We start from the raw sequence: 245,260 nt of genomic DNA, 5'->3' as shown, positions 1-245,260 counted from the left end.
AGCATGCTCTCCACCCGATGCACAGGTTGCCCTGTTGCAACATGCTTTCGTCGTTATCTTGTGTCTTCGGTGCATAAATCGGAACATCATTTGCCATGCATGGACTGAACTTTGTTTAGGAGCTTCATTCAAATGAATCTGGAGGGACCTCAAAGCGTCCACTTGGGTGGAAAGGCATTAAGAACAAATGATAAAATTACAAAGAACCGAAGGACTCTTACGACAATTGCAATGTGCATCTCTCTCTCTCCGTTGGCATTCAGTTAGTTAGCTTTGCCATTGGGGCTGAAACCAGTTATGTGAAATCGGCTGAGATCAAAGTGCAGATTCACGTGGGAAACACTGCAGAGGGTTGTGTGGCTTAATTTGGGGGAAGGTTTGTAGCTTAGCACTAAATCATTTTTGTTTTGCATGCAGAAGCTTCCTGGTTCAATCCCTGGCATCTCCAGGTGGGGCTGGGAAAGTCCCTTGCCTGAAACTCTGGAAAGCTGCTTCCAGTCAGTGTGGACAGTATTAAGCTGGGTGGACTGCTGGTCTCTGTATGTCACCCTCTACAGAGGGTGGAGAAGCAGTTGTGTCTCTGCTAGATCTTTGCCTATGTGTTCCTCTCAAACAAGAAGCTGCCAACGTTCTCCCTCTCCTCAGGGCCGTCTTTAGCATATGCGGCACTGGGGTGCAAAAAACTGCCCAGCGCCCCCAATTTTGGGGGGGGAGGCTAAAGTTGTTGAGCTTTTGGGGGGGGTACGCAACTCTCTCCCATGCCACTGCGGGTGGAGGGAGGAGAGCAATCCCTGCAGAGGCTTGGGAGGAAAGCTGTGTGAGCAGTGTGTGTGCACTGGGCAGGCCTCTCAATGGCCCACAATGGCAGGAGGGCAGAGCTGGCCAGCTGCCTCAGCACCCGCAGCAGAAAAGCCTGCGGTGCTCTGACAGGCTCTGCTCCGCTCGACAGCGGCTGTTTGGCTGGCCTGGCTCTTCAATCCCCAGACTCCAAATCTCAGCTCCAGACTCTAGGCCTGGAGCCCCTGAGAGCCTGGAGCCAGGTGCCCCGCACCCCTAGCGCCTATGGGTAAGCCAGCTCTGATCTCAGTATATTGATAAGTCAGTGCCTGGATGGATACAGCTCTGGGTCTCCAAGGGGAAAACAGCTTAATTTCTAAACTGAGTACAATGGTACCTCTGGTTGCGAACGGGATCCGTTCCGGAGGCCCATTCGCAACATGAAAGGAATGCAACCCGCAGCGGCGCGTCTGCTCACACGCGGGTTGCGATTCACCGCTTCTATGCATGCGCATGTCATTATTTTGCGTGTCTGCGCATGTGCGAGTGGCGAAACCCGGAAGTAACCCATTCCGGCATTTCCGGGTCACCGCGGGACGCAACTTGAAAAAAAGTAACATGAAGCAAACGTAACATGAGATATGACTGTATTGCAGATTCCTAAACCTGCCTGGACGTTATAGCGCGTAGGGGTTTTTTTAATCCTAGATTCAGTTGTATATCATAGAGGAGGGTAGTTGCCCTTTCAATGCAAGGCATTTTGCACATGCTCATATAAACTTTAAGGGAGGGGGAAGCAACCTCCAGCTATCCACGAGCCAAGCCACGGTCTCAATGCCACGGTCTCAGACCGTGCCACGGTCCTTTGCCTTAAATTCAGCCTGCCGGATACAATTCTCTCACAAAGGTATTTTTGTGCTTTGTTTCTCTGGCCAGAGAAATTGATTTTCGAAGCCTCCAACGAGCAAGACTCATGCTTCCGGCAAAAGACAGCCAAACCTTATTGTACAGAGACAGATTATTAGGGGAAAGGGTGCAATTTGATTGGTGATCTTATTACCGAAAAATTGTAACATGCTTCTCTCCCACCCCCACCCCCCGCCTCACTGCCCAATTTTCTTCTGTGCTTTCAGTTTGACGCTCTTATAATGAAACGAATAACTTGCGTCCATCTTACAATCCTAGACTGAAAACAACAGCTTGTCTTCTACAAAGATAGGACGCTGCTTTGTACTGAGTCAGGCCATCGGTCCATCAAGCTCAATATTATCTGCACTGATTGGCAGAAGCTCTCCAGGGTTTCAGCCCTGCAGAGGTCCCAGGCCTACCTGGAGATTCTGGGGACTGAACTGGCAACACTAGGTCAGTGCATCTGGCTATTAACCAGAAGGTTGGTGGTTCAAGCCCCCCGCCACACCGGGATGGCTGTGGGCAGGATGCAGGGGGTTGGACTAGATGGCCCCAAAGACCCCTTCGAACTCTACGGTTCTTTGGTTCTATGATTCTGATTCTAATTGCAAAGCGGATGTTCTGCCACTGAGCAGAAATCAAGGATTTGCATGCCTCTGCAGTGTAACCACCTTGATTGTGGCAAGGTTTTAATTCCCCCTCCCATTCAAAGCCATTTTGGGTTTTCAACAGGTGCCCAAATTCTCATGGCAGGTTTTAATTAACAGTAATTAGCGGCAAAGACAGAATGTCTTGCTGCAAAAGGGCGTGTTGTGCAAAAGGGGAGAAGTAACACGTCTTGTTAATTTTTTCCCACAATAGAAGTGGTGAAACGGAGTAGCCTGAACCTCGGAGGATCTGCTTGGACGAAACCACCAAGTGAACAGCTAAGCCGCTAAGTCGCCGCGCTCCAGTAACACGAGATCAACTTGTCAGATGAGTCATGGCTGTGTTCGTGCCGATGACGGGCTGGCGCTGTTGTAACGGTGGTTAAAGATCATCGTACGCAGACGCAAGCTGGCTCTCTGGGGCTGGCCTGCCACTTAAGTGCCTCTTCCACATAAGTAGCCTGGTATTTTGCAGGGCACGCCTTAGATCAGGTAGGCTTAAAGGCGTGTGGGCAATGCCTGCTAAGATCTCCGGAGCTCAGGAACACAATGCTAAGGCAATCCAAAACCATTTTGTTGCCACAGGAAAAAGAGGATCCTGCTGCCTGCAGCACCACCACCACCACCACCCAGGGATACGGGAGAAATAGATTAATTGCACATGCAAAGGCGTAATACAGTTCTCCCACATTTGAACTTTCTGAAACAATTTGCAAACCTAAAGCACAACTGTCCTCCAAAACCCATGCTTCTCCGAAAGCTGCAACGCAATTCTCCGGCCAAGTAATGGGTCCAAAAAGGCAATACAGGAAAGTGTGCACAAAAATGCAAATATTAGTGAAAATAAGCAGAACAGAATGCATTCTATCTGGGGCCATTGCTTTGCAAGTAATGAGGAGTAAATTAGGCAAAATGGCGCGCACACCAAATGTGTATATTACGAGGAATTTGCTCTAAAGTGCTGGTGAATTTTTGTGAGGGCTTAAAGAAGAATTGTATACTGATGCGGAATTGTGGAGAACTGAATTTAAGGTTGGAAAAAAGGTGTTTATTTATTTATTTTCATTTAACAAAATCAATACACCACAGAGTAGCTGGGAAAACCCAGCCAGATGGACGGGGAGTAAATAATAAATTATTATAATTATTACTTGATTGGGAGGGAAACACACCCTCAAAGCGGTTCACAAAAAGGTAAAGCGATAAAATCAGGAAAAATATACAGCCCTACTTTAAAACATACAACAGTTAAAATACTGAAACAGATTAAAATTACATCAGTTTTCTAAGCATCTGAGTAGGCTTGTCAAAACAAGATAGATCTATATTTGCAGGCACCAAAAGGAGTCCAGGGGAATGAGAAACTGAGAGAAATGGAAACTGACAGAATTGCCCATTCCTACGCACACTCCAACTCCATGTACCAAACCTCATGGGACTAGTAGCTGACTCTTCCTTATTAGCAACAGGAGAGCAACTTCTACCAAATCTGAAGGCGGCAGACTAGCTTACGGGGCTCAGACGAGAAGACAGGGAGCTGTTCCATCCCTAGCATCTGCCAACTAAAACAACAGCCTCACGGCAGGGCCGGCCCTGACAGAAGAACCCTGCAAGGCCAGGCCAGAGTTTCCCAAACTTGGGTCTCCAGCTGTTTTTGGACTACAACTCCCATGATCCCTAGCTAGCAGGACCAGTGGTCAGGGATGATGGGAACTGTAGCCCCAAACAGCTGGAGACCCAAGTTTGGGAAACAGTGGTTTTAATGAATTAATTGTTTATGAATTAATTGTTGATTATAACAATTCATTACCAAAGCAATGCAAACACGCCTTTTGGGGTAGACGATGGTGAGGGGGTTTAGTTAGGGGGCATGGGAGTACAAGGGCAGGAGAAATCAAAACATACGAATACACAGACTCTGTCAAAACAATTCACCACTTAAACCCACAGTGGTGTCAGGGCACACGCCTACTACTTCATATAACTTCATATACAGTGGTACCTCAGGTTACAGACACTTCAGATTACAGACGATTCAGGTTACAGACCCCGCTAACCCAGAAATAGTACCCCAGGTTAAGAACTTTGTTTCAGGATGAGAACAGAAATCACGTGGCAGTGGCGCGGTGGCAGCGGGAGGCCCCATTAGCTAAAGCGGTACCTCAGTTAAGAACAGTTTCAGGTTAAGAACAGACCTCTGGAACGAATTAAGTTCTTAACCTGAGGTACTACTGTAATTAGATCCAAGGGAAGCTGAGAAGAGTTTGCTGTTTCACAGCAAGCCCACAGGAGGGCACTGGAAACAAACAGATAGAGCTGCCTTGTCAGTCTCATAACTATATACACATCATCTCCTTCTGGCGGTGATCAGTGAGCCATTCTTCCAACAGTATGTCAAAATGCAAGAGCTTTTCGAGCAGACCCTGGATTTGTTACTTGTTCCGGCAAGCCCTACTCTAAAACACCCCCAGGAATGTTGATAAAAGTTTCTCAACACATTTAGAAAACCCTTTTCACAAAACCACAGAAAGGGATTGTCCCAAATGCACCCCTGGCATACCAAGATGCTCTCGATATTATTTAAGTGCCAGCCATGTATGACGCAGAATTTGTATTTGTTGACAAACTTAGGGAATATCACCGGAGGTGGGTAACAAGAGGCGGTTCCCAGCCACCCCTCGTCGTTTTTCCAAAACTACAACAATTTTGCCTACTTAAAAAATGTGTGCATCATCTACATTTTGCTACAGAGGCAGAAGGGAATAGAGATAAAAAAGGACACCATTATTGCCTTGCTGTTTCAGACACAGGTCCATTTAGGCTGCAATCCCAGGCCTGTTTACCTTTCAGTGAGACCCGCTGAGCTCAGTGTAGTTTACGTCTGAGTAGGGAAACATGGGACGCGGGTGGCGCTATGGGTAAAAGCCTCAGCGCCTAGGGCTTGCCGATCGAAAGGTCGGCGGTTTGAATCCCCGCGGCGGGGTGCGCTCCTGCTGCTCGATCCCAGCGCCTGCCAACCTAGCAGTTCGAAAGCACCCCCGGGTGCAAGTAGATAAATAGGGACCGCTTACCAGCGGGAAGGTAAACGGCGTTTCCGTGTGCTGCGCTGGCTTGCCAGATGCAGCTTTGTCACGCTGGCCACGTGACCCGGAAGTGTCTCCAGACAGCGCTGGCCCCCGGCCTCTGGAGTGAGATGGGCACACAACCCCAGAGTCTGTCAAGACTGGCCCGTACGGGCAGGGGTACCTTTACCTTTACCTTTACCTAGGGAAACATAGGATAGCAATGCAAACCCACTGTTCCATTTCCAGAGTGGTGGTCAGCCAGCCAAAAGTAGGGTTTCATCCACATTTGTCCCGCCACTTTCCCCCAGGAAGACCCGCAGTTTACCGCTGAATTTGAACCAAATGGCTACCGGGTTTTCTATAGATTGCTGTTTGTTCCAATTCAGCAGTAAAGAGTGGGACTGTTTGTCCAATCACTCATCAGTGTGCATAATTAGTGAACTGGCCCAAAATGAAGGTATGATAGTGGCCAAGGATCCTGCACCTTTAATAAGCATGTGGGGGGAAAAGATTTTTAAAAAACTTAATGAGAAATTTATGAAATCAACAAACCTTATCACATTCTTAGTATTTCCCCCTCTGCCATTTTCACAAGACCAACTATGTCTATGGGTGGATCTACACATGGGGGGGGGGGGCGCTATAAATAAGTCAGAAATTAAATCATTATAACAAAAAAAACCACTATGTAAGAATTGCATAGGAAATTCTTTTGTTCTTTGGCAACATCTGGTGTTGCAGGTTTATAACACATTCAAAGCATTGCTTTTTGACTAATGTAGCTGAGTCCTTTGTATTCAGCTTTATATTAAATTCTCTTTTAAAAATACTTACTGGCTACTCAGTGCCCTTTCTTTCTTTCTTTCTTTCTTTCTTTCTTTCTTTCTTTCTTTCTAAAATTTCGGATTAGGTAAAGGTAAAGGGACCCCTGACCATTAGGTCCAGTCGTGGCTGACTCTGGGGTTGCAGCGTTCATCTCGCTTTATTGGCCGAGGGAGCCAGCGTACAGCTTCCGGGTCATATGGCCAGCATGACTAAGCCGCTTCTGGCCAACCAGAGCAGTGCACAGAAACGCCGTTTACCTTCCCACCGGAGCGGTACCTATTTATTTACTTGCACTTTAACATGCTTTCAAACTGCTAGGTTGGCAGGAGCTGGGTCTGAACAACGGGACCTCACTCCGTCTCAAGGATTCGAACCGCCAACCTTCTGATCAGCAAGTCCTAGGCTCTGTGGTTTAACCCACAGCACCACCCGCATCCCTAATTTCGGAATACAGTAATCTAAAATATAAGAATGTGAGTTTTCAACTACAGCAAGCGAAATGAATAAAACAGGTTACGTTATAATGGTTTGACTTAATTTGAGGCATTGAGTTTAGATGGCATGGATTTTAAAAATGGAAATTTATATCAATGTCAGAAAATTATACATTTTCTTTTCCATCTTACATCACTAAAATGTATTGCTACATTACGAGGGAAGAGACGGTGTGTTTGCCTAGGTGCAAAAGACCCTTACGATGGCCCAAGACCCTTACGATGGCCCTGTCTTCTTTTGCCTCTGGCCACCCCACAGCCTACCCACCTCAAGAAGAAGTCTGTTTTTAACAAGCATACCTGTCTTCATTATGGCACGCTCAGTGCAGGAAGAAGGTGGCCTCCCGGTTAACAAACAAGCGAGTGTTGTGGTTGATTCAGAGGTGCAGTGTGAACAAGCAGCCCAAAAGCCTGCAAAACCACCTTGAAAACAAACAATCCAGGATCTCGCAACCATCACCAAGCCAGGCTTGGGATCGGACACAGCTTGATTTAATTTTCTTGTGAACTTCACCCTTATCCTCGTCCCATTTATATCGCACCTTTTCCTCCAAGGAGCTCGAGGTGGCGTACGTTGTTCTCCTCCCGCTCCCCATTTTGCCCTTGCCACAACAGCCCTGTGAGGTAGGCGGACAGCCTTTGACCAGCCCAAGGTCACTCAGCAAGCTTTGTGGCGGAGTGGGGATTTGAACCCTGGTCTTCCGGGGCCACAGTCCGACACTCTAACCATTACGCCACATGTGTCCATTAATATGCTTTCACCACCCTTCTCTTCTATAGAGAGCCACGTCTCACAACGCAGTCTGGACATAGGGAATTCACACGGAGCTGAATTTGGGGAGGGGGAGGCAGCAGTGGGGTTTTCTCCCAGGCAACGTGTTGTTTGTTGCTTTGGTGCAGAAGTTTAACTTGGGTGCTTACTTCTTCTTTTAAGCATAGGGCTGACACTGCTCTAATTAATGGGGAAATTGAAGAGGGCAATATTATTAGTGCCCACAGAGCCTATACTCTCCCTCCTCACTTTAGATCTTTCTTGCTGTGTGTCTCTGTCTTTTTGCTTCCATCTTCCCCTCTGCTTTCGTTCTCACAGCCCCTCCTTTGACGTTTCTCGCAGCCCTTTTGAAGTGGCTTCTTGTTTTGCAAGGCTGTGAGGTTTGGGCTACTAAGAGGAACACACACACACGTTTGGCTCCATGCGGTTGCCAAGGGGTCCTCACTTTGCAGTAAGAACGGAGGGCAGAGAGAATTGTCATCTCATGTACCTGGATGCAGAGCTGTCCCCGGGCAGGTGGGGCAGGGGGAAGTAGCCAGTACCAATCACACTTGTGGAGTGGGGGGGGGGCGTCTTATAGGGATGCTGTAGAAACTCGGTTCAGTTGACATTTAAAAGTAAACCTACCCAATACACACCTTTCAAAACAACCTGAGGACCAGAACACAGCCATCCAGCCGCTTTCACAATTGTAAGTTGCTTCAAGCAAGTGACAACGTGGCAATAAATGCAATTCAGCAACAATAAGAGTCCTTTGAAATTTGCACTTCTCTGAATTTTTCAGCGCAGGTTTTCCAGTGAGGTGGTGCGCACTAAAAGACATGGATGAGGGTAAAGTGTGCATTAAGATGCATTTATTGGTGAAAATAACACACTCAAATGTCTCCCATTTGGGGAAATCAGCCTGTGGAGGTGTGCATATTAGGCAGAATTGCAAACGTACATGTGAATTGTAATAAATTCACTCTGAAATGCTGATGAATTCTCATGACGGCCATAAATGTGGAGAACTGAACTTAAGGGTGGAGAAATGAAAAACAAGGAGTAATCGTAGAATTGTAGTGTTGGAAGGGACCACAAGGTTCATCTAGTGAACCCCCTGCAATGCAGGAATCTTTTACCCAATGTGGGGCTCAAACCCACGACCCTGAGATTATGATTCCTTCTAGCTCAGAGATAACCAGTGTTGTGGACTAGGGCTCCCAGCATCGATCCAGGTTTAAGTCTCACCATAAAAAATACTACAGAAAAATGCAAGTGTGTCTCATTAGAGATTGGTTCAATGACATTTACAACAGCACAGTAAGTTGGCCTGGGAGAACAGTGGCTTCCCAGTAAATTCACCATGGAGCCAGAATTTGAACCAAGACCTCTTGGTTTGCACGCCACACCCTGAACAGGCTCTTTGGCACATGCTGCTGCAATGTTCCAGCCTTGCCTTGGTGGCAACCATTCTAGAAGGACTTTGTGATAACATGCACCTCCGTGGGGAAGTGAAAGACATCCTTAGATGAAATGTATTTATTTCACATTTATCCCCTGCTTCCTCCAAGGAAATCACATCAACCGGGAATTTTCTAACAAAGAAAATACAGGGGAAATTCCGCCCTGCAGTCCTTACAAATCCCTCCCACTCAAAGTGCCCTTTTAATATGGTTTACATTTTGGGGATCCGACATTGTCTAATTTACTCCAAAGCGGTGCCAAACGCCAGCAGAAGGCCCCCTGTAATGTTTGGCGGTTAAAACCCCATGTTTCATGTGGACAAAGAACAAATCATGAGTGTAGGCCTTGACTGAGGTCATTATGGGCATGCAAACCGGTATCTGTTTACCTGTAAGCACACACCTTTAGTTTATCTTTTTGATATAAAAAAATACAAGTTTCTCAATCTACCAGCTTTGCACAAAACAGCAGCCATGTGTGTGTGTGTGTGTTGCTCAAAGCCAGGAAATCTGGTATCTATGGGTATTTGTTCACATGTGCACATATACCTTTTGTGATCTACCATGCTTGCACAAAATAACAGTCCAAAAATAAAAAAATAAGCAATGCCTCACTCCAAACTAGGTAAGGATTTGGAGTTGTTCACATGAAAGGCTACCTGTCACTTTATTTCCTCCCCCTTTCCTCCCCATCTCTTCTACCCATGGGTGTAGCCAAGGGGACAGTCCACGAATCTTGTTGGAAAAGGCAGACTGTGACCTTTCCTTTGGTCAGATGGAAACAAAATGGAAGTAGGGGGCATGGAGGGAGACAGCACCCAGCAAAACATCACCACAGAGAGGGGTGGGTTTTTTTCACCGTAACTCGCAAAATCACAAGTTGGGCACCTCTCAGGTGGGCACCATTGCCATTGTAAGATAACAAGAGAGCTGTTTGTGGTGATTTCCAGTACATCTTAATCTGGAAAAATAGCACTGACCACTGATTACTCACAAGCAGGAAATATCCCAATCAAACAGGTCTTCCCCACAAAGATACCCCAAATTTCACAACATAGGAGTAGTGTGACTGGAGACTGTGACTGGAGACCCCAGGTGGAGTAATAGGGGCAATCTCATCCTTTTCTTCCACACTGTCGCTCCAGACCAAATTAGCTGTCAGGATAGCTATGGCAGTCACAACTTCACCGAAAACCCTATGAACCTGTGTTCATCTGTGGCACAAAAGGCACTGTCAGGAGAGCTTTGAGCTATAACCTGGTCAGGACAGATGCCTAGCCAGGACACAGGATTCAAATTAGGCCTCAGTGTTATTCTTACAGCAGCACCCTCATGGGGGCCTCCTTTCATGCCCCCACCTCTGCCAGAGAAGCGGTGCCAGTATAGGTGCTGATTTCCTGCTGATTTCCTGCAAGATCTTGCGAGATCTCATCAAAGTCTTTCAAGACATCAAAGAGGGCAAAAGATCTCATGAGATTTGGGTGAGATCTTGCAAGCTCTTTCAGGGAATCGGCGCCCAAGCCAGCACTGCAGTGCTGGTACAGCAGCCCCTACAAGTGTCCCTATTTTCCAGGGGCGCCCGTGATTTAGAGAAGCTGTCCCAGTTTCTGATTTCATCCGAGAATGTCCTGCTATTCCTTAGGATGTCCCTATTTTCATTGGATAAATGCAGTGCTGGTACAGCAGTCCCTCTAAGTGTCCCTATTTTCCAGGGATGTCCATGATCTGGTAGGGTGTCCCTATTTTCATTAGAGGACACAGGCCTGGCTAGGACAGCCTTCCTGTTATATATTCTGGGCATGACGAGGCATATGACACTCACCTGAGTCTACTCCAGCTGAGGACTCACACACCTACTTCCCAAGCTAGTGAGCCCCACCTGGGCTGTGGGTCTGTGTCCTGGCCAGGCTGTAGCTCATAGCTCTCCTACCAGATTATTTGGTCTGGAGCCACAGTGTGGAAATAAAGGATGAGATTGCTCACCATATACCAAGCACTCTACTATCCCAATTAGGCCCCCAGTGGTTTTCTCATAATTCCCTTCTCAATGTGCCTAATTTGCCCACCTTGCTTTGGCAGGTCTGCTATCATCCTGAAGTCTCTTATGTTCAAGCCCTTTGTGCCACAGATGAACACAAAAGGCTTGGGCATAGAGACTTCAGGATGATAGCAGACCTGTCAAAGAAAGGTTTGGTGAGAGGAATGGAAATTAAACCTTGTAAAGTTGACCTGAATAGTGAAATATGTAAAAGTTGTTTCTTGGGAAAGGGAACAAGACCTTCTACCCCCCCAAGCAAAGCCAGGAAAGTCCAACAGAGCCTTGGCAACTTATTCATACTGATATATGTGGTCCAATTCAACAGATGTCTCATGGGGAAAACAACAAAATGGGAAAATAACTTTCCTGCTTATATATGTTGATAATATAATTTTGGTTACTGAGAACAAACAAATGCAGATTTAGATGTTGTTCATGTTTTCCTCTAGGCTCTGTGATTCAGGATTTGACACCCTGTTTTAAGCAAAACCTTGGTTACCCATGTGGGCTGAATTAGACCTGTTACTTTCGGAAGACTCAAGACTTTCAAGCTCTTGCATGCAGACTGGTGTGGGCAGGGCTTCAGAAGTCATTTTGATTATGAGTGGCAGGAGTAGAATTCAGAGTGAGTTATTCATATCTGAGGGGCTTTCAAATCTATATGGAGGCAGGAGCACACTTACAATTGTGTGTGTTTTTCATTATCAATGTTCTTTTCTAGAATGTAATAGAAATGTGTCAGGTGCTCCATTTCCCAGCAAGCTGCCCAGGAGGGACTCTTCCCCCACTTTCTCAGCAATTCTGCATTTGGGGTAGGAGGACTGGAGGTTCAAAGGCCTGGATGAAAGAAAGCTTTGGTTCGAGGGAGTCTGTTACTTGTTTGGACTCCCCAGTTACAGCTTTAAAACCTTTCCAAAGAAAGTTTTAAACTTGATCCCATCTTGGACCACAAGCTTAACACGAGTCAACAGTGTGATGCAGCAGCAAAAATAAGCTAATGCTCTTCTAGGCTGCATCAACAGAAGTGTAGTGTCCAGATCAAGGGAAGTAATAGTACTACTCTATTCTGCTTTGGTCAGACCACACCTGTAATACAGTATCCAGTTCTAGGTACCACAATTTAAGAAGGATGTTGGCAAGCTGGGATGTGTGCAGAGGAGGGCAACCAAGATGATAAAGGCTCTGGAAACTTACAAGGAGCGGTTGAAGGAGCTGGGTATGTTTAGCCTGGAAAAGAGGACTGAGAGGAGATATGATAGCCACCTTCAGATATCTTTAGGGCTGTGACATGGAAGAGGGAGCAAGCTTGTTTTCTCCTGCTCTGGAGGGCAGAACTCAAGGCAATGGCTTCAAGTTACAAGAAAGGAGATTCTGACTAAATGTCAGAAAGAACTTTCTGACAGTAAAAGCTTTTCAGACTCTCATTCCTTGGAGGTTTCTAAGCAGAGTTTGAATGACCACCTGTCATGGATGCCTTAGCTGAGATTCCTGCATTGCAGGGAGCTGGACTAGATGACGCTTCCAATGCTACAATTCTATGATTCTATTGTGATAAGGTGGTATCTGTATTCTGCTCCCAAACTGTGCAGCACTTAGCCTGGTAGCTGACTGGCACCCCGTGTAATTCTTTCAGCAACAGCATAATATGATGACAATATTCTGCCCTAGCGAGCCACTCAATTTTGCGCTGGCTGCAGCTACTACAGAGCACTCTCGCCTGTAAAGCAGGGCAAACAGCCAGCCTACCTTCACTACTTAGGACAGACGCTGCTGTTCCCTTTGCTGAAGTCTTTGGAGAGAGGTCAGTGGGCATTAGATGATACACCACACAATCGCCACTTCCCTGCAAAGAAGCTGATCTTAAATGCTCATCATGTTATGCATGCACACCGTGGTGGAAGATGCAAGGCACTGGTGCATAGCATAGCATAGCATAGCTGACAGGCAGAACGGGTGGCTGAACCTTTCCTTTAGATACGTGCATATATATATAGCTTGCAATGCAATGTAACAACAAAAGGCAGGTTGTGGTTTGGCTTTGTTTTCCATCTTTAGCAGCAGCCAGGAACAGAAAAACCATTTGCATAGAGTGCACAGAGAATATTTTTTCTATGATTTGGGCAGTGTTGTTGTTTTGACAGCTGCAACAGCACCTTTGTGGGAGCTCCAGGGCTTAGGGGACACCAAACTCTGTGTGGACCAGTTTGACTCCCATGGCTTCTTCCAAAGGGCCCAAAGAATTACAATTTCGCTAGCCAAACCTTATCACCAGGAGCTAGTTCACACTGAGGGGATAAACCTGTGCCAGGAGGGTGGGGGGTGCCACTGCAAGTGAGGCGATTCATATTATGGAATTCTTGTTGGGGGGGGGAGCTCTCCACATAAAAAACTCAATGTCAGATAGAAGCGTTCAGGCCTAGCCTTCTCCCTGGCTTGTAAGCCTTCTAAGAATAAAAATACGGCCCTGTTGCTACCAATGGAGGAACATCTTGCACACACCCCTCCCCTACCGTTGGAAGTTTCACAGCCCAGACAGAACCAGCCCTACCAGGCAGAGGGCCTTCTGAGTAGTGGCATCCGCCCTCTGGAATGCCCTCCCATCAGATGTCAAGGAAATTGTCAGGAGTGCGTGCAGGAGCCAGGCCCTGTGACCAGTAGGACTAGGGCCTTCCTAAGTTTATTCTGAAGAGGCAAGGTGCGGCCGCACAGGTGAGGCCAATTGGTAACTCACAGCACCTGGTGACAAGAGCCGGGAAGGGATATAAGGTCAGCATTTCCCTTTGGCTCTTTGCCACAGCAACACACTTCCTGCCTTTGGCTTCTTGCTTCCTGACCCTCGAACCCTTGACTTCGTGACTCCTTGCTTCCTGACCATCGGACTCTTGGCTTCCTGGCTCCTGGACTCTCGTTCCTGCTCCCACCCCGCCATCTTGCCCCTGGTCCTGACGTCCTCAGCTGGGACTTTGACTCGGACTGTGACTGAAATAAAGAACTATCTGACTTTTAGAAGACATATGAAGGCAACCCTGTATCAGGAAATTTTTAATGTCTAATGTTTTACCATTTCTTATGTAAGCTGCCCAGAGTGGCTGGGGAAACCCAGCCAGATGGGTGGGGTATAAATAATAAAATTATTGTTGTTAGGCAGAATGAGGTGGCTTCCTCAGTTGGGTGTTGGGGGTAGTGGAGAAGTGTTGTTGGACAGAGCTGTTTGTGTCCCACATGGCCTGCAACTCCTAAGCCAACCTGCTCCCCTCAGGAATGGCGGATAGCACTGTTCCATTACCACTGTTGAACTAATACTCCGTGAAGGCTGCCCTATTGGGGCAAAAGGGGCCTTGCTCCCTCAACCAGCCTCCACCTCCCTCCCTTCTGACTTTACAACCAGTCCAGGGGGTTTACAACCAGTCCTACCCGCTTCTTCCTTCTCCTTAGTCTCGGCATTGCCTTTGAAGAAACTCAACAGGCAGCAGGATGGAGGCAGAGTGAGAATTAGTTGGCTCTGCCTTTCTTTGGCTGGAGTCACCTAGCATTTGGCTTCTCTGATTTCCATCCCACCAGCCTCAAGGGGCACCCAGCCGCCATGGGTAATTTTCACCTCCCAGTTGCACTCTGCTTTCCACCTGGGGCTAGCAGCCGCTGATATGTGGGGTGGCAGGACATTGAGAACACATTGAGGGAGAGAAAGGGTTGAGACAAGGCCCTGTTTTGAAAATCAACCTCCCCATGGCTGCTACAAGCAATTAAAAAATGACAAGATGTTGAAGCAAGCTCAACATCTCATCTAGCTTGGTCCCACAGACTATGGCCTTATTGGCCATGGCGCCCTCCCTGTGCAACGCCCTCCCACCAGATGTCAAAGAAATAAACAACTCTGACTTTTAGAGGACATCTAAAGGCAACCCCATTTAGGGAAGTTTTTGATGTTTGACGCTTTATTATGTTTTTAGATGTGCTGGAAGCTGCCCAGAGTGGCTGAGGAAACAGGAAACCCAGCCAGATGGGCAGGGTATTATTATTATTATTATTATTATTATTATTATTATTATTATTATTATTATTTTATTATAGTGTCCGTGTGTCTCTGCCTTATGAAAGAGCAGCAGTACTCGCCTTTGCTGGCTGAAGACAGCAGAGAGATGCCTGCACTTCATCCTAACCCTTCCCCACTCAAGCAACCAGCATTGGGGTGTTAAGGGTGCAGCCTTGATCCTATTGAAAGAAGTGGATCTTAACTTAAGCTGTGTTTGACTAGTCCCATTGGTTTCAATGGGGCCCAAATTCAGCTAGCTTAGTCTGACTCCAACCCATTGCGGCTATAAATGAATCGAGACCGGCCAAGATCTCTTATGCACAAGGTTGTACAGTATTGTTCTTGCGGGTTAGACATTTTTACAACTTCCTGTTCGTGCATACTCGGCGCAGAACCTTTAAGATCCATTTCCTGGAAGTGGTTTTTAATTTTTCTTTAACAAAAAAAAAATCTCCAGAAGATAGATAATACACCTGTTTCTTCTGCAAGATATGGCTCTGCGGTTACGGAGTAAAGCAGTTGTTAAACCATTGAATGAATCTTTCGGCATTTAACAGATAAAGAAAAGGGCAAATCAGGCCGCAGCCATGCAGAGCGATAGCAATCACCAGAAGCAAATTTTCAAGGCGAGCTGGTAAAATCACTCACGGGACACTCTCTGTAACCATGCTTCCCATAGGGAGCAAGGTGAAAAGGGTCTTCCTTCATGCCATTTCCCCTGAGGAGGTTGTGGTTTTCTCCTCCTGCTGCTACAACGGCTAAATTTCAGTAACTGCCCAAGTCCTCAAAGGTCCTTGAAAGTAATTAACACATATTTTAATTGTTTTATTCTAAGCAAACAAACTTGTTGCAAAAGATGGGGGTTAAAGGGGAGGGGTCTAATATAAACAAACAAACAAACAAACCGCTTGCTTAGTGTGGGCCACACTAAGATACACTATAATTGCCCCATGGTTACCCATTTTTCTGGAGGAATGTGTGATTTTGCCTCATCTTTTAGTGCCTCATCTTTAAGCTGGGGCAACAGCAGCAAAAGTGAGGGTGTTGCCGTTACCTCTGTAGACGCGTTTTTGCGTGTGGTGAAGGAGGGCTAGCTGCCTCTGCCATATTTTGGATTTGCTCATGGTTTTTATGGTCCCCCTGTGTGTGTTGTTTCAGTTTATATTGATGCTTTTAGAAGATATCTCATCCCGATATCTGTGCCCCTCTAGAGTGTGAATTTTGCCATATTTTATTTTGTGGGGGGTTTTTTAAGATTGTGCAAACTGCTTAGAGGTTTTCTTTCAAAACATGAAGTGGTATACCAATTGCCCAAATAAACCTGCCATAGACAGAGGCAGCGAGAGTTAAGGAAGAGGCATGCAGACCTACAGGGCTAGTCATGAAGGGCACTGTCATTTCTCCCAAAGTTACAGCATACCTCTGCGCTCCACTCCCAAGGCTGAATCTCACATGGGACCACAAAACTCAGTCTCTCTCTCTCTCTCTCTCTCTCTCTCTCTCTCTCTCTCTCTCTCTCTACCTGAAAACTGCCGCCCCCAGTTCTCCCACACATATACATACAGTGAGCAAAGTTGTCTGGGGATTTGGAGTGAATACGAGTCATCAGCATGTTGATGACACTTAAGCCCTCTTTCTCCTTTTCATCTAAACCAGGCGAGACTCTGAAAGTGTTGATGGTGAACATGCCATAGCTTCGAAACATATTCAAAGATTTCTGGTGGCTGTGGTTTGTGAAGGGTTGCTGGGAATAGTAACTCTGTGAGGGGTAAACTACAGGGCCCAGAATCCCTTGAGGGAATGTTATAGAAAAAAATTGGAGGTTTGGCTTTTGCTGCCCAACTCCCCAAGGGACCAAGTCCCCTAATTCCATGATCGGTCAGAGATGAACGGATGGAGGCAAAGCAGAGCTTTATTTTTCTGTTGCAACAGAGTTCCCTCTCCTCCTTGCAAGGAGGTAAGAGAGACCCAGAACAACGGTGTGCAAGCCCCTATAAATACTTTTGAAATTGCCCACCCTGTACCCCAAGACCACCCCCCAAAATCAGAGGCGTAGGAAGGTCAGGTGGTACCCGGTGCAGAAAATTTCTTGTCACACCCCCATTGATATATTTTTTTGCTTGCAAGAATGGTTTTACGTTATTTCATATTTTCTTATAAAGGAATGTGGATTCTGGGCCTCTGATAACAAGTAGGCAACTATGGACAGATACTTCAATCTACAGGGTGGATTGTGTTTTGGTTTGTGCTATTTTATTTATATTTATTGTTTATTTAATAAAATTTATTTTAAAAAACCTGCAAAGTGATTTACCAAAAAACAAAAACAAAACCACAGCAGTAAAATCAAGAAAAATTAACAATCCAACTTTAAAACTTACAAAAGCTAAAATATTAAGATTAAAATTACTTCAACTTCCTTAGCATCTAGGTACGCTTGCCTAAAGAAGAATGCTTTTAGCGGGTGCCCGAAAAGAGTCTAGCAAAGGCACCTGTTTTGTTGCAATAGGCGGGGAGTTCCAAAGTGCAGGTGCTGTCACAGTAAACAATGTAGTACAGATATTATGTGTAACCTGTAGTAGTGCTTGAAACTACTGAAGGGGCAGTTTTCTTTATTGTGACTTCACCATGCTCTGTATTATCTGAAAAGGAAAACATTTATTTAAAAAACAGGACTGCACAGCAGCAATCTAGTCTCATCATGATCAGTGGGACTTATTCCCGAGCTGACAGTGCATAAGATGGGCTGCAATCCAATGTACTTAAAACTCTGCACAAGCCTGCACCAGAGAATTGTAGAGTTGGAAGGGACCCCTGAGGGTCTTCTAGCCAAACCCCTGGGGCAATGCAGGAATCTCAACTAGACCATCCCTGACCGATGGCCATCCATCTTCTGTTTTTCCCCTCAGCCAGGACACACAACAACGGAGACTGGAGGTGGGTGGAAAAGATAAATTTTGACAATGGGACAGATTTGTCAGGCTTGCACAGGGACAGCTTGAAGACTTTACACAGAGAGGAACCCCACATGGGTTTCCCTGCATGTAACATAACAGGCAGGGAGCCAGCTCAGACAGAGAGAAAGACATTGGGGGAGGGGAGGACAAAAGAGTACCAAAGTCCGCCCATTTTATCCTCTTTGGGATGGTGGCACTAGGGCTCTGGGACCAGCCTCCCCAAAATATGTACTTGTCTTCAATGTATTGTTACCACTGTTATTCTATAGTACAGATCCTTTTCTAATTAAACACTTTCTCTAAAATTAAAACGGCAGAAAGTAATCATTAGCATAGATATCAAAGGAAAGGCGAGAGAATAGTCCCTAATAGATACAAGGGAGACACAGATACACAAGCACACATAAGTAAATAATCCAGCCTTGGGGAAATTTCAGCCTTCACGACATAAGAAAACAGCCAAGTAAACAGCTATTTTCGTGGAGGAGGGCCAAGATATTAACTGATATGCATGAAATTTCATATACAGTGGTACCTCAGGTTACATACGCTTCAGGTTACAGACTCCGCTAACCCAGAAATAGTGCTTCAGGTTAAGAACTTTGCTTCAGGATGAGAACAGAAATCGGGCTCTGGCGGCGTGGCAGCAGCAGGAGGCCCCATTAGCTAAAGTGGTGCTTCAGGTTAAGAACAGTTTCAGGTTAAGAAGGGAGCTCCGGATAGAATTAAGTACTTAACCTGAGGTACCACTGTGTAGCTATATAATCCCTAGTGTAGTAAAATAAGACCTTTGCAGCAGGCATTTTCAAAAAATAGTTTTTAATGAACCGCCCTAGTAGGGCAGTAATTGTTCCTTGATAATTTGTCACCCCCCTTCCATGATGGCACCTGGGGCAGCCCAGCCCCTCCACCCCCCCTTTCCTACGCCCCTGCTCAAAACATCACAGAAGGTCTCCAGTACAATTCTGAGTGTTGCTTCTCTCCTGTCTGCCAGGATACCTGATAATGCCTTACTTGATTGCATTTTCTGGGCAGCCTGGCCATTCCTTTGAGATGGTAAATACTTTAGTTCCTGAATGTCTTATACATATTGATAGTTTGGTCAGCTTAACAGATACTTGCCAGACTGTTTTTGCAGGGAAATGTAAGCCCCTACAGTCCAAATACAATTGGAAAGCTTTTCCCGTTTACTTCCTCCTTGCAGAGAAATATTTGAGGTCAATTTGGGAGAGTCATAATGGCTTCAGGATTGCTCTCCTGTGCTATTTCAGACATGTGGTATATGTACTGTAATGATCTCAGGCAGGCAAGAAAGCTCCGATAAGAATTAATGAGTCTCTGGCAGTTTTATGGTACGTTTATTTACAATTAACATCCAGAGAGCAGTTTTGGGCCTGCCACTCTTATCTATGAGTTGGTCACTCTGAGTCTCTGCCCTTTTTGCAGCATGAAGGGTGCCAAAGTCCAGTCCTTCCTCTCTTTTAACCCTTTCAACTCTTCTGCTTTGAGGAGAAGGTGGGTGGACTCCCCCCCCCACACTCTCAAATGAAGAGCCCTCTAAATGCTGCCTCCCTCCTGGTTGCATAGCAACCCCCTCAATGCCATCTATCTCCTCCCCCCCCCCCCCCCTGCTTGTGATCTTTCCGAGTCTGCTGCTCTATCTGAGTCTGGGAACTCTTGATGAAGGGGGGCCGAACTAACCCACTCCTGCTCTGTCTGTGGCTGCAATCCCTCGTCTCCAGAGTCAGACACTTCCCAGGCTTTTGATTCAGCTACGTCTCTGACATATACTTATGTATGTGTTTGCTTTGTACATTTATGAACATTTATTCTATATCTGAGACCTTCTTATAACAGAAATAAGATTAACTCTCAAAAGATCAGCAAATAATAATTAAACAGAAATTCACTCTCAACAATTACAATAATTATTAAGCTATGATTTTAAAAAATAACTGCAAGGCACAATGCATACAATGCCACAATAAATCCCTGCTTGAGACCTTTTTTAATCCAGGCAAAAACATTTTCAGTTCCCGAAGCCTTTGATATGTTACCTGAGTTGCTTTCCTTGTACTGGTCTTGCTTCTTGTTCTTCTTCTGCTTTAACTATGTTGGTTAAACATACGGCTTCCCCCAAAGAATCCTGGGAGCTGTAGTTTGTTAAGGGATGCTGAGAGTTGTGGGGAGGCACCTAGTCCCAACCCCCGGGGTACCATTTCTAAAGTGGCTTAACAATCAGAGGGAATGCTGGGAATTGTAATTCTGGGAAGGGAATAGGAGTCTCCTAACAGATCTCAGTAAAGCTCTAACAGATTTGCTCGCCCTTACGAGGCACTAACCTGACCTAGATGGGGCAGGATGGTGTTTTCATGTGCCCTGGGTTTGTCTTTAATCTCATTTTTAATTTTTTAATTTTTGTGTTGCTTTATTCTTTTTCTGGAAGTCACTTTGCAGCAGCACCAGGAAAAATAGATAGAGGGGCACAGATGTGGGCAGCGTGCCTTTTTGTCCAGTGTTTGGTTTCTGAAAGAAAACTCTGTTTGGGGACAGAGGCAAGTTACTTATTGCAGGGGGTGCTTCCCCTCCTCTGGTGATCCTTGCGCACTTTGTGGGCCTTCCTGGGTGAAAAGCGGGGGCTTGTAAGAATATAAATATATATGACACCTGTTCCTCGGAGACCACAGAGAAAGCCATTTTTCACCCTTTGCCAGAGGATGACTAGTAACAATTCATTCTGCAGGTTCTTCTCGAAAAGGGCAAAGATCCCCTTATCACTTGGGCCATCTGCATTCTCTCAGGGCAGCAGGAAGCACCTGAGGCTATCAAGGGCCTCCTCACTGAGGCTGTGCTCCAGGCAGGAGAAGGAACAGCAAGTAAAATCTCAGCCTCTGAGCGCAACGCATCATGTGCTCCGTCCTTGCAAGAGTATGAGGGCTGAGCCAAAAAGAAAAAAAAGGAAGTTCCTATAAATTGCTCTTCGCACAGCATCATTCTAAGCTCCCTTTCACTAGCTGTCATTGTCTGGTTTCGTGGCAAGTTAGCAAAAGGCCATGGACAGAGGTAAGTCCTCTTTCTCTCTCTCAACCTCAACTTCAGGGTTCAAATTGAGTCAGAAGCAAGCCTCTGAACCTGTTTCTAGCTCCAAGGCTACTTGGGAACAATCACAATGGCAGTGTGTTTCTGGGCATGTGCAGAGTAGAATTCGCTTGCCATTTAAATGATGGCAGCCTTGTGCTCAGATGCCCATCTGGGAATGGGGGCAAGGGCTTCCAAGTGGAGGGGGGGGGTCAGGTTTAAAAGCCCTGCCATCTCTCCTTCCTTGGAAGGTGTGTGTTTCAATTAACAGACTGTGCTACTTGCTGCCTTGCCTTGGCTCCCAGGACAGCTGTTAGGAGAAGCCCAAATTTCAAATTACAAGACAGAGGAAAGGACCACAATGTGGTATTTTGATTTATTCATGTTAAAAATCTCTTCTGTTAAAAGAGATAAACTCCACCCCGCTCTCAAAGAAGTGTGTTATTTCTAAAGCCAGGGGGTATAGAGGCTCAGACTATCTTTTCTGAACTGGAAGCCCCTAATCTCTAAAGACCTACGCACTCAGTGATAAGTGAGGCTTTCTGTGCATGCTCAATGGCACATACTTCTGAATGAGATGCCACTTTGATAGGAAAAAATAAACATATACGTATTTTCCCCCAGCAATGTTGGGTTTGAATGATGTCAGTTCTGTTTTCTGTTGTAAATAATACTAATATAATATAAATCACAAGGGGGGAAGTTAAGGAATGAACTGGGCAAACTGCTTTAGATAAGATGATTCAGAGCTCATGCTTGCTTGGAAAGCTGCTTTCGGAACAGCGTTTTGTAGTCTTCTGGGCACAATGCAAAGCACAGTTTTGGACTTGCAAACCTCCTGTCTTATGGTCACAGGCTTTGGCGACCATAGGATAGGTGTCAGCAACTGCTCCCCTAGGGCCAACTCTGGCCTTGCAACTGCCATCCTTGAGGCGGAGGGGGAGCAGGGGTTGGGGGAAGCAGCAGCTATGACTGGGGGACACCTGCCAGCAGTATAATTTGCCAGGAGTGGTGGTGCGGCCATCGTCTACAACTCCCTTCGAAACAGCCATCCAGTGAAACCACTTTTGAACCTTAGAAACCACCTGCTCCCCTCTACGAAAATAAATCCCAAATCACAGCCCTGTTTATCACAGCTAACGCATGATCTGTCCTCGTTGCAGCCTTTTCTATAAGCATTTCAGAGTGGGCATGAACAACTTTGCTGAAAGACCACGATATTTCAGCCGTCACTTAAATTTGCAGGGCTGCCTTCTCTTCATGTCCTCCTCTGTGTCCTCCCAGCCGTTTTCTGTGTCACTGTGTGCATTGTGTTTCTCTCCTCTAGATAAAAAGCTGAGAGCGGTCATCGTTTTGAACTTGCCTCTCCTTTTCCAGGTAAGGAGCTGACCCAAATGGCCGGTGTCCCTTGAGCACTGCTGCTGTGGGGTGAAGTCATTTGATACAGAGTCTGATGCACGTTCCCTTGCTCTACCTTCCCATATCAGTAAAGGGAAGAAGTTGGGCAATGGGAAGGATTAAAGGTTGAGGGTGTTTGACAAATAGCCACTGGGCAATAGAAATTTGATTCGGCTTGCATTTAAAGGCGAGCCTAGCTGGACCGCATGCTATGCAGAGATACATGCACCAAACCACAGCCATCCTTTGAAACCCACACTTCTCAGAATCTTGCCAAACCGTTCTCCAGCCAAGCAAGGTGTACAAAAATGCATATACTCAAGTCAAGTGTGCAGGTAGGTGCATACATTACTAAAACATAACCTACAAAGGTGAATGATTTTAGGGGGCATTGCAAAAATTAGCATTTTGGCCAAAACCGCATACCCAAGAATGTGCTCATTAGGAGAAATCTGTGCTAAAACGCTGTTGAATTTTCATGAGGGCTATTTTTATTGGTTATAGATTAGTAATTCTTTATTGTAATTGATAAGTGTAAACTGTTTAATAACCATTTGCTGATGTTTAATTTTACTGCTTACTATTGGATTCCAATGGATTATTGAATATCGCTTTATAGGATATAAGTTGTTTATTTTTAAAGTTATTGTGATTTTTTTAATATCAGATCAGATTGTTACTATTAATGTTTGACGTTTTATTATTATTATTTATATGTGTTGGAATCTGCCTAGAGTGGTTTTGGGCAACTCAGCCAGATGGGCGGGGTATAAATAAATACATTATTATTATTTTTATTATTAAGATTGTGGAAATGTAGATAACTGAAGTTTAGATTGGAAAAATGGGAAACGGAAAAGGGACAGCTTTTCCCATCCCTCCTGGGCAACCATCTCAAGGTGCATTTTATTCCCACCTCTGAAGAAAGGCGTGTTGCTAAGTTGTGAACTGAGGTTGACTCTGGAGCTCCTCTTTCCCTCATTCTCTCATCTTTCTCACTTTCATACACGCTCTCACTCTCTCTCTCTCCCTCACACACACACACATTCAAGGGAGAGGGTGGAGGTGTTTGGTGGTGGGCTGCCTCTCCTTCCTTTCTCTTTGGGCGATGCTCCTTCTGCAGGTCCACCCACAGGATGTGGTAGGAGCCCTCGCTCACAAGCCCACCGCAAGGTTTTCTTGCAGGCCTCAGAGCTCGGTGTGTTTTCCCTTTTAAACTTTGTGTGGCCGGTTCGCCTCCCAACCCGCTGCGGTTCTTTCTCTCTGCTCCTCTGCCACTCCTCACGCCCGCCATGTGTGCAGTACATGCCCCTTCTCTCTCCCTCCCTCACTACAGATCCCATTCCTCTCTCTTTTGCTCTGCCTCTCCTTGCTATTTTTGCAACAAAATACACCAGCAAAGTCCCCAGCAGTTCCTGTCCCTTTCTCCAACCCTGCTTCCCACTGACCCTGTTCCTTCTCCATCTCCATCCTCCCTACCCCTATCCTAAACCAAAACATATCTCAGACTCAGGGCCAGATTTAGGTTTGATGAGGCCCTAAGCTACTGAAGGTAATGGGGCCCTTTAGATGCCCAGCTGTCCTTTGTCAACAACAAATTGTCACTGTTTTTTGTGTTCAATATATGCTACATGGTAATTTATGGACCTAATAGGTACAGTGGTACCTCGGGTTACAGACTCTGCTAACCCAGAAATAGTACCTCGGATTAAGAACTTTACCTCAGGATGAGAACAGAAATTGTGTGGCGGCAGCGGGAGGCCCCATTAGCTAAAGTGGTACTTCAGGTTAAGAACAGTTTCAGGTTAAGAATGGACCTCCAGAACGAATTAAGTTCTTAACCCGAGGTACCGCTGTACCTAAAGCCATTTGCACATGTTGCCATGCAACCAGTCCATGCAGAATGTAGGCACCCTATGTATAGAAAGGAGCAAACCAGTGATATTTTAGGGAGCAGGCTAGCAGGCAGGGCCCATTACTTACTGTATGTTTTATTTTATTTGTTTTTTATCTTATATTTTGGAAATGTACATCCAGGTGTTTGTTTTTTTTTGAAATTTTTTTGGGGCCCTCAAGAGAGTGGGGCCCTAAACTATAGCTTGTTTAGCTTATACGTAAATCTAGCACTGCTCAGACTTAGTCCTGGAATATCATGCCTCTTCCACTTTTGAAAATGGGCAACCCCAATGTGTTGTTTTCATTGTCTGGAATTTCCAGTGCAAATGTCAGGGAAACACACACCAGCTTCCCATGTGACATAGCAAGGGACTGTAAAGACATGAATCACAGATCACATGCTGTGGTCACCCACAAGTGGCAGAGGGATTTGGAAAGACCCTTTTCTGAGTGGTGGGAGAGCTTTTGACCACAAAACGGCTTTTAAAACCTGTTATCTTAAGAGTGCAGACATCATGCCAAAGTTAACCAAAGGGATGATGGACACTTAGCTATGGTTTGGTGTGATGTCTGAGCTGATAGACCATAGTTTGTGATAGACCAGCTATCCTGAATCAGAAACCATGGTTTGAAGTGCATGAACAGACCATGGCTTGTGCTAATTATGGTTTAGCACGATGACAGAACTCATAATGACCTTCCTTATGGTTACTTCTCTGCTGCCAAAGATTGGTGCACCAAGGGATGGATGTGTTTTTGGTTTGAGTTCATGTCAATTTTGCATATGTTCGTTCCTAAGTCTTTCCCACCATTTCCCCACATTAATCTGCACTAAAATTTGTATTGAAATACTGCTTTATGACAAAGTACCTAGCTGATACATATTTTATCTCGCGATACACCTTTCTTGAGGTATTTTAGTCAGAAATACACATGCTTTGGGGGAGTTGCTTCCCCCCCCCCTTAATGCCACGAATTGCATCACAAAATCCCAAGCAATGCAAAATCCAAAGGATAATGAAGCCCTAATCCACACCTAGGTCTAGGAAGTGAGAATCAGGGCAGTTCAATTTGCAGAACTTGAATTCCGCAAGCATTCTCAGCTTGCTTTCTTAATTTATTCTTGCATTTCTATCTCACTTTTCCTCCAGGGAGCTCAAGGTGGTGTACATGCACCTCTCCCCATGCCATTTTATCCTCACAGCAACCCTGTGAGGCAGACTAAGAGATAGCAACTGTCCCAAGATGATCATGACAACGACAATACTTTTCTTTTTTGTACCCCACCCACCTGACTGGGTTGCTCAAGTGAGCTTCATGGGCTGAGTGGGGATTTGAACCCTGGTTGCCCAGGGTATCAGCCCCATGTATGCTACCTTGAGCTTCTTGGAGAAAAGGCAAAATGTTGTTGTTGTTGTTGTTGTTGTTTAGTCGTTTAGTCGTGTCCGACTCTTCGTGACCCCATGGACCAGAGCACGCCAGGCACTCCTGTCTTCCACTGCCTCCCACAGTTTGGTCAAACTCACGCTGGTAGCTTCGAGAACACTATCCAACCATCTCGTCCTCTGTCGTCCCCTTCTCCTTGTGCCCTCCATCTTTCCCAACATCAGGGTCTTTTCCAGGGGGTCTTCTCTTCTCATGAGGTGGCCAAAGTATTGGAGCCTTAGCTTCAGGATCTGTCCTTCCAGTGAGCACTCAGGGCTGATTTCCTTCAGAATGGAGAGGTTTGATCTTCTTGCAGTCCATGGGACTCTCCAGAGTCTCCTCCAGCACCATAATTCAAAAACAACAATTCTTTGGCAATCAGCCTTCTTTATGGTCCAGCTCTCACTTCCATACATCACTACTGGGAAAACTATAGCTTTTACTATACGGACCTTTATTGGCAAGGTGATGTCTCTGCTTTTTAAGATGCAAAATATAAATAAATAAATAAATGAGTAAAAAACAACAACACAAAATAAATAAATAAATAAATGAGTGAGTGAGTGGGTGAGTATATACTTTCCCACCCGTAAATATATTCACAGATAGGCACTCCAGACCATATCACTTGCAATGGCGGTTCTGATGCCTCTTCTCCGTTAGATTTAGTCCCGCACAATCTTCTCATTCTGAACTTCGCCAGCAGGATCATGTCCCTGGTGGTGTCGGTTCAGCACCATGAGGAATGTACTGGAAAAAATATTCGTTCCATGAAACAGGTACTTTCTCAGGGCAAAACCCAGCAACGGGACCCTAATCTGGACTGCTGTCCAAGACCAGGTATAGATCACATAAACCAGGAATATTTGAAAGGGTGCCCTCCAGATGGGGTTGGACTCCAACTCCCATCAGCCCCAACCAGCAAGGATGATGGGAGCTGGAGTCCATCAACCTTAGAAAGGGGAATTCCATGCACTACCTTTGCCGTTAGCTTTTTATTGTGAGTGAAACAGCTGGTGCAGACACACCTTTGTTTTTGAAATATTTCCACCACCATCCCCGGAACATTTTGTGTAATGATGTTTAGAGTGTATGTAGCATTTTCTGAGTGTTTTAAGGTGTTTCACCCACATTATCAATACTATAATCTCTACACAACAGCCCTTAGCAGGAGATCAATGTTATTATCTGTATACTTCAGATAAAGAACTGAGAAAGAGTGGCTCATTTAACACCCACAGCTGCTGAGCTCATGATAGGGATAAGATCTGAACCAGGAATTACATGATTTCTAGCTCAGTTCCTAAGACACAACCGTGGCCCAGCTACTGCCTGGGAGCAGGTCCTGTTGAATTCAAAAGTAGGCAGCTATAGGACTGTGCTCTATCTCAGTTAACTGTGCCAGTAGCTAAGGAACCATCCTTCCCATCTCTCACTCCGTTTTTATTTTATTTCGTTGGGAAACTTTGGTGTAAGCACTGCACATCACATTGTCCTTATGTGGGGTCAGAAACTCCAAGTTTGAAAAAGAGAACCTCTTCTGCCTATGATGACATCCTCAAAAAGGAATGAACCAATCACACGTGACCCTTCATAAGGCAACGCTCACATGTCCTAATCAGAATTTCCTCCTTGGTATCTCACGGGCCCAAATGTGGCAATTTTCAAAACTTTAACCGCTGTCACGAATTATTGTTCTGTCTGAAAATGGCAGACATTCCCTAAAGATAGAGTTGTTGTTTCTCCCCATTGATTTGCATCAGTTGTTTGTTTTTTCCAGAAGTCGATAGCCCTGCTGCCATCATCTCATTTTAGTGATCCCCATGTGCCTCTTTTTATTGAGGACAATTCTCTATTCGACAATGGAACAGTCTTCCTCGGGAGGTGGTGGACTCTCATTCATTGGAGGTTTTTTTGTTTTGTTTTGTTTTGTTTTGTTTTAAATATTTTTATTAGTTTTTTAACATACCATTTCCAAGAATTATTAAACATACTTTTATATCTTATTCAATTTTTTTGACTTCCATCAATCACATCTGAAAATTTTCCAATCTTTCCCACTTAATTTACATTTCTTATTTTCACTATTACATAAAAATATCTCTCTTCTTTGCAATATTTCATATATTTCTCCTTACAAAACTTCTTGTAGTCCTACTAGCGTAATTTTTTTATTACAGTTGCTATTCAAATAATTCATATATTTCTTCCAATCTTCTGTGAATCTCTGGTCCCGCAGGTTTCGAATCCTTCCTGTCATTTTGTCCAATTCTGCATAGTCCATTAATTTCATCTGCCATTCTTCTTTCGTTGGTATTTCTTCTTCCTTCCATTTCTGGGCCAACAATACTCTTGCCCATTCATTCATTGGAGGTTTTTAAAGCAGAGGTGCTTTAGCTGAGATTCCTGAATTGCAGGGGGTTGGACTAGATGACCCTCAGGGTCCCTTCCAACTCTACGATTCTATGATTTTATTGGAGAAGGTGCCCAGACAAAGTCAAATTTAAAGGTAAAAAAAAAACTTTAAGAGGCGAGCACAGGAGCGGGCCCCAGCATTGCCCAACACCTGGGAGCACCAGGGCAGCAAACTGAGCTGGCACAGTGCAGGTAGCTACGTCAGAGTGAGTTGCTCTATGGAGAGACATGCACATCTATATGAACACGGCAATAGTTATTTCTGCATTTGCATCTATAAATATAAATTAGCCTGTGCATTTTGTTTGCACATCTGTGTCAACAGCGCATTTCTAGGCAATACATTTCCTCTTTTTATGGCAATGTAATTTTTGCTTGGCTATACAATTCCTGGAAAGCTTAGTTTCTGTAAGCATATGCCTGTTAGGTGGCAGGCATTTCCTGCAAAATAAAAATGCTTTCAAATGTCACATACTGAAAATTCCCTTTACGTAGAAGTCATCCCGTCTTGGTGGGTGGGAGAAAAAATGGTTCTACAGAAGTGGTTCCCAGCTGGTGGCTCACAGACTCCAGGGAGTCAGCGTAACCCACCCAGGGGATCTGTGGCGCCATTTGCACAACAAAAACTACTAGAGAGATATCATAGTTTTCAAAAATAGGGGGTCCATGTAGCTTGGCTTTTGCAAAACAAGGGGGTCTGCAGTACTTAGCTGATGGAGAACCACTGTGCTACGGTGTCAAACAGAGAGAAAGGAACCTGAAGGTCAAACCGGGTGTGACATTATTCACGTCTTCAGTCCTTACACGGCAGATTTGTTAAATAATTAGCCGCTATGGTGGGGCTATACTGGGAAGCTGATGGGGAGCAGGGGTGTTTTCACCCTTTTGCCCTTCAAACCAAATCTGGATTGGGGCCAAGCGCTGAAATTTGAAAGGAAGTGTGCACAGGAAGCCAAACAGATGTCTTATAAGCCTGCCCCCAAAACGCAGAACCCACTTCTGTTCTACACACACACACACACACACACACACACACACACACCAGTGCCCCTGCAGAGTGTTCTTCTTGAGACCACAAAATTTACCCTCTTCTCTAATACTCTCTCTACTTGGGGCTACAGGGATGAGCAACAGACATAGTAGCTCTTATTTGCTCCAATCTCAGTCCTTCATTGTAGGGTTTTTATCTACATCGCAGATAGTCAGCAGGGCAATGGCTGTCCTCACTTCAGTTTCAGTTCATCTCACTTATTAATAATAATAATAATTTGTTATTTATACCCCGCCCATCTGGCTGGGTCCCCGCAGCCACTCTGAGAGGATTCCAACATTAAAAGCTTCCCTGAACAGGGTTGCCTTTAGATGTCTTCTAAAAGTTTGGTAGTTATTTTTCTCTTTGACATCTGGTGGGAGGGCGTTCCACAGGGCGGGCGCCACTACCGAGAAGGCCCTCTGCCCTCTGGTTCCCTGTAACTTGGCACAGGGAATGTAATCAAACTATTAAGTAGCACACTGGCAACTTGCATTGGAAGAAAAGCTTCCATTGGTGCACATTTGAACCTTTCCAGCTTGGGTGGGTCTACAAAGAGGATTAATCAAACTCTTGGCTGTGAATGGCTAGCTATGATGGCATTGGGGCATGAACCCTCCAGTCTCTGTGACACCTCCCTCCCCAATCTGGAGAAACCCGGAGCTCATGGTCCCCCACCCCCTATTTGCTTTCTAAACAGCCTTTAATGGAGTTACTAATTGTGTGAATATCTGCTCATCTAATGTGGAACCTAGAGACTTAAAAGTGGGCATCCACTCATCCCAGGAAATCCTTGGAACTGTAGTCTCTGTGTGTGGCTAGATAGCTCTGAGAGCACCCTCACCTGGCAATGACCTCCAGGACACCTTTATAGGATCATAGAATTGTAGAGTTGGAAGGTACCCCGAGGGACATCTAGTCCAACCCCCAACAATGCAGGAATCTCAACTAAAGCATCCATGACAGATGGCCATCCAACCGCTGCTTAAAAACTTCCCAGGAAGGAGAATCCACAACCTCCTGAGGGAAACTGTTCCACTGTCGAACAGGTCATACTGTCAGAAAGGTCTTTCTGGTGCTTAGCCAAAATCTCCTTTCTTGTAACTTGAAACCATTGGTTCGAGTCCTACCCTCCAGAGCAGGAGAAAACAACCTTGCTCTATCCCCCATGTGATAGCCCTTTAGATATTTGGAGAGGGCTATGATATCTCCTCCCAGTCTCCTCTTTCCCAGGCTAAACATACCCAGCTGCCTCAACCATTCCTCATAAGGCTTGGTTTCCAGTCCCTTGGTCATCTTGGTCACCCTCCTCTGCACACATCCCAGCTTCTTAAATTGTGGCACCTAGAACTGGACACAGTACTGCAAGTGCGGTCTGACCAGGGCAGAATAGAGCGGTACTATTACTTCCCTTGACCGGGACACTATACTTCTGTTGATGCAGCCTAGAATATTATTAGCATTTTTGTTGCTGCTGCATCGCACAATTGATCTACTTGTGATCTACAAAGACCCCTAGATCCTTTTGAGAAGCCATGATAGTTAAACTGCGAATCAAACAATTATACCTAGATATAATTTCTCAATGAATGTGCCCCCTGATCTGAAGATTGCTGCCTGGTTTGTTGTTTTTTTTTGGGGGGGTCACTTGGCAAATACTGCAGAGATGTTATCCCCTCCAATGTGCAAGTTGTAACTGATTCTTTTGTCTGCCTCCTAGCTCTGCATGAGCCAGACTGTGACAGCTGAATACGACTACAATAGCAACTTCACGATTGACTACGATGCGTATGCAGACATCTGCAAGAAGGATGAGATCCGGCGATTCCGTGCAGTTTTCTTACCCGTTGTATATTCCCTTGTGTGTTTTGTGGGGCTGGCAGGCAACTGCCTGGTCATGGTGACGAACATCTACTTCAAGAGGCTCAAGACGATGACAGATATCTACCTCCTCAACCTCGCCATAGCGGACATCCTTTTCCTGCTGACTCTCCCCTTCTGGGCCTTCAGCGCAGCAAAGTATTGGGTCTTTAAGGAGTTTGGTTGCAAAGCCATCCATTGCATCTGCCAGATGAGCTTCTTTAGCGGAATGTTGCTGCTGCTCTCCATCAGCATCGACAGGTATTTCGCCATTGTCCAGGCCCCCTCAGCCCACCGCCTTCGGTCCCAGAGAGTTTTCGCCAGCAAGGTCACCTGCCTCTCCATTTGGATCCTAGCTTTCGTCCTCTCCATCCCTGAGCTGGTCCACAGGGGCATCTATGAGTCTGACCAACAGAAGCCGCGCTGCAGCATCCTAGCGTACAACTTGCTGGCCTTCAGCACCGGCATCAGGATTTGCCAGATGCTCTTTGGCTTCCTGATGCCTCTCCTAGTGATGACATTCTGCTACTGTGTCATCATCAGGACCTTGTTCCAAGCCCGTAGCTTCGAGAAGAACCGGGCGATCAAGGTCCTCATCGCCGTGATGGTGGTCTTTGTCCTCTTCCAGCTGCCCTACAATGGCGTCGTGCTAGCTGAGACCATCTCGGCCTTCAACCACACCAATGGCGAATGCGAAGTCATCAAGCGCATGGATGTGGCCAATGACGTGACGTACGGCCTGGCGTGCTTCCGCTGCTGCCTCAACCCCTTCCTGTACGCCTTCATAGGTGTCAAGTTCCGCAACGACCTGCTCCGGCTCCTCAAGAACCTGGGCTGCATCAGCCAAGCGCAGCTCTGGCAGTGGTCAACGTACCGGGATAACACAAGGTGCTCCATTGCCACGGAAACTGACACCACCACCACTTTCTACCCCTGAAAGGCTCCATGGACCGCCAGTCAACTTGGTGTCACAACAGCAGCCTTTTCCATTGGCCAGCATGAGAGATTGACACTTGGAACCGTTGAATCTCACCTGGTGGGTATGTTTCCAAGTTGCCTGAAGGGCCCAATGGACCGCCCCCTCCTCCACAGATCAATTCACATCATTCAGACTGTTGTATAGAGTAAAGAGATGTGGACTGCAGAAAAGTTGCCCATGGATCTCAAGCAAGTGAGCTGATGGCGGGGACCAAACTCTGCCTATGAACTAGAAGAGTGAGCCTAAATCAGGGTTTCCCAAACGTGGGTTTCCACCTGGTTTTTGTCACTACAATACCCATCACCCCCTGACCACTGGTCCTGCTAGCTAGGGATGATAGGAGTTGTAGTCCAAAAACAGCTGTAGTCGCAAGTTAGGGAAACCCTGGCCTAAATGAATGTAAGAAAAGTTGTGTTGGATCAGGCCAAAGGCCCATCTATCTAGTCCAGCATTACTGTTCTCACAGTGGCCAGGTACCTATCTGCCTTCTCACACAGGACTTGGTCTCCAGGCCCCTCCCTAGCTCTGTCTGTGGGACTCTCTATTGTTTCTCGGTGGTGAGGTAAACGCACTCTGCAGCTGCTCAGGGGCCCATTTAATCTACTCTTACTGAATATTATCATGTGTTTTCTAGCAGATTGCTGTGAACACAGCTATCCCTGGGGGTTTGCCTTAACGCAATACCTGTCCAGAGTCTCAGACTTGTCAGAGGAATGTTAATAGCTCGTGATGTTCAGGAAATGGTCTCTCAGCAGGAGCCAAATGTTAGAAGGTGGCCTCTTGAGACACGAATATGTTCTAAATAGGAGAAACCCAGGAGAGATTGGGTGATGCAGCATGCCTTCCCTATTCCCTCAAGTTATGGAAGGTCCGTGTTGGGGAGAGAAACCGCAGTAAGTGATTGGGACTCAGAAGAAGGCAGAGAGAGATCTTTGAACTCAGGAAAGTACTATTTTGAGGGCTGCCTCTCTAGCAGTCTGATGTGGGACCGTAGCATTTGCTGCTTGTAAGAAGGTTAAGCTGTGCCTCCACCTGTGTTCAACTTGTACATTTATAAATAAACTCAAAATATTAACAGACACACCATAAGCCTCTGGTCATCTCTCCCTTCAATTGGAATCAAGTGCTGCCCTTGGAGCTTCTCCTCTCTTACTATTATTATTGATCATCATCATCACTGAGTTATTAATTGCCTTCTAAACTACTGCCTCTTGGCAATATAAGAGAATTCAAAGCAGTTAAAACCACAAAAGGTGCATTTAAAACATGACCGGAAGCCTGACAAGCTCATGGAAAACCCACATTGGTCCAGCTGGGGAAAGCCTGTTGGAACGGGGGGCGGGGGGGGGGATGTCTTTAATTGTTTCCAGGAAATGCAGTTATTGGCCACCTGTCCCTGGGCGCCAGGAAGACTTCCATAGAACAGGGGCAGCCGCACTAAAAGCCCTGCTCTGAGTTACTGTGGGATGCAGCTTATGAGATCTTTGAAACTTGCAAGAGAAACTCGTCCACCGACCTCCAGGTGTGTAGGGGGCGTGGGGGATGCAGGGAAGTAAGGAGTCCTGGGCTTCCAACTATGAAGCCTTTGGGGATAACACATCACCACAAGTGAGTCATCCCTAGTGCCGGATTTATGTATAAGCTAAACAAGCTATAGCTTAAGGCTCTTGGGGCTCTCCAAAAAAATTAAAGGAAAAAAAACCTGGATTTACATTTCCAAAATAGAAGATAAAAAACAAATAAAATAAAACCTACATACAGCAACAGTGTTTTGTGTTGTGTAGGCTCCTATGATGTAAGTCATGGGCCCCACCTGCTAGCCTGCTCCCTACAATATCACTGGTTTTCTCCTTTCTACATATAGGGTGCCTGCATTCTGCATGGACTGGTTGCATGGCAACGTGTGCAAATGACTTTAGATACCTATTAGGCCCATAAATTACCATATAGCAGATATTCAACACACACAAAAGTGACAATTTGTTGTTGACAAAGGACAGCTGGACATATAAAGGGCCCCATTACCTTCAGTAGCTTAGGGCCTCATCAAACCTAAATCTGGCCCTGGGCATCCCACACCAGAGATGTTCTTCCAGTGCAAAACTTAACTGCCCACCTTGGGAATGGGGAATTCTCTGTAGTTTGCTGGATTGCCATTAGCCACAATGGCAGGGGCTGAGGGGAGTTGCATTGCAAGGGCCCCCTCCGGCCATCCGTTTCATTATGCATTCATGACGATTTGTGCTTGGGATGTTATTGGGGCAGTTACACCAGATCCTCCTTTCAATTATCTACACCTGCAAAAATGGAAGGAGCGGATAGACTGCTTCTTTTCCAATCAGTGCATGCCCAAATTTTTATTTTTTTTTACCACAAATGTCCCAAGGGTAGTGTTCTGCCCAGACACTGAGATCCAGCTCTGAGGGCCTTCTGGCGGTTCCCTCACTGTGAGAAGCAAAGTTACAGGGAACCAGGCAGAGGGCCTTCTGGATAGTGGCACCCACCCTGTGGAACACCTTCCCATCAGATGTCAAGGAAATAAACAACTATTTAACTATTTGACTTTTAGAAGACATCTGAAGGCAGCCCTGTTTAGGGAAGTTTTTAATGTTTGATCTTTTATTATCTTGTTGGAAATCGCCCAGAGTGGGGAGCATTGCCGAGTGACTAATAAAGCAGAATGATGTGTGGATGGTCCCGTATAAATCCGCCACTAATGCACTACTGTATTATTGTGCCCAGGCCATGTTGCAGAGTACACCTATGAAAGAAAGGGATCCCAAAATGTCTGGAGGAAACTGCCTAGACTAACCTCCATTCCAGAGCAGGTGAAGTAAATACATAACAGGTGTGAAACTCTGGCCCTTGCGAATGAGGTGGGATCTTCCACCAGTGCTTGGGCTCTGAGCATCCTTTCACACGGGTGCATTGATTATTCAAGGGAAGCTGAAGTGAAACTGGTTCTGAAACTGCGATCGAGATGTGGGGTTTCCCCACATGCATACTTCTCATTTCGCTCGCTCATGCCACCCCCAAACATCAGGGAAATGGAATCCGAAAACAGGAGGCCGGTGAAAAAGTTTGGTGGTTTCACTGCAAAGCAATGAAGTCTCTTGTTTCCAGAAACTGGTCGGTAAGATAATGGAAAACAGGGGTGGGGTGGGGAATGAGGGACTGAAAAATCAGCAAGCCCTTTAAATAAAATAACACTTGACACTTGACTTCAAGCAATGGCCAAGCAGAGCAGCCATTGACACACACACTCTGAGAAAGGGGGTGCAGACTTGCATAAAACATGTGTGCATTGATTCTTATGCCTCCTGATGTCTCTTGTGCTCTAGGAGGCTTAATTTGGTCAGAATTGAGTATACACTGAATACACTGAATTGACGCTGAATACATTACTTCTGGTAAATGACCCACCATTAGCCGCTAGAGGAACATGAAAATATGTGTCCTGGGCTTTTTAGACTCGTTTACCCATGTACTATGGGGACGCATTTGTTGCCAGATGTGAAATATATTAGCCTTATGTCCAGCTCTCCTATCCCTCTATAGACTTTTCTTCTAAAAACAAAGAAGGCAAGAAACTTGCTTTCAAAGTGAAATTTGCAATTCTCAAAATCTCACCTCCCCTATCAGCTTGCTCTGCTTGCATTTCATGCCTGCCAGTCTGCGCATGGAACATGCACTTTGATCATCTCCCACGTTTTGCGCCTAGATTGTGCCGAGTGAACAGTGGAGATTAAAAGGGGCCTCGAGTTTTCAAACCCTTGCTTTCTGCCAACAGAAGCTGGCGAGCAGTAAAGATAACAAACAACCTTGCGGTGCCTTAACAGATTTAACAGATTTATTGTGGCACAAGCTTTCGCAGAATGAGATTTGGCTAGATGCTATCGGCAAGAGAGCGATGATGGAGGAGAAATCTGAATGAATCTGACCGAACACAGGAGAGAGTTCGTTCTGCAGCTGCTCCATGGTTGTGGTGGTGGCAGCGACAAAGAGATTCTACTTTGCGCTCACCACTGTTGCACTTGTGCAGGGCTGTCCAGCAGAACAGTTCTGAGTTTTACAACTTGTCGCTCGGTGGATTCTGGTTGATCCCTCAATGACCCACATTTGCAAGATGTTTTACACACAAAGTTGCTCATGGATGGTGATTTCCCCAAAGTATTCGATGAAAGTGTTTCTACCCAGGGTGTGGATAGAATTCTTGAAAGTACGTATATGACTGGTCACTTGTATGCTCACCTTTATTTCTTGGACTCGGTGATCAAAAAGACCAAGGGTTGCCTGAATAGATAAGGCAGGAAATTTCTTGTTTTCTTCAGAAAGAGGGCTTGGCTCCAGCAATTCCAAAGGAAGCAATAGTCAAAGTTGGGTTGCCTGATTAAATAGGAAAGGTATTTTCTTGTAGGTATGGGCTTGGTTTTTTTGCAGAAAGAGGGCCTGGAACCAACTGGAAGGAAGCATTAGTCAGTAGTGCTAAACCAAGTATTTGGAATTCTGAAAGTTCAGCCTGAATTTGGAGTGCTTTAAGAAGGGGACCTGAAATTGTACCCCCTCTTTCAGATTTCAGCAGATTTTGAGAGTAGGGTGCAAAGCTCCCTGGTACTCCCTTAGTTCCTGTTGGGGGGTACATTTGAACCCCCAGAATGGTGCTGTGTAACAATGTGTCAAGGGCCACTGGCAGCTGTCCTGGGTGGCCACTATTTTTTCCCAGAGTGCCCTGCAGAATTATGCTTTCTTCTGATGCAACCTCAGTGCAAGTCATTACAGAGATTTAAATGTGGCAGCCAGCAGAAGGGAGAATCCAAGAGGGTCCTTGATGCATTTTGCCCCTTGACGCTCAACAAATAGCTGTAATGGTTGCCCATTTTCATGGTCTGTGAGTGGATCTATAAAAATGTGGGGTGGGAGAGGTTTTGTGTGTTTTTTTGCAGTGAGACCATTATGGGGACAAAGTCCCTACTGTTTTAGATCATCTGCAGCTGGCACCCAACACCCAGCTCCATCCCTACCATTAGGCAAAGAGGGAACTGCCTTGGCAAAAGAAGGCGGCTGCAGGAGCCTAGATGTTCTTCCTGAAGCCCTCTGGTCATGACTTTCTGCTGGAAGGCAGAGTTTTGTGTGCTACATGGCCTGCCTTGCACCCCAATAACTAGCCCGTTGCCTTCCTATGCATCACCCCCTTGCCAGTAGCAAACTAAGATTCCAGTGCCAGTCCAGTCAACTTCTGTTGAACAGGAGGCCACCATTTTGTCCTCTTTAGATAGCAAAACATATTGAACCAGCCCTGCAAACAGCCAACTTTGGGCAATGTGCTTGAATGTGGTGGTGTCTCCGTTTCACGCTTTTCTGGATATGACTGATCAGATCCGTTTCAATCCGATTTCCAGCCTGGTTTTGTATAGAATCATAGAATTGTAGGGTTGGAAGTGACCACGCGGGATCACCAAGTCCAACCCCCTGCAATGCAGGAACCTTTTGCCAAGTCTGGGGCTCGAACCCACAAGCCTGAGATTTAAGAGTCTCATACTTTACCAACTGAGCTATCCCACATTTCTTCTTTTAAGTCCATTGTATTCTTCTTTTTGGGACGCGGGTGGCACTGTGGGTTAAACCACAGAGCCTAGGACTTGCCGATCAGAAGGTTGGCAGTTCAAATCCCCATGACGGGGTGAGCTCCCGTTGCTCGGTCCCTGCTCCTATCAACCTAGCAGTTCGAAAGCACGTCAAAGTGCAAGTAGATAAATAGGTACCACTCCGGCGGGAAGGTAAACGGCGTTTCCGTGCGCTGCTCCGGTTCGCCAGAAGCTGCTTAGTCATGCTGGCCACATGACCCAGAAGCTGTACGCCGGCTCCCTTGGCCAATAAAGCGAGATGAGCGCCGCAACCCCAGAGTCATCCGCGACTGGACCTAATGGTCAGGGGTCCCTTTACCTTTATTCTTCTTTTTAACTATGCTTCTGGTTGCTGGCCATGTTGATCATCTCTCTGTGGGTGGAAAGGCAGAATAGAAAGATGTCTACAAAGCTAAAAGTATTCCATACTGTTATCTTCATTTGGAATATCAAGCTTGAAGTATATCAAACAGCAGAGGGCAATATAACAACATCTGGCTTTCTGCAGTTTGAATTTCCTGCTTCTGTAGACGGAGATGGGCATGTTCCTCTTGTTTAAACTGCGCATAGAAATTCATCATTAATAAGCGTTGACTGGAAACCAGACGAGGCATGACATTCTGCAGTAACCTCCATACATACTCTAGTTTGAGTAAATAAACTCATTGGCTTCAAAACAGAGACATAAACCTTTTATGAAGGCAACACTGGTTTTATTGTTTTTTAATCTGGTGCCCCGAGGTGGGTTTAGAGTGACAGCCGTGCTGTTTCTCCAGTGATTGCAGTTGTCGCATAACAACCATGTTGTGGGAAGATTTTGTGATGTGATGGTGACCCCGGGGAACAGATAAGAAATGCTTTGTTTGGCAGAGCTTTATCAATCTCTTCAAGCAGAGACAGTGAAACAGGCAATATTTTTCTAGCCCAAAGTTACTTTGTCTAGAGCAAGGAGGGCCAACTCTGGCTATTTGATTAAATAAGTATAAAAGGTAAAGGTACCCCTGCCCGTACGGGCCAGTCTTGACAGACTCTAGGGTTGTGCGCTCATCTCACTCTATAGGCCGGGAGCCAGCGCTGTCCGCAGACACTTCCGGGTCACGTGGCCAGCGTGACGAACCTGCTCTGGCAAGCCAGAGCCGCACATGGAAACGCCGTTTACCTTCCCGCTAGTAAGCGGTTCCTATTTATCTACTTGCACCCGGGGGTGCTTTCGAACTGCTAGGTTGGCAGGCGCTGGGACCGAGCAACGGGAGCGCATCGCGCCGCGGGGATTCGAACCGCCGACCATGTGATCGGCAAGTCCTAGGCACTGAGGTTTTACCCACAGCGCCACCCGCGTCCCATAAATAAGTATAACCCACAACAAATACTCAACATTTTGCTACAAACATTGGCTGTGCTCAGTCCTCATTGAGCTGTTTTTGGGCGAGGGGAAAGCTTATGGAGTTTCCCATTAATGTTTTTTAGGGGGTGGGGTGGGGGTATTTTGCTTTTGTTTTGTTTTGACTTCTGGAGATCTTGGGATTCCCCTGAGCCTGTCAACACATCCCTTTTCTGCAAGGGCGTTTCCATCTTGGCTACATAAGGGGAATTCAGTTGCAATAGGTTATATACTATAATAGAATTAGTATATACCGATGGGGCCTGGCCAGGGTGAAGGCCTCTTATATACCTGCTGGGATTGACAAGGCATCTGACCCTCACCTGAATCTCATAACTCTCCTGACAGGTGATTTGGTCTGCAGCCACAGTGTGGAAATAAAGGATGAGATTGCCCACCAGATACCAGGCACTCTACTATTCAAATTAGGCCCCAGTGTTTTTGTTACAACCCGATTCTCAATTAAGTAATCAATTTTAATCTAGAATTTAAATTCTCAAAACTTTCTTATTTGTTAATTACAGCAAGTAAACTACTGCTCTCACTTCATTACAAACCATATTTCTACCTGCAACACACTTGAGCAAACCTGCTCCTCTTCCTTTCACAGAAATTTTCTTGCCATTTGCAACTATAGCTGCCTCTGATTAGTTATCATTTAACCCTTTGGGGAAATAATTAGCATCACACGTCATGTGCATGGAAGTTGCCGAACCAATTAACCAGCTAGAAGGATTACTGTTAATAGCACCAGTTTTATTGTAACTTGATATTGCTGGATAGTTTTGATGAACTGCAAAAGCATTTTTAATTTGCTTTCTGTTGCCACCCTGGAACTTTTCTTTATTAGTGCCACTTTGTTTTTTAATAATAATAATAATAATAATAATAATAATATCTTTATTGTCATTGCCCCCTCTCGGGGACAACGAAATTACTTGGCTGCTCCATCCACCCAGGTAGGGCACTCCACACAAAATCAGATCAACTATAAAAACACTAATTAAAACAATACAGTATAAAACAGCAAGGAAGATTAGATGACTTTCAAAGTCCAGGCTTCCCATTCAGGGCCGAGATCGCTCTGGAGAAGAAGCTGTTCTTAAGGCGGCTTGTTCTTGTCTTCATCGTCCTGTATCTCCGTCCCGACGGCAGGAGCTCGAAGAGACAGTGACCAGGATGCGATGGATCTTTTACTATGTCCAGTGCCTTCCTATGGCACCTTGTGGCATAAATCTGCTCTAAGGTGGAGAGTGGGCAGCCAACAATGCTCTCTGCTGCCTTAACAACTCTGCACAACCCCAACCTGTCCCGGGTAGTACAGCTTCCATACCACACACATAAGCCATAGGTGAGCACGCTCTCAATGGCACAGTGATAGAAGGCAAGCAGCAGTTTCTGCGGAAGATGGTTTTTCCTTAGAATTCTCAAAAAGTACAGTCTCTGCTGCGCCTTCTTCACAAGCCCTACGATTCCTTGTAAATCAAGGGAAACAACTTTTCTGCTTATATATGTTGATAATATAATTTTGGTTACTGAGAACAAACAAGATCGTACAAAAACAAGATTGGGTGCACGCCTGGCCAGGACATAGGTGTCCTGACTGTGACAAAGGTGACCTGTGTGCTTGCTTGCTTGCTTGCTTGCTTGCTTGCTTGATTAACAGCTGTTGGGAACTTCAAGGTTCCTGCTCTCCCTTCTTATGGTCTTTGTACTGGACCTGGAGACTCCAATAAAGAGCACCCATGTCAAGGAGGAGGGCAATTGGGCACCCTGTCAAATGACAGGGCAGAGGCTACACGGAGCAGGGCCTTTTCACTGGTGGTGCCCATTGTATGCCTCACTCTTCCCAGACCTGTTCTCTTTTGGCCTGTATTTTGGAGCTTTATAATTTAGGAAGACTTTGGAAGAACTGGTTGACAAGATACACACACATCTCAAATCCTCAAACTGGACCACAATCCACAATGCAAAACAATAGTAAAGCAAATAACAATCTGCATTGAAATAACAAATGTTGATAAAACCCATTGGTTTTTCTCTTTTCATCATTCGGCCGGTCCCCTGCCCATCGTGAGATTTGCTCAACCGCAGTGTAGTGTGCTCTCGGCCTACGTCACCTCGATGTCTTTCCCAGCAGTCCAATGGAGCACCTCCCTTCCCTTGCCAGGAATGGTCGAGGTGAAGGCAATAACGGCATGGGTTCCTCCTATAAAAACTCTGGGGCATGATGTGGGCTTCCCATGCATTTGCATGAACGCAGGGAAAGGCCAACCACAAATAATCCCGTTCTCGTAAACACTAGCCGACCCCAGGTTTTCCCACAACGCGGTGCAGCCAATGCCGTGAGAAAAGCCCTACTGCTGTGTCCCTCATGGCCAACGGGGAAGGCGAGAAGCCTTCCAGCTCGACACATAGGTCAGCCCTCCTGGTCCCCAGCTGCTAGCTGGGAGTTCCAAGTGGGAAGCTCTCATGATACAATCTCCTTTTCCCCCTTTGAAAGCGGCAGTGGTTCTCAACCCTTTTCTTTTATTGAGAGGGCGTGGAAAACTGCTGGGGGGTCTTGGCAGACTATGTAACAAACTCTTTGCTGGTCGTTCCACAAATCAAAGCTCATACATAGCGCATGTTTTAATAACTGAAATATACTCGGAGTCGAGAGTGGATTTTATGCTCTTTATTCAGCTCATAGTGGTGAAGGGGAATGGAAGTTCCCCCAGGATGTCTGCTTTATATACATTATTTACACAATGGGCCCCACATGATTGGCTAATTCCAGGATTCTCCTGTAGGCCAATCAGGTTGTGGATTCACTTCCACCTGGAGCTGGATTGAGTGGCTCCTGTGGACCAATCAGACTGCTGCATTCTGAATCCTATTGTTCTAGGACCAATCAGACTGCTGCATTTTGGATCCTATTGTTCTAGGACCAATCAGACTGCTGCATTTTGGATCCTATTCAACTCAGTACATAACAATAAGCATCTTGCTTTCCTGTTGCGATGGAGGAAGGAAAACAAAGTAACTCCACTGGCATCATAATCAAAACCAGCGCTATGGCATGAAATCATGGGCCTTAGGTAGAAATGCAGATTCTCCAAGTGTCTCTATTTTCCATGGACGTCCCTGATCCTGGTTTCTGATTTGATCCCAGAATGTCCCAACTTTTCCCTAGGGTGTCCCTATTTTCATTGGAGAAATGTTGGAGGGTATGGAGTTATCCGACCCCCGAGCCGTCTGAAGGAAGCCCTGTATAGGGAAGGTTTTTTAAAAATGTTTTATTACATTTTTTATACATGTTGAAAGCTGTCCAGAGTGGCAGTCCAGTAAGCTATCCAGTAAGATGTGCGGGGTATAAATAGCATTTTTTTTTTTTTTTTATGGAACAGGACATCACTATTTTCATCGGGGAAATGTTGGAGGGTATGGAAACGCGGTAGAAATGTGGTTCATTTAAAGGCGAGCCTTTGTTGTGGCTTCTGCTACCTTGGACTCTGATCTTGGGCCAGCCATGAATGCTGCTATGGCTGCTGCCAGTGTTATTTTTCTAGAAAAAAGAGATGACAGAACTCACCATGAATGCCTCTCTTGTTCCTTTGTAATGGCAATGGCACCCACCACCACTGCATGTGACCCCTGGAAGATTCCCTAGTGTGGCCTCAAGCTGAAGAAAATTCCCCACCCTTTTGTAGGATGTGACCCTGTGAAATGGCCACATGTGCATAGTGCATTCTCTAATGCTTCTGCTGCTTCTGATTGGCTGCAGGAGCTTCCTGCAATCATTCGGAAGCCACACTTGGATTTCCAAACGTTTTGAAAGTCGAACGGACTTCCAGAACGGATTCCGTTCGACTTCCGAGGTTCCACTTTATTATGAGCCAGATCAGGGATAACTTTCCTGGAGTTTCCTGGAGCCTTGGAGTTTAAAGGGCAACATACAGATTGTGCACGACTGTAGAGAATGGGTTTTGGTGTAAGCCCATTCTCTTTCCAATGCCCTCCCTTATTAAGATGGAGCCAGTGAGTAATCCATTGTCTCAGGTGCCTTCCTTGTGGGCAAACAACCAGGAATGCCTAATGCCACAAGGTACAAGACAAATAGGCCTATCAGGGATGGTGAAGCAGATGGTGAAGACAGCACATGCCTCTCGGAGCCACAATGACACAAAAAAGCACATGCTATGTAATGTGCAGAGCCAAGACAATGTGGCAAGCACATGCCCAACTCCCATCACCACCACATCATGTGCATGGTAGACTCCCTTGCGGAGGAAGTTGCCATAAGTAGTGGGCTAAACCTGCTTTTCTATTAATAGCCTCGCCTCCTTTGAGTAACTACAAAACTTTCTCAAAATTGGGGAAGTGGCAGCGTCACTCTACTAAGACTCATTGAGGGTGTTGAGATGAAAAAGATGTTGAAATATACAATTTTTTTTTTAAAAGAAGCATTTTTACTTGGTATTATAGGTCAGGACATTAATAGGCAAGATGTTAAATTGTTTTTATATGCAACAACTGCGGAAAGAATATTGTTAGCCCAGAAATGGAAACAAGAAGAAATTCCGACGAAAGAAGAATGGCAGACGAAATTAATGGACTATGCAGAATTGGACAAAATGACAGGAAGGATTCGAAACCTGCGGGACCAGAGATTTACAGAAGATTGGAAGAAGTATATGAATTATTTGAAGAGCAACTGTAATCAACAAATTACGCTAGTAGGACTACAAGATGTTTTGTACAGAGAAATATGCGAAGTGTTATAAAGTAGAAAAAGATAGAGATATTGGTTATGAGTTTGAAATGTAATAGGGAAGAGAAGAAATGCATACTGAGAGATTAGATTGGAAAATTTTCAGACAGGATTGATGGAAGTTAAAAAATTGAATAAGATGTAAAAGTACCGGTATGTTTAATTACTGTTGAAAATGAGATGTTAAAAAACTAATTTTATATATATATATAAGAAAGACTCATTGAGGGTGTAAAGGGCACAGGAGGGGAGAGATTTCAGGCTTGTTGGGTCTGCTTTGTTTTGCTAGAACCCTGAGATCCAGCAACGGGAGTCATGTGCAAAAGACTAAAGAACTCGGTGCCTCTGAGTACGTCCAGAGCCTAGGAATTTTGTTTTCCAGATCCAGAACTGAACTGAGCTCACGGGAAAGTTCTAGGAGCTTCTTGTTCCAGCAGTCAAGTTGCCTTGTTGTTTCTATATTACTAAACCATGGGTGGTGGGGGAGGGGGTCAAAAGTGATCTACTGCAAATAACCCAGAGCTATACCAGTCGATCCCAAGATCACAACAGTCAGCTGGATCAGATCCAAAGCCCACCTAGTCCAGCGCTATGTCCAGCTATAGTGCTTCTGGCAGTCGAAGTTCAACATTGCTGTCATGGCTAGGAGCCTTATCCTCCATGAATTTGCCTAACTCTCTTTTTTATGCAACCACTGCCTCTTGTGCGAGTGAATCCCATTTTTTAACTATGCACTTCGTGAAGAAGTAGTTCTTTTGTCCATCCTGAATCATCCAATATTCAATTTTGTTGGACATCCCCAACTGCTAATATTGAAAGAGAGGGAGAACAACTTTCCCCCATCCGCTTCCTCCATAACCGGCATCATTTCACACACCTTTATCATGTTCCCCCTCACTTGTCCTTTCTCAAGTAAAGGTAAAGGGTAAAGGGACCCCTGACCATTAGGTCCAGTCGTGACCGACTCTAGGGTTGCGGTGCTCATCTTGCTTTGTTGGCTAAGGGAGCCAGCGTACAGCTTCCGGGTCATGTGGCCAGCAGGACTGAGCTGCTTCTGGCAAACCAGAGCAGCGCACGGAAACTGCGTTTACCTTCCTGCTGGAGTGGTACCTATTTATCTACTTGCACTTTGACGTGCTTTCGAACAGCTAGGTGGGCAGGAGCAGGGACCGAGCAATGGGAGCTCACCCCGTTGCGGGGACTTGAACCACCGACCTTCTGATCAGCAAGTCCTAGGCTCTGTGGTTTAACCCACAGCGCCACCTGCGTTCCTAGATGTCCTTTCTCTAAAAAGCCCCAAATCTGCCTGCTACCTTCTGTTCAGCCCTGATCTACACTGCAGATTTTGGGCATGCCCAGATTACAAGCCTACACTGGTTTCAAGTTTGCTTAGGGGTGTCTTCATGACTCCCAACCCAGGAATCCTGGATACAATAGTACTGGGAAGTGCTGCCCAGAAAATGGAGTTGAATGTGGAAATCCTGCAAGTCCCACTTTTAAATTGGCTCAGTTCACAAGTCCATAGTTAACCATACATGGAGGAAACAAACCAGGGGTCACGGACTGGCTGGATGCAGAGGAGAGGGGGGAAGCACAAGCTGGGGAGCCCCCCACCAGGAACCCCCTAGGGGAAGAAGGCTCAGAGCCAGGGGATTGGTGGTGGGACAATGAGGAGTGGTCAGAGGGAGAAGAGAGAAAAGACTGGGGGGAGGAGGTGTCAGAAACTGAAGAGGTAACAGGCTTCGGTGAGCAGGAAGAGGCTGTGGCAGAGGGCCATCCAGACTCAGAGGCAGGAGAGGAGGCTGGTGAGAAGTGGGGGGCAAGAGGCAGAGTGGAAGCAGGCTGCTAAAGAAGCCAGGGAGTCTCCCCCTCCTTCTGCAGCCAGCTCCCCTCCCCCCTGGTTTTCCAGAACCAGAAGAGGTATGCAGAGGGTGGAGCAAAGAGAGACAAGATAGAAGAGCCTCAGATTGCTGAGGAAGGACCCAGAGGACGAGTCTTAGAGAACGGTGGGAAAACAGGCACATTCAGCCCTTGTTACTGCCTCTTTGGGTCAAGACCTACTGGGAAGAATTGCTGTGGACCTGTGCTGTTTTGGTTTCTTTGGCTAAAGAGTTAACGTCACTGACACTGGGTCATTGCTGACATCATTGCTGACGTGCCCCTGACTCCGGCTCCTGACCCCAGGATCCCAGGCTCAGCGGCATGTCTAAACCAGACTAAACTACAGATGATGGTTTGCTGGGAGCAAAACAAACCATGATTCCCTGGTGCAGACATAACGCTAAACCAGAGATTGTGGTTTGTTTCCCCTGTGTGATAGCAAGGAGGAGCAAAGCAGGTGTTTTGTGGGAAGGAGGCCATGTCTCAAGTCCTCATGGGTGAAAAGAAAACTCCGGAATAGTGAGGGTGTGTATGCCTGTGTGTATCCGCTCAATGCTTTAGAAAACGAGCAGGGGAAGAGACTTTGAGAAGTGAGGTGTAGACATGCCTCAGCACGTACAAACCTCCTTGGACCCCTCAGTGCAAGGCTCGGCTAGCTACTGTAGCTCCTTATATAGTCTCCTTCCTTTGTGAGACTCAGAGTCCAGGGCACCTGGAAAAGATGAAGTGGCTCTTTCTAGTCTTGTATTGCACCCTAACTAACGCTACCTTTTCCCCGAGGGCGACAGACGATGCACAACCCGGTGTGATTCACCCCTCTTCACTGTTACATAAACAGGGGGACGTGTTGGGAACTGTAGCAGGAGTCCTGCGTGCGATGACGTCCCCATTTCCGAAGAGGAGGAGGTCTGCATCGCCGTGTCATCCGGCACAGCGATGTAAGTAGGGGAGACTCTTTGAAAAGCCCAGGAAACACAGTGAGGAGATCGGAAGTCATACTAGAATTAGTGAAGAATTAACTCAATGTAAGAAATGTAACCTTTTTTTCGGATTGTTTTTTGTTGAGTACTACATATTTGATTTGTTTTTCTTTGTTATGCTATGTTTTTTTCTTTCAAAACGAATAAAGCATTAAAAAACTTTTTTTTTAAAAGAAGAAAAGCCCATTCTAACACACCGCCAGGAAGCTGATTTACATGGGCCTGTGCTTCGCTTGATATCTCTGTGACTCAGTGCTTGATTACTTGCAGCTGGGAGCATCAATAGCCTTCCTTCAAAAAGCGCTGGGTTTGAGTTCATTTGAGGCAAACAGAGGAGCTCTGCCTATTGACCACGCTGGCTGCTTCACCCAAGCACATCGTCACTTGGTGATGCAAAGGGATAGGCATGCCATGGTGGGTTCTCCTGGAGGGGAAAGGCTGGGCTTGCATTTGGGGGAACCTGGCCTCTCCCTGCAGCCAGCAGCCACACAGGGCTAATTTTGTGGTGACTGGTGGATCACTGTTCCTCAGCCGCAATCCTCCTCAGCTGGAAAACAACAGTGACTTCGCCCAACACTTCCCAAAAGGAAAACAGATCGGGCAAATGAAGGCTAGGCAATGGGTACCACTGAGCTTGGGGCCCTCCAGACTGGTATTCTTGGCAGGTGTGTCCTGTCACACGTCAATGATGCAATGAGAGCACATTAGTGGTGGGTTCGTACTGAACCATCCACACGTCATTCCACTTTAATAGTTGACCTGTGATGTTACTTTATTACTCCTGTCTGGGAGGTGCTCCTGCGCTATAGTGCAACAAAAGCAGGTCAACAACAACAACAACCCAAACTATTTGTGATATACGAAGTTACAGTAAGCTATGGGGTGTGCACTGATTGGAAACAAAGTGGAGCTAGTGTGGTCTAATGGTTAGAGTGTTGGACTAAGACCAGGGAGACCAGGGTTCATAATCCTCACTCCACCATGAAGCCACTGAGCTCCACCACTGGGTGACCTTGGACCAGTCATAGAAACATAGAAGATACCCTCAAGGGTCAACCCCCTGTAATTCAGGAATCTCAGCTAAAGCATCCATGACTAATAATAATAATAATAATAATAATAATAATAATAATAATTTTATTATTTATACCCTGCCCATCTGGCTGGGTTTCCCCAGCCACTTTGGGCTGCTCATATATCAGAACATACTGAATGTCCATCCAACCTCTGCTTAAAAGCCTCCAAGGAGGGAGAGTCCACAACCTCTTGTGGTAGCCGTTCCACTGCCCAACAGCTCTTGCTGACCGCAAGAGTTTAGTCGGAATCTCCTTTCTTGTAACTTGAAGCCATTGCCTCGAGTTCTGCCCTCCAGAGCAGGAGAAAACAAGCTTGCTCCTTCTTCTGTGTGACAGCCCTTCAGATATTTGAAGATGGCTATTGCATCTCCTCTCAGACTCCTCTTTTCCAGGCTAAACATACCCAGCTCCTTCAACCGTTCCTCATAAGGCTTGGTTTCCAGACCCTTGCTCATCTTGGTCGCCCTCGTCTGCACACATTCCAGCTTGTCAACATCCTTCTTAAATGGCGGCACTCAGAACTGGGCACAGTATCCTAGGTGTGGTCTGGCTAAGGCAGAATAGAGTACAGTGGTGCCTCGGGTTACAGACGCTTCAGGTTACAGACTCCGCTAACCCAGAAATAGTACCTCAGGTTAAGAACTTTGCTTCAGGATGAAAACAGAAATCGTGCAGCAGCAGTGCAGCCACAGTGGGAGTCCCCATTAGCTAAAGTGGTACCTCAGGTTAAGAACAGTTTCAGGTTAAGAACGGACCTGCAGAACGAATTAAGTTCTTAACCCGACGTACCACTGCAGTACTATTACTTGATCTGGACACTATATTTCTTTTGATGCAGCCTAGAATAGCATTAGCTTTTTTTGGTGCTGCATCACACTGTTGACTCATGTTAAGCTGGTGGCCTACAAAGACTCCAAGATCCTTTTGGCATGTACTACCAGAGTCGTTGTGCCTCTCAGCCTAACCTATCTCACAGGGTTGTTGCAGGGATTAAACGAGGAGAGGGGTGTACCATGTATTCCATCTTGAGCTCCTGGGAGGAAAAGGTGGGGTGTAAATGCAATAGATAAATGATTGCCCCAAACAGTAATCAAAGTGGGATTGCACAGAACTGCTCCAATACCATCATGAGCACAAATACAAATGCATCCAGAGGTGCTTTTACTTCTGAGTAAGCATGCATAGGATTGCACCAAGGAAGCAGTGTTGGGACTCACTCAGGTTGTCATCACCATAAGAGAGGTAGGGAAGAATTGAAGCTGAATTTGGAAACATGATCATTTGAAAGTGGCTTGAGAGAGGCATACAGAGTGAATTTTAAAAAGAAAGATATCTAACTTGGCCATTGTTAAGCAGAGTCGTACCTTGGTTTTCAAACAGCTTCGTTCTCAAAAATTCTGGCTCCCGAATGCCGCAAACTGGAGTGATTGCTCCAGTTTGCGAATGTTATTTAGGAACCCGAACATCCAACGGGGCTTCGGCAGCTTCTGATTGGCTGCAAGAGCTTCCTGCAGCCAATCAGAAGCTGCTCTTTGGTTTCTGAACGTTTTGGAAGTCGAACAGACTTCTGGAACGGATTCCGTTTGACTTCCAAGGTACAACTGTACGCCCATTGTTAAGCACATTGATTTCAACGAGTCTACTTGTTCTCAGACTCAGTTCAAGAATATCCAATTATTTTTTTAAAAATAAGAGGTGTTTTTTTTTAAAAAAATGTGATTTTTATAAATAAAATAAAACAAAATAAAGGAATTTTCCATTAGATTTAGTTTCATCTTACCTGCTTTTCAAAATAATATATATATCTAATACCAACAAACATCTTCCAAACCAGGAATGGGGAATCTCACTTTCTTTCACATCTAAGGTGAAGTATTAGGAATATGATAGTATGGTATTCATCACGGCTGCAAATTATGGATGTTATGACTGTGTCAACCAAACAGCATGGATATTTCCTTCCCCATCTCATGGAGAAATACTGCTTTGCCTCGTAATTACTAGCCTTGCTCCTGAAAGTTATTGGCACTAAGTATTTGTTTCCACATAAATGGTCTTGTAAAATTACCATCTGAGTGATTTACCAGCAACGGACCCAGAAGATCAGGATTCTTGATGGCAAATGGGGACAGCTGGAACTGCAGGGGCTCTTTGTCAACTCGCTTCAACTCTGACTCACCCCATGAACATAAAAATTCAAGGGTGGTAAAAGCTCCAGCGTTGTCAGCCCAGCTTAAATAGGCCCCTTAAGGATGAACCTATAATGCCAGAACAAACTGTGGAGCGTTGCTTTTTGCTTCCTTATCCTAGTCCTTCTCAAAAGGCTTATTTCCAGCATATGCTCCTACCTGTGCCCATTTATCAGGCAGCAATCCCTCAGTCTGAATCAGTGGCTCCATTTTCTTCATGCTTTACCTTTGCATAGGCAAACTCAGCCCTCCAAATGTTTTGGGACTACAACTCCCATCATCCCTAGCTAGCAGGACCAGTGATCAGGGATGATGGAAGTTGTAGTCTCAAAACATCTGGAGGGCCGAGTTTGCCTATGCCTGTTTTAGGAGATGTGGGGAGGGCTATTTAAAAAAAAAATGTTTGTATGCATGAATGGATGAATCTATCAGATTTCCTTTATTTTGCATAGTCTTAAATTCAGTTCTCCACGCCATTGCATCAGTTTGCCTTCTCAAAAAAGTCTTTGTGAAATAATCACCTGCATTTTAGTAGAACTTAGAAGATTCATAATTTGGGGGCGCCAAATTTTGGGCTTGCGCAGGGTGCCATGTTACGAAAGATTGCCAAAGCCCGCCCCTGCAGTCAGAATGAATGCTCAATAATCCAGATGTGAGTTGAAGCTGTTAACACTTTGCAGCTACGGAAGCCTTGCCTCTAATTTTACCTGTGAAATGCTAGCACTTACTAGCTCCTCTTAAGACTTTGACGCATTTCTTAACTGCTTTCCCTATCAGCCTGGTATTCTGTGGAACTGGGTGTGGTAGCCTCAGGGCAGAGAGAGTGGGCAGACTGGGAGTCGGAGGCAGCTTCCAGTAAAGGTTTATAGAATTAAGTCACTGATATGTTCAGCCGCAGCTGGAGAAGAAAGGAAAAGCCAGGAAGGAACTTTGAAAAATGGATGGTTGGGGTGGGGTGGGGGGAGGCTGCGGGGGGAGGGGGTTATTGGTTGGCTGTCTTGCACTGAGTCAACATGTTTTACAGCCCATTTAAAAAGAAAAAGAAAAAAGTGAGTCACTTGAAAAGCAAAAGGGAACAAGCAAAACCTACAAGCTTCTTAGGAACAGATTTTTTTGCTTTCTAAACTATCTAAAACAGGGTTGCGAAGTCTCAGGCTTTGACTTTGTTTCAGGGGTTTAGCCTTCTTCTCTGGGTTCGGACACAGAATCGTAGAGTTGGAAGGGACCCTGAGGATCATCTAGTCCAACCCCCTGCAAAGCAGAAATATGCAGCTGTCCTTTATGGGGATCGAACCAGTGACTTCGGTGTTAAACAGCACCATGGTCAACCAACTGAGCAATCCAAGTTCCCAGGGCAAGGGAAAGAGTCAAATCTGTTGTTGCTGCTGCTGGCATTATTATTGATGTACCATTTATATGACTGAGGGGTCAGGTTGTGGCTGTTGTTCACCATTTACCGTATTTACTCAAACCTAATCTTCACTTTTTTTGGCCAAATTGAGGTGCACATTAGATTCGATGGCACATTTCTATTCGCCAGCAAATAGTCTCTTTTTGTTTCAATGTTCTGGAAATTGAGGTGTGCATTAGATTCGATGGCGCATTAAACTCGAGTGAATGCGGCATTTATTATTACATTCGCATCCCTCCTTTCCTACCAGAAGATCAAGGCGACGTGCATGGTTCTTCCCCCGTTCCCTGCCTCTATTTTTATCCTCACCTGTTAGGTAGGTGAGGTTGAGAGGCAGTGACTGGCCCAAGCTCAGCCAGTGGGTTTCGTGCTGAGCGGGGATTTGAATCCTGGTCTCCCAGGGTTCCCTACATTGCTGTGCATTTCTGTAAAACTTATACAGGGTCCAAGATAGTATCCTGCCTGAGGCAAAGGATAAGACAACATCCAGTGTATAGAAGCTAATCGTTGAACCTTTGTTCAGCGTTGGTAATGCAAGAGCATTTTTGCATCACAAAGGGCAGCAGACTAGCTTAGAGGGCAGGCCCTACGGTGTATGCAACTCTGTCTCCCAACACCTTGCTGCTGCTCTCCACCCTACATTATCTGCTGCCTGAAGCAGTCACCTCATTTTGCCTAAGGGTAGGGCCAGGCCTGGCAAGGAACAGGCTATGTTCTACTTTCCTTGAGGGTTTTCTCCTTGAAATAGAAAGCCCAATCAGGTTCTCCTCCTGACCACCAAGTACCATCCTCTACCTCGACCAAGCACAACCTTCTCTGTGCCTTGGCAGTAGAACCTATGCTTCTCACACAGAATATTCCAAATTCAATCCCTTGTATCTCAAGGTATGGTTCTTGGGTGTCTTCCTCTCCCGTCTACAGTAGCTTGTAAAAGTGGTAGACAAATTGGAACACGTTCAGAGAGGTGGGTAAGAAAAATGGTCAAGTTGGTATGGAAAACGTGGCCTATGGGGAAAGGTTGAAGGAACTGGTTATGTTTACGCTGGAGAAGAGAAGACTGACAGGCGACTAGATGGAACTCTTCAAAACTCCAAAGGGCTGTCACTGTTAAGTTGTGGGTGAACATATCAGATGACACAGCGATTCTTCAGACAGCTCTTGTTTATTCACAGGCCAGAACAGAACAGAACAGAACTGAAGGGTTCAGCCAACCTGCTCATATAAGGCTCAATGACAAAGCAACAGTAACAACTTTCTGTAACTATCCAATCACTGAACGTCAGTTTCAATTCCTTATTTGCATATGCAGACCTGTAGATGCAAACTGTAGATGCAAACTATCTACAGTAGATGCAAACTATATACAGTATCCCCCTGCTGTTCCAGGGTGAGAACTTCAGTACATAACAGTCACAAAGATGATTAGGCTCTGTTATGCATTATACCTTTAAAGCACATTCAAAGCCTGTTCCCCCTCTCAAATAATTTTGGACACTGTAGTTTATTAAGGGGCTGCTGGGAATTGTAACTCTGTGAGACATAAGCTACAGTACCCAGAATGCTTTGAGGGAAAGGATGTGTTTCGAATGTGCTCTAAAGCTATATGGCGTGTGCACCTTCTCTGCTGCCCCAGGTAACCAGGTTCAAGTTGTAGAAGATAGATTTCAGTTGTACAGTAGGGGAAGCATTTTAAGGCCCTAACATTTAAAAGCCCTGAAGTTAGGTTACCAGACGTCCCCATTTCCTGGGGACAGTCCCCAGATTTACAAATCAGTCCCCTGACAAAATCCATCTATTTAGTAGGAAGTTGAAAAGCGTCCCAGGATTCACTGAAAAAATCTGGTAACCTTACCCTAAAGCCCTAAACAGCCTTGGCTCAGTATACCTGAAGGAGCGTCTCCACCCCCATAATTCAGTCCGGACACTGAGGTCCAGTTCCGAGGGCCTTCTGGCAGTTCCCTCACTGCGAGAAGCAAAGCTACAGGGAACCAGGCAGAGGGCCTTTTCGGTAGTGGCACCCGCCCTGTGGAATGCCTTCCCATCAGATGTCAAAGAAATAAACAACTGTCTGACATTTAGAAGACAACTGAAGCCAGCCCTGTTTAGGGAAGTTTTTAACGACTGATGTTTTAATGTATTTTTAATCTTTTGTTGGAAGCTGCCCAGAGTGGCTGGGGAAACCCAGCCAGATGGGCGGGGTGTAAATAATAAATTATTATTATTATTATTATTATTATTATTATTATTATTATTATTAGTGAGGGCGCTTCCAGGGAACCTGATTCTTGAACATTTGTCCTGATTTGTTTTCATCGGAACGTTGGCTGTTTAAATCAATCTTCTTTCTGAGTTATTTGTGGGAAGGCTAGAGGACGACGTGTAAAAGCACATGCCGTTCCCTGCTTTTCAGGGCATTTCCCCCTCACTTTTTTAACCACAAAAAATTGATCTTTTGGGGAAGTGGGGTTTAATTGTGTAACCTGAACTGGCTGGCATGTGATTGCATCCCAACTGAAAATGGTGATGGTCTGCAAGCATCCAATGTGTAGCTTAACAATGGAATCAATTATCAGGATGTTGACGCTTTAAAAAAAAGAAAGAAAAATTAAAAATAGCATTATAGTGTTATAATGATATAACATTATTGTGAGAAATGTATTTTAGTACTGTTTAAAATAAATATTCGCCTTTATTATTATTTATTACTATCATTAATTAAATTTGTATACCTCCCTTTACCCAAAAATATAAGGGCAGTTCACAATATAAAATTAGAATATAAAAAAGACACAAAATACATAAAATAAGTAAGAACAGAAACAAACCAATAGCACACACGCCTTTCACAACACATTTAAAAGGGCATTGAATGTCAGTTGGCCAAAGGCCTGGTTTTCATGGTGTGATAAAATGCCGTGCAAGTACAAAGGTCCTAGCGCATATATGTGCTGAGCTTCAAGTGACCATGTGACCTACTCTCAGCAGCTATGTCATGCTCAGTTCACTAGTGTGAATGGAACGTAGAGAGGTTCACATGCACAGGAACCGTGCAATACTCTGGACAATGAGGAGCCTATTGCAATTCTGCTTGTAGCTTACGATGGAAGATCAATGCTAAGGCCAGTAGCCCCCGACACTTCTTACTGGATGTTGTAGTGCAGAACAGGGAAATATGCTGCTTGTTCTGGAGAAAGTAGGTAGGCAAACAAACCCCTGTGTTGCAGAGAGAACATCAGAAATATCTAGGCAACACGATGACCATGTACATACGCAATAGACAGTCTTTATAGAATTCCTTCAAAACCATAACAAATACAAAATTAAATCTTTAGTCCCAAAGTCTCTGAAAATCCTTAAATGAAGCAAGGTACCAGACTTTGTACGATGAAAGACAAGCTGCGAAGCTTTGTGTATTCGGCAAATATGATGTCCAACACTGAACAGTGATTCCGGATATTGACTACTGTTTCGTAGAATTATTCGTCAGCGTGGTGGGAGGATATAGAATTGCTTCATAAACCCATCTTATTTTGAATGAATGTACGTAAATGAAAATATCAAATGCTGTGAAACAGTGCTCATGTAATAATATAGTCACTGCATATATCCTCCCACCACGCTGACGGAAGGAATTCTATAAATTTGAAGGAATTCTATTGTGTATGTACATGGTCATCGTGTTGCCTAGATACAGTGGTACCTCGGGTTAAGTACTTAATTCATTCCGGAGGTCCGTACTTAACCTGAAACTGTACTTAACCTGAAGCACCACTTTAGATAATGGGGCCTCCTGCTGCCGCCGCACCACCGAAGCCCAATTTCTGTTCTTATCCGCCCTGGGTTTCACCAGTGAGGGGGTGACAAAATGCCGGGCGGCGCTCACTGTGTGGCCTGCAGCACGCCTGAGCCACGCGTCTCTCCTGGGAGTGACGTGGTGGCTTGGGCGACCGCAGGCTCCGCGCTGCCCCAAATGGTCTGCCCGCCATCTCCCCCTCAGTTGTAGGGAGGCTGAGTGGGAGGAGGCAGGCAGACTCCTTGGAGGCCCGGCCCGGCTTGCCCTGCCCCACGGGCAGCTGGCCCCACCCCTGGGTGCAGGGCGTGCGCACCGCCCCAGGCGCCTGATCGGTTTGCTCCGCCGCTGGCTAACAGACCTCTTGCTTATCCAGAGAGTTTTCAATAATTTTAAAAGCGTGCTTCTTTATGTGTTCACTGGCCCAGCGGGGCATATTACTTGTGCCTGTTTCCTTGTCTCCTGTTTGAACAGCTAGTATGAAAAGCAGCCTCGTAAAAGCCCTGCTATAAAAGGTTTCCTATCTGTGGGTTGCTGGCTTGTTTCATTATAGTGATCAGGCCCTTATCTTGGATATCACACCTTGGAGTTCTGCAGAACTCAGAGCACGGAGATAGGGGCAGAGGGCAGAGCAGTTGGAGGCAAGAGGGAAGGGAAGGCTATAAATAGGAGCTTTCCCCAGGATGGGATAGCTCAGTCGGCACAGCATGAGACTCTGAATCCCAGGGTTGTGGGTTTGAGCCTCACGCTGGGCAAAATGTTCCTGCATTGCAGGGGGTTGGACTAGATGACCCTCGGGGTCCCTTCCATCTCTACAATTCTATGAAAAGCACCCAACATATGTATACTGGGCAGAGGCTGGACTTCTTGCACACATCGTGCTACTTTGCTAAGCAGCATAAGGCCCACTGCAAGAATCAAGTCATCCGCATGGTGGCTGCAGGAATATAGATGCTCAGCCTGTGCTGAGTCCCATACCCAGCTACATCAGCTCAGAATTAAGCGCATCCACATCCACCATCATTGCCAGAACAGTGTCAAATTAAAGGGCCATGTTGAATTTGGTGTGTGTGCTGATGATATACAAGTGGGAGCCCCAGCAGGATTACCTGGCTGGGAGCAGCGGCAGACAGTGTCTTCCCGCAGACGCTCTAAGTGCCCCTATTTTCTTATATATATTAATTTTTTATTAAATTTTCTGTTTTTACAATTTTCTGTTTTACAAAATATCCTTAAAATATCAGTGACTTCCCTTCTTCTCTTTCCGTGGTTCATTTTGCATAACATACGGTAATCCCTGCATATTTTACATAACCTAAACCATTCAGTATTCCATCGTTACATCCATCAAAACTTATTTACACTGCTGAATTTATCTTAATGCTGCCAAGGTTTTCAAGTGTACACAATTCCCCCACCCCATATAGTCAAGAAACATTTTCAATCTTCTTTAAACGTATGTTCTTCTTGTTCTCTTATTCTATATGTTAGATCTGCAAGCTGTGCATATTCCATCAGTTTAAGTTTCCATTCTTCTTAAACTGGGACCTCGATCCCTGTTTTCCAGGGACGTTTTTAGAGAAGCTGTCCCAGTTTCTGATTTGATTGCAGAATGTCCCACTTTTCCTTAGGGGGTCCCTATTTTCATTGGAGAAATGTTGGAGGGTAGGTTCCCAGGGCCAGAGGTGGGCATGCAGGGGGCAGAGAGTGGAGGGCGACATGAGGAGGACACAGCAGGACAGGCACATGCCCTTCCAATTCACTCAGTCGCTCTAAATGGAAGTCACATGCCTGTTGTGTCCTCCTGACGCCCTGCCAGCCCCACGCTGCTTCATGAGGCTGGGATGTGGGATCCGATTTGCAAAGCAGCGCAGGGATGTGGGATCCGATTCGCAAAGCTGGGATTCATGAGGCTGGGATGTGGGATCCGATTCGCAAAGCAGTGCAGGGCTGGCAGGGGTAGTGCAAAGAGCAGAATGTGCCCTGGGGAAAACTGTGCCAGGGGCAACGCTCTGCCCACGCTTTTCACCACACGAGTTCTTGTCGATGAGTGAAGGGCGCTCTGCACATTCTCAGGAATACTCTCCGTCTGGTATTCCAGACTGTGAATGAGGGAGCCTGGATGCCAGCCAGAGGGCACCAGAGGGTATTGTTCTCCCTCCAGGCCTCGTTTACCAGAAATCGGGATAAAATCCCCCCACCTCCTTTTGTCAAATGCCCAGATTCACTTCTTTATTTCTCTGTTTGTTCATTTCCCCTTTACATTATGCAGCCATTTGTCTTCCTGCTAAGTGAAGCAACGAGTTGTGGTGGAGGGAGCATGCCTGGCCGGCTGCCAGCTTCCACAGTCAACTTCTTGGGCTTTTTTTCATTACTCCTGGACATGACTCGAAGAGACACGCCTTAGCAATCCAGGTGTGGCTGCCATGAGCTCACCTGGCATAGGCGGGACGGGACGACCATTAAAGCAACAGCACCCTCAAGGCACTCATATCTTCTCACACTTTCCCTTTGCCACACTTCGGAGTGAGTATATTACAGAAAACAGCTGCTGCAGCTTAGGTAATGGAATGATTCTTTCTCTTTCTTTCTTTCTTTCTTTCTTTCTTTCTCTCCCTCTCCCTTTCTCTTTTTTGTTTTCCCCCTGTTCTTCACTTACGGTTGCAACTTTTTCTAGCGTCCCATATTACCTAAGTTGCATAATATCTGTCCCACTATGATATGTCATGTCTGATGGATTGGAATGTAAAATGAGGGATCCCTGCATCCATTTTTTTCTTGTGACTGGTCTAGAACACTGTGATAAAGAAACCCCCAAACCCTGCAGAATCCTTTCGGTTCTAGAGCAGTCACGTTCTTCATTATGCATGTAGCATGCAAAATGTACGCGAAAGAACTGAAGTTGCTTGTTTTGACTCTTGACCTCACTTTTCTCTTCTACGAAAACTTTGCCAGTGCTGTTAGCACAGGGAGGGGAGGACAGCCTGGTTGCACCTGGCCTTTATTCATGGAGCAAACTGGATAATACGGGTTGATGTGCAGAGGAAGAGTTAAGTGGGTTTTAGCTTGTCAGGGGAAATTGTGGGGGATCCTGCTTACTGCTGGACAGGGTGAGCCCTGACACTGGCTATGCACTTCCAAAACCTGGGGTGCTTCAATATCAGGGATTTAGTATGGAATTGGCATGCTTCGTTGGCTCACTTTTTATGGGGCATCCACATGACACCATCGTCCTGTCAATGTCATCCTGTCTTTTCTCAGGGTTCCTCCAGATGATGTTTATTGAACACTTGCCCAGATTTACTTGCACAAAGCTTATGTGGAGGGTAGACTGTGCCTAGTCTTTTTTGAGCATTCCTTTTGATTTGTTTGCAGGGAGATTAAGTGTTCATCCTGATTTGTCTGTGCGGTGTTTATATGTTTTCCCGCAAATTATTTGTTCCACCCACACTTTTCATTGCATTTTCCCGCCATTTTCCTAACAATGAAACGCCTGCAGTTGTTTTCTGTTTGAAGTGAGTTTGGCTAAGTAAGCACTATACCTTTCCAGTACATTTGAAGCACGTTTTCGCTGAATGAATTCTGGGCACTGCAGTTTACCTGTCACAGAGCAACAACTCCCAGCAACTCTTAACTCTGTGAGGGGCAAACTACAGTACCCAGAATTTTGTGAGGAAAAATATATGCTTTAAATTTTACACTATGTATGGGCCCTTAGTTACATAAGAGTGCTAAAGTGCTGTAATCCACTTTAATCCAAACACCAGGCCTTTAAAGCTTTCCCCCACAAATCCTAGGAACTGTAGTTTGTTAAGGGTGCTGGGAACTGTAGCTCTGTGATGGGTAAACTAAAGAGTTGCTAAATGCAAAAAAGAGAAGGCTGGAGGGTTGTGGAAATCATGGCCTAGATAGGGGAAATGGAATTAAAGAGCTGCTGACAGGACCAGAGTAAAAATAAACATGGGTTCTTTGGATATGATACACTAGATTTGATCCAAGCCCTGGAAGCTACTGAGAGCAGTATTGCTGCATCAAACACTGACCTACGGTTAGGAAAGCGGGGTGGGATTTGTTTGCAAATGTGTGCTTTCAAAACAATATGCGAACCAAAGCACGGTTCTCCTTCCAACTTGGTCTGAATTTTGCAATGCAGTTCTCCAACCACAAACGTGTACAAAAATTCATGTTTAGGGGGTTTTTTGCAGGTGGGTGTTGTTGATCTTGTTGGTGTTAATTTTTTTATATCTATATTTTGGATCTTGTGATTTATGTGGAATTTTTCAGTTTGGTTGTGTACTTTTTGATTTTTTTAATTATTGTTAATGACTAGTTTTGTTATGTTCATAGCTATTTAATTTTTTATACATTGTAAACCGCCTTGCACATGGTTTGAACTTTGGAAAGGCTGCAAACAGAAGAATAAGTGAGTGATTGATTGATTGATTGATTGATTGATTGATTGATTGATTAGTGGAAATAACATGCTGAAATCCATGCTGTTACAAGAAAAAAATGTTCTTCCCCTTCGAAAAAAATGCGTAGACGAGGAGAAATGTGTACAAATTTTCAACTTAAGACTTTAAAACAAACAAACAAATCTAGAAAATATATGTGTGAAAATGGAAAGAAGTGAATTGAAGATTGTATAAATAGAAAGTGAGAGAAACCAACATTAATAACTTCATCCCTGTTTAACAATGGGGGCCAACATTTATTCAAAGCTGACTATTTAGTCACTCTTTTTTGTTCTTCCCGTTTGAAATTTGAGCTGCAAAAGCAAACAAGCCCATTTCCTTATCCTAGAAATAACGTGGGAAGGAAGGCCGGATTACAGATTACACGCTCCTTAATCATCATTGGGTTCCTTTGTGGCGCTCCTGGATTAAGAGGGTGTGCCGGGGAGATGGCAGGATACCGTTGCCATACTGAGGCTTGTTTGTTTTGACTGTAGTAACAAGAAGCCATGTTACCAGTCACACAGCCTAATGTTAATATGCCTCACAGACTTGGAGACACAAGGCACAAAACTGTGTGGCTTTAGAAATGCCCAGGGTGATTGTCTGTAGGCCTCATGGCAGGAATTGACCCTCCTATTAGACAGGGTGAGTCAGCCGCCTCAGGCAGTTGATTTGGGGCATCATGAAAGGGCAGCAAATGGTCGGTTAATTCAATTTATCCATATTATGTGTTTACTGCCAGAGAGGGCAGTTTTTGTGGTGTTTTCACCCTCAGGTGCCAAAATAACATGGACAGCCAAGGACAGCTTGACTTGGAGTGGGGGTGGGGTCACTTTACCTCAGGAAGCAAAATGTCTTGGCTGGTCCTGTTCGAAGGACTGGTAGTGTGAAAAGGACTAGTAATAAGGGACAGGCATTTATAGCCTGCCTTTAAATTAAGAAAATGTCCGAGGCGACTCACAATAAATATCATCTCTGCCCTCCCCCCATTTATTTTATTAACTGGTCAATCACACCTCTAGTAAATCACTAAACGCCTGGTAGTTAAAAAGAGCTTGTCTAGTATAGGGGCTAAGAGTATTTGCTGGAAAATTTCTGGGTCAAATCTCACCCCACCCCTGAACTTACTAGGGGACTCCAGATAAGCCACTGTTCTCTCAGCTACCTATCTGCAATATGAAGATAATAATACTGGCATAACTTGCAGGACCGTTGTAAGGTTAACAGGAAATATGCCTATGAAGCATACTGAGCATTTACAAAATGTCTCCCATGAAGGCTCTGTGTTTCAAGCAACCTGGGCTCCCCTGTTCTTATTGTTGCTCAACTCTTCCCAGACATTTAATTCCTAAGCATGAATCTCAGGACATGGTCTGCTAGCTAAAAGTGGTGTGTGTTTTTCTGTCAAATAGATTGCGTAGACCAGGGATGGGGAACTGGATTCCTCCAGCAGGTCAGAGTCTGACTTTGCCAACCGCCCACCACGAGCCAGATTCTGACATCCCCAGCACATACCCCGTGTCCCACTTTGACCCACCCATTTGTCAATTGCCTGAAACCATTATGATACGCTTTTGAACCCCACGAACCTTTCTTTTGCTAATCAATTGCTCTCCAGGGGGAGCTTGGGTTAGTCGCTCTCTCCCAGCCTTGCAGGGTTCTTGTGAGAATGAATATGGCGACATGCTGCCTTGAGCCCCTTGGAGGAAAAGTGGGGTATAAATGTTGTAAAAATCTTCTGCAAAGGGCTATGTTTCTATTTTCTTTAGCTCCTCCTCATCTATCTTGCAACATCTTCTTCGTTTTACTATACAAAGCTCTTCAGATTTCTACTGTTCTCTTGCTCTTCCCACTTTCCAGCTTTTTAACATTTGCACTACTCCATCTCCTCCTATTTTTTTAAAGCAGCACCTGCAGCAAACTCATCTCCTTCTCACTGATTTTCCAAGAAAAGACCTTATGGCCTGCAGCTTTCCTCCTTTCCATTTGTTTTTTTGCTCATTGTCTGTCGCTATCAGATTGTGAGCCCGCAGGCAGCGCTCATCTCCTTTCAGCTTCTGAACAGTGCTTAGCTGTTAAAAGCTCTAGAAATAATACCAGGATTCCCTTACTGTTTAGCAGTTGAAGAGGCTCTCCGGGCAAACCTCTTGGGAGGAAGGTTTTGCCCCACTGTTTTTTCCTCCACTGTGCTCACTTGTTGTTTTAATTATACACACATCAGTGACGTAGGGTGGGAACTTCTCCAGTGTTTCATTTCTCTGTGGGAATGTTTTCCATTTCACAAGTTCGTTAGCAGCAATGAGCGAGTGCCAACCGCAAATAATATATTGGGCAAGTGTTTTGCTACAAGTAAATGAAATGGGTTATATTAGATCGCTCTCGAAGGCATCAGAAGAAGAATAAAAAAATCTGATGCAAATGGAAAAAGTTCCAACATAGATTACTCTATTCGAATCAGCCTGATTTGCATAGGAAATTGTTGTGGTTCAAAGTTTTCCAAAACAACAACAGCAACCCATCTACATTGGATGTGTGAGGGTGTCTGAATTTTATTTATTCATTTGTGATGTTTATATCCAGACTTTCCTCCAAGAAGCTCCCCAGAACAACCCTGAGAGGTAGGCCAGGCTGAGAGATTGTGACAGGCTCAATGGGCACTCAATGAGTCTCATGGTCTAATGGTGGGGGCATGTTTGAGCCTGGGTTATCCCACTCCTAGTGCAACATACAAACCACTACATCACCCTGGCTCTCACTCAGTCCCCAAATCATCCCAACCTTATTTTTAATTTGGTGTGTTGTTCTCAGAAAAAGGCTGGGGGGGCGGAAGACTGCTGCTCTGTTGTAGTGATGCTGTGAAGAAGAAGAAGATGCTGTGAAGAAGAGAGCCAGCGTGGTGTAGTGGTTAAGAGCGGTGGACTCGTAATCTGGGGAACTGGGTTCGCTTCCCCGCTCCTCCACATGCAGCTGCTGGGTGACTTTGGCCAGTCACACTTCTCTGAAGTCTCTCAACCTCACTCACCTCACAGAGTGTTTGTTGTGGGGGAGGAAGGGAAAGGAGAATGTTAGCCGCTTTGAGACTCATTCGGGTAGTGATAAAGCGGGATATCAAATCCAAACTACTACTCTTCTTCTTCTTCTTCTTCTTCTTCTTCTTCTTCTTCTTCTTCTGTGAAGCACTCCTTAGATCTTGGAGTATAATCGTACCTTGACTCCTAAACGCCTTGGGAGTCAAACGTTCCGGCTCCCGAACAATCAAAAACCGGAAGTAATTGTTCTGGTTTTTTAATGTTCTTTTGGAAGCCCAACATCCGACGGGGCTTCCACAGCTTCCTGCAGCCAATCAGAAGCCGCGCTTTGGAAGTCAAACATTTTGGAAGTCAAACGGACTTCCTGAACCAATTCTGTTCGACTTCCAAGGTACAACTGTAGTTGGAAATTCCAAGGAGGGACTGTACCCAACTTGGTTTCTTTTGCATGGGAGAGCAGTGAAGTAGATGACCCCTAGGCTCCCTTCCAAGCTTAACATTCAATGAGATCTCACCTCACCTTCATCTGAAGATGTGCAATCTTTGCGAGCATCTGATGGGCATTCCAAAACACTAAGAGATCCCTAATAATTTCTAAACCATTAGCTCCTACTATTGAGGAGACAATAGTCCATCCTGGACTATTAAGTAGAAATTTACCTATGAAAGGAACCGTCAAAGGTGTCTTCTTCTGTAGCCAGTATTAGATTTTAAAAGAAGAAGTTCTGTGCAGGCAGCAGGTTTGGGGGGGAGACTGTAGCTCAGGTTCAGTCCACCAACATCTCAGGGAAAGTCTCCTGCCTGAGCCCTACACAGCTGTTGCCAGTCTGTGTATACAACATTGAACTTGATGGAGCAATGGTCAGTCTCTATGTAACACAGTTTCCTTTCTTCTTGGGTTGCTTCCAACTGTGCATGTAAAACAGATCGTTGGTATGGAAGGGGCAGGAGATGGATCACGTTTAAAAGAGGAACAAGTTCAAAAAAATATGAGAACCTTTCTTCCCCACCCCTGATTGTGCAAATCCTTACATATCTATGTGAAATGGCACTAAGCCTTCTCCCAAAGCAGAAACAGCTATTACGGTATGTGGGGGAGAAAGTCCTCTGAAATGCATTGATCTCTAGTTTCCTTTCCAGAGAAAAGGGGGACAGAAAGGAGCCGTTTTTGTTCACGTCCAACAGTTATATAATTCCCAGAGCATAACGTCCTGGCTATTCGTCAAGCCTTTTTTCATCTGCCTCTCTCATCAGCCTTCAGGGCAGTAAGTCAACAGTTGCTAGACATGACGTACGGCAGCAATTGCAGCCCTTACCTTCTCCCTGCCTTGAGCCTAAGCTATAAACTTAGCCTGACACCCATTTGTCTGTTCCTGAAAGGGCTTGCTTCGGTAGTGGTGAAAGCTTTGGAGTATCTTAAGCAGGCTTGCACAAAGTTAACTTTGTGGGTGCGCCTGAGGTCCAACAAGGAAAGTTAGGTAAACAAAGAAATACATAGCGGTGAACCTTTCCACACTTGTTCTGACCATCTGCAGAAAAGCACAGTGTTAGCTGATGAAGAAGAAGAGTTTGCATTTGATACCCCGCTTTATCACTACCTGAAGGAGTCTCAAAGCGGCTAACATTCTCCTTTCCCTTCCTCCCCCACAACAAACACTCTGTGAGGTGAGTGGGGCTGAGAGACTTCAAAGAAGTGTGACTAGCCCAAGGTCACCCAGCAGCTGCATGTGGAGGAGCGGAGACGCGAACCCAGTTCCCCAGATTACGAGTCTACCACTCTTAACCACTACACCACACTGGCTACAAGTTACATCCCATTTGGATTACTGTACAGTGGTACCTCGGTTTACAGACGCTTCAGGTTACAGATGCTTCAGGTTACAGACTCCGCTAACCCAGAAATAGTACCTCGGGTTAAGAACTTTGCTTCAGGATGAGAACAGAAATCGCGCAGCAGTGGCGTGGTAGCAGCGGGAGGCTCCATTAGCTAAAGTGGTGCTTCAGGTTAAGAATGGACCTCTAGAATGAATTAAGTTCTTAACCCGAGGTACCACTGTAATGTGGTCTTCATGGGGCTGCCTTTGAAAAGTGCTCAGGAACATAAATTGGCTCAAAGAGCTGCAGCCAGCTTGCTGACCAAGGCTGGTTATAGGGAGTACAGTATACAACTCTTTTGCTAGAACAGCTCCACTGACTACCCTTCAGTTTCCAGGCACAATTCAAAGTGCTGATTATTACCTATAAAGCCCAAAGTGACTTAAGTGCAAACATATTAAGTCCAAAGATTGCATTTGCTCACCTGAACCTGCCCAGGTTTTGAGATCTTCAGGGGAGGCCCTTCTCTTGGTCCTGCCCCTCTCACAGGCATGTTTGGTGGGGATGCAGTAAAGGGCCTTCTCGGTGGCTGCTCCCAGTCTCTGGAATTCCCTCCCTAGAGAAGCTAGACTGGTCCTTACTGTCCTTCTGCCACCAGGTTGAATACCTTCTTGTTTTAATTAAAGAACTGGTGCCGTGCTGCTTTTATTGCAATTTGTAAGCAGATTTTATATATGTAAAGGTAAAGGGACCCCTGACCATTAGTCCAGTCGTGACCGACTCTGGGTTTGCGGCGCTCATCTCGCTTTATTGGCCAAGGCAGCCGGCATACAGCTTCCGGGTCATATGGCCAGCATGACTAAGCTGCTTCTGGCGAACCAGAGCAGCGCACAGAAACGCCGTTTACCTTCCCGCCTGAGTGGTACCTATTTATCTACTTGCACTTTGATATGCTTTCGAACTGCTAGGTTGGCAGGAGCAGGGACCGAGCAACGGGAACTCACCCCGTTGTGGGGAATTGAACTGCTGACCTTCTGATCGGCAAGTCCTAGGCTCTGTGGTTTAACCCACAGCGCCACCCGCATCCCTCTTCATATATGTATATAGTTTCAATTTTATTAATGTTTAATTGTTTTTTCAACGTTAGTTCTTTCCACTTTTAGCAATTCTTGTTTTTATCTGTAAGTTGCCCTGAGTCCCATCAGGGGTAAAGGTGCCGCATTAGTAATAATAATAATAATAATAATAATAATAATAATAATGGAAGAAGCGGCAGAATTTGCGGTGGGGGAGGGTTTTAGTGGGAAACCACAAAAGTGTACTTTTACCTGACTATTATATTCTCAACCCTGCCCTCTACTGACTGGAGCCATTCAAGGTTGCTTATACCCAACAGAATTAAACCTGTGGGCCGGAGGTTTCTGGCTGCTAATCTATATCTCTATTTTCCTATCTGTGCTATGTTTTTGTGTATCAGTGCAATTGCCCATTTTTGCTGCTGAGCCCTCTTCAGCCCTTCCCAGAGTTGCCCTTTCCTTTCTGTGCCTGTTAATAAAACTGGTCTCTATTCTCTGTCCACTTGCAAGGAATCACAGATATTATAGCATGGGTATGCAAACTAAGGCCCGGGGGCCAGATCCAGCCCAATCGCCTTCTAAATCCGGCCCGTGGACAGTCCGGGAATCTGTGTGTTTTTACATGAGTAGAATGTGTCCTTTTATTTAAAATGCATCTCTGGGTTATTTGTAGGGCATAGGAATTCATTCATTCCCCCCCCCCCCAATATAGTCCAGCCCCCCACAAGGTCTGAGGGACAGTGGACCCGCCCCCTGCTGAAAAGTTTTGCTGACCCCTGAGTTATAGCTATATTTGTCAATAAAACTTTGGGCTCTGCATCTATTGTTTCTACTTTGCTCAAGGACTCCATGTATTCTCTTTAAAAAACCAACCTGTTTTCTCCGCCACCAGCACTGCCTGGAAGAAATGCGTTGGTGACTGTCATTCTTCTGCTTACAATTAAATAAGTAAGCTCCCTTTCTCCCTCTCTGCCCCATTACCTGCCGTTCTGAAACTAAAGTGCATTACCAGAGTGCTCACAACCATTTATCTTCTGTTTTAACGTTCTGTTTGCACAGGTTTTCTCCCTTGATGCGGCAGGCTCCAGGAAAAGGTTTGCAGGTGTTTGCAACATCTTAGCCGCTCAGAGAGCGAGAGAGAGAGAAGATAAACAATCCTTGAAGACTTCACACCCAAAGGATGTCAAGAGTGATGCCAAACCATGTGCTTAGGGTCGGACAGACAATATGTGTTTCGTCCCAAGAAGACCACGCTCGCTTGCAGCCTAACGGTTATTCGCCTTGCCACACTTCGCCATCGCAGTATTTATATTATTCTGTAGAAGGCTGGGACAGACAGATCTCATTGACCCAAGGCACAGGAGGTCCACTGCCCAAGATGGAACTCTATGACTCCTGTAAGCCGGCAGAGGCCACACCTATGAAATCCCCAAATTTGGGGGGTAAATGTCTGCCAGAGGAGCCAGCAGAAACCAGCAATGACAGCTGCCCAGAATTCTCTCCCACTTTGGATGTGTCCATCGATAAACTGAACCGCCTGATCTTGGAAATTGACCCCACTTTCCAGCCTCTCCAGCTGAATCCAATCCAAAGCCAGAGTCCTAACCAAGCTGTTCCACAAAGCAGCACAGCAGTGGCCCCAAAACAGGAGCCAGAATCCCCAGGTAAGGTGTGGAATTCATTGAGTTACAGGGCTCAGTCTGCTGAGCCGATGAGAGGGCCAAATCACCGAGGGTTGACCTTTCTCCCTGCTGCCTGCCCCCATGGGAGTATATTGCGTGGTGTCCTTCAGAGGAGCTCTCACTCTCCCAAATCGCTGGAAACTTAGCTCCCACCCAAAAACAACTTCCGCAAACCTGTAGTGGTGAATGTTTCACCATTCTGACAAACAGCAGATGCAGTGACGAATCTGTGACTGAGCTCAGGGCCAGATCAACCACGAGGCTAATAAGTAGCCTTAAGCCCTCCTAATTATTTTGGCTTTCAATTTCCCAGCTCAGCCAATGAAGTTGAGCTTCCCTGGACTAGTCACCTGCCCTTCGGCTTCCCTTCCTCATAGGTTGCTGTATCTGAGAATAGCAGAAGGATAGGAAAGCTGATAGTCTTCTACAGTAGTACCTCTGGTTACGTAAACTTCAGGATGCGAAAGTGGCAATACCGGAAGTATTTGACTGGGTTTTGCCACGCATGCATGTGCAGAAGCGGTCCTCAGGTTGTGGAAACCTCGGGATCCGACCAGATCCCCGGAATGAATCCTGTCCGCAACTGGAGGTACCACTGTATTAGCCTTTGGTCTTCCATACCTTTAATCTAGGCTTGATCTGGATTGTATTTCTTCGGACTGTAGATGGGGGGACATCATTGATTGCTCCACCACAAATGCATGTGTGTGCGCGCACGCACACACACACCCGCTAGGGTTGCCATATTTCAAACAGTGAAAATCCAATGTTTTTAGCCAAAGTTGTTGAGCAAATTTGCAAAAAAAGAGAGGTTTTGGGGCTATTTTTAAGGAAAATTCTGGGAATTGTAGCTCTATGAGGTAACACTGTATTAGCCTTTGGCTCAGCAGCCTTAACAAACTACATTTCCTAGGATTCTTTGGGGCAGGCCATGCCTGTTTAAAATGGTAGGAGGCTGCTTTAAATGTGCAGTGCAGATGGGACCTTTGTCAAAGTTCAGTTCAGATAATATTGACCACCTCACTGGCAGTTTGTGACCACTAGGCATATGATGCATCCATTGACTTGTTCTAATTTGTGGTGTTTCTCCCCCCTCCCCAATCTAAACTCCATATGATTGTTCCCTCTAACACACCTGATTGATTTTTCTTGATTGGATTAGATGTGCCAAATAAATGCAGCATCGTGTGTTTTGCCCATGACATGGGCTGGGGGTGGGGAGGAGCCTGTTGAGACAAGTCTGCTTAGTCATTTTTTAAAAACTCAGTGGTGATGTCTCAGAGGGTGTTCCCTGCGATGATTGCCAAGGGCAACATGAGATTAACTGTCGTCTCCCCCACAGATTTATCTTTGAGCTGCAATAACCAAGCATGTCAGGAAACTAGGAATAAATTGCTTCTTTCCATCCCACACACTTCTTTTTTCTATGTTACTGGAAAGGTTTGCACACACATTAGATATTCTTATCTAAAATGGAAATGTAACCCATGATGTCCTGGGTGATGTCCCAGAACCCACTTGGCAACACCCAGGAAATTCAGGAAGCCACGGGGCACTGCATAGTTTTTCATACAAAGCCCGGCCTAAATGGTTTGGGACCAGAGAATTTGAAGACCCCCCCTCTTCCTGCACGAACGCACTCATCAACTGCAGTCATCTTCAAAGGGAGCACCTACTCTGCACTTTGCCATCAAGGCAGGTGTCTATGGCGGGGATGTGAGACAGGGCCTTTGCAGTGGTAGCACCTTAATTGTAAGACTCTATACCAAGGAAGATTAGACCTGCTCCTTCTCTGTTGTCCTTTAGGTGGGAGTTTAAGACATTTTTGTTCTGGCAGGCTTTTAAATGTGTTGTTATATGGTTTACTTATCAGTTTTATTTTGGCTTTGTGGGGGGTTGGATTAGATGACCCTCAGGATCCCTTCCAACTCCACAGTTGGGAAATCCAGCCAGATGATAATAATACACTTCTATGATTCTGTGACCTCCACTCTGGCAGGTGGCTATCATGCTCCCACTAGGTGCTTGAACCAGCTAATTGCCCATTAGAGCTTTCTGGTCCCCATCGATGATGACCGTGTCATGCTAAGCCTGAAGGAAAGGCAGAGACACATTGCATAACAAGGCAGCATGACTCACACCACCCTGCTAGGTTTTGTACTTTGGCACTACTTTCAGAGTACAAAATACAGACACATCGCATCATTTCACAAAGGGCGTGCACAGGTTATAAATTGCTATGTTGCCCTCTTGCAAAAAGCATGCAGTTGGCTATCAGGAGAGATTCACGAGTGGGAATTGCACACCCAGAACCCTGTTGGGCAACAGTGGGCAACCTGTGGTCCTCCTCATGTTGTTAGACTACAACTCCCATCATCCCTGATCATTGGCCATCCTAGCTGGAACTCATTAGAAATTGAGTCCAACAAGCATATGGAAACCCGCAGGTACCTCTTCCCTGCTAGTGGAGAAAAAGCAGCTTGTGAACTTTTTTGTGAGTTTGGATTTGTAAGTAATAGGTAATTTGTCTCTCTGTTTAAGTGTTTCCCAAACTTGGGTCTCCAGCTGTTTTTTGTACTACAACTCCCATCATCCCTAGCCAGCAGGACCAGTGGTCAGGGACGATGGGAATTGTAGTACAAAAACAGCTGGAGACCCAAGTTTGGGAAACACTGCTCTGTTCTGTCAGGTTCTGTCTTCCTCCTACCTCTGCCCATGTGAGGATAATTGTACTAACCAAATTTGAATGAAATAATATGATTCTGCAGGCTAGGGCCGATTGGAGTTCGGCAACATCTGGAGGGCTACAGGTTCCACACACCAGCTATATGTGAAGTACTTAGAGCACTCAAAAAGTGGTTATACAAAGTGGTTAGAACTTTGCCTCCTGTTTAACACAATTCCTTCTCTTTCTGTATACTTCCAAAACAACTGAAAAAATTAACATCTTCAGTGCAGATTACAGTTGTTAAATTGAAATCTAATCTCTAGAAATAGATCAATTGCAGTGGAGAGAAAAGATTGAAATGGGAAGCCTTCCCAGAAGAATTGGGCAAAGAAAAACAATGGGAGTTTTTGTGCCTCTATGTCCAAACTGAACAAATGTGTCACACACTTGGTAATAAAAGCAAACTTGTTCCCACCCCCAAGGTTATTCCTCCAGGGTTAGTAAAGTGGCACTAATATTATGCCAATCCTGCACAAACTCATTGATGCTGTGATAGTAAAGATCCCCATTTTATTTTATTTTTAAGGAAACCTTTATGTATATGTACGTAGTTGTGTATAACAAGGTTGGGGAACCTGTAGCCCTCCAGGCATATTGGACTCCAATGGCTTATGGTCAGAATGATGGGAGCTGAAGGCCAACAGCATATGGAGGGTCACAGATTTCTCCACCTCTGGAGAATATCAGAAAAAAAATATTTCAATGCCATTGCCAACACTGAGGTGTGGTTTTGCCTCTGATGTATTCTTGGGGAGTCACCAGATGTTTTTTCATCTGGAGTCAGGTACAGACAGGACCTATGAGAAAAACTAAAGCATCAGCCACACCCTCCCATACAGGTGCCAACAAGTAATGGGCTCAATGATCATCACTGGAATGACTCTATATAACACATATTTTGGCAGGGCTTTTTGCCTTCCAGATCCTGGAGGTCGTTTCTACCTGGAAAGGGAAAGTACCTGGAATTAAGCTAGGAGTGACCTTTGATCTCAGTTTGCTGCTTAAAAGATTTATATACGCATTTCAGGGCCGTTGCCTTCACAAGCAGGGTACAAAATAATTCCACAGCAAACATTTAAAGCCTATTAAAAGCCACATTACATTCCTTAAAATGGACAGTAAAACTCAACAATTAATTAAACCAGCTGATAAATTCGTTTTAAAGTCACCAGTGAAATGGCTGTAGGCAATTCCATTAATATGGGGCCATCACTGAGAAGGCTCTGTCCCTAGTTCCTGTCAGCCTAATGCTTCTTATTGACAGGCCAGATGAACTTCCCCATACCCCAGTCATTCTTGTTTAGTTCCCTGTCTTTTTGCAGACCTCAAAACCTAGACTTATTTATTGAGCAAAGAGAGAACTGAATAGGAAAACGAAAGTAACTGCAAGAACGGTCTGAAGGTGGAATGTTTAGCTCTAACCCAACATAGTGAATGCACTTACTGTTTAATCCCATCATTTCCCATCACTACACTCTGCACATGCCCGGAGTCTTGCTCTTGGCTGCTTTTCTTACTGTGTGTATCCCAACACCAGGTCCTGGCATTGAAAACAGGTTCAAGGACAGAGGCCTGGTTTGAATGCAGCTTTGAAGAATCAGCAACTACAAACATTTGAGTGTCACTGTGCAGCTGCTTGCAGTTTGATGCTGTAGGGTTGAGCTGGCTGAAAGGGGTTGAGGCGTTTCTGCAACTGAGGCGTTTCTCCAGGACTTGTCCCGAGGCAAATCTAACTGCCTCTCAGGTAGTGGGTGTACCTTAAACCAGAAGTTCTGTCCTCTACCCCCAAGTCATTCTACTCTCTTGTTAGGAAAGAAACAATATCCTTCATGAAAGATCAAAGAGAATAATGGGGAAAGAAACAAAAAGAGTCCATTTTTTAAAGAGTAGAAGCTGCCTTCAAATTGGGTTGGGGAGGGGCAGCCAAATTTTGAGCTCTTGAGGAAGTGACTCACACGGCAAGCAACCAAGGGGAGATGGGAGCACGGTTAATTCTAACATTTGCAGATTCGTCTTCGTGAAAATGGTTTTCATTGAGTGCCTTTTCCTGGAGCCAGCCAGGATGAACTGATGAAAGCCGATTTTAACTCATGAGTTATTGCTGCAATCTGTTCTGATTGTGTATTTTATCTTTATGAACGCTGTTTTTATTGTGTTATGTGAGCTGGTCTTTGACTGTAATAAATTACCGTATCTATCTATCTATATATATCTATCTATCTATATCTATATCTATATCTATCTATCTATCTATCTATCTATCTATCTATCATCTATCTATCATCTATCTATCTATCTAACTGCCTCTCAGAATTTGCTTTAAGGGTGAGAGTAGCCAAAGTTGTCCCGACCCTCTAGCATTTCACAAATTCGTGAAGGATGCTTTCTCCCACTTTACAGAGCAGTGGTGGTGGTGATTTTGCTGCAAGAATTACTGAATCATAGAATTGTTCAGTTGCAAGGGGACCCCATCTAGTCCAGCCTCCTGCCATACAGGAATAGTGTGAAAAAATACTGTGAAGCTCTTTTTACAATGTTCTCTCTCTCTCTCTCTCTCTCTCTCTCTCTCTCACACACACACACACACACACACACACACGGTGCTTCCAGGGCAATTTACAAAAGTACAGAACAAAACACAAATATATATATAGATGTGAAAATATATATTGCTTCTTAGTGTAGCAAAACAGGTATATTGTTTTAAAAAAACCAGGGTTGGAGACTAAGCTTTGCTGTACTCTATTTTATCTTGTCTGTTGCTCTTTTTTGCTTCTGAGGTTTTTGATGTTTCTTTCTGGCAGACATAAAGTACATCGAAATGACACCTGCCAGAGCAAAGTGCCAGGAGTCTCTGCAGAACTCAGCGAGTCCGTCCAGCGCCCCACATTCCACGTCTCCCCCAAACCACTGCCCTTTGTTCCCACATGGAGGAACCCACTCCAGTGGCCACATGACCTTCATGGTTGGCCACGATCCTGGTGGCCCCCAGTATCCCACAGGGAGGCAGTCGCCGGCTTGCATCCGAGTCTCTGAAAGCATCTCCATCCCGCAGCAGGACCAGAAGGGCTACGGGTCAAGCTCCCTCCTGCCTTCCTCCCCAGGCTTGGAGAACTTACGGAAGCTGTCTCAGCATGGGAGGCTGGTGCAGCGATGCAGCGAGGCATCTCTGCTGTCGACAAGTCCTGGGTCGGACACCAGCTACATTCTTGGAAGGTAAAGTTGTTGCTTGGGAATCCTTTGTACCTGATCTAGAAGTTAACTCATTCGGGTTTCTGTACCTTTATAACAGCAGTTGTGTAGAAGAGGGGCTTTCAGTAGATGGGAGCTTGTCATGCACATCTATTAAAGGTACAGAAGCTCTATCATCTGGGCACCCTTATGCTAACTGATAATTATGGGAGAGGACTAGGAATTGAATGGAGTATCCTGGGGAAAAATGGGACTGGTTGAAATTCTGAACTGGAGCACTCCCCACTGCAACGTTTTGTTGCAGATCCCTTGCCTACTTGCGATTTTTGAGTTTGGAAGATAAGAGGCACCACATACTATAAGACCATAGCTGTCAAGCGTCCCTTATTTGGCGGAACAGTCCCTTATCCCAGCGCCATGTCCCGCTGCTGTCCCTTATTCATGAGGCTTCGTTTGGCTGCTGGCTGGGCTTTCTGCCTTTGGCTCGGAGGGGCTCAGAAGTTGAACATACCTGTGCCCGGAAAATCCCTTATTTTGGCTGCTGATCCCTTATTTTCAAATCTGTAAGTTGACAGCTATGTATAAGACATGTATAAGACAGGGTAGCAAATGGGATCTGGTCGAACAAACTGGATCCTGAGCTTCACCACCTCCCCGCAGGTCATTGTGACAGGTGGGTGGGGCTGCACTACCTGTCAATTACCATGGCATAAAGTCACTAAGTTTCCAAGGAATGTGTGCTCTAAGCACACTCCCAATTCTTTCCTTCCTTTCTGCAGGCACAGCTTGTGACTTGACAGTGCCCTTCAGGCCAGAAAGACCTGCAGGCCTTGATATGGTGCTAATAGTTTTATGCCTCTTCCTTAATGCCTCCTCCTGTGTTTCCTTTCGTCTTTTGCAGCAGCTCCCAGTCACTGTCCAACAATGAGCCCGACACTCCTCAGACCAGGTCAACGGGAAGTCCTTCCTCTGTTGGATCCCTCAATGGTTCTTCCCTTGGTTCCTGGAGCTCAGGTTCCTACTATCCTGGTGTCAGTTGCTCCCAGAAAGGGAATTCTCCCCTACCTCAGCCGTTCCAGAAGGGACAGACCCATAGCTGCTCTCCTTCACCCATCACAAGCTCCCCATCCCCTGTGCCCATTGTGCTTATCAACGGCCGTCTGGAAGACAGTGAGATGTCCTCCAAACTTTACAGGAATCACCCAGGTTCTTTCAAACAGAAGATGCCCCCACCCAGTTCTGGCTCATTTTCAGGTGCCAGCAGTTCCAACAAAACATCTTCAGAGAGCTCGCTCTCATCTTCTTCATCTCTGGACAGTAAGTCATCTGACCCCTGTGATTCGAACCTATATATATTTTAAATTTCAAAACAACTTTGTTGCAAATGGGGCATATGGAAAGGATCAGTGCTTGGAATGTTAATTTAAAAAAAAAAAAACTAATTCAAGTTTGTCCCATCGAAAAGGAACTGGTTTGAGTTCATCCTTTAACTAAGCAGTTCAAGTTCATCCAAATGAACTTTTTAGTTTATAAAAAGTTTGTCTTCAGCAAAATAAAATCCAACATTCAGAATATTACAAGCTGTTGTGCTCAAGTAAGGGATCCAAAAGCAAATTGGGGGCCACGCACAAGTAAAAAGATATCTTGACAGATAGAATGTCAGCTGGTGAAGCTTTCCCCATAATTTTATTTCCATACTAGAAAAGGCTTGCCCTGTTTAATTTGTACCAACCACACACATGTCAAAGGCACAATGCATCACAGGCTTTTTTCCTGTACTATTTGGTGCAAGCTACTCCTGTTGGAAGAGGGAAAATCCCTTTAACACAGACAATACCAGAAATGCTGGACATTCCTACCTTCTGATTGCTTAACAGCAGTGATTAAGTGACTTGGAGATCTTAGCAACAGCAGCACCTCTGTATCTGCCTAATAAGCCTTAGAGCATAGCCTCCACTTTTTGCTTTCTAACTTTCTTTATATATAAAAAAAATGAAAGCTAAGTATTCAGTCCTACTGCAGAGGGTAGGGAGAGAATGAATGTAAAAATGAATTGGATACCTTTAAAAGATCTACCCCAAAATGAATTTAATTTACCTTTCGTTCACCCGGCATTAAGGGAACTACTTTCAGGTATAGTTCAGTCAATAGCTAACATCCTGTAACAAGGAATTCAACAGGTTAATTTGTGTTCTGTGAAGAGATAACTTTCCTCTTATTGCCATAAATCTGTTGTCTAGCCATTTCAATGGATGGTTCATTTCAAATAATGTGTCTCCTTTGCCTGGATCTTTATGATTTCATAAGTCCCTTTCAGGCCCCACTTAAGCCATCTGTTTTCCTAGCCTAAAATTTAAAGAAACAATGATCAGTCTCTTTTGGACATTGCCTCCAGCTTTTCCTGTATCCTCTTCCCTCTTGCAGGCTATTCAAAAGAAACCCAGACAACGATGAAGTTCGTGATGGACACCTCCAAGTATTGGTTCAAGCCTAGCATCACAAGGGACCAAGGTAAAATAAGGCATGGCGTTCATGGGGGAGGTGAGGGAATAGCAGGGAATTTAAGAAACACTGAGCAAAGCTGCAGCCATATTTTCTTCCTCTGATATAGCAGGGCCCAGGGTCATCCTGGGCAAAATGAAGGCCGCAGGAGGCCAGAGGGTGCATTTGTAAGGGGAGGAAACATCAAATAGAAAAGAGAGTTTCTAAACCCTTACTGCTTTCTCCTTTGCAAACCTCCAGCCAGTCACTTTTCCTGACTCGACTGGGCAATCGGGGTGGGGGTGGGGAGGGTTAAGGATGCTCTCCTGAGCACTGCTTTCCCCAGCAACAGTGCCGGATTTATGTATAGGCTAAGTAGGCTGAAGCCTAGGGCCTCTAAATCTAGGGGGCCTCACCAGCTGGCCCTCTCCCCAGTGCCGCAGTCTCCCCTCTCCCAAAATTGCAAACCCAAGGCTTCAAGTGAGGACAGGGCAACTTGGGCCTCTAAATCTAGGGAGCCTCGCCAGCCTGCCTGCTCCCCAGTTGTGAGGGTGAGGGATGGGGAGGAGCCTCACAAGTGGAGTAGCATAGGGCCTCTCTTCATTTAAATCCAGCCCTGCCCAGTAAACGCCACTACTCCTGCCCTGGCTTTACAAATCAGAGGTAAACGCAGGCTGGAGAATCCTCCTTCGCTTATTCTGAAAGTACCAAAGAGAGAAGAACACATGCAAGTCCACATATACAAGAGAAAGGGAACCTATAGCCCTCCTGATGCTGCTAGACTGCAACTCACATCATCCCAGACCACTGGCCATCCCAGACCACCTCCAGAGTCCAACAACATCTGGAGGTCCAACCACAGGGTTCTTGCAAGGATTACAATGAGGGCAGGGAACTTCAGTGCAAAGCGGCCCTCCAGGCTTCTCTATCTGGCCCCCAGAACTCTCGCTTTCTCCACAGCCCCTCCCCCCACACTGCCCCTCACTGGTCTTGATGTGCATCCAAAGTGTTTTTGCCTGCAGAAATGTGTTCCTTGAATTTACACAATGAAATGTTTTGAACACTAGAAAGCACCATACACACTATTATTATTATTATTAATCACGATATTGCCATCCCGCCTGCCTTCATAAAATAACACCCTTCTTTGGTTATGGCGATGCTTTAACTACTGTGTGCCGTTAAACAGCTGTCCAGATGCTAGCTGATGAACCTCCTGGCACTTTCATCATGCGGGATAGCACATCTTACCGCGGCTCGTTTGGCCTGGCCATGAAGGTCTTCGGCGGCAAAACAGGTACTGAGGCTTCCCTTTTGAGGGTGGGGGAGAGGGGGTTGGTCTTGCTCAAGCAGTGGTGTGTGGTCAGTGGATTGTTCCCCTGGCACCTTCTTCCCAAAGCCCAATAAGCTTCTGCCCGGCTTAGGGGGGAAGGAACGATGCTCATATGTGCAACATCGCCACCCCCCAAAAACCCCTCACAAGCTTCTGGCCCTAAGTGTTCCCCTATGAAAAATTTCACTGCATACCACTGTGCTCAGGAGCTTCTATTGCAAGTCCCTGCAGGAATTTAATACCTGCCTCGGGGTTTACTGCCCTGAGGTTCCCAGTCTTAGTGTTGACAATATAGATAAAGGAAGGGGAAGATAGAAAATGAGATCAGAATATGTGTCTTCCCCAAGCTTCTGCTGGCTGGGGTGCACTTTAAAAACAATAATAAAAAAATAAAACTGGAACCACACATCACTCTTGCAACTGGAAAGATGTGGTTTTAGGGTGTGATAGTGCCTATTGTCTATGGTCACATCTGCACCACCCATTTAAAAATACATGGTTTTCTCAGAAGAATCCTGGGAACTGTAGTTCTTTAAGGGTGCAGGGAGTTGTAGTTTCTTTGAGGGTGAACTACTGTGACCAGAATTATTTGGAGGAAGCCATGTGCTTTAAACGTATGATATGGGTGTTGCCTGTGTGTCTCTGCACATAGGATGTTACCTATGTAACTCTTGTTTTGCATTCAGGATTCCAACTAAACAGCTTACACTGAGAATGTATTTGAAATGGTATAACCTTTATTTTTATCATTTCTTTATCACATTTCTTTAAACAGATTTTAGGAACAGCTCTTAAAGTTGGTGGCAGATCACACGGCTCCTTTCAGGAGAGACAATAAATTGTTGGGTTTAAAATAAAATGAAATCCATGTCTGTAAAACAACTGGGAGGTGGGAGAGCCAAATAGTAAATTCTCCCTCTCCAGCTGTTTTAATGTTGTACCACAGACATAGCATCGGTGATTAAAAAAAGAACAAAAGGCCAAGAATTTAGGAACAGAATATGCTTTGCTATGTTTGTTTTAATTTTTTTAAGAAAATGATACCACCTTTCTGTTCAAAGAATACACAAAACAGTGTTTAGAAACTAATGGGTTTATTTACAAATCACTACTTGTGATTTAGGGACGCGGGTGGCGCTGTGGGTAAAACCTCAGTGCCTAGGACTTGCTGATCACATGGTCGGCAGTTCGAATCCCTGCGGCGGGGTGAGGTCCCGTCTTTCGGTCCCAGCTCCTGCCCACCTAGCAGTTCGAAAGCACCTTTAAGTGCAAGTAGATAAATAGGTACCGCTTTATAGCGGGAAGGTAAACGGCGTTTCCGTGTGCTGTGCTGGTGCTGGCTCGCCAGCTGCAGCTTCGTCACGCTGGCCATGTGACCCGGAAGTGTCTTCGGACGGCGCCGGCTCACGGCCTCTTGAGCGAGATGAGCACGCAACCCTAGAGTCGGACATGACTGGCCCGTATGGGCAGGGGTACCTTTACCTTTACTTGTGATTTAAAATTTGTAAATATATTTTTAAAAAATGTGAAATAGCACTAAAATGAGTAAGGGGAAGGGGGTGGAAAGCGAAAGCAGAAGAGGATGCAAAGACACGAGCCAATTTTTAGAAGCCAGTTCAGTTTTTGCATTTTTGCAGTCTCTGGTGCAAGAGTTGCATCTCAAATTCGTTTCAGCACTATTTGTTTTTGCTTTAAAGGGGAAGATGGCAGTGATCCCATCAGGCACTTCCTCATTGAGTCTTCTGCCCGAGGAGTACACCTTAAGGGCGCTGAAGAAGAACCCTATTTTGGTAAGACAGCCTTCCTCATGCATCTGTTTGTTAAATGTCATTACAGCTGGTTCAGGATTTGTTGTTAGGAAGCTGTGTGTAACATGAGTGTTTCTGAAGTTACTGCATTTTGCTGTTAAGAAGAACCCAACTGGATCAAACCAAAGTTCCATCCAGTCCAATGTTAACACTCTTACTAAACAAGCCATTCTGCTTGTTCCCACTCTGGCTTTTGCTAAACATTTGGGATGGATCCCCAAAGTAATGAGCTGGCTGGTTTTCAAGGATGGCAGCAAGATCTCATATTCACAAGAAGGTTTTCAAGGATGGCAGCAAGATCTCATATTTCTGGACACCCCTAGGAGGAGCAAGGATGGATATGTGACATGATAAACTCTGGTTTGTCTCGCAATGTCCTGAAAAAGACATGTTATCTCTGAAAACTGTTTTCTGTTAGTTCTTTGTTGGTTCCCCTATAACAATTTCCCTAGTTTGTTAACAAACATTCAGTACAGCTGAAACAAAATAAAAAAATTCCTTCCAGTAGCACCTTAGAGACCAACTAAGTTTGTTATTGGTATGAGTTTTCGTGTGCATGCACACTTCTTCAGATACACATTCAGTGCAGCTGTTAATCAGTGGCAGAATGCAGGGGGGAAATGAGAATTTTGGCAGAGATTTTGGGTTCAGAGGTTTAAGAACACCGTGCACAAACCTCTTCCTCTATCTCTTTGTTACAGGAAGTCTCTCGGCGTTTGTATATCAACACACCATCATGCCTTTAGCATTGCCCTGCAGACTGCTTATCCCCAGCCAAGGTAGGAACTGAAGCAAATAATTTCTGAAGCGCTGAAAGGAATGGTGTGCTCTGTCTAGTATTCATGCTAGACACAGGAGAGGGATTGGGAATCTAAGGCTCTCCTGATTTACGTGCCGGCTGGGGCTGGACGGCCACAGGTTCTTGGAGAAGGGAATTTCACATATGTGGGGCCATCATTTGAAAAGGCCTTGTCTTCAGTGCCCACCAGCCTGATTAATCTTAGCAGGGCCTCTGAGGCCAATTTTAGGGCTCAGGCAGGTTCATATAGGCTGTCCATCAAGCAACCTGATTGTTCAGGGACGTAATGGTTTGTACATAACAGTCCTTTAAGCTGAGGCCGGAAATTCAAGCCAATTCAACTGACGGAAAATTGGTGTGATATGATAAAATCTTCTAGTTCTCACAAATACAAGTACCACTTTCAAAAAATAAAAAGGCAAACAGCCCACCTAAAGCACCAGGGACGGGGGGGGGGGCTAGCTAGGTAACAACTGAATCGGCATTTGAATCACTAGTAAACGTGACTGTTAGTGGCACTGTGAAGAGGGAGAGGTTGCTTCATCCTGCAGGAGAAGAAGAATGAAGCAACTCCTGTTTTTATGATTTGGCTTTAGTTTTGATTTTGGTATGCATCTTTAGAGACTGATGTGATGGTTCCCCTGTGCATCAGAACTGAAAATTAGAACAATGCGGGTTGTAATTGGTACATTTTTGCCCTCTGTCTGATTAGTTTTTTCCTACTTTGATTTCCCCACCTCCAACCTCACTTCAGATTTCTTTGGAGGAAGAGAAAATCCTGCTGTGGGTTCAGAAGCCACTCTACCAGTTTCAATGAAAGCTGCAGGTGAGTGAAATGGGAGCATGCACACCTATCTGTTCAGTTTGTAGGGGTTGTTTGGAGTATCGGAGCTGAGTGTTGTAAATTCACACCTGTTCTTCGGTCTACATGCAGCTGCTGCGAAGATATCCCATTTTGCCATCACTCAGACCAGCCTCATAAGTAAACTTAGCCAAGCTAGTAGCCTGCAAAATAATAATAATAATAATAATAATAATAATAATAATAATAATAATAATAATATTTAATGTACAGTATATCCCACCTTTCTCCCAAACTAGGATTCAAGGGAGCTTGCAACATTTATTTTTTTTAATTTTTTTTAAATAAAATACGAAGTAATGGAAACAATCTAGTTAAGAGCAATAATGAAAATACAACGGAACACAATTGCCGTGATAGCAGCAGCCCAGTGATCTGCATCGTCTGTGCCTTAGTTTTCAAAGCCCTGCCTGAAAAGGAAGGTTTTGCAGTGCTCCCCAAATTGAGTAATTGATACTCAGAGGCGGAGCTAGCTGCTCTGGCACCTGGAGCGGTGCGCATGCTGTGTACCTGGGGCGGGGCTAGCCGCCCGCGGGTGCAGGGTGAGCATCCCAGGGGAGGGCGGCGATGTCACCCCCCCTCAGGGATGACACCCAGGGCAGACTGCATCCACTGCACCCCCCATTCTTCTCCAGTGTTGATACATCAAGCCCGGGTTTGTTGATGCCCTGGCTAGAGGACAGATGGTAGCTCTTCTCCCCAGCATGCCTTAACCCCTTACTCTGTGTGTCTGCGCGCGCACGGGCTGTCCAACTCCAGGAATGCACATCTGGCCTTTTTTTTAAAAAAAGTGAGAAACACTAGCAACCCGAACACCTTTCCCATCGCAGCCATTTGGAGGGGTTTGGGTAGGGGGAGAGAGTTTAATTTCATTTTTACATTTATTAACACCACTCCCAGAGGTCAGCAGCCACAATAGGTCATTAATCGTCCTTTCTTCTCTCTCTCTCTCTCTCTCTCTCTCTCTCTCTCTCTCTCTCTCTCTCTCTCTCTTTCTCTTTGGCCTTCTGGCCTTAACAGTCTGCAATCTCCTGTACCTGCACTCCCTGACCATGGAGACTCTCACTGGCAAAGCAGCAGTTCGGAAAGCTGTGTCTGCCACTTTCGAACTGGAGGTCCCGCCTACGCCCACCATCGTCCACTTCAAAGTGACTGACCAAGGGATCACCTTGACAGACATCCAGCGGAAGTAAGGAAGCTGAATAGGACAGCGGGTGGTGGAGGGGGAGGGAGCACCTTTTATTACAGAGTTGCCTGCTCGGTTAAATTGTTGGGGGTGGGAAAGAGGGCAGACCTTTTGCAATGTCGGAAACAAAAGCAAATGTGCTCCCAATGTCTATTGGCAAATGGGAACATGCGCAGGAACCGGGGAACACCCAAGGATTTCCGCCCAAGGGAGATATCAGAGAATTCTGACAGGAGCGGAAATGGCCGGTCCTTCCCATGTGTGAAATGGGAATCAAACCAGTGAATATGATCAATATTCGCCACTGTTGTTGTCCACAGAATCATGGAATTGTAGAGGTGGAGGGGACCCTGAGATTCTAGGAATCTCAACTAAAGCATCCATGACAGATGTGGCTTTCTGTCCACAAACGTTACATGATTGATTACATCCTCACCCCCCCACCCCCGCATTCTGTTTCCTTTGCATTGAGACGAATGGGGTGGAGTAACGTAACCATAATATAATTCGCATCAATTACGTAAGTTACGTAATTTCACCACTAAGGGCAAGACAAATAATGTAGGGGTTTTTATCAGTGCAGCGGAAAGGAAACAGCGCTGAATAGTGCACATACAAGAAGGGATAGCCATTTTTTAACTGACTTCTTAAGTAACTCATTGATTTTATTTTGGGTGTTTTCCCTTTTTAAAAAAAAGTTTGAGAAACATGCTTGAGTTTTGCCTCCTTTCTACAGGGTTTTCTTCCGGCGGCACTATCCACTGACTGCCATCAGCTTTTGTGACATGGACCCCGAAAACCGAAAGTAAGTGACCAGGCTACTCCTCCAGTATTGCTACCAGCATTAACAAGAGGCCACGTGCAGCAATTTTGATTTCTCCCCACCTCACCCACACAGTTTATTTCCCAAGCATCTTTTAGTTTAGGGCCAGTGCTTTCTCTCCATGTGGTTGGCCATAGGAGGCTGAATAACAATAGCAATAACAATAACAATAACAATAACAATAACAATAACAATAACAATAACAATAACAATAACAATAACAATTTATTACTTATACCCCGCCCATCTGGCTGGGTTTCCCCAGCCACTCTGGGCGGCTTCCAACAGGACATCAAAAATACATTGAAACATCAGTCATTCAAAAACTTCCCTAAACAGGGCTGCCTTCAGAAATAATAATGGCTCTCTATGGCTACTCCCAAAAGGGTGGGCAGACTTCAAGCTTGTCAGACCCAGTCTGCCTGTTTGTTTCGCAAGATCTACCAGCCAGAGCCAGCTGCAAAAGACATAGAGTTAGAACTGAAGAACAGGGTGCCTTATTAGCCTAAGGAATTGTTTCTCAGTACCAGAACTGAACTGGGCTCAAGCCTTTTCACAGCCAACTGCACTCCTGGGACTCTGCTATACAGCTGCATATATAAAGTTTTAAGTGCACTATACAAATGTGACACTAGATGGTGATGGTGCGCTAATGGCAAATTCAAAATATATTTTTAAAACTTTTTTTTAAAAGCATTTTCACAGCGGTTTTTTCATATGTGTCTAGATTCCACCCTGGTTAGCTTTTTTCATTTCACTAAGTGAGAAAAGTTAATTTGTTGTTGCTGTTGCTTTTTTTAAAAAAATAGTTTTTATTAATTTTTTTAATTATACATATCAAAATAAACATTTTACATAATACCATATATCGAATGACTTCCCTCCTTCTCCTTCCATGGTTCATTTTACTTGCCTACCATTCCTGCATATTTTACTGTTGCCGTTTTAGTCAGTTCTCCAATTTGCATCATTCAAATGTTATAATCACATTGTTGAATGTATCTTAATGCTGCTGTTCTTGCTGTTGCTAAACCATTGGGAGCCAGACACCCTTGCCTATCTGCTGCCAATCACCAGGAGATCTACTAGTAGTAGATCCCAATGCACTTTCTGTCCACCCCTGTTCCAGACTATTTCCTAGCAATCTACGTACCATATTCTTTGCTTTCATCCGGAAAACACTGGGTTTCAGTGGTTTGGCAGAAACCTAGCCTGGATCCTTCATAAAAAAGAATGACTGAATCAAAAACGGGAAGCGCAAATGTTGTGTTTTAAGCACCTTCTTGCAAAGTTTAATTGTTATAGTATGGTGGATCAGGGCTGGCCCAATACATTTTGGCACCTGACGCAGACCCCCAAGTAGTGTCCCCCTCCCTGCCAGGGAATAAGAGCTGCAGGAAAATCTGTACCATGGTATCTTGGGTTAAGAACTTAATTTGTTCTGGAGGTCCGTTCTTAACCTGAAACTGTTCTTAACCTGAGGTACCACTTAGCTAATGGGGCCTCGCGCTGCCGCCGCGCGATTTCTGTTCTCATCCTGAAGCAAAGTTCTTAACCCAAGGTAGTATTTCTGGGTTAGTGGAGTCTGTAACCTGAAGCGTCTGTAACCTGCAGTACCACTGTATCAGGAAGGGGGGCAGGGACAAAGATCTGCATCAAGATCTGCTGCCTTATATTGAGTCAGACTGTTACATTAAACAAGCCAGCTAATGAAATGATTTGTTGAATATGAAGTCTAATCCTCTCCCCTTCTCTCTTTTGTAAAGGTGGCAGAAATTTTCCAAAATTTCCAGGTAAGCTATATGGATGGGATAAGCAGCTTCATGGAATACACAGAGGCTAGATGATGATATGAGGAATTAGAGATTGGTTAGGGCAGGCATAAGCAATCTCGGCCCTCCAGATGTTTTGGGACTACAACTCCCATCATCCCTGACCACTGGCCCTGTTAGCTAGGGATGGTGGGAGTTGTAGTCCCAAAACATCTGGAAGGCCGAGTTTGCCTATGCCTGGTTTAGGGCAATTGTTTTCTCACAAAGCATATTAGTAGTAGCACAATCACACATTCCTGCTCAGAAGGAAGTCCTGCTGAATTCAGTGGGACTTGCTCCCAGTTAAATGTGTGTCTAGGACTGCAGGCTAAGGGTTGAGGAAAAGGCAGCAACAGAAATTCAACTAAAAGGCATTGAGGTTGAATAGGTACCCTCATGGTAAGCTAGCACCCAGATGCTAAAGGTGCGTTGCTTCCAAATGGGGGTTTATTATGGGAGTGGGGGCTTCTCTGCATGTTTTTTCGCAGCCATTGGCATCAACAAGCCAACATGTAAATCCCTGCCCTCCCCCCAATTTAATCTGGATTTCCTTTCTGGGAAAATCCAGGGGTGTTTTTTTTAAAGGGGGGGGGGAGCTGGTGTGTCACAAACACACACCCATTCCTGATACTTGAACCAATTCATTTACAATACTGAGTCCCTGTTTCCCTGAATGCAAGTCCCGTTGAATTGAATTGAACTGAATGGGTCTCACCTGCGGACATGCGCTTAAGATTGCAGCTCGTGTCCCTTTGCTTTCTATACCCCTTCATTAATTTTGGATTTGAACCTTAATCTTCTGAGCCTTACTTTTCTAAAACAAATTATATAACAAAAATGATTAAAGGGGTGAGTGGAGGTGGGTGTGGGGAGAGAAATGGGGCAGTCAGTGTAGGTGAGTCACCCTGGGCGTTGCCTCCTCCCAGCTCCTTGCGTTCCAAGTGAGATGCCATTTGAACAAAGGAATGGAAGAGAAAAGGGGGATGGGAATGCCTTTTGTGACTCTTTGCCCTTCCCCGTGACTACCAGAAGCAGAATATATTCTGCAAAATGAGGACATGGAAAATTCCTTAAACCACAGAGTAACGCACCACCTCTGGCTGTGCATATGTGACGCATTTAAAGCACATTTCCTTCCCTGCCCACACAAAAAAGAATATTGGGAACTGCAGTTTGTTGTGGGTGTTGGGAGTTATAGTTTTGGGGATAAAATACAGTTCCCAAGGTTATTGGGGAGGAAGGAAAATGTGCTTTAATATGCCCAGCCAGAGGTGGTGTGTTTCTCTGCGGTTTAAGGAATCATGGTGTGTCCAAAGTTCAAGTCTACATGCTTGAGCATTTCTTCATCCATCATGAGCGTAAACCTATCACATAGGGATCTGTTTCCTCTCTGTTTCTCGCCACAGGATCTTCGGTGTCATTGCCAAAAGCCCAGCAGACTCTGAGAATATCTGCCACCTCTTTGCAGAGTATGATGCAGTGCATCCGGCTTCCCATATTGTTGACTTCATCAAGAAACTTCTACCTGCTGCTTAACGTTGCCCAAATGCTGGGGTCCTCTGTTTCCTAGCAATGCTGCCCCACCACTCCCTATACCCCCACCCCACCCGGAAGCGCAACAGTGGGCTCTTGGTCTTTGAAAGCTCTCTGGGTTGCATTTCAAAAAGGCTCTGGAGACAAACCATGGCTGTATGAGTGTTGTGAGGGCTGCAACAGAAATGCGGCAGTGGGAAGCAGCAGCAGGTCATATGTCTTTGCAGGAATGATTCAGTGACCGGATTGTCTCTCTACAGGAAGGGCAACCGTGTAATTTCTGGGCTCCTATTTCAACCAGAATACTCTTTAGGCCAATTGATCAAAAAAGGTGTTTTTCTACCCTGTGGAAAAAAGATAGTCTTGCAACATGCAAAGTTGTCCTGATTTGCCTTGGTAATAGCAAGTCTTTGAGATAGGTCTGCCAACAGAAAAACCACTACAGGGATCCATGCTCAGTTCGTCCCTTGATTGGACTATTGTAATGTGTAAATATTTTATGAAGAATATTTAGAAGCTGCAATTGCTGCAGAATGCCGCTGTCAGAGTGTTAAATCGTTTGGCACCAGCTTGCTCATGTAATGAGATCAGCAGCAGAAGCCCTTCTTGTTGCCCCGTTGTTAGGGGATACCCACAATGCAGTGACATGAGATAGGAGGCCACCACAGAGAAGGCCCTGTTTATGGAACTCACTTCCCTTCGCTATAGGGACAACACTGGCATTATTCAACTTTGGTTGCTGGTTAAATATACCCTTTTCTCACCCAGCCTTTGAGAGAGGGTTGAGCCGAGAGGGCCAACTGTAAACATGGTTACCGTAGTGTTGTTATTTTGATACTGTATATTATTCTTATTAAATATATAGTGGCCATGTCAATAACTTCTATATGAATATTATTACTGTAATCTGCCCTGGAACCAAGAGCGGCTGAAGTGTGGGCTAAATGATCAAAATCGTCAATTAATTAATGTCACCCCAATTCTGAAAGATCTGCAGCGGTTGCCTCCATGTTTGTGTCTGGCTTACAAAATGGCCTGCTCTGTGGCAACGCAGGTCTCAGACTGGGTGCAAGGTGAGATTGAGACTGGATACAGAGGCAAGACAAAACAGGAAAAGGATCAAACTTGAAGCCAAGATCCAGCAGCAGTAACAGGCGGTATGGTGGGGCAGTGGTGCTCACCTAACCGTTTAGCCGCTGATGCTTACAGGGAAGGAAAGAGCAGGGAGAAGTGAGGCAACAGGGAGGTTAGTGCAGTGCAAACACACTGGCGAAGCTCATTTGGCACTCCTGCTGGTAAGCTTGCACCGCACCAACCTTCCCGCTGCCTCACCCCTTTGTCGTTCTCAGTAAGCAGCAGCAACTCGGCCGTCAAGAGGCCAGGTGAGTGCCACCGCCACACCATTTGCAGCCATCAGGCTGTGCTCTATAAATTCAGGGCTGTGATGTTGCTTCAGCAAGAAACAAGTCAATACTGGGCCCTGTAGAGCATCGGCTCTATCCTAATGGTTGGCCCCCATCCACATTGTAAGGTGCTGCTTTAATTGAAGGGACCCAGCCCTCTCCAGGAGTCGTCTTCTGCAGTACAGCAGGGGAGCTTCTGGCCTCTTCCACACTGAGACTAGTATTGCTGCATCCTCAAGATGTGGGACACTGCCCCCCACACCACACCTTTGTTTGTATGGTAGCAACACTTCTGGGACTGGCTCTGTGCTCCAGAGAGCTCCATTCCATCACCCGAAATTGATTTTAATTTCTTCTTGCTTTTAACTTGTTTTTTCATTTTATATGATGTTATTTTGGGGTTTTAATGTTTTTATATTGTTGTAAACAGCTATAATTGTTTTAATGATACTGCAGTATATAAATATTTTTATAACTAAGTAAATAAATCTGACTTCTGGTCCTGGACATAAAGCCCTACATGACTTTTGCTCTAAATACCTGGAGTAGTGCCTCTCCCTGTACCAGCCTGCCTGTGCCTTCTGATCTGCAGAGGAGCCCCTACTTACTGTCCCTCTGTTGGGAGAGATTCACTATGGAGTGACGTAGCAAATGGCCTGTTGCAGACCCTCCAAGTGTCCCTATTTTCCAGAGATATCCCTGATTTAGAGAAGCTGTCCTGGTTCCTGATTTGATCCTGGGATGTCCCACTTTCCCTTTTTTCACTGGAGAAATGTTGAAGGGTGTGAAGTTATCCAACTCCCAAGCCATCTGAAGGCAATCCTGTATAGGGACTTTTTAATGTTTAATGTTTATTATTATTATTATTATTATTATTATTATTATTATTATTATTTATATGTTGGAAGTTGCCCAAAGTGGCTGGGAGTGGGGGGTGGGGAGCCAGTAAGACGTGTGAAGCATAAATAGTAAAATTATCATTATATTTCTGGGTTGCCCCAGCCACTCTGGGCAACTTCCAACATACATAAAAACATAATAAAACATGAAACTTTTTTTAAAAAAACCTTTCCTATACAGGATTGCCTTCAGACGGCTCGGAGGTCAGATAACTCCATAACCTGCAACATTTCTCCAATGAAAATAGGGACATTCTAAGGAAAAGTGGGACATTCCAGGATCAAATCAGAAACTGGGATGGCTTCTCTAAATCAGGGAGATCCCTGGAAAATTGGGACACTCGGAGAGTCTGGGCTAGCATTAGCGATATGTATAAAACCATATACGATCCTCTGAAAGGCTCCAAAAGAATGATGCCAACAGTTTTTAGGAAGCAATGGCACAAAAAGACTCTCCCAACAAAAGGGCTGAAGTGCATTTCTTCGACTGATTCTGCTTCTCTTGCCCCTTGTGACTGACCCAATTTGACCTTCTCAGTGTTCGTCAGTATTGCCAGCGGCAATGATTTGCGTATAATGAAGCGGGGGGGGGGCTGCTTTTGTGTTCTTGGCCCCTCTGCTGGAGATGTTTATGGAGCGCCTGGGTAGTGAGATTTCTCTGAGGTTTTTGCTCTTTTTCCTCATTCAGATAACAAAAGTACTCAAGCTAGGCCGCAGCCTCCCACTGGCAAGGGGGCCTGATTCATCCTAAACTGCAGGGGGTGCCAAAGAGTCAGATTTTAGTTGCATTCCCCCCCCCCTTTCTTTTTATTTGCTCAACCTCAGCCCAAAGCATAGGAAGGGTCTACATTGCTGGTTAGCGCAGGCCTATTTTGATTAAAGCAAAAACATAATCACTCTCGTTAATGTTCAGTTTGCTTTCCTTTTTTCCCCTTTTTCCTGGCACGTTGCAAGCTGAGTCTCCGAGGGAACCTGGAAAGCTTCTTATGCAATCTGTGAACAAGGCTCTGCTTTTTAATTTTGGAGATATTTATGACAATTCTGTCCCGTGAAAACACATTTATCATCACAAAGGGGGTTATGAAGAGGCAAACGAATGCTCTGGCTCCCCAGCTGTCAGCGGAATGGGCCACTTTCTAGACTGGCTGTTTGCCTTCTCGTTTTTGTTTTGGTCGGTTTTTCCTTTCCTTTGACTTGGATTTTGGTTTCTGTTCCTATAATGGCCTCTGAGGCACTATCCCAAATTTGCAGCGGATGGGAGATTTGGCACTTGCGGTCAGGTTTCTGCCGGGGGGGGGGGCGGCATGCGGATCTGGTCTGCTCTTAGTTCTGCTTAGTAGCAATGCTGCATAAAATCAGAAACCGTAAAACAAGACATAAAAAAGAAAAGGCCTCTTTTTCAAACTACACCCCACATTTCCTTAATAGCATTTAGATCCCGGGTGGGGAACCTGTGGCTATCACGGGGGGAGTGGGGCGTAGCCTGGAGAGGTCACCCCTTCCATACCCTCCAACATTTCTCTGATGAAAGGAAAGGCGTGCTCTCCAATGTTTCACCGATAAAAATAGGGACGTCCTAAGGAAAAGCGGGGCATTCTGGGGTCAAATCAGAAACTGAGGCAGCTTCTGTAAATTCAGGACCCTGGAAAATAGGAATACTTGGAGGGTGTGACCTTCCCACCCTGTTAAAAAGGTTGCCAGCAGGGCAACCAGGGGTGAAATGTTCCTCTTGCACTGAGCCAGCCATCACAACTGTTCGTATGTTGCTCCTTATGTTAAGCCTGCTTGTCATCTAAAAAATACCGTAATTTCTTTTTGCTTTGCAATTCTTCTAAATTTTGCATATGTCTTTTGCTATCTTTGCTAGGCTATAAATAGAAAGTCTATGGTTAAAGATGTACCAGATTCAGTTTCAAGATTCGCTCTCTCCATTGCAATGGTTCCCCAAAGTTCATTTTACAGCCTATTTGTTTGGAGGATCAGCCTTTCTAACAAATGCTTTTGTAAGTCACATTTGTTGTTAGCCTGGCAGCTCCCACAATGTTCTTTAACAGCTATTAAGCATAATAGCGCTGTACACAATTACATACATGTGGTTTATCAGGAAAACCCACTTGTTCCTTGACATATAATATTTACAGATTTTTCCCCCTTTCCTTTTTCTTTTTTGAGTTGTGGGTTTCTAGTACCACAGAAAAACCAGGACTTGGGCATGTGATGAAGCAATGAGATGCAGCCCAAAGGTGTGCCTAGATTCCCTTAAGCCACATTTTTCTAACTGTTTGTGGAGGGCCAAGTTAGCTTTGAGGAAAAGGCGTATTTGGGGTGGGTTGGCAGGACCACAATGTTCTTTAAGAATTATTAAACACAACTGCATTGTGCACCGTTATGAATTATCAAGGACATGCATCTTGCGGAAATGGAAAGCATCTCTTGCCATAGCCCCCCCCCCCCCTGCATTTTGCACATGTGGCACATCGAATTGCATTGATAATGGGGTTGTAGGTAAGGGCGGGCGAGAAATGTGAGTCAGTTCACACTCACCTAATCCACACTTTCTGAAACAATGCGCAAACTGAAACACACATCCTACAGTCTTTTAAAATTCGCACTCCTCCGAATTTTGCAGCAATCCAGTAAAGCTATGTGTAGCCAAATGCTACACAAGCATTTGAGACAAATTGTGCATATAAAATAAACTAAAAACTATAAATAATATAACTGCAGGTGTTAATGAAAACAACATACCCCCAAAATGGGGGTCATTGCTTTGCAAAATATATTTGGCATAACTGCATACATTCGCTTTATGTTGTGAACTGTGCTGTACTCTCCGGATGAGGGGCAGTCTACAAATAATAATAATACAGAAATTTATACCAAAATGCTGATGAAGTTTCCTGATTGCAAGGTTGGAATGCGCAGGATTAAATTTAAGATGAAGGGAGGAGGGTTGGATGGGAAACAAAGTAACCAAAATAGACAGTGGGGCTGCGCCTCTGAGTCCCTGCCCACAAAGCCTTGCAGCACTATGACACCTACGTGTCAGAAATGGACACCTGCAAGCAAAAGCCTACACATATTGACTTTCTCTGTGTTCTAGGACCCTGCATGATGTGTAGAATGCCTACACTCACAGAAGTCTTTCCCTTGCAAATGCCATGCCTGGCATGTGGGCATCAGAGACTTAGCCACCCCCGCCACCATGCAATCTGGGGAGGGCCGTATTCTTTATAAACATACACAGGATCAGGCCCTACGTCTTATTATGATAAGCCCACCTATGTATATGTATATGCACACGCACCCCAGGATGTCCTGGCACCCAACACGCCTTTTGCAGCGCTGATAAAAGGAGCAGAATCCTCTCGCCGGGACAGATTTATTCAGTGGAAAAATGGTTGTCAGGTGCCAACTGGGGGAAGGGGGAGGGATCCGGGGAGGGGAGTCTCAGTGCCACGTCCTGGCACGTGTGTGGCAGTGGCGGGAAGGCCTCCTTTGCCCTGGGGGCTTAATTGAAAAATGATGACAAAGGCTGTCAGGTTTGGATCGCGAAGCGGAGTCCAAGGGTTTTTCCGAGCTGGAATGTTTGCTCTCGGCTGCCCTCACACTCCCCTTAATTGCTTTTTGAAAAGGAAAAGAAAACAGTTTAAAGATGGACTTTGGGAGGGGAGGCCGAGCCAAGGCCCCCCACTCCATTATCGCCCTGCCACAAAGGCTCAGCTCAGGGAAAACATTTGCGAGGGGAGGAAAGGCGGGTGGAGAGGCTTTTAAGCAGATCCAATTTCCAGGGGGCTCTTTGCAAAAATAGACGGGCCTCTCACTCTGCAGCTTGTATTGCTTTTTCTTTTGTCACTGTAGTTTGCTAACACTTCTTAGGCTGAGGTTTAAAAATATAATCTCCAGCCCGCCCCCTCCTGTGGACTTCAGTTCCTTTGCTGTTTCGGGCAAAGGGGTGGGGGAAAGGGAAAGATTTAGGAACAATGTTTCCCCACTGCCTGGTCAGCACCAGGGAACTCAGCCTCGGAAACATCTGAAGTCACAATAAAGAAGGAAGCGCCTCTGAGCATCTGCAGAGTGGCTTTTCTCCCACTCCTGAGTAACCTAGCCACAACCAGGAGGGTTTGGGGGAGGGGGGGGGGCTTCTCAGGAAGAAAATGTGATGACCAGAAAAACGTCCCTTTCCGTTTTTACGCCTAATGTTAGTCATTTTCCCTCCTCTATTCGGCCATTACTAGACGGCATGAGGGAAGTCATTACAGTTGGTTACCTAGCAATCATAATGTGGCAGAATGAGGCCTGTTGGGTGAAATGGCTTTTGACATCCCCAGATCCCCTTTTGTTGAGAGGATGGGCTTTTGCATACATTAAAAGATGGCCAAGTACAGGTGATGTCATGGAAACTAAATAGGCAGCGACCCTTCTGGAAAAGGACCCCCTGTCTCTCCCCTCCTCTCTCCCTCCCTTCCTCCCCCTCTACCTCTTACCCTGGATGGAGGTGATGTCATTCAGGTGCCTATGTAGGTGAAAGAGAAGAATAGACCAGCAGTGTTGGAACCGAGTCTGAAGCAGACAGAGCGAGAGAGATGCTCTGTGATGAGTGAATGCTTTAGCACTGGAGAATCGCTTTGGGGAGCCGAATATGTTGGAGCAAGCTAGAGTGAACTCTTTCTTCACAAGAACACAATCTGCACAGACTTGACAAGAGTGTCAGGACTAATGAACAGCTGATCCCCAGTAGGTCTTGCTCCATGGATCAGTTGCTGAGAGTGAAAGTCCCCATCTCCCCACAGCTATCTAAGTCCTAAGATTTTTCCTAAGCAATTAGAGACCATGCCTGTGTGAAGACAACCTCTCCTCTGCCCTTTTCATGCCTCTTCTGGTTCTGGGAGACAAGCAGGAAGGGGAGCTTGTCTCAGCAGGAGGGGGATACACCAGTGACTCCTTACCAGCCTGACTTATCTCTGCCTCTTGGCCTCCCTCCTCCCCTTGCGTCAGCTTCTGCCCCTGATTCTGGACTTCTAGCACAGACTCTCCCTGCTCACTAAGCCCTGTTAGCTCTTCAGCTTCCAGCACCTCCTCTTCCCAGTCTTCTCCCTTTGTCATCCAATCACCACTCCCCAGGCTCTGAGCCGTCTTCCCTTGGTGGTTTCCTAGCTAGTTCCTCCCACCATTTCTCTGCGTCCAACCAGACCCTGGCAATTTGTCATCACAGAACTACAGTATGTCTTAAAGAACCTTGTTCCAGAGAAGCCTACAGCTCAGAGATTGGGGTACGCAAAACAACAGCATCCCTTTCTCAGATTGCCTTAGGACAGCTTTAGGATTTTATTGGACCAGATACTCTCAGTGGGATGATCTCCTCACCATTGTCAGCCAAGTGCCTTTCTCATTCATATAATCATGGAATTGGAGAGTTGGAAGGGACTCCAAGGCTCATCCCGTTACTAGCCTCTCCCTCTGAGTCCAATGCCATCACCTCTGAAAGGGGAGGGAAAATTCGTTCCAGTACACATTAAAAAGCCAAATCTCTCCAATTCACATTTTCCAAAACAACATGTGAACCAAAACTCAGCTATCCCTCAAAATTTGCCTTTATCCTAATTTTGCCACACAGTTCTCCAGCCAACAAGAAGGCATCTACTGTATTACGGGAAAGCATGGATAGAAATGGAGATATTAGCGAAAACAACATGCAGAAATGCACTCTATTCGGAGGGAATGGCTTGTAAAGGATGTGTACGTTAGTCCAAACTGCAAATAAAAATGTGTTTATTAGGAGAAATCTGCATTAAATGGTGACGAATTTTCATGATGAGCTTTTTAAAAAAATAAACAAATGGGTCGCAAATATAATTTAAGATTGGAGAAATGAGAAATTGAGGAAATCGAAGTGGTCAAGTTCCTTCCATCCTCAGGTGTGCATAAACATAAGATAGGAAGTTGAGAAGCTTCCCTGCAATGCGAAAGCTCAGTGGTAGAAAACCTACACTGGATGGAGAAGGTCGCAGGTTCAATCCCTGGCCTCTCCAGGTAGGGCTGGGAGACAGACGCCTGCCTGTTATCCTGGAGAGCTGCTGCCAGTCAGTGCAGACAATATATAGCTAGCTGACCTAATGGTCTCCCCATGTTCCTACGTACCCCAAAGCCCAATACATCCTTTCCACCTACTACAATTTCTGTCAGAAAATGTGCCAAAAGCTGTTGCAAAGGGAAATGCTCGATTTTGCAGCAAAGAATAATGTATGTAAATTCTTGTCGTATATTTTGCTCACGTCGACCTTGGTTCCTCCTCCACCATCCTGGCCCCCAAGTCCTCGATACAGAACTTTGGCATTCTTAGGACTCTGGAAGCTTTTCTTCGAACTTTCTGCTTCCTTTAATATTCTACCAGCGCGCAGCAGTCGAAAACTTTACTCCTGGCCAAAATGCCTTGCAAAAGGATTCGGGGGTGGGGGAGAGGCCGAGGAAGAAGAGTTATAATTTGATTCACTCTCGCTTTGCTCCGATTGTTTACAGGATCGAGGGTCACGGCGTGTTCCCCTCCTGTCTCCAAAAATGTATCTGGGGAATGAACAGGCTGTTAACTACGAACAACAAACGCTGATGCCTCACGCATTGTGTTGGGCGCCGGGTGAGCAGGAGTTTGTTTTGGAACAACTCGAGGCCCAGTGGGGACCAGAAGCCATAATATAATGCCTGGGGTAGCATTTCTCATATTGTCCCTGACTCAGCTAGGAAGCCATGGCGTGCGCATTCAAGAAAGGCTTCACCTTTGTTCCGTCCAATTAACCGATGAGATTAAATTCCATGCATATAAACAGGAACTGAAAAAGTGGAGGCAGAGGGGGAGGGTCTCTCCTTTAGCAAGAGTTGACTAAAGCTTGCATGCACTCTCACACGCACAAAATGTTGAAAAGCAATTGCATTTTATCCCTGGATTAATATTGGTGCTAAAGTACTACTTTCTGTGACTGTATACACACCAACGTATATGTAGCACAAAAAAATATAGTTTTTCTCCATCCAGCATGCTGCTTTCAGTCAAGATTGATTCTAGATCCTGCTGCCCACAGGGGTGTGTGTGTGCTTTTGAAAAACCCTTTTCCTCCCTGCAAATGCCCCAGAAGAAGGATGTGGAGGTTGTGATATTGATATATGCCCACATCATTGAGCAGTTGTGGATACAGTCACCTGTTTTTAAATGGACAGGCTGAATCAATCTGCAATCAGCTTTTATTTCCAGAACGCAACGAGCTTCTCAAGACACACTTTTCAGGGGCAAAAATATATATGCAATAGATCTAGACAGCGTGTGGACTATGTGTGTGGGGGGGAGTGCTCAGTTTCCATTGGTTCTAGAAAAATAATAATAATAAAATGTGTGTACAAAGCCTTATAATATGAGAAATCAGGTCAGTCAATTGGCAGTAGCTGTGAGTTAGTGCTTTGGAACCAGTTCAGCTGGACTACAACTCCCATTATCCCTGGCTGTTGGCCGTGCTGGCTGGGGCTGATGGGAGTTGGAGTCCAACAATATCTGGCAGACCTCAGGGCTGACAAAAAGGGAGCACTTATTTGCTCAATGCTTGATTAAGTCACGGGATTCTTGATGTGGCACCTCTGTGACATAATACTGTTATGACTCTTCATAAGTAGAAAGTGATGTGGAGCTCTCCAAAGCAGGATACATCTCTGCGTATGCTGGAAAAGGATATTCAGTTTCTGTTTCAACATGGCTGCTGGTCTTTCTTCCAGAGATGCTACGACAAACAAAGAAGTTGTGGACCTCCAGAGATTGGTCAATGAACTCCTGTCAGCTCCCGCCAGCAAGGAAGGATGATAGGAGTTGGGAGTCCAACTAACCTATGGGAAGGGAAGCACACAAGTTCCCCTTCTCCACATTAGAGCATCTAGTGGTATCTATTCAGGAGATCTAAACAGGACCTCCACACTGAGAAGCAAAATACCTCTGAGTACCAGAAGCCGGGTGTAAATAACAGAGGATGGTCATCCCTTCATCCGAAAGCAGAATGCTTGGCAAGCTGTGCCTTGATCTGATCCAGCAAAGCATTTTCTGGTCCTTTCCCCTCACTTCCATGCTTTTATTTGCACGCATCACAGGGCCGTCCGGTCTGTGTGCATGTAGACAAGAGCTTTCTGGGAAATCTGTGAGTGGATCTTGATTCCCTACTATTGTTCCCTTGCCTTTCAGACTGCTTCCCTTGCCACAAACCACCCATTCAGCCCACCCTCAGATGAGCTACCAACCGGTGACAGTTGATGGACGGAGGTGGGTTGGCTGCTCAGCAAAGCTAGGGTATGGGGAGCCAGAATCACTTCTCTTGCTTCCCCCGCTGTAGCCTGATGGAATATTTTATATTTCTCTGTCGAATCTTTCTGTTTGCTGAAGCAGAAGGACTGGTGAGATATAACCAGTAGCCATCAGTTTGAGTCCAGTGTGAGTGTGTGCATTCCCAAGAAAAGCCTCATCCAGGAATTCTGGGATGTCTGATCCCCGCTGTTCCCACTTGCTGCCAATCTGATGCTCAGGGCTGGAAGGTGGAGATGCCAAGGATGTGACGCGTTCGTCTCACTCCTCATGTACATCCTCCTCCCCCTCCCCCCCCCGGAAGTCACCCACCTGGAGATCATTCCAGCAAAACAGACATCCATGTGAACCATTTCAGATTCCTAACATCTGCAGGAAATATCCAGTTACTAATGCTTTGCTTATTGCTAATGGCTGCGGTTATAATTTTCCTTTCGGATGGTCAAAGAATTTTTTGTCAGGAGGAAATCTATTAGCAGTGGTGGTAGCATTAATAATAATATAATCATAACCTCTCTCCCCTTTTTCATATTTCTTTTCTGGACTTGTTTCATTCAAAATAAAAATGCCAGAGGCTTGGGTTGGCATGAATTTCTAAGGCTGGATTTTTGCATTCCTGGCACCCATTTCTCCCTCTTGGCTTTAACTGTTTCCTCCTTCAACAACAATTTTCTTCCGACCAGGCTAAATTGGTTCATCAGAAAGCCCTGCTGCCTCCTGGTCTGTTTAAGGATGTTCATAGAATTTATAGAACTGTTTTGAAATGTTGTTTTTAATGTGTGTGTTTTTCCTGAAGGCGGCCCTGTATAGGGAAGTTTTTTAAAAGTTTGATGTTTTATGATGTTTCTATATATGCTTTAAGTCGCAGGGGCAATTGTTGTGGTTGCTGCTGTTTGATGCCTCGTTTCTCAAAGCAGCTTCACACAGTCCTGAAGCTCTTTGAAATCTAATTCGCCTCTTGCCAGAGTGTGAACTGTCAGAGCCATGCAAAAAGGGTAAAGGCACCACACACACAAAAGTGAATTAAGTCAAACAAAAATTATTACAATTTGGAAGACAATTGGACTTTTTATTTTAGTTTTTTAGTTTTATTGGATTTGATTTGATATGTTAATTAGATGTTTTTATTGGAAAATTAATAAACGCTTTTAAAAAAAAGTGAATTAAGTCATGCTGGTGTAAACAGTTAGGAGGAAAGAGCTGTCAAATGCATGGTGGACAACTTCTCTGCACTTTAAGGTCCTAATGTGAACACAGCTTTTATTTAATAGCAATTAGCACTCCAAAGGGGAAGGAAGAAGTTCATTCTTAACCTCCTTTCCAAACCCAGAGGCTCAGGCCTGTGCTCCCAGTTGCTTGTGGTGAACAGGGCAGAGGCTGGGGGAAAAACGGGGGTGGGCTGTCCTTTTTCTGTCCTTAGGATCCCCTGAGAAACTCAGCAAACCTACTGGGCCTGGAAGTGGATGGGACAGCGCAGCTGACTGCTTAATGGGACACAGCTGTGAGCAAGCTGAGGAAAAGCTAGTCACCTCAGACCTGCCCATCAAAAGCAAGCCTGGAGGGAGACATTAGGGAGATGTTAGAAGCAACTCTTCTCTTTTATCAGGTGAGCTGAGAACTTGTTTGGAACCTGAGTGAGAACCAGGAGGCATAGACGCCAACTCCATAGGGCTGAGGTGTTTTCAGCCTCCCTCCCAAAATCTGTTGGGAAGAGGCTAAGCCCCCCACCCCACTGGGCCTCACAGTAGCAACAGGCCTTGCAAGGCCTTGTGGTGGCGGCCTCCTTGCGCACGATGCCCGTGACGTCACATGTGCATGACAGACCCTCCCCCCTCAATGTTGGGTGCAGCTTGTCGCCTCTACCAGGGTGGAAGGTGTGTCCAAAGGCCAAAGAATTGATACTGGTTTATATTTATTATTAATTTTGTATTAATGTAACATTTTGAGACGTTAACTCTGCATTTTTTATAATATCTGTTGATTTGTCTGCTACTGCTGTAGTTTCCTCTATACTGCTAAGAGATTTTTAATATATCTATTAAGCGGTATGGAATTGGTGTAAATAAATAAATATTTGGAGCTCCACCCAAGATGGCAAATCTAAAGCTTTTTTACAATAGTCTTTTCAGTTTCACACATGGATGGAGTAAGTTTTACAGAGGGATGGGTTGCTTTTCCTCCTGCTTGTTAATTTCACTATTCTGCCGCAGCACAATTGCAATTTAAAATCAGAAAAATAAAATAAAGAGTAGCATCTGCAGCACAGAGCTTGAGAACGGTAGCCTGCCAGGATTAGAGCCAGAACCTACACAGCTGTACCTGCTGCTGTTTTCTATGGAACCAACAAATTAAATAGCCAACTGAAGTGTGTGGGTTGTGGAAGCGTCATATTCCAGGAAGCAATTAATTAAGGTTGGGAGCCTGTGAATCGGGGAAGGTTTGCCTGGACATCCATGAAACTGCCTGATGCTTGCACATTAAAAATGCTTGCACATTAAAAGCCTCGTCTGGAGACATCTATGCAGTTTTTGTACATTAAGTACAGCCAGAATGACCTCCTGTTGAGCACTTTAACGTGTGTGTGTGTGTGTGTGTGTGTGTGTGTGTGTGTGTGTGTTTTATATATATATATATAGAGAGAGAGAGAGAGAGAGTTCAGTAATGCAAATGGCTTCAGAAGCCAGTGGAGGACATTCTGTTTTCATAGAATCATAGAATTTTAGAGCTGGAAGGGACCCTGAGAGTCATCTAGTCCAACCCCCTGCAATGCAGGAATCCCAACAGTATCAGCCTTCAGCTCAAGCACGCCCTCCTCCCTCTTCTGGGTTCTGGTTCCCTCCCTGGCTGCCAGTTTGTAGGCAAACCCTGGTTTGCATGTGCTCTCCAAATCAAAACTGGAAACTAGTTTGAATAGGAGTTATACTAAGCTAGGGTTGCCATACGTCTGGGATTTCCCGGACATGTCCTCTTTTGGCAAGTCAGCATGCCCATTTGGGTGGATTTTTCATGGATTATCTGGATTTCGGGGTTTGCTTATTTTGGGGTGGGGCACACGCATGCTCAGAAGGCGTCGTGTCCCGAAACGGGAAGCACCACATCGGATGGCCTTGTGCAGCCTTCCTGGGGCATGCAAGGCCTCCCGCTGCTTTGAGTGGTCTCCAGGCCTTGCACCACTTTCCCAGTGCTGGGCAGCATCTTCTGAGCAGGAGGCCGAAGACAGCAAAGGTAAGAAGAGCGAAGCGAAGGAGGGGGCGAGCAGACGGACAAGGAAGGGGTCAGCGGCAGGGACGGGGCGAACAATGGAGATGGAAGATAGGGGAGGGAAGGTGTTCTGGGTTTTTTGCTCTTCAGAATATGGCAACCCTATACTAAGCCAACCAGACAATCCCATAAACAAAGACTGTTGGCTCTCTGTCTTACTGATGTATTTCCCCCCATCTGTTTGAGAGGTTGCATAGTTGATCGATAGGCCTTCAGTTTTGTTTGTTCAAAAGCATTTTTAGGCAAAGAAGAAGAGGTTTTCCAGAGCACCAGACAAATCTAAATGTAAGGCTGCGGGTGGCAGGGATTGTCCAGTTAATCTAAAAGTGGCATGACACAAAAGGCACAGTGATTGGTTAGAGCAGGAGTTGTCAACATGGTCCCTACCGCCCAGTAGTGGGCTTTTCAGGATTCTAGGTGGGTGGTAGGGGGTTCTACGGCACAAGCTGAATCCTCCTTCCATCGAGCACTGGTGGGCGGTAAGGAAATTTTACCATCAAGAAAGATTAGTGGGCAGTGGGTATAAAAAGGTTGACTACCCCTGGGTTAGAGGGAAGGAAAAAAGCATGCTCAGGCTTGCTAGCCCTTAGTTGTTACGCGTTTGTAATGAGAGGAGGTGCCCAAAGTTGCTGGTTATTCAGGAGAGTCAATGGAGAGGCTCTCTGGATGTTGTGGACTCCAACTTCCATCAGCCCCATGCCAGTAGAGCCAACGTCAGCAATGCTGGGAGTCGGAGGCCAACAACATCCGTTAAATGTCCACCACTATAAGCTCTTTCTGGAGGGAGGGTTGCCATCGAGCAGCTACTTGGTGCTGTGGGATCAATGCTGACCCATGGCATGTTCCCCCTGCCATGGAAATGCCCGCTGGCTGGGTGGGTTCCATGACGTTCATGCATCTGCTTATTGGTGATTTTAAACTCAGCATTGAGAAATCCCAGTAATAAACTGTTGGGGTTTGGTACAAATGTGCCCATAAAGCACTTGAGGAGAAGAAAGGAGGCCTAGGGCTTAGACAGTCTCCCAAGCCCCTTTAACTATGTAGGCGAAAGGGGACCCTTCTCATTTGTTTTGGCTCTGCTCCTCAGTCCTGTTCTCATCCTGCTATAGTCCTCCTCCTTTGCTACTGTTGGCGCTCACACGATTTCTAGACCCAGGCCTTGCATCGTTTCCTGCATTTCCCCCTTCTGTTTTCTTTGTAATATCTGATCAAGGAGGGGGGGGGGAGCGTGAATTTTCTGAGCGGTGCTTGCAGCGGCCATTATGAAAACACAGGCCCGTGCCCCCTGCTGAATCTCTTGTTTTCACAGCCTCGTATTTATAGTCAAACAAAGTGCCACCCCCCCGAAATGAAGATCAATGGGAGCTTGGTGAAGACGAGGGGTCCTGCCGCGGCCGGTCTGCTGGCTTCGTTGCAAAGGGGGCGGGAGTCACCTTGGGCTCAAGCCAGCGATGTCATGGCGGGGCAGTGACTGTATTCGCTTTGGATAGGAATGTAGGGCCCCTTCAGACGCCCTTCGAATATTCACGACAAATAAAAGAAAGTATTCCTTCACATAGCGCCGAGTTAAACTGCGGAACTCCCTCTCACAAGGAGGCAGTGGTGGCCGCCATCTTGGAGGATTTTAAAAGGGGATTCCAAGTATCCTTTGGTGGAAACCATTGGGGAGAGGGGAGAGCATGCTTTTGTGTTCAGTTCCCCCTTGCGGGCTTCCTAAAGGCATATGGTTGGCCACTGTGAGAACAGGATCCTGGACTTAGAAGGGCCATTGGCCTGATCCATCGAGCTCTTCTTATATTTTTATACTCTTATGACAACCAAAATTTGCCACCAGAGCACCCAATCCAGACTATGGTGTGGGAGGGAGGAGTTGAACCTTTCTTCCTTCACAGTGTTTCCTGGATGAAAACAGATGACAACCTCCCCCCGCCCCCACACCCTACCCCAAAGCTGTTGTTTGCTCCAGGAAGGATACGTTTTTGGAAACAAATAGTGGCTACGCTTCCAGGGCAAATAAACAGCTTTATGAAGAAAACTGAGAAAATGGTGGTACATATTTAACATATCTAGTTCTGATTAAGGAACCATATTCTCACATAGAACTTTTTGTTTCTTGGATCAGAGAAAGAGATGCAGTTCTTTAGCATCTCTCTTTCCTGCCTATTTTTTGTATTGCTTACACAGTTGAGTGCATTGCCTCTCTTCAGTTTTTTGCTTGCTAATAGCCGGGGATGGCTGGTATTGAATGGGTGAAAATGATTGGAGTTATTTTCCTGAATGACAAATTTACCTTTGTGTGTCAGAGAGGGAGGGAAGAAGGAAGAGGGTGGCATAGATTCGAAGATGGAGATAGAGGTTAGATTGGTGTTTTGGCTTGTGTTGACGACAACTAAAGCATCCTTGAGACGGCAAGTGTTCTCTTTTGAAACCTGATGAAGTTTCTTGCCAGCTGTAGGACTGTCTATTTGCTCCCAACAATGCTCATTTCAGATATTACAGACGACATCAGCAGTTGTGGTTTCTTACTATCTAGGTTTTAGGAAATAGTATTGAAAGTTTTTATATGTTTTTATATCAATTTTCTTGATTTTGTTCTTCAATTCCTATAAGCAAACATCAATTGCATAATACAAAGCACCTTGTTCTTTCTTAGAAAAAAAAATGAAACCGCTGTAATCAATAAGTATTAGTATGAAACATACAATTTGTCTCCACAACTTAGTTGGGCTCACAATAGCATTTGGCTTAAACCTATATTGGATACTCCCTATCTCTCTTTTGATATATGTTACTTCAGGTACCAAATTGGTCGCTATTTCTATAGTTAATTCACCAGGTTGCATCTATGCAGTTAGATTTATAATTTCCATCCCCGCCCCCCGCCAATTTTACTAAGTCTAATTTATTTGGTTCTTAGTGGACAGAATGCAGAGTTCTCCGTAGATATGATCCATCCCTCCACTCCCATCAAAACATTGAGGCTAGGGTTTTTTTAATTGGGCTCACCCTGATTTTAAAGCATTGCAGGTCTTGGGAAGCAGTAGAGCAGAAATGTACATAAAAGATATAGCCTCAGAGCAATTTTGGATTCTTTCTGGATTCAGTCCATGTTATAGATACCTGGCAAACTACAGGCAGCCTGTAGTTACACATAGCAGGCAGCTGTTTCACATTTTGGATGGATGTCTGTAGAATCACTTGAGTAAAACAATTACGGTATATATTTGTGGGATGGAGAAAACCCATTTTATGTCAATTAAGTACTCTTGGCTCTAAAGTTCCCCTTCTCTCGCTAATGAGAAACAATATTTTTCATATGCTCACCACTTTCCAAAAGCAAGAGAAGTCAAGCAGTGGTGCAATGGGGTTTAGTTTCCTGTGGATGAAAAATAGTAATAGATCATTTATTTATTTTAAAAAAAATGCTGCTCAATATAATCAAAATCTCCAATCAATTTACATAAAAACAATAATAATTCTCTATGGGGAGAAATTTGGGTTTACATTTTAACATGTAAGTGAGTCTTGGGCAAATTATCAACTGCCTCAACACCTTCTGCATGCACTGTGTCAGGAAGATTTTGGGTATCATATGGCAGGACAGAGTTTCATGCACAATCTTCTCTCTCAAGCTCACATTGCCAGCGTGTTCACACTCCTGTCTCAGTGACGTCTACTCTGGCTTGGTCATGCTCACCAAATGGAAGATGGCAGGATCCCCAAGGACGTGCTCTACGGGGAGCTGGCTTCAGGCATCTGGCCTGTTGGCAGACCAACTCTGTGCTACAAAGATGTCTGCAAACATGACATGAAGATGGGCAATATCAACCCCACCAGTGAGAATCCCTGGCAGACGACTGCAGTGCCTGGAGACAGACAATAAGGTCATGTATACATAGCAGTGACCAGAGGAGGATTGACCACTGAGAGGAGTGTAGAGAGAAGAAAGGCCATAATGCATCTGCAGCAGCACAACCGGGCACATTCATCTGCCCCAACCACAACAGACATGTCCCTCCTGCATCGGTCTCTATAACCACAGCAGTCGCTGCAACCTTCCAATAGTTTGACTTCACCCCCAAAGGCACACTCCTCTATTATCTTCTGAGACAAGTGGGTGCCATCTACTTAATTGATACTTCCCAAAACAATGCAGGAACTGAACTGCAGCGGTCTGTGAAACAATCCAGCCAAATAATCTGAACAACAACAAAAAGTGTATTAGGGGAAAGTGTGCATAGACACATATATAATTTGTGGAAAACAGCACATGCAAAATTGGAGAAAATTCATTGCAAAAGTGTGTATTGGGCAAAATGGGATGCCCAGGAGAAAAGCACACTAAAACACTGACAAAAGTTCGTGAGTAAACTGTTGCAGAAAGGTGGAGAAGATGACTTGAATGGAAAAATGAGGAAGTGAAAGAAACCTAGGCTTGGGTTACCCTATGACCTATGTGATGTAGAGTTAACTGTTATACAGCTATTCCAGCTACAGGTGGCACTGTGTCCCGCTGAGGCATTCAGTCATGCTGTAGCTGCTCTAGAGCAGTGTTTCCCAACCTTGTGCCTCCAGCTGTTTTTGGACTACAATTCCCATCATCCCTTGCCACTGGTCTTGCTAGTCAGGGATGATGGGAGTTGTAGTTCAAAAACAGCTGGAGGCACAAGGTTGGGAAACACTGCTCAAGAGCAGGCATAGGCAAGCTCGGCCCTCCAGATGTTTTGGAATTACAACTCCCATCATCCCTAGCTAACAGGAACAGTGGACAGGGATGATGGGAGTTGTAGTCCCAAAACATCTGGAGGACCAAGTTTGTCTATGCCTGCTCTAGACCGACCATTCTTGTTTGCAATAAAGCTGTTCCTTTGCGAAGCATCCAACTTCGCCTGGCCTGCTCTCTGAAATAACACAGCACCATACCACAAGGCAGGTGTGTGTTTATGTGCCTGGCATAAAAATAAAAATAATAAAAAATAAAAAGGAGGAATCCACAAGTGGATGGCCTCCGAAGGCTAGTGCTGATGGCAACACGTATTTGCCTGCAGAATCTATTTGTGCACACAGAAGGCTCTTCTTGTAGCAGGTCACTGTCTCCAGTGTTTCTGTATTTCATGCAGCAACTGTTTGTACAAGAATGATGCATCATTGTCTTATTTCCGCATGAGTGGAGTTCCAAGTTGTCTTTGCTGGTTTGAGAACAGCTTCTTCCGTATTGATTCCATTGTTTCAGAAAGCCACCTTGATTTAAAAGGTAGAGAATCTAAATGTTATTGCCAACCTACTGGGTGGGTCCTCCTGCCCCCCTTTGGAAGTTGAGTAGCTGCTTCAGCAGCAGCAACCCTCCATCACAGAGATGATATCTGGACAAGCTGGTACAAGGCCGAGGGTGTGATTTTAATAGACCAAGAAAAGTTGACTCTCCTGCATTCAAAATGCAGAAGCCTGTGGGATTCAAGACACACAAGCTTATTCCTGCTGGGTGAAAACAGCAATGTTGTTTTTGTAGACACCTTCTGGAAATCTAAAATTTCCAAAAGGTAAAATCTAAGATTTCCATGTTGGCTATCTCCGAACCTGTGCGAATGACATTTATGTAATGCCACATGATGAGTTGGATTTTGGAGCTGTGCAAGTGTACTAGATGACTTATGGTGGATCAGGTGATTGATCCAACTAACTGTCAGGGAGCCAGCCACCAATAAATCACACAGAGTAAGTGAAGTTAACTCTTTATTAGAAGAAATAAGGCCTGCTCAGGAGCCCCAGGCCTAATGAGCACAGAAACTATTCTTGGTAGGCCTCTCCCCATGAGGCAGTTGTGGAGGGAGACTGAAGGTCCCCACCTTCCCACAGCTGCCTAATCTCACCACCACCCCAAGTCATTCTCGAGCAATCTGAGACTAGGCCAACAAGCCTGTCTCTGCTCTTCCCTCTTCATATCTCTTCTGGTTCTGGGAGCCCAGGTGGGAAGGGAGCTTCTTGCAGCAGCAGGAGGAAATGCCCTTCTTCACCAGCATGACTCTTCTCTGCCTCTTGGCCCTCCACCTCTCTTGCTTGAGCTTCTGATTCTGGACTTCTCTCTGCCATAGACTCTCCTTGCTCACTAACTCCTGTTCATTTTCAGACACATCCTCCTCCCAATCTTCTCCCTCTGACCACTCATCCCACCACAACTCCCTGGGCTCTGAGCCACCTTCCCTTGAGGGTTCTCCAGCTGGTGCCTCCCAGCATTTCTCTGTGTCCAGCCAGTCCATGAAACTAGCCCAGTTTTGCTTTCGAAACTGCTCTGGGAAACCTTGGTTCCTCCAGTAGACCAGGAACGATGGACAAGTTTCCTTGAAAGGCAGCCCTCCCACCAAGACCAACCTTATTTTCAATGTGTTGATGAAGAAGAGTGTTGGGTATATTTCCAAGCAAAGTTTCACGTGGGTCAGCCCTAGTTGAAGCTAGTGTCACTGATGGCGAGATGCCTGCGTTGGAGAGCGATGAGGAGACTGATGAGGCTCATTGAGACCCAACACAGGAATCTTGTCATCGGTCCCCTCCCCTCTGGTTGTGCTCCTTCTTGGAATCGGCTCTAGGCTTCTCTTCCTGGATGCAAGCAAATCCCCTTCAGTGTTCGCCCTAGAAAATTCCCCGCAATCCTTGACACAGCCACAGGGATTCCTTGGCAGACAAATCCATTTGGGAAAGCGTTTCATGAAGGTAGGCATTTAGAAAAGAGATAGAGTCTCAAGTAGGAAGGGTCTTTTCCTGTCCCAGATACATGAGATGATTTAATTGGAGATGCCTGGGATTTAACGTGAGACTTCCTAAATGCCAAACATGTGCTCTGTCACTCCAAAAGCTTGGCCCTTCTCCAAACACCGGCTGGGAATGAATACATATTTTGACTGGATCCCCCGCCCGTCCCCCCCCCCAAAAAAAAAATTGAAAGAGGAAGGTTGGCAACAGAACAAGCCCATTCCTGAGAAGCAGGGCTGAATCTCAGGGTGGAAGTGACTCATGCAAGTCCGTTGTGGCACAGCTGGCATGATGTCAGAGAGTCCTAGGGCGTCATCACCACCCTCTCCCATTGTTCTTTGGGCTTCTCAGTTTCCTGTAGCGAGGTGATAGAGAAAAGATTGGTTGGATTGCTTGCATCTAGGTCAGCCTTTCTCAACCTGTGGGTCCCCAGATGTTGTTGAACTACAACTCCCATCACCCCTAACTAGCAAGGCCAGAGCTCAGGGATGACGGGAGTTGTAGTCCAACAACATCTGGGGACCCACAGGTTGAGAACTGCTGATCTAGGTAGAGCAGGGGTAGGCAACCTAAGGCCCGGGGGCCGGATGCGGCCCAATTGCCTTCTCAATCCAGCCCACAGACTGTCCGAGAATCAGCATGTTTTTACATGAGTAGAATGTGTCCTTTTGTTTAAAATGCATCTCTGCATTATTTGTGGGACCTGCCTGGTGTTTTTACATGAGGAGAATGTGTGCTTTTATCTCTGGGTTATTTGTGGCACATAGGAATTCGTTCATTTACCCCCAAAAAATATTGTCCAGCCCACCACATGGTCTGAGGGACGGTGGACTGGCCCACGGCTGAAAAAGGTTGCTGACCCCTGAGGTAGAGCATGTTCCGGGTTCAATGCCTGGCATCTCCAGGTGCAGCCTGGAGAGCCACTGCCAATCAGTGCAGGCGATATTGAGCTAGGTGGGCCAGTGGTCTGACTCAGTACTTGGTAGCTTCCTGTGTAGAGTTCAGGAGACACAAATGCCCCTTGCTTGTCAAGAGTTGAGGACAATTGTTTTGTGGGCCGAATGTTGCCTAATAAAAATGTTTTCTTCCTATTTGGCACGCGCAGAATTCTTGAAATCGACTTGCACGGGAGGGAGGGAGGCAGCTGCGTGTTTTCCAGGCCTTTCTACCCCTGCCTCTGTAACTCTATGATGATCTCACTGTCTCCTCTCCTCTCCATCCCTCGCTCTTCAGAAAACCGATATGCCCAAAGAGGCAGGACAGCCTGCCAGAGGTGAAACAAGAAGACTTAGCAAGCGGCTGGCTTTTGTTCAGGATTCATGCTGATGGGGCCCTTGGCCAGCTGCCTCCATCTTGCGCAGCTTTCCCTCTCTGTGTGTGTTTATCGGCCGAGTCCTACAAGAAAGGTGGGGCAGGCCGGGAGGGGGAAACAAACAGGCCGAGTGCTCTTGGCCAGCTTGCCAAGAAAACGAAGGAGCAGCTGGAAACGGCATTTATCTTATCAGCACGTCATTCCCAAATGGAAGGGTCATTAAAATGAATGATTCCAGTGTGAAGGCCCACAGAATCTTCCTTATGAGTTGGCACCGAAGGCAGGGCGGAGAGTCGTAAATCTAACTATTTTCCGCAGCAGCCTCGCTACAAGCTGAAGCAACAGGCATCCATTTGCTCAATCGTAACAACCACAACCGTCACCACCACCACAGCCAACACAAAGCTCAACAACCAGGTCAGGATTTATTTAGCCAGATTTGGGGAGCAGGGTGATGGGGGAGAAAGGGAGACTAGTTTGTTGTGCAGTAGGCATTGCCAGTAAAGATTATGGGGTTATAATTTTTGATCAACTGAGTCCTGGCACAAAAAGGGCACTCTAAGCAGATGAAGTGTTGGGCCCAATAGACTAGTGATCTGAAAGCATTGATTAGAGCAAGGATGGGGAACCTTTCTGGCCCAGCCGGCCAGAACCAATCCCCACCCCAACAGGCCAACTTTGTCCGGTGAATGGGACAACCCACTCGTCCTTCACCTAGCACCATTAGGACATCAAATAATTGCCAGGTAGCTTGTGCTCCCCCAATACACGCACAAAGTCGTTGTGTGGCATTTTCCAAGTGCCTAACAGCCACCTTGTGCTTGGTATCCCTCAGGCCTCCCTCGCAGTCCCTTCAGGGATGCAAACCATCAGTGTAGCTCCTCTGTATGCAGAAGTTGAGAGAAGTGCAGTGAGGAACTCCAACCAGCAGATGGCAGCAGAGAGGTAGCCACAGGGTTGCAGGAGGGAACCCCCAACAGGTGGCAGGAGATGATGGTTTCTGGGAAAGATAAGTAGGAATTGCCAAGCCAGGTATAGGGTAGCTCTAAGCTTCCCCTCCTAGGTGGCTTTCAGCAATAGTGATTTCAGCCAGTAGTGTTTCAACCTGTGAAGCTAACTGAATCATTCTACAGGAGACCCTTTGTTCTTCTGTCCCTCACAGAGAGAGAAAGAAAGACTCATTTTCCCTGACCAGATAAGTGATTCCTCCTCTTCAGCTTTATATTTGGGGCTTCCTGAATGTAGGCTCCCCACCTCAGGGCAATGATAGGAGCTTTCCATTTCTCTGGAAGTGGCCACTCATAGTACTGAGTTTAGTTTTTGTTTTTGGATGAGAGGGAGAACAGGAGACTCGCAATATCTTTGTGACATTTCCTTTATTTACAAATATACAAGCATACAAGTGGAAGCAAATGGGCACTTCAGCTGCAGGTAGAATATCTTTCGGAGAGCAACTGGAGCAGTTCTCCAAAATGGCTTTCCTAGATTTCAGCTCACTCCACATAAAAATCCTCAGAGCTCCCCGGAGCCATTCAGATGTAACACAAAATCATGGCTTGCTGTTACACGATGACCATGCCCTGAGTAATTTTAAGTTTGCAGTCTCTTCTCCTCCTCTCACTTACCTATGTACAGCTATGCTTTTGATCTTTGCTGTGGCAAACCCCCTCCTCTGAAAGTGTAGTTTACATTGGGAGGAAATCCCCCATTGGTGCTAACATGGGGAGGTTTTCTCCAAATATTAGCTTTAGAGGACAGCAGCAGGGAATGAAAAAATTAAACTCCCCCTCTGTGTCTGCTGGAATCCCAATAATTTCTCCCTGCCCACCAACCAAGACTTGAAATCCTGCATTTTAAATGCAAAGGCACATTTAACATCACACCTAGTTTGGATTGAATTGCTTCTCTTACACACCCACCACCACATACCTGCTTTTCAGGGTACTGGTCTAAGACCACCACCACCACCTCTCTAGGTGAATTGTCTAGGAAATACCCACAGCCATCAAAACAGGAATGGAGAGCCTGCTGCCCTCCAGATGTTGTTGAACTACAAATCCCATCAGCCCCAGCCATCATGGCTGAATGGTCAAGGATGTTGGGAGTTGTAGTCTAGCAACAGCTAGAGGGCTGCAAGTTGTCTCCACCTCTTCATTTAACAAGCATTAGGATCCTTTTGTTTAAAATACCTGACTGTCATTGGGTGTCTTTATGCAAAACCATAGTAGTAGACCAATTCACAGCCATTGAGTCCAGGTAAACCAGGTTACCTTATCATTGCTAAAGGAGGCTTTTCTTTATGTCAGTTCTCCTCCCATCCCCCACCCCCACTGCAAAGCCCAATTTAGCTTGCTAAGAAGTGTACCAAGTATACGGACAGTTCCTCGTTGTGCTGGATGTTCCTGGTGTGGAAACGATCCACACCCGTCACGATTGATTTTGATTTGTGTGTTGCTTATTTTACCGTTTATAAATAGCTTTCCCGAGAAATGCTTAGACTAGGCGATGTACAACAATCATAACATTTTTTAAAAAAAAGAAGTTTCAATAAACAATGAAGAACAGTAATATTCACAGCAATTTTTAAAACATTGCGACCAATATATTAGCAGATAATCACAGCACTAATTGCACGTGGAAGCCTGGTAGAGAGGCAGGGCAAGAAGAGTCGCCATGCAGAAGTATAAAGTCACATGTAGACTTTAGCTCTTAGTTGAAACCTATAAGAGAGGGATCATAATGAATGTACAGGGTTGACACCAACGTAGATGTCAGAAAGAGGAATATGGCTGCCTCTCTCCCAAGCCACATCTCCCTGTTTGCTGGGGTAGGAGGGTGAAGAGGACTCTGATGATGGTGATCTAGATCTTTCTCTCCAAAGCAAGGGCACTCAACATGGTGCCCTCTGAGTGTTAGGCCCCAACTCCCACCATCCCCAGCCATTGGCCATGTTGGCTGAGGAGATGGGAGCTGATGTCTAACAACTGCTGGAAGGCCATGTGTTGGCTACCACTGCTCCAGAGGCCAAAAGCAGAAGTGGGCCCAGCTGGGGGGCAAACACTCTCAAAAGACCCATCCAAGTACTTAAGGTTAAAGCTTATACTGGTCCCCCACCCCATGTTGGCAAGTCAAATGGAATGTATTTTCCAGAGAATCTGTGAAGAAGGAACCATGGTGGCTAATTCTTACCCAATTAAACACCAGAGAGATGTGGATGGGCTAGATCATGTCAGGCTTAGATTAATGTAGTTGTGAGGGGATAGGGGCAGGTGTAACTGCCATTATCAGTCCCCCTAAGGAACAAAAAAGAGAGAGAGCATTGTGGTAACATCCCCATTTGTGATCCATCTGTTCATCAAACAGCGCTATGGCAGTTCATCAAGGAAAGCCTCAGCGTCCTGTTCTCTTCAGTCAAGTCACTCTTGCACCCCATCTGCAGGTTGGTGGCAATCCAAGTCTCCCTTCAGCTCCAGGCTTCCTGGCAACTTCACCCCGGTTTTCCGATCTACACACCAACATTTCCCTCGTTGCCCATCCAACGCTGGATGACACTGAAAGGGCAGAGGAATAAAATTAGAATTGACAGTTCTTTATTAGGATTTAAAAGTACCTGATCCACCTGTGTCCACCTAGAGCCACAGGGAGGAATATATTCTCAAGCAACATTTCTCTGATGAAAATAGTGACATCCTATTCAATAATAATAATAATTATATTGTTTATCGTCTATCCATCTGACTGGGTTGCCCCAGCCACTTTGGGTGGCTTCCAACATAATAAAACATTAAACATGCCTTCAGATGTCTTCTAAAGGTTGTATAGTTACTTATCTCCTTGGCTTAGAGGTTGCATACCTCCATACCCTCCAACATTTCTCCGATGAAAATAGGAACGTCCTAAGGAAAAGCAAGGGACACAGGTGGCGCTGTGGGTTAAACCACAAAGCCTAGGACTTGCCGATCAGAAGGTCAGCGGTTTGAATCCCCGCGACGGGGTGAGCTCCCATTGCTCGGTCCCTGCTCCTGCCAACCTAGCAGTTTGAAAGCACGTCAAAGTGCAAGTAGATAAATAGGTACCGCTCCGGCGGGAAGGTAAACGGCGTTTCCATGCGCTGCTCTGGTTCGCCAGAAGCGGCTTAGTCATGCTGACCACATGACCCGAAAGCTATACGCCAGCTCCCTCGGCCAATAAAGCGAGATGAGCGCTGCAACCCCTGAGTCAGTCACGACTGGACCTAATGGTCAGGGGTCCCTTTACCTTTAAGGAAAAGCGGGGCATTCCAAGATCAAATCAGAAACTGGGACGGCTTCTGTAAATCCAGGACTGTCCCTGGAAAATAGGGACGCTTATAGGGTCTGGCATTCTCCGTGGCAGTCCCTAAGTTGTGGAATTCTCTCCCCACAGAGGTGCATCTAATGCCTTCACTAAACAGCTTTCAGCAATTGCTGAAGATTCATTTCTATACTTTTGGCTTTGCAAGACTTGTTATGTTTTTAAGCAGGAGTTGCATACTTGGGCTCACTTAACACAGCCTGGTTATGTCTTAACTAGTAAATGCATAGCATATGCTCATGATTTATACACTAAATGATGCTGGTGAATCAAAGGGCAGACAACAGAAAACTGAGGTCCACCCATCTTTCAGCCAATGCTCCAGTATTACCTGTTTGGGGTGGAAGTTCCCATTGTGGTCACAGTTGGGAATGGGGATTATGTACAGGTCCTCATGGGTTCTGGTTTGGGAAGCTGCTAATCTCTCCAGCGCTCTGTGAAGTTCACTCTGACATGAGCCTTGGACCTGTTGGCAAAACAGTAGGAGGCAACGGAGTCAGAATGTGGACGGCAAGAAGTGGGGAAGGCGTGGAAGCTCCAAGCAGAAGCACCACTGTGCTTGCAGCTTCCGTGTTGGAAAGGATGGAAATACCTCCAGGGCTGAACTGTATTCCCCTTTTTTTCAAGCATAGGAGAATATATAGCTGCTATGCAGCAAAAATGCCCTGCTCTATCTTTGCAGCTCTATCTTAAACATAAACTGGGGTTGTGAATTAAATGAATCAAATGAAGGTGATTGCTTTGTGAGAGTGGCCTTGATTTGGAGAAAGGCTGATGGGGATCTACAGAAGCAGTGATCCACAAAGCTGAACACAGCCTACCAGGCGTGTATGGTCACATATCAGTGGCTTGATAAACTCGTTTTGCTGCCTTACCTGGAATTGTAGCCATGTACTGTAAACATGGTTGGTGGGCTGTGTTCTGCTTAGTAGGTCACATAAGCTGTGCTGCACATATGTAAACCAAATCACGGCGCTGTGTTGCAAAAGGCTGGAAAGCTAAGGCCGCCCAATGACATTTTTTTAATCAGCCACGTTCTCTCTTGCACAGCCTTTCTTGGATCTCTGCTACTGAATTGTTCAATGGGATATGGTGATGAAAACTTGAGATTCATAGACCTGCTTGTAGAACTACTTCCTCTTTGTGGTACAAATATGCACAAGTGACATACTCATTCTGATTTAACTTACAATTTTCTGGGTTGACCTCTTGGCCTGCACATCCTATTTTAGCAACAGCTGTAAGAAAAACACCGGGGCCTAATTTGAATAGTAGAGTGCTTGGTATCTGGTGGGAGGGGCTTGTGTGTTCTGCTCCGGAATTGGCCCCTCCCTTCAGTGTGTGTTCCATTAAGAATGTCAGTTAAGAGGGACTAACTGTCTCTTCTTCTTTCTTGCCTCACACTTTCCTCATGATGTATTTAGTTTCTCTCAGACATTATGTTATTTTGTTACAGTTTTATCTCAGTTTATTATTAAAGCTTGTTTACATTTACGTGAGCCACTTATTTTGTTCAAAGAAAAAGAAACTGCTGAAGAATGGTGGAATATCCTAAACATGGGTGAATGAGGGGATATTCCTAGTTTGCCAGGAGGATTGATTTTGTAAATCATCCCACCTCCACGACAACTTGTACATTTCTACAGAACCATGCTCCTCGCTTTTAACATTAACATGTGATTTAGAAAATTCCATGGCTTTATTCAAAGCGCACTGGAGTTTTCTTGGATTATTATTAGAAATACACACACACACACACACACACACACACACACCCTACTTGCCATACGTTCGGGTTTCCCTCAGACATTTTGCCAATTCAGCAAAAAGCCACCTGGATGCCATTTTGCTGCCCGATTCCCAGATGTGTCCAAGAATACCCGAACGATTGGCAGCCCTAGTTGAAGCAAGTTGGATGATGCCTTTATTAAAGCCACTGAGAGGCAGAAATGTTGCTTTACTTAGCTCTGCTGTGAAATAAGGAACATGTGGCCCTTCAGATGCATTTGGACTACAATTCCCAACCTCCTTGACCACTGGCTATGCTGTCAGGAGCCAATGGTGGTTGGGGTGCTTCCATTTCTGTGTGGAATTCAATCATATACTGGCAAATTCAGGTTGCGCAGTTGAAGTTGATTCAGAGCTCTTGCACAACAAGCCCTGCACCCACCCCCAAATAGGAACTTTTTGCAATAAGGAAAGAGATGGGGAAATGCGCTGGGTAGTGTAGGACAACACTTGCATGTGGCAACACTATATAACCTCCCCTCAAGCAAATCAGAAAAATGCTCAGTAAAGAGCCATTGCCATTTCACCTCCCCACCAAACTCTGGCCATAATCCTGATCTGAAAGCACACCAAAGTGCTCACAAATTCAGGACAAAATGTTCATAAAATGGCTCATTTGGAAGCAACCTTGGAGTCCAACATCTGGAGGGCCAAAGGTTTAAAGGAACAGCAAAGTCGGGCGACAGAAGTGGAGGTACCTAATCTGCTCAGATGGTGGCTTTTCGTTCCCCCACCCCTGAAGAGAAACCAGGACACCTCACCACTGGCCGGGTGTCCTCCCGGATGGGCAGGTTCCCACTGGTCCTCATTTTGACAACAGTGTTTATCCGCTCACGGTTCCTTGCTTGCTGCTTCTGACGGCATTTTCTGTCTTGGATGCTGCAGGGGCTGAAGTTGATGGTGGGCGGGAGGTCAACCTCCTCGGGATCTAAATAGGAATGAAGTCACAGCGGCATGAAAATAATTGCCAGAGGGGATTTGTTTTAGGGGCTGGAGCTTGCAAAGAGCAGTCTCAACACATTTTTGAGGACACACACACCCCAACAGTTAGCCGCTGCATTGGTTGCTTTACAGGGAATGTCAGTGTGGGGGCTTCCTGAGTTTCCAAAAGATTTCCCTGCAGTTCTCACTGTGAGGAAGCCAGGCACATTGACTACGCAGCTCATGCTGACCATTGTCAGATGTGTGGACCAGCTGGTCCTGCATGTTTGAAACAAGGCGATATGCTCAAGCAGATTGGTGCAGTTCCTAAGAAGAAATATATCTCAGGTTCAAGGCCTGTGATCGAGAAACCTTGCCCTGTTCACCTACCATTGCAAAGCTGTCTGGGGTGCAAAGCAAATTATCCCTGCATGTTCCTAGCACTGAAAGCAGGTTCCATAGCTAATCCCCGGCTGAGGTTTTGCTCAAAAGCAAGCACTCCTGGAGTGGTGAGGCAGAGGCATTCTGCACATGCTCAGAGGCTAATACTTCACATATTCCAGCAATGGCAATCAAAAGAGGAGCTGGGCCTGTGTCTTGGCTGAAATCAAGTCTTAGAGAGGATGTGTGGCTAGCAAACTGGGCCACGAAAGGTATTTTTTTGCCAACCCTGCTCTGAGTTGGCCCACATACAAGCCTTTCATGGATTGCCTCAGCCTCCCTCCCCTCCATCCTTTCTCTCTTCTAAAGCCTGCCCAGTTGGCTTCCTCTGAGTTTCCAAAGTATGGCTGTTCTCCCTTTAATCCCTCTTTTCCAAATGGGCCGCATCCAAGTTTCCATTCATTTATGTGCAACTTTGGATCAATTTCTCGTCAGCTAACAAACACTGGAGATGCGGCTTTGCTTGCCTGTAGAGCAAGGGGACAGGGTTTTTCCTGTAGGTAAGATCTCTGCTGTTCCCTTCCAAAAAAAACCCCTTAGGAGGCAAACTTCACGAGAGGCTGAAGAAATAGGATAGAAGTCTATTTTACAAAAACTCTCCTGTTTTCAGTTATTACACCTAACCTGTTTTGAGTGCCAACTTCATCAGATTCAGTAGTCTCCTTATGAGGGGTTCCTCTATAGAGAACTCACATTGACCATGTTAATACATCATGCTAAACTATGGTTTAGTCATGCTAAACTATGGTTTGGCACAGGACAGGGGACCTTTCGCCTTTCAAGTGTTGCTAAACTACATCTCCCATCATCCCCAGTCAGCATGACAGTGGGGGTTATAGTGCAACAGCAACTGGAGGGCCAAATGTTTCCAACCCCTGGTATATCATGGCATGCAGAAGCAAGACCTTTAGCTCTTCATCTGAACCCTCTTTTGGGTGCCCCTTCTGAGGGAGGCCTGAAGGATGGTGGCAAGGGGGGAGGGCCTTTGCAGTTGTAGGTCTTTGTCTGTGGAATTCTCTCCCCAGTTAGGTCCACCTGGTGCCATCATTAACTTATTTTTGGTGCCAAGTTAAACAAAAAACTCCCTCCTCCCAGGCATTTGATAGATAATGGTGATTTTGCTATATGAATACAGTATATGTTTTTGCTGCTGTTTTATTGGCTCCCTTCTCTGGATTATTGCATGTCTTTTATGGTAATAGATGATTCTTTTTTCTAATGTTATTATTATTATTTATTACCAACCTAAAGTCTCAAGTCAGGTCATAACCATTTACAATACATTAAAAACATTTTGAAACAAATCACCATCGCAATAATAGAGTAGATCTTACAACTACACCTCTCAAGTGCTAAACGCCAGAGTAAATAAGGCTGGGCAATATCTGGTTTTCAACGTTGTGATATATCACCAGCTAAACATCACTATGAAGGGATGCAGGTGGCGCTGTGGGTAAAAGCCTCAGAGCCTAGGGCTTGCCGATCAAAAGGTCGGCGGGTCAAATCCCCACGGCGGGGTGCGCTCCCGTTGCTCGGTCCCAGCGCCTGCCAACCTAGCAGTTCGAAAGCACCCCCAGGTGCAAGTAGATAAATAGGGACCGCTTACTGGTGGGAAGGTAAACGGCGTTTCCGTGTGCTGCGCTGGCTCGCCAGATGCAGCTTTGTCACGCTGGCCACGTGACCCAGAAGTGTCTCCGGACAGCGCTGGCCCCTGGCCTCTTAAGTGAGATGGGCGCACAACCCCAGAGTCTGTCAAGACTGGCCCGTACGGGCAGGGGTACCTTTACCTTTACCTTTAAACATCACTATAAATGGTTCCGAATGGGATCCGTTCCGGAGCTCTGGTTGGATCCCGAGGAATTCACAACCGGAGGTGCAGCTTCTGCACATGCGCACCGAAACCCAGAAAAGTATTTCCAGGTTTGCCACATACGTATCCTGAAGGATATGTAACCGGAGGTGGATGTAAGTAGAGGTACCACTGTATACCAATATATCACAATGTTTGAAATAAGGATGGACCTACGTAGAGGCATTGGCTGGCTTCACGGTTTCCCCCACATTGTGCTTTTTGCATAGCGCGCGCACACACACACACACACACACACACACACACACACATCATGAATCATAATATATTGCCAGGTCAAAAATTATGAAACCAATATCACGATATGGACTTCAAACCAGTTTTGTTTGATATATTGTGCAGCCCTACTCTTCCACATTCACCAAAAACTGTATAGTGAAGCTGCCAGTTGCACCTCTGTGGAGAGGGAGTTCCACAGTTTAGGGGCTGCCACAGAAATGACCTCCCCCAAGCAACATTTCCCCCCAGCATCTGAGGGCGTCAGGACCCCCCCCCCAAGTGGGCCCCCTCTCCTTTCTTAACACACAAGAGGCTCTGTAGGGAAGGAGGTGGTCTTTCAGATATCTGGAGCTTACCTTCAAATTTTGTAAGTCACTTAATGCCTCTTATGCAGCAAGCAACTAATAAATGTAATACTAATGTGTTCTGTTCCTGCTGTACAGCCGAGGGAAAGATCTTATGAGCTTTCTCTTCCACTTTTTTTATGTCATTGGGACCCAGAATTGCAGTTACCATCAACGGTGGTTAAATTCAACCAGTCAGCCTCAGAAACCACAGTTTGAAGTTGGCTTGTTTGAAACTAACCATAGTTAACAGAAACTGGAGTTTGTCATTCCAAGTGACATAACTTATCCAAATCAAAAGCTCCTGAGCTCCTTCCTTTTGTTGCACAGGCAGAGGAGAGAGGATGAGGATGAGCCCAAGGCTTGCTGTGGCTCGTTCCTGCTTGTACACCTCCACAAAGACGCAGCTGCTATGCCCTTCCTTGTTCCCCCTCAACCTTATAACCTCCAAAGCCACTTAGTTGGGATGCATTGTATGATCCCAGCCTCCCACTGAAGACAGCCAGAGAAGGCCTGTTCAGAATCGCTATCCATCATCTACGGGGGCAAGTTTGATGAGACATTCGTCCTTTTTTCTAATATATGCTGAGCTTTCAAATTCTTAAAATTCTGCTGTTCAGGAGCCAAACTGCGTACGCATAACTAGCAGAAAATGCAGTGAGGTTGTTTCCTCCTGCCGTGTTTCAAATCGCATTTGCACGTGACTGCGCACATCAGTGTAGCTGAATGTGTTTCCAAGCCAGCTGCTGTCTGTCCAGACCAGCGGGGGGTGATGGGGCTTGAATGTCTTTGCATGGCTTTTTGTTTTCAAATCAGATTAAAGCTGGTTTGAGAGGAAATGCATCAATACACAGTATTTCTCATGAAACTACAGGATAGATGTGGATTGTGGCCAACTTTGCAAACCAGCAATGGGAGTGCACTGAATGCAGGGTAAACAAGAGTGTGTACACAGCCTTTATGTTGCACTAGGGAGGATAGTCATTTGTATTTGCTAAATTAGCAGATACATATTTTTTAGGCACTAGGCAAAGGTGTAAGTTGAAGTGTGTGTTTTCATGAGGGAATGGGTCACATGTGTGAGTGTTTAATGAGACACGCCAACTCAGCCACCAAAGCCTCACAAAAGTTACGTTTTCTCTGCACTTTGCTCTCTTCTGTTGTGAGGGGCTATTATTTTGCCTCATGTTAAACAGGTATATCTAATATAACCTGAGAGAGACAGACTGGGTTTAAGGGTATGAGGAGCCTAAGGCAAATAGGAATGAAGAAGCTAAGTTACACTACTTCATACATTCCCTCTTCTACAAAACTATCGAAGGTAAATTATCATTGCAAATTTGGTTTCCCTTGCTCTGGGCCCTGGAGGTGCTACTTGGATCACATTACCCCTACACCAATTGAAGCACATAGCCTTTTTGGGGGGGGGGGACCACAGATCCTCACGTTCTGAGTGAAATGGTTGAGGAAGTGCCATTAGCTAGACAAAATCAGCACCTGAGGAGCCAGTGAGCAGAAGAAGAAGAAGAGTAGTTTGGATTTGATATCCCACTTTATCACTACCCTAAGGAGTCTCAAAGCGGTTAACAATCTCCTTTCCCTTCCTTCCCCACAACAAACACTCTGTGAGGTGAGTGAGGCTGAGAGACTTCAGAGAAGTGTGACTGGCCCAAGGTCACCCAGCAGATGCATGTGGAGGAGTGGGGAATTGAACCCCGTTCCCCAGATTACGAGTCCACTGCTCTTAACCACTACACCACACTAGAAATGAGATAGTTGCCTTTCATTTTCCACAAATGCTGGGTGCTTGCAAGTGCTTGCAAGCCCAAGCTGGCCTGGAGAGGGGATGAAAGGGGCCAGAGTAATGTGGGCATTGTAAGTGGCTTATGGGCTGTAAGTCGGCCATCTCAAATATATGCCACCAGGCTCCAATAATCAGCAGTGGCTGCAGGTTTACTTTGGCTCCTCCCATTCCTGTTACCTGTGCTGCCATTATCTGCCCTCCTGCCCCTCTTCAACGGCACGTCCAGCTCAGTCTTCCTGACTGTAGATCTACCCACTCCCACCCCAGGCCCAAAGAGAGAAGCCGTGTTGGCTGGGATCAGACTGACAATGGAGAAAGAAAGAGTGCTGGCAACCTGGCAGAATAGTGCACGTTTGAAATGTCTGCATGCTCAGTATCTGCTTTCTCTTACTCTCCTTGGGGCAGCCCAGCTCATTTCGCCACCTGAGGCAAAACAGGAATCCTGGCACACTCTGCCCCAGCTCTCGCCAAATCCAGCAGGAACTGGGGCACTTCTCAAAGTGTTGCTGCTGGCTTGGCTTCTCAGCTCTGCCTCTCCTCCAGCCCCTAGTGAGACCAGCATTGATTGTTATCAACCCTAAGCAAAACATGGGTGTAGTTGAGTCAGCTCTATATTAGGAATCTCTTTACCTACCACCTGCAGGGAGGGTTAAAAAATAAATAAAGGATTTCCTTGCAACAGCAATGTACCTAGGATTATCAGCAGATAGTCCTGACAACCCCAGGCAATTTGAGACAGAGAGCAGGACTCTGCAAAGCACTATGCACGTTGATGGCACTGGAAATAATGGTGGTGAAGACGGCAGCACCTTGAACATCTTAGCTTTTGTTGAAAAATAAGCTTCTATCCCATATGACTACGGGAGAAAAACAGTTGCTGAAAGGAAGTGTGTATGGGGGAACAGGACTTTCAGTGGACATAGAATAGATTGTCACTCAACTGCATAGCTTCTGGATGGTGGCTTCTCTACTAGCAGCACACCTACTGACCATCTTCAGACCACCCCCTTCCTCCGTTTCACCCCAGTCTCCAAAATCTTTGAAAGCCTGGCTCTGGGAACCAAAATAAATGGTACAAAGTAAGAAAACATAAGCCACATGCAGAGTTTATTCTGCAGGATCTAAGCCTCTTTGGTGTAGCGCTTGACTTCCATTAGTGCCAAATGTTAGAGATCCTAAAACTGTCTCTTAGGTGATAAAGCCCAAGCTGTGTCTCTCTGGAAAGACTCAGGGTTTCCTAAGGTGCTCTGACTTTACAGCAAGGAAGCGTGTATTGGTAATGCCTCTGGCTAAGATTACATGTAAACACTGTCTGTTTACGCAGAGCCCATCTTTGGTTTTCTGTTGGTGCTAGTTACATTTAAATGCTTGTGACTGAGTACAAGACAAGCAGGAAGGAAAGTAGGGAAGCAGCAAACCTATTTTAAAGTGGGGGGGGGGGGAGTGTGTGGAAGTGGGCCATAATACCCCACATCAAAAACCTGATATCAGCAGTACAGTTTAACAAACAATACACTCGTTCTCAGACTGAAATAATAACTAAAATAAGTCATCCGGAAGAAAAAGCAATGTATTTTGAGCCAGTGACTGATGAAGGGCATTAATAATAAGGTTTCCGTTAAGTGAGGAGAAATAAATCTGAATCTGTCAGGAGTGCATGTATATTGCCTTCTTGGGCTGCCAGAAAAGTGGGAAATGCAACCCACAGCTCATAAAAAGGAATCAGATTCCTCCCTGTCCCCTCATTCTTCAAACCTGGCAAGTTAACCAGCATAATTATTATATCCCGTAATCCATCTACCGGTTCGGGGTAGAGGAAGTAACCACTTCCCTTACAAGCTAAATCCACTTTGACTGCCAACAAAATACTGAAAAATAGAGCTTTATGTGGAAGCAGTGGGCTCTCAGATGGCAACAAATGAAACAGAACGATGTTGGGATATTTCTCTGTTGGCCTATGTAGAATAAAGCCGTGTGTTTGTAAAATCTGTTCCCAATAAGTCTGTTTCAGTGGGTGCTCTCACCAAAAACAGTGAAAAATCTCCAACAACCCACACATTTTCCAACTACCGGTGATATAATGAAGTTGAATTAGATGCAGCTTGAAAAGTCTTGCATACCAGCAACTAATAATATTACATTCTAGGCTCCTGTTGCTATTTTATTAGTGGGATTCAAGCGGATACAGGCAAATTCAAGTTATGAAATTAAAGTGGATTTTGCACTTTTGCACAACAAACCCACTTCTTATTTAAAACAAAAACAAAAAACCCACAGACTTTCTGCAATAAGGAAAGTGATGAAAAAATGCACAGGAAATTATAGGATGGCAATTGCTTGACATGACAAAACAAAACAAAACACAGAGAATACAGAGAGAAGTTTGGAGGGAAGGCGAGCTGGATCTGGAACTTGCCTTAATATTGACAGATGTCTTCTGATGAAATTTAAGTACGCCAAAGTCAGGGGAAAGAACGGGAAGTAGTCCAGGAAATCGTTATTGTTTATGTGCAAAATATGGTAGATATTGGTACATTAGCAGGCTTTGATTAAACGCTTGCAATTAGTAGTGATGGGGATAAAATTAGAAGAAAAAAATAATAGTTAAGCATAGATGTGGAATGCATGCAGGTGCGGTAAAATGCATGAATCCCGGTAAAATACTTCCGGGTATGCTGCGCGCGCATCCCGAAGTTTACGTAAACAGAGGGTTATGTAAATGGACAAAAGTACAAAGATTCACAAAATGTTTAGGGGTATGCGTACCCCTGCGTACCCCTCCCAGAAAAAAGCACTGAACTTTGATCATGTCACCTCTTCCTCGCCTTTTCCCTAAACTAAAAAGTCTCAAACGTGACAGCTTTTCCTCATACGGGGAATTGCTCCACCCCCTTGATCATTTGGGTTGCCTTTTTCTGAATCTCCAGTAATCTTTTTGAGGTGAGCTGACCCAAACTGTGCATAGTATTCAAAATGCAGTTGCACCATCAATTTGTATAACAGCATGATATTGGCAGTTTTATTTTCAACTCCTTTCCTAATGATCCCTAGTATGGAATTTGACTTCTCTGCAGCTGCTGCATACCAGATCCATGTCTTCACTGAGCTATCTACTATGACCTCCAGGTCTTGAACATAGATGTGAAATTAAATATATATTTTGCTATTACATGCCTAACTTCACACTTATTACATTGAATTGCATTTGTCATTTTACCGCCCATTCTCTGGGTTTGGAAAGGACTTTTTGGAGTGCTTCACAATTTCTCTTTGTTTCGGTAACCCTGAACAATTTATTATCAGCAGCAAACTTGGCCACCATGCTGCTCATTCCTAACTCTAGATGGTTTATGAACAAGTTAAAAAGCACAGGTTCCAATACTGATCCTCGGGGGACTCCACTTTCTACATCTCTTCATTTGGAGAACTGTCCATTTATTCCTATGCTTTACTTCCTGCAACGTAACCAATTCCTGATCCACAAGAGGACCTCTCATCTTATTCCTTGACTACTAAACATCCGATATCAACCCATTCGCCTTATGTGCTTGAAATTCTCAAAGAACTTTAATAAGTTTGTGAAACAGGACTTGCCCTTTCAGAAACCATGCTGGCTGTGCTTCAACAAGGCTTGTTCTTCTGTATGCTTGTGTATTTTATATTTCCACCAGTTTTCCTGGGAAATACGTTAAACTAACTCTCCTGTAATTTCCAGGATTCCCCCCTGGATCCCTTTTTTAAAAAATTGGGTTATATTGGCTACTTTTCAATGCTCAGGGATGGAGGCTGATCTGAGGGACAAGTTACATATTTTGTTAGAAGACTATCAATTTCACATTGCAGTTCTTTGAGAAAGCTCAGGTGGATGCCATCCAGCTCTGGTGATTTGCCAGTTTTAAATTTTAGGCCTAGAACTTCATCTCTCATCATCACTGTCTGCCTTAATTCCTCTGACTTGCCTCCTACAAAGATGAGGAGTCTCCAAGGTTCTCCTAACAACTTCCAGCAGCCTTAAAGAACTACAGTTCCCAGGATTCTTTGGAGGACGCCATGACTGTACAAAGTGGTATGACACTGCTTTAAATGTATAGTGCAGATGAAACCTATGAAGAGGTGGTGGAGTGACATTTTGGGAGGCAAGGCTCTGGCACCATGCCTCTTCACCTCCACACCTGGATGAACCTTCATTTCCCTCCACACCAAAGGTGGGAAACCTTTTTCAAAACAAAGACTGCATTCCTTTCTTAGGCAGCCTTTCTGGGGCAACATGCCAATGGCAGCCAGATGCAAAAGAAGGCAAAGCAATGAAGATGAATTTTACTGTTGTATAGTAGGCTGCTTTCTGCAGGCCCTCGAACCTCTCTCTCTGTCATCCAACCGGGCAAGCAAGAAGCATTATCTGAATTCAAGGACACATTTCAGGCCAGCAAAAACACTCCAGGAGGGTGGGAAGCAGGACCGGTGAGGGGTGATAGCCTAGGGAAAGGCACAGTGGCTGGTGAGGGTCCCAAGGGCCAGATTGAGAAGCCTGGCCACCTTTAACCCTCTGAGCTCTATCCTTGGCCATTTTAGCACAATAGTCTGTGTCTCTGTTTGCACAAAACCATCTATCTTAAAGCATCATCATCTGCACTATTTCAACTAAGGATGAAAAAGCAGCCAAAGAGTTAAGATTCCCAGCAGAAGCTGAAGAGTTAACAACACAGGCGACAGGCTTTCATAAACATTATTGTTGGCTTGGTGCCCCCCCCCCCGCCTCCCGCTTTTGGCGGGTGAGTCCATATGTGCTCGCGGTGGTGTCCATATGTGTTTGCGGTGGTGTCCTTCCCTCCCTGCCTGATTTCTTCCTGCCCGCTGACCCAGGGCTATGGCTACCCCCACTGTCTCTCCAGAGACACCCCCATTTTAGTACCCTGCAATGTTTTTAAAAGGCAGCTTTTAGGGAGCTGGGGTCGTGGTGGGAGGAATGAGGCGAGGCACCCGCTGAGTGGGTCTCGGCACCGATGGAAGAGCACAGTGGGCTGGTGCTGTCAGCATCGCCCTTGAGCCAGTGCCACTAACTGGACTCATACACTTCAGCCCCGACTGGGCTAGGCGAGCTGGGTAGCACTTCCAGAGACCACCTTCTGCACAGGAACAGGTTAAAGTGCTGTGGACTCACAGCTTAGAGTTGTGAGCACCGGATTCACTCCAACAAGAAGACAGTCGTCGTACAGCAGAGTACAGCAGAGTATAGCAGAGCATAAACGACTCGGAGAGCAGCTCTGTAGAATATCTTCTTTTATTCTATCTACAACTATAATACACAACTATGTACAGAGCTAAATGAGGTCTAAGTGAAAATGCTGAACTGCACTGAGTGTCTGCAGCTGCTTATCTATACACACGATCTCTCTAACACTCAGTCTCGCTCTCTCTCTTTGATGTGAGGCTGGAGCGGAATAAGTAGAGAGCAGAAACCGCCCCCTCCTCTCTGGAGAATCAGCAGAGAACATCAGCAGATTCTTGGATATGGGGTGTGTGAAATCTCCTCAGGTGCCATGCACACACACACACCGACACCCTTGAGGCCGCTGGTACCAGACTATGGAATAGGTGTTCATCGAGGTGGACGTGCCTCAGGGGACCCGCGCAAGGAGTGTCGAGGATGAAGCAACATGTACACTAGGACCAGGAACTGATACGAATCACCTTGGAGGAAAAACACACAAATTCTTTGCTTGAGAATGGGTATGCTGCTGATCCTTGGGTCCAGAACCAGATGCAGAGGAAGCTGATGCTAGAAAGGTTCCAGCAAGAGAACCCTGGATTTGACTTCATTGGGGTATAAATTTCTGGAAGCTACAGCAAAGGAGGGCCATATTTCTCTAGTCTTGGAAGACAGCTGTCTGTTTTTCAAATCTAAAGCCTTGAACTCAAGCAAAAATGTTGTAGAATTGGCCAAAGAACTCACCTGTGAGAACTAGGCTTGAGAATATTCACTGCTTATTCTAGACAGCTTTTAGATCACTGAACGATAAAAAAATATGGGGGGGGGGCAGCTTTTAATTGGCACTCATGCAATGTTGCGAAATTGCTCAAATTTAAGAGCAAAATTAAAAATGCTAAATATAGGAAGTGGTAAAAGCATTTAAGAGGGGAGGGGTAAGGAAGCAACATCCTGAAACAACTTGAGGAATGCATCAATTACACTTAGTGGCGGCTGCTTTGGACGCTTTGGGAGAAGTGGAGGCGTGGAGGGAGAGGAAACATCATGTTAAAGCTGATTTAGGCTTAACCAGGCAGCAGGATCAGTCCAAGACATGCTGCTGCCTGGGACTAAGGACAGGGTGGCGCCCCACAAACCCACACCCCAAATTTCACACACGGAAGCCAGCTGGAGCAGCAGTTGAACCTTACTTCAACGCTGCCAGCAGGGCAACAACAGGCCTGAGAGCAACAGACTGAGCTTACGGGGCAAACACACATAACCTTGTCTTCTAAGGCATCATTGCTACTCCCTATCCCAAACATTCCTTGACTGAGGCAGCTGCTTCACTCTGCCCAATGATGGGGTCGGCCCTGCCAACCAGTCCCTTTATTCTCATAGCCAAGAGGTACGAACACCTTTCCCAACAGGCTGTAGGTCAAGGGTGCTCAGCAGCTACCCCAGAAAAAGCTTGGTAACCGTTGTAAAAGCCATCACCCACTTCCCTCCCTCCCCTACTTCTATTTATGTGCCTCTTAAACCATAGCAATCAGAAGGCACTGTGCCAGGGAAACAGCTGCTTGAAGTTTAAAGGAGGCTGCGGTCTCCCACCAAGGCCCTGAAGAAGAGCCCTGTTGAGTGGAGATTGGCATGTGGTGCTTGCAGGCTGCCTGGGGCATAGAAGGCTTACATCCCTGCAGTGCCACAGATTTCCTTGTGTGGATTTGGGCAGATCAGCTTAGCCTATCTGTCCCTAACCTTTCCTCTTTTTTTATTGGGTTGATTTAATTCAGATTAATTCAGAAACTGTTAAGGAACCCTGATGTCCTTTGGAAATGTTTGTCATATGAGCAGGGGCGGTGGAGAAGTTTTTCTAAAAGACACCTTGCCTGAAATTTAAGAGTTTTCCTTTATTTTGTTATTTGTTCTTCCCATTTATATCCCAAGGGAGCTCAAGGTGGTGTACTCTTATCATTTATGCCCACTTATTCACTTTGATCTGCAGAACAGGCACTATTACAGGTGCCACAAAGTGCCTGTTCCATAGTCGTGGCCAGGTGGGGATCTGAACCTAGTCCAACAGTCTAACCACTACACCACACTGTCTCTCTCCGAGTTGAGTGTATTCTAGAGCACAGTGCTAGTCTTACAGAGGATAGATCTCTCAAGGGCTGTCTGGTGTAAAAGAACCCTAAGAAGAGAGAGCAGAGCTCTTGAAGTTGTCCATCAACAGTTGGCACCTAGATAGAGCTTGGTCACAGTTCCCCCTCCTCCAGCTATGTGTTGCATTTCTGTTTAAATTAGTTATTTTTCAATTTGCATTTATACATATGAATCACTGCATGCAAATTTTATGTAAATTGCTATCCTCTTTTGACTTCTTTTTTTGGTGACGCATTTCCACTTCTGCTGCTGATGTGTACGTGGCCACCGTATGGGGCACTATTGTGACCTACTATTGCCTGATCAAGACTTTACTGAGCTGCATGTACGCCTGTCCTCTCCTTAGTGTCCTGCACTAAGCCATTAGGTGGCTTAGTATGATGACCTGTTGCATGACTCTGCAGAATCAATGTGGAAATCAATGTGGAAAATGTTTCCCGAAGGCAGAATGTTTGAAAACCACTGGTTTGATTATTCATCCTGAACGATTAAGTAATGCAATGTAACTGGAAAGTGGCCAGAGTTAACAGCAGTCTGTTTGTTTTTTAAGCGTTTGCGGGTATTTAAAGAAATAACAGACCTGCCTGTCCACAGTAAATTTGTGGAAAGCATTACAAATAAGGCTAGAATTGTTAAACAAACAGGAAAAAAGCCATAAAAACAGAGGAGAACCTCCTTATATGGAAGCAGTATAGTTCCAATTACCAGGTGCTGAGGGGGGGGGAGCAGGACTCCGTGGAAAGGGAACACACAGCAGCAAATTTCAGTGACTTATTCCCCCCCCCCCAAAAAAAAAGCAGGGGCATGGCATTATCTGTGTGAACATCAGGGCAATTGATGGGCCCTCCTTACTCTGTCAAGGGAATGAGGTGATAATGGGGCTTTCAGGTCTGTTGTGGCCGGTTAGCATAGATGAAATGGGAATGAATGGATGAATCTTTATTTTTTCAGCCATCGGCCATAGCGATAAAACAACAATAAGATATACAAAGAACAAAATACCAATAAAAGGTCGATAATGAAATGGGAGAATGAGGAGGATAATCAAGCAAAGGCAAGATACCGGTACTTCTTTCCTTTTACAGGGATCCTACTTCGCACTAGCCGTTTAAAATAGCAGCACTTCTTTGCAAGAGAGTTTGCACTTCTAATTAAAAGCTAAAGCTTGCATTCAACTGGCTGGAGACCTTTTGCCAAAGCTTGAAGTATCTTGCAGGCTGAATTTATGCAGTCAGAAGTAAACACAACAGAGTTCAGTGCAGCTTACTCCCAGGAAACTATTCACTCAGCATGGCAGTCATGCTAATCCTAATAAATTTGATTTTTTGCAATGTAAAGGTAAAGTAAAAGGGACCCCTGACCATTAGGTCCAGTTGCAGATGACTCTGGGGTTGCGGCGCCTATCTCGCTTTACAGGTCAAGGAAACCGGTGTACAGCTTCTGGGTCATGTGGCCAGCATGACTAAGCCGCTTCTGGTGAACCAGAGCACGGAAACGCCGTTTACCTTCCCGCCGGAGCAGTACCTATCTATCTGCTTGCACTTTTGACGTACTTTCAAACTGCTAGGTTGGCAGAAGCTGGGACTGAGCAACGGGAGCTCACCCCGTCGCGGGGATTCGAACCACCGACCTTCTGATCGGCAGGCCCTAGACTCAGTGGTTTAGACCACAGTGCCACCCGTGTCCCGCAACCCGTGTTATGCAATGTACTGCTACTTTTGGGTGAGTATATGCATGTGTGTGTACACACACACCCCAATACACACACAGGCAGAAAGACAGATGTATCTTGACCAATTCTGCTGCCTGCATTTTTTGACTGTCCTTGGGCACTGTCTCTGTGTGTTTCCCGTTGTCAGATCGGTAGCTTCACTCCCCTTATACGACGTTTCTTCACCAACCATATTTTCAGAGAGCCAGGGTAGGATGTTTCCACATTCAGTAGCCAGGTTATAGATCATAGAATCATAAAGCTGGAAGGGACCATGAGGATCATCTAGTACAACCCACTGCAATGCAGAAATATTCCACCCAATGTGGGGCTTAGACCCACGGCCCTGAGACTAAGCGTCCCATGCTCTACCAACTGAGCTATCCCTCCTGTGTGCCCTGGTCTCCTGGATGGCCAGGCTGCCTGGCCATTGAGGAGATCCAGCATTGCACCACAGTCTGAACAGGTAAGCGTCAAGGAACCCCATGCTTAGCCTGGCAAGTTGCAAACTGTAGCTTGTTTGACAACATGAAAGGGGAGCTGGGTGGGAGGGGGAAAGGCCAAAAGCGAAATTCAGCCGCGTAGAGTCTTGGCAATAAGCTTTCTGGGTTAAATGTGATTCCAGCGGTGGAATAACCAGATGTTGGCAGACAGGGAGGCGAGTGTCAAGAGAGCACATCTGCTTAGTTTGACATTTCTTGAAAGGGGAAGCAAGCCCAGGATGCTGTGAAGCCAGGGCATTTAAAGCTTCACATTTTGGTAGAGTAAACATTATTTCTCCCCAATGTGCGTGTGTGTGCGTGTGTGTTCTCCTTTGCTCTTCTTGCTGAACTTATCCGCAGCTGCAAGGTCGAGATGTCATGCCGCGTAGCGCACGCTCCCACGCCCGCTGCGGTCTGCATCGAATTATCGATCTCTGCGAACGAAAAGAGTTCCGTGGCGCTTTTGCTTTGAGGATGAGCAACCCTGGCAGACTGAAACAAAACTGTCTGCCAGAAGAACCCCAGGCCTCTTGCCAGCTCTTTTGAATGAAACTGAACAGGGACCTCTCTGTGGAAGCCTTTGAACGTTACAGGACATGTTTTAGCACTGTCAGAGTGAGGTAGGCTAGTTCTGCAGAGGGTAGGCCTGAAATATTGCTTCTACAAGCCGTTGGAAGAAAAACACAGCTGACGACCCTCGATTATCCAGGGACGGGTATCCCATTTTATCCTGAAGATTTCAGTGTGGAGCAAATGGAAACTGAGAAGGAAAAGAAAGATATACCAAGAACAGGGCTGTCCACACAGGATACTGAAGGCTCCTCAGGCAACTGAGCTCTGGTTGTGCCTTGAATTTATGTTTCTTCTTATCAAATAGAAACCTTGGAAGAACTGAAGAGGCTAACTTTGGGAGAGACTGATTGTTGCCTTCTACTAAGCCGGCCAAAACTAAGTGTGGGATTCCATTCTGGGTTAAACACAATTCCAGAAGTGGGATGTAACCAGTTTATTGGTTAGGTGTGAAGTAAGCTTGGTGTCTTTCCCTGGGCACACAATCTGGCTCAGCCTAGCCTTTCCCAACCTGGTGCCATCCAGATGTTTTGGCTGACAAGGGCTATACCGCAGTAGCAGAGCATCAGCTTTGCATGCAGAATGATCCCTGGCATCTCTGGGTGGGGGTGGGAAACCCTGGAGAGCTGCTGCCTGTCAGTGTAAACAATACTGAGCTAGATGGAACACTATAACTGTTAAGTTGTGGGTGAACATATCAGACGACACAGCGATTCTTCAAACAGCTCTTGTTTATTCACAGGCCAGAACAGAACTGAACTGAAGGGTTCAGCCAGCCTACTTATATAGAGCTCCACTACAACGCAACAGTAACCACTTTCTGTAACTATCCAATCACTGAACGTCACTTTCAATCCCTTATTTGCATATGTGGACCTGAGTGAAAACTATCTATAGTATCCCCCTGCTGACCCAGGGTGAAAACTTCAGTACATAACAATAACCCACTATGGCCATCAGGTTGGAAAAGGCCAATCTAGCATGAAACTGTCTACACAGTCTTTCTTTCTCAGGTTAAAGACATTCTCAACTCTACTACCTCAGGCCCGGTTTTTACAGACATGAAGCAACAAGGGGAAATCCTGATTTAATGTTTAAAAAGTATGGCTTGGCATTTGAGGACAACAATGTCATGTGGACCCTGAAACAGAAAACACTTGTGGGCATGAGCAACACAAGATTTCCTATCTGGAAGCAACCCCAGTCTTGCTTGAAGCTGTGGCTTTTCTTAGAGAAGTAGTCATTGCTGAAGAGATAATGTGAGGTGAAACTGAAATGCTGGCCATGTCTGTGGTAAATTAATTTCCCTGTTCTGAGATGCACTGAAAGATGCACAGGACTGCCCTGCTGCAGCCCGCTTCCCCTCAGAGTTAAAGTCTGGTACCAGTAGCTGGTAAAATTTCTTTTGCTGTTTCCTTTCTCAGCCTGCCCTCCCCCTTCTGTTCATTGTTTCCCATGGAAAGGAATCTTCCAAAGAAGGGCTGCCCTCCAGAATACCAGCCAAGAGGCCTGTCAAGGCCTACGCTTGCAAATGTCAAATGATCTAAAGGTCCCTCCCTCCTTCTGAAACATGAAAGCTCCCTCAGTATTTTGCGGCATTTTTGGTTGGTTCTAAAAAATGCTGTTTCCTAGCTGTGGATTTTGGAGTTTTTTTGGACCAGCATGGCTGCCTTTCCTTTTTATGTCCTTCTGCCTAGACACACCTGGGAATTATAGTTCCGAAAGCCAGGCTAAGGGTTTCTCAATAACTCCTCTGCTTCATGTGTATACGACTACTACCAGGGGCCTTTCAGGGAAGCCACAGTGTCCCCTGTTCTGAGGAAAAGCAGGATATTCCAGGATCAAATCAGAAACTGGGACAGCGTCTGTAAATCTGGGGCTGTCCCTGAAAAATAGGGATACTTGGAGGGTCTGCCTTAGCAGCTGAAACAACTCCAGGCCTGGTTAAATCCATGTGGTGGCTTTTGACATGCTGGAGGACAGAAGTTAGTCTTAGAAGTTAGCCTGAGTTTAGCTTGTTGCTGACCTTCTTTTACACTACAAAACTTGTCAGGCTGCAGAAATAGTGGGTCGGTTAAAAAGAGTGGCTACATACCTTGTGGGATTGTGGGATAAGCTTCAAATGCATCCCCCCAAACCCCAGCCTGACCAAACTGCGTAACATGCAGAAATGTTTGCGTTTCTGGTGCCCATTACGGAAACTGCTTGGGGCAGAGGAAGTGGTCTTGGCCTGTTCTGCAAAAATTGAAGTTTCTCTCTCAAGATTCTGCTCTCTTTCTCTCTCGATCTCAAAGAGTGTTGAATTTAAATGGGAGCAAATAAAAACATTTTGAATGAAGCCAGATACAAACAGAACCTTTTTAAAATAAGGTCACTGGAACGTGGAAAGGAGGAGGAGGGAGGGAGGAATTGGCCACAATTGGGAAAGGAAATTTGATCACAGATGCAGATCTGGAAGGAAAAGCTGGCCCTAATTTCCTATATTGCACCATGACAAAGGCCTGATTCCCAATTTGTCAGTGTTCCTCATGCGGCAAAAGTCAGCAGTCTCACATCCCAATTCCTTAAGCAAGGTTATTTCGATTCAAGAGCAGAAATAGCAGTTTTCTGGCTTGGCGTCACAGAACCAATCTGCCTAGGTGGGATGTAGGTATGAGCTTAAACAGAACTAGTCACTAGAGTGTGTGTGTCCCTTATTTTAATCCTCATAGACCAAAAGTATAAAGTCTAGTGGTTTCAGAAAAGTCTCCCAATGGAGTCACCAAGTTACATAGGACAATTTTAAAAAAGCCAAAATACCATATTTTTTGCTCTATAAGACTCACTTTTTCCCTCCTAAAAAGTAAGGGGAAATGTGTGTGAGTCTTATGGAGCGAATGCAGGCTGCGCAGCTATCCCAGAAGCCAGAACAGCAAGAGGGATCGCTGCTTTCGCTGCGCAGCGATCTCTCTTGTTGTTCTGGTTTCTGAGATTCAGAATATTTTTTTTCTTGTTTTCTTCCTCCAAAAACTAGGTGCGTCCTATGGTCTGGTGCGTCTTATAGAGCAAAAAATATGGTACTTCATATTTATAACAGGGCCTTTTCCCTTCGTATAAATACATATTGTGTGAAGGTGGCTGACACCAAATCATGCCATATGTCTGTCAAGCCCAGTACTCTGTACTCCAGTTATCAGTGGCTCACCATATTTTTAACTGCTGTAACAGAATATACTGCTTTGCCATTTATTGTCTGAATAATTAGCGTTTCCGCCTTTCCTCCCCTCACACAGCTCTTTTGCCTTTAACAGATGGAAAATGTAAATTCACCAAATGAAATTTCTCCCGGCATGCAGATGCACTTGAGGGGGCAAAGCTGCACCAGCTAATGGTTTGCTTCTCATTACAGGCACAGAAGCCCTTGTCAGCAACAAAACAAAGTTGGCAATGCTATGAATGAGGCCTCTTTGGAATTTGCAAATTTGCATGCTTCTTTACCAGCAAAGACAGGAGGAGGTCCGCATGAAGATGCTGCCTTTAGCATGGTTTTTCCATGCTGAGTTTCAGAAACTCAAGATTCTGCTTTCTAATAAAATACCAAAGTCATACCCTCCAACATTTCTCCAATGAAAATTGGGATGTCCTAAGGAAAAATAGGACATTCCGGGATCAAATCAGAAACTGGGACGGCTTCTCTAAATCACAGACGTCCCTGGAAAACAGGGACACTTGGAGGGTCTGCAAAGTGTGGTTCCCAAGCAGGAAGCTATCTACACGCTGCTAATTAATCTCCAGAATGTGGCAGTGTAGAGATGGCCAACTTTTCAGCAAAAGGACTCATGTATTTTAGAAGGAGGGAATTGGCAAAAACGTATTTTCAAACCCTGGCAGCATTGAGACATGTCAAACTGGTACCGCATGAAATTCCCTCAACAACTATCAGACATGCAAGATCTCAAATGGTGGGCCATTCCTGTCAGAGACATACTACTGGCAAGTGGCTCGGTTGTCTTTGCACATTCCAAAAGGTGCACACTGGGCCCTTTTACAGTGTCTGCAGAAAATCTGAACGTCATACTCAAGTTTCTTCTATGACAATGCAAAAAATCCCATGGCCAACCTCAGATGACATTTATGGCTACATTTATACAGCCACCCCACCCAGAATCATCTCCCTAAACAACTGCTGCTTGAGTAATAGACTCCTTGCTAGTAGACTGTCCATCTGGTTTGGATGGCTAAGCACCACCAGCACACCTGCCCTTCATTAGTTATCTAGTAGTTTGTTTTTCAAAAGCCTTATTATTATTATTATCATCATCAATAATAATAATTCATCACATTTTGGCCTGGGCAGATTTGGCTAATATTCACTGGGGAAACAAAGGCCTCAGCCTTTGATTATGAAAGTGGAGGCAGAGTAGAGAGAAAGTCGATCCAGAACAAGTCAGCAGTTGTTTCATCAAAGCCAGCAAGGGAGACCATGCCTGATTGAGGGGGAAGGACAAAGGGAAATTAAAACATACTTGGGGCTGTAGAAAGACAGTATTTGTGAAAAAGCACAGAACCAAATTGGTAATACAGGTATCCAAACCATGAAAAAGACAAAATTCAGTGCCTTCTACTACATCAAGGGTGGAAACCTGCAGCCCTCTAAGTGTTGCTGGACTACAATTCCCATCACCCCATGTCATTGACCATAATGGTTGGGGCTGAGGTAAGCGTGAGTTTTATCATCTGGAGGGCCGCTAGTTCCTCAGCCCTGCATTAAAGAAGCAACCCTAATATCTGATAATACTTACAATGGTTAGTAACTACCACAAGAGGGGGACACAGTTAGCTGTAGACTCTGTTGCCTGGCAACTAAAATGAATGGAGCACTGCATCCTGGGGCTTCCTTTTCTTATTTTTTAACTTAGCAAACCATAAGATGGGGAGAGAAGCATTGTGGCTTTTCTGTTGCCTAGCAACCAAGTTCCCAGGTATGAGGCGGAGATTGCATTTTGTCTCATCCTTCATAATTTTCATATGTCGTCTTCCGTCACCATCACCAATACTCATTTAAAGGCATGTTTTTAATCTTAATTGGTTGCCTTTGCTTACTGCCAAAGAAAGCGACACAAAGTACTTTCCCCTTTACATCAGACTCGGTCAGCAACAGGTAGACAAAGAACCTTCTTCCCAAAACACGGGCCTTTTTTAAAAAAAATTCCTAGAAAAACAACCCTCTTGCCAACTTGTGCCTTTAAACCACCTTTGCTCCTTCCCTCCCCCGGCACCCTCCTCCTTTCCTATCTCTGCCTCCTTCCTCACCACCACTGCCAAGGGCATCGATTACCCTTTGTCACCCTACAAAGGACAGAGCCAAAAATAACAATTTCAGGAGATTCTGTTCCTGGTAGTGAGGAGACACATGAGGCAAAAATGTTTACTCTCTGGGCTACACATTAACCCACTCACCCAGCAGTGTCTGCTGGGTAGAAAATACAAGCAAGAAATCAGCAGTTTGGTCCAGGAGGATTCCACTCATCCATGTAAAGTTCAGGCATGGTGTTCTAGATCAGCACACTGTCTTGTGTGGCAGCCGGACATCCTAGGGATGTTCATCGCAGGAAATGTCTGCAAATCTCTCTTGTTGTTAGACTCTAGAATACAATCTTTTGGCTTGTTTTCAGCTTAGGGAAATGAGAAGCATGGCAGGTGCACATATGCATGAGCACAGTTGCACGTTCATGGTAAGCCACTTTGACATACCCCAATGCACAGTCGAGGTCACTTCTCAATCCCAACAAGTGATGGGAAAGTTTTTCCTGTCCGCTGATGGAGGAAGCCTTTCCGCAGCCTTCATTCTCAAAAACTGGTCCTATGATGCCTCAGCTGTTTCCTGGAGGCCTTGTATTCCCAGTTTCCACTGGAGGCAGGGAAGCCAGTTTCCTGCTGCAATTTCCAGGGCTGTATCCTTTGGGATGCCATGATTCGAACCAAACAAAACCTTCATGATAACTCAAGTCTGAGAAGCAGCTGGGCTTCTGCTCTCTTCGAGCCAAACATCAGGAAGATATGTGCCCACACACTATCCAGCATGGGGAAAACAGTGCCATCAAGAAAAGTCATTGGGGGGGGGAACCAACAGAGGCCTTCACAATGCCTGCATTATAAGAAGAAGAAAATCTCCCATTCCTAGTCAGGACTTCTGCATCTTTTAAGATGAGGTGATTTCAGGTGCTAGGCCAAATTATTTGAGCTTCTGGCAAGATAGCATCTTTGACAAGGCAAACCTGTGCCAAACTGACCCTGCGTTTGTGACTTGCATGAAGTGTGTTAGCTAAGCAAATGTCCGTGCATTTCTTATCCTATCATCTGGTGTGGAGCATGGCGTGGTTCTGAAGCCCCATGCCTAGACTAGCAGAAATCGCATCCAGAAACCATCCCCGTTTCTGTGATGCCACCAGGCATTGCCCACATACGTTCAAGACTCTGAGCAACTAGAAAGCCAAAAGTCGATTCTCAGGATGCAAACTTCTGCACTCTCCTATATGTTTTCAACTCCCTGGATCCTTAATCCATGAAGACTTTTTGAAAGCCCTTGATCACACATTTCCACACTCAAGGGTACTTAAAGGCAGCCATTTAAGTTATATATTTTTTCTCAAAGGAAGAAGTTGATTCCACCTAAACATTAGGAAGAACTTCCTGACAGTAAGAACTGTTCGACAGTGGAATTTGCTGCCAAGGAGTGTGGTGGAGTCTCCGTCTTTGGAGGTCTTTAAGCAGAGGCTTGACAACCATATGTCAGGAGTGCTCTGATGGTGTTTCCTGCTTGGCAGGGGGTTGGACTCGATGGCCCTTGTGGTCTATTCCAACTCTATGATTCTATTCTATTCTATTCTATGATTTATTGCGTTGAATGATTGGGGTTGTGTAGAAGACTTGCAGCCCTCTGGCCAATTGCCAGTAAAGATTCAGAGGCAAACAGCACATTTCTTTTCGTGTGGTATAGTGTGTGTTAGTAAGAGGGGCTGAATCTAGCACAAAATGGTCATGAGGTTCCCCACCCCACCCCCATCATGCATCCTCAGCTCACCGGGATACACATTAAAAGCCATCAGTGGAAGCAAAAAGGAGACAACATAAATCATCAGGAGGTCACACTAATACTCCAATACAAAACTTATTAACTCAGAAGTAATTCTAATTTCAGTAGGGTTCATAAGCTTGTACGTTGGTGAACATTAATTTTTTCATTTAAAAAACCCAGTTGCAGTCTCTAGATGTGCTTTCAAAGCAATGTTAGGTTTCCCCCTGTCTAGAGAACAATGCCAGGAAGCATTCTTGGTCAGTCTTAAATAATTGCATGCCTTTAAGAAGACGTTTTTCCCTGATGGAAATGAAGTGATGGGAAATGTCACCTCTTGAACTCTGCTTGTCATCCTGCTCTTAAAAGATGCAGAAGTCCTGGCTAAGAATGGGGGGTTATTTTTTTAATTAAAACAATTCAGATGCCTTAAGTAAATGAGCCAGTCAACATATTTCTGAATGGTGTGGCAAGTGAATAAGGGTAACATGAAAGGTAGAAGACAGAAGAGGAGGGTTAAATATGTATTTAAAATCATGGGAAGATCCACTGATGTACAAGATCCCATCTTTTTCTTCCATCTTCAGTTAACTACCACATTAGAGAGTCACATTCCCTAGTCAGTTCTGACTGTTGAAATGTCCCATGGTGGTTAGGCTACTTCTGGATCCAGCCCTCTGGTTTAAATCTTTTAGGATCATCAGTTGCCCTGAAGAGTTTGAGGCTCTTCAGCATTTCAATCTAGAAGTAAAGGTACCACAAAAGTACGCTTAAGTGAGAGAAAGGCTCTCAAACTAGAGTTGCAATGGAGGAGACCATTGCTGGAATCCCAGCTTGCGTCTGAAATAGTATGACCTCAATGATGCTCCAAGGTAAACCTACCTAATTCACACTTTGCGAAACAATATGTGAACGAAAACTCAGGAATCCTTCAAAATTCGCCCTTCTCTGAATTTTGCAGTGCAGTTCTCCAACCATACATTGCTTACAAAAATGTTTGTATTGGGGGAAAGTGTGGATAAAATGCATACATAGAAAATGTGTTACATAGGGGGAAAGTCCTTGCAAAAGTGTGTACCTTACTGAAAACTGCATACAAAAACCTGTTTATTAGGTGAAGTTCACACTAAGACATTGACAAATTTTCGTGATGATTTTTTTACAAATCAAAAATTGCTGCAGAAGTGTGGATAACTGAATTTAACATTGGAAAAATGAGAGAGAGAGAGAACCAAAATTGACAGATCTATCCATCCCTACATTCCACACGAGACTGGCCCTACTGTTAGGCAGAGTGGGGCAGCTGCCTTGGGTAGCAGATACGGCGGGAAGGGCAATGAGATGTTGAAGGAGAGCTCTCTCTGTTACACAGAGCCCCCTAAGTGAGCCTCCTTCCCTCAGGTGTGCCATCCCATCACCAGTGTTGAACTAAGAATCAATTGCTGCTCCAAGCTACTTCTCTACATGGAATGGGAGGTGCCATTTTGTCCGCCTCAGGCAGCAAGATGTCTTGAGCCAGCCCTGACTTCACCTCTCTAGGCTCAAATTAATACAGGACCCTGATGTAGACATTTAAGTTCTTTAACTAATTACATCCAATGAAACTAAATGTTGGGAGATTCAGGACAAGCGACACCTTCTACACTGTTTAGGTCTGTGCCCATATATATATATATATATATATATATATATATATATATATATTATAATATATAAAATTTCTGCAGGTTCAGGCTGTTGCTAGAAGCATACCAACAGGACCAGCCCTCCCATAAAGTAGAGTGAAGCAGCCACCTTGGTTGGCTGATGCTGCAGAGCAGAGTGGCAGTGGCAGGGCTTTGGAGAAGAGAGGTGCATGCCGTGTGGCCTGCCCTTTGTCCTCTGAGTTGGCCTATCACCCTCAAGTGGATAGAAGATGTTGTCATGTTGCCAGTGCTGGAATTCAAATTCAAGTGGCTGGCATCTGTATGAGAAATAGGGAGGGTTGGTGTCACCACCTTGTCTCTTGCCTCACACAGCCAAATATCTTGGGCTGGCTCTGAGGCGTAGGTACACACCCCAGAAAGTGGGAACCCTCACCCTCGTATTTTACAAATGAACACAGAGCGCCTCCTGTGTATTTGTAACTAAAACTGTTGTGCACACATTGCTGGCTTAAACACAGCGAGGTGGCTCAATTCTCAATTCGGTTCGAAGCTGGTTTGAGGTGGGAATGCATCAAAAGGCGGCATTTCCTGAAGAAGTGACAGGATGGGTGTGGAGTGTGGCTAATGTGCAAAACTGGTTGGGAGCGTGCCAGATGCAGAGTAAAGGGTACACAGCCTCACACCAAGAATCACTGCCTGAGAGACCGCACAAGTCACCAGCAGTTCGGATGAAAGCCTTTTCAGCTTCCCATATGCTGTGCTATTTATTTTACCCCGAGGGTGCTTCCAAACCACCTGTTTACCGAGTATTTATCACGATCTGTTTTGCAAGGAGGGCGGTTAGATGACGTCGTGTCAAAGCAAGTGCTAGCCAAGGGCATTTCCCCATCATTTGCCTTTTGGCAAAAGTCTGATCGCTGAGGGAAATGGGTTTGCTGAGCAAGACTTCACCATCAGCTATCATGGCAGAGCCTGAATTTGTTGGTAGGTCCCACCCCCAAGAGCAAAAGCCTGGAAGCGCCCTGAATCTACAATAGCCCATTCCCTCCGACATTCCTCAAATGAAAATAGGGACATATCTCACTCCGCAACTGACCCTCCTCAAACACCCCCCCCCATTTTTTGCCGTCCCCCCGCCATGAATTTCCTGTCAGAAGAAGGGTGAATGCAATAGCACTACATCAACGGGACAGAGCACACATGCCTTTAACTGTCCTGAGGAAACCCCTTAATCCTGATTTTATTATTCGTAGATTTACCAAAAGAAAAACACACCATAAATACATTTTAGAAGGGGGTAAGATTAGACGCAAAGCATTAAAAATAATAATTCAAGATTCCTTGTTCTCCGCTCCTCTCCCCCTTTCTTCACGCCCTACTCTCTGTTTCCATCACAGAGCTGGGCCTTGGTGGCAGCAGCCATATCCACTACGAGCTGCCCAAGGGAGGAGGCCATCAGCTGTGGCCATGGAGAGGCAATGGGATGCTCCCTTTCTGCCACTCAGGACAAGGGCCAGTTCATCCTCCTTCCTGAGCTCAACGGCGACAGCACTGGCGGGGGAAATGGGGACATTTCAGAAGCAAATCAGAAGCCCGGATGGCTTTCATAATTCTGGAACGGTCCCTGGAAAATCGGGACACTTGGAAAGGTATGATAGCCGCTGCATCTGAAGCAGTTTGTGTTAATAAGCTGGCCATAGGGGTCAAGGCTGGGGCTGGGGTTGGAGTTGCGAGAGCTTAAAGTTTAATATAATGTTCCACCCTGCCATGGATCGGATGGTACTCACCGCAGAATCAAAACACATTCAGCAACCTTAACACTCTTGGGTGTGTTGGCGGAAACTAAGATTGTGTACATGTGAGCACTCTACGAGCACGTTCTTTTAAAGGTATCCCTTCCCCCCAAGGCATAACAGAGAGACAGCAATTTGCCAGGGACAAGTACCAGGAAATATGGAGTGACCTTGATAAAATGCAGGCAGTAGGAGCATCTAGCAACCTCCTGTTGTCAATCCCTCCCTAATCTCCTTGCATCCTGATTGATAATGGATGGCCCTTACACCAGGCAGTTCATGCTAAAGGGGAAAGTGATCTCAGTTACTTGATTCCCAGGCCACACATAGGGAATAACTTGCATTTCCTACCCAAAGGCTCATATACAAATCTGCCTTGCAAACAAGGGCTCTTATCTTTGCCACGGTCTGCTTTTTGATTTATACTAGAATGGTAGAGTTGGGAAAGAACCACGAGGGTCATCTCCTCCAATCTTGATTTGGTTTGGTATTTGCATTTCACTTTTCCAACAACAAGGTTGAACTCAAGGTGGTTTTCCAAGGAGCTCAAGATGTTAAATACAGGAAGGCCTCAACTTACGCACATTTAACTTCAGCTTTATGCACTTGGCAAAAGAAATAAATAAAAGGGGTTGGAAAGGAGGTGGGTGTCTGGGGCAGGGAGACTTTGGCATTCCCACCCACTGGAGTGGACAGGACATGGTGAGAACGACCCTGAAATGAATGCAATTCGTTCTGTGGTATGTAAGGTGCACTGCAATTACAGCATACAGACAATTTCGTCTGATTTCCCATTAGCCTACTAAGTTTTATTAATTTTTGTTAAACCACAGAGCCTAGGACTTGCTGATCAGAAGGTCGGCGGTTTGAATCCCCACGATGGGGTGAGCTCCCGTTGCTTGGTCCCTGCTCCTGCCAACCTAGCGGTTCAAAAGCACGTCAAAGTGCAAGTAGATAAATAGGTACCGCTCCGGCGGGAAGGTAAATGGCGTTTCCGTGCACTGCTCTGGTTTGCCAGAAGCGGCTTAGTCATGCTGGCCACATGACCCGGAAGCTGTACGCCGGCTCCCTCGGCCAGTAAAGCGAGATGAGCGCTGCAACCCCAGAGTCAGTCACGACTGGACCTAATGGTCAGAGGTCCCTTTACCTTTAAGGCGCAAAGTGGGACATTCGGGGATCAGATCAGAAACCGGGATGGCTTCTTTAAATCAGGAAAGTCCCTGGAAAATAGAAACTCTTGGAGGATCTGAGCTTAATGGTATTTTGAGAGGAGCTAGACGGCCATGCATATTCTCCTCCATTTGCAAGGCACACAGCTGAACACTTCCTCCGCTGTCAAACTGTGCCTTATAACTAGTTCTATGTCCATGGCAAGTTAAAACCAAAACAAAAACTTAACTAGAGAGCCAGTTTGCCAACAGTGATTTAAAAAAAGGAGTATTCTGAGTGGGATGTATGCATTATCAATTAAACATCTAGTATGTGGCCCCTTAAAAAGAAACCGCTGTGACTCAGGAAGCCAGTTCCTGGAGAGCAGCTAACTCAGAGGTGTGGCCTGGCTGGGTTAGTTACTGCTGGGTGCAGGCTCCCAAGCCTCATCAAGAATAAAGTTTAAATTTGCATTAACTAAGCTTGTGGAGAGTTCATACAGGAGGCACATGGTGCCAGAAGTTTGGCGGACCGTGGCCTTCACACAGAGCAACACAACAAACCTACCACCTGTGATTTTCGAGACTGAAAGCACAGCAGAGAACCGGACAAGATGGAAGGAGTTAATGGATCTGGTATTTGCAGGCCCAGAGGCAGGTAGGTGGTCTGCATTCTGGCCCCCCACCCCAGTCAAGCTTCTTATTTGCTTATATGTGTTGGGCCAAAGGGCAGGGATATCTGTACAGCATAGATTTCCAGCAGCCAGCTTACAGAAATTGAAGTTCAGACATTGGAGCCAACTCCTAGGGTCGAGGTCCCTTTGCCCCCCCCAAAAAAATCTGAGGGGGCCAGAGACCCCCAAAGTTGATGGGAATTGCCATTCAAATAGTGTGCATGTGTGGTCTTGTGATTGGAGGGACACAGGTGGCGCTGTGGTCTAAACCACTGAGTCTCTTGGGCTTGCCATTCAGAAGGTTGGCGGTTCAAATCCCAGTGATGGGGTGAGCTCCCGTTGCTCGGTCCCAGCTCCTGCCAACCTAGCAGTTCGAAAACATGCCAGTGCAAGTAGATAAATAGGTACCGCTGCTGCGGGAAGGTAAACGGCATTTCTGTGTGCTCTGGTTTCCGTCATGGTGTTCTGTTGTGCCAGAAGTGGCTCAGTCATGCTGGCCACATGACCTGGAAAGCTGTCTGTGGACAAACGCCGGCACCCTCGACCTGAAAGCGAGATGAGCAGTGCATCCCATAGTCGCCTTTGACTGAACTTAACCATCCAGGGGTCCTTTACCTTTACCTTGTGATTGATTATGCAGTTTGGGGCTTACCTGGGACCCACAATATTTTATTCAAGTTGGTACCCCTGTGTTCCGACATTTTGCACGGTGATTTTTTTAATAGAAACACTGTGGGTTTTTGAAAAACACACAGAACCATAGAAGTGTAGAGTTGGGAAGGAACTAAAAGGTCATTGTCCACCCCCTGAAGGAATTACTGATGTCCATCTGCTCTCCGTTTAGAAACCTCCAATGGAGGAGAGTCCGTCACCTTCCAAGGTAGCCCATTCCACTGTCTAACAGCTCTGTCAGAAAGTTATTCCTGGTGTTTAGTCAGACACTCCTTTTGTGTAATTTGAATCCATTGGTTTGGGTCCTACCCTCTGGGACAGCGGAAAACAAGCTTGTGCCATCTTCCGTGCAACAGGTATTTGAAGAAAGCTGTCATATGCCTTTCAGTCTCCTCTTTCCCAGGCTAAACATACCCAACTCCCTCAACCGTTCCTCATAAGGCTTGGTTTCCACCTTGGTCACCCTCCTCTGCACACATTCTATCTTGTCAATAGCCTTCTTAAACTGTGGTGCCCAGAACTGGACACAGGACTCCAGGGGTACACGAGATCCCTTAGTATGGTATTTCTTTGTATGTCACTGAAAATGTAGCACATTTAAAGGTACCCCTGACCGTTAGGTCCAGTCGCGGACAACTCTGGGGTTGCGGCTCTCATCTCGCTTTACTGGCCGAAGGAGCCGGCGTACAGCTTCCGTGTCATGTGGCCAGCATGACTAAGCCGCTTCTGGCGAACCAGAACAGCGCACAAAAATGCTGTTTACCTTCCCCCCCGGAGTGGTACCTATTTATCTACTTGCACTGGCATGCTTTCAAACTGCTAGGTTGGGAGAAGCTGGGACCGAGCAACGGGAGCTCACTCCGTTGTGGGGATTTGAAGCGCCGACCTTCTGATCGGCAAGCCCTAGGCTTAGGTTTAGAACACAATGCCACCCGTGTACATTAAATGTCGCACATTTAAAGCCCATTAAATAATCCAAGGTTGCCAACTGACTCTCATGTCAACCCCGTAGCTGTGCCTTTTAGCGGATGGATCAGTCGCAATTAGGAGATGATATTCTCCCTCTCTACGCTGTGGAAGTGTCACTTGCCAGTGGCTGCCTGTCAAGCTTCTGGCTGCTCATAAAGGGAGAATAGCTGGCCAGGTGGATTGGGCCAGGGCACTTGTTGCAGAACCTGTCGCTTGCAGCCATGCATGTTCTTAGAATACCAGCCAATGGTTGCTTCCAGACAGGAGCCTTCTAGCACTGACCAGTCTCTTATTTCCCAGTATTTGCTGGATGCTGCAATTGCAATGTGCCCTGCACAGCATAGAATGAATCACATCCTTTCAGTGCCTTCTCCACCCCAAACATCTCACCACTGTGCCCTGTCCACTCCTGTTGGTGGAGAGTCAGGCTTCACCTCGATTGCCTCTCCTCTCTTCCCACCCCCCTCCAAAGTGGTTTTTTTAACTTTCTGGGCATACGCAGGCATAGGAACCAACTCATAGGAGTCTTCAACTCCCCTCTAAAATATTTGATGGGCATTGCCATTCAAATGGTGTGCATGCACTGCATCATGTGATCGATTATGAAGGTGGGGCTTACTTGCACCCCCAAAAATATATTTTATTCAACTTGGCACCCCTGTATATAGGTGTGGGTACACCTTTCTATACCAGTATGTGCACTGGTTATGTTTTTTTTTTTCTACAGCATGATTGCACAATAGTGAAACATTTAGATATCACTCACATTACTTCTAGGGACACGGGTGGCGCTGTGGGTTAAACCACTGAGCCTAGGACTTGAAGATCAGAAGGTCGGCAGTTCGAATCCCTGTGACGGGGTGAGCTCCCGTTGCTCGGTCCCTGCTCCTGCCAACCTAGCTGTTCGAAAGCACATCAAAGTGCAAGTAGATAAATAGGTACCGCTCCAGCGGGAAGGTAAACGGCATTTCCGTGCGCTGCTCTGGTTCGCCAGAAGCGGCTTAGTCATGCTGGCCACATGACCCGGAAGCTGTACGCCGGCTCCCTCGGCCAATAAAGCGAGATGAGCGCCGCAACCCCAGAGTCGGTCACGACTGGACCTAATGGTCAGGGGTCCCTTTACCTTTTTTACACATTACTTCTAACACCATTCTTTGTGCATCTCGAAGGTTTGTGCATTTCTTCTCAAAAAATATGGGTATGGGAGTTATGGGGTGGCAAAGAGGGAATACAAAACAAATTTCTTCACTGAAATTTCTTTCCTCCCAGTTTCAAAGGAAGAAGAAAACATCATTCGTCACTTTATCTCCAAGATCGACCTTCCATTCTTTCTCTCTGTAAGGATGTGGCTCTATGCAGCAGAAATAGGTGGTCCTGATTGACACTAGCACTCCAAGACATTCCGGGTCAGAGGCACTGAACAGTCATGGCTGAATACTATTTACATGCCCTTGACGCGTGTCGTCTGCAACTTCTTGGCACAGCCTCCTACGCTCGAGAAAGGTTTTGTATTGGCATGTTTGCATATCGGATCAGTGCACTGAAACAGTTGTTACTGGGGCAATTAGACGTGAAGGGCTTATGCTAACACTGAAGTAGAGATGTTTTGTGTGGAAATAAAAAAAAAAAAACCTACTGGGATTTTCTTTTTTTAAAAAAAGAAAAGAAACCCCCCCCCCATATAGAATCTTGGAACTGTAGAGTTGGAACGGGTCCCAAGAGTCATTTGGTCCAACCTGCTGCTCCAAGGCTGCAGCCTCAGTTACCCCTTATGTACTTTAGGCTGCAGTCCTCTGTACATGCAAATCACCTGGGAACCCGTTCCCACTGAATTTGAGTGTGCCCGAGTTAGATGTGTGCAAGATTTCCCTGCACACCTCCCTTTTGTAGCTGGAAGGAAAAGGAAGCTGAAATCTACACAGGCGCATCTGATCTCCATTAAGAGATCTTTAGGAAACAACTTCAAATAAAGTGACAAATCACCTTCTTATCCAATACTGGAGGGAGTGGATGCACTGGCGGAGGAAGAGGAGTGCGGGGGGGAGCGCACCGCCCCTGGCAGCGCGATCCCGGTAGGGTGCCATCGCGGCTGCCCCCCCCCCGCCTGCGCAGGTGGTGTGCCACGCGCCCAGGACGTGCGCCAGCCCTGCCCCCGCCTGCTCTCCGCCCCCCTGGTGCCAGAACATGAAGCTCTGCCACTTGGGTGGATGGCTAGGGAGGTTGGAAAAGCCTCCTGTTAGATATTGTGGGGTTCAGTGCTCTTTGTACCCGCAAGTTTTTCTACAGTGTCTATGCATGGCGGTCAGCATCAAAACACCAGCGTTCCCCCCCCCCATATATTTTCAAATACTTTTTATTAGTAAGTAATGAACACTACCTAAAAACGAACAGTGAAAAAACTAAACAAGAGAGGTGCAAGCCATTGCTTAAACAGTCATGCCTTGCTGTAGTCAAAGAATCATGGAATTATAGAGACGGAAGGGACCCTGAGGATCATCTAGTCCAACCACAAGGAATGGAGGGATCTTTTGCCCAACATGGGGCTTGAACCCAGGACCCTGAGATTAAGAGTCTCATGTTCTAATGACTGAGCTATAAGCAGACAGGCTGTATTAATATTTGTTTTTCTTTCCCCATCCCAAGTTTGACCAGCATCACGTCTATGCAGTTCACGTTTGAAGTGCATACAATCCAGTAAGTTAAAACGAAAAGGGGGGGGGGGGACCACCGCCACATGTTGCCAACACCCCATTTGCCATATCTGAAGGGCCCTCGTTTGCAACAGTAAGCTCCTGTCTGGAACCGCCCTGCTTCTCCCATGTGCCAAAACCTATGCTGAGAGAGCTTTGGAGATAAACAAAAGGAACTCGAAATACCAGTTATTTTCAGCCCCATTCTATCCCCCGACTATTCACGCATAGGAAAAGGACTACCGCGAACCATGCAGCGCTAACAGTAGCACATACGAAATACATGTTCAAATCTTTCACCACAGAGCAGATGATCTCCCCACCACCACTGCCCGCACATGTGAGCACACTTCCCTTGCCACAGAGGACAATGCACTTGGAAACTGCAGCCCTTGGAAACTCGACCTGCAACAAGTATTTTTTTTGCCACTTGTCGTTTTGAACATGCGCACAGGTTATTTTTGTGTTACAAGTTGGCAGCCAAGAAGCATATTGTGAGCCTGACATGCAGCACAAAGCTCTCTGAAGGGTCCCAAGAGAGAGCGTGAAGTTGTTAAATCTAGCATCGGTCAAGGGTGCAGCGATGGTCAATGTGGCATCAGTTTCCTTCCAGGTACTGGCCAATAGCTATGGTTGTGCAGGTTTTCAAAGCTGGCAACTTGAAGACTGTGAATGCAAGCAGTTACCCACAAAGGTAAGGTACCCCCAGACAAATCCACCCTTCCCCACATCCAAACCATAGTTCAGCATTTCCTCTGCGCCACAACTGGTGCAGCCAGTAGACCTGCCTGCCAGGCTTATGTGCCTGAGAGCCCGATGCCCCTCTTACCTGTGGACTGCATGCTCTCTTGAATTGCTTCCACTTCAGCCAGCTCCATGCAGACCCCTTGGCCGTGCATGAGTGTGTGCAGAGGCTTCTCCACTCCCTGCGGCGGGTAGCATCGCAGCCCGGAACCGCAACGCGGCGTGTAGACCCCGCAGGGCATTCCTTTGGCCAAGGCGCAAGTGGCGCAGCACCCGCAGCCGGGCTCCTGCACCAGCTCCTCGCACCCGGTGGGCGCCCTGCAGCGCGCCAGCTTCTCCTCGGAGCATGGCGGGCACTGGATGGCGTCGAGGCTCACGGAAAAGCCCACCTGTACCAGGAGCAGCAGAGTGATGGGCGCAGTCCCCGAGTGCATGGCAGGCAGGCAGGTGTTACAGGGCAGCAAGGGAGCGGCAAGCAAGGCGATTGCAAAAATGAAAATAAAAATAAAATAACCGTGTTGCTGGCAGAGCAGAGAATCTGATCTCCAGTAGAAAGGGGGACTCTGTACTGAAGGGGGGAGAAGCTCTTTCTTTGGACTTTATACCACTCTCTGGCCACACCTCCCTGTTGGAGGGAGAGGCAAAGGAGAACAGCAGCAGCAACCAAAGCAGCTTGCCCCACAGCTGAGAAAAGACCTCATTTGCCCTGAGGAAGGAAGCACAAAGAGCTTGCAGCTGCTGCAAAGACGGAAACCTGTGCCGGGACTGGAAAATAGCAGCAGCCCTCCAGCCATGCTTCTCCTATTACTTTGGTAAGTTACGAGTGCGCCTTGCCAGTGCCTGTTTGGTTTCTCTGTGAAAGGGAGGGTGGAGAGGCTGGGCTGGGGGGTGGGGGGGGGGGAGAGAGAGAAAGAATAATGCCACAATTATATTATGCATGCCTCGTCTGAGGTTGTGGCCACACAGGCGTTGCATTGATTAGGCTCAGAACATGAGAATGGTCACGCTGGGTCCGGTGTTGTGGTTAGGTAATTTTAGATTTTGGATTTTAATGGGACTCTGGGAAGAGGAAGGGGGCTGTAAATTTGTTCTGTTTTGCTTATTTAAAAATGTGGTGGGCCACTTCCACTGGGCTTGGGGAACCTCCCGATGTATCTGCTGAGTGGGGCCTTCAACGCCTGCCCTAAAGTCCTGTCCCAATGGCACCACTGCCTGTGTGTTATGATGGATCCATCTAGTCCAGGCATAGGCAAACTCCAGCCCTCCAGATGTTTGGGACTACAGTTCCCATCATCCCTGGCTAACAGGACCAGTGGTCAGGGATGATGGGAATTGTAGTCCCAAATATCTGGAGGGCCGGAGTTTGCCTATGCCTGATCTAGTCTCTTAAGAGTAGCCAGCTCACAAGCAGGCTCTAAAAGGGACGACCAGCTCCTGTTATTTATTCCCATTATCCAGGAATAAGAGGTATACTGCACTTGGCTGTGGAAGTTCCATTCTTAGCAGCTGTGGTGTCTTGTGATTGATAGATGTATATTCCATGAACTTTTCTAGGCTTAATTTAAAAACACCTATGCTAGTGGCCATTGCCAGATATTGCAGAAAATGGATTCCTGTTTTTGCAGGTTACCTGGACAAGAGAAAAAGGGAATTCACAAATAAAGTATCCATTGGTTTTCCTTGCTTCCACATGAGGTGTGTGCTGGTGGGGACCTTGTGCATCTCCTGCATTCTAGCAGAAAACGGGGAACCAGATGGGCAGATCTACTACACATGTGCTTTGCTTCCTTTGCGAGAATGTCTGAAGCCGCTCTAAGGCAATTATATATCTGTAAGGTCCTTTACCTGCCCTTCAGCATAAGGTCCCACAGTGGGTTACAACAATGCAATACACAGTTCAAAAAACAAACAAAAGCCTTCCCACTGGAAGAGAAGAGTCGAAATTCGGCAAAAGAGGTGGGTCGCATGGAGCAAATACAGTGGCACCTTGGTTTACAAACTTAATCCGTTCCAGAAGTCTGTTCTTAAACTAAAGCGTTCTTAAACCAAGGCGTGCTTTCCCATCGCAGCGGGGGACTCAGTTTACAAATGGAGCACACTCAACAGGAAGTGAAACATGTTCTGCTTCCAAGGCAAAGTTCACAAACCAAAACACCTACTTCCGGGTTTGCAGCGTTCTTAAGCTGTTCTTAAACCAAGGTACCACTGTACCTTAAGTGTCGAAGATCTGGGTAAAGAGGTACATCTTCAGCATACAGAAAAAGCTATACAACAAAGACACTAGATGCACCTCTGTGGGGAGGGTGGGTGCAACATTTAGGGGCTACCACAGAGGAAGCCACAATTCCCTTCGCTTCTGAGGGTTCGCCTCCGCTGAACTTAACCCCCAAGAAGATCATTAGGGATGGAGTTGGAGGTATTTGGGAGCCAGTAAATCACTGAAGGAGGGACGCGGGTGGCGCTGTGGGTTAAACCACAGAGCCTAGGGCTTGCCGATCAGAAGGTTGGTGGTTCGAATCCCCGCGACGGGGTGAGCTCCCGTTGTTCGGTCACAGCTCCTGCCCACCTAACAGTTCGAAAGCACGCCAGTGCAAGTAGATAAATAGGTACCGCTCCAGCGGGAAGGTAAACGGTGTTTCTGTGTGCTGCTCTGGTTCTCCAGAAGCAGCTTAGTCATGCTGGCCACATGACCCGGAAGCTGTACGCCAGCTCCCTCGGCCAATAAAGCGAGATGAGCGCCGCAACCCCAGAGTCGGTCATGACTGGACCTAATGGTCAGGGGTCCCTTTACCTTTCAAATCACTGAAGACCATATTCCCCAAACTTGGGTCTCCAGCTGTTTTGGGACTACAGTTCCCATCAGCCCTGACCGCTGGTCTTGCTAGCTAGGGATGATGGGAGTTGTAGTCCAAAAGCAGCTGGAGACCCAAGTTTGGGAAACACTGCTTTAAACACTAAAGCAAGCACCATTTCCTTTTGTTTGTCCACTGGATAATTCCAGAGAAGAGGGGATATTCACTCTTTCCACCTTTCCCCTCATTGTGCAAACTTGTTGTGTGTTTGTACCTCCCATTTAGGGCAAACACACACATTTCCAAGCCACAGTAGTCCAAGGATAGGGGCCTGTGGCTGCTCAGATGTTGCTGGACTCCAACTCCCATCAGCCACAGCCATCAAAGCCAATGGTTGGGGATGATGGGAGTTGGAGTCCAATAATGTCTGGAGGGTCCCGGGTTACCTATCGCTGCTACATCTTGATGGGGTTATTTTCCAGCTTGGGACAAGAATAAAGAAAGGTGAGAAGTAGCAGTGGAACAACTGAGGGATGGCTCAGTTGGTAGAGCGTGAGACTCTTAATCTCAGGCTTGCGGGTTTGAGCCCCATGCTGGGTGAAAGATTCCTCCATTGGAGGTATTTGGAGTAGACATGATCCTTTCCAACTCTATGAGTCTATTAATTCTTTTCAAGTCCACTGTTTCCCAACTCCGAACTGCACCAGCCTGTGGGGTCTTCAGACATGTTTTGTGATTTGAACTTTAGATATATAGATAAAAAATTATCTCTCATACTGACAATACTTCATTTAAAAATAAAACACATAGTTCCCTGGGGCTCAAACTTGCCTCAGAGTTATGTCTCTGACCTAAGTGACCTTAGTGGCAATTTCAGATGCATAGAAACTGGTTGTGGGCACTTGGTGATTATCATGGAGAGAGGCATGCTGCTCAAGATTCAAAAGTCAGCTGTTCTGTGCTACTACTTCACTTGTTCTGGCTTTGAAAATAAATTCCAGGACCAAAACCTGGTGAGACCTGATTTATAGACCACCGTAGGTTTCTACAGGTGTATGTGAGCTTCTGACTTTAGCAGAGCTCCTCTGTCCAGCACAGAGTTCTTTGTTCCCTTTCATATGTTTCATAAACAAGAGCAGTGTGTTGTTACACCCACCCACACAGCAACACATGCCAAGCTTACCTGCTTAACACATGACTTCCTGCCTCTGTAGTCAAATTAGGCACTCTCATTGTGGGTCCGTTCTCAGAATTTCTCTTGTTAGAATATGTGTAGCTGACTGACACTTTCCTAAGTGCAGTGAGTGTTCCACACAGTTATTTGTTCCACTGTTATTTCTTCGAGTTGCCTACTGTCATTTCTCGAAAGCTAATAAACACTTAAAAAAATAAATAACCATAGCTTGCATACGCCTTTCATAACTTAAATTGATCCAACTAGGAAATGATACCATGCCCACTTTTATCAAGAGTATGTAACAGGTTGAAAACGCATAATCATAATGTTAAACAGACTGATCTCGTGCATATTTACTCAGAATATATTCAAAGGAGTTTACTCTCTGATCAAACATACATAAGAGTGTCACTGTCAAAGTTTCCTTCCTTCCTTTCCTTCCTTCCTTCCTTCCTTCCTTCCTTCCACCCTGTTTTGTTAAACCAGACAATTTAAGACCTAGAATCACAGAGTGATAACCTGGAATTCAAATGCTTCAAAGCTGAAGGGCAGCCATTGACAGTGTCTTCATGCATAAGGCTTAAAGTACCCTTAGCTTTTCCTTTGTGAACTAAATGTATATCCTGCATTGTCCAAAATGCACATTTGCATCACAAATGACTCTCCTCTACTTTACCTTCTTTAGGGACAAAGGAAGCATAATGTCAACTTCAGCCTCATATGAAAAGAACCTGTGATCGATCACCTTGCCTGCCTTTGCTGCTAAATGAGAGTTGGAATATGGAAGAAACCAGCGAGAGTTATTTAGGCTGTGTACACCTTACCTCTGGGTCCAGTGCATTCCCACAGCTGGTATTTGAACATGGTGTTGCCCACAACCCTGTAGTTTCTTGAGAAAATACTGCTATTTGGTGCATTTCCCCTCAAACCATCTGAAAGGAAAACCTAAGCCACACTCACTTTGCAATTGAGCTTTTACATCCTGCTTTTTCTTAAAAGACCGTTTAAGCTTTTTTTGTGTGTGAAGGGGGAGAGATTAAAGTCACTTTAAAATAACTTCTTTCCCCTCCGCCAAGTTTACATTCCTCCCCTCCTCAGTTTAATAACTTGTGGCAACCCTCCTTATGACCTTCCATTAAGACAAAATATTCTCCAGTAATTTCCCTTTCTTCTTTGCTTGATCAAGCCAAATCTGATATGGTACCTCAAGCCAGCAGTCTATCCAATTGGCAGGCACAACGGGGAAGACAACTCACGCCTGGTATCTGTGTGATAACATGCTTTTCATGTATCGTGTATTTACACACTGCCAGCCTTCAAGTCTTCGTGAATGGCGCCCTCATGAGGTTTTAAAGATTACTCCTTATTTTGGGTACAGATGTGAGCAGGCCCCACTAGCTCATCAATCTGCAGATGTGCCTGCAATTAATCAGGGTGTCCCTGATAAATTCAGAGCCTCCAAGTGTCCCTGTTTTCCAGGGACAGTCCCAGATTTACAGAAGCCATCCTGGTTTTGGATTTGATCCTGGAATGTCCCGCTATTCCTTAAGGTAAAGGTAAAGGGACCCCTGACCATTAGGTCCAGTCGTGACCGACTCTGGGGTTGCGGCGCTCATCTCACTCTATGGGCCGAGGGAGCTGGCGTACAGCTTCCGGGTCATGTGGCCAGCATGACTAAGCCACTTCTGGCAAACCAGAGCAGCGCACGGAAATGCTGTTTACCTTCCAGCCGGAGCGGTACCTATTTATCTACTTGCACTTTGACGTGCTTTCGAACTGCTAGGTTGGCAGGAGCTGGGACCGAGCAATGGGAGCTCACCCTGTCACAGGGATTCGAACCGCCGACCTTCTGATCGGCAAGTCCTAGGCTCTGTGGATTAACCCACAGCGCCACCTGCATCCCTATTCCTATTCCTTAGGACGTCCCTATTTTCATCAGAGAAATGTTGGAGGGTATGGCGTAAAGCGACCACCAAGCCAAGGAAATAAGTATCTTTATAACCTTTAGAAGGCAGCCCTGTAAAGGGAAGGTTTTTTTATAATGTTGAATGTTTCATTATGTTTTTATGTGTTGGTAGCCACCCAGAGTGGCTGGGGCAACCCAGTCAGATGAGCAGGGTATAAATAATAAAATGATAATGGTGGAATAGAGTGCCTCTATTTTAACCAGAGAAATGTTGGAGGGTATGTTCATTTCCCCATTTTTTCCTTCAAGATGAATAGTTTTGCCAGGGGTCGGCAAGGCTTACCAGCCATGGGCCGGATTACTCCCGTGGAGATTGTCCGTGGGCCGGACTGGCGCAGCGCAACACCTGAAATCGCGTCTGCGCATGTCCGCAGCGCCGGAAATCGCTTCTGTGCATTCCCAGACGCCGGAAATCGCACCTGTGCAGAAGCGATTTTCAGCATCTGGGCATGTGCAGAAGCCATTTCTGATATCTGCGCGTGTGCAGACGTGATTTCCGGTGCCGGTTGGTGAGTCCCTGTGCCGCACTGCGCCAGTTTAGCGCAGCATGCGGGGAACTCACTGAGTGGGTGGCTCAGTTCGGGGGCGGCTCGTGGGCTGGTAAAACGGTCTTCGGGGGCCGGATCCAGCCCATGGGTCGCACGTTGCCGATGCCTGAGTTATGCAGTCCAAAAGCTTAAAAGTCATAAAGCATCTCAATCCATTAATATTCCAGAGTCTGTGTTACTTAAAAGGTTTCCATTCAGTTATTCCTAATATAACGAAATGTAAGAGTCAGTGTGCTGTAGTGGTTAGTGGGTTGCACTCAGACTTGGGAGAACAGGGCTCAGATTCCCACTTGCCCATGAAGCTCAATGGGTGACCTTGGGCCAGTCACTCACTCTCAGCCTAGCCTACCTCACTGGGTTCTTGTGAGGATAAAATGGGGAGAACTATGTATGTCTCCTTGAGATACATAGATAGAACCACGTAGGACGACAAAAAGACTTCCAGTGCCTCCAGTGCACTGTGGCCGAAACACATCCCTCAGCATTAGAGAGAAATTATGTATTGCAATAGCCTAACACATAGAAATGTGTTAGAGAAAAATTAACAAAAGACTTTTTTGGCAGGCCGAGAATGCAGCAGGTTGACTGCAAACTTCAGAAACGGCATCCAAATGAAAAGGAAGCCAGCCGGGCTGGGCTAACATCTGTGCACCAGAGGCATAGTGGTTTTGAATCCTGCAACCAGATAGGAAGCGATGCTACAAAAGAGTCCCAGATAATTGTTTTCATCCAGAGATTCCCAGAGCTGAGTCAAGCAAGCACTTTGCGCAAGCACAGAAGATTATAAAATGACCAGATGCAACAACATGCTTTAAAAGGACCACTCCCTCCCACAAGGGAGTGTTAATATCATTTTCAGTCCAGTTGGCCAGGCCTTCTCTGGCTACTTTAAGCAGCCAGAATGGACAAGGGTCAAGTGCACACAGATGGTCAGCTGTATACTTCTAAAGAATTCTGACCACATCTGCAGGCCTCACAAATGGAGGAAAAAATATCCACAGAAGTTGGACAAGCAGATGTGAATGATGTCTCCACTGGTGTTCCATTCAATGTAAAATCAAGGCAGGGTGCAAGCAATTTTATTTGGAAAGAGTCTCACAGTGGGCAGAGGAGGACTTCTCCAGGAGGCCAGAAGGTAACAAATGGAAACCGCTCCAAACGGCAGGTGCAATGGTGGCAGTTGTCTCCACAAAATAGGTCCTAAAATGTGCTTTAGTCTGTGTTTAGTCAGATTCAGTTCTTTTCTCCGCCATCTCTCCAGCAGCATTTGCTGCCGTTTCACTTAGGTAAGCATGCTTTGGAAATCTGTGAAGCATTGCACTTATCCTAAGCGGCGATATCTAAATATGCCCCAAGATTGCTAACTCTCCTTCAAAACAAGCTATTTGTTAATACACTTCAGTGGTGCTATGCAGTGGCGTAGCGTGGGGGGTACAGGGGGGGCCGGCCGCACCGGGCGCAACATCTGGGGTTAGGGCAAATCCACGGGTTAGGGGGCGCAAATCCACGGGTTAGGGGGCGCAAATTACTTGCCTTGCCCCGGGTGCTGACAGCCCACGCTACGCCACTGGTGCTATGGACTGACAAAGCAGAAGGTGAGGTCTGGGAATATCCCAGGAGCATAGCTGTCAACTTACAGATTTGAAAATAAGGGACCAGCAGCCTTGAAAATAAGGGACCAGCAGCCAAAATAAGGGACCTGCAGCCTCACCTGTTCCAGGCACTCCAGTCTTCTTGTCCTCCTACAGTCTGGTCAAACTCATGCTGGTAGCTTTGAGAACACTGTCCAACCAACTTTGTAACCAGAGGTTCAACTGAATAGAATCTGAATCACATGCACCACAAGGCCTATGCAGCCTCAACTTAAGATGGCTCCCCAGCCTGGCTTTGCACTGCAAAGTTTGCAGCAGCACGTGCAACAAAATGGCATCCAGCATTCAAAAACCCCCTCAGCTTGCATTAACTAGCCACATACAAGGCATGCAAGCTCCACCCCCCAGTCGTTCTTAGACTTCTTATTGGGTGAGCAACACAGCCAAGCAACACAGTTGGAGCCTCCCTCCTCCCTGGCCGGCAGGGAGGGAGGGAGAGGAGCTGCTTCCTTTGAAATTTAAGGGACATCATTTAAGGGACATCCATCAATAAGGGACAGCAGTGGGACATGGCGCTGGAATAAGGGACTGTCCCTTCAAATAAGGGACACTTGACAGCTATGCCCAGGGGTGAGCTAGACCCCTCTGGGTATTGGACAAACACACTTTCTGCATTTCTGTTTCCTGCATTTTCACAGATGTCCACCTGAGGGCACCAAAGCAGAGAGGGAAAGTGAAAAGAAATGGCAGTGGTAAATCAATTTCTGCCAAAATCTTTTTGGGCCTGGTTTGCCAACAGACGTCAACACACACACACACACACATTTTCCATGCTTTGAGCATCCCTCAACCCTGAAGCATTAAGATGTGACATGCTCCACCTGCCAAAAAGGCCTTGTTTTACCTGCCCAGAGAGAGTGATACTCATTGACAATGCCTCACAGCACCACCACCTCCCAGACCCCCTTAGTCAGCCAACTTCAAAATGTACTTTTGATAACTAAGGGGGGAACTGGGGAGGGAAGCAATGGCAGGGGTGGGGAACTATTGAAGAGGAAAAATTGAAACAGAATGAACTAATGGATCAAAACTAAAATGTCCTTAACTGCTGTAAATTGGGGACATTGCCCAGATAATTTATATAATTTAATACACTGGTGCCTCAGATTAAGAACTTAATTCATTCTGGAGGTCCTTAACCTGAGGTACCACTTTAGCTAATGGGGCCTCCCACTGCCGCCACACAATTTCTGTTCTCATCCTGAGGTAAAGTTCTTAACCCAAGGTAACATTTCTGGGTTAGTGGAGTCTGTAACCTGAAGTGTCTGTAACCCGAGGTATCAATGTACATCAATATCTCTCACTTGCTTGAAAATGCTCAGGCCAGGGGACATGCAGGTTTTGTTTTCATTTGCCATTTTAAGTCTCAGAACAACCCTGCAAGGTGAATTAGGCTCAAATGCAGGTCTTTTCCACACTTGTGCTTGTCCTGTGCTGAAAATAGTTGTTATTGTTGTTCTATTTATACCCCACCCATCTGGCTGGGTTTCCCCAGCTGCTCTGGACGGCTTACAGCATATATAAAAAATTGTAAAACATCAGACATTAAAAATTTCACGATACAGGGCAGCCTTCAGATGTCTCCTAAAAGTCAGATAGTCGTTTATTTCCTTGATTTGGGGAGGGGGTGCATTCCACAGGGTGGGTGCAGATCGTAGCAGTTTTCTGCTTGCCCACACTTTGTAGGCACAGATCTGGGTGGTTTTGCCTTTGCCCTGCCTCTTTCCCCCAGAAAACCTGCTCTTTAGCACTAAATTGGAATGAGCAAAGCAATCTGTGGAAAAACCTGATTGCCAGTTGTTCTAATTTGGCACTAAAGACTGGGTTTCTTCTGGGTTTCGTTGGCAGGGCAAACAGAGAGGTGTGGATAAGTTAATAGTGACAGACCGCAGGTCAACCAGCAAACTGCAAGGCACAACAAGTCTGCCACTCACAACCCCCCCACACTGACTGTTGAGGTTATTTTCTGCAGTGCAGACTGGTCCATTAGAGCATTAAAGGAAGACGAACTACCCTGCCCTCAGCCCTCCTCTGGTCAGTTGGCAGGGATCTCTTTCTCTGCAGGAAAAAGCTCCTGTTTGGGCTTCTTGACCGCTCTTGCGGTTGTTTTGTGTGCTTTTGGCCTCTTTGCCTCTTCCTTCTCCTTGTTTGTTGTTGTCTTTCCTTCACTGAAACATAAGACATTTTAAAATCCCTAATGAAACGCCTGTGGGTGTGGAACTTCATCAGGCTGGATGTTAAGCGGTGCGTGGGAAGAGAGAAAGCTGGCTTGATGCTGAAGCCACAAAGTCTGCCATTTTGCCACACTCTGAAAATGGAGTGGAGGCGGGAGATAGCAGATGAGACTGGTCGAGGCTGTCATAGGTGCTAGGCAGATTTCACATTGCACTGGGGGACATAAGCTTGCTGTGCCTTGGATTCAAGCAGAGATCAGGCATGGCTCTGCCTCTCTGGCTTCCCAGCTTGCTTCCTCCTGCTTCTAGCTCTCCACTCTGGCCTTTTGTCTTTCTAACTGCCAGAAAGTTGAGGGAGAAGAGCCCACCCATGTGTTCTCTAGCACAGAGCCACTTCCTTTGTTACCTTAATGACTCATACCATGCCTGGCTATTCCCGCAGTTGAATCCCGGTTGGGTCCAGGAACTCAAGCATACAGCCTACCCCCTTCCCCACCCCAAATCGCTATGTTGGCATTATGCCTCCCTTGACCTCCTTAAGATGTTTCAAGGAGATGCTAGAAAACATTGGATTTATTTTCAGCTGCTAACAAATGAAGAAGCATTATGCCTTACAGAAAAAAGAGATTGCCATCAAACATGTATTTGCTGTTGTTGTTTAGTCGTGTCCATCTCTTCGTGACCCCATGGACCAGAGCATGCCAGGCACTCCTGTCTTCCACTGTCTCCCACAGTTTGGTCAAACTCATGTTCGTAGCTTCGAGAACACTGTCCAACCATCTCGTCCTCTGTCGTCCCCTTCTCCTTGTGCCCTCCATCTTTCCCAGCATCAGGGTCTTTTCCAGGGAGTCTTCTCTTCTCATGAGGTGGCCAAAGTATTGGAGCCTCAGCTTCACGATCTGTCCTTCCAGTGAGCACTCAGGGCTGATTTCCTTCAGAATGGATAGGTTTGATCTTCTTGCAGTCCATGGGACTCTCAAGAGTCTCCTCCAGCACCATAATTCAAAAGCATCAAGTCTTCGGCGATAAGCCTTCTTTATGGTCCAGCTCTCACTTCCATACATCACTACTGGGAAAACCATAGCTTTAACTATACAGACCTTTGTCAGCAAGGTGATGTCTCTGCTTTTTAAGATGCTGTCTAGGTTTGTCATTGTTTTTCTCCTAATAAGCAGGCGTCTTTTAATTTCGTGGCTGCTGTCACCATCTGCAGTGATCATGGAACCCAAGAAAGTAAAATCTCTCACTGCCTCCATTTCTTCCCCTTCTGTTTGCCAGGAGGTGATGGGAACAGTGGCCATGATCTTAGTTTTTTTAATGTTGAGCTTCAGACCATATTTTGCGCTCTCCTCTTTCACCCTCCTTAAAAGGTTCTTTGATTCTTCCTCACTTTCTGCCATCAAGGTCATGTCATCTGCATATCTGAGGTTGTTGATATTTCTTCCGGCAATCTTAATTCCGGCTTGGGATTCCCCTGCCCCCCTCTTCCTCTGCCAGTGTTGCCATGCACTGAAGAAACTTCCACAAAAGAAATATGTTCTTCCTTAAACAGTTATTGGAGTGAACTCTTCCCCAATTCCTCTGCCCTTCCTCTCGGAAGACAGAAGAGTTTGTCAGGCAGCCTTGAGCTGTTTGCAAAAAACCCAAACAGGCACCCTCACTGCATCAGAACTTTATCACCCACTGGCATGGTGTTTAGTCTGTAGGGTGACATGCTCATTGACAGAGGCAAAGGGCAGGGAGATGAACTTTTGGGGGACTAAATATTAGAACCATAGAAATGTAGAGTTGGAAGGGACCCCAGTGGACATCTAGTCCAACCCCCTGAAATGCAGGAAACTCAGCTAAAGCATCCATGATGGATGGCCACCCCCTTCCCAGTTCTAACCTGCTATTCATCCACACTGATACCATTCCACACCGCTTCTTTTTCTCTTGCCCCAACCCCAAATATTGCATTGCTCCTTGAACTTTTGTGAGACAGAAATCCACATCATGATTCCCCCACAAGCCTCAAACAGACCCTTTAATGTGAGTGACCCTTCTCTCTGTTAAATCAGTCCTTTATGAAGAACAGTGAGGACTGGAATTTTCACTCTGAAAGGAGCATACATGGTTTGCATGCGATAGGTCCCCAGTTCATTCCGGTTCTCCAAGTAGGGTTGGAAAAGAACCGTGCCTTGCCTGAAACCCTGGAGAGCTTTCTCTCTGGGTTTCCCAAACTTTGGACTCCAATTGTTTTTGGACTACAGTTCCGAAGACTAGTGGTGAGGGATGATTGGAATTGTAGTCCAAAAGCAGCTAGAGACCCCAGTTTGAGAAAGCCTGATGTAGACAGTAGTGAGCTGGATGAACAATTGTTCTGACTTAGTATAAGGCAGATTCCTAGGGATGCGGGTAGCACTGTGGTCTAAACCACTGAGCCTCTTGGGCTTGCCAATCAGAAGGTCTGCGGTTCGAATCCCCGCTTTGGGGTGAGCTTCTGTTGCTCTGTCCCAGCTCCTGCCAACCTAGCCGTTCAAAAGCATGCCAGTGCAAGTAGATAAATAGGTACCACTGTGGCGGGAAGGTAAACAACGTTTCTGTGTGCTCTGGTTTCCGTCACAGTGTTCCATTGCACCAGAAGTGGTTTAGTCACGCTGGCCACATGACCCGGAAAGCTGTCTGTGGACAAACACCAGCTCCCTCAGCCTGAAAGTGAGATGTGCACCGCAACCCCATAGTCGCCTTTGACTGGACTTCACCATCCAGGGCTCCTTTACCTTTTTACCTACCTAGGTACCAGGGAAGTAGTTAGGGCTCCCCTTTAATTCTGTGTTTAAACCCATGACTTAGAGCAGCTCGCCAAACTATGGTTGATATTTCAGGTTTTTTTAAAAAAAAATAGCAATCATGCAATGCAGCCTTTACCATCCTGGCCCCCTCCAGATGTTGTGGACTCTTATTTTTTTTATATCTATACACCACATTCTCATAAAACATCAAGCTGGGATACGGCAATATAAGCTTTTGCTGGGTGGGGCTGCTGGGAGTTGTAGTCCAGTACATCTGGAGGGTACTGGGTTGGCAAAAGTTGATGCAATGTGTGGAAACTCATCTAACACAAATGTCCACAAAGCCTTAAGCACTGGTGGACTAGTAGGAAACGTGTGCTTTTCCGGCTTCTGGTGGACTGGTGTTTAAAGGCACATCAACCCCTGTGTGTGACATCTGCCGGGATAGCTCAGTTGGTTAGAGTGTGGTGCTGGTAATGCCAGGCTTGCAGGTTCGATCCCTGCATGGGACAGCTGCATATTCCTCCTTAGCAGGGGGTTCAGCTAGATGCTCCTCAGGGTCCCTTCCAATTCTTCTATGATTCTACAGATTGTTGTAGGGATTAAATGAGGAGGGGGAGAACCATATAGGCCACCTTAAGTCCCTGGGTGGGTGGGTGGGTGCGAGGAGAGGTGGGATATAAATGCATCAAATAACTAAAACTCAAGAGCAGCAACTGAGCACAAGAGCCCTCTACCCTCCTGCTATTTCCAACAACTGGTGTTCAGAACTGTTACTGCCTTTGTGGACGCAGAGCCTAGGCATCATGCTGATGGAGAGGACTGACGTTCCCATGTTGACGTTTTGCCTGCCTTTTCCCCCAGAAAAGGAGACGGCTTTGTATCTGTGGCCACCGATTGCTCTGTGCGGTGCCTTCAGCAGTACCAAGCAGTGCTGTGAGATGCCAGCTGATTGGCAGAGAGCGCCGGGTGGGCGGGCATCCTAAGCAGATAAGAGCTTGGATCAGAAGTGCCAAAGGTTGGTCTGGGGAGAGAGAGGAGAGTGTGCCTGAGTTTGGGAAGCGCTGGGAAGGACACAGACAGAATCGCAGGATCATAGAACTGCAGAGTTGCAATGGGCGCTCTCGGGGCAGCCCCGTCTTGGCGTTGGCTCTGCATCGTCCTGGTGCTAGCGGGGCTGACTCCCCTCACTGCTGCTCAGTACTGGTGGTCTTGGGGTCGCCAAGAACCCACAACTGCGATGATGCCAACAACCCCCAAAGGTAGGTGCAAAAGGCTTTCCATTGCTCTTCTATGCGGTGAAGGGGTTGGAAATGTAGGAGGCTCCAGAAAGGTTAATCTCAGGTGTATGGAGCAGAGAGGGCTTGGAGTCAGTTACTGCTGCTTGGTTGGGTTGTAAACAGAGCAAGATGGTACAGATGGAGGAAAGGGGCTAGGAGTTTGCAACGGGAGGTATTCGGACTGCAGCTGTTTGAGGTTAGAGCGACCGCCATATAGCTGTGTGGCAGGCAGGATTTCAACAGGTGCTGCTTTCCCCTGCATGGAGATGCAGTGCGATGCACAGCTTTCCTCCCAAAAGTTGCACAGCATCTGTGCACATGGGGTCTGCCTGTTGAACTGCTGCCTTTTCTGCTGCTATGAGAGCTACAGAAGCCTTGCCAGGGGAAAGTTGGGGAGAGTGCTGTGTGGTGGATAGCATGCTAAACTCTGACAGGGGAGACTTGGCTTCAAGTTTCTGCTCAGCCCTGATGCTTCAAAAGCAGTATTGGCCAGGTTGGTCTCTGGCCTGATCTACCTCACAAGGTTGTTGTCAGCCCTACCCTGAGCACAGAAGGAGGAAGAATTGCAGAAGGAGGAAGAACGTACGATAAGAAAAGTTAGGAAATATGATTTGACTGTGATATGGTTCTATGAAATAATGATATTGGAAACTGCTACAGATAACTACTAAGAAATTCAGATGGAAGGGATTTGAGGAAGTCAAATAATATGTTTATGAAGATGGATTTTAATTAATTAATTAAGTGTTATTGTAGTGATGATTTGTTTTATTTTATGTTCCATATTCTTTTTTCTTTTTCTTTTTTCTATTTCTCTCTTCTTCTTTTTTAGCATTGTTAATTTTTTTCTTTTTGTTATGTTTATGTATAAAAAATAATAAATATTATTGGGGGGGGGAGGAGGAAGAATTGGATGTACTTACTTTTACTTACTTACTAAATTTGTATGCCGCCATATACCTGTAGGTCTCAGGGCGGTTCACAATTGGATGCCGCAATAAGAAATAAAACAAACATGGCATTCTCCTAACTTTGGCTTTTCTTTCCTGATAGCTCAGTTGGTAGAGCACGATACTCTTAATCTCAGAGCCCTGGGTTCGAGTCCCATGTTGGGTGCATTGCAGGGGGTTGGACTTAGATGATCTTTGTGATCCTTCCCACCTCTTATGTTTCTGTGATTCTGCTGCTCTGGAAAACGAGCGTCAGAAACGGAGCTGTTTCCTTTTACATTTAGGATGCTCTGATGTGGTGGTAGCTCCTAACATAGTTTCGTTTTGCCTTCCCAGCCACGGAAGCAGATGTGGAAGAACCCACTGAGAAAACGGTCCTGAGCACCCCCACCCTTTGGGACACACCAGGGACATTTACAGAGGAGGTGGTGGTCTCCTCTGAAGCAACAACACCAGACCTGGTAAGCAGTTGCCGTGGGATGGCTGGGTAAGGCCAGGGCATGCCTAGCACCCATGTTCGTGGCGAATCATCTAGCAAATTTAGCGGAACTCTAGAGCTGGAGGGAGCTTTGTAGGCCATCAAACTGGTACAGCAGGCATGGGGAATCTGTGGTGCTCCAGATGTTGCTGCACTACAACTCCCAACACCCCCGGAGATACTGGATGGGGAGCCTGGGAATTGGGAGTCCAACAACATCCAGGAAAGCCACAGGTTCCTTGTCCCCTGTCCCTGCACTACAGCACGAGAAACCTCTGGCCCTCCAGATGTTGTCTGGAGCTATTTCAGATCAGCCTCAATCAGTGGCTAAGAATGACAAGAGTTATACAGTGGTTCTCAACCTGTGGGTCCCCAGATGTTGTTGGACTACAACTCCCGTCATCCCTGAGCTCTGGCCTTGCTAGCTAGGGGTAATGGGAGTTATAGTTCAACAACATCTGGGGACCCACAGGTTAAGAAAGGCTGCTTCCGGAGGGTCACACCTGATCTGGTGTAACCCTTTGCTTCATGCAAGTGAGCAGGGTTGGTTTTTTTTCATCTGAGAAGGCTCCTGTGTGGCAAGCAGAGAGTTGACTATACTTCTATAGCCATTACTATATTTCTATTCAGAATAAAGCTTTCACCTCCTAGATTTCTGACTTCCTCACAGCTTCTTAATAAAGCAAGGGTTTGACAGTGTGACAGATGTGTAAAATCATTATGAAGGGAGAGCGCAGCTGCAAAGGCGTGTGCTGGTAACTGGGTGCATATTTGTTTTATTTTACTTCTGTTTATTACATTTCTATCCCACCTTTTTTATTCCAAGGTGCCACAAAATATTCCCCCCCCCCATTTAATCCCCACAACAACCCAGTGAGGTAGGTTAGGCTGACAGGCAGTGACTGGGCCAAGGTCACCCAGTGAGCTTCATGGCCGAGTGGGGATTTTGAACCCTGGCAAGTAATAGGAGCAATTTATTATTTATTTTATATTGTAAAATTTATACACCTCTTTTTGTTTTTGTTTTTTTGGGGTGGGTGGCCATAATTTATTTCTATACCACCAGCAGTGTGCATAGTATTTTACATGTCAAATAACAGCATAAACCTATGTATCTATTATCAGTGTTCACAGCACTTTACAGGTAACATTACCATGTGATTCTATACATGTCTACACAATATATTTTTTTATTAAAGATTTTCTTGTTTTACAGAAGTAAGTGTAATGTCTCTCGTATTTTTTCCATGTAACATTTTTACAAATCCGTTTCATTTGTTGAGACATTAGGGGGAGAGAAAAAATGGGGTGGAGGGAGGGAAGATGGGTGGGGGTGGGGTCGGGTGGCGATGTTTCTATTATGCTTAATGTATGTAGAGTTTGGTGTCAGCGTTGCTTGTGTTGTTCACTTGTGTTCCTTTGGTGGTGAGAGAGGTTGGGGTTGGCCTAGGGTGTGGTTGTTTGTTTGTGATTGGCTGTGGTGATCTTTGTTTTCGTGTGTGAGTGGGGTGGGTGGGTGTTTTGGATCAGGTTAGCCATATTGATTTGTATGCTGTTGGTGGATTATTGTCATTGTCTTGTTGGGCTGTATATGTGATAAAGGGGAGCCATACCAGGGTAAAGACGTCTTCTTCTGTTTGTCCCCGTGTCAGTTTCAGTTTATTGGTTAATTTTTCTAGTAGGGCTGTTTCCCATACTATTTGGTACCATTGGTTCATGCTTACTCCTGACAGGTCTCTCCAGTGTCTGGTTATGGTGTTTCTGGCTGCTGAAAGTAGGTGGGTTATGAGTTCTTTGTGGTATAAATGGGCATTGTTGTCTTAGAAGATGTTTAGTAGGGCCAATTCTGCGGTGATGTCTAAAACTTGCTTAGTTATTTTACATATTTCTCGTGTGGCTGTTGTCCAGAATAGTTGGATTTTGGGGCACTCCCACCACATGTGGAGGTATGTGCCTGTGGAGGTGCACCCTCCCCAGCATTTTGGTGAGGTTCCTGGGCGTATTAGCGCTAGTTTTCTTGGTGTTAGGTACCACCTGTAGGTGAGTTTCAGAGTGAGTTCTTTTCTTTTCGTTGATATGGATTTAAAGGGGGGTTTAGACCACATTCTGGTCCATTGAGTGGGGTTAATCTATGTCATTCTCCCATTGTTTTTTGATTGCATCTAGGGGGTTTGTGGGATTTTGGAGTAGTATTTTGTATACTGCGGATACCGTCCCTTTACTGTTTCCCTTTGTTGTTAGGAGGAGGTTTTCGAAGGTTGTCAGGGGCCTAGTTGATGCTGATTTTACTGTTGGGTTGTTTAAGAGGGCATGTAGTTGGTGTTGTGTTAACCAGGGCATTTGGGTGTCTTCTAGTTTGTCTTGTATTTCTTGTGTTGACAAAGGTTTGTTATTTTTATAAAAATCTATTAGGCGATATAAGCCTTTTGTTCGCCAGGTTTTTATCTGGAGGTTTTGTGCTGCACGGCGGAATAATGGGTGGTACGTTGGGGGATTAGTGGTGATGGGGTTGGGGATAGTTTGCCTATTTCTGTTTTCCATGCTTTGAGCATGGTCTGTGTGTACCTGTTAAGTGTTGTGGGAATTTTCTTTAATTTGTTTGGGAGGAGTGGGTATGCTGTGGTGCAGGTATTTTCAATTGTGTCCCTCTCTAGGTGTACCCATTGTTTTGTCTCATCTTCGAGTATATTTGGGATTATATGGCGTATTTGGTTGGCAATATAATATGGTTCTATGTTGGGGATTCCCCATCCTCCTTCTGAGGTGGGGAGGTGCAGGTATTTAGGGCTTATTCTTGGTTTTTTATGTGAGAAGATAAAAGAGTAGTTTTCTCTGCCAACTGCAGAGTTGGGTTGAGGGGATCCAGATTGGGAGGGTTTGGAATAGGTAGGTTAGTTTTGGGAGAGTGATCATTTTGATCATGGCTATTTTGTCTGAGAGAGTGAAATTCATGTTATTACATCTCTTTAGGTCTTTGTTAATTTGTCGCCACAGGGGCTTGTAGTTGTGGAGGTACAATTTATTGAGGTTTCTGGTTATTTGTACCCCTAGGTATCTGAACTTGGTGTGACAAAGTTTTGGTGACCTTAGTGAGTTCTTTTTGGATGTGAGGAGGGGTGTTGAAGCACATAGCTTCTGACTTTGTAAAATTTACCTGTAGGCCCGACACCATTGCAAATGTGTTGAGTTCTCTGATTAGGGAGGTTGCTGTGCTTATGGGGTCTGGTGTTGTGACCATTAGTTCATCTGCAAAAAGCCCTAATTTATAGGTTCTGCCTTTTATTTCCACTCCCCTGATGTCTGTGGCTGCTCGGATTCGGATTGCTAAGGGTTCCAGAGCCAGGATAAATAAGAAGGGAGACAGTGGGCACCTTTGTTTCATGCCTCTTTATTTATACACCTCTTGATGGTTAAAAAAAAAAAAAAGAAACACCTTAAATTGCTTTACAAAATAACACTTCGTGTTTATGTAGCGTGTTCAAATCACTCATAGCGTTTTGCGTGATTTCCGTAATCTTTTGTTTAGTGTGCCACCACTATCATCCCCCCTGTAATATAGGTTGTCAGAAGAGGACTATGGTTATCAAGTTGTATGCTCTTTGTGCGCACACACATGGAATCCTGGGAACTGTACTTTGTTAAGAGCGCAGGCAATGCTTTTTTTCTGGGGGTACGCAGGGGTAGGCATACCCCTAAACATTTTGTGAATCTTTGTACTTTTGTCCATTTACTGTATTTATTTTTCCGGATTTGAACTATAAAATGGTGATTTTCTTGAGTCAAAATGAGAGTAAACATTTTTGTAGGGGGAAAAAAGCCCTGGGCACAGGGAATTGTAGCTCTGTGAGGGGTAAATGACATTTCCCAGGGCTTGGGGTGGGTGCGCTTTAAATGTATGGTGTGTGTATGTTCATGTCCGTAGCACAATTTGAACTGAGGAATTTCAGGCCAATAGCCAACGTTCTGCACTAGCCAGAGGTGATGTGTCTGACTTTGCATGTGAAATAAGTTTGGTTTTGAATCTGGATGTGTGAATTCCAACAAGTGAGTGGGTGAGTGTGTAGCAGAAATAAGAACAAAATTGTACCCAGAGAGGTCACCCAGCGTATGTTCTGGCCTCTGGAAGGGCATAAATAAGCTTTTGCAAAAAGAACAACCCAGAATCATGACCAACAGCCCTATCTTTTTCATTTTCAAACACTTGTGTAAGAATTTGTCTAGTGTCCAAAGTCCGTTTCGGGGCTTAATCCAGCCCACCGGTCGGTTTAATCCGGCCCATGTGGCAGTTTATTTGCTGGGGTAAAATCCTAAAAAACCCTCAACAACTTCAATTCTAAAAAAAATGTCAACAACATTGGTTGGACCTTCGGTCGGCCCCCACAGCCCTTCACTTCATCAAATCTGGCCCTCTTTGCAAAAAGTTTGGACGCCACTGGTCTAGTGCAATATTAAATGTTGCATAATTATGGATATGCTTCATGTTCACACTTCACCTGCAAGAATGGGAGAATATATGGGGGGTGGAAAAATAGAGAGAGGATCCATCCTTTTGCAAGTCCTTCATTCCCTGAGCAGAAAAGATTTTAGAAGTACTGTATATCTATGAACACTTTTCAGTGATCGGTGACCTGAAAGCTGCATGCCTTTGAGTGAAGCTGCAGCTTTCAGCACATGTCGTCTCATTACTACCTGAGAAGGGGTGTATATACAAGAGTGCAATCCAGTATGTAATAATTAATCTGTAGGAGCAACCACCTCCTCATTCCATTCAGTTATAAAAGGGGAGGGGAGCCCTTGGCTGTGAGCAATAAAGAAAACATGAAGGACACACAGCAGTCAAACAGTTCCTCTATTAAGTTCACTGATGGAACTGGCATGGAAATAAGGAATTGGAAAGAGATAACCCACTGCAGTGTAACATGGAGATTCTGCTCTTTACTGTGCAAGACATTGATTCATCTCACTGAGTATTATCTCCCCCAGGGAGAGGACCTGTAGTCTAACAACATCTGGAGAGCCACAGGCTCCCCATCCTTGGTCTATATCTGATGTGGGGAACCTTTGACCGTCCAGATGTTGCTGACTACAACTTCCACCATTCCTGTTTGCCGAGGCTGGTGGGCATTGTCCTTCATCAACATCTGGAAGGCCAGGGTTCCCCATCTTTGATCTACACTGGCAGTAACCGTCCAGGGATTCAGAAATAAGTCTTTCACCATCTTTACCTGGAGATCACCAGCAATTGAATCAGCACTGGATAGCTCAGTTGGTTAGAGAGTAGTGCTGATAACGCCAAGGTGGCAGATTTTATCCCTGTATGGGACAGCTGCGTATTCCTGCCAGCGTTGGACTAGATGATGCTCAGGTCCCTTCCAACTCTAAAGTCCTATGATTCTGTGATTGAACCTGAGATCTTCTCATACAAAGCATGTGTTTTACCTCTGAGCTATGGTCTCTCTGCCCTGCCACCCGGTAGTCTGAGGAAATGGGGAATGTTTACATGCACACCTTTAAGGTAAAGGTAAAGGGACTCCTGACCATTAGGTCCAGTTGTGGCTGACTCTGGGGTTGCGGCGCTCATCTCACTGTATTGGCCGAGGGAGCCAGCGTACAGCTTCTGGGTCATGTGGCCAACATGACTAAGCCACTTCTGGCAAACCAGAGCAGCGCACGGAAACACCGTTTACCTTCCTGCCGGAGCGGTACCTACTTGCACTTTGACGTGCTTTCAAACTGCTAGGTTGGCAGGAGCAGGGACCGAGCAGCAGGAGCTCACCCCGTTGCAGGGATTCGAACCACCAACCTTCTGATCAGCAAGTCCTAGTCTCTGTGGTTTAACCCACAGCGCCACCCACGTCCCGTTGCGCTCCTGTAACGCAGCACATAAACAGACTGATCAGTTATCCTTTAACCACCATGTTGTACTCATAGCCAAAGTGCTTCAAGAGAGGCATCTGCCTGCAAAGAGAATGTAAGACGAGACAGACCTTTGGTCTAATCCAACAAGGCAATTCTTGAGTTCTAGGGGGTTGTGAGCAGCAGCACAGGAACATACGTGTGGCTGTGTTTCCACGCACACACCCTGTAAAGTACACCGTCCTCCTTTGCACTCCCACACCCTGCAGGTTAGGTGCACTTGCTGCCCCACGGCCTTTCAGCCTTCCCCCCCTTGGCATCTCAGCATGAAAGGCTTATGGCAATTCAGGCCAGACAGCTGCTCATCTGAGCATGCTCCCGATGTGGAAGATGCAGACCAAAGTCCCAAGGCCAGCTCCCCCACCCTGAGACACACAATCGCTTGCTTTTCTCTCTTGGTTCCTTTCTCTCCACTTTATCAGCAACCAAGGTCCTGTCAGACACAACAAATCCTTGGATTCAGTACATGTACAGGGCTTAATTGGCCAAAGGGAAATGGCTAGAAAGGGACCAGCCCAAGCAAGCATTGTGTGTCCTGCTTTTACAGAGGAGAGTCCTCTGTTTTGAAAGGCTGTCAGGAGATGCTCCTCTGTTTGATGGTGTCTTCCATTGGAAGGTGCCCTTCCTCTTCCTAATTTTTAAACATTACTTTTTTAAGTGTAGGTTTTTGCCTTTATTTGGGCTGCTTGGTTGGGATGGCGTTGCCTGTTTGGGCGGGGACGACGACAAATGTTTCCTGCTGGGGTTTTTTAGCTCTAGATTATTTGTTTGGGGGAAGTGTGGTGCTTTGCCTGTTTTGGATGGTGGTGGTTCTGAGCATTGCCCTTTTTTTATCCTGCCAAATGGGTAGTTTCTGGTGCCCCCCCAAGAGTTGGTGTAGAATACAATGGCCAGACCGGGAACTTCCACCTGAGAACATGTGACACCATTGTTAAAACAGCTGCCCTGGCTGCCCACTTGCTACTGAGAGAGGTTCAAGCTTCTTGTGTTAATTTACAAAGCCCTGAACAACTTAAGCCCAGGGTACCTCAGGGATTGCCTTAACCCTTGTGTTATATCCCAGTAGAGGTTTAGGGTTTGTGCGTGTGGTTTTTTTGTAAAAGAAAAAAAATTGGAATTTTTATGAAAGTGATACAAAACAGTACCAAGAACAAGGCAAAAAAAATAAAAAATGCAGAATAATCAAACCAGATGTTCCTGATCCCAGTCACTGAGATCATCTGCAAGAGCATTGTCGGTCATTCCCTAAGTTGGTGAGGCTTGTTTGACAAGATACTGAGCCTTTAGTGTCATCTGTGATGTTTCTACGTTTTTAGAACTGGGATTTTTGTATGCTGCTACATTTGCTATAGAATTACTGTTCTATTATTGCTGCTATTATTAAATTATTCTTGCAATCTGTTGGTTTGGTGATGCCTTGCCCTGATTGTCACTTTCAGCATAATTTTGTGTGTATGTGAAAAGGTGTCATACAGGTAAATTGATTATGATTTGGAATTTTTTACTTGCTTTGTGGTTAATATTAGTTAGGCATAAGCCCACTTCTAGGGATGTGGGTGGCGCCGTGGGTTAAACCACAGAGCTTAGGACTTGCCGATCAGAAGGTCAGCGGTTCGAATCCCTACGACGGGGTGAGCTCCCGTTGCTCGGTCTCTGCTCCTGCCAACCTAGCAGTTTGAAAGCACGTCAAGTGCAAGTAGATAAATAGGTAAGGTAGCGGGAAGGTAAACGGCGTTTTCGTGCGCTGCTCTGGTTTGCCAGAAGCGGCTTAGTCATGCTGGCCACATGACCTGGAAGCTGTACACCGGCTCCCTCGGCCAATAAAGCGAGATGAGCGCCGCAACCCCAGAATCGGTCACGACTGGACCTAATGGTCAGGGGTCCCTTTACCTTTACCTAGGCCCAGTTCTGGTGTCTCTCTCCTCTCCCACTCCCATGTTATTAACGCTGTATGAAAAGGAAAGTGGGAGGAGCACTCTCACTGCCCCCCCTCATTGCCTCTCATTGCCATTGCTGCTCCCACAGCCCCTCACATGCCGAGAGGACTGAACCTCTGCCATGGGGAGCCTTTTTTCTACCCCATAGGCTCTCTGGATCTTCCAGTGCAGGATTGGTTATTCTCAGCTATAATTGATCTCGCAGGTGGAGAATACTTTCATTTTTATAAATCTTTATTATCTGTACAGCGAATCTTTGTATGAGTGAATGCTTTGTTATCCAGTTGTAGCTGTGCTGTGTCTTTGTACTTTTGTCCTTCTAGACTGTGAGGCTTTATAGTTTAAATTTCTGGTTCTTCTTTTTCCCATCCTTTTTTGTTATGCTTACCCTTTGTTTTCTAATAAAAAATAAAATTAAAAAACAAAACAATCAGGGGTGCTAGGGAACACGGCCCTTATTCACCCTTACATGATAATTGTGTGAGGGGGGGGGAAACCTGAAGAGGACTATAGGGATTCAAAATTTATATATATGTGGTCTTAACCCCTTCATGCATTAATGAGACCAGGGTTCCCAAACTTGGGTCTCCAGCTGTTTTTGGACTACAATTCCCATCATCCCTGACCACTGATCCTGCTAGCTAGAGATGATGGGGGTTGTAGTCCAAAAACAACTGGAAATCCAAGTTTGGGAAACATTGAATTAGACTGAAGCATGTTGGTTATATGAGACTGGTTATCCCACAAACATTATGTCAGGCTGTGGTGTGCCCACAAATTCCATTTTTCCCCCTCCCAGGCTACCTCTGCAGCTGACAAGGAGGAAGTGTTTCCTGGCATGGATTTTCCCTTTCAAAACATCCTTGAAGGCAGCACTGAGGATGAAGATGATGAATTTTTACACAGCCTAGTAACAGCACCGGGGAAGGAGGTGTCAACTGAGCTGGTACGCTTCTGTTATTTTCTGTAGCGAATGGGTTGTTGTAATCTAAGTATCTTCATCTGCCCCTGAAGACTGGCTCACGCGGCAGCTGCTGCCTACCTAGTTTTAGGGCTTATCCACATCTCTGCTCTTCCCAGGCATAGAAAAGCTCAGTGTTCAAGCGCCTTCTTTTTTTCTTTTTGTCTTTTGTTCCAGATGTTTCTCCATGGAAACCTGTTCCTTAAAGTTCAATTGAAACAAATGGCATTCCATGGACAAACCTCTGCAAATGACTAAGCAAAGGGAGTGAAGAAAGCAACAAATTCAAGAATCAGCTACCATTTTGAAAAACAGAGAGATGTGTGCGTTGTGTAGCTCCTGGATCTTCCTACACCATTAGAAGATAGCAGCACTTTGCTTTGGAGGGTGGGAGGCCTGCTCAGTGGCAGGGAGGAGAAGACTTGGCATCTTAGATGGTGTCTTACAAAATATGATTTCCTAACTGTCACCATCTTGTTATCTCAGGAAGATGCAAAACCCTCAATGTCTTCAGTTCACCAAACCACAATCCCGGGAGACTCTGAGACAAAAGAGGTACATTTGGGGTTTTGTTCTGGAAAAAATAGTGCCACATTGAAAGAAAGGAATAGGGGGTGGGGGAAGTTAAAGGGATAGTAACCAGAAGAAGCAAGTCCTTTAATCAATGGAACTTATTTCTGAGTAAACATACATTAGTTTATTGCCTTCTGGTGTGGGGGGTTGCTATAGTGAATATAGCACTAAAATGCCATGTGGAACCACCATTTTAATTCCCGCTCCCCCCCCCCCCGCCTTTTTCTGAGGCGCTGAAAATTCTCTGTTAGAGAATCCTTGCTTTCCTTCAGAGACCTACAATTCCCAAGGTTCCTTGTGGAGAGTGAATTACTGTTAAGCCAGTTTTAACCTGCAGTATGGATAGAATCAAAGTGGCTGGTCTTGAATAGCAACCATCATCAGAGATGCACTGTTTAGAGAATTCTCAGTTTGTTCATTTTGCCCGGTTAGAAAACACTTTTCTTTAAATCTCCCAGAATGTCTACTAACGGCTCCTTTGCACACCTTTCAGGCACAGCCTGTGACTGAAAAATCTTGGTGGCCTCCGGCAACTGTTACAAAGGAGCATCCTCAGAAGGCTGAAGTGAGTCAATACAGGGTTTTGGTAGCCATGGGGTTTGGTAATCCATGCCATATTTTTGTGAGGCATCATCACCAATACAGTTAATCTCAGCCACTCCTCTGTAGGTATATTGCCCAGGACTTTTTGAAATATTTCAGGACCTCCCTGGGGATTTAGGAAGATACACTGAAAGACATTGTACTGGTTATTTGGAAAGCCCACCCACCCACATGACACAGTCATTGACTCTGAGACATTGACAGACACAACTTTGCTCAAAAACAATATGGCGTATTTTTCAGGATTCCTTGACTCTCTGACCAAGCTCCATGACCTCTGACTGACACTTCCCTCATCAAATCCCAGATTGATATGAATGGTTATCTTGATAGGTCTTACTACATTTTCATTACAAATGTGCACCTTAACAATGTAAACAGGCAGGGAGGTTATCTGATTTTTGACATTGTCTTGTGTCTCAGGAGGACCCACATGTCTCGACTCCTGATGTTCACCAAACCGTGGGCAGGGGAGACTCTGTGGCAAATGAGGTATGTAGGGAGGTCGCAATCAAGAAGCCAATGCCACTATGGAAGAAGGGGGAAAGGGGGAAACAACTAAAGGGACTGTAACCAGGAAAAGCAGAACCGTCATGTTTGCAATACCAACTTCCTGGAAAGTATATGTGTATGTTTTGCAGGTAAGGCTTACTGGTAGATTTGGTTCACATTTTAACACAAACTCTACCTAACCTTCACTTTGCAAAGCAATACACTCAAGATGGCGGGGGTGGCAGCTTTCAGCCTGAGGGCTGCATTCCCTTCTGGGCAAACCTCCGAAGGAGTCATGGCCTTCCCAAAGAATTCCAGGGACTGTAGGAGATCCCTATTCCCCTCAGAGAGCTACCAATCCCAAAGTGGTTTAACAATCAGCCCCTCTTCCTAGGGAACTATGGGATTTCTAGCTCCGTGAAGGGAACAAGTCTCCCAACAACTCTCAATACCCTTAGCAAACTACAGTTCCCAGAATTCTCTGAGGGGAAGCCATGACTGTTCAGAGTGCTATAATACTGCTTTAAACGTATACTGCAGATGGAGCCTTGTTTTTGTCAGCTACTGTCCCTTCCAGATCTGCAGTTACATGGAAAGTAACAATGCACCTTAGCAATGTAAAATGGCAGGGACGTTATTCGATTTCCTAACTGTTGTCATCTTGTAATTCAGGAGGAACCGCAACTCTTGACTCCTTCTGTTCACCAGACCGTGGTCAGAGGGGACTCTGTGGCAAAAGAGGTATGTAGGCAGTTCACGATCAAGAAGTCCATGTCGCTGTGGAAGAAGGAGCCTAGACAGAATTATGGCAGCCTGACAGAGAGGCCTGGAATGGCAGAACTATTTCTTTTAGATCAGTACAGTATTGTGACATTTATATCCCACTTCTCTTCCGCAAAGTTCAAGATGGCGTATGTGGTTCTCCTATTCATTTTTTTCATCCTCACAACAATCCTGTGAAGTAGGTCAGGCTGACAATGTAACTTGGCCCAAGGTCACCCAGTAAGATAAAATATTGTCAGATAAAATATTGTCCTTCCAGTTCTACAGTTACATGGAAAGAGGGAAAGAAGGAAGCTTTTTAAAAGTCTGGGATAATCAGGTGGAAATGACCCAGAAGGAAGGAACTCTGATGGGATGAAATAATAGGGTAGATTTAGAAAGGTGGGGGTGAGTTCTCTCTCTCTCTCTCTCTCTCTCTCTCTCTCTCTCTCACACACACACACACACACACACACACGGAGAGAGAGTCTGGTTTAAAGTCTCTGATATGGCCCTGGAGGGCCTTGCGGTATGTCTATATTAGGGTTGCCATATTTCAAGTAAAAATCTGGACACAAAAAATGGTTAAGCTTTTTTAGGGCAATCACCTGATAGCATCTCCACCACTGCCAAGCCTAAACCAGAGCCTGGGTTGCCAGAACCTGAAGCAGAGCCACCCAAGCACATTTAAACAAAAAAAATCCAGGACATTTGCTTTAAAATGTAAAATTCTCCCCAGATGGGCATGTAGGACCCGCAGAAGAGGACATGTCCAAGAATTCCTGGACGTATGGCAACCCTAGATTCCTGACCTGGTGAAAAAAGTTTTAAATGTGTAATTTATTTATTTTTTGGCTTTTTGACAGGTGATTACGAAAGAGGAAACCTCATCCATTTCCCCTCCCAAGACAGCCGCTGCCTCCATTATTGGGGTAAAAAAGGGGAAAGTTGATGTTTGGGACTACAGTTCCCATCATCCCTGACCACCGGTCCTGTTAGCTAGGGATGATGGGAATTGTAGTCCCAAACATCTGGAGGGCCGGAGTTTGCCTATGCCTGCTCTATGGGTTATGACCTTCCTCTCTGTGTTCCATTGGTGAGAGGTGATCTATCGCTAACTACTTTCTCTGTTTCCCTTAGATGCATAATCTTTCCCAGTGTGTCTGTCCGGCGACACCAGGCCCTCGTGGTGCAAAGGTGCGCATCTAAGCTTTCTCCCCCTGTGCTGGGTTGCTGTGGTAATGGCAAGTCCAAGCCAGTCTGCAGCTGAGGGTGTGTCTAGTCTACAAAAGGCAGTTTAAAACACACCATCTTGAAGAACATGCACAAGGCAAATGAAAACCTATTGGGCTTCCCCAGCCATAAAGAAGGCCACATCTATACTACTATGGTTGCTACCTTCTCTCCCCCCCCCCCACCCCACCCAAAGAATCTGTGCCTTTTCGGGGTGGCACAATAACCAGGCATCCAAAAGCTGCAACTGTCCCCCATCTCTGCATCTCCTTGCTGAGAAGCGTTCATGCTGTTGAGCTGTACTGATCTATTGTTTTGGAGCTGTTAGTCCAGCCTTCACTAAGGGGCATCCTGGTGCTGGGACTGATGGGAGTTGTAGTCCAAAACATCTGGAGGGCAGCACCTGGTTGGCCGAATGCTGTGTTACTATGGAGACTCTGGCTACTAGACAAATAAATCTCAAGTGGGAAGGATGCTATTGCACTTAGGTCCTGCTTGTGGGCTCCTCCTAGGCACCTGCCTGGCCACTGTGAGAACAAGATGGGCCATTGACCTGGTCCAGCAGGTCTCACCTTATGCTCTTTGCCTACAGTGAGCTGAGAAATATTTCACTCTGTATGGAAGAATCATAGAATCGTAGAGTTGGAAGGGAACCTGAGGGTCATCTAGTCCAACCCCCTGCAATGCAGGAATCTCAGCTAAAGCTTCCATGACAGATGGCCATCCAACCTCTGCTTAAATACCTCCAAGAGTCCTATGGAATCCAGTTAAGATGACTTTAAAGCCCTAAACGGCCTCGGTCCAGTATACCTGAAGGAGTGTCTCCACCCCCATCATTCTGCCCGGACACTGAGGTCCAGTGCCAAGGGCCTTCTGGTGGTTCCCTCGCTGTGAGAAGCCAAGTTACAGGGAACCAGGCAGAGGGCCTTCTCGGTAGTGGCACCCGCCCTGTGGAACGGCCTCCCACCAGATGTCAAAGAGGAGGGGAAACTACCAGACTTTTAGAAGACATCTGAAGGCAGCCCTGTTCAGGGAAGCTTTTAATGTTTAATAGGTTTTTGTATTTTAATATTCTGTTGGAAGCCTCCCAGAGTAGATGAGGAAACCATTATCATTATTATTACTTGTCCCTAAAGGAACAATCATGGCCCCATCTCCAGCCATACATTTAAGTTTCCCCAAAATATGTGTGCATAAGCTTCTCCCAGAAGCCATTCAAAATAAGTGTGCCAAAAGTAGACCATGAGTTGCCTGCTGGCATTGGCTCCAGTCTGCCTGTCTAAGCAAGTCCAAGACTCCAGAGGTTTCTAAGAGAGAAGGGAAGCTCTTTGCACAGCAGGAGATTGAGCACAGACCTTTGCTGTAGATATTGACTACACGCCTCTCATCCCCTGTTCTTTCCTATGGCAGGGAGACAAAGGTGACCAGGGTCCTCCAGGAGAAAGAGGACTTCCTGGGGAAAGAGGGCTAGCAGGCAACCCAGGCCAACCTGGACCTGCAGGACCCCCGGGACCCCCAGGCCAGTCCCTTCCAGGAGCTCCAGAATGTGGTGGTGCCAATGGTGGAAATGAAAAGGTGAGACTGGGCCAGGGGGAGAGAACTGAGGTCACTTCCTGATGAGTTGTTTGTTGAGCATTCATCCCGATTGGCTTCCACAAAGTTTGTGGAGAGGTTAGACAGCTCTGAGCACTCATTTTGATTTATTTGGGGGGTGGGGGTTATGACGTCACATCAAGAAGCTATCAACACACACCTTCCTGTGTGTTTTCCCATCACTTTGGTTATCACAAAAAGAAAAGACTGCTTTGTGGAGGGAGTGTGTGTGTTGTGCAACAGCACCAAGTCAACTTTAATTGGGCAACCGGAATGTGCCAATATGTGATTGATCCACAGCAGAAGATAGCAACACTTTGGAAGCACAGAGGCCAGGCGGGTTTCCAGGCTCTGTGCGTTAAAATCTTTTTCCAGCGCTTTGAAGTATCATCAACTTTATGAGCAAATGTTTTCAGGCTTTCAAGGAGGTTTCTAACACTTGGGCCCATGCTACAGTCCCAATCTGGATTGGCGGAGGCAGCACCGGTTATTTGCATGGAAAGAAAAGTTTCCATTTGTGTTAACTGAAGCTTTTCTTCCAGGCATAGGAGAGATGTCCAATCCAGATTGGGACTGCAGCAGGGGGAAAGTATTAAAGTCCTCCCTTCCAGGTTCCCAATGCCGTTTATTTATTTTTTAAAAGCCATTCATGCAGCTGCTATTTTTTGGGAAGGGCTTTGGCCCTTCGACACTCACACATGCATTATATCAGCACAAGGTAGACATGGAATTGCAGCCCTGTCATGTCTTGTTTATCTTTTAAACCTAGTTCTTACTGAAGAGATAAGCTTTTATCAGGACTACGGATTGTGGGTGGGAGCTTGCATGGTTAAATACAAAGAAATTCCCTGCACACTGTGCCAGTCTTCTCCTTTACATGCTAGCTTTCTGCATTTGGGGTTTTTTTTTTGTGGAGGGAAATATTATTGCGTTGCTCCCACCTCCCATCTGAAGTGATCCAACTCAGACCCAGGTATATACTCTCAGGAAAAACTAGATCTTAGCTTTGGTTTCCTATAAAGTCACAAATCTTGACAAATGCATTAGCAACTTCCCAAAGACGCCGAACGATATTTTTTCTGCCTCTTAAAAGATCAACAATACACCTTGTGCCTCTTTTGTCATTTTTTCTAGGGGGTCAGCATCATGGAAGGGCCCCCTGGTCCAATGGGCTACCCAGGTCTTCCTGGACCTCCAGGATACCCTGGTCAGGAAGGACCCCAAGGGCCCCCTGGCCTTCCAGGGCACGAAGGTCAGCAAGGTACACCAGGCCTCCCTGGCACACCAGGCCAGCCTGGCCCACCAGGATCCACAGGGCCTGCAGGCATTCCAGGGCCAGTGGGGGCAGAGGGGATTCCCGGAGCCATGGGCCCTGAAGGGCATCCAGGACTTCCAGGCCACATGGGGCCACCAGGACCACCAGGCACCCCCGGGCAGAAAGGGCCTCCAGGACGAGAGGGGCTTCCAGGGAAGGACGGGCCAAAGGTAAGCAGCGCCGAAAGTGGGGTCATGGGTGAACTGTCAGAGGTGGGCGGCCTAATAGCAGGAAGGCAAGATGGAAGGGAGAGGAAAGCTAAATAAGACGGGCAGGAACAGGGTCACAAACTTGCAGGCCTCCTCCTACCTATGCCCTGTAACAATGACAGGTATTCTGCTAAAGGTAAAGGTAAAGGTACCCCTGCCCGTTCGGGCCAGTCTTGACAGACTCTGGGGTTGTGCGCCCATCTCACTCTATAAGCCGAGGGCCAGCGCTGTCCGGAGACACTTCCGGGTCACGTGGCCAGCGTGACAAGCTGCATCTGGTGAGCCAGCGCAGCACACGGAAACGCCGTTTACCTTCCCGCCAGTAAGCGGTCCCTATTTATCTACTTGCACCCGGGGGTGCTTTCGAACTGCTAGGTTGGCAGGTGCTGGGACCGAGCAATGGGAGCGCACCCAGCCGCGGGGATTCGAACCGCCGAACTTTCGATCGGCAAGCCCTAGGCGCTGAGGCTTTTACCCACAGCACCACCCGCGTCCCTTGGTATTCTGCTAGCTGGTAGATAAATGCCTGAATTTCCAAAGCAATTTGCGTGGGTCTCTGCTTGCCTTGAATGAGAAGCAGAGTCGGTGGGTGTGAGTCAGCGGCAAGGGACACCAAGCCTACATTTCTCATAATAATAATAACAATGATGATGATGATGATGATGGTGCAGTGGTACCTCGGTTGTCAAACGTCATCTGTTCCGGAAGACCGTTCGACTTCCAAAACATTCGACAACCGAGGCGCAAAGGGCCGCCTGCAATTTCCATTGAGAAAACTGAAAAACACACCGCAGAAGCCGTTCAGCTTCTGAGGTGTGTTCGAAAACGGAAGCAATTACTCCTGGGTTTTCGGCGTTCGAAAACCGAAACATTCAGCTTCTGAGATGCTCAGAAACCGAGGTACCACTGTGCTTACAAACCTTGGGTTTCTGTTTTAGGACTTGTGATAATGTCTGTGGTTTATTCTTGCAGGGTGAGAAGGGTGAGGTTGGTCTACAGGGCCCTCCTGGCAATCCGGGTGTGAAAGGTGAAATGGGGCCTCAGGGTGTACCTGGGCCCATGGGTCCTCCTGGTGAGAATCAGGTGAGTGGAAATGCGCTTTGCTCTGAGCTAGCATGCTCTCTGATACCCATCTGGGATTGCTTACTTATGGCACACTAAGGCCGTGTACACATTCCTGCTTACTCTGCATCCAGTGCTCTCCCACCGCTGGTTTGTGAAGACATATACACACGACACTAACCACAATCCACACCTGTCCTGTAGTGTCTTGAGGAACATTGCATTCTGACGTGTTTTCCTCCCACAAACCAGCTTCCATCTGATCATGAGAGCCATATGAAAGCATGAGGGTTGCCTGACCTCCAGGTCTGACCCGAAGTCCTCAGGTTTGTCTGCCCTCCATCTAGGTGGCAGGAGGAGGGTTTGAATGTCCAGGTGGATGGGAGTGCCTTTAATAATAAAAATTATTATTATTAACAGAACTGTGCATTCAGCTTGAAGGCTCTAGCCCAGCAGGAGCTGATTGCAAATTATAGCATAGACACTCTGGGCAATCTGCCCTCCTTCTCCTCTCCAATTAACTTCTGTCTCCATGATCCACCGGGGGCCTCCCTCAGAACATCAAATAAGTAAATAAAAAGGAGTATTCCATGGATGCCTAGATCCAGGTTTAGGGCAAGTACTCTTTGGTTAGAGGAACCCCAGCAGAGATTTAAAATCGCAAAATATTCAGCAAGGTGAAGAGTGGAAATATAGGCTATTAGATCTTAAAAATAATCCCTTCTAAGTTGCTTCCAAAATTCCCCTCAGTGGCAGACTTTGGGCTCTCAAATTTCAGTAGCACCATATGCAACACTAAAATTCTGCACGCACCCTGCCTCTTGCACTCCATTCTAAAGCATTGTTTTAGTACTCCCTGCAATGCGGGGCCCAGTGTGACCATACAGGTCATGCTACCCTTAAACCACTTCTGTTCCCTCTTCCCTTAGCATAGAAAGAGACCACATGTAAGTGGTTTACTTACAATCTTTTCAACAGTCATATTCATGTGTTTTTCCATACATCGGCAAGAAAACACAGGCAGTAAAACATAGGTTCCAAAGTGGTGAATGCTTCTAAATTATTTGTATAGAAACACAAAGATAGCTTGCTTAAGCCACACAGCCTTAGCTTGAAGCATCCAACTTAGACCTCCTTACAGGTAGGGTTCACATGATAATCCTTCCACCCAAGGTAAGGAGGAGTGACCTGGCCAAGCCTGGCAAGACAGCTTGCTCTGTGGTCTTAAAGCCTTCATGCATTAATTAGACTTAAGCATGCTTATCCCACAGAAGTGGGGTAAGATGGCCCCAAAGGCAAGCTAGTGTATAACTTACTTTCATTGAAACTTTCAAGACATTATGACCACAGACACGAGCCTGCCAAAGCATAGGGTGATCCTGGTTACATTTTAGAAGCTAAATGGAACCTGGAATTGTGATAGTTACGAGGCTTCCGTTGCTTCCTATTGATCCTTGGGCCCTTGCCCCTCCATGAGGGACTGCTTTTTATTCTTCCTTGCCCCTTCCATTTCCGCCTTCCACTCCCCCAGTTGTTACAAAAAAGAGAGGAGAAAATCCTCTCTTTTTTCCTTAAGGGAAGATGAATTGACATTGAAAACTATACATATGTTTTATCAATATAAACAGGTATGTGCAAAAAATGTTCTTAATTGGCACATAAACACCAAAGTCTGCCAAGAACACAGGTCCGAAGGATCTGTCACTTGTGCATGGGCAGTTGTTGGGGGGTGTTCCTTATGGGTTGCATCAATGCCCTTCTCTTCTCTCTTTGTAGTGCAACACTCGTGCAAGAGTTCCTGGGCCTCCAGGTCCTAAGGTGAGTATGAAGCCTATCAAGCAACATGGCAGAGATGGGGGGAAGCAGTGGCCTTCCAGATGTTCTTGGGCTCCAACTCTCTTCATTCCCAGCCAGCAATGTCAATGGTGATGGATGATGGGGGTTGTAACCTGACATCTGCAGGGCTGCAGGTTCCCCAGCCCTACTTGCACTGGCATGCTTTTGAACTGCTAGGTTGGCAAGAGCTGGGACAGAGCAACAGGAAGGAGCTCACCCCGTTGCAGGGATTCGAACCGCCGACCTTCCGATCAGCAAGCCCAAGAGACTCAGTGGTTTAGACCACAGCACCACCCTTTCCCCCCATCCCTGTCATACCAGCAGGAGAAACAAGGTGGTGCAGGCAGGGCATCCAAAATCTCTGTGTGCGGGCAACCACTGCAAAGACAACGGTGTGTAGTTAGGTTGTGGACTAGAGCTGACTTTGGATACCCTGGAAAAGATTTTTCTTCCTCACTTTCACCACCCCCTGCCCCCAGTTACAAGGGGAAGAGTGGAGAGATGGGTGGTGGGCTGCCTCTCCTTCCTTTCTCTTTGGGTGATGCCCCTTCTTCAGAAGGATGCGATAGGAGCCCTCGCTCACGGAGCCCACCTCAAAGTTTTCATCTTGAGCTGAAAGGATGCAAAAAGTGGAAAACCCATGATCGCGAATTCTATTCATCCTTGTTTGTATCTGTGTTTATTTTTGCTCATATCCTCTTGTGATATGTGTCTCTTCCTTCCGGGAAAAAAAAATTCCTTTTGTGTGTCTCTTCAGCATTTATATTCCTGCCATCTTATCTTCTCCCTGATTCTCTGGTCTCTGCTTTGCCTTGTATCAAAAGCAGAGCGGGTGTGAGTCAGAGTTGAAGGACTCCAAGCGTACATTTTTTCTTTAAAAATAAAAAAATAGTACTTACAAACTTTGGATTTCTGTCCAGCTCTCTCTCCCTTTCCCTCCACCTTCCTCTGCTTCTGCCTTGCCTCTTGCGTATGTTCGCATTAGTGATTTAAAACGCAGCAAGGTTTGCTCCAATTCAGCTGTAAAATGGGAAAGTGCCGGGACAAAAAAAATCCCTGCTCCTACATGGAGTTCTGAAGCACGGACCTGTGCCTGCAGAGTGCAGTGCAAAAGGATGTATAGCTAAGCCCTTAGTTTCATGCTCACAGGGGGCCTGTCTAATCAGTTAATCATGGATTAATTCTGGAATTGTAGAGCTGGAAGGGACCCTGAGGGTCATCTAGTCCAACCCCCTGCAATGCAGGAATCTTGCAGACATGCAAGGTGGCCATCCAACATCTGCTTAAAAACCTCCAAGGAAGGAGAGTTCTCTCCTTGCAAAGAGCAGTGCAAAATAGCCAATTCTAAGAACTTTTGGGTATCAGCATGAATTTGTGTGTGTGTTTGACGACAAGGCCACAGACTTCCTGAGTTCATACTTTAAAGTGCAGGGAAGTTGCCTGCAACTTTAGATCTGCTTTGCTGGGTTGTGGCAAAAGCCCATTTACTACTCCAGCCATGTATTCCCCTGCAATCTATTCAGAAGCAAAGAGCTGCAATGAAACCTAGGGGACAAAGCAGCAGTTAATAACCTGGTTAGCCTCATCACACCCTGAACAGAATTAGCAGTGCAAGTTTGTACACTGGGCAGGAGAAGCTGCTGTGAAGAAAGGCCTGTTTTGAACCTAGAGACTCTAAAGTCCTCCCGAACCATCAGCTTCAGGCAGTGCTGCCCACATGTTCATTGAAGTGTCCTTTGAGTTGGCGAGCCACCCTGTCTTCTTCCCAAAATTGGGTTGGGGGGGAAGGACCATCCCCAGGAGTGTTGTTCCCTAACTTGAGAGCTCCTGATCCTGGTTATATCATAAGCTTATGAATAGGCTTGTCGCTGTGTCCCTGGCTGTACCTATAAGAGTGTCATGGTGATTTGACCTCCCGTTTGGTTTCTTTTCTTCCCCCTTGCAGGGTGAAAAAGGAGAACCTGGAGAACGGGTACGTAGTTGTGCAAAGAGGACCCACATCCTCAAAGCACTGTGATGCATTCTTCTTCTTCTTCTTCTTCTTCTTCTTCTTCTTCTTCTTCTTCTTCTTCTTCTTCTTCCTCTTCCTCTTCCTCTTCTTCTTCTTTTAAAACTCGTTCTAAGGCCCTTCATTGTGTTTTCTTACTCAGGATTGCTGCAACTGCCATGGAACAGCAAAAGCTGACTCTGACTCCTGGACACCTTTTACCTACCAAGAGGTACACTGAAATATGTTTGCCCCCACCCTGCCATTTAGGATTGGTGGTCTTAACGCTGAGTGCACGGGGCAGTGTTTCCTCTAAGGATCAGCTAAGGGGAAACTTGTGCTTGGTGTCTGCTACAAGCCTTTGCCTGTGGAAGAAGAAAAAACAAAGGCGGAAGCCAGTGTAGGGCGAAAGGTATTTTAGTGGGCTTTCAGTGCTAGTCTGGATTGTCATGGGCCAGGGGTCAGCAAACTTTTTCAGCAGGGGGCCAGTCCACTGTCCCTCAGACCTTGTGGGGGGGCCGGACTATATTTGGGGTGGGGGGAATGAACGAATTCCTATGCCCCACAAATAACCCAGAGATGCATTTTAAATAAAAGCACACATTCTACTCATGTAAAAACACCAGGCAGGCCCCACAAATAACCCAGAGATGCCTTTTAAATAAAAGCACACATTCCACTCATGTAAAAACATGCTGATTCCCGGACCATCCGCGGGCCGGATTTAGAAGGCGATTGGGCCGCATCTGGCCCCCAGGCCTTAGTTTGCCTACCCATGTCATGGGCCATATTGGAGGAGGCGTTTCCCCAGGATCTCCTCTTAGGGTGCACACAGGTTGTAGAAAAAAACCCCGAAAAATCAACCAACAATTCTTGAACATGTCCCACTGCTTCTCCTCATCCCCAAGAGTTCCATCATATTGATACATGCATGTTCCAAAGCGATGCCAATATTAATATTTAGGCATGGCTCAGTAAAAAAGAAAAAATGTTGCCACCGTTACTGACCTATTTATTTATTTACTATTTCATGTCACAAGATTTATATCCCGGTTGACTGTAACAAAGCCTCAAAGTAGTTTATAGAAAGAGCCAAAAGTGCAGTGTCAGGAGACTCTCCCAGCCTTTGCTAATGGTGCTTGTGTTCCAAAATGTAACCTGCCATGGGTGTAAACATCCTGAATTTCTGCAGTCAATAGGAAAAGAGGCAGGGTGTGTGTGGCTTATGTATTAAGTAAAAATGACATAGATGGGCAAGATGTGCCCGTGAATAATACCAGGATATTGAGTTGGCGTCTTTTTCTTCTCCTCCTCCTCCAGAATGGCAAAGGAGACCTTGAGATATATGGCTCGATTGCCAGCCGTGTAAGCCAGCCATTTCATCTTCTCCGACAAACCTTGGTTTGGTTTTGGTTGTTTTTTTGAAAAAAAAAATGTATCTTGCCTTCAGAATGTGCTGTCTTCCCAATCTTGGCCTTTTCCTTAAAAAAAAAAACCAGAACAGAACAGATAAAAAGAAGCACTTTTGCCCAAATTGGGAGTAGGGAACCTTTTTCAGTCTGAGGGCTGGCTTCCCTCGTGGCAGCCTTATGGGGTCCATGTGGTGGGTGTGGCCAGAGGCAAAAGTGGGTGGAGCAATGGATGCGACTCCTACCTTTGAACAGAAGGATACATTCCAGCCATGCAAAAGTCACAAGTTTCAGCATGCACGCATACAAACCATCCCTCCATCCAGGCTAGCAGGCAGGGCCAGCCCAGGATGCTAGAGGCAAAACACAAATTGCTGCCCCTGTCCCCTCTGCTGCATGCTTGCATGCTGCTGTGCACCCACCACGCACCTGACTGGCATGCGCCCGCTGTCGCATGCACGCATTGGCATGCAGCTGCGAGTGTACGGGGGGGGGGGGAGAAGATCATGAGCGGTGTGCTCATCAGAGGCCGGATCTGCTGCCCCTCCCAGCCGTCCAGAGCTTGCTGCCCTGAGGCAACTGCTTCATCTTGCCTCATGGGTAGGCTGGTCCTGCTAGCAGGAGGCGTAATCACAGTTCAAGGCTCAGTCCAGCCAGGCAAAAGCACTCAAGAAGGGCTTGGTGATGGGATACAGGTAGAGAGCCCCAGAGGGCTCTGCATTCGACCTCTTGGCCCCAGTTTCCACCCACCACCCCAGACTAAATGAGCATTGTATGGAACCAAAGATCCCAGGCTGACTTCCTTAGAGCACTGGAGTCCACCTGAGTCTTGCACGAGAAACAGCTGTGCAAGCAGGCAGGCTATTCGCCAGCCCATTCAGACGTCAAGGTGTGAAATGTAATGGTGTTTCCAAAGTTCGGTTTCAGAATTCAGATAACACCCAGTGTCTCTGTTCCCTTCTCTGCTTCTTCTAGGGTCCTCCAGGCCCCGCAGGAAACCCCGGCATGCCTGGGCCCCCAGGCCCTCCTGGACCACCGGGAGTTATTTACCTTAATGTAAGTGATGCTCATCCACCACACAAAAAGACCCCACCTCAATCTTAGGGAGATGGAGCAGCCACATGGTATTTAGAAGAGTGACTTGTGGAAAGTTGGGGATCTGTCTTTTCAGCTGTTTTTTAAACATCACATACATGGGATGGGCTTTTTCTTGCTTTGTGGGATTTTGTATCTAATGCTGAAAGCTAACCCCCTTTCCTCTTTAACCTGTGTTTTTTCCTTCCCCTGCCTGCCATCTGTCTATTTCCAGAGGGTGATCCCTATCCCGCCCAGGAGGCATTGCAAGCAACCGGTGAGTTGGCAGGGCCAAATGGCTGCTTTTTCGCTGCTTTATAATACGTCTTGCAAAGACAAGTAGCTCCAGGCTCCACCCAAAGTTCAGCAATCCAAACCTCTGTTGCATGAGAGGACAGGCCAAAGGAATATTTCCTGTGCGGAACAAACAGAAATGTTTGGTTCTGGTGTAGCAGCAGCCTTGGCTGAAATAGTAGTAGTAGTAGTAGTAGTAGTAGTAGTAGTAGTAGTGGTATTTATTACATAATTGGCAAATGCATTTCATTAATTAATTGCTCTTTACAAAATAAAAAAAAGGTCTCAAAGCAACTTGCAATAATTTAAAATACAAAGTGCCATAAGATGAACCACAACCAAAATTTACAGAAATGGTTGGGTACAACAGACGGTGTGTAAGCAGGAAGTGCTGGTCTGCAGACAAAATTAATGCTGCTGGCCCCTGAACTTGGTATAAGCTCCCCACACATAAGACGCAGCCCTGTGGGTTAAGGGTCCCTTGCTCAGCAAGGAGGCCGATTTAAAAATCTTTTGATTCCATTTTTCACTGAGTCCCACCCCAAACTGGGCAAGGTGTTTTCTGCACACCCCATTTGTCTCTATAACTTGGCTAATGTGGTACTCATCTCTGTGCTCTTTGTTTTCTTCCAGTTGAGTCAGGACCCATCTTTGGATTCAGGTGCGAGCCGTTTTCTCTCTGGCTAATAATGTGCGACTTCTCTTGCGTATCTGCTCTACTGCGGTTTGATGTGGCTTGCATATCTATCCAGCATATATGGTCAACCAGCAGCCACTTTGGGAGGGCGCGAGGATATAGTCTGCAGAGGGTTTTTCTCTGACTCCGCATGTTAAGTTGTGGGCGAACATATCAGACGACACAGCGATTCTTCAAACAGCTCTTTATTTGTAAGGTGGAACAGAACTGAAGAGAGGAGCTCAGTCAGCCTGCTTATATAGAGCTCCACTAGAATGCAACAGTAACCATTTTCTGTAACTAGCCAATCACTGAACGTCACTTTCGATCCTTCATTTGCATACAAACTATCCAATCACTGAACGTCACTTTCGATCCTTCATTTGCATAACTATCTATGCAAATGACTTGCATATACGCTTCTAGTAGACGTTTAGCCCTAGCCAGTCCCTTCTTCACCACCTTTACAAGGGAAGAGAAACTTGTGGAAATGCATGCAATGTGCCCTGTTTGGGTGTTTTCCCATAGTCTTCTTTACCACCACTGACAGCATACTGGTCTTGGAATTTGAGCTGTGAGTGTGTTGCCAAGTCAGTAAGTAAGGAAGAATTGTTGTCTGCCAGCCATTCTAATTTAGAACAATAAATATGCAGCACTTCAGGATGTTGTTTACAGGCTCTCCTCTTTTGGTGTGGGGAGCTTTTTCTTGTACAGTTGATGGAATATTTGCTTCCTGCCACAAAGGTATGGATGGTGGCTGGTTAGTTCATTCTGTCCTTTTTCTGCTGTGCAGATGATGGGCTGTCTTTGAAGGATTCTTCCAATGAAAACCAGTATGGGTTTAAGGTAGGTCACCTTCATTCTTCTCCTTTCTGATACTCCCTCCAATAGTTAGTCCAGGGTAAAGAGCTGAACAAGTACAGGTAGAGGGAACCAGGCAAAGGACCTTCTCAGTGGTGGCGCCCACCCTGTGGAATGCCCTCCCATCAGGTGTCAAGGAAATAAACAACTACAGTGGTGCCTCGCAAGACGAAATTAATTCGTTCCGCAAGTTTTGTCGTCTTGCGAGTTTTTCGTCTTGCGAAGCACGGTTTCCCATAGGAATGCATTGAAAATCAATCAATGCGTTCCTAAGGAGACCGTCGGGGACAGAGGGGAAGCGCCGCGCGCCTTCCCCTCTGTCCCCTCTTTTGAAGCAAGGGGCGGAGGGGAGAAGATCGCTTCTCCGCGTTGCCGCCCCTTGCCGGGAGAGAGGGGAAGATGCGCGCGCCTTCCCCTCTGTCCCCTCTTTTGAAGCAAGGGGCGGAGGGGAGAAGATCGCTTCTCCGCGTTGCTGCCCCTTGGTTCAAAAGGGGTCCGGGGAGAGAGGGGAGGACGCCCGCGCCTTCCCCTCTGTCCCCTCTTTTGAAGCAACTAAAAATGTAAAGCATGGCATAAATCACCCACCTGATGAAGTCTAGCCCTGTGTCAAATTTCAAAATGATCCACTGAAAATCGCCAACGATACAGTAACACATACACGATTGACCCCTTTTACTCCAATTTTTATACAATCTTGTCATATATTTGTTTCCAATTTGGGTGGGAAGCTATGGAGTAATTCAAGCTCCTGGAAGACATGTTTTCATTGATTTCATGACGTTCTGAGGAGCACCTCAAACATTATTATGGTTTTATTGCCCCATTAAGGCCTATAATAGCCACTGTTGGCAAAATAATATGATGTGTGTGCTGTATAAATACTGAAGCAATATTCATGGACCGTTCTTCAGTGTTTGCAGAGGGAGCCACCTAGCGAATAGGATGTGTAAATGCCTGTTGTTTTAGTTGTGGGACCGACCAGGAGACACCAGCCGTTGGGCTGTGGTCACATTTGGAAGCCTGATACATTACTGTGGGCACCGCACAGATCCCCCAAGAACATGATGTGCACATTCCACAACCACACACACCCTAAAACACACACACACATTGCTGCCCCACACATCCCAGCACATACACAGAAACACGCACACCACAGACACTCCACCCAGGCATAAACAGTTTACTCACTGAACGATTCCTGTAGCAATATGGCAAGGCTCAGGTGTTTCATAAGTCATTACAGAGCCAAAACAATGTGGAGCATCTTTGCAGGTCCAGGCACTTCATTGAGGCCTGAGAGACCAAAGAAAAACGTGGGGGCACGGATGGCAAATTTTAAGCAAGCCCAGCTTGTGATGTGGCACAACTGTTGTCGCAGCATGTTTCTCAAAGCATCGGCCTTAGCTTCCTGTTTCCTGGCTTTGTGGAGCTTGAGAGGCAGCATGAGATAGCCTTAACTCTGGTCAGCCTTAACCGAAAGGTCTCTTGATCGCTGAATGGCAAAGCTTTCCACCAGTTGGGGGTAAGTGTGCTTTTAATAAAGGCACCTACTCTTCCTTTACTTTCCAGCACTCCACGTGGATCTTCAAGTCAAAAGAGCTGATGTTCAAATCGGCCTCCTCCATTCCTGAAGGCAGCTTGGTCTACGTCAGTGAAGGGAATGAAGCTTTCTTCCGAACCCCCAAGGGATGGAGCAGGCTTCTGGTAAGAAAACATTGGGACACTGATGTGCATGACTCTGTAGATGTGCAGCACTCAGACTCGCTCAATATCTGATACACAAGCATCTGGTTGGCCACTATATGAAACAGGAGAATGGACAGCCACTTACCAGGGATGATGTTGTAGTGGGTTTATTGCATCAGCAGGAGGTAGGACTGCTCTACGATTCCCTGGACTGTTTAGACCCTTTGCCCTGAGGGCTGCTCAGATGCTTTCTTTATCTTTAAAAATCAGGATGAGATTAAGTTATGCTTTTGTGGCTTGCTTACTTGAGCTACCTGGGCAATGCTTGCCCTGATGGCATTTTAAAAAAAACTTTTTGCATATGAGAACAAATGCTCGTTTTTTTACACGTTTCGGTCCAGCCTTATGCCTGTTATGTTTCTATTGTCTCTTGATCAGCTGGAGGATTCAGAGTCTTTACTGGTTGGAGATGACCCTTCGGTGTCTACAGACAGAAATCAGGTGTGGACTTCTTCCAACTTGTAATGCTTTGCCATTGCCTATTCAGCAGGTCTCCTGGGTTTTGTTCTGGCATAAGTTAAAGGGCTGAAAGTGGGGAGAGCAAAGAAACCGAAAGCCCATAAAATATTACACCCATTTGGGTGGCACACTTGCAGAAGAGCATAGTTAACTGCTGGATAAAGTAATGATGAAATTAAGTGACATAAACCCCTTTGAGTAATAAATTTCATCTTTTTGTAAAGCACCTCCTCTACACACCAACAACTCCTTACTCCAGGCTCAACAGGTCTATTTAATTCTTCTCAACAACTGCCCCACCACAGCTACAGACAGGCAGAAAACGCTTACTGGGAACAGGCTGCATGCACTGCTGCTGCTAGCACCTTCATCACCTTCCTAGTTCTCTTGCACTCCGTGCATAGCTAGTAGGAGGGGCAGGTGGTGTCTGGAGGTGGCAATATTTGCTGCAGTTTATGTGCGCATGCATTTTAAGGGCTCGTTGACACAGCATTTGAGTTTAAGCTGAGTCACATTAAAAAATAGTTTTGTTTCACCATGTATCCTGTCTTCCTAGGTCCAAAACGACAAGAGCCAAGCAACCGTCCAGACTGTACCACCTAGCATCCCCCAAAGGATCCCTTCAGTAAGTTCAACAGGAGAGGAGTGTAAGGCAGTCAAGCTGCTGGCACAACAGCTTGCCTTTTCTTCTTCTTTTTGAGTGTTGTCTCAGGCAAAGAATTTAGCAGCAGTGGGTGGGGAGGGACACGGGTGGCGCTGTGGTCTAACCACTGAGCCTCTTGGACAGGTCAACAGTTCAAATCCTCACTATGGGGTGAGCTTCCGTTGCTCTGTCCCAGCTCCTGCCAACCTAGCAGTTTGAAGGCATACCAATGCAAGTACAGTGGGACCTTGGTTCTCAAACTTAATCTGTTCCAGAAGTCTGTTTGACTCCCGAAACCATTCAAAAACCAAGGCGTGGTTTTTAATTGGCTGCAGGAGCTTCCTGCACTCAATTGGAAGCTGCGTCAGACGTTCGGCTTCCGAAAAACATTCGCAAACCGAAACACTCACTTCCAGGTTTGCGGCATTCGGGAGCTGATTTGTTTGGGGGCCAAGCCATTTAACAGCAAGGTACCACTGTAGATATATAGGTACTGTTGCAGTGGGACGGTAAACAGCATTTCCGTGCACTCTGGTTTCCTAGTTTCTGTCATGGTGTTTTCTTGCGCCAGAAGCAGTTTAGTCATGCTGGCCACATGACCCGGAAAGCTGTCTATGGACAAACGCCGGCTCCCTCGGCCTGAAAAGCAAGATGAACGCCACAACCCCATAGTTGCCTTTGACTGGACTTAACCATCCAGGGGTCCTTTACCTTTACCTTTTTTTATAGACCTTGCTGTACCAACCTCTTCTTTCTGGAGGCCCCCTTGAAGATATGGTGCAAAACCTGGCAAGGCCATAACAAGAACCTGACTGGTTGATTGACACCACTCCTCTGGTTGATCTACTCCACCTTGTTGTCCTCCTTAGGTGTCAAGTGTTTAACTAAAATCCCTCAATTTTTCTAGCTCCGCCTAGTGGCCCTCAACATCCCCCTGACCGGTAGCATGAATGGGATTGGTGGCGTTGACCTGCGGTGCTATCGGCAGTCACAGGAGGCGAAGCTGCGTGGAACTTTCCGGGCCTTCCTGTCATCATCCACCCAAAGCCTAGTCTCCATCGTGAAGAGAAGTGACAGGAACCTACCTATTGTCAACCTTAAGGCTAGTAGCAACATCCTGTTGAATTCTTGATTTGATGCAGACATCTTTTCTGAGGAGAGCACTGGTACCTGATGAAAAAGGCATGTGGTGCTTGCCTAGCAACTGCCCAACTAATTCTCATGATAAGTGATAACCCTAGCAGGCACTCCTGTGTTTTTGGGAAGGGCAGGATTCTTGTGCCTTCCACTGCTGTGGCTGAGGCACTTGGGTTGTAGAAAAATGTTGTGGGGCCTACAGCTTCTGCTGACTGTTTTCTAGCTTGAAAAGCATTGTTTCTGTTGCAGGGCCAGCTGTTGGCAAAGAGTTGGAATTCCCTCTTCAGTAGTGCTGCTCGTTTCAATTCCCCAAAGTCCCCCATCTACACATTCAATGGGCGCAATGTCATGACGGATCCTATGTGGTGAGTAACATGTGGGGAAAGAAAGCATCTGTAGGGATATGTGACCATATGGGAGGTACAAGCAGGGCATCCCAAACTATATTCACCAGTTCCCCCATAAGTGGGACTGTACCTAATTGGGGAATATCTAGGTGAGGAAAATATTCAGGAGGCCCAGAAGGGGCAAATTAATGGGTAATGAGGTCCAGCATATTAGATTTCTGGGGAAGGTTTTTGAAGCACACAGGTGAGGAGTTCAGAACCTACATCTTGCCTATTGCATACCTCCCCTGCTCCACAGCTTGTCTCTCCATGTGCTTTTCTTCTCCACTTACCACAAGTAATGGAAGGAACCATGACCATGGACTCAGCTATACAGCTGCAAATAAAACGTTTTAAGTGTGCTGTAAAGTACAATACACAAATGTGACACTAGATGGCGACCATGAGCTATGGCACATTCAATATATTTTTCAAAACTTTTTTTTAAAAAAAAGCATTTTCACAGCGTTTTTTTAATATGTGTGTAGATTCCACCTATCTATGAAAAGCACCTGGTCAGAGGAGCTGCTGGGAGGTGTAAATGGGAATCTGCAGGAAACACTGGGCTGTTAAAGTCAGACCCAACCTCTTTCTATGCTATTGGGATGATAGTTCCACATTTAAACACATGCAACCAAGGCCATTGTGTCTAGTTTGGCCCTTGGGAATAATGGATTAAGACAAGTCAGGATGGGTGCTTTTTTCTGCCATGCAGTTGACTTCAGCTATCCACTTTTGTATGTCCCTGCTGTTTGTATGTTCAGGAGACAAAAGGCAGTCTGGCATGGTGTCAAACAACTGGGAGGCCAGGCCGAAAATCAAGACTGTCAGGAGTGGCGAACAGCCTCCAGCCAGTCCAAAGGCCTTGCCTCACCTCCAGCCGGAGGCAAGTTCCTCACAGCGGACACACATAGCTGCTCAGACTTCCTGATTGTTCTGTGCGTGGAAAATGCCTTCTGAGATGAGTGCAGCTTCAGATCAGCAAGGAACAGCAGAAGGAGCCATTTGCTACAAAGGCTGGATCAGGATGAATGAAGTAAGCCTTTGACCCTTAAGACACATGAGGTGGAAAATGCAGGTACCCATCCTTCCACCCCAGCTGGGAAAGAATGTTTGAGAGGAAAGAAAACCATGCATCGCCTGCACCTCAGCAAGCTGTCATGTGTGCTGATGTGTAGAATCAGCAGCTCACACAGGCAGGTGCAAAAGGGGCTTCTGCTTTGTTACAGTGTGTGTACCTGGACTTACATGTGCACCACCAGCACTCATGTACAGTATGCTCATATACACACTGCTGAGAGGTTTAGGAACTTTTGCTGGAGTTATGACGTGTGCTTGTTATGGATGTGTGTTAACCCTTATGCCCACAAGAAGCTCTCACATGAAGAAACAAAGAAAGCTTGGTTTATTATACAAGGTGTGACCGGAATATTCGGTGAATGGTCACAGAAATTGGACAGCGAGAAATATTCAAACATACATACCTTACAGGCCTTCAAAGTAGGCCCCCTCTGACACAATGCACCATTGATAACATTAGTACAGTAGAACTGTTGGAAACATCTGGAGAAGTCCTCTTTTCGTACTGCTTTCAGTTCCCTTGCACCTTGGAAGTGTGAAATGTTGAAAAATCTGTGCCCTTTCAGTGCAAATTTCAGTTTTGGAAAAAGAAAGAAATCTGGTGGGACAAGATTAGGAGAATATGGAGGATGGGACAACTCAGTAACCTCAGTAACAATTTCACATGGAATATGAAATTCTTCCGCCATCATTCGGACGGACAAACGCCAATCCCACATCAATAACTCATGAACTTTGTCAAAATTTGCCGCCGTTCTGCTCGTCGACAATCTGCCAGACTGAGGGTCATTTTCAATGGTTTGCCGCCCTTCACGGAAACACTTAAACCACTCATACACTGTCTTTCGAGTTACAGCTTCATCTCTGTACACAATTGTGAGCATTTTGTGGGTTTCCGATGCTGATTTACCCAATTTGAAACAGAATTTCATATTGACTCTCTGCTCCATTTTCAATCACAATGCACTGCACTATTAACAGCTACTAAATGCTACGGCATGAACGTAGGCCTGTTAACAAATGTCAAGACACATGCACATATGTTAGCTGAAATACGGATGAATGCCTCCCACATGTCTCCGCGAATCCAGCAGTTCCCATTATTGCATACAGGGGTGATTCACCCTACTTTCTGGTCACACCTTATATAAAACAGGAGCAACAGAATATATAAAAATGCTGCTTTAGACAGCAAAGTTACAGTCTAAGCAGGTAGAAAATTACACTACATACACACTTTGATTAGAGATTCCCTAACTATTCCAAAGGCCTACAGAAGCACGGGCATGACAATTTTGCCATAATCCCACACTAGAAGGAGGGTAGGGGTGGGGAAGGAAAGCATACCTGTCCTTAAAGCAAAGCAGACATGTTCTCTGGGTTAAGTGCTGTCCTGTTGGAGCTGTGAGAGCTAACAAACCTTTGAATCTAGGTTTTTAAAATACCTTTATGCCATGATGTACGGAGATAAACCACATCATAAATTCAGATTCCCACACCCCTCTTTACAGCTTCGGCACATAGGTAAATCTCTCGGAAGATATGAGTGTGTGCGTGCATTGGTGTGCACGCACTCACAGAGATACATGTGCGTGCACATAGATTCACAACCTGTTCTCTGTTTAGCAAAAAAGGTGGCAGAAGGGATGTATTGTGCACAAGAATTTTTATGGAATGTTGCGGCTTTTCCCCCACAGTGTTCCTGCATGGGTAAACATAGATCTCACAAAGAAAAGGCAGCATCTAGGTTGCAGGCACATTTACATTTTTGGAACTATTGAATTCTACAGCTGGGAGGTGTTAACATCTGTGGGACAGCTCCTGCACACTCCTGCACTAGCAAAATGACCTGCAACCAAAGCATTCCTGGCAGGTCAAGCATCCTCTTGAAAACAGACCAAAGAACTGCAACAGCGACCTTTCTAGGCAGCTTGATCTGTTTCTATACTGTGTTTATAAGGCTGATACTACACTGTTACATATGGGAAAACCCATACAGTAGGGTTGTCATACGTCTGGGAAAACCTGGACATGCCAATCCAGGCGGATTTTCACATTTTTAAGGAAATGTCTGAGTTAGGGGGGGCACTCAGGCAGCTTGGACTCGGGCTGCTCTGCACACCGCAGCTGCTGCCAGCCCGAGTCGGGGAAAGAGGCACACGGGGAGCAGCAGAGGCCTCGTGCACCCATGTGTCTCTTTCCCCGGCTCAGGCTGGCAGCGGCTCGGGCTGCCCTCTTTTTTGCTCTTCAATATATGGCAACCCTATCATACACTCACCTTCACACATGACATTAGAAGTTCTTGCACTTCTTGATCTGAAATGTTGGGAGAGTGTTCTTTTAACTTCAAAATGCCGTCCCCCATGGGAGAAAGTTTGGTTGCTTGTTTCTTTTTAAAAACTGATTCCAGTTTAATAAAGATGCTATTTTGAATAACCTTCTCCAGCTTTCCCTAAACCTAACAAAATTGGTTGATTTGAGCATATGTAACATCAGTTATGACAATGATAAAGAAATGAATGAGAAGCTCTTTATGATCTACTGGGATCAGATAGCCCAGCTAAACCCAAAATACTCCCAAGAGTGACAAGAGGATCAATATATGTAGAAAATTCCCTAATTGCTACGAGGTTCTCATTCTAGCAATGTGGAATTCATTTGTCCTGGACTCTGAACACCACCAGTGGAATCTGGAATCATTTCATTACATCTATTAAACTTAACTGGTGAAAGGTGCCATTCATGTAAAACTTTAATCCCCCCTTTGATTAGTTGCAATGCAGTTACTTATTTTATTATGAAAAACAGATCCCCTCATTGTCCTATAATTTCCTCCCTACAATCCTATTTCCTCTCACCTTCAACTTTTGAATCTATTCCTTGTTTCCTCACTCCTGTTTTAAGTCATTTTACTGACTGTACATTTGTTTACAATATATCAAAAGAAATTAATTTATGTTAGCACAATATATTTTTCAACAAGTTTTTTTTAAAGGATAGCTTAGTTGGTTACAGGGGTTTTTAATCCCACCCATCTTTTGACATGTTTCTTCACACTGTAATAAGGCTCCATGATGGAGAAGGTTCGATGTGAAATAAAAATTGTTTGTCATTCTCTTTTGCTTCTGTGTCATGTCTTTTCAACTGTCAGCATCCAACTAGTTGTGGACTTTTATAGCGCACAATAAACAAAGCTAATCAGCATAACACAACCATAAAACAGCATAAAAATACTGTTCAATGGAGTCTCACAGATGGGTCTCTCCTGGGAATTTGTGGTAGCCCAGAGATTATTGTGGGGTGTGCATACCTCCAGTTTCTTATTCTTTATTTTCTATCTATTTTAGAAATTATTGGCATGAAGTAGCCATGCTTGGCAATGGGCTTGTCCACACTTTCCTTGGGAAAACCCACTCTTTACTGCTGAATCAGAGCACACATCAGTTGGGCTTTTCGTACATTGATGTATCCTCTGATTCAGCGATAAAGAGTGAGTTTTCCCAGGGGAAGTGGTGGGGCAAACAGAAAACCACTTGGTCTCGTGCTTTCTAGGCGTGAGACAAGCAAAGTGTGGACAAGTCCCGTGTCTTACACCAAAAGGAAGGAAACATTGGGCAAGACACAAATCTCCTAGAGCAGTGGTCTTGAACTGGTGGGTCAGGAGGACCCAATATTAGGTTATGGCATGATCTAAGGTGGGTCACAACAGCAGTGTTACCATCATGTAAATATATGGCAAAAAAAAGCCATAAGAAATGGGTCCCCAAATGCATGTTTGGCTTGAAGGGGGGTCCTGAATTTGAACAGGTTGAAGGCAACTTAGAGGACGCTTTCCTGATGCATGTGCATTTGTGATGACCCAAAGCTTAGCATACCTGGAGTTACTCATTTTTTGGTCACCACACATTAATGAGCGTTTCCAAAACGAAAACTACAGTGGTTTTGAACGGAGAGGTTTCCTTCGTTGAAGTCAACAGGGCAGCTTCCCAGTCACCAAGACGAATCATACAAAGCAAATTTTGGGGTGCACCTTTAGTTTCCTACCAAGTTTAACAACGAGGCTGCTTCAAACTTTACTGGTGAATAAGGAGCTGGAAAAAACAGTAACTGACTTCAGAACGGCATGAAAACGTCCATCATGACATAAGTCATGATGATGGTGGGAAAGATTTGCCTTAAGTTTATATGTATGGTGTTCAGGAAGTTAGGCCAACAGGCAATAACAGGGGCCAGGGCCGACCCACCCATGAGGCAAGGTGAGGCGACTGCCTCAGACAGCAGGATCCACAGGGGCACCAGAGCCAGCCTCCAAGAAATGCATCACCCACTGCTGCTGTGGCGCACACATTGAAGGCCAGATTTGCTCCCCCTCCATGCCGCCTCCACAGTTCTCTTTTGGTCAATAGGAGGCACTGTTCGTCTCCTCCCTCCGTTTTCCGCCTTTCCCCCCTTCTTCCTTTGAGGTGGGGGGGGGAAGGGCGGTGGGCGCCATTTTGTGGTTCGCCTCAGGTAACTGTGGCCCAAGTCAGGTTCCATGTCCACTACGCCACACTGACTTTAAATGCATGAGGGAGAAAAGGGGGGGAAATCGTTGCACTGTTACATGCTGAGTGCCAGCAAACATCTAACAAACGATTAACGAAGAAGAACGATAACATTTAACAAGCGCCTACAAAACAAAACGTGCAATTCAATCCATCGCGCTGGCGTCGGGTTCATTGGCCCAGCACCACGCCCATCAACGCCATTCCTCACGTCTATTGGTGGAACTGAGCGATGCGCCCGCCCTCGCTTTTAAACCTGGGAGATAACAGTTTGTGCTTTTGAAGAGCGATGTGCTGTTTTTCGGCTTCTTTTTTTTGTTCATTTGTTCGAACGCTCAGACTTTCGTTCCGATTGGCTGCGCGAACTCTCCTTCCCCGCCTCCTTAACCCGTATTTCCCTGTGCCGAACGGCGATTGGCCCGGCAGCTAAAGAAGGCCGGCGGGGATTGGTCGCGGCCGTTTGAGCGGGCTGAGGCGACGCTTTTCGAAAGCGCGCTCTCTCTCTCTCCGTGAAGCGTTTCCTGCCGCCTTTGTCCGGCCTCATTCGCAGCCGCTTGGCTGAGGGAAGGTGGTTGGCTCTGTTCACAGCGCTCGGTGACTGCAAGTCTGAGGCACTAGGCCGCTGCTCCCCTCTCAACGGCCGCTTCCCACCCCCACAATCCCCGCTAGCTCTGTTGTTTCCTCTACACCCCTCGCTCCGACCGGGTCCACCATGGACTTAGAAGACTCCTTTTCCCCGCTCAAGGTGAGTCTCCCCCCCCAAAAAAAACCCCCACACCTTTATTTCACACACTCGCCTTCTTACCGTCTTCCCAGCCCCACGCAACTCAATATCGACTGAGGGGTTTTCATTCAGGACAGCGCCATTGAAATTAAACGGGCCTTAGTTAGTGGCGGCCTTTAACCTCTGCCCTCGAGCGTTGGACCCTTCTAATTCATTCTTAATCCCAGCCATTTTTCTACTTCTCTATCTTAAAAAAAACCCCACCGTCCGCATAGATGCCTCCAATTCTCTTGTTTCCTGGTTGTTTTTTTAAATGTTTATTTTAGCTTAATATGTGTTACAAGAATCCCATCATGACCCGCGGTTCCTTCTTAATCTCTCAAGAAAGAAAAAAAAACCCTCAAAAAAAATACGTACTGGTTTGGAGGTCTATTCTACAGAGACATTACGATGGGGACAGGCTTCTCATGGGAGGGGGTGCAGAACCTCAGTTCATTGAGGTTCATGGAGCTTTTCAATTTTTGTGGATCTAGGAGGGCAAATTCCTACCCAAATTCACAACAACGTTTGATTGTGGGTGTTTTTGTAGCTTCAGTATATTGCTGATGCTGGACGTAATAGGTTTTCTTTCTAGACAGAAAATATAAACTCGTTTGAATGTGGGGATTAGCATCCCGAAACGTAAGACTGTTAATGGCCCTGCTGGATTACATCAGAGATCCATCTATTCTAGCTTCATTTTTTAAGAGTGGCCAGCCAAATGTCACAGGCGTGACATGGCAACAACTTCTTTGTCTAAACAGTCTGACGTTCAGAGATAGATGACTTGAATCTCAGGCTTTTGTCTGTAAAAGGTGAGCACAATCTTTTATCCCCTTTCTCATCTCAGTTTCAGGTGTATGGGATGTTAGGAGAGGGCTTGCACCTTTGGTGGGCTGGCTAAACTAGGTGAGGGGGACTTCCCCTGCATGTAGACAGGCTCAGGGGGAAGGTGGTTTCTGCATGTGCTGTAGAAGGAAGTGAGGGATAGATGGGGCTTCTCAGCGTGGGAACTTTTGATTGATGGGGTCTGTGTGGAGAGGGTAACAACGTTCAGATTTTTGGGCATTGAATTACAAGAGGATCTGTCCTGGAGTGTCAACACAAGGGGGCTTGTGAAGAAGGCGCAGCAGAGACTGTACTTTTTGAGAATTCTAAGGAAAAATCATCTTCCGCAGAAACTGCTGCTTGCCTTCTATCACTGTGCCATTGAGAGCGTGCTCACTTATGGCTTGTGTGTGTGGTACGGAAGCTGTACTACCCAGGACAGGATGGGGTTGTGCAGAGTTGTTAAGGCAGCAGAGAGCATTGTTGGCTGCCCACTCTCCACCTTAGAGCAGATTTATGCCATAAGGTGCCATAGGAAGGCACTGGACATAGTAAAAGATCCATCGCATCCTGGTCACTGTCTCTTCGAGCTCCTGCCGTCGGGACGGAGATACAGGACGATGAAGACAAGAACGAGCCGTCTTAAGAACAGCTTCTTCTCCAGAGCAATCTCGGCCCTGAATGGGAAGCCTGGACTTTGAAAGTCATCTAATCTTCCTTGCTGTATTATACTGTATTGTTTTAATTAGTGTTTTTATAGTTGTTTTGATTTTGTGTGGAGTGCCCTACCTGGGTGGATGGAGCAGCCAAGTAATTTCGTTTTCCCCGAGAGGGGGCAATGACAATAAAGATTTATTATTATTATTATTATTATTATTATTATTATTATTATTATGAAGCCCCTCTAGGAGACGGAAAACTGATCCTAAACCTCTGCTGCCTTGCGGGATATTTTGGGGAGACAAAAAGGCTAAGGAGTAAACCCTGCACAAGTCCCCAAGGAATCTGGATGGTGCCTTGTCTGCCTCCTTCCAGCAACTCCTGCAGCCAAGCAGGTGTTTTCCTTTGGACCACATCAGCACGACCAAGAGGGGTCTAGTCATATTTTTATGTGGAAATTGTTCAGTTTGGTTATGTAGTTTTTAATGTGTTTTATTTATTTTTATGACTACTTTGCTTTATTTGAAATTATGTAAATCTTTCATATCGTAAGCCGCCTCGAGCATTGTTTTAACTGTGGAAAGGCAGCATACAAATAAAATGGTGATGGTGATCTGGGCAGCCCAGGACCTCCATAAACACTGGCCAGATTTGCTCCCTGCGGAGGTCACTTCAGTGCTTCTAACTCAGCAGCTTGACTTCACCCCCCAAATGTGCAGTCCATCGTCTCTTGAGACAGATGCCTACAGTATCTGATGTATTCCTTCTTTCAAAACTAGCTTGGTGGTAAATTCATGTCTTGTGTGTTTTTATTTCCATCCTAGCATTGTTGTTGTTACAGAAACCCACAAAGTTAGCTCATTTCTGCAGTGACTTACGATGTTTTCATTTTGCTTCCATTCAGCCAGTAGATGCAAACCCTAAAGTGGGTAAGATCACGGATGGAGATTCAAAAAAGAGGCTATCTGTTGAAAGAATATACCAGAAGAAAAGCCAGCTGGAGCACATATTGCTTCGGCCTGATACCTACATTGGCTCTGTGGAACAAGTGACTCAGGTAAAAAGCTTTTTGTTTGGGGAGTTAAGGTAGGGATTGAATGAGAGGGAGCTTTTCTGATTCCTTTGTTTTGCTAATTGTAAATAAAGTTCTAGTATCACAAAGCAGAGCTTAGACTGTTCTAATTTGGGAAGTTGAGAGGGTGATTTTTCCACAACTGTATTCCAAGGTCATGGCATCTTAGGACACTTCCAGTCAGGCCACATGGCTTATGGGAATCACTGGACAATGCTGACCTTGTGCTCACTGAATGAGCAGAGTAAAAGTGTCTGCTTTTTACTGAATATCTTCTTATTTTTAATTAACTTTTCAGCAAATGTGGGTGTTTGATGAAGATGTTGGACTGAACTGCAGGGATGTTACCTTCGTACCTGGCCTTTATAAAATATTTGACGAAATCCTAGGTATGGTGAGAGCAACATCTTTTAGTCCCAGTGGATTGAATTACAGAGGAATTGCAATTGATGTTAAATTGGCTTGGGGAATTTTCTGGCTTATCCACAAGCTCAGTACTTCAGCAAGTTGCTACCATAGCCATAAAATGGGAATTGCAGTACTGTAGTGAATGGCACAACGACAAATGCAGTTAACTTGTGATTACTGGGACTGGTTCTTAATGCCAAGCTAAGAAATATCATTAAGTACTTCATTTTTTACTAATAAGCCTTGTTCGTGTTTTCATTTTTTTCCAGTCAATGCTGCTGATAACAAGCAGAGAGATAAGAACATGTCATGTATCAAAGTTATGATTGACCCGTAAGTCCTATTCAAAACCTTTCTAGTAAACTATTTTAAGAATTGCAGGCTTAGATTGCCCCCTGTTGTCTGTTGCTCATTTTTGCAGAATTTGTATATAAATATGACTTTCATGTCAGTTATTTATGATGGGCTTAGTTTTGAATTCTGTATTTGTAAACAAACCCAATAGTGGGTTTGCAGCTGAAAATCATAAGGTGAATAAGAATCTTGTCTTTAGAGATGAGAAATTTCTGGAGCAGTGGACAGGCAGTCATTGCTTACTAACACTTGTGTAGAATAGGGAGCTAATTCCATTAACGGAGGTTTTTTGTGTTCCTGATTCATAAAGAGTTTGGTTTCTTTTTCTAGAGAGAATAACACAATCTCTGTGTGGAACAACGGAAAAGGGATTCCTGTTGTAGAGCACAAAGTAGAGAAAGTCTATGTTCCGGCTCTTATTTTTGGACAGCTTTTGACCTCCAGCAATTACGATGATGATGAGAAGAAAGTCACAGGTAGAGGAAAACCTTAATAGAAAATATTAAGCAGCTGGGAAATTATGTCTTAAGGGACTAGCCCTTTTGAAAAACCTGTCTCTTCACTACAGCTTTGTCTCTTTCATTATGTGCAGAAGAGTGGTTGAAGGGTAAAGAAGAGTTGATTTAATATGCATTATTTAAAAATATGTAACCCATGTTTTATAGTTCCCCTGTTTCCTGAAATCAGTATACTGGACAAGTTATGCTAACTTCCTACTGTTGAGCTAAAGGCAAGAGTTGAGGTATAGATGAGGGAACTGAAGTTTCAAAGTGCCTCATGGTACCAACCCTTAGCGGCATAGAACAATACTGATAATACAGGGAAGGATATAGAAATGGGCCACATATGTGGGCTTTCTTGTTGGAAGATGGGAACACTCCATTTAAGGTTTGAATGCTGAGTTTTAATCCCACTTGAAACAACAAGCAAATCTTCAAGATTGCAGCCTTGTGTATACCTGCTTGGGAGTAAGCGTCTAGTGCCCTCATTGGGACTTATTTCTGAGTAAACATGCCTAGGATTGGGCTGTATACCTCCTAAACTCTGCAAAGCTTCATGGTGTGGAAGTAACTTGATTTGTTTTATACATTGTTTTAGGTGGCCGAAATGGTTATGGAGCAAAACTCTGCAACATCTTCAGTACCAAATTTACCGTGGAAACTGCATGCAGAGAATATAAGAAGCACTTTAAGCAGGTACATGGAACCTTGTAATGATAGGTATTGTGCGCTTTTAAGATCCTGGGCCCAAATGTTATTTGGGTACATACATGGACACATGTGCATGTGCACATTAAACCAACTTCTAAATTTACTCCACATACAGTGGTACCTTGGGTTACATACGCTTCAGGTTACAGACTCCTCTAACCCAGAAATAGTACCTCGGGTTAAGAACTTTGCTTCAGGATGAGAACAGAAATCGGGCTCCGGCAGTGCAGCAGCAGGAGGCCCCATTAGCTAAAGTGGTGCTTCAGGTTAAGAACAGTTTGAGGTTAAGAATGGACCTCCGGGACGAATTAAGTCCTTAACCCGAGGTACCACTGTATTGTAAAGGTTCAGGCATCAGCTGGTCAGCATTTTTAACTGTTGTGCTTGTACATCTTCAGTACCTAACTGAAAATTGCAAAAGTGACTAAGCTAAAAGTAGAGCCCACAAAAAAATATATGCTGTTCTTTGATTAGGAACTATCAGCTGTAGCTAAAGAAATTCATCTAGTTGTTTCTGTACATAGAATTGTAAACTGTTTTCTTCCTCAGACTTGGACTAATAATATGTCTACGGCTGGAGAGATGAAATTGAAGCACTTTAATGGCGAGGACTTCACATGCATCACCTTCCAGCCCGATCTGTCAAAATTTAAAATGACCACACTGGACAAAGATATTGTGGCGCTAATGTCTCGGAGAGCTTATGATATTGCAGGATCAAGTAAAGGTGTCAAAGTTTTCTTGAATGGAAAGAATCTACTCGTGAGTGAATGACTTTCACTGTTTTTCTTCCCCTTTTTGGCAATGTGTTGGATTGGGATTTGGGGAAACCAGTCTTAAAATGTTGTAGAGTTAATTGGATGGCTATACCCATCTTCACCTAACACGTTAACAAATGAGGTAAAAGCTTTCTGCAAACATTGCAACATACCTATCTCATTTACAGATCAACGGATTCCGCAGTTATGTAGATCTGTATATAAAGGACAAGGTGGATGAAACTGGCAATCTACTGAAAGTAGTCTATGAAGAAGTGAATGATCGGTGGGAAGTCTGTGTAACAATGAGTGAAAAGGGCTTCCAGCAAGTCAGCTTCGTCAATAGCATTGCTACAACAAAGGTAACAAGCTACAGCGCTGTAGTCTGGGTATATTGAATCTGTCTTGTTTATGGCGAAACAGTTACAGTATTGCTAAATTATAGGAAAACAAATAATCCGTTGGGGGGGGGAGAATATTAATATGGTAGCTATTGGATTTGGAAATGAGACCTTAAACCTAACAAGTCTCCTTGATTTATTATAGAAGCATTGTAAATGTTTTTACTGTATTACATAATATTATTGGGGTCATTAGCTTAGAGGCCAGATCCATTCTTGAAGCTGGTTTGGAGCTTTTATTCCTCAGCCAATCTACCTCTATCTAATTAATTACTAGATATAGCAGGGGTGGAGAACCTGAGCTTCCCCCCATAGGCCATTTTGACAAGTTAATGAGGCTGTCCGCTTGTCAGTCACGTGACATGGCCATGAAGTCAGATGAGTGACCTTCAAAGGAAAGGATTTGCAGTATGTTCCAATCATTTCCTTCTTTTGCAGTCCAGCTTGAACTCAAGTCAGGCTGATCAGCAGGAATTGGCTCCATCCAGGAGCTCTAATTTCAAAGGTGCTGAATACAAATCCTGCTTGCCAAGGCACACACTTTAAGACTCCCAAACTCATGATATGTTGTGGTAGGCTCTCCTTGAAACTTTTATTAATTCTTGGGTTTTCTTTTCGTTATAGGGTGGTAGACATGTAGACTATGTTGCTGACCAGCTTATCACCAAACTCATTGACATGGTAAAGAAAAAGAACAAACTTGGAGTGTCGGTGAAGCCTTTCCAGGTATAAATCTCAGATTTCCCTGTTTAAGTGTAGGCTTCTTAGACCTCATTTTGAAAGCTTGCCTCTTTGCTGTCTTACAGCACCCTACAATTCTAGTTGCAGAATAGGCAATAGTTTTAACAGAAAATTTCCTTAAATAAAAGCATGAATTGTTATATAGAAAATGGAAAATTGTTATATAAAACTTGCCTGATACTGCTTTTGTTACCTGTGCCTGAGAAGCTCAACTTGGTAAAAATGCTGCTTCCTACATGCTAGTTATTTCTGTCATGTTCTCCCATCTTGTTTGAAGGCATCTTGCTTCACACACCCCTCCCCACCATCACTTTTTAAATAAACTTGATTATCCTTCTTTTGGAAAACAATTTCCATAACCTGGGAATAGATTCTACTAAATGCCAAGATAGTCAACTTAATTAACAACATGGGTACATATCACATTTGCAGCTGGGGAAATTTGAGAGATGAGGTTGTCCAATAAACTAAACATTAGTAGTTTATAACACCTCCATTTAATTCTAGGTGAAGAATCACATGTGGGTCTTTGTAAACTGCTTGATTGAAAATCCAACTTTTGACTCCCAAACAAAGGAGAACATGACCCTACAAGCAAAGAGCTTTGGCTCAACATGCAAGTTGAGCGAAAAGTTTATCAAGGGGGTAAGTGCTGTAGGGTGCATTGTGTTGTCATCTGTTTAATTGTTTTGGAGATGTCTTGAACTGGAATTGGGTGCAAAACAAACTGAGAAGCAAAAAAGACTTCAGCCTTATGTTTTGTATCATATTTGCTTCTACAGACAGCTTTTTCTTTCTTTCTAGGTAAGCAGTTGTGGCATAGTGGATAACATTTTGAACTGGGTCAGATTTAAAGCCCAGGCTCAGCTGAACAAGAAATGTTCTTCTGTAAAATACAGCAGAATTAAAGGGATACCTAAACTAGATGATGCCAATGATGCTGGTATGTATCGCAGTATGGTTACAAGCATAAAAGCCTTTTGATACTTTTTAGAAGTTAAATACCCTTCTGTACAGGAACCCAGATTCCTGGCCAGTGGTGGAAACTGGCCTGATTGATGATTAAGGACTTAGAGAAAGGACTGACAGCTTTGCTTCCACATAAGCTGCAGTTTGGGAAAGAGCCATATCCTTCCTTCTGTGCATATAGAGCTTTCTTTCATCATGGGTAAAGCTGCTGTCTGTTGTCTTGCCCAATACTCTATGCTTTTGCTAATTGTGCCTGACTGAAACATGAGACAGATCTACTCTTGCAATCAGAAACTTGACAGCCAGTCCTGATTAAACAGGATGAGCATGTAGGTAAATGGAGTTGTCTGGATTAAGGTGCTCAATTCTCATTCCAGGGAGCAAGAATTCTACCAGCTGTACCCTTATTCTGACAGAAGGTGATTCAGCTAAAACTCTAGCTGTTTCTGGTCTTGGAGTTGTGGGCAGGGACAAATTTGGAGTGTTTCCTCTGCGTGGAAAGCTGCTGAATGTTCGGGAAGCCTCCCACAAACAGGTGAGTTGGCAATACTTTGCAAATTCCATCATGGATCTTACTTGGCCTTGATTTGCTTTAGGTATTGCATATAAAAGCTGTCAACTGTTTTCTAAATTGTAACAGGAAAGAGATTGCGTTTCCAACCTTGTCACAATGGAAGCTGTTGACAAGGACAACTTGTGCTCTGCTCAGTGGATACTCACTGGATTGTGAGGTGCAAAATCTGCTTGGTTAAAGTGCTTTTAAAATGAGTTAAGCACTCTGAGCCTAGTAACCTATGGCTCAGGTATCTCCAACCATTTCAGACTCAGGACCCACTTTTAAACTAAGCATACATTTGGGGGCCCATTTCTTAAATATTTTACCATATATTTGCCTGGTGGTGGTGCTCCTATTGCAACCCACTAGTGGATCTCAATTTGCCCGTTGTGGATCAGTCTTCTAGACAAAAAGGGGTTGAGCCAAGTTTAAAAGCAAGATATCAATATCTGTCTAAATGGGCAGCAGGATCCATAAATTGATAGTTCATGCACTGAATCTTAGGGATGCGGGTGGTGCTGTGGTCTAAACCACTGAGCCTCTTGGGCTTGCCGATCGGAAGGTCAGCGGTTCGAATCCCCGCAACGGGGTGAGCTCCTGTTTCTCGGTCCCGGCTCCTGCCAACCTAGCAGTTTGAAAGCACGCCAAAAAGTGCAAGTAGATAAATAGGTACCACTCTGGCAGGAAGTTTCTCTGCGCTGCTCTGGCTTCGGTGTTCCGCTGCGCCACAAGCGGCTTAGTCATGCTGGCCACATGACCCAGAAAAACTGCCTGTGACTGGACTTAACTGTCAGGGGTCCTTCACCTCTCCCCACCCCCACTGAATCTTAAAGAGAAAAACCGATCTTTTTCAGATAATGGAGAATGCTGAAATCAACAACATTATCAAGATAGTTGGCCTGCAATATAAGAAGACCTATGATGATGAAGAATCACTAAAGAGTCTGCGTTATGGGAGAATAATGATAATGACAGATCAGGTCAGTCTTTTTCTCATGGGCAAGCATATCCTGCCAACAGTAACAGTACAAATATTTTGTTTGCACACGTGGCTGATAAAATAGTTAAACTATAAGGGTTGGGGGTATATGAGGTGTTAGTGGAGGGGTAGTACCACTGGTGGGGGACATGTGCTCCTTCTGGGGTACTTTTGTCCACCTTTGGCCCCTACCCTGCACTCAGCTTCTAAGAACCACAGGTGAAAGCTATCAGCATGGAACAGTACTTATCTTTAGTTACCACACCTCTGTATTGCTTTATTTACTCAAAATTTTAAATAAAACAAATTTTAATTGTTAATTTTATTATGAAAATTAAAAAATGAAGCAACAATAAATGCACACTTCTAGTTACATCCCAAATGTCTGATGGAGCACCTTTAAAAGAAACCTGAAGAAAGACTGGAGGTGGGCCCTTTAAGGGAGTGTTTTAAACACCTATCAATGGAGTTGTTCCATCATGTAGCCCACCTTTTGCTACGTTGGACCTGCTCTCCTTTATTTAATCCTTTCCATGTACAGATCCAACTGAATATGTAAGAATGTCCCTTGACTCAACCATAGTGAGTTAGAACTAGTCCAAGGCCAAGTGTTTGATCATACTGGTAATCGTAATCAGTTGTTGGCTAGCATTGGTCCCTGAAAAGATGGGTGCTGCATGCTCTTGAGTTCTACTTTCACATTGCCAGTGGCTAAAATTTGTCTTCTGAAACACTTTAGGATCAAGATGGTTCTCACATCAAAGGCTTGCTTATTAACTTCATACACCATAATTGGCCATCTCTTTTGAGACACCGTTTCCTGGAAGAGTTCATTACTCCCATTGTAAAGGTAAGCTAGCTCTCCCTCCACCCCCTTCCTTGAGTGACCACTTGAGCCAGTTGAGAACATTTCCCCTAAATTCTACTGTTTAGAATCTTAGGTCTTAAAATGCTTTCCCGTTGTTACTTTTTACTTCAAACTAGGTTTCCAAAAACAAAGAGGAGATTTCTTTCTATAGCATTCCTGAATATGAAGAATGGAAAGCCAGCACTCCTAACTACAAAAACTGGAAGATCAAGTACTACAAAGGTTTGGTTAAAACTATTTTTAACACAACTAACTTGAATCATATGAGAACTGTTGGGTGTCTGCCAGATAGTTAAGACTAGTAAACAGCCTCCGAGGAAACATTAAATATTCCATGTAAACTCTGGCAGAAAAAGCAATTGAAGGGATTTATCTATAACCACATTTCCAGTTTCTATGTAGAAAAGACGGAGAATGTGAAAGGGATATCTTGGAGCACTTAACTTACCCTAAGCAACCCCAAGGTCAGCTGAAAGTACTCTTGGCAATACCTTCGCTATACAGGCAGTGACCATTTTGCGAGGGGGTTCCCCCACATGTCAGCCAAGCACACATAAGCCTGCCCCATTTCGCCCTCCCATTTTGTCCAAAAGGACCCTGTTTCCTGCTTGGCAGGGGGTTGGACTCGATGGCCCTTGTGGTCTCTTCCAACTCTATGATTCTATGACCCGCACATTGCTGGTCATGCAACAATTGGATTCATCCAAAATAGTCTCCGCCTGTAGTAACATAAACAGTTGGTGTTCTGTTTGGAACTCCCTTATCCTGGGGGTGGGGGTCTACCAGAAACCTAATATATTTTTATATATTGTATGGACTGGCATTTTGATTGCCAAAGTTTCAACAAATAAGGTACTTACCTAACACTTTTGTGTCTGCTGGAGAGAGCTATGATAAGCTTACACTAGACATACCTGGATAAGGAATCCCGCTATTGTACTTAAACCACTTTCCCTGCTGCAATTCTTTCGAAACAGCTTTCTTCTTCCTCTTTGTAGTGTTCCATATTGGGTTGATGCACTGTTTTAATATTGGACCTGGACTGCAGTTGTAGATGATACAAAGAAAATAAACTGCATAGCATGGTACCTAATAGCTATGGGATACTAACTCTGCAGCCTTTGGTTTGGTTTTTTATCTCAGGGGTGGCTAACCTGTCATCCTCCAAATGATGTTGGTTTCCCATCAACCCAAACCAGCATTGCTCAGGATGATGTGAGTTTGGAATCCAACAATATGTGCAAAAGGTTAGCCACCCCAGATTTATGTAAATGTGCTTTGCTTCAAGATATATATAGAGAGAGACTTGTACACGCAGTAGAGAATGTCTTAAGTTGCCTAGGTTTTATTTGAGGATCTTAGTGGTGTTATCTGTCCTTAATCTCTCTAGGTCTGGGTACCAGCACAGCAAAGGAAGCGAAAGAGTACTTTGCAGAGATGACAAGGCACCGAATACCTTTCAAGTATTGTGGCCCTGAAGATGATGCTGCGATTACTCTGGTAACAAAATTGCTCCTATCCTCTATTGCTTGGGGATTACACCTGCAAAATAGTTAGGCAATAATCATTATCTGCTTTTAAAATGTTGAGTGATCCTACCAGAAATAAGCCTTTCTCCTTTTTTAAAGTTGGAACTATCTGATATATCCATATATGTCCCTGGACAAATTTGTCAAGAATTCTGCTCAATATTGATCCAGAGCAGATTCTAACATATAGTTACAGTAAAAAAGACTTAGACACATTGCAGGATTTCAAAAAGAAGAAGAAAAAAGACCAGAGGCAATTAATATTTCACCCATCAGAGCTTTCCTGCTACTGAAGGCAAATGTGCATAACGGTCACAAATCAGATACATCTGGATTAGCACTATCCATAAGATAAGTTGCAGCAGGTTTAACTTAAACTTAAAATAACTTATAATAAGACTAAAAGCTTGACATGTAAGTATGCTATGTAAAGAACACCACACGAGAAGGAAAGAGGGTGAAACCCAGGCTCCTTCTGGCCTATTACTATAGTCAGCATGACCTTGAGTGAATAACAAACAGAACGAGTTTAAACCAGCTGTTCAGCTTCTCTGAAGGAATATCCCAAACATCAGGAGCCTTCTGCTTGTTTCTAGGCAGAATAGAAACTTGCGTGTCAGCTAGAAGCTTCCAGCTTGCATCATGCAGAGAAGCTTCCAGAGACAATTAGAATAAACAAGAGCACTACACTTTAGATAGCCTGGAAACAAACGTTCAGAAACTTCTGGTAGCTGAATCTGGCCATTTCCCATCATTAAACACCAGCAAAGCTTGGTGGTGTTTGACTTATCAAAGTTTGAAGAATGTCTTTCTGGCATGTAATAGCCCAGCATTGGGGGGGGGGGGCAGGGGAGCGACTTCAAGATTTTATGGCAGTTAAATTGACAGTGAAGTGAGGGGAAACCCCATCAATTACCAAAGCTGTACATATTTGCATTATGGTTGGCTGCAATGTAGATAAGCCCTCTAACTCAACGGCCTTCCGGGGTGTCTGACTGTATTTGTCCATATTCCTGATCTTGTATGTCTCTTGATTTAAGCTGGATCCAGTCATTATTTGACTTTACTAACTTCTCTTAGTGGACTTTGGTACTGTCCAGCTCTGAGAGATAGTTCTAGACTGGCAACCTAAGCCTGTGGGTAATTTAGTGGAAACTGAGAAGAATTTAAATGGCTTCAGTAAGTGACAATATTTTTCTCACTCTCCATCCCAGACTAGTCTGAGTTAATCATTTTGTTACTGTCCTAGGCCTTTAGCAAAAAAAAGGTTGATGACCGAAAGGAGTGGCTGACAAACTTCATGCAAGATCGAAGGCAGAGGAAGCTTCATGGCCTTCCAGACGTGAGTTGCCATTAGAGCAGCATGGGATTCTCACTACATGGTTTGGGGAAGGACTAGTTCAATGGCAAAACACATGCTTTACACGCAGAAGGTCCAGGATGAATCCCTAGCATTGGCAGGTTGCAGGAAACTTGAGAGAGATTTCTGCCTGGATCCCTGGAGAGCTGCTGCTAGTTAGAAAGAACAGAGCAGACATAAGGCACCTTCTTAAAAGACTAAGGTTTTTGACAGTCAAGCATTATTTCAGTAGTTGGCCCAGGGGGTTAATGCACTGTGGGTAAAATGCAGGACAATAGAGCAGTCACCTTTCTTTTCACTGCTTTGGAGCTAATGAAAGTTTGCTTCCAAACGCAAATAACAGTTGGGGAGGGTGATTTTCCTTAAGATTGCAGCTGGTTAAAGGGACAGAGGGTTAAATTATGTCACCATAGCCCTGATCAGATCCATCTGTGTTTTTGCTTTAAAAACTGTCACATTTAACACCATGTGTTGTTTTGCCCCTCAGTGAAAGGGTAAGGAGTAAGAAGCTTGTTTTATGGTGTGGTAATGGATTAGAATGGAAGTAAAGGAGGAAGGGCTAAAGTGTCCCTAGCATATAACAATTGAAGTTTCCTGCAATTTCTTCCTGTGCCCTCTTGAGCTCAGAGTTTGTTGCATGCATGTTCATCACTGTACAACAACAAATACTCAGTTGCCAGGGCTAAACACAGACCAAGCTTTTCACAGCGGGTGTCATATTAAACATAAGACCTCAATGCAGGCAGTTAACATTTTCACTTGGGAGTCAGCAGTGATGAGCTCAAATGATGACTGCATTTCTGGATCTGCCCTTTGCTAGCAGTTCTCAGTACCTATATATGTTTGCATCAGAGTATATTGTTTCCTTTGTGCTATGATGGGGATGACACTTGAAGGCTACTATAGTTTTGAAGGTTTGATAACTTAATCTTGCTTTGTCACTCGTAGGTTTACTTATATGGCAAAAGTACAAATTACCTGACCTACAATGATTTTATCAACAAAGAACTTGTCCTCTTCTCAAATTCTGACAATGAGCGATCCATCCCATCACTGGTTGATGGTAAGTTATCTGTTATACTTCTTCATAGTCTAGATCAAGTTTCCTATTATTTCAAACATAGTTCCCCTTATAAACATAGCTGTCATTATTTTATTAGCAGACCCAGGCAACAAGGGCAGGTTGAGCAGGTGGGGACATTATAATAACAGCAGGTGTAAAAGTATAATAATTTTATTTTGAACACTTCTGCTTGAAGCAGAATTCAGAGTACAGTATTTGAAAATGTAAACTACTTTAATTATTTGCTGTGATATAAGGTGGGTGGGTGGGTGTATAGAAAACCAATGGTAAGAGAACAAAAATAGCTTACTGCACTTCTGTTTGCACCTAAGTATTCAAAGTGATGCAGCATTGGAGGGAGTTTGGGGTTTTTTATCCTACTTTTCTACTAATTTATCCAAGCAGCCTGTACAGTAAAAAAACAAAATACATCATAGGAATAAAAAAATTTATATATATATATATATATATATATATATATATATATATATATATATATGCTTTCGTAGATTTTCACGGGTACAGGAATGCAGGTTTTGGTGTCCTCGGGTGTCTTCCCATGTAAAAGTTGGGGTGTCTAGGCGACGTTTCGACGAGGTCTCACTCGTCATCTTCAGGCTGGTGCTTTCGGCTTCTTGTTCCAGTAACAAGAAGCCGAAAGCACCAGCCTGAAGATGACGAGTGAGACCTCGTCGAAACGTCGCCTAGACACCCCAACTTTTACACGGGAAGACACCCGAGGACACCAAAACCTGCATATATATATATATATATATATATATATATATATATATATATATCAATAACCACTAAAATGTGGGAGCAGCATTTGTCTATAGGCACCAAACTATCAAAGTTTCCAGGGAATCTGTTGAGTGCTGAACTGGCATCCTTGCCTTAACTGAGAGGTGTTGGTTATCGAAGGAAAGAAGCCTATTGCTTGACTTGAAGCAACCTGCTTGTTCTTTTCAGGACTGAAACCAGGTCAGAGGAAAGTTCTGTTCACATGCTTCAAACGAAATGACAAGCGGGAAGTGAAGGTTGCCCAGTTGGCTGGATCAATAGCTGAGATGTCCTCTTACCACCATGGAGAGGTAGTTAAAATGCGGGTGGTGATTGGGCAAGTAATGGCCATGAGCTGCCAAGGAGGCAGTACTACTGCTCAAACAGTGTTTACATAATCAAACTTGTATTTGTTGTTGCTTTATAGTTATAATGATATTGATGTTATTAAATGTCAACCCTGCTCTGTCCCAAATGTTCTGAGCAGCACGCACAAATGCTTAAACCGTCTGTCAGTTTCTGTTCATCTGGCCGATGTTTGTGACCAGTGTAATCTTGCCTTTGCAGCACTATTTCTTCAGTCCCAGGATGGTGGCCTTGTCCCTCTTTTAAAAGGAGATGCTTTCAGCTTCAGTTTGTTATGTTTTGATTTCAGAACTCACTGATGATGACCATCATCAATTTGGCTCAGAATTTCGTGGGCAGCAACAACCTCAATCTGCTTCAGCCCATTGGCCAGTTTGGCACCAGGCTGCATGGTGGGAAAGACTCTGCCAGCCCTCGATACATCTTCACAATGCTCAGGTTAGCAACTCACTGTCCAACTTCTGCTTTCTTGGCTTTGGCTGGGTTGTTTTGAAAGATATAATGGTGGTTTTAACATGTTCCTAAATTTAATCACTATGATAATCTTGATGTAGCATGCCCTACAGCAGGAGGTTTAGCAAGATGGTCCTCTATCCTTCCCAACATGGCACTTTTCCTGTTTCCAGGATTCCTATCTCAGAACTGTTTTAAGCACAAGCCACTTTCTTTTCTAGCTCGTTGGCACGTTTGGCTTTCCCACCAGCGGATGACAGTGTGCTGAAATTTCTGTATGATGACAACCAACGGGTTGAGCCGGAATGGTACATTCCAATCATTCCCATGGTGCTAATCAATGGTGCTGAGGGCATTGGAACTGGCTGGTCATGCAAGATTCCCAACTATGATGTCCGAGAAGTGGTGAATAACATTCGGCGCATGCTAGATGGAGATGAGCCACTTCCAATGGTAATGCAAATGTATTGATGGCTGAGTGACATAGGACTGATCATAAGAGAAATGCTAATTGGCATGTGTGGGGCAAGGGCAGATTGCTGCTTTCTAGCATGATACTTCAGCACCTCAATTTGCGGGCCATGAGATTTCAGCCCTTGCAAGTTGACAGTGAATGTTTTCTCCTTTTGATGAAAGTTTTAGTGACACAGTCTTGAACATTATAAAATGATGAGTAACCTTTGAATTCTGAAGACATCCCTCTTGTTCTTCATTAAAATCCAGTGCCTGCTCTTTTCTCCCTATACAGTGGCACCTCCAGTTGCAAACAGGATCCGTTCAAGAAGTGGCTGCATCCCAAGGAATTTGCAGCTGGAGTACCACTTCTGCATATGCGTGAGCGGCGAAACCTGGAAAAATACTTCCAGGTTTGCCGCTTTCACAACCCAAGCCCGAGTGTCCACTGTACAAGTACTACCCTACAGCAGCAATTCTGCTCTTGTCTGCTTTTCCTACAACACTGCTGTTGTCTGGCCAAATTTGCAAAGGAGTTGAGCTAGTCTTGCTGAATTGGAGTCAGAGCACACTGTACAAACTGCAAAACTGAGTGCTGTTTGGCTTACTCTGTTACAATTTCCTCTCTTTTTTTAAAGCTTCCAAGTTACAAAAATTTCAAGGGGACAATAGATGCGCTGGGACAAAACCAGTACCTTGTCAACGGGGAGGTGTCTATTCTTGATTCGACCACCATTGAAATTTCTGAACTTCCCGTTCGGACATGGACTCAGGTGAGATGTTTAATTTTCTACTATGCTCCTAGAGCCTTCCTGATGAGGTGGGGGAAAGGTACAAAGTACTGACCTCTTGCTTGCTTTCCCCACCCTTAGGTATATAAAGAACAGGTTCTGGAGCCTATGCTGAATGGCACAGAGAAGACTCCCCCCCTGATAACAGACTACAAAGAGTATCACACCGATACCACAGTCAAATTCATCGTAAAAATGAGTGAGAAGAATCTGGTGGAGGCAGAGGCTGCTGGTCTACACAAGGTCTTCAAACTTCAGACTTCTCTTTCCTGCAACAACATGGTATGTGATAAGTGGGTAGGGAAGTGCAAGTATCAAAGGAGCTCCATGCAGCCTTCTGAGCCATGATCCATGTAGGTTTGCAGGTCACAGACTTCTTGATTTTTGCTATTTGCTCCAGGTACTCTTTGACCACGTTGGGTGCCTGAAGAAATATGAGACTGCAGAGGATATTCTGCGGGAATTCTATGAGCTCAGGCTGCGCTATTACGGCTTAAGGAAAGACTGGCTTGTTGGGATGTTGAGTGCAGAATCTGCAAAACTGAACAACCAGGCTCGCTTTATCCTCGAAAAAATAGAAGGCAAAATAGTGATTGGTAAGTAGGTATTGCCAGAGCTTACCACGAGCAGTTTCTTATCTTGAAGATGGTAGGGCAGCTGGTTCCTCTTCTGAGGCTGGGGCAGGCAAACTCAAATTCATTTTCACTGAAGGAAAAGGCTCTCCTTCCAGAATTCAAACCTTCAGATAGAGAGGCAAGCTTCATTTTCTAAAGATGCACCTTGAAATAAACCATATACTAATGCTTATTTGTGGATCCCCCCCCCCCCAATGAAATAAAACCAAATTAATCCTGAAGTGATAAAACATGAACTATGCCTTGAGAATAAGGCAGTTGAAAATGGGACAGGAGAATGAAGTTGTCAATTTGATTTTGATTTTCTCTACGTGGTATGCAAATTGACCTTACTCCTTCCTAATAGAGTGCCCAGATTGCTAAATTGATATACCCATTGATTTTTGGTTGCTTGTTCAACTGGTTTCATTCATTCCATGTGGCGACCTGAAAATGTGTGTGTGGTTTTTTTCTAGAGAATAAACCCAAGAAAGAATTGATACAGGTCCTTATCCAGAGGGGTTATGATTCTGATCCAGTAAAGAAATGGAAAGAGTCTCAACAGAAGGTAGTGTATCTTCAATCTCTTCCTTTTAATTAGCTGTTCTCCAGATTCTATGTCCTTTGAAGGGGTTTCCACCAACCCTACTGCCATGGCAGGCGCTGCAGCACAAAAATAATGAGAGTATTATTAATTTTTTGCGCTGCTCTTCAGCCAAAGATCACAGGGCAAATTACAGTAAAAATCCCAAATTTACAATATTGAATCATAAAAGGCAATATTTTATTCAGGATTTTGATACCTATTAATGTTTTTAGTTATGTGTGATGTTTTTCCCCTGTTGCGTATTGCCATGAGTGCTTTATAAATATCCCAAATAAATCTTCATCCTGAATTTCACACTGTCTTAAGAATGACTGGCCTTTTTAAGGCAGAAAGGCAGCCCTATTGCAGTAGACATGGCTGATGTAGTGGCAGGTAATTCTACCTTTGCCGGGGGGCGGGGTTAAGTGTTGGGCAAGAGGTACATTGCCATGGATAGCGAGCAGCCTCAGCAAACAAATCAACTTTCTCCATTCTAGGGCAATGAAGAGATTGATGAAGAAGAGGGAGACAGTGATAAGGAAACTGCATCTGCTGCAGCCTCTGGACCAGATTTTAACTACCTTCTGAACATGCCTCTCTGGTACCTGACAAAGGAAAAGAAGGATGAGCTCTGCAAGCAAAGGGGTGACAAAGTAGGTGAAAGAGCTGTTACGGAGAAACTTGAGAGATGACATTGTTGAAGACTCAAACACGCATTCAGCTGTTTCTCCTAAATATTTCTTCCTCCTCACTGGTTCTTATTAGGAAGTGGAGCTGGAAAACCTGAAACGAAAGGCTCCTAATGACTTATGGAGAGAAGATCTTGCTGCCTTTGTTGAAGCTCTTGAAGTAAGTAACTCTGGGGGAAGAGTAGCTGGCCAGTTATTCAGTTTGCAGCCTGTTTTGATCCATCATAGCAGTAATCTCTCTTAAGGGTGGGAAGAATGTGAGCGTTCAGCAGAGTTCTGCCATCTCAAAGAATCTGAAATCCCACAAGTAAGAATGCTGCTGAGGCTGACGGTGGCCAAGTGCTGCCCCACTGGCAGTTGCCCTCTGGCCTATGCTGATATGAGCAATTTTGCTTGCTTGCTTCCTTTGCGGGGTGGACTGGGCTTTGGTTACACCAAGATTTAAAATCCCCATGCTGCCCATTCTTGCTTCTGGTTCTTTATCCCACTTTCTTTCTACCTACCTACCCCGTCTAGGAGCAAGAAAACAAGGAAAAACAGGATGAGATGGCTGGAACTGCAGGCAAGGCCACCAAAGGGAAAGGAGGAAGGCTGAAAGTACAGAAGCAGCAGCTGCAGGAGATTATGCCCTCTCCACATGGCAGGAGGGTCATCCCCCGTGTGACTGAGGAGATGAAAGCAGGTGCGGAGAAGAAAGTAAAAAGGAAAATCAAGGTAACAGAATATTAGCCTCTGTTAAGGGGTATGTGTGCGTGCGCACACTATTAAAGTGTATTATGCATATGTATATATTCCCACTTTCTTTGATACCTTTGTCCTGTCATCCATTGTATGTATAGTGACCAATTTCCCCCTTTGCTTACCTGTAGAGTGAAACAACTGAGCCTAATGGGATTCAAGAAGAAGATGGATCAGCGTGCGATAAGGAACCATTGACTCTTAAACAAAGATTGGCAAAGAAATTTAAAACAGAACCAGGTAACACCTGCTCACAAGTGTCATTCATTTTCTTTGGTAGCTTTTCTTTAGTAGATTAAGCTTCATTTAGGTTTTAAAGATTGTTTGGATGTTTGTATTGAGCAAAAAATAATGTGCATAGGTGTAGATGCATCGTCTAAGTGCTCAATACTTTTTTCTTTTGGACAGAGCATGCATTGTCTTAAAATTTAGCCAATCTGTTTAACTTAAGGTACCAAGAAACAATCCACACTGCCATTCAAGCCAGTAAAAGAAACAAAGAAAAACTCTTGGTCTGACTCGGAATCAGACAACAGTGGTGGTGGTGGTGATATGGAGGTTGTGCTGTCTCCTGAAAACATGTCAAGCTGCCCAGCAAAAGGTAGGTTTATGGTTAAAAATGATGTGGGAACTTTTGCTTGCTGCTGTACTCTTGGTATATTAAATTGCCTTTGTTAAATATCCTTGGCTTAATTGTATTTTTTTTAAAAAAAGGAAAGTTTGGAGCTTTGGAAAAGCGATTAAGAATGTTGATTCTACTTGACAGCATTTTCTAAGGCTACAGTCCTACACACATTTATCTAGTAGTAAGTCCCGCCAAAATCCGCAGCATGTACTGAGCTGGCATGTGTAAGGTTGCAGCCTAATTTTCTTCCGTTTCTTTCAGCAAAAGCAAAGAGTGTGTCAGATTCAAACCTCAGTGACACTGGTGGTGACATCCAAGAATTGGTTGAGAATGCTGCATCTGATGAACAGAATACTATTTCCATGTGAGTGAAGTACACACAAATACACACAAAATGTAACTGTTGTTAAAGGTAAAGGGCTTCTGACAGTTCAGTCGCGGACGACTCTGGGGTTGCACTTTACTGGCCGAGGGAGCTGATGTTTTTCTGGGTCGTGTGGCCAGCATGACTAAGCCACTTTTGACAAAACCAGAGCAGTGCATGGAAACGCCATTTACCTTCCCTCCAGAGCGGTACCTATTTATCTACTTGCACTTTGATGTGCTTTTGAACTGCTGGGTTGGCAGGACCTGGGACCAAGCAACAGGAGCTCACCCTGTCACGGGGATTCCAATTGGCAAGCCCTAGGTTCAGTGGTTTTTAAGGGACGTGGGTGGCGCTGTGGGTAAAACCTCAGCGCCTAGGACTTGCCGATCGTCAGGTCGGCGGTTCGAATCCCCGCGGTAGGGTGCACTCCCGTCGTTCGGTCCCAGCGCCTGCCAACCTAGCAGTTCGAAAGCACCCCCGGGTGCAAGTAGATAAATAGGGACCGCTTACTAGCGGGAAGGTAAACGGCGTTTCCGTGTGCTGCGCTGGCTCACCAGATGCAGCTTGTCACGCTGGCCACGTGACCCGGAAGTGTCCTCGGAAAGTGCTGGCCCCCGGCCTCAAGTGAGATGGGCGCACAACCCCAGTGTCGGACACAACTGGCCCATACGGGCAGGGGTACCTTTACCTTAGGTTCAGTGGTTTAGACCACAGCGCCACCCACTTCCCTTCTCGTTAGATTATAGTAAAAAATATACAAAAAAGGTGGCAAGCTACTTGCACTAACCTCATGTTACCACAAAGCTCTTCATAATGGGGTGAAGCAAACAGAAATGAAAAAGTGAGAGGTGTCTGGTGTGTAGCGTTTGTTGTCACTTCAATACCAAGAACACAGTCCATGCTATTTGTCCATTCAGTCCTATATAGTCTATTTCTGTACCGTAGGGAGCAAACACATGGAAATGGGGAGAATTTGCTCCATAGTATGTATTATGTGTTCTAGGAAAGCCAAGGGACGTAAAGGCAAAGAAGCCATCAAACCACAAGGGGTACAGAGCACCATCTCCAGTAAGTACCACTCAAGTTTAACATCTATTGTTTACGCAGCCAGGCATCGCTCTTTATTAAAAAAATTAATGTTCTGGTGCGTAAAAGTAACAAGATCATACCATAGCTGCATGTGATTAAATCGGTGTTGCCATGACTACCAGCAATATGGGACTGCCGTTAAGTGACTTTCTCATTTTTGTATCTCCACCCCCAGCTGAAAGTAGATAGTTTACTGCAGGGGTCAGCAAACTTTTTCAGCAGGGGGCCGGTCCACTGTCCCTCAGACCTTGTGGGGGGCAGGCTATATTTTTTTTGGGGGGTGAACGAATTCCTATGCCCCACAAATAACCCAGAGATGCATTTAAAACATAAGGACACATTCTACTCATGTAAAAACATGCTGATTCCCGGACTGTCTGCGGGCTGGCTTTAGAAGGCGATAGATCTGGATCCGGCCCCCAGGCCTTCCTTTGACTACCCATGGTTTACTGTTTCTCACTTCATGCAAGAAGCATCTCCTGGCCAATTCCTGCAAGATTTTTTAAAGCCTCAAATTGTAGGGAATAAAAGTGCGGAATCACCAGAATTTGAAAAAAGCATACTTTTTATTTTTAGTTTTAATTGGATTTTGTAGTGCATGAAGCTGCCAAAATCACTGCAGTCCTAGGTTAAGAGCAGTGGTCATTATTGTAATATGACAGATTGCAAGGTTTAAAAAATGAGAAGGAAATCCCATCTGCATACAAAAGAACTGCCTAATATATTTATGTTTGTGCTGATATTTCCCTGCATGGTCTCTTTTCTTTGCAAGTTCTGTAAACAAAAGGATTTCGAAGCCTTGAGGTATATCTTGTTACATTGTTTTAGAACATTTGGCAGTTTTGCTTACTCCAGAGCTTTCCAAACTGTTTATCACGACACGTTAGTATGTTGGCTGCAGTGTGTAGGTGTGTCACACGCTTGTCCTGGGGCTTGAAAGGGGTTTAATAACCTCTAGTTTGCTAGTAAGACTGAATTACTGTGTCATGAAATGAGGCATGTCTAAAAAGTGTATCACCAACATAAAAAGTTTGGAAAGCTCTGGCTTACTCCCTTGTAAAGAAGCAGTGAATATGTTCATCTACATGTTCATCTTAAATCACTCTGAGGGCTACTTTTACATTTTTATTAACTCAAGAGTTAATAAAATAACCATATTTCTGCAGAGGGGCCATTTTTGTTACCATTTTAACTGCCATTTTCTATAGTGCACCTGCTTTTAACTGCTATACTTCTAGCTGGCAGATACTTTTTTCTCTGCTTCCATCATTATATTTGCATGAGATTTTTATATTTGTGCATTGCTGTGGACTACAATATCTGTATCCAACAGCGGCTGTAATTGGAATTCCCTTAGGGAGGTGCAGAGATAGCAAGAGGACTGCAGTCAGTCCATGGGTCTTATGCTCTGCAGGCCTGGCATTGGGAGCATGTTACAATGTTTGCATTGTCTTTCCCCTTCCTGTTTCAGAGCTAAAGAGATTCATATCCTTGCCCGTGGATGTTTGCAATCTTTTAAAAGTGGCTTGGTTTGTTCTCTGTGCAAAAAAATTCTATACTGAATTTTTCAGTATAGAATTCACAATGTTTAGGACATGTAAGCTTAGTGGGGACTTTTCTTTATTCAAGTTCACGTTGAGGACTATGATTCAGGCAAACCAGTTGCAGCAGCCTCTTCTCTGCCTGCTACCCTTGATGTGCCAGCCAAGCCTGCTCCCAAAAAGAGAGCTCCAGCCAAGAAAACAGCAAAGGTAGCTGAAGGTAAGATTACTACTGATGTCTGTATGTTAAAAGGTGAGTATTCAGTGGCATTACTATAAGTGCCACAAAAGGTGTTTTGTTCTGGCTTACACTAAATAGGTGGAAGCAGAAACTGCATGATGGAGGTCCACGGCTTCACTGATAAGCTTAGAAATTAAGGGTTTGGAAGAGAGAAAGTCAAATCAAATACTCTAGTTCTGTAGTTAGTTCTCCTGCCCACCTAGCAGTTCGAAAGCATGTCAAAGTGCAAGTAGATAAATAGGTACCACTCTGGTGGGAAGGTAAACGGCGTTTCCGTGCGCTGCTCTGGTTCTCCAGAAGCGGTTTAGTCATGCTGGCCACATGACCCAGAAGCTGTCTGTGGACAAACACCGGCTCCCTTGGCCAGTAAAGCAAGATGAGCGCGCACCTCGAGTCATCCGCGACTGGACCTAATGGTCAAGGGTACCTTTAAAGGTAAAGGTAAAGGTACCCCTGCCCGTACGGGCCAGTCTTGACAGACTCTGGGGTTGTGCGCCCATCTCACTCAAGAGGCCGGGGGCCAGCGCTGTCCGGAGACACTTCCGGGTCACGTGGCCAGCGTGACATCGCTGCTCTGGCGAGCCAGCGCAGCACACGGAAACGCCGTTTACCTTCCCGCTAGTAAGCGGTCCCTATTTATCTACTTGCACCCGGGGGTGCTTTCGAACTGCTAGGTTGTCAGGCGCTGGGACCGAACGACGGGAGCGCACCCCGCCGCAGGGATTCGAACCGCCGACCTTTCGATCGGCAAGCCCTAGGCACTGAGGCTTTTACCCACAGCGCCACCTGCGTCCCAAGGGTACCTTTACCTATGGTTAATTCTCATGAAATAAATGTAGTAACTGTAACCTTGAAAAGGGATATTATTCTGAAACCTATCAGACCTTGAACATTTCTTCTGCCCCTGGAAGTTAACACATCATTTTTTTTCTTGGAGAGTTAGTGACCATTTTTGGCTGAACATGTCTTAGCTTAATAAGCCGAAATGTGAACAAGCCAAGATTCCATAGGTTTTTTTAGTAGAGGCTGTTCCATTGTGGAGTTGCTCACACAATTAAATAGCCATGTTTCTTTCCTGTCGTTGAAGCACATAGTTGTTTGCAGCCTCGGCTGACATTTGAAGATGGTGGCTATACTTCAGTTTTATCAACTGTAGTTTAGTCCTTTGTTGGCAATTAACACTGCCTTAACAGTTACCGGAATGAGTTTCTGAAGCAATGGCTTGAAAATGTAATAATAATAATAATAATAATAATAATAATAAATAATATCTTTATTGTCATTGCCCCCTCTCGGGGACAACGAAATTACTTGGCTGCTCCATCCACCCAGGTAGGGCACTCCACACAAAATCAAAACAACTATAAAAACACTAATTAAAACAATACAATACAGTGGTGCCTCGCAAGACGAAATTAATTCGTTCCGCAAGTTTTTTCTTCTTGCGAGTTTTTCGTCTTGCGAAGCACGGTTTCCCATAGGAATGCATTGAAAATCAATTAATGCGTTCCTAGGGAAACCGCCTTCAGACCAGGTCCGGGGACAGTCTGTCCCCCGACCTCTTCTGAAGGCTGGGGGGGGGGGAACAAGGGCTGGGGGGGAACAAGGGCTTCGCTGCCGACCCCCAGCATTTTAAAATCTCACCGGGACACGGGGAGATTTTAAAATGCTGGGGGTCAGCAGCGAACGCTTCGCTGATCCCGGGACGGCAGGCAGATCTGCACCGCCATCCAGAGCGGGGCGGGACTTAGCCCCGCTCGGGATGGCAGTCCCGGCACGGCAGACAGCTCTGCGCCGCCATCCCGAGCGGGGCGGGACTTCTCTGCTGTCCCGGGGAGATTTTAAAATGCTGGGGGTCGGCAGCGAACGCTTCGCTCCCGCCCGCCAGCATTTTAAGATCGCCCGGGGCAGCGGAGAAGTCTCCGCTGTCCCGGGAAGGCAGGCGGGGGGGAGCAAAGACTTTTGCCCCCCGCCGGCCTTCAGAAGAGGTCCAGGACCTCTTCTGAAGGCCGGCTGTGGGCGAAAGTCTTTGCTCCCGACCGCCAGCAATTTAAAACAGGTCCCCGGAGATTTCCCTATGGGCTTTCGTCTTGCGAAGCAAGCCCATAGGGAAATTCGTCTTGCGAAGCGCCTCCGAAACAGAAAACCCTTTCGTCTTGCGGGTTTTCCGTCTTGCGAGGCATTCATCTTGCGGGGTACCACTGTATAATACAGCAAGGAAGATTAGATGACTTTCAAAGTCCAGGCTTCCCTACCAAAATGTTGTGGTAGATCCAGGTTTTTGTGGGAAAGAAACAGAGATTTCACTGATTCTTTTGCTCTTAGGCAATCAGCCTTCTATTATGGATGCTTTCTCTAAGAAGAAGGCAACCGCAAACCCCAGGAAGGCAACAGCAGCTAAGAGTTCGGAGTCCAGCACGGATGAAGCAGCCTCCCAAAAGTGTGCACCTCCCAAGATGAAGAAACCTGCCAAAAGGAAGGTTTCTAGCTCTGACGACTCTGATTCTGACTTTGGCCCAGCTCTTAAAAAAACTACAGCAATTAAGGTTTGTTTGCCCCCATTTTTGTTCTCTAAAATTACTCTCCATCTTTTTTGTTGCCAGTTAAGTATAGAAGGAGAATGTCTTTAAGGCATACCTGAATGTCAGAATTGAAAGAGCAAAGGGGGGGGGGGTGGAAGTGCTATAGTTTTAGGGCGCCACTGAGGTCGATTTTGGCATATGGGCAGATAGAGGTGTTCTCCATAACCTATAACAAATTCTAAACATTTTTATCAACCATACATGGGCCTCGCACCATCTTGTTCACCTTGAAGTCCTAGCTAAAAGTGTGCATCTGTATATGTTGGTGACTGGTTGTGAGTGCCCTAAACAAGTTAACATGGGGCAAGCCTGCAGTGCTCTGCAAGTAAACCACGCCCTTAATAAAATATGTAGCGTTTTATTTCTGGTATGCTGTGGAATGACGCGCCCTAGGGCCTGTGGCTGAAGTGGTTTCTCCTACATAAACCAGGAATATTAGTCTATCCCTCAGGGTGCTTGTAGAGCACTAAAAGTTTTTCTTCCCCACAACTGATGCATTAATGCATCCATATTCCATAAGGAGGGGCTAGTTGTGGCCATTCCTGAGCCCACATAAAACCTATGAGAGCTAACCAGGCCCACTTTTTTTTTTCCTTTGCAGAAATCCAAGAATGTTGATGAGTCATTTTCCCTTGAAATAAGCTCAGATGAGGATTCACCTTTTCCAACTGTCGCACGTGAAAGGTTGGGTCGAGCCAGGAAAGTTGTCCAGTACCTTGAGGAATCGGACGACGAGCTATTGTGAACTGAAAGCACCTTGTTCAAAAATGGGGTGTCTGCCTTTTGATGTTTTAACATGTCTGTCCCTGTAAATATTTGACACTGTTCACTATCATTTTCATCTTAATAAACATTTTATTTCTGTTGGAAGTCGTTACTTAGAAATTCTGCTACTTCTGAATCACCATGTTTTTTTGTGTGTGCTAAAGAAAAATACATTGTGGGGAGGTGGAGTGCACAAGTTCACCGTAGCATGTTCTTGTAACACTAAGCCAGAGATGGGTTCCCATGACTCTAGAATTGTTAGACTACAACTCCCATTATCCCCAGTCCAAGCAGGGATGAAGAGACTTCAGGCCAGCGACTGTATTTCCCCAGTGCAAAAGGTTCATGTATGCAAAAGTGCCCCATGTTCTAGTTTTGCCCATTTGGGTCAGGGCCTTAATGCACATTATTAAACATGAGGCAGTCACTTCTGATGGTATTTACCTAGATCCATATTAAAGCTGAACATTCTCCCTTTGGTACTTAAGGTGTATTGTGTTTTCAATAGAAATTAGGCTGTGCTGCATTCTGGCACTTCCTGCATTCCAAAAAAATGGAATTTTGTTGTAGAAACTTTGTCATCCTTTGCTCCAGACCAGGGACATTTTTTAAATCCTTGTCAGGAGAGCCCTCAAATGTTACCCTAATTGTGCCAAAGAGTTTCAGGACCTCAAATGTGTCTTCTCTTGTGTCAGAAATCTCTAAGGGAGCCAAGTCTTGTCTTGGATTTTTGCAATTTAGCTTATTGCAGCCAATATTGATTCATAATAGCACATCAAGGGAAACAGATGCCTGAGCATCTCTTTCTGGAAAACTGCCACTTCAGCTTTCTAAGGTAACATTCCTTAGGACAGTGGTTTGCAATAAGCTACACTTATTGGTAGCTTGTCTCAAACCTACCTTGTATCAGTGGCAGGGAAGGCCTGAGCTGAGCTTATTAACAATATCCTTATCCAAGTATTTTACTCCTATTTTTCTAATGGGAAAATGATGTGGTATAGAGCAAGAATTGCCAGCATGCTGCCCATGGGCACAATACTCTCAATATTTCCTCCTGGCACCCACTTGGCCTTTGAGCTCTCACTGCCCCTTATGGGTGACTCCAATCTAGACTATTGAATGTTCCACTTGCCACAAAGAGGCTTCAGTGAGGAAACCCCTCCCTGGGGGGAAGTGACACTGTTCCTTTGTCCTGTTGTCCAAGAAAGGGGATTCCTAGTAACTGAGGCTGCCTTGCTCCAGACTAGGAACAGAACATTGCAGGTAGGAGGACGAAACTTCTCTGGCTTTTGCTTGGTGTCCTGGGAATGAGGAAGATGAATTGTTAATCCGAGGAGGTGTCTGTGGCCTTGCACAGTTAACCCTCCATGTCACTATGGAAGCAGGACTTACCCGCTCTCCTAAGCCCAGTAGTAATGACTCTAGTTGCTTGCAGGGGTGGTCCTTGTGCAGACATAGCACTGCTGTAGGCTAATTACTTTTTGCCTAGACCATGAGACCAAATGCCAGGTGAAGGAAGCTTAACAATCAAGCCAGGTGAAGGGAGCTCATCAATTAAGCCTTGTGACCGGGGCAGACAAAAGCCATAGGGCTTAAGGAAGAGATGGAGGAGCTCTGTGATGCAGGCCTAAACTGGTGTAGGTGTTGCATAGCCTGGCCAGAATGAGGTTGACTGAGGTGCTACTGTATCCCTGGGGGTCCCAGCAGCTGGAAGAAGAGACTCATTTGCCAGGTATGTTCTATCCTTGTTTAAAGAAGGGATTGTTTGCCTGGTATCCTTGTGTAAAAAGGAGGGCCTGGTATTTTAGTCTGTTCTGTCCTATTCCTGTGTCCTGCTTTATTCCAGTGCTTCCCAGTTGGCTAAGTACTGCAAACCCCCCGTTTTTCAAAAGCCAAACCATGGACCCCCTACTTTCGGAACCTTTGATATCTGGTAGTTTTTATTATGTGAATGGTGCCACCAATTGACAGTGCTTTTTTATAGAAAGGTGTCTGTACTCACCATGAAGGTGTTGCAGTTAAGTGCCACACTTTTTAACGTTTGGGGGGGGGGAGAACTGTACCCCAAGGAAAAAAGCACTGCCCATTGGCAACCACTGGTCTATTGTGTTTACTCTTGTGTAAAGGAGTGGTTCTCTATCCTTGTACTGTATATGATAAGTCTGCTGCTGAATAAATTCCAGGCTAGTGTTTCAATCCTTAACAAAGAACCCCTTTGCCTTTGTTTGGCAAAGCACTTGGCTCCAGTTCTCAAGGGTGGAAAAGGGAAGGTGTCGAAGAAGGAATACCGTACTTGTATGTTGTTTTTTCTGGTTCCTTGCAACACGGTTTGAGAGTCATTCTAGTTCTGGAATATCAGATTTTGACAATAAAATCCTGGGAGTAGGAGGGTGAACTGGCAAAATGAAAGATATACAGTAATGAAAGTGGACTCTAGGCGTGGAAGTTAATATACCTCTCCAAGTATGTATGGAAACACCTTTGGAAGATCAGCCATACTCTTTCTTCATGCATGGAAATTAAGAGAAAATGTGTCAAAATGGTTTATCAGGTGCTCTGTTAGTCCACTACTGATAAGTGTAACATAAATAAAAGTGTTTTGTTCAAACTGCTGGAAATGTCAGGCCATAAAAAGTGGTGGTTTTTTTACTGTCTGTGGTAGAGTTGTTCGTGAGCCAACAAATACTGGAAAAAGATATAAAATGGAAAAGTTACTGTACAATTTGACTCTAGAGATGATAGTTCTCTAACTTTTAATAGGCGTGCCAGATATGAGTGACAAATGCAAAAATCAGAGGGTGTCTCAAGGAAAAGCAATGTATTTAGAAATAATTGGACACTTATTTTTGTAATACCAACAAACAAGTTGAATAGCCATGTGAACAAACTTGCTTTTATTTGATCTACTGTGATGGGCAGTTAAAATTAAACCAAACAATAGTTCTCCAAATTTTCCCTCTGTGTGGCTGGCTGAAACAGTAAAATGTATTTGAAGTGCACATTTCCTTACTGTTATTTGCAGTGATTTTATTAAGTATGGCATCTTCCTAGAGGTCCTAGAATAGAAAGAGAAAGAGGAGTGCTTTGAATAAGGTCTTTGGTGGGAAAGATCACAGAAGAAATGGTGTGGGATACACAAAACCTGCCACTCCAGAACTATTATCTGTAGGTGAATTCCATGCTCCACTGTCAAGCGATAGCCTTGCCATTCGCATCTACTTTAAGCAGTTGCTTCCCAAATGTCTGATAGACACGCTTCACATTTTTCGCTCTCCAAAAATTAATCCTTTGAGGGGAACGTTAGATGTTGACTTACACTGAGTCATTTGTTCCTCTGTTGTCTACACATGTCTGTCCATGGCACTCCAGAACTTCACAACAATCTCGCCCAGTCCTTTCTGGAGGTTCTGGCAACTGAAGCCGGGATCTTGTAGATGCAAAAACAAATGCTCTGCCACTGAGCTACAAGTCTTTCATACCTCTCATATGAAAGAGGGTTACCTGTTTGCAGAACAGTCTTTCTGACCCTCTCCTGCCCATGTGTAAATTGCACTTGTAAGCGTGCCTCCTGGTTAGAAGCAAGCTAGCTCAGAGCAGGGACACAGCAGGCAACTCTTGATGGTACAAAGCTCTACAGTCTGCACTGGGACTGATTGATCGTACCCGATGCTACAAATTGGCACAGTTACTACCAGTGCTTTTTTTTTCTACTCAAGGATACGCAGTACTGGCACCTATTTTTGTTATAGAAGAAAACTACAGTGGTACCTCGGGTTAAGAACTTTCTTCGTTCTTCGTAATTCGTTCTGGAGGTCCATTCTTAACCTGAAACCATTCTTAACCTGAGGTACCACTTTAGCTAATGGGGCCTCCCACTGCCACCGTGCGATTTCTGTTCTCATCCTGAGGTAAAGTTCTTAACCTGAGGTACTATTTCTGGGTTAGCGGAATCTGTAACCTGAAGCGTCTGTAACCTGAGGTACCACTGTATGGGTTACTACCCACTTTCTGTGGAAGCAGGTTGGAAGGAACAAGGGCAGAGCAAGGAAGTATGCAGAGACACAGCGAGGAGCCTCCCTTCACATGCAAATATTAATGTACATCATTCACAGCACGTAGTCCAGGAATAATGGGGCTGGAATATGTCTCCATTGGGAATAGGGGAAGGAAAAGCTCTTGCTCTTCTCTTGTGCGGGTGTCTTTGGGGAAAGAGGCAGGGCCTGCACTTCTACTGTAGATATACTTTGATTTCTCTTCGGCTTACATGGATATTTCACCATTTTAAAGTGTATGGCTGCAGAGTGTTGATGCTTTCTGACAAGGCCAGTTGGTGTGGCCCCCTTGCCCTCCGCCCAGCGCCAAACATCAAAATGACATTCCAGGGCCCCGTATCAGTTAGACCAAAGTGTTTATTGGAAAGCAGTCAAGTGTCGAAAGAGCTGTCAGATTTTCCACTGGGGTGGGGATGGAGATGGGGGACTCTGCACAGACTCAGCCAACACTTTATACTCTCGTGTGCTATGCTATTTAAAGGCTGTTACTACCAAAAAAAAAAAAAAGAAGAAGAAGAAGACTAGTGGATGAGTCTGTCTGAGCTATGAATGCAACGTACAGAACTGGAAGTTGAGAAAGGGCTCCGTGTGTTGTTGTTGTTAATTTTATATACTGCCCTATACCCGCAGGTCTCATGATGGTTCGCAGCATAAAATCACAATACTGTATAGAAACACAAACTGGGTTGCCTCAGCTGCTCTGGGCGGCTTCCAACAATTTATAAAACTACAGCAAAACATCAAACATTAAAGGCTTCACTATACAGGGCGGCCTTCAGATGTATTCTAAAAGTCAGGTCGTTGTTTATTTCTTTGACTTCTGACAGGAGGGCGTTCCACAGGGCGGGTGCCACTGCCAAGAAGGTCCTCTGCCTGGTTCCCCGTAGCTTTGACCTGGAGCATTTAGCAGTTCAGTTGAACTGCAAATTGGGATTATTATATTGATAAATTTGAAACCTTTGTGTGTGTTTTTTAAAAAACTGGGTGTGTCAAATGACTGCAGGCCTCCCCCTTGTCCCTTACGCCTGAACCACTGCCTTTGCCCCAGCTTCTCCTCAGAGAGCCAGTGGGATTGGGTAGGCCTCTCTCTCTCTCTCTCTCTCTCTCTCTCTCTCTCTCTCCCCTGAGCCCTGGGAGGGGGGTCCTGGCACAGATGTAGGCAGGGCAGGCCTGTCGCTTTAAAAGCTTCCCGGCTGAGCTACAGGGGGAAGCCCTGCCTCTCCCTCCCTCTGTCCCTGTGCCCCTCTCCTAGGCAGAGCTGAAGCCAGCCCAGTCCAGGGAGGAGAGCAGAGCGAGGGGATGCCAGCTAAGCTGCCTTAGAAGAGCAGGAGGAGAGGTAGGCGCCATTACAGGTGGCAGGAGGAGGTGATGTCTGTGGGCAGGAGGAGTGGGAGGAGTGGGGACCCAAATATGAGGTAGACGGCTGGCAGGAGGGACAACCTGTTGAAAATGCACCTACCTAAAAGTCAGGGGTGGATTTGCATGGTGTTTATTTATTTATTTTCTTTTTATAGTCTTTATTGAAAAATAAAAAGTACATAATTACAGGTGCACAGAGTAAGATAAGACACAAAGGAGGAGGAGAAAATGCATGTTAAATTATGCCTATGCTCGGAAGAAGAGAGGGGAGCTGCAATGGAGAGTCTGTAGGCAGTGCACTACCTTGGGGCAAGGAGCATCTCTCCACCTGGACTGTGACCCTCCATGCGCTCACCTGGGTGCACAGGTGTTGAGGGCCGCCCTGTTACTAGGCCTGTGGCCCCTTCTGCATCTTCCTTCCTGACGGAGATTATCGGAGGCACAGCTAAGGATAGCAAAGGAGACCTGGGGGGAAGGGCCATAGCTCAGGGACGGAACACCTGCCTTGCAGGTAGAAGGTCCCAAGAAGGCCAATTCCTGCATTTCCAGGAAGGGCTGCGAGAGAGTCCTGCCTTGAACCTTGGAGAGCAGCTGCTGGTCAGTGTGGGCAGCACTAAATCAGGTGGACTTGGCTGTAAGGCAGCTTGCTAACTTCCAATCCCATTCTGCTGCCCACACAATGGATTTCAGGCAATTGTTTATTCCATGGCCTCAGGGGAGCTTCCCTTGCCCTGTTCTGCAGCCTCTGGCATCGGCGGGGTAGACAAATAGGGGACCGGGGAACATCTGGTACTGGGGCTGCAGAGACTGGAACCCTGTGGGGAGGTTAGCCTCTAGGAGACTGAGCGCTGCATGGAGAAGGGGGGTGGCTAAATAGGAAAATAACTGCAAAATACATGCTGTGCAAATGAGTAAGAATCAATGTGTATAATAAGCACCACCTTCATATAAGTTTATGCACTTCATTAAAAAGAGGTTTCTGATGGAAACCCCTAATAAACAAAAACAAAACCCCGTAGCTTTTCTGTTGTTGTTTTTTTGCTGTATAATTTTTTATTACATTTTCCAAACATTTTCACAATCCTTTGGAATTATTACATTGTTTCATAAGTTGACTTCCCAACTCCACGGCGTTTTTACTCAGATCTTTTCTACTGCATTATATCTCTACCTATCACAAAAAAAGTTTCTGTTATTTTATAATTTTTTCTAACGCTGCTTTTATCTTGAACCCTGCCCGCGATTTCATTTGACTAAAGTATTTTTTTTTCAAATAGTCCATGAGAGGCTCCATTCTTTGCCTTTCTGTTTTTTGTTTTAATATAAAAAAACAGTAAATATTTAATTATTCCATAATTTCTAATAAGAGTGTTTTTGCCTAAGAAGATAAGGCGGATTGTGACTTTACATGAATGTGTAATGCATGTTGTTGTTTAGTCGTTTAGTCGTGTCCGACTCTTCGTGACCCCATGGACCAGAGCACGCCAGCCAATGCATGCTGTAACGCATGCTGTGATCTAAATGTAGCTTAGCTGTATCATGATATATCCACTAGGTCTGCCAGCTATCGTAAGATTTTAAAGCTGCCACCCTATACACAGTCAGCTGACAGTGAGTCCTGCAGAACTAAGGGAGACTTGCTTCTGCATTTGCAGTCAACTGCTAGCTGACTAATCATTTGCCTTACAGGGCAAACTGACACTTGTCTCCTTAGTGAAATAATAGTGTGGCTTTGATGAAACATACTTCCATGTACAGGTGTGATTGCAGCCTTAATGAATCGGTAGTTAAAGTCAGATTAACTGCCCTTTTCTAGCCCCACAGAAGGGCATCCTTCATAGTATGCAATAATATGCAATTTAATGAACAAAAGAAGGAATGGTGTGTGCCTTTAATAAAGCATACCTTCATCCGTTTAAGAATCTTGGATGTGGAACATCTCCTATTAGAGCAGGCATAGGCAAACTCAGCCCTCCAGATGTTTGGGGACTACAGCTCCCATCATCCCTAGCGAACAGGACCAGTGGTCAGGGATGATGGGAATTGTAGTCTCAAAACATCTGGAGGGCTGAGTTTGCCTATGCCTGTAATAGAGTAACAAAGCAGAGCAATAGGCCTTTAAAGCTTTAGTAGGGTGAGATGCTTAAGATCAAGGTTTAAAATATATATATATATGTGCACTGATTTTGGCTGACTGCCATCCTCTTTTTGCGGTCAATGATTTTGATTGCAAGTAGGGAAACTCTAGTCAGTACCTGCCTGCCTGCCTGATTTCTCTATCCCACCTCCATGGTTCTTCCCCTTCCCGGTTTATGACCTAGTTTATCTTTGCAACAAGGATGCCAATGATAGCTCAGTCGCTAGACCAGGGGTCAGCAACCTTTTTCAGCCGTGGGCTGGTCCACCGTCCCTCAGACCATGTGGTGGGCCAGACTATATTTTGAAAATAAAAAAAAAAATGAATGAATTCCCATGCCCCACAAATAACCCAGAGATGCATTTTAAATAAAGCGACACATTCTACTCATGTAAAAACAGCTGATTCCCAGACCACCCACGGGCCAGATTGAGAAGGCGATTGGACCGCATCAGGCCCCTGGGCCTTAGGTTGCCTAGTCCTGCGCTAGAGCATCTTAATCTCAGGGTTGAGGGTTCAAGACCCAGCTTGGGCAAAAAACTCTTGCATTGGAGGGGTTGGATGAGATGACCCCCCCTCCCCCGGTCCCTTCCAATTCTACAGTTCTATGATTCTTTAGGCAAGATTTAGACATAGTGACTTGGTCCAAGGTCCCTCAGTGAGTTTTGTGGCTAAATAGGGATTTGAATATAGGTATTGGAGCCATCTTTATAAAGTGTTGGGATTTTTTGTTGTTGTTGTAGTGGAGGAGAATTATGTAAAATTGACACTGGGAAGGGGAACAGTTTGTGCAGCCTGCACCACTAAGTATTAGTGTCAGTGGTGGGTTTTAATCTGCAACTAGGATTTTTAATTGACTAGTACTGATTTTAAATTAGTAAAGTTGCAGCCTTGGTTCTGTAAAGTATTATGGGGTGTTGGGGGGAAGAGAAATCAAGAGAAGGAAGGTGGTAGGAATCTAGAACGCATTTCTTATTTCTATCAAGGAAGGGGAGAGAAATTTGCAAGAGAATGTTCACCTTCCCTCTCCCGTTAAAAACTAAACAACAGCTGACAATTCAACACATGGAGCTTTCTTGATCGTTGCATCTCAGTGCTGGGGAAGAGCGTAGATCTGTTGAGTTTCAGCTTGTCAAATAGCTATTAGAAAACAAGCAGTGCAACCAGAAAGTGGCAACTTTCTCTCTCCCCACCTCACCCCATCCCTGCAACTATGGCATTTCCCCTATTTCCAAAACAGATTAATTAATAAAATAGATGCTGTACTGTACTTAGTCCTGTATCAGCAGTTCCCAAACGGTGTGCCAAGATCACTGTTGCATCTCTGTTGGTTGTTTGTTTGTTAGGTGGCGCTGCACTACAACAGATCATGTGCTATACATGTGCTATACAGAGACACAGTAGAGTCACCTGCTTTCAGAGGAGGCTGCCTGTTTTATCTCTGAATGAGTTACTGTTCCCAGTATGGCTCATTCCAAACAGGTGGCATACTCACGCAGAAACACAATCTTCCAAGATTGTGCAATTTTTACATGGTTCTAAAAGCAAGTCATCCAAGGTGCAAGAGTTTAGTTCTGAAGTTAAGTGTCCTTAAGTTATTAGAGATTTGACAAACATTGCAAGACAGTGTATTTATTTTCTTTAAGGGCTGTGTCTTTCTGCCCAATCCCCAGCGGAAAGGACCTTCCCCGGCTGGTATACCAATCTGTCGCCCTAGAAGTCTGCACACTCCAGCTGGCCTGGACCAGTTTGAGCTGTCTGGTTTTATCTTCTCCCCTCTCCAGATAACTTGGCAACAGACATAAAACATCCACCAGCAAACCGCCAAGCTCTCTTGGTGTTGCCAAGGTCATACCCCTTTCACAGAATTAAAATAGCCTTGCTTTGATACATGGGGGCAGGGAGACCTCTCCAGTATAGATACTCTGCGCTTGCTGATTGAGGCTCAGTGCGCCATAGGAATAGAAGTCACCATGGGGACAGCCTTGTGCTGAGTCAAACCATTGCTCCATCTCCCATGGTAATTGTTGGACTCAAGCTCCCATCAGTCCCAGAGATCATGGCCAGCAGTCAGGGATGATGGAAGTTGTAGTCCGCCAACACCCAGAGGACCACAGCTTTGGTCTGCACATACTGGTAGCAGCTCTCCAGGATTTCAGACAGTGGTCAAGGTCTGGATATGTTTGGAATTGTGCACAGGGCTTTCTGCATGCCAAACAGATGCTCTGGATAGCTCAGTCAGTTGCAGTGTGGTACTGATAACACCAAGGTTTGATCCCCTATCTGAAACCCTATGGACCTGTTTGCAGTCAGCGTCAACAGTCCTGAGCCAGATGGACCGATGAATTCGAGTTTTTTTAAAGAGAGGTTGGGTGGCTATCTCTCAGGGATTCTTTAGTTGTTATTTCTGCATTGCAGAGGGTTTTACTAGATGATCAAAGCTTCCAATCATTGGCCTGTCTAGCTTACAGTGGTGCCCCGCAAGACGAATGCCTCGCAAGACGGAAAACCCGCAAGATGAAAGGGTTTTCCGTTTTGGAGGCACTTCGCAAGACAAATTTCCCTATGGGCTTGCTTTGCAAGAAGAAAGCCCATAGGGAAATCTCCGGGGACCTCTTTTAAATGCTGGCGGTGGGGAGCAAAGCCTTTCCCCCCCTCCGGCCTTCAGAAGAGGTCCAGGAAGGCCGGCGGGGGCCGAAAGGCTTTGCTCCCCACCGCCAGCATTTTAAAAGCGGTCCGTGATAGCAGGGAAGCGCTTCCCGCTATCCCGGACGGCTTTTGAAGGCAGGCGGGGGGGGGGGACCAAAGACTTTTGCCCCCCGCCGGCCTTCAGAAGAGGTCCTGGCGGGGGGCAAAAGTCGTTTCTCCGCTAGCCCGGAGGGCTTTTGAAGGCAGGCGGGGGGAGCAAAGACGTTTGCCCCCCGCCGGCCTTCAGAAGAGGTCCAGGACCTCTTCTGAAGGCCGGCGGGGGGCAAACGTCTTTGCTCCCCCCTGCCTGCCTTCCCGGGGGCTTTTAAATCGCCCCGGGACAGCGGAGAAGTCCTCTGCTGTCCCGGGGTTTTTTAAAATGCTGGCGGGCGGCAGCGAAGCCTTCGCTGCCGCCCACCAGCATTTTAAAATCGCCCCGGACAGCGGAGAAGTCTCCGCTGTCCCAGGGTTTTTTAAAATGTTGGGGGTGGGAAGAAAAGCCCTTGTCCCCCCCCCCCCAGCCTTCAGAAGAGGTCGGGGGACAGACTGTCCCCGGACCTGGTCTGAAGGTGGTTTCCATAGGAACGCATTGATTGTTTTTCAATGCATTCCTATGGGAAACCGTGCTTTGCAAGACGAAAAACTCGCAAGAAGAAAAAACTTGCGGAACGAATTAATTTCATCTTGCGAGGCACCACTGTAGTACTGTTGACGTTGACAGCAAACAGGTTTCAGACAGAGGGGACAGCTTTATATTATACATAGTTGTTGGGGGATGAACCTGCAACCTTTTGCATGCAAAGCAGATGTTCTACCACTGAGCTATGGACCAACCTTCCTGGTTCTTCCCCAACTTTGTTCTTTCCCTACATTGTTCCAACAGCTGCCCTTTGTCAGCCAGGCTTCCCAATCGTCCCCCGCTTAGCGGCTGGCCTTTAAAAGTGAACGCTTTCGTCACCCCAGACTCATGGAGTAGCTGCATGTGTCAACCCTTAGCAAGATCTCCAGTGAAGCTGACCTCTCAATTTATTTCCCTTCCTCTCCTCCCTGCTGCAGCAGCCATGGGTGAGTGGGGGTTCTTGAGCTCCCTTCTGGACGCGGTGCAGGAGCACTCTCCCATGGTGGGCCGCTTCTGGCTGGTGGTGATGCTCATCTTCCGCATCCTGATCCTGGCCACGGTGGGCAGCGACGTCTTCGACGACGAGCAGGAGGAGTTTGAGTGCAACACGCGGCAGGTTGGCTGCAAGCAGATCTGCTACGACTTGGCCTTCCCCATCTCCCACTACCGCTTCTGGGTCTTCCACATTGTGGTGCTCTCTGCCCCGGCGGTCCTCTTTGTCATCTACTCCATGCACCAGACCACGAAGATCAACCAGAAGGAGATGGAAACGGGAGAGGAGGAAGCCAGCCGGGTGGGGGGAAAGGCCCCTGCAAAATTCGGGCCTCAGCCCAGCCAGCGCAGCCAAAACATCAAGACCTTCTACATTGTCAACGTGGTGGTGAGGATCTTGGCTGAGATGGGCTTCCTGGTCGGACAGTGGATGTTGTACGGCTTCCAGGTGGGGTATCAGTACATCTGCAAGCATCACCTGTGCCCTCACCTCATTGACTGCTTTGTCTCTCGGCCAACCGAGAAGACCATCTTCATCCAGTTCTACTTCATGGTGGGGCTGGTTTCAGCCTTGCTCAGCCTGGTGGAGCTGGCCCACCTCTTGTTCAAGAACCGCTGCAGGAGGCGCCGCACCATTGCCCCACCCACCACTGCCTCTTACGAACAGCAGGACAACTGGTCCAATCAGAAGCAAGAGAAGAAATCGCAGCACTTCCTGGCCCCGGCAGAGGGAGGCGCCAATGGGCTGCCTTCTCATGGCGGGATTCCCAGTCACTATGAGCCCAAGGCTCACTTCCACCATAAGAGTTCCACGAAGAGCAGCCGGTCCTCTCGCTCTTCTTCTGCCAGAGCTGACTTGACCGTGTGAGGCCAGGGAGCTCCCTCTCTTCTCTGCCTAGCTGGTTGTTCCCTGGATGAGCTGGACTCCTCCGGCTGGACTAATCGCACCCGTGAACTGTGTTTGCAGCCTGGCCCAAATTAATAGCACTGATATCGGATCATCTGGTCTAGCTTGTAAAGGAGACCTGCTGCAATCCTTGGGGATTCGTGCTTTGCTTTCATGTATGTTTGGGGGAATTGGGGTGGGCTGGGCTGGCATCTTTCATTTATACAGTGGACGCTCAGGTTGCGAATGTGATCCGTGCGGGAGGCACGTTCGCAACCCACAGCGCCTCATCTGCGCACACGTGGGTTGCGATTTGGCGCTTCTGCGCATGCACAAAGAACGATCTAGTGTTTCTGCGCATGCGCGACTGCCGAAACCCAGAAGTAACCCATTCCGGTACTTCCAGGTTTCAGCGCGTCCATAACCCGAAAAAACGCAACCTGAAGCGTCTGTTACCTGAGGTATGACTGTAGTGTGTTCCAAAGAATGCATAGGCTTGAAACCCCTAAGAAATGAGTCAGGAAGCTACACACATCGGAAGGAGTGGAAGTGGGGAGACAATGACTTTTCCAACAATGCACAAAACTCTTGTCCAGATGAGCAACTCCTGCTTGAATGGGCTAAAGATTTGGCAGCAAACCTGGCTATACAGAAGTGTGATGTCAGATGCAATTGGGGATGCTGCGATTGTTGGCAGTGGGGAAACTGCAATAAAAGGGGATTCCTTTTTCTTGTTAAGATGGTGTACCATCGAGCCACTGTGTGTTCTGAAAGAGGGAAAAGAACTTGGTTTTAGTTAGTTGAAAACAATTAGATGAACGCCAGGTACATTGATTTGGCTGGGATGCAGCTCTTGAGGCCAGGAGGGTCTGTAAATCTCTTTCTAGGAAGAATTGATCCATTCAGGAGAATGTCTCTAGGGCATTCTGTTGAAGCAAGAGGTGGGATAGCTGGCATTTTTACGGTTGCTCACACAGGGTAGGGATGTTATGCCTTCCAGGAAAGAGGCAGTCGTCAGGTGGTGGGTTCTTTGCTGTGCCAGAGCGAAAGGTGGGATAGTCATGTGACTTAAGAACCGTACCTGCATAGGTTGTGCTTCCGTCTTCCAGGAGCTTGCCAGTGTCTTTAGCATTAAATAACTTTCCATCCCATTTGGCCAGGCAGAATGAGGAACCCCAACAGAACCAGACATCAGAAAGATAGAAAAGTGTGGTCTAAAATTGGGGGTGGGGAACCTCAGGCCCTCCAAGTCTCTCCACCTGGCCCTTGAGTTTCTTCCCAGGCCACACCTCCTCCCCAGCCACATCCCTCATTGGCCCTGATTCACACCCTCCTTGGGTGGGGTTTTTTGCCTGGCTGGAATGTGCCCTTGATCTCTGTTAATGCCTCTTGCTTGCCTGGGCAGGGGATAGAGAGGCATGGTGTACAGAAGCTATACTACTGTACAAAGGTTAAATTTGCATTCATTGCTCCGCCCACCCTTGCCTCTGGCCCCGCCCACCATTGACATGTGTCACTAAGAAAGCTGCCCAGAAGAGAACACGACCCTCGGCTGAAAAGGTTCTGCCCTGCTGCCCTGCAAAGTATAGTGTCAAATGGATATTTATATCCTGCTAGCAGGCTTCCACATACAGTGTTAACATTACCAGAAGTAAGTATGGCTCCCATCAGACAGGGAGATGTCCCTGGAGCCAAAACCCTTGGGTGTGTTGCATCAAACCCCTCTCCATGCCCGGAAAGATTTTTATCCAGACTATTTTTAACATTTCCCATGGCAAATGTTCCTCCTCCTCCTCCTCTCTTGGGACCATATTTCCCTGTCCAATTGTTTTTGAAATAGAGAATTCCCCCGTTATGACAGTAACTCCACCACTGGAGATTCAATATAGTTTCCTCTGTCTGAGACCCAAGTCTCAGCCTGTGGAGTCTCCAGGAACTCTCTGAGCACCCCAGGAACCCTCTCTGAAGCCTTTAAACTGTCAGGTGTATGAAGGCATCAAGCTTGTCTTAGAGCCAGTGGCGTAGCGTGGGTTGTCAGCACCCGGGGCAAGGCAAGTAATTTGCACCCCCTAACCCGTGCATTTGCGCCCCCTAACCTGTGGATTTGCCCTAACCCCAGATGTTGCGCCCAGTGCGGCCGGCCCCCCCTGCACCCCCCACGCTACGCCACTGCTTAGAGCTTAGTTTGCTGCTGTCCTTTGGGCGAGGAATCCACTGCCTCTTTTAAAAAAAAACAAAAACAAAACAACCCACGAAATGATGTGGATGAGTGAAGGCAGAGAGGAAAATTTCGATTCAGTTTGTATTTAGACCTGAATCTTGTGAACAAAACCATTACTGTGGATTTTGCCATGAAGTTCTCTAGCCAAGTAAGGTGTGCAAAACTGCATATACTATGGTAAATTGTGCTTAAAAATGCATATAACTGTGAAAATATCACACACAACAACACTGTATTAGTGGGGATTACTTTGTAATAATGTGTATATTGTGCACATTAGGAGAAGTTTGAATCTTCATGAAGACTTTAAAACATGCAAACCTATGTGGAAAGGTAGAGAAGTGGACACAAAACTGGGAAAATAAAGAAACGGAGAGAAACCAGAATGATAAAGATCCATCAGTTCCTAGATGAGGATTGTGTAGAGGGGCTTAACCTTATCAGGATGCTTCTTGGAAAGGCATTAATAAAACAGATACCCCTCCCTCCCAAACAACCCCAGGGCGGCAAACACTTATATGACCAAAACTGCAGTTAAAAATAAAACAAAAAAGGATTTAAAACTGAAAAAAACCACACAGCTGAAAACATTAAAATGCTCAAAGCAAATTTAAGACCAGTTGTAATCAAATGGCGTGTCTGGATGGGCTCAACTGAAGCAGAAATGTTTTCATCAGGTGTCAAAACGGAGGCAGCGACGGCACCTGAGGAGAAAGTCCTATGGGAGCCATGTTGCACTTGCTCAGAGGCTGCAGTGTCTTACGGCCTGCTCTTGGGATGTCTGAGCCCTTGAAAATATTAAGCCCTAGTTGACTGATGAGGGGAAAGAGCTGTCTGTTGCAGGATAGCTAGGTAAAAGTAAAGGACCCCTGGACGGTTAAATCCAGCGCTCATCTCACTTTCAGGCCAAGGGAGCCAGTGTTTGTCCACAGACAGCTTTCAGGGTCATGTGGCCAGCATGACTAAACCGCTTCTGGCGCAATGGAACACCGTGATGGAAACCAGAGCGCACGGAAACACCGTTTACCTTCCCGCTGCAGTGCTACCTATTTATCTACTTGCACTGGTGTGCTTTCAAACTGCTAGGTTGGCAGGAGCAGGGACAGAGCAATGGGAGCTCACCCCGTCATGGGGATTCGAACCGCCAACCTTCCAATCAGCAAGCACAAGAGGCTCAGTGGTTTAGACCACAGCGCCACCCTTTTCAGTTGCAGGATAACTTCATATGGCACCTATCACTGTTAAGTGGATTGTTTATACCCATTAACGTTGCAAATGGTTGCAAAGTTGGCATAGTCTCTTGGATATAAACCTTGGATCTTGTAGCTTGTTTCACTGTTTTGATAGGCGAAAGGATGAGTTGGAGCGCTTGCAGACTGAGAGGTTGGGTGGCTCTGAATCTCAAGCGGCAAAGGGAGCAGCTTTGTTTCTCTAGTAAGAAATAACTCCTCTTCTTTCTCTCTCTCCTTACGCTTTGGGCTCTGCTCAGATGGGATGTGCCCAGGGGCTTGCAGTGGCCTCCACTCTAGTGTGGTGGGGGAGAGGCTGGTGGCCTGGGGCCAAGAATACTTGTTATCACCTGCTTCCTGTGGCGGATGGGATGGGACCCTGGCCACAGAGGGGGCTGGAAAAAAGAGGAGAGAAAGAAAAACAAAAACAGGGAGGGATGTGGAGCCTCTTCCCATTCTCCTTCCACCTCTCCCGATTAACCCCTTCTTTCTTGCCCTCGAGGCTTTGTGTAGACACAGGGTCTATTGGCAAATTAAGAGGCTCAGGGTACCTTCGTGAAAGTCACAGCCACGGCCCCTCACTGCTAGTCCCTTCTCAAATTATACAATCCTATAAGATAATATGGTAATCTTATAATACAGTAATAATAATCAGGGATGTATTGCAGCTATCTGTATCTGTGTGTGCCTTTCAGCTAGATCTATTTTCCATGCACATAGATGGGCAAATGATCTGGACTGCATCTTTCATGCTTCATAGAATTGTAGAGTTGGAAGGGACCCGAGGGTCATCTAGTCCAACCCCCTGCAATGCAGGAATCTCAACTAAAGCTGCCATGATAGATGGCCATTTGGTCTCTGCTTAAAAACCTCCAAGGAAGGAGAGTCCACCACCTCCTGAAAGAGATCTTTCCATTGTCAAACAACTCTTACAATCAGACAGTTTCTCCTGATGTTTAGTCGCAGTCTCAATTGGTGTTTACCATGAAGTTCCATTGTACTTAACAGAACTTGCCCCCGTTTTTTGGTGTGTTTTTTTAAAACAAAAGCGCCGTGTGTTTTCAGTTTTGCTAAATGCTTTGCTTTAGAGGCTGCAGTGGCTAAAAGGCTTCCCTTTTGCACTGATTGGGCAGTTCTAGGATGTGGAAGATAAGGACCTTTCTGTGGAAGGAGCAAGGCATCTTCGACCTACCCACAACCCACAACCCCAGGCCACTAAACCACTGACTATACCTTCAAGGCACATTTGAAGTGCATTCTTTCCCTCACACAATTCTGGGCATTGTAGTTTGCCCCCCACAGTTACCATTCTCAGAAAACCCCTAACAGGGCCCATAATTCCTTAAGGCTGGAGGGGGATGCATTTAGAATGTGCTTTAATGGTATAGCATGCACACACCCCAAGAGAAAATGTGATTTGCAGATGAAATTAGGGGTGATTTGGCACCCAGCCAGCCTGCAACCCGAGATGTGATAAGTTTCTTTATGGATTTCTGTCAGACCAATCTTCTTTCCTTTTCGGCCTACATGCTCCCTCAGTGGTCTGTCCTAGGACCTGTCTTTTTACCTCTCAATCCCATTTAAAGGTAAAGGTACCCCTGCCTGTACGGGCCAGTCGTGTCCGACTCTAGGGTTGTGCGCTCATCTCACTTAAGAGGCCGGGAGCCAGCGCTGTCCGGAGACACTTCCGGGTCACGTGGCCAGCGTGATGAAGCTGCTCTGGCGAGCCGGCTCCAGGGCAGCACACGGAAACGCCGTTTACCTTCCCGCTATAAAGCGGTACCTATTTATCTACTTGCACTTAGGGGTGCTTTCGAACTGCTAGGTGGGCAGGAGCAGGGACCGAAAGACGGGAGCTCACCCCGCCACGGGGATTCAAACCGCCGACCTTCTGATCGGCAAGTCCTAGGCACTGAGGTTTTACCCACAGCGCCACCCGCGTCCCCTCAATCCCATTTACTTAAACACATATCCCTGATTGCTCTGAACATAAGACTGTAAGAAGAGCTGTAAGTGTATGTTGAGGTTTCTTAATTGATGCTGCCATCACCCTTTGATCATCAGCCCATGCCATCCTAGTTCCCTGCCTCGTTGTTTTGTCTTGTTTTTTACCTGCACTACCTTCAGGTATCTGTTTCTCAGTCTATTGCCTACACCTCATCCTTCTTTCAGCCTCATTGCCTCTGAGCACCCTGTCCCTTCAACCACCCCCCCCCGGCACTTCTTCTTGTTCCTCAGCAATCCTCTATAGGGGATCTCAACCCAACTGACACTTTCCCCTTCCCTCATAGGAAATGTGGTGATTGCCCCTCTTTTATTACTTATTGCAAATGCATGGTTTGCAGCTGGCCCTCTGCTGACACCTGGTGGCCAGAACTGAAAGTTTCTGCCTCAAAGAAAGCCTTTCCTACTACAGTACTTGGTAATACTTGCATGCACACAAATGGCAGTGTATCTTAAATGCACTTCACATGTCTGCTTCAAAAAACAACAACATGCAACTAACTTCCAACGAGTAGTGTGTGAAAGGCTAACAAGAAGGAAGCTTAGTGGCGCAAGTAGCATCTCCAAAAACGAATTGTGGTAGCAGAATGTCAAAAGACTCTGCACTTTCAACTGCGGGGAGGGCTTTAGTTTAGTGATAGAGCATCCGCTTTGCAGGCAGAAGATCCTGGGTTCAATCCCCAGGATCTCTAGGTAGGGCTGGGAATGCTGCCCCCCACCCCTCAAAAATTGGAAAGCTGCTGTCAGTCATGGTGGACAATATAAGAGCTTGCTGGGGCATTGCTAGACCAGTACAGACTGACTGAAAATAAAGTGGATTCATAAGTCTTCCAGATGTTGTGGCCTGCAGCTCCCAGCAGTCCCGGCCAATGTGGCCAATGGTCAGGGGTGATATGGGGGTTGTCGTCCAAAACCTCTCCGTGTAGGAGAAGTGCGGAATGGTTTGCCCCACTACCTGGACTGGTAAGGTCAAGAAAGCCCCTCCTTCTATAGCGGACAGAAGGTTGGTGAACTGGTGATAGGAGTTAGGGGGCAGGAGTTAGGGGACATCCAGCAGCCACAATGGTAAAGGTAAAGGACCCCTGGACGGTTAAGTCCAGTAAAAGGAGATTATGGAGTGTGGCGCTCATCTCGCTTTCAGGCCGAGGGAGCCAGTGTTTGTCCACAGACAACTTTCCGGGTCATGTGGCCAGCATGACTAAACCGCTTCTGGCGCAACGGGACACCATGACAAGTGCCAGAGTGCAAAGAAACTCTGTTTACCTTCTCACTGCAGCGGTACCTGTTTATCTGGTATGCTTTCGAACTGCTAGGTTGGGAGAAGCTGGGACAGAGCAACGGGAGCTCACCCCATCGCGGGGATTTGAACCGCCAACCTTCCGATCGGCAAACCCAAGAGGCTCACTGGTTTAGACCACAGCCCCATCTGCGTCCCTGTTACCAGCCACAATATATGTATGATAATAGTATTAGGGTGAACCACCTTGAGCAATTTGGTTGGAAAGGCAGCAGAGTTTTGTTTCTCTGTTGTTAAGCCTAGTAAATTCATAGTCAGCCAAGGTTCTGTTTGCTAAAGTCTAGCGCAGGCTTCCTCAACCTCGGCCCTCCAGATGTTTTTGGCCTGCAACTCCCATGATCCCTAGCTAGCAGGACCAGTGGTCAGGGATGATGGGAATTGTAGTCTCAAAACATCTGGAGGGCCGAGGTTGAGGAAGCCTAGCACCTTCTTTGCCAATGCATAAAGTGTAAAGTAGGTAGGAACAGGGTTGTTGTTTTTTTTGCAGCAGGAACTCAGTTCTGGCACCTCTTGGGTTGTTCACACTCACTCTCAAAAGAGAGAGTTGTTTGGGACACATGTTATAGGATGCATCCTCAAACAATATAACATATAGTTAGCCACATTGGTTGCCCAATGTTCTGCTGTATGGATGCTTGCAGGCTGGTGCCAGCAAGTAAGGCATGATTTATTTATTTTTGACTGGTGGGGTGACTTCAACTTACTGGGATCATTCACTGGCTGTGCACTGGCACAGAGAATGCTTAGGCACAACACATTTGAATGCAAGAGTCAGCTAGTGTAGCTGATCCCGAAGAAGCCCTTGATTCAAATCTCGCCCGTCGCCACTTTCCCAGATTGCTTTGCACCTTTCATGACGTTTATGAAAATTCAGGTCACAGGTTAATGTGTTCGTCCTTTAAAGTGCCCCTGAGCTCTTCTGCTGCCTTCTGGCGAGGCTGTGAAGGGCTTCTTGATCTCTTCTCCTTACTAATGGGATCAATCTGCTCAGCATCCTTACAGCCAGATCCAATTAGCCGGGGTAAACAGTGTCAGCTCTGGTCCTCTATAACTTCATGAGCCACCTCACCTTTTCCAAGGTGAACTGTGGTGCCCAGAACAAGGTGAACCTCATCCTGTCCCCTTTCTAGGCTACCTCCACCCCACAGGCTTTTCATTCCTCTCCAGTGGTGAAGACCTCTGAAGTGGCAGAGTGTCCTGCTTTGAAACAGATTTGGAAAGGACAAAGAACTCTTAAGAAGGGAGAGCAGGGGCTTTACCTGTTTGTACCTGGGCAGCAGACTGAGCTGGCGAACAGGCCACCTGGTTGCAGTCTTCCCGGTGATGGCAAGAGTTGTACCGGACTGCCTTTCCAAGGGTAGCCTTCTGTATGTCGTTGCCACATGACAACCACCCTCATCCTCGATTGTGGTCTGTGCTGGCCAAGGCTGATGGAAGCTGGAGACCAGCAGCACCTAGCGGGGTGCCCAAACTTTTTTCAGAGAGGGCCAGGTTTGATGAAGTGAACGTGTGTGAGGGCCGACCAAAGTTGTTGAGCTTTTTAAAGCTTTTTTTACAATTTTACCCCAAAG

The 245,260-nt window shown here is 45.7% G+C and overlaps 6 protein-coding genes and 1 long non-coding RNA gene across 10 annotated transcripts; 6 read left to right on the top strand and 1 right to left on the bottom strand.

Moving 5' to 3' along the window:
* Window positions 1-20,943: 20,943 nt before the first annotated feature.
* Window positions 20,944-33,234, top strand: CCR7 (C-C motif chemokine receptor 7). Its single transcript, XM_028703240.2, has 3 exons — window positions 20,944-21,025; window positions 22,368-22,417; window positions 30,925-33,234. Exons 1-3 carry the CDS (start codon window positions 21,016-21,018, stop codon window positions 31,999-32,001), a joined length of 1,137 nt encoding a protein of 378 aa, XP_028559073.2. The 5' UTR covers window positions 20,944-21,015; the 3' UTR covers window positions 32,002-33,234.
* Window positions 33,235-57,412: 24,178 nt separating this feature from the next.
* Window positions 57,413-87,659, top strand: TNS4 (tensin 4). The gene is made up of 13 exons (XM_028704016.2): window positions 57,413-57,690; window positions 66,565-67,169; window positions 72,720-73,131; window positions 74,009-74,424; window positions 75,532-75,618; window positions 76,778-76,885; window positions 78,619-78,711; window positions 79,431-79,508; window positions 80,283-80,354; window positions 81,411-81,579; window positions 82,313-82,381; window positions 84,166-84,192; window positions 85,617-87,659. The coding sequence occupies exons 2-13, from the start codon at window positions 66,686-66,688 to the stop codon at window positions 85,744-85,746; spliced, it is 2,145 nt and encodes a 714-aa protein (XP_028559849.2). The 5' UTR covers window positions 57,413-57,690; window positions 66,565-66,685; the 3' UTR covers window positions 85,747-87,659.
* Window positions 87,660-109,054: 21,395 nt separating this feature from the next.
* Window positions 109,055-147,354, bottom strand: IGFBP4 (insulin like growth factor binding protein 4). Its single transcript, XM_028702464.2, has 4 exons — window positions 147,006-147,354; window positions 114,579-114,745; window positions 112,361-112,495; window positions 109,055-111,248 (listed from the first exon to the last, which is right to left on the bottom strand). The coding sequence occupies exons 1-4, from the start codon at window positions 147,352-147,354 to the stop codon at window positions 111,114-111,116; spliced, it is 786 nt and encodes a 261-aa protein (XP_028558297.1). The 3' UTR covers window positions 109,055-111,113.
* A 239-nt stretch (window positions 147,355-147,593) lies between these two features.
* Window positions 147,594-153,036, top strand: LOC144325122 (uncharacterized). The gene is made up of 3 exons (XR_013390413.1): window positions 147,594-147,732; window positions 148,546-148,695; window positions 151,575-153,036. It is a non-coding gene; the product is annotated as an uncharacterized LOC144325122 (long non-coding RNA).
* Window positions 153,037-158,137: 5,101 nt separating this feature from the next.
* On the top strand, window positions 158,138-196,075 carry LOC114582797 (uncharacterized). The gene is made up of 26 exons (XM_077917293.1): window positions 158,138-161,265; window positions 162,570-162,694; window positions 171,364-171,510; window positions 172,012-172,080; window positions 172,592-172,663; window positions 173,125-173,193; window positions 173,866-173,934; window positions 174,822-174,887; window positions 175,096-175,152; window positions 176,599-176,763; window positions 177,916-178,266; window positions 179,278-179,388; window positions 181,144-181,185; window positions 183,149-183,175; window positions 183,354-183,422; window positions 184,511-184,555; window positions 185,575-185,655; window positions 185,909-185,950; window positions 186,601-186,628; window positions 187,437-187,489; window positions 189,077-189,211; window positions 189,632-189,694; window positions 190,269-190,337; window positions 191,263-191,457; window positions 191,742-191,857; window positions 192,643-196,075. The coding sequence occupies exons 1-26, from the start codon at window positions 161,118-161,120 to the stop codon at window positions 192,836-192,838; spliced, it is 2,610 nt and encodes an 869-aa protein (XP_077773419.1). The 5' UTR covers window positions 158,138-161,117; the 3' UTR covers window positions 192,839-196,075.
* Window positions 196,076-197,998: 1,923 nt separating this feature from the next.
* TOP2A (DNA topoisomerase II alpha) lies at window positions 197,999-224,810 on the top strand. Of its 2 annotated transcripts, XM_028751896.2 has the most exons (35): window positions 197,999-198,247; window positions 200,658-200,810; window positions 201,124-201,214; window positions 201,503-201,566; window positions 201,918-202,063; window positions 202,686-202,783; window positions 203,348-203,560; window positions 203,745-203,918; window positions 204,582-204,683; window positions 205,206-205,343; window positions 205,503-205,641; window positions 206,045-206,202; window positions 207,078-207,203; window positions 207,942-208,052; window positions 208,187-208,292; window positions 209,461-209,570; window positions 210,849-210,941; window positions 211,908-212,022; window positions 212,995-213,116; window positions 213,461-213,609; window positions 213,846-214,077; window positions 214,716-214,850; window positions 214,950-215,150; window positions 215,269-215,464; window positions 215,959-216,050; window positions 216,566-216,721; window positions 216,834-216,917; window positions 217,274-217,471; window positions 217,627-217,735; window positions 217,947-218,096; window positions 218,382-218,484; window positions 219,491-219,555; window positions 221,206-221,337; window positions 223,684-223,904; window positions 224,542-224,810. In XM_028751896.2, exons 1-35 carry the CDS (start codon window positions 198,215-198,217, stop codon window positions 224,683-224,685), a joined length of 4,659 nt encoding a protein of 1,552 aa, XP_028607729.2. In that variant the 5' UTR covers window positions 197,999-198,214; the 3' UTR covers window positions 224,686-224,810. The 2 variants fall into 2 exon arrangements, with proteins under 2 accessions (XP_028607729.2, XP_028607730.2); XM_028751897.2 differs by lacking the exon at window positions 223,684-223,904.
* Window positions 224,811-229,939: 5,129 nt separating this feature from the next.
* Window positions 229,940-239,545, top strand: GJD3 (gap junction protein delta 3). Of its 3 annotated transcripts, none has more exons than XM_028703920.2 (2): window positions 229,940-230,093; window positions 235,998-237,676. In XM_028703920.2, exon 2 carries the CDS (start codon window positions 236,003-236,005, stop codon window positions 236,918-236,920), a length of 918 nt encoding a protein of 305 aa, XP_028559753.1. In that variant the 5' UTR covers window positions 229,940-230,093; window positions 235,998-236,002; the 3' UTR covers window positions 236,921-237,676. The 3 variants fall into 3 exon arrangements, with proteins under 3 accessions (XP_028559753.1, XP_028559754.1, XP_077773418.1); XM_028703921.2 differs by having other exon boundaries at window positions 229,949-230,093; window positions 236,001-239,545; XM_077917292.1 differs by having other exon boundaries at window positions 229,996-230,122; window positions 235,998-239,545.
* Window positions 239,546-245,260: the final 5,715 nt, after the last annotated feature.

Source organism: Podarcis muralis, chromosome 13, assembly GCF_964188315.1.
Source record: "Podarcis muralis chromosome 13, rPodMur119.hap1.1, whole genome shotgun sequence".
NCBI lineage: Eukaryota > Metazoa > Chordata > Lepidosauria > Squamata > Lacertidae > Podarcis > Podarcis muralis.
The sequence above is the reverse complement of the archived record's forward strand: the minus strand, read 5'-3'. Positions and strand labels throughout refer to the sequence as shown.

Excerpts from the sequence above, each read along its gene's own strand:
- CCR7 (XM_028703240.2), top strand. Across the intron at positions 22,418-30,924 it reads ACTTGCCTCTCCTTTTCCAG|CTCTGCATGAGCCAGACTGT; the intron begins GTAAGGAGCTGA and ends TCTGCCTCCTAG.
- TNS4 (XM_028704016.2), top strand. The coding sequence starts at position 66,686 with ATGTCAAGAGTGATGCCAAACCATGTGCTTAGGGTCGGACAGACAATA. Across the intron at positions 67,170-72,719 it reads ACAGGAGCCAGAATCCCCAG|ACATAAAGTACATCGAAATG; the intron begins GTAAGGTGTGGA and ends TCTTTCTGGCAG. Across the intron at positions 81,580-82,312 it reads TTGACAGACATCCAGCGGAA|GGTTTTCTTCCGGCGGCACT; the intron begins GTAAGGAAGCTG and ends TCCTTTCTACAG.
- IGFBP4 (XM_028702464.2), bottom strand. The coding sequence starts at position 147,354 with ATGCACTCGGGGACTGCGCCCATCACTCTGCTGCTCCTGGTACAGGTG. Across the intron at positions 114,746-147,005 it reads AGAGAGCATGCAGTCCACAG|ATCCCGAGGAGGTTGACCTC; the intron begins GTAAGAGGGGCA and ends ATTCCTATTTAG. Across the intron at positions 111,249-112,360 it reads GGAACTTCCACCCCAAACAG|TGTCATCCAGCGTTGGATGG; the intron begins GTAATACTGGAG and ends CTGCCCTTTCAG.
- LOC114582797 (XM_077917293.1), top strand. The coding sequence starts at position 161,118 with ATGGGCGCTCTCGGGGCAGCCCCGTCTTGGCGTTGGCTCTGCATCGTC. Across the intron at positions 174,888-175,095 it reads CCGCTGCCTCCATTATTGGG|ATGCATAATCTTTCCCAGTG; the intron begins GTAAAAAAGGGG and ends TGTTTCCCTTAG. Across the intron at positions 185,656-185,908 it reads CGGGAGTTATTTACCTTAAT|AGGGTGATCCCTATCCCGCC; the intron begins GTAAGTGATGCT and ends GTCTATTTCCAG.
- TOP2A (XM_028751896.2), top strand. The coding sequence starts at position 198,215 with ATGGACTTAGAAGACTCCTTTTCCCCGCTCAAG. Across the intron at positions 208,053-208,186 it reads TCATTACTCCCATTGTAAAG|GTTTCCAAAAACAAAGAGGA; the intron begins GTAAGCTAGCTC and ends ACTTCAAACTAG. Across the intron at positions 208,293-209,460 it reads GAAGATCAAGTACTACAAAG|GTCTGGGTACCAGCACAGCA; the intron begins GTTTGGTTAAAA and ends TAATCTCTCTAG.
- GJD3 (XM_028703921.2), top strand. The coding sequence starts at position 236,003 with ATGGGTGAGTGGGGGTTCTTGAGCTCCCTTCTGGACGCGGTGCAGGAG.